The 288,358-nt window shown below is 38.6% G+C and overlaps 10 protein-coding genes and 1 long non-coding RNA gene across 21 annotated transcripts; 7 read left to right on the top strand and 4 right to left on the bottom strand.

Annotated features, from left to right (window-relative positions):
* The first annotated feature begins 9,889 nt into the window (after positions 1–9,889).
* Positions 9,890–63,447, top strand: IGF1 (insulin like growth factor 1). Of its 2 annotated transcripts, XM_053465185.1 has the most exons (5): positions 9,890–10,142; positions 12,311–12,467; positions 56,925–57,106; positions 61,274–61,363; positions 62,884–63,447. In XM_053465185.1, the coding sequence occupies exons 1-4, from the start codon at positions 9,984–9,986 to the stop codon at positions 61,331–61,333; spliced, it is 558 nt and encodes a 185-aa protein (XP_053321160.1). In that variant the 5' UTR covers positions 9,890–9,983; the 3' UTR covers positions 61,334–61,363; positions 62,884–63,447. The 2 variants fall into 2 exon arrangements, with proteins under 2 accessions (XP_053321160.1, XP_053321161.1); XM_053465186.1 differs by lacking the exon at positions 61,274–61,363.
* Positions 63,448–90,910: 27,463 nt separating this feature from the next.
* PMCH (pro-melanin concentrating hormone) lies at positions 90,911–92,746 on the top strand. Its single transcript, XM_053463228.1, has 3 exons — positions 90,911–91,198; positions 91,390–91,594; positions 92,480–92,746. The coding sequence occupies exons 1-3, from the start codon at positions 90,950–90,952 to the stop codon at positions 92,527–92,529; spliced, it is 504 nt and encodes a 167-aa protein (XP_053319203.1). The 5' UTR covers positions 90,911–90,949; the 3' UTR covers positions 92,530–92,746.
* On the bottom strand, positions 92,627–108,800 carry PARPBP (PARP1 binding protein). 2 transcript variants are annotated; one of them, XM_053463226.1, is made up of 11 exons: positions 108,697–108,800; positions 107,718–107,870; positions 104,673–104,903; positions 104,373–104,477; positions 103,167–103,337; positions 102,580–102,734; positions 95,891–96,074; positions 94,691–94,872; positions 93,880–93,961; positions 93,448–93,610; positions 92,627–93,126 (listed from the first exon to the last, which is right to left on the bottom strand). In XM_053463226.1, the coding sequence occupies exons 2-11, from the start codon at positions 107,865–107,867 to the stop codon at positions 92,828–92,830; spliced, it is 1,722 nt and encodes a 573-aa protein (XP_053319201.1). In that variant the 5' UTR covers positions 107,868–107,870; positions 108,697–108,800; the 3' UTR covers positions 92,627–92,827. The 2 variants fall into 2 exon arrangements, with proteins under 2 accessions (XP_053319201.1, XP_053319202.1); XM_053463227.1 differs by lacking the exons at positions 92,627–93,126; positions 93,448–93,610 and having other exon boundaries at positions 93,894–94,021.
* A 56-nt stretch (positions 108,801–108,856) lies between these two features.
* NUP37 (nucleoporin 37) lies at positions 108,857–126,581 on the top strand. Its single transcript, XM_053464595.1, has 10 exons — positions 108,857–108,941; positions 110,491–110,675; positions 113,210–113,334; positions 113,473–113,545; positions 113,743–113,837; positions 117,253–117,343; positions 123,669–123,854; positions 124,026–124,072; positions 124,823–124,916; positions 126,326–126,581. The coding sequence occupies exons 2-10, from the start codon at positions 110,520–110,522 to the stop codon at positions 126,437–126,439; spliced, it is 981 nt and encodes a 326-aa protein (XP_053320570.1). The 5' UTR covers positions 108,857–108,941; positions 110,491–110,519; the 3' UTR covers positions 126,440–126,581.
* Positions 126,582–134,674: 8,093 nt separating this feature from the next.
* On the top strand, positions 134,675–141,951 carry WASHC3 (WASH complex subunit 3). Its single transcript, XM_053462516.1, has 7 exons — positions 134,675–134,786; positions 136,253–136,351; positions 137,126–137,191; positions 138,561–138,671; positions 139,832–139,948; positions 140,114–140,178; positions 141,509–141,951. Exons 1-7 carry the CDS (start codon positions 134,736–134,738, stop codon positions 141,585–141,587), a joined length of 588 nt encoding a protein of 195 aa, XP_053318491.1. The 5' UTR covers positions 134,675–134,735; the 3' UTR covers positions 141,588–141,951.
* Positions 141,952–143,934: 1,983 nt separating this feature from the next.
* On the bottom strand, positions 143,935–172,876 carry DRAM1 (DNA damage regulated autophagy modulator 1). Of its 2 annotated transcripts, none has more exons than XM_053465127.1 (7): positions 172,359–172,876; positions 150,601–150,668; positions 148,792–148,934; positions 147,571–147,748; positions 145,275–145,333; positions 144,689–144,781; positions 143,935–144,016 (listed from the first exon to the last, which is right to left on the bottom strand). In XM_053465127.1, the coding sequence occupies exons 1-7, from the start codon at positions 172,547–172,549 to the stop codon at positions 143,960–143,962; spliced, it is 789 nt and encodes a 262-aa protein (XP_053321102.1). In that variant the 5' UTR covers positions 172,550–172,876; the 3' UTR covers positions 143,935–143,959. The 2 variants fall into 2 exon arrangements, with proteins under 2 accessions (XP_053321102.1, XP_053321103.1); XM_053465128.1 differs by lacking the exon at positions 172,359–172,876 and adding an exon at positions 153,785–154,077.
* A 4,928-nt stretch (positions 172,877–177,804) lies between these two features.
* Positions 177,805–205,890, top strand: GNPTAB (N-acetylglucosamine-1-phosphate transferase subunits alpha and beta). Its single transcript, XM_053462745.1, has 21 exons — positions 177,805–178,047; positions 180,934–181,019; positions 181,608–181,727; positions 182,472–182,513; positions 183,109–183,320; positions 184,285–184,349; positions 184,612–184,746; positions 190,429–190,590; positions 192,919–193,098; positions 193,522–193,692; positions 194,716–194,839; positions 196,428–196,628; positions 198,085–199,088; positions 199,845–200,044; positions 201,656–201,875; positions 202,637–202,750; positions 202,935–203,020; positions 203,554–203,652; positions 203,931–204,098; positions 204,825–204,915; positions 205,393–205,890. The coding sequence occupies exons 1-21, from the start codon at positions 177,919–177,921 to the stop codon at positions 205,468–205,470; spliced, it is 3,687 nt and encodes a 1,228-aa protein (XP_053318720.1). The 5' UTR covers positions 177,805–177,918; the 3' UTR covers positions 205,471–205,890.
* A 5,320-nt stretch (positions 205,891–211,210) lies between these two features.
* SYCP3 (synaptonemal complex protein 3) lies at positions 211,211–218,867 on the top strand. The gene is made up of 9 exons (XM_053462606.1): positions 211,211–211,265; positions 212,955–213,096; positions 214,425–214,506; positions 214,789–214,823; positions 215,761–215,878; positions 216,544–216,643; positions 217,386–217,484; positions 218,386–218,490; positions 218,617–218,867. The coding sequence occupies exons 2-9, from the start codon at positions 212,967–212,969 to the stop codon at positions 218,668–218,670; spliced, it is 723 nt and encodes a 240-aa protein (XP_053318581.1). The 5' UTR covers positions 211,211–211,265; positions 212,955–212,966; the 3' UTR covers positions 218,671–218,867.
* Positions 217,602–231,403, bottom strand: CHPT1 (choline phosphotransferase 1). Its single transcript, XM_053462605.1, has 9 exons — positions 231,029–231,403; positions 225,034–225,181; positions 224,684–224,825; positions 224,472–224,556; positions 222,864–222,995; positions 222,513–222,671; positions 221,403–221,528; positions 219,860–219,970; positions 217,602–218,699 (listed from the first exon to the last, which is right to left on the bottom strand). Exons 1-9 carry the CDS (start codon positions 231,269–231,271, stop codon positions 218,652–218,654), a joined length of 1,194 nt encoding a protein of 397 aa, XP_053318580.1. The 5' UTR covers positions 231,272–231,403; the 3' UTR covers positions 217,602–218,651.
* A 53-nt stretch (positions 231,404–231,456) lies between these two features.
* On the top strand, positions 231,457–232,804 carry LOC128490637 (uncharacterized). The gene is made up of 3 exons (XR_008353967.1): positions 231,457–231,544; positions 232,502–232,578; positions 232,735–232,804. It is a non-coding gene; the product is annotated as an uncharacterized LOC128490637 (long non-coding RNA).
* Positions 232,805–235,801: 2,997 nt separating this feature from the next.
* On the bottom strand, positions 235,802–287,074 carry MYBPC1 (myosin binding protein C1). Of its 8 annotated transcripts, none has more exons than XM_053465038.1 (35): positions 286,914–287,074; positions 278,179–278,409; positions 277,165–277,194; positions 273,307–273,348; positions 272,176–272,217; positions 268,657–268,695; positions 268,249–268,284; positions 267,051–267,134; positions 265,872–266,020; positions 265,102–265,219; positions 264,354–264,405; positions 263,180–263,236; positions 260,537–260,700; positions 260,065–260,197; positions 259,160–259,284; positions 258,339–258,444; positions 257,932–258,098; positions 257,495–257,657; positions 256,058–256,164; positions 254,930–255,066; positions 253,024–253,183; positions 252,679–252,783; positions 251,251–251,439; positions 250,756–250,890; positions 248,598–248,999; positions 247,669–248,052; positions 245,123–245,290; positions 244,616–244,704; positions 243,190–243,385; positions 242,518–242,657; positions 241,902–242,061; positions 241,235–241,371; positions 240,586–240,772; positions 237,861–237,900; positions 235,802–236,461 (listed from the first exon to the last, which is right to left on the bottom strand). In XM_053465038.1, exons 1-34 carry the CDS (start codon positions 286,936–286,938, stop codon positions 237,890–237,892), a joined length of 4,470 nt encoding a protein of 1,489 aa, XP_053321013.1. In that variant the 5' UTR covers positions 286,939–287,074; the 3' UTR covers positions 235,802–236,461; positions 237,861–237,889. The 8 variants fall into 8 exon arrangements, with proteins under 8 accessions (XP_053321013.1, XP_053321014.1, XP_053321019.1 ...); XM_053465039.1 differs by having other exon boundaries at positions 247,669–248,049; XM_053465044.1 differs by lacking the exon at positions 247,669–248,052.
* Positions 287,075–288,358: the final 1,284 nt, after the last annotated feature.

Raw genomic sequence — 288,358 nt, 5'->3', positions numbered from 1 at the left:
TAACCTGTTGGGAAGTTCAGCTCACACACACTTACTCATACACATCCTTGCTCACGCACACATACTCATACACATGCATGGTCGCATACATAATAATTAGACTTGTGCATTCGTATTCGGGCGAACATGAAAACGAACACGAAGGGTGTATTTTCGTTGTTCAGCCCGAATACCGAACCTACGAACATAGCAGTGGCAAAACGTATACGAAGACGAAGACACACAACACGAAGAATCTTCATGTTCGTCTTCCTTTACTAATCTCCCTGGTCCCTTCCTCATCTAGCCTACCTTATCTACGCGCTCCATGAGTTAAAGGTCCGTACAAGCAACTTTATTGGTCGTTCATACGAACCTTTAACTCTTGGAGCGGGGAGATCAGTGGTCTCCCTCGGCCAAGTTGCGGCAACAGGATTTTACAAGTCTATACGAGTAACTCTATTGGTCGCCAGCAGGGGGCTCATCTAGCATCAACCAATGAAGTGCACTTGCGACCTGGTGCCAAAGCTGCTGCATAGTGCGTACACACACATCCAGACCAACATGCACAGCCATGCTGTCACACAAACACTTAAATAGCCATGATCCCACACAGACACATCCATGTTCACACACAATTACACATCCATGCTAACATTATTTACATAGCCATGCTCACACAGCAATATTTACACATACATGCTCTGACACACTTACACATCCATGCTAACACACACACATATCAATACAGGCATATTCACAGTCCCTTCTTTACCCTCCCCCTCACTCACTAACCTCAGCCACAACTAGATCCAGCCTCGATTCCTGACTCCCTCTTTGCATTTCTGCATTGGGGCAGAGCTTAAAAGATGGGGAGAGACACACTTCAAAGCTGTCCACTGTCACCACTTTTTTTCAACTTAGCCATAGAACAACTAATCCATATAATTTATGGTTTCATTTAGGATCTTTAATCGGAAACTTTATACCCACTGGGTGTTTTAATTACATGCTTCATGTTTCCTCTTTGTAGATTAAGGCAGCAAAGGATTTAAGCTCAACATGCAAATTTAAACATTTTTAGTTGTGAAATAGCCAGTTTTTCTCACTACGATGTTAAAATGTCACATTCTGACCTATTAGCTTGTATTATCAGAAAAAAAGTTAATTAAAGGACACTCCACTGTGATCGGTGATAATTGTCAACCTTGTTTGCATGTGCCTACCCAGAATCCCTTGTGGTTGTGAAAGCACCATGAGATATCTGAGGGAAAAGCAAGCCTTCTGGCTTGTCTGGTGTGTGTAGATGAGTGTTTAACAATACTTCTACTGCCAGTTTAAAGCAATAATATACTTGTCATGAATCAAGAGATCGGTCATGTTGGGCAGTGCCCTTCTTCGGCAATATAATCTCCTGGAATGAAAGCATGACTAATGAAAACTACATGTCTACTCAGCACAACTTAAAATGAACATTCAGTGCATCTTCATAATGTTGTATGATGTCAGATGCCTAGTTTCATGTCCATGCACAATCATGTGCAATCATTTTGTGTAAACTTAAACAGGAACTAATGGTTAGTTGTGCAATGTGCACTGCAACTCCATAAGACTATATATATACTTAAAAAGTGTGTACTAAGAATCAGACCGACCAACTGAGGACCTGCTCAAACAACTTTACAATTTAAATGTATCACCCAATTTTGCATCTGCATGTTTAATGTTTAAAAGGATAAATATACTGTGTATATGTTTCTAAATGTTTTAAAGACTCATTCGATAAATTGGTAATTTAATTGTAGAAAGCAGGAAGTGTGAAGTCTGTTTTTACACGTAGTATAAGAATTATTGGGCTTTTAATATTTTGAATAGCAGTAATTTCTTACAGCTGTGATCAATCTTTTCTAGCCGACGTCAGCGGGAACGCCCATTAACGTCAGTGGGAACTCCCATTAACGTCAACGAGACCATCCACTGATGCCGGGTAGCCGGAGCCCAGAAGTTCCCAGGTTTGAAAATAGGCACATCTCTTATATGAAGTAAAGGTTTGCCAAAATTATAAAAATAACGCACCTCCACAGACCATGTAGGCTGTCACTTTGCAATGAACTAGTACACTACATGATGTTATTACACAAGTTACACAAAACATCTGTGTTTAAACATGAATATGGTTCCAATCTCTAATGATTACTGTGATAGTAACCGGTTTTAATCTATGATCTCCAAGGAACTAGAAAGAGTTTAGAGGAGGATAATTTGTTTGTGAAAACTATAAACGCAGTCTTTGATCAGAAGCTGAAAAGTTTGGACTGTGGCCTAACCAAATCTACATAAACATTGTGCTTATGCCCAGTATTGCATTAAATAAATGTTGAATGTATTTCACAAAATGTCCACGTTTAAGAACAAATAATGTATGTCACCAGGGCAAATATGACTTCTTGACAGGTTGAATGAGGTCATATTTAATGTAAGTAACATGAGTGCCTGTGTGTGCCTGTTTTCTTTTTTTGATGTTTATATGTTAATATATTGTCCCCTGGACACTGAATGTCCTGACCTGGGGGATTAAACTGCTGGTGGTTATTACTGAAAGAAAATTTCACAATTCACTTATATGAGGAATTTTGGTAGGCTGTACACTCCTGGGAAGCTTCACCACTGTTCCAAGTTTTCCCCATTTGTAGATAATAGCTCACACCATGGTCCATTGGAGTCCCAGAGTCTTACAAATGGCTTTGTCACCTCTTCCAGACTGATATATGTCAATGACGTTGCTTCTCATTTGTACTTGAATTTCTTTACATCACGGCATCATGTACTGCTCTTTTGATAGCTTTTAGTATACCTCACTCTGTGAGACAGGTTCTATTCCATTGATGCTTAGACTCAAAAGGCTTGCAGTAATCATGCTGGGTGTGTCTAGTGAACGTTAAACCCAATTATCAATTACATTTGGTTGATTGGTCGATTCAATAATACAAAATGCAGTTTTTAAATCATGATTTCATGGTCCTATTTTTTACATAAACATAACACGAAACTACATTTCGTATTAAAATTAGTTTGATTATCTGAAACATTAAAGTGTGACAAATATGGAAAAATAGAAGAAATCAGGAAGGGGCAAATACTTTTTCACAGTATTGAAAAATAAAATGAGGATCTCATTACTGAAGTAGAGCAAAACTGTCAGTGACTGGATTTCCTGTCTTTTGATACTTTCCAAGGAAGAGCCCTGTAATTTTTTTCCCTTGAACATGAAGTCCCACAGGATCCCTGTATCCTGCATTTTTTTTTTCTATATGAAACATTTTACAGAGCTGCTTGTAACAATCGGTTTACTGAAAATTCCAAGTAATACTTGGAAATATTTTTTTTTTCTATGTAAAGTTCATGGTTTCCTAATAAGCATTCCCAGACATGAAGATTTGGTACGTATGTGATTTCTTTTCACTTGTTATGTGAGAACCACAATAAGCTACTAAAAAGCCACAGATACAATGGAGAAAAAACAGCGACAATACTACTTGTCATATATAGTACGATGGGATTCCACAAGAAAATGTGTTTGAGTAGTCATGCCATACTGAGATATAAGCTGACACTAACGTAATGCAGTGAGCTGTAACATAACGATTAACTGAAGCGGACACAGAGCAGTCACATGCATAGATAAGAGCTGAAAGTAATATAGATCTATGAGATGGAATCCAGATGCAAGAGCCTCCACTGTAATAGAGAGCAATGACGCAGTATACAGGGCAAAGAGTGGACAGCAATATAGAGCAATGAGATAGAATGCAGAGATAAGAGCAATTACAGTATGAAGAGCAATGAGATACTCTAATAGCAATAAATATAAATGAGAATGAAGTCCTAAAGCAGTATAAATGAGCATTACACATGAATCCCCAAAATTACTGCCCTGTGGGGAAAATATAGCACCAGTACACAGAATATATATAAAAAAATAAGGTATATTCCTCTAATTAAGAAAAATATATAGGGGCTGGTGCATGAAAACAAGTTATTGGCACTGAGGGGAGATAATGTTACAGTACATCAAGTAACAGCGAGAAACAACATGATGCAAAGTAGTCAGATAAAATTCACGGAAAAGATCTTAGTTTCAAAGTCCACGCTAACTGTATTGGGAACATATTCCATTTTTTGTTAAATACACAATGCCACAGAAGAAACATTAGAGGCATCTGGGCAGGTCTAGAACAAAAGACTCACTGGGGCAAAAACATCAACCCAATCTACCAGGCATTTGCCCTATGGGCCCTATGACCATTTTAGACCGAAATTGAGTGCCTTACAAAGTTAATAATATAAAATCCATCATCAGTTATTGGTTCTCCAATAGGTTCAAAGACACGTAAGACATCCACAAGAATGTAAGAGTGTATTACAATTGACATTTTACATTATCAGACATGTTTTCCAATTGAGGCTACACAGAATTTGCAATGAAAATAAGGCCTTATATAGATAACCCAAGGATAAAGCTGTTTACTCATGTGCATTAGAGAAAACAATACCAACAGTTAAAACAAAAACACTAAATAAAAGCAAAACAATGATCCAGGATTACTTGATACCATGTAGCAAAACAAAAAACCCTGCCCAAGAAACAACTTAACCATCTTTCATTCACCAGAATAACACATTCCATGTTAACTCTTGCACACCCATACCTTCTTATGCATCCCCCTGTTCTAATCACTTCAATCATATGTATAAATGCATAATTTCTTTCACATAACATTATATCTGTACAGGACAGATATTCATCAATCACCAACAGCACAAAGCCCATCCCCATCTTTCAACTACCTACAAAACTTAACTATGGTATAGAGGTACACCTGGCATTTGGATCTCAATCCTGCTAGTAATCAACTTCACAAAGGATGTTAAGTAGTTGATAATATCCTATGACTGGCCATTGACACAAAATGTAAATAATAGTATCTGTTATAGGTTGGACAACCAGCTGTCTAAGATATGGCTGCGACCATGATAACACCACCTCAGTTTGGTGCTCATAGAGATGTAGTTGCCAACCATCTGTGATGACTGCTTTCAACATTATGTTGGCCTTCTTTAGGAGTAAAGTCCACGAGGTGGACTGAAACGTTCACATTTTAGCATCTTTCAAATAAAAATGAAGCACTACTGAAGACCGTGCTGGCTTTACTACTTTCAGATTATATATATATATATATATACATATATATATATATATATATACAGTGGGGCAAAAATTATTTAGTCAGCCAATTGTGCAAGTTCTCCCACTTACAAAGAAGAGAGAGGCCTGTAATTTTCACCATAGGTACACTTCAACTATGAGAGACAGAATGAGACAACAAAGTCCATAAAATCACATTGTTTTATTTTTAAAGTATTTATTTGCAAATTATGGTGGAAAATAAGTATTTCGTCAATAACAAAAGTTCATATCAATACTTTGTTATTTACCCTTTGTTGGCAATGACAGAGGTCAAACGTTTTCTGTAAGTCTTCACAAGGTTTTCACACACTGTTGCTGGTATTTTGGACCATTTCTCCATGCAGATCTCCTCTAGAGCAGTGATGTTTTGGGGCTGTCGCTGGGCAACACGGACTTTCAACTCCCTCCAAAGGTTTTCTATTGGGGTTGAGATCTGGTGACTGGCTAGGCCACTCCAGGACCTTGAAATGCTTCTTACGAAGCCACTCCTTCGTTGCTCGGGTGGTGTGTTTGGGATCATTGTCATGCTGAAAGACCCAGCCACGTTTCATCTTCAATGGCCTTGCTGATGGAAGGAGGTTTTAACTCAAAATCTCACGATATATGGCCCCATTCATTCTTTCCTTTACACGGATCAGTCGTCCTGGTCCCTTTGCAGAAAAATAGCCCCAAAGGATGATGTTTCCACCCCCATGCTTCACCGTAGGTATGGTGTTCTTTGGATGCAACTCAGCATTCTTTCTCCTCCAAACACGACGAGTTGAGTTTCTACCAAAAAGTTCTACCTTGGTTTCATCTGACCATATGACATTCGCCCAATCCTCTTCTGGATCATCCAAATGCTCTCTAGCAAGCTTCAGACGGGCCTGGACAGTCTTAAGCAGGGGGACACGTCTGGTACTGCATGATTTGAGTTCCTGGCTGGGTTGTGTGTTACTGATGGTAGCCTTTGTTACTTTGCTCCCAGCTCTCTGCAGGTCATTCACTAGGTCCCCCAGTGTGATTCTGGGATTTTTACTCACCGTTCTTGTGATCATTTTGACACAACGGGGTGAGATCGTGCGTGGAGCCCCAGATCGAGGGAGATTATCAGTGGTCCTGCATGTCTTCCATTTTCGAATAATTGCTCCCACAGTTGATTTCTTCACACCATGCTGCTTGCCTATTGCAGATTCAGTCTTCCCAGCCTGGTGCAGGTCTACAATTTTGTTCCTGGTGTCCTTCGACAGCTCTTTGGTCTTGGCCATAGTGGGGTTTGGAGTGTGACTGTTTGAGGTTGTGGACAGGTGTCTTTTATACTGATAACAAGTTCAAACAGGTGCCATTAATACAGGTAACGAGTGGAGGACAGAGGAGACTCTTAAAGAAGATGTTACACGTCTGTGAGAGCCAGATATCTTGCTTGTTTGTAGGTGACCAAATACTTATTTTACCAAGGAATTTACCAATGAATTCATTAGAAATCCTACAATGTGATTTCCTGTATTCTGTCCCCCCATTCTGTCTCTCATAGTTGAAGTGTACTTATGGTGAAAATTATAGGCCTCTCTCAGCTTTTCAAGAGGGAGAACTTGCACAATTGGTGGCTGACTAAATACTTTTTTGCCCCACTGTATATATATCAGAAAGGCTTATCCAAAAATAAAAAAATATATACAAATAGTGCAATATATAAAGTAAAAATACACTCACAAGTATAGTGGCATCTCCTATAATATTATATGAAATACAAACAATCATGTAAAAGCAGAAAACAGCTTCTATGCAGCCTCGACCTGGGGTTCTCACCCTCCTCTAATTATGGTTGTGGTATCACTGGATTGTATGTGCAGTGGACATGCAGTTCCAATATCAGGCAGGAGATGACATAAAACCAGAAAGCAGTGCTAAAATAATCTGCCTGTTTCTCTTTAATACTTGTGTTTACTAATATTTTATACTATATTGGGGTATACATTTATAACATTGTTTGATTTTGTGACCATGTTTTTGTGACCATGTTTTTTTCCTTATACTTTATTTCCATGTATCAGGTTCTCACACCTTTGAAGTATCTTTACTCTTTACTACATGCTTCCCCATGGATTTGGACAATATTTATCCACCTCCACTACAAGGAAGGACTCAGGCCGTCCCTGCCTCCTGGTTCCTGACATATATATATATGTGTGTTCTATAAAAACAATAATTACATTAATACCCAGTTGGTTCGTGATGCTAACACAAATATTACCAATGCATTTTCTGTCTTGCCTCCAGCACAGGTACAATAAGGCTCACCCAAGGACAAGGTCAATAATTAAGAAAACCTTTGGCCTCTTTACAACCAGACTTAGTTGTCTGGATATAACCCATGAGTAAATCATCCACTTTATTTTTAAATATGATGCCTCTTTTCTTGATGCTCTGGATTCCAGAAGCCCAGTCTCTAGTTGATGATTTCATTATTAGGAAAACCATATCATCCATCTATCTAATATTACATTTGAAGGTCTGGTTTTAGTCTGACTTTCATTTCCTACTGCAGTTTTGCATTACATCTGCAGGAAACAGGCCCACATACAGAGAAAAAATGACGCTATGATTAATCAAATTTATCCTATTTGCTGTTCAGATTTGCACTTATGTTTGAATTCTGCCATTATTTTTTCAGATTAGATTTCTAAAGTTCATTTAGAAATAAATTCAGATTCAGTGATCCAAGCTAAATAATGCATTTCAACTCCATAAAAAAAAAGAAATTGCCCATGGCTGGCAGCATTCAAGTTAACACTTGGTGCGTGAGCTCATATTGAACTAGTGGCTAATATCCTTATAGTGTTATCCCCTTATGCCCATGTGTAAAAGACAATGTATTCTTATGTCATTTTATGCCAAGAAAAATATAAAACAAAATATGCATGGCTGGCAGCACAACTGTGTAAACAAGATGTCATCAAGGCTAAAGTTTTTTCTTTAGTGACCCACTTCTTTAGTACTGGTGCTTCTCTAACAGTCACACTTTTACCTGTTGTCTGATTCACCCAAAGTCCTTCTAGGTTGTAGGCTTTTTGAGCAGCACCTTCCTTACCTCTTGTTTCTATAAGTCGAATTATTATGTTATTTACTATTTGTTATCCATAGTACTGCGCTGTGGAATTTGATGGCACTTTATGAAACAATGTCTTAACATTGACCCATGGTCTAGCTTCCATCACTGTATGGCATAAATAGTGTCATCACTAAATTTAACAGCAACAGCTTACAACAGAAATAGTCCATTGCAATACGATAATAAAGGCTCCCACCCTTTTTTTCAAAATGGGCTGGGTGATTCCTTTGCACTCTTAACTTACCTGGAATTGTTTTTCCTATCACAACTTCCTACTAAGGAAATATTGCCAAAAGTAAGTTGACAATTTTCCCTATTTTCAGACTGCAAAACAAATAATTAACTACTAAGATCTCAGGTTGCAAGAAATAGAGAAACTCTTCCATACAGGTAAGATTTTGAAAGTTGCATGGCCTTGCAAGACAAACTGCAATTTAGACACAATATCCCTTTAAACCATTTCACCAGACGACTGCCATATAAAAGGGGCACAGCTGCACTCTACACAGTAGCTTTAAAGAAAGTCATTTATTCCCTAATTCTAAGACTTCAGGAACATTTCCACAATTCAACTATAAAATTATATAACTCAATGGTTAAACATTGAAAAGCCGTTTACTGCGCAATATAAATAGAAAAACAGCTGAGTTGGAGAATGTTTTATACCACTAACTCAGTTAAGGGATTTGGATGACATCACAACCAGTGAGAGCATGTAGCTGGCCAGCTGGTATTATTTATACAATGCATATTTTCTTTCAAATACGGAATTGAATCCTGTATCCGTCAGAGGTTTACCCTTTCTTATAATAATAATACTAATGCATGCACTGCTGACGGGAAGTAATGTAATTTAACATGGCAGCTAATTACTTTTGCATTTATTAAGAAACAAGGAAGTGGAAAAAGTGGTATATACAATTACATAATCTCACTTTATATATATATATATGTGTGTTTGTATATTTATATATATATATATATATATATATATATATATATATATACACTGTATATATATGTAGGTATATATATGTATTTGGGAAGAAGCACCATGTAAATTGTTGGTGCTTTATAAATAAAAAATAATCTCCTTATATATACAGTATATTTTTACACACACACACACACACACACACACACACACACACATATATATATATATATATATATATATATATATATATATATATATATATATATATATATATATTCATTCATATATTCCTCCTCCTCCTTTGGTTTCAAGTTAGGACACTGACAATGCATTATGATCAGAACACCCTACAGCATGCTTCTTTCATATAGAAGGTATATGAGCAAAATAACTGTATCCAGAAAGAGCTGCAGGCATTTTTTTTTTACTGTCACTAATATGCATTCTTTTACATTAATATGCTGCAGTGATTCAGTCTTGAAATGCAAAGGTATGATGATATCTGTCTCAATGCCCAAAACAGACCTTATTGAAAAACTTTGCCAGAAGAGGGAGAGAGAGAGAAAGCAAATGTTCTCCCAGCTGTTTCCTGTCTACAGTGTCTGTGTAAATGTAGATAAATGTGAGGATTTTCTCTAAATCTCTCTCCTGTTTGCTAAATCTGTCTGTCACTGCTAAAATCAGAGCAGATAGTGCCTACCCAATGGAGCGAAGTCCACAATATTGAAATGTTGCATTGCTCTGAACATCTTCCTGGATTCCCTTTTTGTTCATATTATCAGCTGACAATCTCATTTCCAGACCCTGTACTTAAAGAAGCTATGGAAATCAACAACAACAATCTTTCAACACAATTATTTAAGTGCTACTTTTGTGATTTCTTAAAGGTAACTTTTTATTTTATTCTTCTGATTATTTTGCGACTTCAAATGTTTTGTTTTGCATTTAATGTGTAAAATGCCTTATTCTGTTCTCAGCTGTCAAATAGCTTTGGGTCTGACAGTCTGATAAAATGCTGAATGTGCATTTTTTGGAAAGTCTGCTTTTATTGGTGTCATCTTTAGATAACTATGAATGGGTACAATATATTGTAGAACTGCTGATTTTTTGCATTGTAAAGCACTTACTAATACTTTACAATCTTTAACTTTTGAAATGCATTTCTCACATGTGCATGCATTTTTATTACATATGTTTGCATTACACCTGTTCAATAACACTTCTGCTCACACTCAAATACTTTTATTTCAGTTTCTATGTCTTTTTTCTATGATTGGCACACCATTTATTATCTCAGTAAACTTGCATTTAGAGAGTTTTGTACATGTTTTTAAAACTATGATCTTAAGTATGTTTAGATGATATTATAAGCTATTGCTCAGCTTTTCAGTATTATAGCAATAATATTTTGAACAGTTTTTGAAGATTTTGCAAGCTAAAGCATTTACCAGAAAATAGTGATTTTGCTCCCAAAATGGCATGTTATATTTTATAAAGCATGCAGAATAAAGATATGTTTTTAATGCTATTATGTCATACTTCCCTGGTTCATATATACATTGACAATTGTAATGCATCATCAATATGTGGGTTAAAATGTGAGAAATGCATTCTGAGGATCCAGGGGTTTATACTCTGTATAGGTTCCAAGGGTTTTATTTTCCATTGTTTTATCTTGTGTATTTAAAAACTATTTGGGGGATATTTTCTTAGATTGATTTAAGTGACCTTCCTTCTAGCTACTGGCTTTCCTTCAACTTTCCTTTCCCAGCAAAGAAAAAGTTTTTTCATAAGCTGATGTGTTTTTTTTTTTTTCCTTGTGAAGTTGTGGTGGGAATTACCTAGAGCGCTTGGAGCAATCAACTGTATATACCCAAGGCCCAATCCGCAAAACAAGCAATGCGTCCAATTGCATTATTTTTTAAGCTAGCACAAAAGTGACATAATGTAATGATTATAAAGAAATATTTTTTTCATATTGTACAGTTTATTTGTTCGCCAGGATTGCATGGCGTTAAGTAGAAATTACTGTTTTAGCATGATAGATATCTTAGGAATGCTGCATGAGTGCTGAAACAGTTGGCTTCTTTTAACTCCATAAGTACTTGATGGAGCTTTGCTGTACCATGGTATTGGCTAAATGCAGGAATCACACTATAACACCCAAAATTCTGTGGGATTTAACGATTTTATTTATCTTAAATTATTACAGAGTTATCTATTAAAAGCAATACTGGTTGTAATTAGTAAACTGTGGCTGTAGCAACCAGTGTTCCTGTTGATAGCACCACTTAGCACCATGATTGTTCCATGTATACAACCCTAGCATTCCTTTGATAATGGCAGTGCTGATTTACTGCTGAGTAATCTGAAGGAAACCATCCATTCATCTTGCTCAGTTCCAATGTAAAAGAACAAGGCTGACCGTACAGAGAGCACATTAACCTCCAAAACATTGCATTCATTTATTGCTAATATCTATTTATTAGCATTTTTTTCTGGAAAAAATCACATTTCTTAAAGGAACTTCATTGCCTTAAAGCAGTATTTGTTTCAGCAAATGTCCCAACTTCTTATAAAGAATCAGGCTACTACAGCTGGCCATGCAATTATATCTGATTGCCGAGTTTCCACTAAAAATTAAATAACATACATTCTAATGTCTCTCTCAAATAGTAATGCTACCCTACAAGGAAGTATTTAATTACTTCTATTTATGTGCACATTGTATGTATCACTTATTCTGCGCTTGTATACGTTAAATATTGTCTGGTAATTCATACCTGACTTCTTTACATTTATGAGATAAACAACGTTATGTCAAATTTTGGGGCAATATAATTGACAGGTGTAGGTAACCCAGTTTAATTTGATGTGATATTTTTTAGTCTTAATAACAACAATTTGTGTAGCTAAAAATGAGAATCTGTATGCAACCCAGTTATAGCCGACCGCATCACAATGATATGATGTATCATCAACCAGCTGCTAAATGTTTCTTGCCATTTAAGAACTATAGTTCTTATAATACTAATCTATATGTTTTCTTTGACAGGTGCATATGCAGACAATGTCCTATATTCATTTCTTCTACGTGGCTTTGTGTCTACTTACGTTGACCCATTCCGTAGCTGCAGGTCCTGAGACACTTTGTGGAGCAGAGTTAGTGGACGCTCTTCAATTTGTATGTGGAGACCGGGGCTTTTATTTCAGTAAGTTCTCATCCATTTTATTATTTGTCTCATTAGGCAGACACACAATAAACTTAAGCTTTTCTTGTACAAATATACAATTCCCGAAGCTGAAGCAAACCGAGAAGTTAGGCTAGTCATAAATGTCATAGTTTGTCAAGACTGTTGCTGTATAAAAGCCAACATTCTCTGCAACTTGTGGGAAGTTCAGTAGACAAAAAACAATATTAAAAACCCATAGCAGATCCTAGGCATCCCAACACAGTCCTTTAACATACTAATGTTCAATGTCATATTCTGGCCTAGGTGACCAGGCTCAGAGTGGGAGGTCTGGGAGTGGGGAATGGTGGCTCCTCTGCTACAAAACTAGGGGCTGATCGCCCTCTTAGCCAATCAAGATCCCCGATGCGTGCTGTCATTTGGCTGGATACATGGGAGATCTTTGATGTCGCCAACTGGCTCACATACACTATGTCTTGAGAGCACAACCACTACAGCTTGCTGTAACTAGCACTGTGCATTCTTGTGAGTGTCCTCGCAGTAGAAGGGGTGGAAGACACACAGTTAAATTAATACGCAGCTCAATGTTTTATAAACCACCCTATTTGAATAGAATTACTAAATCATGTCCTGTTAGCACGCCTTGAATAACGGGTTGGAAACCCCTGACCCCTGAGTATAATTGTGTTAGCAGGACGGACAGGCTTAATGGTAGCACCACCTACCTTTGTCCATGCACAATCTTACAAAGCTCTTACTTCCAAGCGTTTTATGCCCCCCTCTTCTCCAACTTTTGCTGATACCTAGTCTTTAAAATGACCTTTAATATTATTTTGTAAAAACATGGAAGGCAACAAAAGTCTAGAATTGCCTGAAATATATATCGTGGCCTATCTGAACACATGCGTGTAACTCTAAGAAGGAGAACTACATTTATAGTTGGGAAAAGCCAAGTTGTGATAAATTATTGCTTGTGTAAGTGTGAACATTTACTTTGTATGTCAATGTTGAGACTTGTGCAATTTCATATGCAGATTTAATCAGAGACAAGACACTGAATTTACCCTGTTTCATAGGGAAAAAATAGGAAACTAGTGGTCAGAGATGTTTAAGAGACTGTGGGTTAGAACAGCATGAAATGGCTTAATTTGGAAATAAAGCATACAGGTTTTTTTATCCAAACATCTGGAGACTGTTCTTAATTGTTATAATGACCTGTACTATTGTTACACAAGGAGAAACAGTGCTGCATTAGCTGAACAACTATCTTGATTATAATTGATTTGCCATACACCTTACAGACATGTAACATCATATACCATTTTGTATTAAATATACATCACCGCATGGAAAGCTGGATTAAATAGTCTTTTAAAACTAACCAATATTTTATAAAAACCTCTTACAAATTAACCTCCTATTCAGTTTTATTTTTAAATGTGTGAGTCTGTCTTCTGTCTGATCTCAGCCCTAGTGACAAATTCAAGTTTACATATCTCAGATCAAGGGGCAGAGTGGGGATAAATATTGGCATTTGCACTTTAAGGCCAGTGGCTGATAAATAACATGATTGTGGCTACATGCTGGATACACACGACAGCATGTTATACATGCAGCCACACATCAATGCATTGGTTCAGGTTCACAGACATAGAAAGTCGCAGGAGGCACATGTGCCCAATGGCCAGGCCAGGGATGCCTTCAGGGCCAGCCCAAGACATAATGCCCCCCCCCCACAACGACACCAGCGAAAACCACTTGGCGCCCCTCTCTCTCGTCCGCTTAAAAAATAAAAATAAAAAAAAAAGGAGCTTGGGGCGGAAAAAGTGCCGCCCGGGGCAATTGCCCCACTCTGCTCCATGGTAGGGCCAGCCCTGGCTGCCCTGATCTAATGCTTTTTTAGCCCCACACAACATGAAGCCATATGACCATGGACCCTTATGCTTTAACTTTCTGGGGTTTCTGTGCAGCCAAATTAAAAATATTTATTTTCAGTTAGACCTGGTATACTACAACTATAATATAGTTTTAGTGTTAATGTATAAGTATTTAGGTTTTTGTATAAATTACCAAAACAAAACTGGGTTGCATGTATTAATTCTTGGCTTGCATGTTTAAAGTGTATTTGCATGTTGGTCATTACACTGAGAGGATATCATAAATGTTCCCTGGTATTTATGCAACTAAATAATGACCTGTGGGTCGGCAGAACTTCTCCTGACTATGGACATCCTAGAACTGAAGTCCATTTCAGATTCTGGCAAAACATGGTAAAATAAATACAAAAGTAACAAGAACTTCTTTACAAACGATGCCAAGTAAAAATATTAGCCATCTGCAAATAACTTATCTAAAGGCAAATGTTATTATCTCGCAATAATAACAAATACCGTATTTGCTCGATTATAAGACGACCCCCAAAATCTGAGTATTAATTTAGGAAAAAAAAGAAAAAGCCTGAATATAATACGACCCTATAGGAAAAAAGTTTTACCAGTAAATGTTAATTCATGTAAACTATGTAAACTATTTTTTTTAATAAAAGCTATGATTGAGAAAAATATTTTGTTTTTAATTCCTTTTATTTTCCAACCTGCCCCCCAGTTATGCACATCTGCCCCCAGGCTTGTCACTCTGCCCCATAAATGCCTTAAACCAACTATATGCCACTGTGCCCCATGATATGCCTTTTGACCCCCTATGTGCCACTCTGCCTTCAGAAATGCCTTATACCCCTATATGCCACTCTGGCATTTAGGGGGTTAAAAGGCATATTATGGGGCAGAGTGGCATATAGGGAGGTATAAGGTATTTCAGAAATGCGTTATGCCCCCATTTGACACCCCCCCCAAAAAAAAAAAGTTACCGACGCTTCTGACTCCCGGTGTGTTGTCCGGGCAGCGTGTAGACGTCTACGCGATTTGCATAGGCAACTTCCGCTGCAGCCGGAAGGAGGTGTGGTTAGCAGCGGGGGTTGTCTGCGTCCATCGCGCAGACCTTCCCCGGCTGTCAGAGAGAATTCCCGGTGAGTGGAACTCTGAATCACGTAGACATCTACACACCGGGAGTCAGAAGCACCGGTAAGTTGGGGGGGGCAGGAGGATCCAGGTCCCCTGCAGCGTTGTGGGGGATCTGGATCTTCGTCTCATAGTCAGACCTATTAGAGGATTATTAGACGAGGGGTATTTTTCAGAGCATTTGCTAATATGTTTTTTTTAATATGAGGTTACAATGTATATAATAGACATTGATAGACAGGAATAATTTATTACGTTTTCATCACAACATAACGGACATTATGCATTAATTGTTTTATGTGATGCAGTTATAAGGAGTCGATACAGGTTTGTGCCACCTCTGATTAAATCAATCAGTTACATGCTTACTAGGTGTGTGAAGTCCTATATCCAGAAGGTTCTCAGTCTTTACATACATGGGAAAGCATCATCTTACCTTTTACACCTCCTTGACGAAGCTGCATATGTAAGCGGCAAAGCATGTATTGGGGCAATGGTGCCTTAGCCATTCTCTTTTTGTAGTTATAAGTGTGGTGGTCTATTTTGTGATTATAAGATTGATGGATAAGGTCTAAATGGCTCATTATGTGAAAGTCAGATATCTAGAGATGGCCTGATTGTGGTCACCTTAAGGGCAGCTGCCTGTTTTCTCTAGTATCTCATTACCTGATGTTCGTATTGAAAGATAAAGGCTTGATAAAACACTTTAGTTTTTTGATCAGCCAGCTCACAGCACCTAATTATTTTAATGATCAGTCATTTGTATAATCAGTATGGTACTAGTTAAATAGCTTTAGTTTAGTTTAGGTAATTATATTTAGCTTTTAGTTAATTGTGTCACAAACATTAATTAGTTTAGTCTGTACAATATACCCTTTAGGTATGTGAATAATTTATTTTAAATAGGGAAAACAGTGCCCACAAACCTTGTTTCATAACATATACATATGCTGTTTCTATCAAATTTTAGATGGCCATTGATGTAGCATATTTTGTGCAGCCAGCCATGAAATGTGCCAAGATTTGGAACTCAAAATTGTGGAGTTAGCAACATATTTCTTTATCTTGGGAGACACAACCCCCAAATATACTCATCATGATACATGGGAACTCTCTGTGTTTGGCCATGCCTATTCCCCTCCCTCCTCCCCTGTTCATGGTTAATTTAATGGTGTCTGGGCCTAGCTTGCCTCCACACGGCAGGCCCTCTGATTTGCCTGACTCTGCAAAGCCACGCCACCAGAAGAGGGAGAGTTCCGGTGGCCTAGCCTGGGAAGTTCCCAGGTACTCTCATCATTCAGCGTTAAGAGCTGGCTTTTTATGACGAGTTTACTGATTTGGCATTAACAAGTTATATCTTGTCCCCCTAGCCAAATAGTTGTAACCTTGTATGGCTACTGTTGTATTTCCTAAAAAAAGTCATAAAAATGCTTCTGAGAATGTAGTTATTTTAAAGCACATCTGCTAATGGAAAAATGTAAGGTAGTGTTTCTTTCCCCATAAATGTATTGATATATGTTTGCACTTCAAAATGTAACAGTTTACAAGACCTGCTTGAATTATGAAGCACACAAAACAGGATCTCGTAGAGGGTTCACTTTTCTAAATCGTGTTTGATGAAACACCTGCATATTTGCAACTTTTCATATTATTTCATATTCACTTTTTATTAACTAATATATTGTACCATTTGCCTTTTTATTCAAATTGATTTATGAAAATCAACTACACTGTAAGCTCACAAGAGCAGGACCATTTCATTATTCTAAAAAAACAGCAGTGGGCCTCAGACATGAGGTGAGCCTAGGGTTAGTTGGGCCTAGGTGTAGTATTTCTCTCTCCCCATAACAAAAAGACATGCTAATGCTAACATGCAAACTTACTTTAACACCCAATCAAGCTTACATCATACACTTACACATTAATACATACACACTATCTCCCTCCTCTCTCTCACACCACTAACCCTACGCTCACACCTGTCACTATAACACCATCCGACATACACTTACACGATACACTAACACACACATGCTGACTCCATAAGCTAACACACTTACTTATGCTAACACCTACCCACAGACGCACTCTCACATACATGCTAACACCATGTACTAACACAGGCTTACAACATATGCTAACACACGCAGACTCTGCAAACTCTCCAAGACTCCAGAGAATACATACTGCGCATCATAGAATTGTGCACATGCACAGTAGCACAGAAAAGTGAGACAGAAGTAGAGCTCAGGAGGGCAGTGGGCTAGAGTGGCAAAATCTGGATTTATATGCAGGACAGTTTGGTGACATGACCTAGAGATCCTCCCCACTGTCTTGGAGCGGCTTGCAGTGTCCTGGTTGCCCTTATAACACACATTATAGTGTTATCTTCACTGATTTGCCGATGCCAGTGTCAGTTGGTGTTATAGTTTTTTTATTCCAGACATGCCTAGGTCCTGGTCCAGCAGTGTCCATGAAATGGGACAGCTCATTGGATTTAGGGGCTGTCACAAGCATTCTGGCACACGTGGCCACCTGGTCACTGACAAGCTAAGGTCTCAGTGCCAAACTATTACAGGCCAATCTAGATGCTATATCCAATAGTTTCATTACATAGATTAGAGAACATTATGATTTTTTTTTATTATTTAATGAAGCCTGGGGTATCTTGTGCTTTTGCCCATTTTCTGTGATCCAAAGTGAAAAGGTCACAGTGGAAATCATCCCCTACTAGGACTGCACCCCCCTTGTGAGGATACACAGTTCATTTCTTCTCTTCATGTCAAAGCCTAAAAAAAGGGCTGGATTTTCTTGATCAGCCTTCACTCAAAGGAGGGGGGAGCATTCAAGTCTTCGAGGAAGGGTGGTGGTCAAAAGCTCCCAGGAAAACATGTGTTCAGGAACCCAGCTCCACTGAGACATTTTCAGTGTAATATCATATCATAATTACACAACTCCCCCTCCAAAAATACAATAAATTGTGCTAGTAAGCGTTTGAGTAAAATATTTGTGACATAGCAGACCCCAGCCCATGACTGGTATCAACAAAAAAGACCCTCCACCCAACAGCCATATGCTAGGGTAGTGAGTGATAAGTGTGAGATTGTGCAGCTCACACAAAAACCCGTTTCAAGCCTTTCTTTCAAGTGTAGCAGTGGACCTAACCGAGGACTTCAAGTATATATAGCAGGACCAAGTGTTTCCTCGGCCCAAAGGCTGAGAAGCAGAGGATTAGATAATTGACAGGTTAACAAGACCGACTATAGAGTTGTTTGGAAATGACACACGTTTATTACTGCTTAAGAAAAGACTGTTTACATTGTCCAGTCCCTTTTACGTTACTTTTTGTGGACATAACACTCAAGTTCTACCTGATTTTTATTTGCACAGTAGCAATGTCGGTCAGTAGCCTGTCTAGCCTGTCAGTAGATCACTCCTGACAGTTTATATCACTCAGAGGACACAAGCTTAGACCAACAGTCGATAAAGCTTGTAACGGTACAAAAATCTGAGTATGTGTTTTGCATGAGAAATACAAATCAAACAATGAATTTATTTTCAGAGGATATTTTTCAGTTGCCGCTGCATTTAGATCTTGTCATCAGATGCTTTTGGATCAGATTAAATCTCTTCCACTTTCAACATCTTTGTAGATGTTAAATTTAGTGGAAAATACTACAGAGGGCAATTGCCTGGAGTGATCAGTTAAACCACTGTCACTTTTATTTAGCTAAAACTCGTTGTTTATTCTTTCATTGGCAAACATCATCTAAAGAAGCACTTGGCAACCACTGTCTGACTACTTTTTACTTTCCCTAAATGTATAATAATAAGAAAAACCTTGACGTCTGGCAGTTACAGAGCAGTTGGATAGAAGTTTTTTGCTTATGGAGTTTTATCTTGTTCTGGCATAATTAATTGCTGTCCAAGTTTTGATTAGCAGTCGCAGTCAGCAGGCCAAATCATACAGCTGACAGAGACCACACAGCCTTTTAATTAAAATCATTCACATTTAAGATCATACACATGAAGCAACCTGCATGCTATGTGTTTTAGTGGAAAATACTTAATATTTCAATTATTTAAGCAACACATGTTGGAACCAGACATGAATAACTAAAAGCCCGGTGTTACAATTCCCTTTACACAGGTTGTAATTCATGACAAGAAGACATATATCAAAGGACTAAGGAAACAAGAATTAAGTTCCTCTAAATTACTTTCCAGGAAAAGTTTGAAACAATTTTTCACTATGTCATTCTTTCCTGGAACGTGCAGAGTCTGCACTGATGAAAGCTGTAGGGATATCAGATGTGGTACATGTGACATATACAATCAGTGATGCTATATATAAATGTTAAATGGCTGCTGATTTTGAAAAAAATAACGAGAACTGGGCTTTCTTCAGTAAAGTGAGAGATTACACATCTAATTGCGGACGCCACTGTGCATTACCGGTCACCAGCCCTGGCAATAATAATTGGCAAGAGGGGCCAAACAGGCCTCAATTAATGTATAGCTCGATCAGTGACTTTCAATACATCTCAAGAATAAATTAAGCATTATGTAGGGCTACCAAGTGCTTCTTAAAGAAAAGGCTCACTGCAGTTTCCCATAATGCATAAATCTAATTTTATAAATCATAGAAATGAATCACCACATACAATTTTTTCCATAGGTGTTAGAAGCGGTTGCTAGGATACACAGGTTGAAGTTGGTGGATCTTAATCTTTGCTACCAGGCATGACATGTCAATTATGTGACAGGAAAGTCATCGAATGTATATGTTAGACTATAATCACATTACATTTCCAAAGGGACCCTGCCCTAGGGAAAAAATAATACACCAACTTACTGAGGTTCACCACTGACAAACCGTCTCCAAAAAATTCACCACAATAACCGAAAAACAGGGAGGGAGAGAGGGACAATGTTAAAGCTCCTGCTAACCTCAAGTAAAAATGCCACAATGTTGCCCAATCCCTGCTTCCACTACACCACATGGTTTCTAACAGGCCATTCACTTCAGCTTGGCCTCTGTGTACAGTGTTCACTTTGGCCTCTGGGGCTTTCTTAAAACTCTAGATGAGGCCTGTAAGAGAGTGGTGATCTGTAAAGTGGAACCCAGCATCCTGCTTCTCTTTTCCGAAGGTTTATTGCATTCCCTGCTTACCTCTAAGTGCCAAGAAACTATATTCTGCTTTAGGATTTCTATGCCCCAAATGCATAATTTATATTTATTAACATTTAAGTGCATCTGCCACATTCTTGACCATTCTTCTAATTCACCTAAAGCGCTTGCCCTTGGCTTGTTCCACCAGAAATGTCTACCTTGTTGTAAACATTTGTATTATGTGCAGAAAGACACAACTTACCATTAAGAACTAAAAAACATATACAAAATCAAAATAAGTTAAATTACGTCAATTTGACAACATCTCCTTGTAATAAACACATGTTTCTGATCTTGCAAACCATTTACTTAGCAATCCTTTCCTTTTGCATAGTTTTAATTAATTTCCCAAATAAGACTTATTGGTCTGAGTGTGGCAAGGTCTTCCATGCTACCTTTTTAGTGAATCTGTGCTACAATTGCAAACTTCTAATCTTCTGGAACTACTTTTGTCAATAGCGACTGGTTAAATAAGCCTGGTATTAAACGGTGTTGCCAGAACACTCCAAAACTCGTTTAATAACTTTGGATATAACCCATTGGTTCCCATAGAATTGTCTGATTTTACTTTGGATAGTTCAAGTAGAACTTTTTCCACTGTAAACATACAAAAAAGTGTGTTTTCCCTTCTAAGTTCATGTCCCCTCACCTTCCTCTGTAAAAATTGAACAAAAGTATTTATTTATGCACTCAACTAGATCCTTATCCTCAATTATATAACTCCCTTCATTCATCTTTAATCAAAATATTTCTTGTTTACTTTTTTCGTTAGCCTGGCAATTTTCTCTTCCGTGTATGCTTTGGCACATCTAATAATGTGTTTTTCCCCCCTCCTTAAGCTTAGCTTTATACAGTTAGGTCCGGAAATATTTGGACACTGACACAATTTTCATCATTTTGGCTCTTTACACCACCACAATGGATTTGAAATGAAACAACCAAGATGCAATTGAAGTGCAGACTTTCAGCTTTAATATAAAGGATTGAACAAAAATATTGTATGAAAACATTTAGAATGAATTGTAACCATTTTCATAAACAGTCCTCATATTTCAGGGACTCAAATGAAATGAACAGATCAACACATTCATAAATAAAATGTGTATTCTTAATACTTTGTGAAGAATCCTTTGCAGGCAATGACTGCTTGATGTCTGTAATGCATGGACATCACCAAGCACTGGGTTTCCTTCTTTGTGATGCTTTGTCACGCCTTTATTGCAGCTTTCTTTTAGTTTGTTTGTTCTGCCTTAAGTTTTGTCTTCAGTATGTGAAATTTATGTCTGATCGAGTTGAGATCAGGTGATGGATTCTGCCATTGCAGAATATTCCACTTCTTTGCCTTAAAAAACTCCTGGCTTGCTTTTGCAGTATGTTTCCATCTTTAAAAGGAAGTGCCATTCAATCAACTTCGCTGAATTAGACTGAATCTGAGCAGACAATATATCCCTATACACTTCAGAATTCATCCGGCTGCTTCTGTCACGTCATCAATATACACTAGTGACCCAGTGCCATTGGAAGCCGTGCATGCCCATGCCACCACACTGCCTCCACAATGTTTTACAGATGATGTGGTCAGCTTTAGATCATGAGCCGTTCCAAGCCTTCTCCATACTTTTTTCTTTCCATCATTCTGATACAGGTTGATCTTAATTTCACCTGCCCAAAGAATGCTGTTCCAGAACTGGGCTGGCTTTTTTAGATGTTTGTTTTGGCAAAGTCTGATCTGTCTTTTCGATTCTTGAGGCTTATGAATGGTTTGCTGAACCTTCTGTATTTGCCATCATGAAGCCTTCTCTTTATTGTAGACTTGGATAATGATTTGCCTACGTCCTGGAGAGTGTTCTTCCCATGGCTTAATGTTTATAAAAGGATTTTTCTTTACCATTAAAAGGATCCTACGATCATCCACCACTATTGTCTTCCGTGGACATTCAGGCCTTTTTTTGTTGCAGAGCTTACCAGTGCTTTTTTCAGAATGTACCAAACTTTTGAGTTGGCCACTCCTAATGTTCCTGCTATCTCTCTGATGATTTTTTTCTTTTTTGCAGCCTAAGAACAGCCTGTTTCACTTGCATTGAGAGCTCCTTTGACCTCATGCTGTGGGTTCACAGCAACAGCTTTCAAAGGCGAATGCCACACCTTGAATCACCTCCAGACCTTTTACCTGCTTTATTGATAAAGAAATAACGAAGGAATAGGCCACACCTGTCCATGAAACAGCTTTTGAGTCAATTGTCCAATTGTTTTTGGTCCCTTGAAAAAGATATTAAAGAGCTGCACTTTAGAGTTCATATTCAGTATTTAACTGTAACTTTTATTTTGGTAAACAGCTGAAATAACAAAAGTTGTGACCGTGCCCAAACATTTCTGGACCTAACTGTATATTTTCTCATCTTCCTAATTCTGAATCTGTTTATGGTTCCTAAACAGTACCTTCTTCTCCTTCAATATTTATGACCCATCTGTGGAGTACAACAGTGGTTTCCATCCTCTTTTAGTTCACCCTTCTACCAATTATTATATTAGGCAGCAAATGAACAATTCATCCTCAAAGTTGATGTGTTAGAAGCAGAGCAAATGGGCAAGCGTAAGGTTGTGAGCGACTTTGACATCTTCAAAACTGCAGCTCTTGTGGGGTATTCCTGGTCTACAGTGGTCAGTACCTATCAAAAGTGGTCCAAGGAAGGAAAAGTGATGAACCAGCGACAGGCTCATGGGCGGCTATGGCTCATTAAAGCACGTCGGGGGTGAAGAATGGCCCATGTGGTCAAATCCAACTAGACAAATCCAACTAGACAAAAATGGTTCAGGAATGGTTTGAGTTACACAAAAACAAGTTCAAGGTGTTGACTTGGCCTCCAAATTCCCCAGATCTCAATCCAGTTGAGCATCTGTGGGATGTGCTAGACAAATAAGTTCGATTCATGGAGACCCCACCTTGCAACTTACAGGAATTAAAGGATCTGCTGCTAACGTCTTATTGCCAGATACCATAGCACACCATTAGAGTTCTAGTGGAGTCTTTGCCTCGACAGGCAAACAATATTAGGCAGATGGTCATAATGTTCAGGCTGATTGGTGCATGTGGTTCGGCTCCTGGGCCTACTGAGGGTCAAATAGACCCAGTTTCTTTATATTGATACCCATTAAAAGAGTCATTTAAGCGTCTCCTCTGCTTACTATTCACTATGCCTCTTTCGATTTAAAGTACTGTACTGTCTACAACTACAAGTATTTCTAGTCCTTATGTTATGCTGATGTGTATATGCCCTCTAGTGTACTGACCTGCCTGTCTGTGACCACAAATATCTCTATTCCCAGTTCCTCAATGGTTAGTGTTGCTACTATCCTCTGTTCTCTTAACACTGATTATGACTATGTGTAGTAACTGTGCTGAACTCATTTTGAACTTCCCCAGTTCTAGGCGTTTGTGTGATAGGCAGTAGAATCCTCGTACCCCAACCACCGGTAAAAAACCCTTTTGACTGCTCTCTGTAATGACCGATAGGTGTCTGCCTCCCAACAGTATTGTTACATAATAGACATTAATACAGACAGGGAATGCTTCATGCATGCAGAAATGTAGGCTTTGGGCAAGAACACATTGCAAAAAAAATTAACTAATTCATCACAATTAATCACAAATAAAAACACAGACAAGTTTGTAGCATTATTTGACTTCTTTGAAAAAAAAGCTTCCTGCTTATCTGAAACAGTTTGTGTTACATATTTTTTAGAACTAAAACATATCACGCATGATTGTGTTGATTGGTTGATTAACATTATGTTACTGATATATTAGATATGCCTAGATGTAATTTTTAAACGTTTAATGAAAAAGAGGAAACATTAGTCTTTGAAACATAAAACTAAGGCTCATAAACAGTCCCTTAGGGCAGCCCTTATAAATTGGTAGAGAAAAGAATGTTTATATTGCTTAATACAAACTTAAATAAATATGACCCTCCATCTTTTCTTTTAAGTTCCAGTAATATTTTTAGGGATTACCAAGAAACTTAATATAGTAATTATAAAGCTACTAGCAATGGAGTTGGAAAACTATTTGGCAGTATATAAATGCCTCTCATATTCAATTTTTTATTAAAAAAATTGACGTGTTTTAGACTTAAATTAATTTATCTTGGCGTAACAGCTAGGCATTTCTTTCCTAGAAAAACCTTGCTTTGCAGCACTTAACAGCTAAAACCAGCATAAACTAAAGGATTACGTTTTATCATTGCCTAGATCAGGAACATGCAAACCGGGGATGATAGGAGTTGCAGTAGAGCCATCTTTTAAAAAGCAACTTTTTATTATTGAAATAATAATAGTAATAATAATTATCTTTAAATAAAAAAGATGGATTAAAAAAGCAAATAAAATGGAAACACTGAAAGGTGGATGGTGATCTGTATGTCTGTTACATGCAGAGGTAGGTTAAACAAATGCCCGAGAAAAAGGGTAGTTTTAAAGTTTTTATCTTTTAATTTTTTTTACTGGGAACCCATAATTATCTTGTAACACAAAAGCATGCACTGGTTTGGTTGTTGGCATAGAAACCAGAAAAAAAACCTTCTTAAAAGATGTTTTTATTGTTTACCTGTGCAAGATAAAATAGAGTGCAATAAATTTTTTGTCGAAACGGAACCTTTAAAGGTGTTCAGTGATTGGGAATAGAGACGCAAATGACATGATGGCTAAAGGAACATAGGCACAATACAGAGTGTAGTAAAGAGACAGGCATATGTTTGTACTAATGGCTTTCTCTCTCCCTATCAAGTACATTTCTTGGCAAGGTACTGTTTTCTTTTGTTTACCTTAATTACTGTCAGAACAGGCAATCATTTTAACACATAACGCTAAATTAGATAGCATAATATGTTCATTACTTGGGTGAATTTTGTAAGAATAAAAATTACCTTTATACTGTGTGTGGGCACTTGCGTGTGTGCTGACATTGATGGAATATCAGTTTCATTTGACTGTGTAGTTGCGTTTTCGGTTCAAAGAGTTGTTGCTGTGGGAACCCAGAAATAAATGGCAACTGACAAGTGTTGTGAAAATGTTTATAACATCTAAAAGAGTATTAGAGAGGAGTCATCTGGACATAGATATGAGGAAATGAGTCTGAATGCTTTCACTCTGTTTCAGAGTCAGAAGGATAGCTAATTTAGTGGTTGTAAGAGCACAATATTTTTATACCGAGTGTTTTATTGTTGTGTGCACCCTAGCATGTCTAACAGGTGTCAGAACCAATAGGAAAAAGACACAATGCTATTGGGCTTACTGAGTACCTTGGGCTAACACGGTTCAATTAATGGACCAGTGAAGTAAGATCGATACATTGCATGTTTCTTGTCCAATTGTCCATTCAGAAACTTTGGAGACATATCACAACCGGCATAGTTAGTAGTTATGCAGTAGTGTTTTGGATGCTTTCCAATAAAGCCTTTCTTCAATTGTTGAACTGCTCCAAATTATGTGAATATAAATGTACGTGCACGGAGAGAAAAATAAGACACACGACACACTCTGGGTCAGGTCCAAAATCACTCTGCTTTATTTTGTTTATATTATAGATTATATAGGGACGTCAAAAAGGGACGTCAGGTTACGTAAAGCTTATTAATTGGTTAATCCTGAAACTATGCGGAAATAGGCAGAAAGGCAGAAAACCGTTAGAAACAAATATTAGATACTTTCCTGCAACAAGATATAGCCAGAATGGCGCTTACGGTTAGTAAAATATAGATAACTGAATACACTGCTACTTACGTCTCTCACGTATCTGCGTGAGGTGTAACCCTTTATTGGTCGAGGCCAGCTTATATTCATTAAAGCAATAAGCGTTTCTTGCTGATATATATAATGGTTCCATAACAGTCCCCCCTTGAATATACGATGGCCGACTGTCCCTAATCCTGACAGATCCTACCGGACATGATCCCGCATCCTCTTCACCTGCAGTGGCGACAAATTATCCCTATTGGATAAAATCCCGGTTTCAGGTCTTGGACATGTCCCTCGGATCTATATGTCCCTACACGGGGCGGGGATTACTGTCAGGGGGAACTATCGAACTAGATGGTGTTTCATAAAAAAATACAAAGCTTGGCATCGTGTCATCGTACATAAACATTAACGGGATAGTCTCGCCTACTGCAAACATTTTATCGCATAGACGTTGAAGACAAGGGACTACACAGAATAGCATAAAAGCAACAATAATCACAATAATCAGTAAAATTATTCCCAGCTGGACCAGAGCTTGTTTCCATCCTTTGAGCCAGCCAAACCATTCGGCCCATGGATGATCGATTCCGGAGTTGCGCTTTAATTCGTCTCCTAGAGAATTTAACTTTTTAATAGCCATGGTCACTTTTCCGTCGGGGCCTGTATTATCTGGGATGAAAATACAACAAGTTTCTCTAATTATTCGACAGACCCCGCCTCTTTCTGCCAGAATCATATCTAATGCCATACGATTCTGAAAAGTCATCTGGGTTGCAGCCTCCAATTGATCCGAAAGTCCTTGGAGTGCATCTCGGGTATAGTTGACAAATCTCTGCTGATTATAATAGATATAGTTAATCCAGTCAACATTTTTATTTATTGTAACAATGGGAAAAATGGATTCGAAACCAGCGGCTACTTGATCTCGGGCTTTATACTCATCTGGGACCCCCCTAGGAACTCCTATTGCATCTATATACACATGGGGGTCGAAACTTCCTTCGGGGGCTTTTGAGACACTGCGTTTTTTACGGAACAGGGTAGACTGGGCCTCAACAGCTTCTGGCTCTTCCGACATTATAAATAACGGCATTATAACTTTGGCCAGTGCGCATTCACCAGTCCAACTACCTTCTAATCTGGTGCGCAATTTCATATCTCCACATAGCCAATAGATGTCTCCCAGAGAATATACTTGATTCTGTGTGGGGGGACCGGTCAAATTGCTGTATTCAGCACAATTACCATTAGAGAATTTACCAAGAAATTTGCCTGTTCCTTTGGTGTTTGAAATACAAATATAAGTGCCAGAATATATAATAATTCCTCCGTTGAGCTTGGGAGCCTCGATTAGTAAAAGATATTCTCTTTTCCATTTCTCACATTCGGTGAATTTGTTACTGGTATTGGTATAAAAACTCAACAGACATAGTAGTGACTGATAGGGCAACTGTAGGGGTACTGTACCCAGATATGGACGGGCTTTACCACACACATAGCAATTGGACTTATTGTGCTTAATAGCAGAATATTGCATCCACTCGAGCCATAGATTAATATCATTATATCCAGTTTCTATGGCTAAAGTATCATCATAAGTGGGATTCGCTATAGCTATCATACTTTGAATGGCGCGCAGAACAGCATATGGAATTTCCGGTGGTTTCGAAACTGGTTGGTTTGATGGTTTACCTTGTGGCTCTTCCCATTCTAAACTATTGTACATATCTTTAAGATAGAAGGGGGCCTTGCCGCTCATGAAACCATATTTGTAAATCCCGAAAATATATTTTCGAGCATCAGTTGGCCGGGGATTCTCTATAGTAAGGGTGTATCGTTGGTTATCACCAGTTCCGGTGGATATGAGAGTCATTCGTGAGAGCAATGATTTACCATATTGATCTTTGAGGGCTAGGGCTTCAGGGGGCTTATATCCCCATTTGGTTCCTGAATTAGTTATAACAGAGCCCCAATACCTGCAGTCGTCCCCCCATTGCCCTCCAACATAGCATATGTACCCAACACATTCTCCTATTTGAACATCACAATACCCGGGGTCAAAATTGTCGGTGGTATCCCCTTCTTGTGTCATCACCCCGGTATATACATTGGTGTAGCGTTTAGAAACACAATCTATAATGTGACAAAATTGGAATGAGTATGTGGCTACTGTTGTGCTACTGGAGTTGTACCAAAAAATGGGAGGACCTGCTTGTTTTGCATCTCTTGTAATGGCTACCCGACCCCCCTGGTGACTGATAGCTTGGGCTGGTTTTCCCCATGTATGTTGGAAAATGAATGATAATAATAGTGGGATGCCCACTCTTTTGCAAAAAATATACATTCTAGGAGTCATTGATTGGAGGATCGTATCCTTTGACTCTCTTGCAATGCGATACGTGTATCCACATGGGTTTCCCTTCAACTTTTATTGAGGTAGGAGTCGTTAGTAGCACTTGAAAAGGGCCCTCGAATCTCGGTTCCAAAATAGATCGGACATATTTCTTCACGACCACCCACTCTCCAGGCAATAGAGAGTGAGTACCTTCGAGGATATTGGGATCTGGAATAGAAGAGAAAACTTGGGTATATATATTAGATAATTGAGTAGTCAAAGCAATAACATATTTTGCCATTGTTTCATAATTCATTTGCAACTGTTGTGGGAAATATTGTCCTAACCTAGGGCTACTTCCAAAAAATATTTCGTGTGGGGTCAGTTTGTGTGACGCCTTTGGCGTATGTCTGATAGCAAAAAGTACGATGGGTAGGCACTGTACCCAATTTAGACCAGTCTCTTGTGTCATTTTCAATATCTTTGATTTGATTATGCCATTTAATCTTTCCACTTTCCCGCTACTCTGCGGTCTGTAGGGAGTATGGAAAGCAAGATGTGAACCTATGATTTTCCACACTTCTTGAGTGACGTTTGCCGTAAATGCAGGTCCCTGATCACTTTCTATGACTTCTGGGACACCGAACCGGCAAATGAGTTCCTGAATAAACTTCTTTGCGGTAGTGGGTGCGGTTTGGTTTCGTACTGGATAGGCTTCTGGCCATCCGGAAAACACATCTACCACTACCAGTACATACTGAAATGTCTGACACATCGGCATTTGAATATGGTCAATTTGAATCAGTTGGAAAAGGTATTGAGCATTCGGTAAACATTTGGATGGTGTAGGTTCTGTCCTTCCGGTATTGCACTGAGCACAGATTAAACATGATTCGGTGGTTTGTGCTAGCATTGGGGTGATTCCTGGTGCGATCCAGATTTTGTCGATAATCTCCTTCATAATGGTTTTAGACTGATGCGTCGGTCCATAAGCTAGTGATGCGACTAAAGGATATAAAGTCCGGGGTAAACAAAGATATTGGCCTCTGGCCCAGGCTCCCCGCTCATCCTCGGATGCTCCTTCTTGTATCCATTGATTTTGTTCCTTGGTTGAAGCTTGTTGTTGTAATTGAATTAAAATATCCCAGTCTAATTCCATTGGTGCTTTCTTGGTCACCGTCATTAAAGGGACCACTGAGTCTTCATCGAGAGCTGCTTGCTTGGCTGCACTATCTGCTAAGGCATTTCCTTTTGCTTCCATAGTGTCAGCCCGTGAGTGTGCCTTGACTTTGATCACTGCAACTTGTTTCGGGAGTAGGGCCGCAGTCATCAAAGCTTCAACTGCTTTCCCGTTCTTGATTGGAGTCCCTGCTGCGGTGATATAATCTCTTGCCTTCCAGATGACTCCAAAATCATGTACAACTCCAAAGGCGTACCTGGAATCCGTATAGATATTCGCGGTAGAATCTTTAGCCATAATGCAGGCCTCGGTGAGGGCAGCTAGTTCAGCCTCCTGAGCCGACTGATCCGGTCGTAGAGCTTTTGCACAGAGTACAGTCGTGTCAGTCGTAACCGCCATTCCCGTATGGAAATGACCCTTGTCATCGGCATATCTGGAGCCGTCCACAAATAGGGTCCATTCTGGGTTTGAGAGTGGGGTATCCTGTATATTCGGAGGCGAACCGACTTCCGCTTGCATCATGGTCAGACAATCATGTGGATCGTCCTCGGGTGGTACATCTGGAAAATCGACATTTGATGACTGTGTATGCCACAATAGCTGTTCCTGAAGATCTTCTTCTGTGGCTAGATCAATAAAATCCGTAGACGGAATATCAGTATACTCCCCCCTTGGAAGTGGAAGGAGGGCAGCCGGATTGAGAACATTGCATCGTTGAATAGTAACATTGTCGGGCAACAACAGACTCCCTTGGAGACGAAGATGACGCTGAGCAGTGAGATGTCTGGGTTGAGTCTGTTGTAAAATAGCTGAGATGTCATGTGGAGCTAGAATTGTCAAGGGATGTCCGAGGACAATATCTGAAGTGACGTCCAGAAGACAGCTGGCAGCGTGAATAGCCCTTACACAGGAAGGTGTCGCGCGAGCAACTGGGTCCAATCGTTTGGAGTAGAATCCGAGGGGACGATGTCGACCACCGTGCATCTGAGTGAGAACACCTGTGGCATGGCCTTGCCGTTCCATAACATAGAGACGGAACGGCAGAGAATAGTTCGGAATTCCTAAAGCTGGAGATGAGGCAATCATTTGTTGTAGAGCGTCGAATGAGTCCAGTGCCTCTGGTGTTAAATAAAAAATTGCTGGTAGTTCTCGAGGTATACAGTCATAGAGTGGTTGCATTAGCACAGAAGCGTCGGGAATCCAGGGACGACAGTATGAAATGAGACCCAGAAAGGTCTGTAGCTGATGTGGAGTTTCTGGCGGAGCCAACTCCAGGATGGCCTTTTTTCGTGCCATTGTAAGGTGTTTACGGCCTTTGGTAATACAGTGTCCCAGAAAAATCACTTTTTGAAGGCATAACTGTAGTTTCGATTTGGAGACCTTACAGCCAGCTGTAGCTAGAAAATAGAGTAGGTCCAGGGTAGTTTCTTGACACGTGGATGGGTCTGGAGCACAAAGAAGTAGGTCATCCACTCATTGCAGGAGCTCAACTTCCGGGTGAGCGTCTTGCCATAAAAAAACACAGAAAACATAGCTTTGCTGAAACTGGACGGGCTGTTTTGAGCTCCTTGTGGCATCACCGTCCAGGTGTATTGCCGACCAGCATGTGTGAATGCAAAAAGATATTGACACGAAGGGTGTAATGGAATAGAGAAAAAGGCATTAGCAAGATCAATTACAGTGAACCAGGATGCCGTAGGTGGAATACTGGATAGAAGAGTATGTGGATTTGGCACAATAGGGGTATCCAGAACCGTGGCTTCGTTGACAGCGCGTAAATCTTGTACCATCCTGTACACTGGAGGTTGGCCTTTGATCTGCTTCTTTTTGACTGGATACAGCGGAGTATTGCAAGGAGAAGTAGTAGGTATTACTGCACCGGATTCTAGAAGTGCAGTTACTTGAATAGATATTGCATCTAGTTGGGCCACTGATAAAGGATATTGGGCCTTGTATGGAAGAACATTAGGATCCTTAAGCACAACTTGTACCGGTGGGACATTGAGACGTCCAATGTCCATAGGTCCAGAGGCCCATAGGGTAGCTGGAAGATGGTCTAGCATGGTATTCAAAGAATTAAATAGATTATCCCAGGTTTCGGCACCAGGATCATGTACTACTGCCATAAGCATACAGGTTTCTTCAGGGGCAAGAGCAGTGTTGAGAGTGACAGTTCCTTTGTCAGTGAAGGTAATATTGGCTTGGATTTTGCTGAGAAAATCCGCTCCTAGAAGATTGAAAGGGCAAGTGGCACTGACCACAAATTGAGCTAGAGTAGATGAAGGCAGATGTATTGAAGAGCTTGTGACGGGTAAGGGGCGTGTGAGTGGGTTGTGTTGAACCACGCCTTCTAACCCACTACAGGGGAGTTGTATATCAGATAGCCAGGATGGTAATGCATCCGTCTCACAAAGCACGCTACGAGCAGCGCCAGTGTCAACAAGAAATGAGCAAGGTTTTCCGGCTACATCAAGAGTGATCTTAGGGGAAGGGCCGGAAGAAGGGGCGGAGACGGCCATGCAAATAGAGTCCCCCTCCTCCATTTGCTCGCCTATTTCCTATGGCTGAGGAGGAGGAGGTGAAGGAAGAGTGTTCTGGTTCTGGTTTTGGTTCTGGGCTTGATAAGCGGCCCACAGATGGCGACTACGGCATACTCTTTTAAAATGACCGACTTTTCCGCATCCAAAACATTTACGAGGTTGTCGCTGTCTGTCCGTGGCTTCATTAGTGGCGTCGGCTCCGGTCATTACCGCCATGATGGCGGACTTTTTCTTGCTGTTTCCTGCCTCCAATCCTTTAGCAACCTGTATAAAAACTTCAAGATCCATTGACCTCCATTCCGGGCGGCGGGTAGTGAGTACTTTGTTGAGATCAGAATGGAGGCCGTCTACAAAGGCACGACCCAACATACGAATATGTGCCACTTCTTGGAGTGAGAATCCTAGATCACGAAATTGTCGTTTGATTCTGTAGGCATATTTCTCCACTGACTCTCCTTTTTCTTGAGTTATATCCTGTAGAGATACTGTTTGTTCGGACAATCTGTCCTTCGCCCAGATTTCCAATTGCTTGATAAACTGTTGACCTGATTCAGTGGATCTGGGATCGCAAGGTAGATAAGATGGGTCTCGTATAATTTGGTTGAGAATAAGATCTGCGTAGTCTCCTGCTTTGGCTTGGACAATACTAACAAGGTCAGACCAGGTACATCCATAGGTAGTCCAGGCCTGTGAAACTTTTCGATAAAATGGCATTGGATGTGTATCAGGTTCAGGGAGATCTTTGACGATTGTATACAGTTGTTGCGGATTGAATGCTACATACTTGGAACGCGGCTCCGTGGAAGCGAGACCATCTCGTGGAGTAGCATTTTCTGTGGCGAGTCGGGTGGCTTGTACTATAGCTGCAGACATAATTTCAGCGAATTGAGAAGAAAACGGATTATTGGGATTTGTATTCCCCATGGATGGTGGCTGAGGGGCTGACGTACTTGAGGGCTGTTCGGTATCAGATTGTCGAGTATATCTTATACGACGATGGCCTATAGGAGAACGTACAAAAGGTAAGCTCTGGTAAATACTTTGGGATTCCTCCCCCTCCTCTGAGCCCTCTTCTTCTGATAGACTGTCATGAGTGCCTATTTCTTCATCAGTGAAAATAGGTTGGTGCTTAGGCCTAGCTCCCATCTCCTCAGCATGGAGAACAGGTGGGTCAAAACCCACCAAGGGGGACTGTGTGTGTTTGGGCTTAGTTCTTCTTTGGGGTTTAGTTATTGGTTTCGGTCTAGGTAACCTTTTTCCCTTTTTAAATATCATACTGCTGTCGGCATCGGATTGGGTTGGGGCAGCTGTTGCGCCCTCGGTCGTATCTATTTCCTCCCCTTCTGGACTGTCGCCTGGGCCCATCATCATTAACGGGACAGTAGTGCTGGGTGTAGGTACCGGGGGTGTAACTACGGGAGGAGTGGGTGGAAATAGTACTGTTTGAGGTTTTTCTAGTGTTTTGCCTTCCTGGAGTAGTAGGCCTTCCTCAGCCTGGTGTTGGGCCGGAAGCATAACAGCACTAGTAGATATATTTTCCTTCTTTGTTTCCTCACCGCTTGCCATTATCATGATTGGGACCATATGTCTGGGTGCTGTAATCTGGGTAGGTAATACAAATGTGCCATCCGGATTAACTACTGGGTACAATGACACTGTGGGAATAGACATAGAAGATAACGGAGCTGGAGGTAGGCCAGAATTTTGGGCGTTGTCAGTTAACAAAGATGGCCTCGATGCCTGTACCGGATTTAACATGGAAGGCGGGGCAGGCAATTGGTGGGGATTTTCCACTGAAGACAGTTGGTGAAGTGCGTCACAAGATGGCGCTGGTGTCTGTGTCAGACACGACACAGTAGCCGGAGTAGACGGGGGGCGGGGGGCCTCACAGTACAGACAAGAGCGACGGCTTCCTGACGTCATTGCATTACAGGCTGGGCAGCTCCACCCCTTGTCCGACGACTCGGCGCCATTATAGAGCTGTGGCGTATAAGACATTGGAATTTTACACAGATATCTTGAGTGCTTTTCATCATACATTTCTTCGCCATCTAACGATTTAAATTCTTTGCTACAATCTAGCCAGATTTTAACAGTATCTTTCAATCCGTCGTCGTCTAATTTTCCTGCTTTTTCATTTAGGAGGTTTTGCCAGGTGCAAATTGATAAGGTTCCTCCTCTGGGTACTTTATATCATTTTTCCAACTTAGATAATTGCTTAATGTATCTTTTCCCTCGTCTGTCAGCAACTAATTGGGAGGGAGTACAGAACCCACTTGGAACGCTGTTATCGTTCCCCATTCCGCAGCGGTATCGTAACCTTGTCCGCAACCGTCCGAAACCTTCTGATACGAGCGAGGCACACACACACTGTAGTAATATTATGCACTGGGGACAGGCGACTGGGCTGTCCAAAATAGTGTTAGTCTTACGGCACCGTCTGGGATCAGAGCAACTGGGTTGATCAGGTGTAGACTTGAAACACTTTACCGATTTCTACAGTGTGCTAGGGACAGACGACTAGGCTGTCCAAATTAGTGTTAGTCTTACAGCACCGTCTGGGGATCAGAGCAACTGGGTTGATCCGGTGTAGACTTGAAACACTTTCCGAAACCTTTCCGAAACAGTGTGCTCGCCAGCAAAAGGGAGGCACCACAGTTCAACAAGTGATTATACAGTAGATTTACATGGGGTTCTTTTATTGCCTCTCGAGGGTGCGTCAACCACCTGAGTTCCCTCCTCCGAATACACACGTGAGTAACGAGAGACACACAAGGTAGATAAGAAACGATCTTACCTTGTAACTGGGCTGCAGTCCCAGGGTCTAATCGTCAGCTCACGGCGTGAACTCTCCCCGGGAGGGACCTCCGACAGGTACGGCTTCCTCGAGCCCCACGTTGGGCGCCAACTGTTTTGGATGCTTTCCAATAAAGCCTTTCTTCAATTGTTGAACTGCTCCAAATTATGTGAATATAAATGTACGTGCACGGAGAGAAAAATAAGACACACGACACACTCTGGGTCAGGTCCAAAATCACTCTGCTTTATTTTGTTTATATTATAGATTATATAGGGACGTCAAAAAGGGACGTCAGGTTACGTAAAGCTTATTAATTGGTTAATCCTGAAACTATGCGGAAATAGGCAGAAAGGCAGAAAACCGTTAGAAACAAATATTAGATACTTTCCTGCAACAAGATATAGCCAGAATGGCGCTTACGGTTAGTAAAATATAGATAACTGAATACACTGCTACTTACGTCTCTCACGTATCTGCGTGAGGTGTAACCCTTTATTGGTCGAGGCCAGCTTATATTCATTAAAGCAATAAGCGTTTCTTGCTGATATATATAATGGTTCCATAACAGTAGATTTAATTAAAGGGACTGTTTACTGGGCCTTAAAGCCCCACCAACAATGCATGCATATTAAAGTTCTTTGCAAGTACTTTAGTTTGCTTTTTTTAACTGTAGGAAAATGTGGTGGATGAGTAAAGGATAATGATAATTTAAGCGGACAATCAATACATAGGGTAGCTGGATTGTCCCTTTAAAATATAGTTTGTATAGAGGATTGCAAGGATAAATTCAAGACCTGAAAATCCTTCTATTGATTCAACTTATTTTAACCATATATATTGTAAGTTACCTTTAAATAAACAATGTTTTACAGTAGTTAAATAGTGCAATAGTTGTATTTGGTTAAAATAACCAATAAATAGTTTTTCTAAGATTGCGTGCTTACAAAAAAAAAATACACCGAGATTCATCAACAGGTGTGCCTGATATGGCACAAGCAAAAAGGCTTTTAAATATACTTAAAAACTACTGAGCCATTAAAATATGACAGACTTTAAATAGTGTTTAAACTGACTGATTAATGAAAAGCTACTTAACTGTTACAGATCGAAAGTTCTCAGGGATCATTACAAGGCACAGACCACCAAATGTAGAATTCTCGATAGTCTCCTGAAACTGTTACATTATTTTGTATGTCCAGAAGCAGACTTTGGCTGCTTTCATTTAAATAGGAGGATGATGTGTCCATTCCTCAAAGACACTCACCACCTACCCACAACACTCTCTGGCAAACCTGGACATGGCCACTATCAGGGTGGTGCAGCTATTACTGTTGTAAGGCTGTCCTGGGGGGGGCGCTTGGGGAGACTATGTTTGTTGGAAATAACCAATATATTGTTTTTTCTAGAGTGAAAATATCCCACATGAAAAAGTTAGAAATGTAACTGGAACCCACAATTAGTCTATTGCAAAAAGGTTATACAATTGCAGGAAGGCTTTCCACTTAAATTTATTTTTCCCCCTTGTAAAGTATTCATTCCGTAATAGGATGGGTCATATTAAAGTTAAGATCATCTTTGGAATCCACCTGCAATGTGCATTGCGGTGGTAACAGCAAAAATCACAGCTGTGTCAAAAAAGAACACTGTAAAACTAAAATATTTTGTTTGGCAAGAATATAAAGACATTTATAGATGACTCCACTCTGAATTGATAAAACATCAGGACATGTAGTTTTAACAATATCGGGGGAATAGACGTTTTCTTGGCAAAAAAAAATACTCAGATCGCCGGTCCCCTCCCCTGGCTATGGGGCTGTCTCTGGAAGGGAACCTTCTCCGCTCCACCTCTGCTGGGTCTTCAGGGGTAGTGGGTTCCTGCAACATACCAGCTTTCCTGTTATGTAACTGACTGCGTGGCCGGCTGCACTCCAGCCCACGCTCCAAGGGCAGCAGCAAAGTAGTTCAAAAAGTTGCAAACCAGGTAAGGAGAATGCATTTTAAATTCAATTTTTAATGAGACCCCAGTGCCATCTTAGCCCCCAAACAGCTTGTCAGTGCCCAAACAGCTTGCCTTGTTGAAAAGTTGAAAATGAAACCCTTAACCAAAAAACGAAATAAAGTCTTATCCCCTGTTTTAAATCTGTGCATAAGCACCCATTATGCACATTCTTGTAGGCTGCATAACACATGTATAAACTTATATCCAGCAAAAAAATAAATAAATAAACTTCTGCCTGAGTTGGGATCCAATGTCATAACAAGCCGCCAAGGTTGCCTATAGTCTAGAGCCAAGGTTAGCAATTGGATTAGAGGTTCTTTAAAGTTAAAAAGTTTGGTTATCAAGTTCAGACAAAGAGGAATCCTATGTAGCACATAAAAACACTTAAGCCATGTTTTCGTGAAGAATGTCCAAACTTTTTTTATCATAATCACCAGCAACTTCACAAGCAAGTTATTTTGATCTGCATATTTGAATCTTAGTTCTTTATCCATCCTTTTTTTCCAAGAGATATATTTTGCTTGGCATTGGGGAATTAGTGACTCATAGCATAGACGGATTTAGCTAAAAGCTACTGAAAATGAATTTTATTCCCTTAAGGGTTTACAGTGTAATGTGATATTGACATGAAATAGCTTCCTCTTTGTTTAACTGTTATTTGATATTGGTGGGTATCCATCCATTTCATAGTGTCTTGTGATCAAGGAAGTATTTAGACCTTCAGTAACACCATGCAAGTCAAAGTATTAAGACTGTCAGGTTTTGTCACTTCTTTTAATCCAGCTACTGTTTTTTTTATCACTGTGCTTGTGGATGATGTATTTCCATCTTTCCAGCGAGACAGGAAATCCCCATTGTGCCATATTCCATACTTTCCATTAGTAATAGGACAGAAGGAATGTAACATCAAGACACAGAGCAGTAGTGCTGGTGTTTTTCCACCTCCCTCTCTCTCTTTCTCTACATGTTAAAACACAAATTTACCTTTAAAATATGTTTACTCAGGGCTGCCATTAGAAACTTTGGGGCCCATTGCAGAAGAAATGTTCTGGACTACAAAATAACCAGATGACCCCCCCCCCAGATGGCACAAATTAGCTATTTGGGGGGAACTGGCAAGGGTGGCACAGGTAAGCTGTTTGGGGAAAATATTGCACAGACAAGCTGTTTTGGAACAAAGATGGCACATGCAAGCTGCTTTGGACACAAATGAGATACTAATGCTTCTAGCAAAGTCACCAAAAAAAACTGCATTGGTGTTGTAGCCACCTTCCACACAAATGAACCTAACCAAGATTTGTTATGAAGTATGGGAGGTCAAGGCTCTCCACTTTCAACATCTGTAGAGGGTCTCATATACACCAACAAGGCAGGTTTCTTGTTGTTGCACATGCCAGAGCTGCATTCATACCAATTAAAATTTTAAGTATTATTAAATGACTGTTTATTACACTCACCATTTCTAAATCATTTCACTTTATTACAGCTACAACTCACTGTTATGAGAATAAAATCTACAGTTTTAGAATGCTAAAACGGTGGACTTTTCTAACTGTACCTTAGGTGCCAAACTGAGATGCTTTAGAGTTTGGCTTAGTGAACACAGTGACTAACTCAATAAACAGCTAAATTCCATATGTGCAAGAGACTTATTAGTCCAAACTCACTTGCATGGTTATATACTTTATAGCTTGTTTTGGCATTTTACTACAGTATACTTAAGCAGTATAAAGTACCAGGACCCCCACATTTAATCAACAAATAACTGCTATACCTGGATAAAATTGTGTATTTTCATAAATTATTATTTAGATTGGTAGTACATGAATCTTCTTTAACCCCATGGAAAGAAATGCGTCATATGTTCACCTCTCCATGGCAAGCTGTGATTGTAAGCTTCACATTGGAACATCTGACTATTTTTATGGATCTATACCTAGTGGAAAATTGTGAAAAGTTCAATCATCTTAAGTTACAGTTCTCTTTTTTTATAGACATAAAATTTAATGGCCAATGAAGCCTACTCATTATTCCTGCTCAGCCCTTAATTGGTCCTTAGACTTTTTCTTTGGTCCAGATAGCCATATGCCTATTCCATGTTTGTTTACATTCTCTCACTGTTAACCTGTACCACTTCTGATAGAAGGCTGTTCTGTACCACCCTCTCCATAAAGTAAAACATTGTTAAACCTATACTATATGGACAAAAGTACTGGGACACCCGACAATTTCACCAACAGGGACTTTTATATTGGAAGCAGAGCATTGTCCAAAATGTCTTGGTATGCTGAGGTGGACATACTAAGACATTTTGGACAATGCTATGCTTCCAACTTTGTGGGAACAGTGTGAGGATGGCTCTTTTCTGTTCAAGCAGGACTGTGCCAGAGTGCACAAAGCAAGGTCCATAAAGACATGGTTGGATGAGTCTGGTATAGAAGACTGGCACGCACAGAGCCCTGACTTCAGCCTCATTGAACACCTTTAGGATTAACTGGAACAGAGATTGTGAGCCAGGCCTTCTCGTCCAACATCAGTGCCTGACCTCACAAATGCTCTACTGTATGAATGGGTGAAAATTCCCATAGAAACACTCCAAAATCTTGTGGAAAGCCTTTCCAGTGGTAGCTGTTATAGTAGTAAAGGAGGGACAAACTACATATAAATGTCTATGTATTTAGAATGCAATGTTGTAAAAGTCACTGTTGGTGTAATGCAGGACTGTGCCAGAGTGCACAAAGCAAGGTCCATAAAGACATGGTTGGATGAGTCTGGTATAGAAGAACTTGACTGGCACGCACAGAGCCCTGACTTCAGCCTCACTGAACTCATTGAATATATGGTGCCCCATATATATACTCTTGTCCATATAGTATAGGTCTCTAACTCGCTACTTTTAGACTATGACCTCTTGTCCTAACATTTCTCCTCCTATGAAATATTCTTTGCTATTGTTCTTCACAAAAAATACTTGCCTTGAAGGAAATAAAAGATTTAGAGGTATTACCACAAATAAAACATAAAAATAAATCAATGATGTTAGCCAGAAAGATGAACATAAAGCAAAAATAGTGGTGTTATGGTATCTTGTATTAGGAATCAAAACACTTCATAGACATGGGTAACGACATATCAAGGCTGTTATAATGGTGTCATGTTAGACCTAGCAACTAATTCATATTCAAAACTATACAATCATATCCTGTGCAATTAAGAAGACAAACATTTCAAAATTCAAAGTAACGTTGACAGTAATGCAGTGTCAGAAGAAGGAAAACACTGATGTCATCAGCATAGGAATTCATGTTATTGTCAACAATCCTGTAGACATACAGGTTGTCGACATTGTAGCAGACACTCACAGAAGAATAACAATGACACTTTTGTCCAATGACGCATCTGGAAAGTGCACTAGTGCATGAAACACCACCTCTCAATAATTATAGAGCTGCAGTAATCCAATTATTATTATAACCAAATTGTACACCTGTTCTGTGAACCTTTCTGACGTAAGTAATTGTTGGATTTTTTTTATAGCTCCTGATTAAATGGTAGTATTATTTATATGTATAATCTATTTTGATATGCCTTGCTACTATGATTTAGCACATACAAACGTTTCTGTACTGCTACTTTCTGTAACATGAAAACTGGTTGTCTGCTGTAGACTGAGGAGCTAAGACTTGAAGCTGTCATTGAATCTATATGCTCTTTCTTTCTGTGGTGGAGACATGTTGTCCATGTGCCAAAAGACAAAGGTTATACATAAGTAATATGCACATTAAGTGAACATGAAAGAACACTCCCTAATATATCCCACATATTAAAGGCCATTATATTTCTTTTTTTAGGAGGAGGTAGGGTATTTTTTTTTCTCTGTATCAACATAAAGAATGAAATAAATAGTGAAAAGATACAGTTTGCTGAGAGCTGCCCCAACAACATTGGTCTGATAAAAATCATTTATTTTATTGCTTCCAAGGCGATTGCTTTAATGATAACCCTGTCTCCTGAAACCTCTTTGAACTCTGTACAATAATAGTATAAGTACCAATTACATCCTTTGCCAATGGGAGTAACATAAACTTTTCATATTTATAGCATGCCCAGTTCTTGGCTTGCAATTATAATAATGTACTGTGACGCCCCTTTGTGGGGTACATCAAAATATGATGGCACTGAATTAATTGATAATAATAACAATTCAAAATTAGATCTGCCAACAGTAATCCTCTTTAGATTGGTGTCTTTCTTAAGGGCCTTTAATGCCATAAGTTGAGGTAGGTTTTGAACATTATAGAAAGGGTGCAGAGGCGGGCTACAAAATTAATAAAAGGAATGGAGCACTATAGTTATAAAGAAAGGTTAACTAATTTAAATCTGTTTAGTTTAGAAAAACGTCGCCTCAGAGGGGATATGATAACGTTATATAAATATATTCGGGGCCAATACAAACCATTGTGTGGAAATCTGTTCATAAACAGGACTATGCATAGGACACGTGGTCATGCATTTAGACTGGAAGAAAGGAGATTTAGACTAAAGCAGAGGAAAGGGTTTTTTACAGTAAGGACAATAAGGATGTGGAATTCTCTGCCTGCAGAGGTAGTTTTATCAGAGTCTGTACAGACGTTTAATACCTGGAAAAACATAATATTCGGGGATATAATCTTTAATTATGGGGAAACAGCTTATTGATCCAAGGAGAAATCTGACTGCCATTTTGGGGTCAAGAAGGAATTTTTTTCCCTGGTTAGTGCAAAATTGGAAAGAGCGAAGCCGGGGGTTTTTGCCTTCTTTTGGATCAAACAGCAACAAATTAACAGATATAGGACAGGCTGAACTTGATGGACGCATGTCTTTTTTCAGCCTATGTAACTATGTAACTATGTAATTATAGGACATTACTGTTTGGTTATACAATAAGTTGCAAAAGTCTCACCTAGTGAGAGTTGCAGAGAAACACAGAAGCAAAATAGTAGAGAAAGGAAGTTGAATTTTGAGTGGTTTGGGGTTTCGGCCAATAATATGTCAGCTAAATTCAAAATTTTAGATGCAGATTAGAAAATGTATAGGTAAAAAAGCAATGTCCATTGTGCTGCACATCTCATTTAATCAACCATTGGTATGGTCATGTTGGCAATATTGTGTAAAATGGTGTGAAATGATGCCTGAACGTCATATACTGCCTTGTTCCCCCAGCAGGAAATTACATAAACAGTACCACTGTCTTCTAGGTAGGTCTGTGTTAGAGTGAAGAATTAGCTTGTATGGTTGGCAGCATTTCCTCAGTGATAACTGTTCAGACACCATGTATATCATATTTCTTTATCTGTGTTGAGTAACTCTTCCATTCTGTTAGATAAGTTCACCTCTTGCATAAATCTTAAAAGTCATATGGCTAGAGATAGTTGTGCCACCAGCAGGTTTGTACAAGTAAAAGTGCATCCAAATAATAAAGCTGTTGTTTTCACATATATTACTTATTATGCTAGTTTATGATGAGCTGTGGGCAGATGTTTATTTATTTTTTTAATTTAATGTGAAATACAGGTAAATCATATAAGATCATTTCTGATTCTAAAGTATTTTATTTAGTGATCACTTTCATTATTGCTTTAATTCAATAAAAATAATTGTTTGATATGGTGTACATTATGTGAGTGCACAGAATAGTCTTGGGTAGATTGTATTCATGGAATCGTTCCATGCGATAGTTCTAACTACACCTTTCAATGCCAATTGGGCCAGTTGACTTGACCATACCAATTTGGACAAGGCTGAACAATTGATCGTTGCCTGTTTGTGAGATTGTGCTCATTTGTTTTGGTATATTTTATCTGTTGTTGTAACTACCATTTTTGCTATTTTGTCTGTTGGTGTAAGGTTAGAGATTGTGTTTTGGTACTATTGGACTAATGGTGTTATTTTTCCCATTGGTGTGGCAGTACTTAATGTGTTATTTTGTCGCGTGGTTGCATTATTTCTGATAATCTTTTGGTGGCATTGTACTTTTTCAGCTGTGGACCGTGTGTACAAATTGTACTTCTTCAGCGCTTGGCATGAGACTTTCCTTGCACATGTAATATTTCTTCACACATCTTTATCCTTGTCACAGTTTTTAAGCATTACAAATATTATTAGTCTTGTCAGCTTTATGACTATAAATTCATATTTCATTTTAAAGAGTGCTCCATGGTTGGAAAACAAATCATAAAGTAAGCCAAGCATGAACTATGATGAACATGCATTTTTGCAGAGCTACAGAGGTCAAACAAGCTACAATGGCTGTTTATTTCTTTGGGGAATTGCGTAAGTATCTTAATATTTCATTGCACATAAAATGTAATCTGGGCCATTTTAAGGCCTTGATGCTTTCCAGCTTTCAAAAGGAGGAAGCATTAAACTATCAATAAAACCCTTTGCAAATATGTATGTGTGTGCGTGCCTCTGAGTATGTTTATATTACATATGTATATGTATATTTATGTTGACTTCAACCCTTTCCTGAAATATAACCATTAATACCTCAGCTTCATAAAATTGGAGGAAAATATCTAAGTATTAATTGGCAAACGGGTGAACAGATGTCTGGCTGAGGTGAGGCTCAGTTTAACTCTCTATGTATACTTAAGGAACAAGTAAAACATTGCTCAGCCCTCTGACCCTCAAAATGCAAAACATATGCCTTAAGTAAGTCTATAGGTATTATGTCATATGATGTGCCATAGTAACTTTTTTGTGAATTAGACACACAAATAATTGCCAATAGTTCATTGGCAGACAGTGGTTTATTATTGTTGAGAGCGGATTTTGGCCTGACCTAGAATAGTGCGCCCAGCCTGGTCCGACACGGGTACTCTCTTCTGCTGCCAGGATATGAAATATCCCAGTGCTCCATCTCAGAAGGATGTGTGGCACTAGGCGTTATATAATATGGAGGCAGTGCAGAGAAGCCAGATATTTCCCTTGTAACTGGACCATTGAGCAGTGGCGCACCAGGGAGCCTGTTTTCCCAGTAGAGCAATCTTCCCACAGTTTTTCAGCAAAGAGGCTGTATCCGTTAACAGCTGTATTATGTTGAATGTTATGAAATACACATGTGATATACTGTGAAATACCATCTTAATCAGGGGTAGGCTGACCCAGAGGGCAGGTGGGTAATAGGTAGGCTGTTCACATTGTGTGCTGTGGAGGTGTGATTGTGTGGATATTTGAGATAGTTCTGAAGATAGTTCTTAATGACTTTGGCTGTATGTTTGGGGTCATTGTCATGCTGCAGAGTAAATGTGGGGCCAATCAGATGCCTCCCTGACAATATTGCATAATGTATGAGCACCTGCCTGTATCTCTCAGCATTGAGGAAGCCATTCATTCTGACCAAATTCCCTCCTCCATTTGCAGAGAAACCTGCAAGGAACCAACATTATGCTTCACTGTTTCCTGCAAACACTTTGAGGTGGCACATTCAGGCTGCGAAAAGGGCAGAGGTGTCACAGGCAGGCTGTTTTAGGGGCAGAGGCCTACTACATCAAAATCTGGCTCAGTATATAGTGATAGGAGTTATGTTGTACCATATCTGTTCAGTAAATGGTATTTATTTAAACTTATTTAACTTAAGTTAATAATTATGTCAGATTTCTATTTTTTTCCAGTTGACATACAATTTACAAATTTGTGAAATAACTATTCTTGATAACATTAAATAATTTTTTGTGTGGGGGGTGCCACATACAGGACCCACTGATGTGCCAAATACTCTAGGTACGCCACTGTCTACAGTCTTCAACGTCAGAACATCTGGACATTTCTGCAATATGGCTGCACAGGTGGCTTAATAGTGTACAAAGAGGGCTTTAAATTGCATGAGAGTTAAAGATGCTGATTTAGTTTCTTTGTAAGCAAAATAGCCTTGAAAAATTAGAAAGGGCTCGCCAAACTTGGGGAACATTTATGATATTCAAACCATTTAAAGCAAAATAATAGATTGCTTTTCTAATGTATTTGGTCTTTAGGCTTAAGAAAGTTTTAATAGACAAATTATTTCCAGGTACAGAAGTCTCAATCCGGGAAATGTATCCCAAAAATGGGGTCATTGTGTTACCCTTCTGTGGATAGAGGATCATAACTACACTACTGTGCAGGGTTCTCTGGCAGCAAAAAAGATTTACGTGTGGACTTTGGTTCCCATATCAAATTTATAACATTTATATATTTCATTGGAAAGTAATTAGACTAGTATATAGACAGCTGTGAATTTAGCCAAACCACTGCAGCCGTAAAATCATACGAAGACAACTGGCAGTGGGTACAGCTGAATTTCAGGTTATATAAGACATTTCATTAAAGGATTATTTACAAAAGCACCAAGGTTTCCATGGAACCAAACATGTCAGTAAATAGCAGCAGACACTATTAGCAGTCAGTCAGATATATATTTTACGTTATGGTTATGTTAATATTGAGCTAGTCACTGCAACATCTGTCAGTATAATACTTTAAAAACAGCATTGGCAAAACTGACAACCAGGTATGCAGACAGATGGACCACTCTTAGAAATATGGATCCCATTAAGATGCATACATGTTGCCTTTTTAGGCAGTATTTTAGCCAAGAGTCCCAGATTTCGGAATAAACAACTGTACTGTTTTATTATTTGCCTTGTAATGGAAAGGGGATTCCTAAGCAAGTGTACACTTCCTGAGTACGTATATACATATTGCACTTCTCTTTCTGGATACAAACATGTGACCAGACTGGTGTACAGAGAGTTCAATCAGATAAAAATAAGAAGGATCTTCTGGGTGGGGATACATGCTTATCAGGAAAATAAGGATCCAGACAAATCAGTATTCTAAAGAAAAGCAACATTGCACAAGAATACCCCTAATCATTTACATCATTGTCAGTTACAATATTCTCTAATTTTAGTGACAAGCCTCTTATAATGATACGTATTTTATCAGGTACTATTGTTATAATATACACAGGGAAGGATTACATAAAGACAGGAACATAACCAACAGAGTAAGTCATAGAAAACCCAAACCACCCTAGCTCTAAAAAACTCCACATAAACTTTTCATTATTAGTGATATAATATAAAAGGGACTGGGTGATATAAACATATCATTATAAAGTAATATGTAGACTTGGGCGCCAGACAACTCTTCATGTTCATTTTCGTGGGAAAAAAATCTTCATATTCCATGAATATCCGCCCGTTCCTGTGTTCGGTTAGGGGGAATCTTTGTGTTAGTTTTTTTTCTTAGTTTTTTGCCGTTTTTGTAGAAGGGGTTAATACGGGGTTAACGCGGTACGCACTATGCAGCAGCTTTGACGCCAGAATTTTAAAGGTCCGTATAAGCAACTCTATTGGTCGCCGGCAGGGGTCTCCTCTGCCATCAACCAATAAAGTGCACCTGCATTTCATTGGTTGATGGCAGACGAGCCCCCTGCTGGAGACCAATAGAGTCGTTCGTACAGACTTTTAAAATGCTAGTGCCGCAACTTGGCTGGGGAGACCAATAGAGTGGCTCGTAAGGACCTTAAACTCTTGGAGTGGGAAAACCATGGTCTCCCCAGGCCAAGTTCCGCCGCCAGGAGTTAAAGAGCCATGCCAGCGACTCTATTGGTCATCTGCAGGGGCCTCCTCTGGCATCAACCAATTTGTTGAGATCGGGGAGACCAAAAGAGTCGCTTGTACGGACCTTGAACTTTTGGAGCGGGGAGACCATGGTCTCCCCAGGCCAAGTTCCCCAATCAGGAGTTAAAGGGCTGTGAGAGTGACTCTATTGGTAGAGCCTCTGGCATCAACCAATTCGCAGGGCCAGACAGGTGATGACAGTGAGGCCATGGGACTTTAAAGCCAGCAGCTGCCTGATCATTGTGGCCGACGGCTCCATATGGGCAGCCACACGCTATGTTCAGTGCTGCTGGGGATATCCAGCTAGAGCAGCAGATCAGGTGAATGTGTGCCTGACTGGCAGTCCAGGTCTTTGAGTTCCTGAAAACTTGGGTATGTTTTTCTGTGTTGACACAATAAAGTGTTAACTTGAACTAAAAACTCCACTTTGTCTTAGTTTAATACTGATTTATCAATTGTATTATTATTTTAATTATCTTTTATTTATATAGTCCCAACAGTTTGCTCAGAACTGACAGGCCGAGACAAAGTGATACATTAGATAAAGAGGGAACTTCTTGCAAGCTCACACTCTTAGGCTGAGCCGATTTATCACCCATTGTAGCGAAATTAAGGTGCAGATAAGTTATTCTAATTTATGGCAATACATTCTGCAATCTAAAATACAGTGATACTAGTATTACAAATTATTATACAGTTAAATCAATTTTTTTTAAAGTCTACTGCAGCAGAAAAAAAAGATACATCACCATTGCCAGGAATCTAAGCCTCGAACCTTAGATTTTCTGCAGATGTTATGGACGAATGCCAAAAGGCTATCTGTTGTGGAGAAGCTATACAATTTAATCATCATCAAGGATTATCTGAACAATTTATATTTCATTTTCAATATAAACTCAAAAGATTCAGATGAATTGCCCTTTTGTAACTCTGGCAGGAATATTCCTTTAACTGTAAACACAATGTATTTCTGAATCCTCGATTTAGTTATTTTCTAAAATTTTCGTGTTGTCCGAAATCCAAGGACAAATTGGGAACTTTCCAGAGAACGCACACTTGTAGACTTTATCCCCAGCCCTCACTCTTGTGTGTTATGTGCAGTCACTTTAAAGTGCCTGTCCCTGCAATTAAATATAAAAAAAACATCTCCCTGACTAATACTGACCTGATTTTATTCCTTGTGTGGTTAAACTTTATTACTAGGATACGTCAAATGTTTTGGCTCCTTGTGCCTCTTAAATCTCACTTTTCTTAAAGTGAGTCTGGCATCTGCAAAATTGTTTGCTTGCTTTCAGTGGCAAAACCAAGATTTTGAATGTTTTCCAGGCTCTTTTTCGGCTTTTGTTCTCTCTTTTCTCACTCTATTTCTATACCTTTAATGGGGCACCACATTGGGGAGTCAGAACTTCAAAGGATCTAGTATAAGGAAGCAATATGATTTGTGCAATCATTGGCAAAAATGTTTCTTTACCTGCTCTTCTGTTTGTGTAATCTACTGGTTCACCTCAGTGGGGTCTCTCAGGCAAGTTTCTTGAAAACATGCAAGATTTTCTGTATAACTATTGGGTTTATTCACTAAAGTATGTTAAAACCCCAATTCCTAACAGACTGTCCCCTTAATAATTAAACCATAGTGACTGAGTTGTATCCTGGGGTTTTCCACTCAACTGCCCCAACTAATGTCTATATGACTTTGGGCCTAGGGAACTGACACGTAAGAAGAAACCGCCATTCCTTGCTTGGGCAGACAAACACTATCACTGCCACAGATGTTCTAGCAACTACTATTAAGCTTTGCCTTGCTTTGAATTAAATGTGTATTAAGGGTATACAGCAGCCACCCACCCAATAGATGTTCCTAGCTGTACATTTGCAGTAGAATTACATATTCAGATCACTGTCACATAATATCTATAATCCATTTTCCTAATTGCAACATGCCAGCACTCAACATTCGTTGTTTATCCAGGCATGAACTTCATTATCAAATGTATGCTGAGAGCATGCAAATGGATTTGTTTTGTTATCTGTCTCCATGACAAACATGAAATTTGGCATTTCTGTATTGGTATATTTTCCCATTTGGCTAAAGTGATACCCTACTAAACTGTAATTTCCACAGATTTAGTTGCTATTACTGTTTTAATATCAACTTTAAATTTGACAGTAAACTGAAAATATTTATGTGTACAACCTTACAGTTATATATAGCTTGTAGAAAATTGGATATTCCTAAAGAAAAAAGTTGCAGGGATCTCATGATGGTGCCCTAGTGGCCTGACCAAAGTATGACACTTTGCTCTTTAGTAGTTTTGCATGTATAGGGTTAATTATAAAAGATTATGCATAACATCTGGCTTATAATAAGTCATGTATTAAAAGATACACACGTCTAATCATGTCTCCTCTTTTTATTCCTGAGCTAACTCCTTGAGTATGAGAGAGATGGACATGAGGAGAGGGACAGGTAGCGGTGTACACGTTCCTGTACTAACTTCAATGCATGTCATATAGACTTATCACATGCAGATAACCAACCATTTAACATTTATTACATTTGTATTGCTATCTAACAGATTAACTTGGAAAATCCTACCCCATGTATTACTCTGTTCAAAAGAATCCTAGACTTCAAATGCTATAAAAAAAACTCTCTGTTAAAGGAGGCTTTCTTTTGAATGCTGACATTTAGAATCAGATGTCATCCAGGTTGCCCAAGAAAGTATGAATTCCTTCCTGTAGTGGGAGTGATCCATCACCTCATCACTCTTAAGGGATACTCTGTATCTGGCAATAAATCCTATTGATGGGAATCTATTATGGAATTTGATTAATCAGTCAGAAGAAATAGCCTTATTTTTACTTGACAGTGTCATTACTTAAGTCTTGTTTGATGTTACCAGTGACTAAGACAGACAGACATGCATAAAATATCTGCTGTAACTATCAGAATAAATGCAGTGTCAAATCTGTTATGCATATAAACAGCATTCTGTATTTCTCATCAGCTCAGTTTTTCTCTTAATGTATTTAACAATTGACAAGGCATAATAATGACAATGGTTGTAAAATTCAAATTAAATCTGCTTTCTAGAGGAAAGGAAACATTATGACTCTAAAACCAAGATACATTGTATTCTCATTAACTAAACCCTGCTGTTTTAACTATAATCCTGACTGTATTATCCAAGAAAATGGCAAAACCTGCTACTGGAGAAGGAATGCAGAGAGTCTTGCTGTACCGGCTAGAGATCTAGGGTTTTTCTTGTACTGCTAGGGCATAAATACAGCTTATTGTCTGCATTCTTCCAAAGTCTCTCTTTCATGATTTTAATTGTTGGTACATAATCATTTGCAGGTGATTAGTTAGAAAGTTGTTTTTTTCATGAATGAATCCTCTTAATTGGAAAAACATTTTGCAACAGGCAGTTGTGTGAAAAAACTCCCTTTGAATTCCATGGTTTTACATACTTGGACATAATAACGATCATCTATTGCTTAGCAGGTGTAATTATAAGGTAAATGCAACCTCAGATGAACAACAACACATGACATATCACACTGTGTGATGATTTATAAAACAAAAGTCAAAATGGAGAAGCCATGTGTGATTCAATAGCTTATAGAACCACCTTTAGCAGAAATAACTTGAATTAATAGTTTTCTCTATGACTTTATCAGTCTCTCACATCGTTGTGGAAGAATTTTTGCACACTCTTCTTTACAACATTGTTTCAGTTCATTAAGGTTTGCGGGCATTTGATAATACATAGCTCTCCTAAGGTCTGCCACAACATTTCAATCAGGTTGAGGTCTCAACTTTGAATGGGCCATTGCAACACCTTGATTCTTTTCTTTATAAGACATTCTGTTGTAGATTTGCTGGTGTGCTTGGGATAAATATCCTGTTACACGACCCAATTTCAGCCAGGCTTTAGCTGTTGGACAGATGGCGTCACATTTGACTCTAGAATACTTTGTTATACAGAGGAATTAATGGTGGACTCAGTGACTGCAAGGTTACCAGGTCCTGTGGCTGCAAAACAAGGCCAAATCATCACCCCTTCACCACCATGTTGACAGTTGAAGTGCTTGTGCTGATATGCTTTGGTTTTCGCCAAATGTGGCGCTGTGCATTATGGCCAAACATCTCCACTTTCATTTTGTTTGTCCAATGGAAATTGTTTCAAATGTTGTGTCATTTGTTCAGATGCAGCTTTGCAAACCTAAGCAGTGATGTCATCCTCTTTTTTTTTTTTTTAGAAATAATAGGCTTTCTTCTGGCAACCCTTCCAAACAAACCATACTGGTTCAGCATTTTTCTAATTGTACTGTCATGAACTTTAACATTCAACATGTTAACTGAGAGCCTGAGATGTAACTCTTGTTTTTCTTGCAATTTCTCTGTGCACGGTCTGAACTTGTGGTGAATTTGCTGGGACATCCACTCCTGGGAAGATTGGCAACTGTCTTGAATGGTTTCCACTTTTGAATTATCTTTCTTACCTTAGAATGTTTACATTGTTTGAAAATTGCCTTATAACACTTCCCACCTGAGTGCCCCAGACCAGCAAACTGCTAAAAGTTTGGCTTTTATAGTGGTGGCCACAGTTGCTGCTGATTAATTAATCAAGAGCATTTGATTAGTAGCACCTGTCTGCTACTTAGCATATTAATTCTTATGGAAGCAGTAGGGGTGTACATAGTTATTCACACATGGCTTCTCCATTTTGGCTTTATTCTTCTTGAATAACCATGACACTATGTAATATGTCATGTGTTGTTGTTCATCTGAGGTTGATTTTACCTAATTTGTACCTAACATGCTAAGCAACAGATGGTTGGTATTATGTACTGATATGTAAAACCATAGAATTCAGAGAGGGTGTACTTTCTTTTTCACACAACTGTAGGTAAAAATGATTTCCAATAACTGTAATATAGTTAATGTATATGTCATTTATGTCATAAAAACCTGCGCTAAAATATTAAGTCAGTGGTACAGAATGGTCTGTTGCATCGCACCACAGAACAAAGTGAATCCACGGACTGCACAGGCTACCACTGCACTATGGAATCTCTCGTATCCGGCCCATTTACACAATAGAGCACTGTGTCTAGTCAGCATAGGCTCCATAGTGAACTTACACCATGTGGTGCATGCAGCGTGCCAAGATAGTATAGCATTCAGTATAGAGGACAGCAGCCATAGAAGTAAGGGGTGGCTTGGGTACTGCACTGGGTTAGGCCTAGGACATCATTTAGCCAAGTTATGTCTCTGACCGTACACTATTAATGTTATAAGTTATAATGTTTTAAAGGAACATAGAGTTATGAACTTCCCTTTGTCTTCATCTTACCAAAATACATACATTGCTTTTATTTATATAGTGGCAGGAGATTCAGTAGCACTTTACAATCAGAGTCGGTAGGATAAATTTGAAATCACAATCAACAAGCTGACAGCCCTGCTCTTGGGAGCTTACATTAAGTAATTTTTTTCTGTTGACGTAGAAGTCATTTTGATGTGTATATGATTTATATGTTCTATATATTCATGCAGGTAAACTGAATGTATACAGTTTAGTTTATAAGCCTTTCTGTCTGCTCTTTTTTAAAATAGCAGCTGTCTCAGGCTATGAAGGTGTCTAACTGCCTCTTTTACTATTTATTCTAGTCTCTTGACCTTTTGTTAATCAAGCTTACCAAGCAAACAGTTCCAGACTGGTACCATGTAGATAAGGAGCAGTTAAGATAGATTTTATAGAAAGCAAATAATCAGATACTTTCCACTATCTTAAGCAGAGGCAAGAAAACCCAACTGAACTTGAAAAGAAAGTTTGACTAACACATTTGTTAGCGATTGTTAGAAATGTATGCAGTAAAACATAAATGTATTTATTAAAGATCATGAAGAAAATGTTATTAATCATTATTTATTGATAAAATTGTTAGCTATCCATAACGTCCTAGTTCGCTTGTTTCAGGTATTTTCTGTGAAATCAATCTCCTTCAAATCAATAGTATATGTATGTATTGCCAGAGAACTGGTAAAATGAGAACAAAAGTTATAAACAGAAAAGCATTCAAGGCAAAATGCATGCTTATATTTCCTGTAAGATGGGAGATGTGTGTATGGGTTGATACAGGAGATCAAAAGGACTTACTGGAAATTTATAGCACTGCGAGTAAGGATAATTGTAGAATGAGAAATGAAAACTAATTTATGCCTATATTTTAAGGATTTTTTTGTACCACTCCTCTGCTTAAATTATATTGAAATACTGCATATTTGATGATGGGGTGTTCCACTTATTATTATATTTAAATTTAAAAATAATTAATGGAACATCCCTTCATCAAATATGCAGTATTTCAATAGACTTTAGACTATTTCAATAGTAAGGGGGAAAACACAAGAGGCTTAAAAGACACATAATTAAGCGTTTTGTGGCATATTTATTCTTAGCTAAACAATTGGAAGGTCGAAACCTAATGTAGCTTTACACTGTACACCATATTGTTGCATTATATTTGTTGAATTCGATATGCTCAATACCAGTTTTAAAATTACCATTTGGTGTATTAGAGGCTGGTCCCTGTTAGACTAAAACTGAAATGTAGTCTTAAAATAATACGTAGACGAGGCAATGGCAGCGTGCTATCTGATCATGTTATCTCAGACCTTGAAATGCATTATCCGTTTTCCTAGAAATGGAATTTTGACATGCAAAGCACTTTTGTAGCCAGTAAAAATTTTCTTGGCTGTTGATCTCACTTTCTAGCTGTGGAATCTGACCTGAGCTACAATGGAATGCTGCACTTGTGAGGTTTATACTGATTTTAGCTACTGGGATTTGGCAAGTAATATAGTTCTGTAGGACCTGTATTTATATTTTGGATCTTATATTACTCAGAGCAATGAACAATTCACATAAACCACACATTTGGTTGTGTGGTCTCCATAGCCTCTAGGTATAAATAACCAAGGGAAACAACTATTAAAGGGACACCCCAGTGCCCCATGCAGCTTCAGCAATGAAGAATGTATATTAAAGTACTTTGTAAGTCATTAATGTGTATTTTTTAGGTACATGCACACACCCTGAAACTCTCATGTAAGTTTATGTGTTCCTATGTTTGGTAATTTAATAGGAAGTAAATATTTCAATGGTAAGTAAATGTTATTCTTATAATATTTTAATTATTTTTTGGGACAAGCCTTAAATAAGATGCAAAGTGAGCAACCAGGCAGAACGAGGGGGCCAAATGCATGCATAGAGACATGCTTTATACATACACCAAGCAAGAGGACCCTTCTAAATTGGGTTATAATATATTAACTCCCAGGGTCAATGTTACAGAGCTCTATTGTGAATTGCACAGGACTGTGACCAGAATATATTGTGAAATTTACACAGTAGCTTACTTGGGTGATAATACCTCAAGTTGAACCAACTGTTTCAGTGTAATATTACATCATTTTATGCCACTGGAAAAAAAATGTCCAGTGTCCAATAACATGCTAAAGCTAGAATCTTTAAAATTTGAAAAACAAAAAGTGTCTGTATTTGTTATTAGGCAAATGCTATTTTGGCTGCTTGTAGGACACAAAGTTGAAATTGTAGTACTTTATTAGAAAAATTTGTCAACAGTGTTATTTAGTTAGGTAAAGAGGAAGGTAATAAAACCCCATTAAAGATGAACAAGAATTCTGGGACAGCCAGTCAGAATGATCCATTTGTGCACAGATTCATTGATCCTGGAACTGTTGAGATAATTGATGTAGGGTGATGATACCAATTCTTACTAGGGTGTAGGTGAATAAAACAGACCAGTATTTTTATTATACCATTTGCTGTTTGCATTACTATAATCATGAATACAATAAGATACAATGTGGAAATTAGTATTAGTTTTTTCCTGATTATGTCAGATTAAGGCATAGAGGATTGGCGATTATGAAGATCTTGACAAGAGTTTGAACTGATACTTGCAATGTCTAGCTGCAGTACATTTACCGGTAGTTTAAGTTGAATATTTGTGAATGATCTTGCTGAACAAATTACTTACTCTAGTGAGTGGTTTCAGTTTAAGTCAGTTGTGTTACCTCTGTAACTTGACTGACAACTCCAACTGGTTTGAATAGAACCCGAAATGTTTCCTGTGATGCAAGAACAGGGGTGTGAATGGGCAATAATATTGCCCGATAAGCCTTGCAACGGATGTCCATACTCCAGAGCAAACTTGAAGAGATTGCCTGTGTGCCAATACTTCATTGATCTGCCTTTAATTCTATGAATGATATACCGTATATTAAGGTTGGTGGTTACAGACATGGAAAGGTCTGTGAGCACTGAAATTATGCTTAATCCATTTTGCTAATCTGTGTTGCAATGTACATAAAACTGATTTATTTATTCCTTGGTGATGCAATCTCTAATATAATGCGTTATGCTGAGGAAAAAAATTGAACTCTTTCGAGAGGCAGAATTTAAAAAGAAAAAAATACTTGGCACGTATCATCAATGACAAATTCCTGGGATTACTGAGCACTTTGATCCAAAGGCAATACACTGAAGGTTGCGAAAATCATATGAATGCAGCATGGAAACTGTTTTGGATTGAAGGCAAACGGATGAAAAAAATATATACTGTATCTCTAAGCATAATGTAAACTGGAATCCAGTGAGACATGTTTACAATCAAGTTTTATATCAGATAATAGAAAATGGGTAGTATGGGCATCCTTTGGCTAAGTTGACGTCTCCGGTATGCCATTTTGAGGTGGATGAAATGCTGTGGCATGCCACAAGAGGAACTTGGGCCTAGTCAGACCAAGGGCAATTTGTCAAGCAGGCAACTGTAAGAAAAGGAGAGTTTGACCTTTCTTGTGAAGGTGCCAAAACACATCTGCACATGATGATGCTTACATGTGTGAGGGTCATGTGTTCATAAAGTTTCAAAGCCTCAAAGAAAGAATGATGGCCCAAATAAGCCAAAAAAGCAAGGGTTTAAATACAATGCATCCTTATGGGGAAGAAAACCAAGCAAAATAATAAAGGTGTTATAAATAGAATATTATTATATTAATATTATATTATTGTGTTATCCACAATAATAATCTTAAGCAATGAAGATTCTTATATTATATTTAAACAAACCAGACGTACCAATTATAAGCAGTCAAGACACACAAAAGATTAATATTATATATGTAGGCACATTGCCCTTATATTAAAAGATGAATATCATTACCAAGTACAATAAGGTCTTTTACACCACCATTGTATTTAGCATGGGGTTGTCAAAGTATGTACATAAAATATTTCCCATCAATGAAGTTTCAAGATCAAATGTGCCATCAGACTATATATGATGATAAACTCAAATCAATGTGTATGATAGCATTAAATGAATATGTTCATTGTATTGCGCGCCCAAAGGGTATCTCCAAAGGGTGCTGTGCTGTAGTCAATGTTCACATCACTTTAATATATAGTAAGATAAAATAATATTGTAAGTAACCAAACAATTCTTAGCAATATAATTTACTATTCTAAATCTCAACAATAGAAGTATAGGATTTATCTATTTCGAAAAATATCAAAAATAGAGGTGTGCAGGATTCAAAATATATACAGATTTGGATAAGGCAATAATAGGACATGATATATGTAGGGTATCTAAAGAAAAAGGGATTATAAATCAAAGTAGCCAAAAAGAGAAGCACACAACTGTGGTAACTATAAAGGCCTAGTTTACCTATAGTATGTATAAATAGTATAAGCAAAAAATGAAAGAACCATAAAGTGAGTACAGACTTGGTCCGGGCTAATCAATGGATAAGACATAAATAAAAAAAATAGATACATTAGCAACCATTCTGCTTCTTTCCTATGTAGAATAATATCCCTTTCAATTAAATATTATGAGAACACGTTCAATTCCTATTGAACAGGTAATAGGTAGTGGGATCGTGTTCTGTAATGAATTTAAGTTTACTCTTTTTTTTTCATTTTTACGATATCTTTTTTTTCTCCCACAGGCAAGCCAACAGGGTATGGATCCAGCACTCGTCGCTCACATCACAAAGGAATTGTGGATGAATGCTGTTTCCAAAGCTGTGATTTGCGGAGGCTGGAAATGTACTGTGCTCCTGCCAAGCCCGCTAAATCAGCCCGCTCTGTGCGTGCACAACGTCACACTGATATGCCCAAAGCCCAGAAGGTAATGTACCTCACAGAATATCGATATTTGAGGTGTTAATCTTGAACATCACATTCCTGAACCTTACATTTTACAATTTGTTATATTCATAGGTGGAGTTTTTTATTCAACATATAGGGATTAGAACATTTTTTAGCCATCCTTAAAGATGAACTTTCAACAAATTTCAGTATGATCAAATTAATATATTAAAGCTACCTATGGCTATTGTGTTTTAATTTTTTATTTAGTGTATCTGAATTTAGTAGTCAAACGTTTCAGACTTGGCATAACAATTAATTTCCTGTATTTAATTCATACAAAATTAGCATCCACCAAAGCAGAGAAGAAACCCCAAAAAACAGTAAACTTTTAAACTTCTGGCTTATCTGATAGAAGCCAAAGTTAATCCTCATTTGTTGTCCAAACTTTCAGAAACTAAATCCTGTTTAATGAGATAGACCTAGATATCTGTAGAAATTCAACTTGATTCTTACAGAGCTATTTTCTTGCTCGCTTGTTTTGACTTCGATAAAGTAGAGGGGATCTAGTAAATCACTAAGCATTGATCATTTGAAGAGCATTGGGTGACTGACAGTGAAGGTGTCGTGCCCGAACACAATGAGACAGCAGTGATATATATACAGTTGCAATTAAAATTATTAAACCCACATTGCAAATCAGGTTTATTGTCAAAATGTACAAACTTTAAGCATTTGGCAATGAACATATATATGAAAGGCAAGATGGACTCATTGAAGTATCAAGAAATCCTAGGAGAAAACCTCATGCCATCTGTGAGAAAGCTGTCCAAAAGGACAATGATCCCAAGCATACCCCAAATTCCACCAAGGCTTGGTTTTAGAACAAGTCCTGGAAGATTCTACTGTGGCCATCACAGTCACCTGACCTGATCTCCATAGAAAATCTCTGGTGGCATTTTAAGAAGGTGGTTGCAGCAATTTTGACAATAAACCAGATTTGCAATGGGGATTTATATACTGTATAGTATTTAGGACATTTATGTTACCTTAATTGGAGGACATTTTTGATGGACCCATGTGGAGTGTTGGATTATTAAGCCAAAGATGTTGCAAATAATTATTAAATAAAATAATTTAAAAAAAATATGCCATAAGCACAGCTACATCTGTGACTATTATCACTTATATTTACAGTTTTTCAGGGGCATGAATACTGCAAGCTATATTTATTGGACAAGATCAGCCTTTTGCAGGAAAAGCCAATTCCATAGTTAAAGCAACCAATTTTTAAAGGAACATTAAAATACATAGAAACATTTATATAATATGTATGAATACAAATAAAACAGAAAAAAGCGTAATTCCTCACTGAGACTCTACCTTCGTCAATAATTTTACATAGTATCTCTGAGATTAGTTAACGTTTAACTCTTCCTACAGACCAGGGTTATCAGCATCCTTTAGCCCAGTGGCCCCTTAGACTTTGCTGATACAACTGTGAGCAATAGTGAAGGTGACTGAGATTCATTTATGTCTATTTTTAACTTGGTAAATATGATCCTCAATTATTTTGTCAATACTGTGCTGATTAATAATAATCCACAGCAAAAGCACTAATATTGTAAAGTGGACCTATAATGTAAAAGCACACACATATGTTTCCCAGTCATAAGTGGTGCTACTATATCAGCAAATTGAGCATCTGTCTATGACCACAGCTGATCCAGAGAGGTCCCATTCATTTGCTAAAGTAAATTGAGATTCCTTTTTTGAACAAACAGTTTGATATACAGTATGAATTCCCTTTTCTTATTTTTTGTATAGGTAAATATATCATTTGGGTTATTATTATCATTTATTATTATCTTTTATTTATTAAGCACCAACATATTATGCATTGCTGTACAATTTAAATGGGGCAGTTAACACATACATGTGTATATAAGTACATAACAAATATACATTAATACATACAGATACATCAGGAGTTGAGAACCCTGCCCGTAAACTTGCCATCTAGCCTTTTATACAGCTCTTGGCAAGAACATTGGGCTTATGAGGGCCCCGCTCGTGAGTTTACAGTCAAAAGGTTTAAGAAGTTCTCCACCCTAAGAAATATAATAATCTCAATTTAGATGCTCAAATAAAAATAAACACTACCAGTCTTGTAATTCATTTTAATGTCACCTAGTATACACTTGTAGTTAACCGTCTCCTCTCTGGGAATTTCTACACTGCAAGAAATTACAAATATTGGGTAGCAAGTTAAAAAGTAGAGATCTAAATTTTAAATAATTTCTTAAAATATGTTCGCCATTTAGAAAAAAATATTAGCTCAATATTGTAATTTATTTTATGTTGTATTTTATCAAATACAGTGGAAAAATCCTACTAAACTTTTAGAGTCATGGGAGACCAAAAATTCACACCATTCAAGAATGATTGCCTCGGGTTCCTCCAATCCCTTTTATTTAATAATGCTATTATAGACTATATGCAAGGCCGCCATCAGAAATCTTGGGGTCCAGTACATGCTTAACACCAGGGCCCCCATGCCCCTCCCATGACCCCGCCCTATGTATATCCTCGCTTATGAGAACAAGGGTGAGCCTAGAGCATGATTTCAGTAATTCTGATGGGTAGTAATGGCACATGGCAACATAAATACTACAACTGAAGTAGAGCTGTACATTTCTCTAACTGTAGATTTTGCAAATAATGATATTTAAAGCCAGCTGTTATAAGCTAATAATAAACCTACAAACACAAGTGAATATATATGAATATTTCAGAGCATTAAAAACCAACAGATACAATAAGAGCAGCCATCTTTAGCTACTGGTCTCTGGGTGTGCTTATTTTGTTCATATTAAAGTGCCCTTTTTGTGGTGCCTCTCATGATTAGAGTCATGGGCATAGGACCCCCTAACAATCTGGGGTGAAAGCATTTTCCCTATCAGATACCCCCTTTCTCCCCCTCAAATACCTCTTCCCTCACTATCCCCTACCCCACTTTCTCCCCATCTCTATTTTTGCAAACAAGTACAATAATATATAACTTGAAACACTGGTAAAAATAAAATATAGGAAGAAAACAGCTAATCTTTGTAACATAACAAAAAATTTTAATACTGAAAAATTGGACCCTAGGCAAACATTTCCTTGGGCCCCACTCCATGCTCCCTAGCATGCAATCACTCCCTTCGCTCCCACACCAAAAAAAAATATTTGCCACACTCACTGCAGATTAGGGGTTGACTGTCAGATTCAGTGCAGTTTTACCTCCTTCTGACCCTGGCCGAAGGGTCAGAAGGGGTTAATACGGGGTTAACGAGGTAGGCAGCAGCTTTGGCACCAGGATTTTAAAGGTCCGTACAAGTGACTCTATTGGTCGCCGTCAAGGAGAGACCATTCTCTCACTCATTCACACAATTCATCCACACATCCGCGGGCAGGGAGCTCCTTCAATGATTGATGTCAGACGAGCCCCCTGCTGTCGACCAATGGAGTCGCTCGTACGGTCTTTTAAATTCCTGGTGCGGAAACTCGCCCTGGGCAGACCACTGGTCTCCCCCGCTCCAGGTGTTAATGGTCCCTACAAGCGACCAATAGAGTCGCTCATACGGACCTTTAACTCCTCACTGCGAAACTCGTACTGGGTAGGTTCCAGGAGTTAAAGGTCCATGCGAGCGACTCTATTGGCCGCCGTCAGGAAGCGACCATTCTCTCACTCATTCACACAATTCATCCACACATTAATTAATTCATTCTCTTACTCATTCACACAATTTATCCACATATGAATTAATTTATTCTCTCTCTCATTCTCACATAAGGAGATAAGATATCCCTTAAAATTAACCCACTTACATCTATGACACTGATCTCTGTAGCATCTTTTACGCATAACCTAATGAGTACCACAGGGATAGGATGTCTTTATCTTCACAAAGAATGCTAACAGAGGAGACAGAGTGTATGTTTCTTTTAGAGGTGATTGGGGGCACTACCCTGGCTATGGCCTTTGGCAGCTATCCCCTAAATCCACTACTCATTGTGCTAATGGTTTTTATGGTCAGGATATTTGACAGGATTCCACTGATCTGTTTCATGTGGTTTTGACTCTACTCATCCTCTTCCTGATAGGCTGTGTGTATATTTAAAAAAAACAAAACTTTTACCACTTATTTCCTAATTGGTGCAGAAATCAGGAGACAGGAAGTCTTCCCACAAAGGAGGGGGGGTCATTAGATGTGTACCATAGATGCCAACAGAATGCAGTTTTCCATGGCAGGTAGGTTAAAATTTATTATGGAAATATAGTTTTAAAAATCAACAGTTAAGCAAGTATTGTGTATAGAATCTTGGTGTGCATTTCATATATTGCATGTATTTTGCAATGTAAGTCAAAGATCAGTGACCCATCTAAGAAATATTGAGCTCCGACTGAATAAATGAGTAGTGAAAGAAATCTGACCTACATTAGATTAATATTTCAATTGATCACCAAGCACAACTGACCAACCCTTCACCCACAAACCCTTCTGTGTTAAAAAAAAATGTAACAGCAAAAGGCTTTCTGAAGGTTATCAGAGAACGCTAACTGTTCTTCAACTTAGAAGTTATCATTTTACAAATAAAAAATAAAATTTGCCAAAGCAGATTTACTTCTGACAAACAATACAGGTCATTCACATGTAAAATATTTCCCTTTGTGGTATATAAAATATAAAAATATAAATATATAATATATAAAAATAAAATAGTACCATTTGTGGAAAACGATGAATACTTTTCAAAGCTCTATTGTGAACAGGGGTAAACAGTGTCTGAGAAGGCTTTTTTAATTTCTGCTTTTATCAAATTCTTCACAAAGAATGAAGCTGCCTACTACTGTTTGCGGGTACAAATACAGATGCATGTAAGGTACTTTGAAAAAAAAATATATATATACTTTTTAAACAAAAGTATGTGGACACCTAATCATCACATATATATGAGCTTGTTGGACATCAAAACCATGGGTTGTAACTTCCTCCACTCTTCTGGGAAGGCTTTTCATAAGATTCTGGAGCATGTCTGGGGGGATTTGTACCATTTTTTAAGCAGGGCTGCCCGACAATGGAGCCGAGTGGAGCAACCGCTCCAGGCGGCACTTTTGCCGCTTTTTTTTTAAAGCGAAAGAGAGAGAGAGGGGCGCCGAGTGGTTTTCGCTTACCAAGCTGTCAGTACCCGCTCGGCGCCCCTCTCTCTCTCCTCTGCGGCGAGTCTCCCTGTTCGGTCTCGGTGCCGGCTTGTAATGCTGAGTGCCGGAAGATTACTGGCGCTCAGCATTACAAGCCGGCACTGAGACCGAACAGGGAGACTCGCCGCAGGACTGCTGAAAGGTAAGTACAAGGGGGGGGTAAGGGTAGATAATAGGGAGGGAGGGAGAGGAAGTGTAGATAATGGGGGGGTGGCAGGGACGGAGGGAGAGGAAGGGTAGATAAGGGGGGGGCGGCATTTTAAAATTCGCCCCAGGCGGCATTTTGCCTTGGGCCGGCCCTGACCAAGTGGCACACAAAAATGCAAATAATATATTTAAATAATAAAGCCAAAAAGGTGTGCCACACTCTTCAGCATGGACCCAATCTATGTGGCCAATGCTTGTCTGCTGAGATGGCATGCCCATGTGCTTCTAGACCTCTTAGAAAATGGTGTGACTCAATAATTAGGAGGGTTGTCCATATACTTCTGTTCATATAGTGTAGTTGCAAGATCATATCATGAAGGAGTGCTGTTCAAAAAAACATATTTTTTTCTACCTTTCAACAGGAAATACATTTGAAGAATGCAAGTAGAGGAAATACAGGAAACCGTAGCTTCAGGATGTAATTCCTGCCACTGAAAATCTTGAAAAATGAATGTGCCATCTGCAGGATATGTTACTGTAACTGAAGAATAAACTATGAAAGAAAAAAACAGTGGAAGACTTCACACTTATCTCAACTCATGGGCATTCTTCCTGTGAACAACGCAAATACACATTCCAATGTTAGATTTTTCCAGACAGAATCTTTGTCTGATGTAATCCTGCTTAATCTTTCACATGTTTTACATATCCTGCACAAACAGTTTTTAGAAGTTATGTCCCCTGAAGGTCCAGAAATTAAAGGCCTTTGATGGCTTCAATTGCACTAAAATGAATCAATGTTTTATGGATACTGGAAGTATGATCCAGAATTGTCCAAGATATTTTCTCTGAATTGCACTTCTATAAATGCAACAGGCTGTTTATTTTTCAGTGTCTATTAACATTTTTTGCCTGCCCCTCTTATGTTGCACAGTTTTGTCTCGCAGTAGCAAAACAAGGAAAAAAAAATAGCTTTCCATTTTTAGACAACCATAAAATCCATTTAGAATATTTTAATTATTTTTCATGTTGTTCAACTTAATATTATGATGATTCTACCCAGAAGAATGCACTCAAGAAAGTGTAAACATATGTGACACGTATGCTCCTAAAATGTCACTAATTCCTCTAGGCTGCACAAAAAGCTAGTTAATTTTCCATCAGTATACATTTTATTTAAAATAAAAATTATATGTAAGATGATCATATCACACAAATGCACATATAATATTCTACAGCTGTTAACTAGTACAATGGTGCTACGGTATCTTGTAGTAAGCTTTGCGTATTGATCTGGTCAAAGTAAACGGGTAAAAGCAAACGTATAGAGGTAAAACCAAATTGCATAAAGATAAGGTACTGTTCCATATACTCTGCTGAATTTAACATTCATAACTAAATGTAGCATTTGCGAATGAATGTCCATACCTTTCCAGAAATATTTTATTCATGTCATTTTTGTCTCCTGTGACAAAAAAGAAGGTACTGATAGGTTGTTTTTATATGAACTGAAATATATCTAAAAGAATGCAAAACATGACAGATCTGCTAAGGCAAATATTAATGTGATTATCTAGTGAGAGTCTGGGTAAAAAGAAATTAGAAATTTAAACCATCACTAGTCTCCTGCTTAGAATAATGTAAAGGAAAATTCCCATGAAGCCACACCTAGTTTTTCCTGATCCTTCCTGATTCTAAAATATAAATGATGTTGCTTTTTCCATAACTTCACTAATCTCACTGATAATCCTCTTTTTGATTGAGGTTTAGATTTTGCATAGTTCATCGAAGGTTTAATTCTTGATATGAATCAAAACTTAAAATATAGTGAAAAGTGAAAATCCACATTTTTATCCTACTTGCAGAAAGCTCAACAATAGTAAAAAGAAAGTCTCAATGCTTAAACATCTTAGACTTTCCTTTTTTGAAAAAGAAAACCGGTAATTTGAAGACTACATACCACAGTAATGAAATTATATAAATTAAAGAAAATGTTCTTCAAGGTGTAGCAGATAGTATATCCGGATTGCTGGTTTGGACGCTTTGGCAGGAGGTACATTCGGGAACATGTTTGGAAATCAATATCTGAAAGTCTGTATGTATGTGTGTAATGTGTGTGTGTGTATACATAAAGAAAACATCAAGTGATATTTATTAAGGCAAAGCTCTAAACATGGAGCATTGTCCATGGAAATCAATTTTCCTAACAATTGCTCCAAGTTAACAATTTTGTACCAGGATGCAGACAAAATCTGGATGTAGAATGAGAAATAATCAGTGTAATATAAAGCTAATGGGTATCATATTATGTAGCAGATTTGCTTTTACCAGTTTTTTTGACCAGGAGTGGTAAAGTGGTGCTAATGTTTTAATGAACTACTTGACTTAAAAGATAAAATAAACATATAAAATATATTTTTAAGCAAAGGAACTGAAAATTCTTGTGTAAATAGATTGCTTAATAAATGTTTTTTTTTAATGTCTTTATTGCTTGGCCATCTTAAAATAAAATATTGTCATCATTTGTCACTGCATTGAACCAAGTCTCTGTAAGGTTCTGCGGGTTTTTTTTAAAAAAATAAATTTTGGACTATAATGTCTTATTGCCAGGCCAAATGCTGTACAACAGACACTATTGCCTTTGTTAATGGTATTTTATTATGTTTTTTGTTTAGTGCTGACCAAGCTTCCTGCACTTTATAAGATTTACTTGGAATATTGTGTAATTTGTTAGCAAATTGATAGAAAAAAATATATGCTAGGAGACTTCTTTGTAATACCTTTTCAGTGCCTGAACATTGCACGTGTATGTCTATAATTCCCCAATTATACTAGGATGTGTGTCAATCTATGTTGGTTATTAAAACACTGTGACATCACATCAGATAATTTAGGTTTCCCCATTGGACGCTAGAAGACAATGTCATTCTTAATTTCATCTAAATAACGCTGACAATGACAAAAAAACGGTCTCTTGAGTGCACTAGTGCACTGCAATATGACTTTACACAATCTATGCTGTCTCTACATTGCAACATAATGATAACAAATATATTTTGTACACTATGATACAACTACATAGTTTTTAGTAACCGTCAGGACACTATGACATGACTTAGCACTGTTCACCTTGTCTTTTAAACAACATGACCTTCCTTTATCTTTCCCAAATCAGTCCTCAACCAAAGCATGTTTTTCAAAGCTCCTCTGCTGAAAACATAACACTTAAACTGTTAGGGCTACTTGAGGATAGAATTGAAGAAAGTTGTTTTTTACGCAGTTCATGCTGTCTCATACTATACTTTAACATGCTTGAAGCTCACAAAGAAACAGCTGATGAACTCCCTATTCATTAATGGCTAACTTGGTTACTGAGTGAACATTGAAGTTTGACTTAGTATGGAGACTCATCTATAAATTTCAGTAACCCAATTAAATTGGAATGCTATAGAGACTGGATTATTGTAATACCATTTCATCTCTCTGTCTGTTACTGCATGGATGAGAATGATTTAAAAAAAAGGCAGAAGACCTCTGCGCACATGCCCTTTTCAACTGACTGTCAAGGTGTCACTCTAATCTTTCCCAAACAATGATGCTAACCTCCATCACCAGGTTCATAATTAACTCCAGTGCAATACAGACAACCTCCCCTGCTGTATACTCTGCAGGTTGCGATGACTTTTTGCTTATTACATGTAACCATTATGATGGCACTTAATGGCAACATTCAACTCTCAGGTGTACAGTAAAGTGTGTTTTTTTACACGGATATATGCTTGTTAGAGTGTAATGACACAGCCCTATATTCCGAAGTGTTGATCGGTACGGTTCATTCAATCTCCCTAATGTTAAATAAAGGAAAAAAACATACATATGTGATTCTGAGTTTATTTATTGTGTACTTTTCTCACTCTATTAGTAAGGTAATTCTTCTTCTATTGGGAACTTGATATACTGTGTCATAACCATGTTTGTTGTAATAATAATTAGTAGTAGTAGTAGTAGTAGTAGTAGTAGTAATACAATACCAACAATTTACACTTGGTGGGCCAAGTCTTGTATAGATATATGAATTAAATTACAGTAGCATAAAGACCATGCCTTAAAGGGTATCCTGAAGCTCACTTTTATAATAGAAATGAAGGGTTTACCTGTTGGTCTCTGAAACTGAGGATTCCATACAGCGTGGTTACATTAACTGCTATTTTAAAATGGCTTAAACTCTCCCACGGTTGTGAAATGTCACTATTCGTTTAATTTAGAACATATGTGCTATGCTTTTACCATTATGGGTTTTGATTCATGTAATGAGTGTCATGTAATAGAGTTGAATTAAAGGAACAGTCAGTTTTTTAGCACTAAATCGGTATATTCTTCCAGCCTCCCCTTGCACTCCAGGGCTTTCTTTGTGAAATCCAATAAGGTATCAGTATATATTTTGTTAGTACAATATGATACAACTACACGGACATTATTGACTGTCAGAACACTATGACATGACTTGGCACTGTTTAAATGGTCTTTTAGAACAATATGACCTTCCTTCAAAGCCTACAAAGAAACAGCTGTTTCTTTCTGAAACACTCTGTAGAGTGCGTTTTTGCTTGTTGGCAAGTTAGTCTTTTCATCTGGTTTTATCGTGAACCCTTCCACCAGGTCAAAGCATACTGGGAATGTGCTAACGCACTTCCCTGGGAGGCGTGCATATGCGTTAGTCACCTCTAAACTAAACAATCCTTTTGTGAAATACAGCTCTTTAAGTGAAAGGGTAAAGCAAACATTTATTAATTTCTTTATTTGAGCACATGGGTCTTGTTAGAATCCCCCAAATGTTTACCCATCAAGGCCTGGAGTTGAATGGCAGTAAGTATATTACATCAGGGGATGTCTTCAGTCAAACACATCACTTGCAAGGAAAATAGCATGGGGGCAGAATACCCCATGCATTTGTAGCAAAGACCACATCTAAAAAAATGAACCACTTATGTGCGTTAAGTGATGGCGTGAACAATTTAGGAAAATCAGAAATTTGATTGGTGGTATAAATCTAGAATAATGTAGTAAATTAATGCTCACTGTAAAACGAGGTGCCTGACAATATAAATCAGAGCTAACTGTCACCGGGTATGAATATTCCTCACATGTTCTCTGTAAAAGTATTGGAGATCAACAGACCCTACCCAACTATTCTGCAGGTCAAGTAGTAACCAAACAGAGCCACAGATTGTTTACCTCTGTATGAACCTGTACTCGTTAGGAGAGCCTAAAAGCATGTTGAGGAGGCATTATGACCATCGTAGATATTACAGATCACAAGTAATTGGCAAAATTAAAATAATTAAGGACACTTCAAAAAGTGGTATTATATACCTGCACATACATGGAGTATTGAGGTACAAAGACAATAGTCTGCATCTTTAAATTCATCAAATGCATAAAAAACGTTCTTGTTAAGCAAAGTCCCAAGAAAATGTAGAGCAAACTGAAAAATTCCAGAAAGGTCCAAGTTCAACCAAAAATAGTTTGCTTGACTACTTTATCTATTACAGCAGGCTGTTCCTTTTTCGTGATTAAGCATGCAATATTTTGTTATTAGGTTATTGAATAAAAATATATAGATTTGCATCCTTCAAAAGCATTTGCTTTAAAAAAAAAATAAGCATAACCCCGAACTACATTTTGAACTGTATTTAGAATGAGTTAGAAAGAACATAATCCCTTTTTCCTTTCTAGACCTGTTTTTCTAGCTTTCTTTTTTTGGTTAAGTCATCCTGAATTTTAGGACACATCCAGATGTTAAAGTTTCCTATTAACAAAAACTTTAGTCTATGAGCTCTGTTAATGTTAAATCCATTTAAGCTCATTTGACTGTGTACCCAAAGCAATGTGATGTCACTATACAGATGTGACACCTAAAACCATTGCTACAATGTGTGATTGATACAAAGTAATGATATTTTAAAAATCCATACAATTAGACAGTTGTTCTGGCTCATGTTGGACAAGAACACAATGTACATTTAGTATATTTTAAACGTTGTTCAATAAATTCCCCTGCAGAAAATACATAACCAGTGAAAAAGATGTTAGCAGCAGATCCTTAAAATCCTGTACGTTGCGAGGTGGAGCCTCCATGGATGCATCCTGGTGCCACATGTTCTCAAGGTCAATGAAACACACGCACCCGGCACTCCACGTGATATAAAAGAAAACATGATTGTCAGGGTCCGTACACCAGACCCCGACGCAGTGACTCACCTGAGTATCCGCTACAATAACTGAGCATTGCTCAGTGCTCAGTTATTGTGCTTACCTGTTGCTACTAGCCTTGTTATATTTACTTACCTTGATTTCTGTGTACCAGACCCGGCCATTCTTGACTCTGCTCTATCTACCTTGATACCTGTGTACCGGACCCGGCTATTCCTTGACTCTGCTCTATCTACCTTGTTTCCTGTGTACCAGACCCGGCTATTCCTTGGGCTCCGCTTTCTTAGTGTCCCTACCGTGTACCGACTTTTGGCTAGTTCCCGACTTCTTTTGGGCCTTGTCTACTAAATGCCTCGCTCTGGTTCCTGTGTCCTGCATAATGGACTCCACTGTGTCCATCTACTCCTGTCGTCCCCTGACATTTATCAGACCAGGCCACCCTCTTCCATTGCTCCTTGGTCCAGTTTGTAGGTGCCTATGGCAGTGGACAAAGGTCAGCATGGGCACCCTGACTGGTCTGCGGCTAGTGTGATGCACTGTGTGTTCGGACACCTTTCTATCAGAACCAACAGCAATTTGAACTACAGTAGCTCGTCTGTTGGATTTCACCAGCCATCACCCCCCACGTTCATCCATGAGCCTTGGCCGCTATGACCCTGTCGCAGGGTCACAGCTTTTTCTTCCTTAGACAACTTTTTATAGGTACTAACAATTGCAGACCGGGAATGCACAACAATTGCACAACAGCTGCAGTTCTGGAGATGCTCTGACCCGATCGTCTAGCCATCACAATTTGGCCCCTGTTAAAGTCGCCCAGATCCTTTCGCTTGTACATTTTCTAACACATCAACTTTGAGGATGAAATGTTTACTTGCTTCCTAATATATCCCATCCACTGACAGGTGCCATGATAACAAGATTATCAATTCACTTCACCTGTCAGTGGTCATTATGTTATAGCTGATTGGTGTAAAGGTATTTACTAATTATATGATCGTATTGGCCAAGGTAAACTAGACATTTTGGTCAGTGTAATACAGTGCTTAATTGAATGGTATTAGGATTATGTAGACACAATAGGGTAACTATGTGGATGAAATACCACTTACAAACATGAAATAGATCATGGACTTCTCCACAATAAGAAGTAAATGGCAGTCTCTCTGCATCCAATAAATAGCAATCTTTTTTTGACGATTTGGGCCAACTTCAGAAGAGATTAATATCCATATGTCCATTGTTGCCTTTTTATAATGCATCTAAACCATAAACTATATGGTTTAAACCTGATCTATTTGAGGTAGTTATATAGAGAAACCAGGGAACATTGAGTTTGCTGCTGCAGTTTGTTATTTCATTAACATAGCACAGGATTTATACCCTGCAATCTTTTAAAATCTAAAATTTCAGAAAGCAGAATTTGCAGCAATGGGCTGGATTCTGTTTCAGCCAAAATTATTTTCCAAATGCAGACTTTTCAAGGATTAAAAGTCAAAAGATTATACGAACAGCATTTGGAAAATACACAACAAGGGTTGCATGCCAATCAATTTATTTTGGTTTATGAGAATAAGGGATTGTTGGTTTTCATGACAAAATTTAAAGCAGATCTGTCACACCTCTGAAATTATACATTTTACTTAGGACACTACGACTACACTATGACAATTTTGGACCAAATTGGAATGGGGAAATACTTTTACTAAAAAGGCATTTCCATTTTGAAATATGAATATTAGAGGAGAAAGGAGACAGCTTTATGGCAGGAAATAATGCTAGTTTTACCACAGGCTGCCAGATATCCCAACTTCCATAAGATAAACCTTTAAACTAAACATCTCTAAACGTATTAACAAGTGAAATGCGAAAGCAATAAGCAGTTTCAATAAATAAGGTGAAGTAAGAGTCACTCCACCTACCTAACCTTCAAATTACATAAATAAAAATAATTAAAAACTGGGACCCCAGGAACCCTTCTTATCCAAGGGAGTACAAAACATATTTCTCCTCTTCTCCTCCAACCCCTTATGTACCGTGGCGAGGGATAATAAAATATATCTAAGAGGAAGACGAGGAGCCTATTCTGTGCCAGTGGGGAGAGAGGTAAAAAGTGAATAGAAAAACATTTTGGGGAGATGTAAATCCCATCCATGCCTACTCCTTTGCCCCTATCAAATGCCCAGTGGGATGAAGGGTTAAAGTGCATTTAATCATTCAGAGAGCCATGTGTCCGCCATGATTTGTCATCCTTCCATCCTCTCTACTGTGGGATTTCAACTAAATATGATTTTATGTTTTAATAGTATCTACAAATTGGGCTACAAGTCAAAAACCTACACTCCCATCTTAATTAAATAGTTAAAATGTGTTTGGGAAAAGTAATTAATTATAATTATTAATATTTTAGGGACATCCTTGAGAAAAAGACTATACCATTTTCAACAAAATATAAAAGGGATCAATCATTGCAAAAAAAGGCAAATAAAATGACCCACCAAGAGACTAAATAGGTAGGGATGCTGGCCACATTTAGCCTAGTCTGCAGACAAATCTAGCTAAATGGACAAGTAACATAGCAGCCAAAAAAAAGATTTGGTTGATAGGGTAACCTGTTTGCTTTTACCTTGCACTACCTATTGATATCCCAAACAAATTTACCAAAATGAACTGCATTTATCTGCAATTGATCTAGTCATAAGACAAGTGGTACTTTTTTGTTACTTTTTTTTGTTAGAATGTCTAGAATTCCATCTGGCAACAAAATGTTCTGATAGTGGGCCAAAAACCTCAAAATACCACCCCTTACCGACTAAATGTGTGTATGCGTGTTATATCATTAAATACAGAGACTTCAGGTTTACTTTTTCATTTTGTGGTCCTCAAGTGGCTGTGTTAAGAGAGCTCTCCCCTCTGATGTTTTTTATAAGACACAGTGGCGGAACTACCGGGGTCGCAGGGGTCGCGACTGCGACGGGGCCCTGGAGTTCTGCCAGTCAGGGGGGCCCAAGGGGTGCCGAGCGGTTGCTGAAAACGACCGCTCGGCAACTCTTGGGCCCCCCTGACTGACAGAAATCCAGGATGCCTCTGCTCCCCGCTGCCGCCGCCTGCCTCAGCGCTGCCCAGAGTGCAGTGTTGGGAGCGTGAGGCATTTGTCTCGGGTGTCAGTGCTTCACGCAGAGCGCCGACATATGACGTCATATGCCGGCGCTCAGTAGTGAAACGCTGGCACCCGAGACAAACGCCTCACGTTCCCAACACAGGAGTTGACGGTAAGTGACCTACAAGGGGGGGAGTGGGGAGGGAGAGGGTAGATTGTGATAAGGGGGGGTAGGGAGGGAGAGGGTAGATTGTGATAAGAGGGGTAGGGAGGGAGAGGTTAGATTGTGAGAAGGGGGGTAGGGGGGGAGAGGGTAGATTGTGATAGGGGGTTAGGGAGCGAGAGGGGAGATTGTGAGAAGGGGGGTAAGGAGGGAGAGGGTAGATCGTGAGAAGGGGGGTAGGGAGGGAGAAGGTAGATCGTGAGAAGGGGGGTTAGGGAGGGAGAGGGGAGATTGTGAGAAGGGGGTAGGGAGGGAGAGGGTAGATCGTGAGAAGGGGGGTTAGGGAGGGAGAGGGAGATCGTGAGAAGGGGGGGTAGGGAGGGAGAGGGTAGATAGTGAAAAAGGTAAAGATGGGTTGGGGGGTTGGGGGGACCCTCAACAGATTCTCGCACCGGGGCCCTGAGGTTTCTAGTTACGCCCCTGATCAGACAGAAATTAAAAATATGTATAATTATATGGAAAACACAGGTAGAATGTTCATTCAGGTGAAATATGATAGCCATCTTGATGTCATTAGTAGACATTTCCATCAGATCAAATCAAACTTTAAAATATTTTTTTCATTTATAGCTCTATGTATTCTAAATGTATTAACTGCTATACCATACCTCTTAATATTTCAGATGACTTAAGAGAGTCACATTGTGTTGGTTTAGGACATGGCTATTTAGAAATTTAGAGGAATTTAGAGGAATGTACACAATTTAATTTATATACACAGTTCTCTGCTGCCTAAATACACATTATTGTTACGTTTAGAGAATGGTGTGATAAACTAATGTCCAGCAAACATTCTGAAGCGAAGAGCTGTTTTTGGTTCCCAAATAAACAATGCCACTTTAAAATAGAGACTTGGGTTATATGCAAAATCATGCATGTAAAAGTGTCAGTGGGTACTAACAGGTATTTTTCTACCATTGTTATTGACTTCTCTGGCTTGCTTAATCAAGTAGTAGTTTCCAGGCAAATTAAGTAACTATAAAATGTTTCCTAATGCATTTGATTGGCGAGGTCTAGTTCTTAAAACTAACAAATTAATTTATTTTCAAATACGAAACAGAGCAAGAAGAAATGTGAACATTTACTTTGAGATTTCTATTTATCTTAACGGGGAGATGAAAAGAAGACCAAGCAAGTAGCTTCCAATAAAAAATCCTGTATATGCTCTTCCTACAAAGCCTTTTAACATAGTGTCAATTCATTATTATTAAGGTTATATAGCATAAACTATACACCCCCTTATAATTATTAAAAATTAAATAAGTTTAAATAAGTGACATTTACTGAACAGATATACGCCCAATGATCAATACACCCCCCTGATCAATTATTAAATAAATTAAATAAGTTTAAATAACATTTACTGAACAGATATGGTACGGCAACTCCCATCACTATACAAAGACATTGACGGTAGTGCAGCATAACCTCTGCCCCCTTAACAGCATGCCTGAACCACCTCTGTCCCCCCGCCCTAAACAGCTTGCCTGTGCCACCTCTGCCCCTTTGTCTGAATTAAAAGGTCAGGAAAAGGAAAATCATTGCCCAAAAAAAAATAATTCAATCAATTTTGGTTACTGTCCACATATCTAATGTTAACAAACTGAGATTCCAAATAGATAACTACATTATAATGCTCAGAAAGGGCATTTTGTTACACTTACCCATACTGTTCTTTTGATTGAAAGCTCTCAATCGAGGCCCTCAAAAGCCAGTGGCATCTCCAGCTTTCATATTTAGGCCAATTATAAAACAGTACATATACACTATATATATCTATATATATATATATATATATATAGATAGATATTATCTATCTATCTATCTATATATATCTATATATATATATATATATATATCTATATATAGATATATATATATATATATATATATATATGCGTTAGACATGCATTTTTAACTACATAATATGTACTTATCTCTTTGAAGTAAAGACAGTGATTGAAATATAATTTCAAAATAACAGCTGAACTAGCAGTTATTTTTCATTCTTTGATATTAGCCCCTGCTGCCAATATATATAAATAAATATTAGACCCTGCTACCGATATATAGAAATATTACACTGCTTCCGATATATATTATTTTAGCCCCTGCTGCGGATATATACTTATATTATACCCTGCTGCCGATATACATAAAAATTATACCCTGCAGCCAATATATATTAATATTAGCCCCTACTCCCGAAAATAGATTAATATTAGCCCCTGCAGCCAATATATATAAACATTAGCCCCTGCAGCCAATATTTATTAATATTAGCCCCTGCTGCCGATATACCGTATTGGCTCGAATATAGGCCGCACTTTTTTCCCCCACTTTAAGTCTTTAAAGTGGGGGTGCGGCCTATATTCAGGGTCTAGCGCCCGACGCCCGGGACATGCAGTCCCGGGCGCCGGGCAGGCAGCGGGGTTAGGATACAGATCCCCCGCAGCGGTGCAGGGGACCTGCATCCTACTCCCCGATATGCTCAGACAGCCTCCCCTGCCAGCACTTCCCACGGGGGGGGGCGGCACGGGAGGTTGTCTAAGCGCATCGTGCGGACCGTCCACACGATGCGTTTTACCTCTGCCCACCCCCGACTTACCGGAGCAGACTCCCGGGTGCCTTGCGGGGCCGGCGGGGGACATCTACGCAATACGCGTATGCAACTTCCGGTACCGGCACCAGAAGTTGCATACGCGTATTGCGTAGATGTCCCCCGCAAGACACCCGGGAGTCTGCTCCGGTAAGTCGAGGAGGGGGGGCAGAGGAGGACAGTGGCAGCATCTCTCGGGAGGGAGGGAGGGGGACAGTGGTAGCATATCTCGGGGAGGGAGGACAGTGGTAGCATATCTCGGGGGGGGACAGTGGTAGCGTATCTCGGGGGGGGAGGACAGTGGTAGCGTATCTCGGGGGGGAGGACAGTGGCAGCATATCTCGGGGGGGAGGAGGACAGTGGTAGCATATCTCGGGGAGGGAGGACAGTGGCAGCATATCTCGGGGAGTGGCAGCATGGTTTTTTTGGTGCTTTTTTAAAGAAAAAAATTTTCTTTAAAAAAGCACCAAACTTTTAGGGTGCGGCCTATATACGGGGGCGGCCTATATCCGAGCCAATACGGTATATAATTAGACCCTGCTGCCAATATGAATATTAATACTAGACTCTGCTGCCAATAAATATTAGCCCCTGCTGCCAATATATGTTAATATTAGCCCCTGCTGCCAATATATATATAAATAGTAGCCCTGCTGCCGATATATATTAATATTAGACCATGCTGCTGATATATATTAATATTAGCCCCTGCTACTGATATATATTAATATTAGACCATGCTGCCGAAATATATTAATATTCGCCCCTGCTGCCGATATGTATTATTAGTCCCTGCTTCCGATATATTAATATTAGACCCTGCTGCCAATATATAAATAAATATTAGCCCCTGCAGCCAATATATATAAATATTAGCCCCTGCAGCCAATATATATGAATATTAGCCCCTGCAGCCAATATTTATTAATATTAGCCCCTGCTGCCGATATATATAATTAGACCCTGCTGCCAATATGAATATTAATACTAGACCCTACTGCCAATAAATATTAATATTAGCCCCTGCTGCCAATATAGCCAATATATGTTAATATTAGCCCCTGCTGCCAATATATATATTAATATTAGCCCCTGCTGACGAAATATATTAATATTCGCCCCTGCTGCCGATATATATTATTAGTCCCTGCTTCCAATATATATTAATATTAGCCCGTGCAGCCAATATACATTAATATTAGACCCTGCTGCCAATATATAAATAAATATTAAACCCTGCTGCCAATATATAAATAAATATTAGCCCCTGCTGCCAAAACATATATAAATATTTGCCCCTGCTGTCAATATATATATAAATATTAGACCATGTTGCCAATATATTTTATAGTGAAAAAATTGGACCCTACCCAAGCATTTCCTTGGGCCCCGCTCAACGCTACCTTGCATGCAATCAATACCTTGCCACACTGACTGCAGATCAGGGGAAGACAGTGAGAGTCAGTGCAGTCTTCCCTCCTTCTGACTGCACCGTGACATTGAGAAGTCCTCTCCCCTGTAATCATCCCCAGAGTCCCTTTGTCCCCTCATTCACTAAACCATACTGCTCTTTTACTAACACCCTGTAGTTCAGGTATAGATCAAACAAACACATGGAAACAGCACATGCAACTGAATAAAAAAAACCCTTGTATTTGCAGGTGTACCTAAATAATGTATGGAAACATAGCATTGCAGGTATAAACCAACAGAGCACACAAACCCAGCATTGCATTAAAGGTATAGAAAAAACTCCCTAAATTACAGGCATAGATCACAGGTCGCACATCCCAAAGCCAACCCTGGCGTCACATTGCCCACATAGAACCTGACCAGCACCCAAATTACACACACATAGGACGTGCCGTCTTTGTCGCCAAACAGCCCAGCATGCGTCAACTTTGTCCCCAAACAGCTGAGCGTACGCCATCATTGTCCCATAAACATGCTACCTGTGCCATCTTTGTCCCCAGTGCTTAAACACCCTGCTTATACCATCTTTGCTTTTTTGACAAATCAATAATACACCTATGATTCACAAAAACACTTTTACAGTCACTCACTAATTCACTTTCATTCACACAATCAGTTATTCTTTCACACAAATTATTTACACATATTCATTAATGCATCCACACATTAATCCGTTAATTCTCTCTCTCTCGTTCTGACTCTTTATTTCAATATTCTTGCCACCCTCCTTTCTCCCTATCTACCCACTTTCACCCCCCTTTTTTCTATCTACCCCCTCTCCCTCCCTTCTTCCTATCTACTCCCTCTCCCTCCCTGCTCCCTATCTATCCCCTCTCCCTCCCTATCTACCCTCTCTCCCTCCCTATCTACCCTATCTACCCCTCTACCCCCTCTCCCTCCCTTTCTACCCCCTCTCCCTCAATATCTACCCTCTCTCCCTCCCTATCTACCCTATCTACCCCATCTCCCTCCCTATCTACCCTATCTACCCTATCTACCCCCTCTCCCTCCCTAGCTACCCCCTTTCCCTCCCTATCTACCCTATATACCCCCTCTCCCTCCCTATCTACCCCATCTATCTCCCTATCTACCCTATCTATCCATCTCCCTCCTTATCTACTCTATGTACCACCTCTCCCTCCCTATCTACCCTATCTACCCCCCTCTCCCTCCCTATCTACCCCCCTCTCCCTCCCTATCTACCCCTTCTCACTCCCTTCTGCCCTATTAACCTCATCTTACTCCCTATCTACCTCTTCTCACTCCCTATCTACCCTATCTACCTCTTCTCACTCCCTATCTACCCCCTCCTCCCTTTCTACCCTCTCCCCCCTTTGAAGTTCACTTACCTTGTAGAAGTCCAGCGGTGGGATCGCGAGGCCTCTGTCTCCCTCTTCTGCCGCGGTGTGTGCAGCTTCACTGCTGAGCGCTGAAATATGACGTCATATACCGGCGCTCAGCATGAAATGCCGGCACCGCGACCAAGGCAGAGGCCTCACGGAGAAGAGTGAAAGGCACCGAGCGGTTGCTGAAAACTTATTCCTCGGCGACCGTACGGCGCCTCTCTTTCCTCCGCGTCTATTAAAAAAAAAAGACGGCATTTCAACTGGGGGGCACACGGGGGGCACAGCATGCATGATTCAATAAAAATTGGTCACAAATATCCTCAAAACTAAAATGTATTTTTCATCTCACTGTCGTCAATGGTACAATTATATCCAGGTTTAGAATATATGACTTGCTTTCTGGTCTGTACTGGTAATGTTTTATTTATAATAGAAACCCAGGAAAAAAATATAGCAATGTCTATTCCATTCATTCACTATTATAGCCGAGAGAATCATGCCCTCTTACAATATTATGGTAATTATGAAGTGTGAATACCCATGTAGACAATAGTAAATGTCTCAAAATCACAGGTTACTTGGTGTTGTTGAAGGCCTAATGGGAGAATTTACTATATGTCTTGATTTGTTTCATGGTTATTATTTTTGCTTGGGTTTGGTCTTCTGTTTTGTGCATTTGGTCGTGTGCTTGGTTTATGCTGATCTATAGTGTTCATTTAGAATAAACATTTCTTTTTTTTGTATAGATCAATAATTTCAATATTTACAACCTTTAGAATAAACATTTCTTTTACTTTGTATAGACCAACAATATAAATAGTTGCAACCTTCAGAATCATAGACTAGGTCCACCTGTTGTCCCGGTGAAAAATATAGGGCAGCTGTGGTTATAATTATTACTGCATTTTACTTATATAGGCAGATTAGCTCTTCTGTATTACAATGAGTGTAGAATACAGCATAACCAATAACATTAAAATTAACAATAGACAAAATTAACAATAAACCATGCAACACAAATTAATACAAAATGAAAAAATGTCCTTGCTCTTACAAATGAATATATATGTTCCTCTGTCTCATAGCATGTGACTTTTCTGTTCACAGTGACCCAGAAAATATATCCTTAGCTTTTTGTCTCCAATATGTCCAAAGTAAATCTTATCTTAAATTAGCCTTTTTGTTACCAGAAGCCGCCTGTTTCTCAGTTATTGCCCAGTAATAATTATTTTAGTGAAATGTTTATGATGTCTATCTGTTACCATAGCTTAATTGCAAACATATTTTGTTAATATGCAACCTTATGCACTTTTACAAACCAATCTTATTGTAGGGTATGCGGGGTTTGGAGCGTAGCGCAGTGAGGCACCAGATGTGCAATAGAGGCAAACAGGCAATATCAGGAATATCAGCAAGTTTATTCCACAGAATAGAAAAAGGCATAAACTGTACCGTGTAGCAATCCTGAGGTCAAGGGCAGGTGATGTATAGCAAAGTCCATTGAACAAGCCAAGATCAAGGGTAGGAGAGGTATATCAAAGTCCATAAACAAGCCGAGGTCAAAAGTCCAGTAAATCCAATAAAGGGGTATCAGCATACAAGTGTAGCACGGGTATCAGCAAAACAGGTAGGTAGAGACTTGAACAATCAAGTAATGAGACCTAGAAGCTGTGGGTTTAAATAGCCCTCTAGAAGTCAGCTCCTCCCCAACAATAACAGAGACCCCTCCCCTCCTCGGTATGTACAATGGAGTAGTGACTGTCAATCACTACTCGTCCCGCCCCTGACCAGGAGTAAATCATTACTGGAGGCGCTGACCACGCCTCCCCGCCATCCCTCCACGTGTGGCGTTTCTCCCGTGCGGTATCCGCCGCACTGGAGTCCGGGGATGCGGCCTGTCGTAGGCCGTAGTAAGCCGCGACCGTGTGGCTCGCGGTCGCGTACAACGGAGCCGCGTGGTACGCGGACGAAGTCCCGGGCGTCCCGCTACCCCACCATCGGGGGAAAACCTGTGCCGTCGACGGGGGAGTGAGGTAGGACCCTGACACTTATTCTTAGATGTTTTGTTGGGTTCTTAGCTGCTTCAGTCCTGCCATCTTTTAGGATTTGTCTCATAAACATGTAATTCATGTAGCACTAAGTGATACCTCCATAAACTGAAGTTGTATTCCTCTGATTTTGAACTTGTGTAATAACCAACCACCAGGATCTTACACATAATCTACTGTCGGTGCTAAACTAAATGACGATCGGTATAAAACAATGCCAAACTTATCATGTGTTTGAACTTTTTTCACAATCCTATTACACAGATCTGAAACGACCTTAGAGTTTCTTTGCCAAAACTAATTTCTTAGAAAGAATGGTTACTCGGTGAGGTAAATTATGCTAACACGATTGGCAAGAAGCCTTCATGATCACAGAGAGTTTGTAATTTTCCATTGCAAGGATCGTTTCTAAAACAGAACTACTGAATTTTGGAAGGAGAAATGCTGTAATTTAATAACGTCTCTAAATATGGTTACTACCTGTTTCTAAATGGGCTCCATAGTTTACATATAAAATAAATACATCTTCTGTAATACAAAACGGAATGTAATCAACGAGTCTAAATTTACTATGCACCCATAACTCCAGCTTCACATACACACATTTACATATATTCACTCACACCCTCTTTGAATTCTTTGACTTTACATAATAAAAATCATCTGTTCCTTAAGAGGTAAACACAACTCAAGATGAACAACAACAGATGACATATTACACTGTGTTATGATTTATTCAACAAGCCAAAACGGAGCCATGTGTTAAAAACTATGTACATCCTTACTGCATCCATAGAAATTAAGATACTAAGTACCAGGCATGTGCTGCTAATCAAATGTCCTTGATTAATTGATCATCAGAAATTGTAACCACATCGAAAGCCTAAGTTTTAGCAGTTTGCTGGTCTGGAGCATTCAGGTGTGTGTCAAAACAATGCCAAGGAGGAAAGACATAAGCAATAATCTTCAAGAAGCAATTGTTGCTACCCATCAATCTGGGTAAGGTTATAAGTCCATCATTCTACAGTGAAAAAGATTATTCAAAAGTGGAATGCATTCAAGACAGTTGCCGATCTTCCCAGAAGTGGATATCTCATCAAATTCCCCCCAATGCTGAGAGAAATTGCAAAAGCAAACAAAAGTTACATCTCAGACTCAGGCCTCAGTTAGTATATTAAATGTTAAAGTTCACGAGAGTTCAAGTAGAAAAAGACTGAACAAGTATGGTTTGTTTGGAAGGGTTCCCAGGAGAAAGCCTCTTCTCTCTAAAAAGAACATGGCAGCATGGCTTAGGTTTGCAAAGTTGCATCTGAACAAACCACAAGACTTCTGGAACAATGTCCTTTGGACAAACAAGACCAAAGAGGAGATGTTTGGCGATAATGTACAGTGCCACATTTGACGAAAACCAAAGCATATCAGCACAAACACCTCAACTGTAAAGCACGTTGGTGGAGGGGTGATGATTTGGGCTTGTTTTGCAGCCACAGGACATGGGAACCTTGCAGTCATTGAGTCCACCATGAACTCATCTGTATACCAAAGTATTCTAGAGTCAAATGTGAGGCCATCTGTCCGACAGCTAAAGCTTGGGTGAAATTGGGTCATGCAACAGGACAATGATCCCAAGAACACCAGCAAATCTTATAAAGAAAAGAATCAAGGTGTTGCAATGGCCCATTCAAAGTCCAGACCTCAACCTGATACATGCTCCTTGGAGCCTGCATCTCCCTAACTGACAGTACTCTTCTAGGAATGACATCACTTCTCTGTGCCCAGTGTGAGTAAGTGAGGAGTGCTGTAAAGGAGAACACATCGTTGGACATTCTGCCTCAATTATCAATTTTTCGGTGGTCTGAGTGGCAGATGCTGAGATTCTTTGTGGTGGAAACACTTTGCCAACCATTGCTATTGGACAGGCTGCTCAGTGCCACATAAGTTCAAACAGTCTCGGCTGTATCATCAGGGAGCACTAGAATTTACTATAATATGAGCTTATTGATCAAACAAGGGGATCATAAGTTCCATTTCACTCTATCCAGTTGGTGGTCCCTCAATAAAATTCAGGTGTATTACAGTTGTAAGAGATGGAGTTGTCTCAATTGCTCTTCCAGAGGGGAAGTAAGAAAAAATGGTACATGGAGTTCTTCTCAGAGCAATCCTATCAGCGGCTGGCTATGAATCATAAGAGTTCTCCATTTAAGCTTTGTTTCTAGAATCTACCTACGTATGATCATAACTAATACTGCTGTGCCCATGTCACACACCTACAAAATATGTAAGAAAACAAGAGTTATAATTAACTCTTATTTTTTTCTATGGACAATGTTGTTGTGAGCTGGGAATATTAAATGTTTTCCGTCTGACTACTTTTGTGATGACGAAGCAAATTCCATTACTCAGTTGGCACGTAAGACATATTTTGTTTCTGCATAGCTGTTTTGTTTTGTTTCTTTTTTATTCATTTATTTTCTTAAATAAATAATATATACCATGTTTGTTTGGTTCCACAACATATTACATTGATAAAAACAGTCCTGCGTCTTAATTTTTATTTTTTAAGGTTAAAAATAACAAAATGCATTGAAATGCGTAGTTTAATCCTGTGTTTAATTAACAAAGTCATGTGTATCTGTCTAGACAGGTTTGTTAGAAATTAGGAGGAAAGATTACAGCTGAGCAGACAGTTATTTTTAAAATGATAATGTTGACAAAACATTTATCCATGGAAACTAAAAACAGGTAAGAAGACGATAAAGCAAAAACATTTATTAACCTTTGATGTGCAGACAGTTTATTTTGGAATAATAAACTATAAAATCAGAGATAAAGCTTTCAACTACACAGGAACAATATCTGAAATTCCTAGAAATTTTTATAGTAAAATTCTATCAACGGATATACTAGAACTATAAAAAAAAGGTTAAGGACAAAAAAACAAATTACTTATATAACCCTCTACTCATGTCAAATGTTTTAAAAGTGCATCAACTTCGACTATAGACTTTGTGTAATGAAAATTATGAAAGTATGTTCCTTAGTTTTTTATTTTCTAGATTTTATTGTAATTTTTACAACTTTTCTGGAAGGTATTACATTTAACTTATTTGATATCTTCCAGATATTTCCATAACGTGGAATTATGGCATGCTTGCCTCCATTTTGTTCACATTTCTTTTATTTCTTCCTCTTTCTAAATCAGAGATATCCGAAGGCCTTTCAAGTTCAACTATAGGATCAGTTTATGGGATCTACATTACACTTTTGTACACTTGAATATACGTAGAAAAGCTATACATAAATATAAATAAATATATAGAAAACATTTGGCAGATTGTTTTATATTTTATATTGCTCTTAAAGCAAGATCATCTAAGGCAATAAGGTTCAGAAACAGCAAGATTCAGGTAAACTGTAATTGCAATTAGAAGAGACCAACATATTCATCCCCCAAAATAATAAAATGAAAGCCAAGCTCCAAATTGGAGCCCTTTTCTGGCCCATAAATTACTGGTCGATGCTGACCAGCCTAAATGTTTGCTAACTAAAACAGGCCCAGCTAACCAGTGCTTTGGGAAATCTCCTTCAGACAGCACACACATGTCCAGGCAGAGAATGCCTTACCTCAATCAGGGATTTTTTTCCATCTTCCCAGTGGCATCTCCAGCAATCATATTTTGGGGGCAATTATAAAGATTATAAAACATATAAATACATACACACATACACACACAAAGATTTGCAAAAGATAAATAAATAACCTTTGTGAAATACATAGTCAAGTCGATTTGCTTTAGACATCCCATTTTAACTATAAAATATGTACTTAAGGACTTGCCCCAGCACCCAGATTGCACCCACAGATTAAACACAGACACAGGATTTGCCCAGATTGCTTGCACAGGATTTACTCAGCACACAGATTGCACCCACACTGGTCTCCTCTCAGAGTTTCAGGTATCATTCAGGGTTCCCCCTCAATCTGGCTCACGTGCACCTTTTTATTTATTCTATAGGCCCAAAACAGTAACAGTTATCGATAGACTGTCAAAATACACTATACTCTATCCTTTCAAACGCCTGCCCATAAACAAACACACTTAAGATACAATTTGGAAATAATGAATAGAACATGAAAGAATTTCCCTTTAACATGAAGAAACTGTTCAGTTGCCAAATAAACTGACCTACAGAAATTCTGTGTTGAACACGGCCATCCTGATTAAGCTTTTTCAATTTTGTCATAATTTTTTTTCCTCAAATCAACTAGCATTCTGTTATGGCCAAACCCAAATGTTAGCACAAATGGCCAAATCAAGGGCTTGGCTCCATCTCATAAACCAAGCTGTTTTAGCTGACTACATGTATAAGCATAAAAACTATAACTGAAGCCAACACAGTAAGCATTAAAAAGTCATATCACAAATGTTTGATTTTTATTGTTTTATTAAATGGTTGTATTTGTTTTAAAATCTAGAAATCTAGAGACAAATATTGGATCTTAGGCTATAAATGCAAGTTCTGTGTGGCGTCAATAATAAATAAATGTCATTTTTACCATTTTACACACACACACACAGACACAAACATGTAGACATTTCTTTTTATACCATTATTATATGTATAGTCCAGCATTTGTTATGAATAATATGTGAAAATAAGAGCCAAAATGAAAATAAAGACACATTTTGATCATTTTGCCCATGATAACTGCCATTCAACAATTTCATATTGCAAATACCTCATATACATAGGATTTCCATATATTTTTGGCAATTGCAAAACAAATATTGGAACGTACATTGGAAATACATCATTGTTTCAAAGCTTTACGTTTTTACATTTATTTTCCTGGGTTTGTACCTTTATTAGTCAACAAAGAACCCATAAATAACACACAAAAGTACATATTTCTAAAAAAAAAAAACAAAACAGAAAAACCGGGATATTTCACATGGGAGCAGTTAGACTCTTTGCATCAAACTTTGCCTGAGTTAGCTGTAGCATTAGTTTTTAATTTTGTCCCTACAAAGTTTCTATGTTGCCTACCATTTTTTCAACAGAAATCAATATAATCATATTCATCTGCGTTTCCGGATTCCTAAAACACCCCACATTGTGTTAGTGTTTTTTGGCCGGACCTGACATCAGTTGAGTCAACCCTTTCACTCAACTGACATGACTTTTTATGAATCAGCCCTACTGCCTACATACAATAATTCCATAGAGATAATTCTATTTATACAAATAAGAGATTGTTCCTAATTTATCACCAAACCTTCCTCTTTTAAAAGTCAGATTGCTAAATTATTCTTTATGGCTGGACTGTTTTCCAGATTACTTATATTGGTAACTTAATGGGTTATTTGTGCAGAAGTCTGAGGTGAAACGTAGGTCATGATTGTACACTATGTATCGGTTTGTCTAAGTCTGTCAATTTTTGTCATATCCCCTGAATATATGTATTGTAAGAAGCGCTGTGTAAATTGTTGGCACTATATAAGTAAAAGATAATAGTAATAATAATACGAGTATCCCAGAAATAGGGCAAAAAAACACAATGTGCACACAAAAACATCAACGTCCTCTAACTAGATAACAATATCCCGGATATGCAATTCAAGAAATAGTATCACTCATGGCAACAAGCTTGAAAAAATCTAGAAAATTGGAAAGGTGTGATCAAGCTTCATTTAACTTCAGAAAACCAATAAATGCATAATAAAATAAAAACAAACATATTAGTGTAGCAGCAAAGCAATAAAATGCCATCATATCTCATTTCCTTGGGCTATCCTTATCAAGATCAAAAAAGTAATACCACCAAAATTTTACATAATTTCATTGGTGCAAATTTAAAGCAGAGTTGATGAAATGTTATCAGTCACTGGGTTTGCTTGCAGAGTGTGATGGCGGACTGGTAGGATATCTCTTTGGGTATTTTTATAGACATAAAGCAGCATTTCACTGCATTCCACATCTGCCTACCTTCCCTGTTTAAGCTAAGATGGTTGATCAACAATGACCTATTGGATAAGAAAAGAAATGTGTGCATCTAATAATGCATATTTATCTCACTCTTCCAAGTGCTTAGGATCTGAACTAGTGTCACACTGGGAAGCTTCATTGCCCTACATCATTAAAGACACCCGAGGCATGTGAACAGAATTTGTTCTGGTGGAGGGACAAACCTAAATCATCCATGCTAACCCATCAGGAACTGATGCAGTAGACCCACCACCATTTATGTTGCAAAACTTTTCTCCATAAAATGATTGCTCTGTATGGATTGTATCTACACTGTATTTACAAGTGACTCAACAAATTGGCATATGGGTATATTTAGAACAGTAGATAAACTGAAACACCTTAAATCCCGTCATGCAGAAAGATCAAAAGTGACACATTCCAGAAATGTGCAACTAATATCTTATTCAGCAGATCTGGTGTTCTTTTTCCTAACTCACAAAGCTGACTCAGGAGTCTTTATAATTAATTAAAGTGTCAGCTCCATCTAGTGCTTCACTATACAAATTGCATGTATCATTTACTGGAAAAAGAGTGTTACAAGCAAACTCAAAACATCTTTTATTTGAGAATATTTAATAATAAAACAGTGGAAAGTATTAGGAGACTATTAGCAAAAAGTATTTTTTTCTTTGAATTGTTTTCATGTAGTAAACAAATTTAAATGTAATAATAGTTTACCCCTGGGAAGTAATGTAGGGTTGCTTCTGGTGTGGGAGTGTTGCACATAGTTCACTTGTGCTTTATCAGGCTGACATCAGTTGAGACTGTGCTGCTTAAGAATTATTGTCTGTGAGGCCAGCTGCTTTTTCCATCTGAAAGCTTTGATCTTCCCGGCAGCTCACACTGACGACTGTCTCCAGTGTGTTGTGACTCTCCACCGAGTCTTAGAGGGACTTTGGTTGAATACGCCAGGAGGATGAGACCTCCATCCACAGACTATATTATTTGTTTGTTTGCATTTTATAACATTTGATAAAATGCCACATGCTTTGTGAGTTTGCATTTTAATGAATCTATAATTTATTAAATTAATATCTATTTTTACATATATATTTTGCCCTACTTTTTTTATATTTTTCTGGGCACATTGATTATACTACAAGATTGTTGTCAAAACCAAACACAGAAACATCGGTCAGGGCCAGGCCATAATGCTCCAGCAAAGAAGCTATCAACCCTGGTTTATAAAGGCCCTTAACCCCTTAATGACAAACCCGTACATGTACGGGCTCAAAATGCATTGTTTTCAATGGGTTTAGGGACCGCCCATTGTGGATGACCCACAGCTGCATCAGGAAATGGGTAAGGATGTCAGGTCTATAAAAAGGCAGAAATTCTAGCAACCACAATGCTGCCTGGTGGTGGCAAGGAAGGAGCATTACTTCACATAAGCAGGGTTGAAGGTTCACATCTGGTGGCTCCTGACAGCAGCCCCCCAAAAAGGACAACCTCTAGATGTCCTATAAAGACTTTAGTTTTTTGTGGCTTTACATATGTAGGGACTTCTCAAAAACATCTTCGTCCTCCCTCCATTTTATGGCCTATTAGAAGCCTCAATGAGGTCCAGAGATATGTGAGGGCATGCCACATAGGATAAGGTCAGGATAGCTGTTGCCATGCCACAAATTACATAGGGACAAACTTGAGCAAAGGTTGTACAATAGTTACTTTAAGATGTATCTGGCCAGGAGGATCTTTAGACCATTTAGCAGTCTGAAAACTACTTTAGTCACCTGTTAGATCTTCTTCAGATGATAAGTCCCCCAAAGAGTCTTGGTTTCTTGAAGCAAAGTCTGGGCAAAGGATTGTTTTGCCTAGTTTGGTTGGTGCTGTTGCTATCATATTTTGTAGAACATGTGTTAATGGCCCATGACAGGTAGAGATTTGATATCTTGGTTTTCAGTGAGGTACAGAACTGATTACGTGACTTTGTTAGGATTACGGTTCATAGTTTTAAGTTTTCGTAGTGTTAGGTTTTCACAAAGCAATACTGTGCTGGCATGGATAATTATTGTCCTCAATGTACTTTTCTGCACATATAAATTAGGTGTGTTATATTTTCTTTGCCACAATTATAGCAGTGCTTCCACTACACAGATCAAATATCACGTGGCAATATATTTTTGGTAGGAAATTTGCACCAAATGGCTGTGCTTATTTTACAACGTCACATACTCCCTTCTAATAAACCTCTAAGAATAGATAACTTCCCCTCTGTATTCTATAAACTATTGCAGCATGACATAGCTCTCAGCACAGTTGCAGCAAAGAGCATGCACATCCATTGGCACTGTCAAATAACCACCGAGAATTAAAGTGTCGCTCCAAAACATTCTGTTGAGAGAGCCCAGCTTGTACAAATTATATGGCTAGCCCCTGCCAATTCGTGAATGGAACAGAAAGTGAACGTAAAACTATTTATGAGGTGTTGATCATATCACCATAAATCTGCAAAATAGCATCAAAATGCATGTTTCAGCCAGTGCTTGTTTCAAGATGATGGCTTGAAAAGATTGCTGAAAAGCTGCAGTAGAAAATAAAGTTGAATCAGAGAGTGGCCATTTAAACGCAAAGAGGGAGGAGTTGGGAAAAGGGATCCCCTCCCTCTGAAGGAGGGAAGGAAAGTGAGGTTGTACAGGTAGACATTTGGCCAAAAAAATGTCCCAAAAATACATATTTGGTAGATGTACAAGAAGAAAGTGCATAACAAGACAGAAGATGAATTAATAAACATGGCTGCAGGTCTGGTAAAAGTAGTCAAAATTAGGTTGGATACCTTTTCTATTTCGCAAGAGCTTGGGGATCTCTTGGGGTTCATCCCTAGTGTAATGGTGACTCCATATGTAGACCTCCTTGCTCGTTTGTGCTGAAAAGGGATGCTAACCGTACACTGATGAGGCCAACGAAAGCTGAAACATTTGGGGTTGTTGTGCAGAGGAAATTTTTCTCACAGTTCAGTTTCGCACTGCCCTATTGGGCAGGATGAGACAAAGCTGAAATATGAATGTAGTTGGAGAATTTTCCTCAGTAATGGCACAAGAGAGCTAAAATTTGAGATGCTCCCAAGCGGGGAGGCACCATAGGATAGGCTAAGAAGTGGCTGTCTGTTCTTGGTGAGCAGCTCATCCTCCTCTTGTATGGGATTTTCCCCTTTGGGGATCTCTTGGAGTTTGCGCCAATTGTAAAGGTGAGTCCAGACACCTTGGTCTCTTGTACTTAGAGGGATACCACCTATTCCCCACTGATGAGGCCAACTGCCCTTTTGGGTTGGATCGGACTGATACGTATTTGGAGATCTTTCCTCTGTAATGGCACAAAATAGCTAAAATTTGAGATTCTCCCAAGCATCACAAGGTGAGAATTTCAACCTTAGGGAATCTCTGGGGATTCACCCCAAGTGTAAAGGTGAGTCCAGATGTGGATCTCCTTGCTCTCCTACAAGGCCGAAAGGTATGTCTAGGGTTGTTGGTTGCCTTGCACAGAGGAAATTTGCCTTGTATTTGGGCTTTGTACTGCCCTTGTGGGCAGGATCAGGCTGGTAAGTTGATGTTTTCTTTTCCCCTCCGTAATGGCACATGCAAGATAAAGTTTGAGATGCATAAATTATAGAATAAACATTAATATTTTAGGGCTTCTTGATCCAAGGAGAAATCCAATTTAATTTTAGCGTTAGGAAGGTTTGTTTTTTTCTTAAACAAGCTTAATTGGATTTGTTTGCCTTCCTTTGGATCAAAAGCAGGAAGCATAGGTAGAAGGGTTGAACTTGGTGGAAGTAGGTCATTTTTCAACCTAAATTACTATGTTACTATTGGGAAGGCTATTAAAACAGCTGCCTATTGCTCTAAGTGTGCAAAAAGGCTAGTGAAGTTACGGATGTTCACTTTTAGCTGAATATTGAAAACAAGTATACAACAGCCCCATTTTTTGGTGTCTGCTGGTAGAATACCACTTGGATTGTTACCCTAAATTTAGTCTTTCTCTATGAGTATGAAGATATAATCTTGGTGGTTAGGAAAAGTTTTATCATACGATATCTGAATTCCAGTTCAGGACAAGTTTATTGCAATTTTTTTTTGAAAATCTTTTTATTGAGTTTTCCGTGTTTCAGTTACAACAAAATCAAAATCAACAAAAGCAACAAAAACGTGACGCCACAAGTACATCCCCCAGGGAATATCAACGGACAGCATGTTTATTGCAATTTTAAAAAGTAATACAAACACCTGAAACAGAAGACTACACCATGTGAAAGCTTGGGGTATTAGGTGCTCATGTGTCCTGTTGCTCATTCATTGCTCTGACTAAGGCCCTGGGTTTTCATATCTAAGCTAGTCAAGTTCTGCCCCTGTGAAAACATCCAGGTACTCCCCGGTAGTAGAGTGCTAGTGGTGCTAATAGTTGTGTCTATTGGTTTGTCTGGCCTGTATTTGAAATGCAAGGCGTACAAGCACACAAAGAAGGTACAGAAACTAATAATTTGCTCTGCCTAATTGTTAGCAACGAATATTTCGAGGATTTATACACTAGGGCTGCTAAAGAAAATTTATTTTTGCCTGAAATACATGCATGATGTTTTTTTTTGCACAATATGTTAGTAAATTAAATATAACTCTGCCCTAGGATACTGCATCACTCAAATACAAAAGGATTTAATTAGCTCTACTAAAAGTGAAAAGTTGGATCCAGGTTGATTTATGTATTCAACCTGGGATCTACGTATGTAGCAGGAGGGGTTAAAATGATGTTTCCTTAAGCCCAAGATATCAAGCAAGACCTGGTCCATACCTGCATGTAAAAATGAAGAGGAAGGCTTATCTTGAATGATTTATTCTTCCTGAAATATCTCAGAAGGAACCAAAGAGTGTTTGAGCTACATAAATAAGGAAATTAAGGAAACCTTTAGATATCTACCTCAGAAGAAAATCAGTTCAATTTGTTGAATTAAAGAAACTGAATTGTGCAGGGTTTCTTGGATCTAGGAACATACAAAATTAAAATTCAGTATACACTACATACCTTTAATATTAATTACAGCTGGAACAAAAAGTAGAAAAAAATGTTTTCATAAAATATGCTATATTTATGGGAATCACAAAACATTAAGTGCATTTAAAACAGGGCATACAAAGATGCCACGGTTTCTTCCATTGTTCAAACGAAAATTCATTTTTATATTCACCGGAGAGCACTGTAGGTGTGCAGAGAAAATCTTTTGTAACCTTTAATTGACAATGATCCTTGTTGGATTTACTGTAATCTCTTGCTTTTAGAGTGTTTACTCATCTTGGAATCTAAACTAAAACACAAAAAGTGGTTCAAAAGGCTACTTCTCATGAATAATTCAGAGGTAATTGTGTTTAAAACCTTTTGTATCATAAATCCCATAAACTGTATATAAAGGTTCGTGTACACCAGATATCACCTGCAAAAAAATCTATTTATCAAGATCAGTGGAAAGAATGGTAAGAATGATTAGTTTAGGATACCCAATCATAATATCTTTATCTATCCTCTCCCAAGGCTTCCTATTTTCAGTTTCAAAGTCTATCCGAAAGGCAGAGAACGATGAAATGCTGCTTGATACGATCACCTTGAGGAAGGCATTCCATAACGGAGACACATCTGAAAAATCAATGGGTATGCCGAAGGACAATTACAAGATTGACGGCAACAACATCCTAAACGAAGAGGAAGAAAGAAGCCTAAAGGTAATATCTTATCAATATACATGTCCATAAAAATGACCAGATATGTTTGAAAATCAATATTCCTAGGATCTTAATGAAGCACCGGTAAGCTATGATTAATTACAGTTGTTAAACAAATGCTATTTGTGTTGTATGGGGAAAGTGATTTTTTTATATCTATAATACTAATAATCATGCTTCCCCCCTCCCAGAGTATAGGGACTGAAAACAGTTTCTTTAGCCATGATGGACTTCCACTGAATGTTGGAATGAAACATATGCCATACTTGGCACTTAAAAACTCAGCACTTCGTCCAGAAAGTGACGATCAGAACATCGAGTTAATACAGGAAAGAAGAGATATTGGGGAAGAAGAAAACACTGCAAAATTTCCTATAGGACGGAGAGATTTTGATAGTAAGTATCAATGTTTTTATAAATCCACAAACTAAATGTAAGTAAAGAAGTGTAGAAGGCTAGAAATGTAAGTATTACAAAACAAAATGTTTACTTTTTCAAATGCACATTCCTTTTCTCCTGATCCAATCCCCACCTCCTTTAGCCTCCTACAGCCATAATTGCATCTTGAAAACACTCTCCCTCCTACCCACTTTACTTCTACATTATCTCTTGCATTTTGAAACAACGTACCCCTTATTACTGCTAGAAGATAGCTACTATTCCCGCTTGATTCATCCTTTTGTTTCAGTTACCCATATAATTCCTTTAGATGGTAAGCAGGCCTCTTAAAAAGCACACAATTTTCCCTAGGCACTTTGTGTAAATATACCAAAGCTGTACTGCAAAGCTCACAGGTAGGGTTTTCAAATCCTGTTGTGTCTGTATGTGTAAATGCATACTCCTTATACGTTTTTTAATCCCCCTATTTAAATTGTACAGTGCAGCATAATTTGTTGATGCTTAATATTACATAGGATATTAATAATAATACTGCATAAACATATGTTAACTGCTGACTAATGCATAACCACCACCTGGCTTCCAAGGTAATCAGCCAGTCATAGCCTTGCTGAGCATCATGGGAATTCTCATTTGACAATAGCTGAAAAATAACCTGTTGGTTGTCCCTGACTTGTGCAATGGATTATGGAATGCAAAAACATGTAAGCAACATCGCACAAAACTATATAACCTGCAACACAAAACCTTAAAAGTTTCTTTCCCAAAGGATCACATGGTCTAGAATACTGTCCCTATTTTGCTTGTGTATTGTTAATCAGTGCCAAGATTAGGAGGAAGCAAGAGTAAAAATTAATCTATTTTTTTTCCTTCTTCTTTTAGTGCTACGATGCATGCTTGGCAGAGTTTATCGACCATGCTGGCAGATATGATGTCCAAACAAGTTTTTCCTGGACAAAGTGTTTATCACATTTCATTAAATTACCATGTATAACTTTAAATGAAATTAAAACAAAAATAAAGCCAATCTTCACTTTGTAATTTTATTAATGTAAATAAAAACATCTGTGCAAGACGAACTTGTATTGAGGTCATTGACAATAACTTGAAATGGAATCATAATGGAAAAAATAAATAAAATAAATAAAATGAGCTTGTCACTGTAAAACTATTGGCCCCTAAAAGATAGACACTTTAAGTATATACATATACCATTATAAACAGAAAACATTAAAGCCGGAAAAAGGTTGTTAACTTGGCTTGTCCAGCAATAAGTCTGTTTTTAGATGCAGTTTTACTGCCATTTCTTGATGTCGACTTAGAGGCTTCCCTTGTTTTGGTTGCCTTTGGTCCAGAAACTGCTTTCTTTTGAGGTGGTTCACTGCCTTGATCACAGATATTTTCAGGATTTGTATCCATTTCCTTCCGCTTTGTGCTCTTGGTTGATTTGTCCTTTCTTTTTGCGCCTGTGTCTTTGAGCTCAAAATTCCCAGAAGTGGAATTAAGTGCTTGTTTCTTTACACACACATCTAAAACAGTAGTGAAGTATAAGCAAACAAAATTTAATATCAACTACAGAGTTGACTTCACTAGTAGCATTATTTATCACTCTTTCTATAAATATGTATGGCAATATTTAAACTTACAATTTAATTCAAATAGTTAATTGAAATATTAAAGACAACTATAGTTTAGCAAAAGTATTTTAAGCACATAAAACAACATACTGGAAAATATTATGAATCCATTGTTGATACAAAAGACATGCTTATATAGTGCCTCTAATTTCAATCAGATATAGTAAAAAAAAATAAAAAATAAAATGTAATATTCTTCAAATAAGTATTTACCAGTTGGATCTTCATCAAAGCAGAGCACTGGAATAATCTTTGGCGCTGGGTGAACACATGTAGGAACTTGGCTCATACTGGGAAAATCATATTGCTTTATTTGGGTCATGTTCCCATCCTTATAGGTACAGGCAAACTGTGATCTGATAAGGTTCTGTTTAAGCTGCAAATAAGGAATGTCAGAAAGCAGCAAATATCATTGGAAATTGCATCTTATAATTTCACTAGTAGAAAACGGTGATGCCAATAAAGGACGTATATATACAAAAAAAATTACAATAATACATTACAATTATGTACTTTAAAGGGATTAACAATACACTGCCTTGTAGATAAAATCATTAACTGTATTACCGACATTATGTAATATTTTTATAAGTTACTAACATGATCCTAAATGCGAGCAGTTAAAGGTTATGACATTGACTTTACCTTTTGCTTTTCCATGTTCGTGCAACTTTGTATACGTTTACTGAGTGGTTTTGGAGATAACCCACTGCACTGCTCTGGAGACCTATACAGGATCAAAAAGAGAAATGCTTACATAAAACAGTTTTTCACTCAGAAAATAATTCTATTTAAAATAAATATAAATATATATAAGACTATGAAGAACGCAAAGCGGTTCTTACAGTAGTCAATACAGACTAACTAAAAACGTATGACACGCTATGGTGACTATGCCTTATAGGCAATAAACATCAAATTAACCCCGTAAGGACAACAAGACAATACAGTGTGAGCCCGTACATGTACAAGCTTTGTCGTGAAGGGGTTAAACAATGGTATGAATGGCAGCAATCAGTACCGGCCAGTCATGGAACACCAGAAAGTTGGCACTTTAAGACCTGCAGCCGATAAATCACAGATGTGTGCTAAATGAGCGGAATCGGTCACTGGAGCATTATTGGGTGCTATACAACAGATCATAAAATCTCGGGTATTACACGCACAATTTATCCCGGTTTCAAGGCCTCTAATATTATTATACACGAGGAGGGAAGGCATTTTTTATTTTGCAATATTTATATTTAAGTTTAGCTTTTACTGTAATACATTGTTACCAAATCAATTACCCTTTAAGTGACCCAATGTAGTGTGTGCACATTATACAAAAGTACTTAATTTTGTCCTACAAAATCGAGTGTAAAGTTATGCCTACACATTCTACCTGTATTCTAGATGGTACTTATGTAGAAAAACAAACACACACATAGGCATTTATTACGAAAAGTGATTTTACCGAAAGAGTGTTACTAAAGAAAGTGCTCCAAAGAGAGTTGTATTATCTTCATCAGTGCATAAAAGTCCAGCCTTGTTCTTGTTGGGAGGGTTAGCAGCTTCCTCGTCCAAAAGAATTAAAAGAGTTTTCATGGTTTCTCTACCAGATAAAGCAGTCCCCCGATTTATGGCGCGGATTTTGGGCTGAAAATGAACATTCAATTCTTCATTACACTACAGCTCATGGGAAAATCTATACACACACATTCAGTTAAAAAAAAAAATGGTTGAACAAGAATGTAAACTGAAAGTAAAAGCAGATCATTCGCCAACCATTTTTGACTACAGGATTTTTACAGATACAGGGGCAGGGAATAGTTAGCACAAAGATCGTGCCTTAATTGAATCAAGGCAAAATATGTGAAGGAAAGAGCCCAGATTTCACTACCTAAGTTGGAAGACATGGTTAGTCAGATCCTTGAAAACATGTTATAAAAACACACACACACCAACCTTACAACAACCCAAATAAAACACATAGCGTGGTGTTACATAACTACCAAGTCTCATTGCTGAATTTAGGGTAAATTCTGATGTCTTTGGCAGGATGGTCATTGCAAAATGAACGTATATTTTTGAACTTATTTAACACGCACACATATTATATATATAGCCTTTAAATGCAAAGGTATTATGAGAAGAAAAATATATTTCTCCCTCTTGTAGATTTCCTGAAACATCACATGCCTTCTGGCAGCCATCATCTTAATCCATGCACTGAAACCCAACTCTCATCCCTCACATCCACTTACCCCTAATTGCTGCTACAAGAGAGCTACTATTTCCTCCTTTGACCCCTCCTTTTGTTTAAATTGCCTTTACTAATCCCTTTGGGTTGTAAACTCGTGAGCAGGGCACACAAAAGCCCACCATTCTTGCCAGGGACTTTGTTTTTTTTTTAAAACACAAACAGAGCTAGATGGCAAGCTCACAAGCAAGATTCTCAACGTGCGTGTGTGTGTGTGTTAATATATTTGTTATGCATCTGTTAACCACCCCCAATTCAGCTTTTCCTTTTCCAAAAATACATTTAATTTACATTTACAAAAACCTGACTACTCAACGTCCACTATTTAGACTGTGCTTATGGCATATCTACTTCAAACATATAAAATATGTGTTAATTACACACACACAGAAGTACCAGACAAAACTTTCTTACCCGTGCTGGACTGATGCCTGTGGTGGTTCCATTACTATTCTCAATAGAAAGATTAATAAGGTTTTTAATCCTTAGATCCAAATCTTGTGCAACATCAGTTGCTGCTTCACTAAGTGGATCCCCGCTGCCTCTCCCTTTTATCAAATGCATCTTTATAGTTGATAGTATCCGCTCTCCAGCAGTTCTGAAAAACAGGCATCCGTTGTCCAAATTAAAGCTATAAGCCAGATTGAATTTAAGAGAAAACTTTGAATGATGCTTCAAAATCTATTTACCTCAATGACCAATCACAATGTTCTATGTCCCTAACATTTCAATAGAAGCCATCTAATTAATTTACAATAGAATGAACTGAGTGCAATTAAAGACAAGTACAGCTAGTTAAAATAGATGAGAAAAAAAATAGATGTGCCTCTATTGATGATCGTAAGAGGATAAAATATGGGGTGATAAACAATATTTGTATTTCATTCTATTCCACCCAAGTGTTTAAGTTTAACATTTCAATAAGTAGATTTTCGTCACAAAAATTCTACTGGAAAGGATAATGATAGCACTCGTGACTCAATGCATACACACTCAAATATTCCATAGTGTTCATTTGTCAAAATAAAGCTAAATGTGAAAGAAAGAAAAAAAAAAAAAAAGTTTTAAAAATTACCCAAATAACTCAAACTTGAAAAATGCTAAGCACTTAATGCAACAGTCTATGGCCAGCGGACAAACTGAAAAGAAGGTACAAGTTATTACAAACTCCGGCGCAGAAGCAAAAAGTCAAAACAGTAAATAAACACAGAGCCAAGAATAATGATTCCCTGAACAGCTGGATTGGACTAAAACCTAAAGAAAATGAAAAACAAACATATCCGGAAGACCCTTATGAAGAACTATAACAAAAGGAAAACCGGTGCAAAATGTACATTGCTTGATTTTGCAGGAGTACCTCCTTACGAAGAGTTGAACGTTTAGAGCCACTGTGTGCGTTTTGTTTTGATGTTCCAGTGTATTTCTTTTCTATATTAAAATATTGGAAACTTGGCATCAAGAGGAATAGTTAGGATAGCATCAGTATACCACTTTGGTATCAATATGTGGATCCTAGACAATCCTCAATTTTACGAAGTAAATGTCTTATTACGTTTAGTATATATTTGTTGGAATGCTGCTGTAGTATATAAAAGCCGTTTGAAAATAATATTAAAAAGAAGAAAACAGTCGGTCGTTGATACCCAGTGGACAAGCACATCCAGAGATACCTAAACTACAAGCTGTGCGGGCAATTAAACCAAAAACATTTTTTAACTCTACACAACCTGGTAACTGACATAAAAGAAAATAATAATTAAAAAAAATGGTCCTAAAGGATCAGTGATGTACTTAGTACCTCATTGGTGAGAATCACGTCAGCGCGATCCTCTGGGTCACCACTGTGCATGACCACCAGTTTAATATATTCTTTCCCTCAGCACTAGCTGTAGATCATTTAAAAATTTTACAATTCTTTAGTATGAAATGTTTTCCTCATAAAATTAAATACACTCTGGTCCTGAAGGGGTTAAAGTACTTGCAATCAGTATCAGACTGGGAGCACTGTTGGCAGGTAGTACAAAAATATAGCTGATTTAAATAAAACCACAAAAGACACATACTACAACTGTTCCGGGACTAAAAGACAAGTTGAAATGAAACATTACGTAAAAGTGAAGATTGCAGAAAATTTGAATTACCGACAAAAGGCTTACTATCAGATGTGAATTAAAAGTAGGCAATAAGGAGAACACACAGTGTCGCAAATAAGGACATATTCATTAGGAAAAGGGGAGGAATTTAGGGTAACAGGTAAAAATCCTTCTGTTGAGGAATGAAAACTTCCATACTCGACGCTCACATCATAGGCAAAGCTCTTTGTTTGCTGAGGAGGCACCATGGGCGCTATCACTGCAAAGTAACAAGAGCAGGACCAGGCCCATGATGCTCTTAATCCAACCCAACGCGCTCCAGCCTTGTGCAGTTTTATTTGGCCAAAATATGTTTTAAATGGCTTGTGGACTGAGTTTGTTTTACTGTTTAAGTAATTCAGTATTGATAGAATGACATATAAACGGTTGCTCAAAAAAACGGTTTGTCCACTGCTTTTTTCATTATCGCCAAATTAACCCTGTATTAATATGCATTATAAAGCTAAAAGGCCATATTTTCTCTCAGTGAAAAATGAGTGCGGCCCTCGCACTCATACATTTCTGATGAAGTGGACCACTGCAGAAAAAACTTGGACACCCCTGAACTAGAGAGGTACCTGATCTCCCAAAAGGCATCCATGCCCAAAGCATTTAAGGATAACCATAAACCAAACTGGTGCTCGTTGCGTTAAATGTTTTTAATACTTTTACCAATTACACTTTAATTGTTGCTTATTTGATTCAATGTATTTCCTATGAATGGGCATTAATCATTCTTTCCATAAATAAATGTGGCGTCAATTTTATTTCTATATTTCTCTAAAGAGAAGCTACATTAAAGACCTTTACATTTGCGATGACATAAGGAGTTGAATGTGGCTTCTAAAATATACCGTATATTCCGGCGTATAAGACGGCTTTTTAACCCCAAAAAATCTTCTTAAAAGTGGGGGGTCGTCTTATACGCCGGGTACTTACCAAGCCGGAGGTTCCCACGAAGCCACCAATCTCTCTAATCACTACGCGCCGGCTATTGATGCCGAGCGCAGGGATGCCGTCATGTCCCGGCGCCCGGCATCAATTGCCGGCGCGTAGTGATGAGGGAGCAGGGAAGCCCGAGGTCTGGCACTTCAGACCTCGGCTTCCCTGCTCTCTAATCACTAGGCGCCGGCTATTGATGCCGAGCGCAGGGATGACGTCATGCCCCGGCGCCCGGCATCAATAGCCGGCGCGTAGTGATTAGAGAGCAGGGAAGCCGAGGTCTGAAGTGCCAGACCTCGGGCTCCCACAACTGGATGGAAGAAAGAAGACAGAAGATAAGGTAAGAGATGGGGAGAAAGGGACAAAGGGGGGAGAAATATATGTATATGTGTATACATATATATATATATATATATATATATATATATATATACACATATACATATACATACACACACACACACACACTGGTTCACTGGTGTGTGTATATATGTATATATATATATATATATATATATATATATATATATATATATATATATATATATATATATATATATATATATATATACACACACACACACACATACACACGTGTGTGTGTGTATATATATATATATATATATATATATATATATACATATACATATACATATACATTTATACATATAAACATATACATGTGTGTGGTGAGGGCAGTGTATAAATGTGTATGTATGGACAGGCATATGTGTAGATATATATATAGATATATATATATTATATATATGTGTGTGTGTGTGTGTGTGTGTGTGTGTGTGTGTGTGTGTGTGTGTGTGTGTGTATATGTCAGCAAATCAACCAGCAAATCACCGGTAAGGTACATTGCTTGCCGTGATTGGCTGGTTGTTGTACGCTGGGTAGAGGGGTAGTCTTATACGGCGAGTATAGTCCAAACTCTATATTTGGACTGTAAAAGTTGGGGGTCGTCTTATACGCCCAGTCGTCTTATACGCCGGAATATCCGGTATATAGATCCCAGGTGACTGGTTTCAGGCGATCTGGAAGTCAGTTCATGCCCTTGGTGAAAGTCTTCCTCTTGAAAATTACCATGGGTGGTAGTTTCTGGCCATTAGCCTGACAAGCGAGAACTACAGTGAAAGATGACTTCTCATTTCCTGTGGTACGTATAGATATCGTACTGGTCCCTGTTTTCTCAACAGTACGGTTTACGGGGATATCAAAAGTGAGGGGAACCTCATCCATGTTAATAATGTGTTCTGGCTGGATATTCTTTTCATTTATCTTGGTTATGCAGTAGGTGCGGAAAATGGCCAGCTTCTCTTCATAATCCTTTGGTAATTGCTGGCACACAGTAGTTCTGGTGCGAATGGAGAGATGACGCCTTTTCATGAAACGAAAGCACCATGAAGGACCTCCTCGAAAGTCCTTGATCTCCATGTCACGTGCTAAAGCAGTGGCTTTGAGTCGAATAGAGACAGTGGAGACGCTTCTACCTGCGTTTCTCTGTTCCATAACCCACTGTTCTATTTTGTCCTCCAACTGTGGCCACCTTGCTTTGTTTCCTCGGAAACTCAGTTTGGTCTTCTTTGCTTGGCGGAGGGCATCTTCTTGTTTTCTCCACTTACGCACCATGGATTCATTAATGTTGAATTCTCTTGCAGCTGCCCTATTTCCATGCTCTACTGCATAACTTATAGCTTTAAGCTTTAAACCTGCATCATAAGCATGTCTCTTAACAGGAGGCATTTTTTGGGGTAGTGGGTATAGTTAACGCTAAAGCACAGATATATTGCAAGGATCCTGCGCACAGAGCTGTAAGTATCACTCAGTGTGGCTCCTGACTACGGTGGCCGTAATGCTCAATCCATTTATGGATACTGTAAAAACCCAAGTGAAGAATAAATTCATAGGCGCACGGGGGGGAGGAGCATGGTGTGTGCTGTGGTATGCCGCCGCCGACCCCTGCCGCCCACGATAGAGGTAAAGGATCCTGTATGAACCCCTCTCTTTACTGTCGGGTTCATATATAAGGTGCACCGGATTATAAGGCGCACTTTCTATTTCTGAGAAATTCTCAGCATTTTATGTGCGCCTTATAGTCCGGAAAATACGGTAAGTTGCAGTGAGGGAGGTGAACTGTAGACACAAGATGCAAAATGAATATCTTAAATCATGCAAATGAAGTACAGTCCTTAATATAATTGAGTTAAAATAAAATAAAAAATAATAAAGTTAAGGGAATGCCAAAAAATTATTCTCCTGAAAAGAAAGTTAAACAACAACTGTGCATGATTTATTTACCAGCTCAGTGTGTGCATTCTCTGGAAACTAGCCTTTACTGGTAAAAGTATAAAAAGTAGTCAAGGAATAAAAAACAAAAACGAAGATATGAATAACATGCAGATACATGCTAAAATATAAAACAGATTCATAATTACTATTCCAACTATGGGAAAGAAACCGCTCCTCTTTCTTAAAGGTCAGGTCAGCAATTATAATTTAATTTGAAAAGCAGCATAGGATTTGTTTGTTGCATATTAGCTTAGACCGGTATTTCAGACTATTAACTACCTTTTTGTTTCACCAAAATCATTTCTCTTAAAGCATTAGACAGGGGCAGAATGGCTAAACAAGTGCAATCTGTCACATGCAAACAACTTGATTGTACACCACTCTGCCTCCTGTCAGCAACGGAGGTTCACAAGACACCAGGGAGCCGGGTAGAGAGGCAGAGTGGCGTATGGGAGGGGGAGGAGCCAGAGTGGTGTATGGGAGGGTGGCTCCCATACACCCCTCGGACTCCTCCCCCCTGCCATACACCACTCTCTGCCTCTCTCCCGACTCCCTGGTGTCTTGTGAACCTCCGTTGCTGACAGGAGGCAGAGTGGTGTATGGGAGGGGGGGAGGAGGCAGAGTGGTGTATAGGAGGGGGAAGAGACGGAAGTGAGAGGAATCCAGGTCTCCTGCAGCGTTGCGGGGGATCTGGATTCTAGTGTTATAATCCGATCTCTGAGGTCGGATTATATAAGGAGAGGAGTTTTTCCAGAGCATTTGCTCTGAAAAAAACCCTCTTTTTATAATTGATAAAAATCGATTAGACTAATCGATTTTATCGATTAGTTGTTTCAGCCCTACACGCGAGGAACCGTATTTGCCCAAAAACTGTGCAATAAGTTCTAAAGATAGAGATTTGTTTAATTTAACAACTTCTTTCTGTAATTTCAAGTCATTATCTGAGAAGTGTGCAAAGCCCATGTAACTGGATTTTTACATTCACCTAACCTACATTCATACAAATGGATTCCGGCAGGCCGACAGGATATTAGAGAGGCAGGCAACACACTGTTCCGGGGATGTACTATGCCTGCAATGTGCGCCAGAGAGCAAAGGGTATGAGAAACACAACTGTAACTGCCTCTTTCAAGCAGAGACATTATATACGTCCCCTTTCAGATTTACGCTTGGAGTACATATGGCATTGAAAGCTTATGGATGCAATAATGCTTTACATTTCTTGGTGTCCAGATCTAATTCTCATAAATCCCTTTGCCCTGCTCCCTTACAATCAATCACACTCGCTGAAGTACGTAGACACCCTGATTGAGTTCTGCATCATTTTCATTGCGCAGCAAACATATATTTTGCAATATATAAGAGCTATACATTTAAAGTCTACTTTATAAGTGAGGTCTAGCAAGTGGCTTGGGGGGGGTACTGGCAAGATTTAAAGATTCTGAGCCACTGAGTGTCCTCTTGCACTTTTGCAAGTGGTTGCTACATGATAACTGCAGTATCTGCGGGTTTTCTATACACGCTTTGTAAATGCGTTTTGATGTGACAGGACAGCGCGCACATTTGAACAACTCGATAATTAGTAGTGCTACAAGCTAGAAAGAACAGATTTTCCCTAAATAGCGCCAAAACCCAAAAGAACTAGCCTATAGGAGACAGATTTTAACAAATGATACTTTGACTGGTAGAACACAAATCTTAGTAAACTGTCAACAAGCAATAAGAAAACAATACCTTGTATCATTCGTTTCTCCCAAAACTTCATTAAGTCGGTCAATGAAGTTGACAAAATGTGAAAGACCCTTCATGTGTTTCCTTAATGGATCAGATTCAGGTGGCGCATAGCCCTTCCCTCCAAGTTCTACTGCTCTGATGAATGATGTTGCCACCTGGAAACAACATTCTAATTAGATTTTTGTTTGCATCAACGTAACACAACATGGCAGCCTCAAAGACCCATGGAGACCACCGAACAGATGGACCCACTGAGGTGAGCGAAGAGTCTTTTTTTTTTTTTTTAAACACAAAAAAAACAGTTTAGTTGCTTGATCCATTAAAAAAAATATCTGCAGACTTTGTACAAACCTTAGGTGCGAAGTCGACACCTGAAGCTGCAAAAGAGTCAGGGACATGGAAGTGGTTGGTGGAAAAGTTAAGGAGACATTAAGAGAGAGCTGGAGAGTGAAAGAATATGATCGGTCGCAAATATACACACACATTTATATATTACACACACACGCAATGGTGGAACAGAGGACAGAAGGAAGAGGGGAGATATGCCCAAAGATTTACATTTACACAAGAAATGCTTAGTAACATACCAAGAATAGAGACATCCGCTTCTGTCTTGACCTGTGCTTGAGGTCTGTGAAGGCTTCTCTGCCTAACCCTCTATCAGGACAATTAAGTACTTGGGCCAAGGCAAAATCATTCTTTGAATTTACTAACAGATTTAAATATCCACAAAAGATTCTCTTTAGGAGTTCTCTGACCTGCATGAAAAAAACAAAATGGAAAATGCTAAACTTTTTTTTCTTCTTTTTGGAAACCTCTCCTGGCAGGGACATTCAGGCACTAGTAAAAATATTGTCCAATTACTTCTCACTACAGTCCAATAACGGGCAGATGTATGACATACTAGAACTTGTTGTGTATGGCATTTCGCCCTTCGGAGATCTTTTGGCCCATCCCAAATGAAAAAGCAAGCCCAGAAGAATAATAAGACCCCACTGATTAGGCCCATGGAGGCTGAAACATACTTCTGGGGTTGCCGGTTCCTTGCAGGGGAAGTTATCCCTCACATTTTAGTACTGGAGTGCTCTTGTGGCAGTGAGAGACTGGTAAGTTTTAGCTCTCTCGTACCATTACAGAGGAAAAACCTCCAACATGAGATGCTCCGAAACTGGCATGTACTGTACGAAAGCTATTAAGTAGTTGTCCGTCTTCTGTGAGTACATCTCATACTTGTTTTGTGTGGTATAACATCCTACAACATACCTAATTCTCTCAAAATCTCTCCCTTTTGCATGTATGTGTTGGATATACCTACAACTGAACTCCTGGGTCAGCTCAGTTCATTAAGAGTAAAAATTAAAAGTACCGTATTTCCTCAATTATAAGACGACCCCCTGGGGCTTCTATGATGGAGCACAGGAAGGTCACATCACGGCTCCGTCATAGAAGCCCCCAGAGGAAGTGCGGCTGGCAGCGGAGGTTACCAGAGAGGAGGATCCAGGATCCCTGCGGATCTTAGTCTTGTAGTCAGACCTCTATTTGAGGTGTGATTATAAGACGGCATTGAATATAAGACTAGGGGTAATTTTTCAGAGAATTTGCTCTGAAAAAAAGCTTGTCTTATAATTAAGCAAATACGGTAATTCTGCTGCAGGAAGCCAGGTCTTTGTAATCCCTTTGCATATCTGTACCCATAAACAGGGGCGTTTTGCGACAACACGTAATGCCATACCATTACAAAAAATGCCCAAATAAAATTTGCCAACGATTATGAAATTACCATCAGGAATTACCTTGATAATATCCAGATTATTCCTACTGGGGGTTGACACCGGTGCCATAGTGAACTCTGTTTCTTCCTCGGATTGTCTCCCTTCAATAAATTCCAGTAACTGGCCCTATGAAACGCAGAAGGCTGTTTTGCAGTAACTGATCTTTTTACTTTTGCCTAATCATTTATATGGTTATGTGTGACTAACCTAGCAAATACTTGGCAATAAAAGTGTTAAAAATCGACAAAAATTGGGTGCAAAAAAGTTTCCTAATTCATGATTACAGTGAAGACGCCAGAGCTAAACGGATCCAATACTTACAGACGATAGGCTGTGCGAATCTCTGTAATCTTCAAGCGCGTTGCACATCAGATGCAGATCAATTAAGTCCAATGTATTGCTGCTTTTAAGGAAGTCGTCATATGTTTTTCTAACATCAGCATAGTTCTCTGGAACATGTGCTCCTTCACAAACTAGTCCAAGCTTATCTTTAAGTAGGTGTTTCCAGGCCAACAACACATTGCTAAGAGGGGCTGAAAACTCATGGCCATTCTAAACAAGAAAATAAAAAAAAATATATTTATATATATATATATATATATATATATATATATATATATACACACACACACACACACACACTAGTTATTTTTTGTAAGAGGATTAAGGATAAAATAAAAATGTCAAGTGAAATGTAAATACTGCATTATGCATACTCAAGGTTAAGGCTGCTATGGATATATAAAATCCTGACATCACGTACTGCCAAATCATTTTATGCCTCCCAGTTCTGTGACATTTTTTCTACTACATGAGGTAAAATGTAAGTTTCGGTGTTTAAAATATAGCATCTGCTGATCAGATCTCCTTTTAACGGGAAGACAAGTTTAAGAATCGGGAACAGAAAAAAAACCTACACCTTTTCCAGATTAAAGCAATAGATTGAATTGCTTGATAATGTACTGCTTAGTAGACACAGCCCAGCCCTGGTTTTTTGTTTTTTTTTTTGGTAAAAACGCAGTTCATTTTGCATTGACTCCAAACTATTCTACTGAATGCTAACAAGCATGTATAAGAAGCAAGAGGACTCAATTCAATTAGACCCTTTCTTGAAGGGAAAAGGTGTTATATAATGATTTGCATAAAATGTATTATTTCTTGGTTTCTTATAAATCATTGATTATTTGTATTATTTCTTCTGGAAATATGGTTAATAGGAGCTCTAAGCTTAAAAGAATAGCCAGATGCACATGCAGTTCCGCAGGCAGCTACCGGAACAACAGAAACATCTTATAACAAAACAACGGAGAATCTAAGGCATGACTGGGACATAATACATCCCTTTCTCTCCATTTGTTTGGATAAGTGTCCCTGGAACAGTGGAATGTTGGCAGCCGCAGATAATCTATTCAAAGCTCTGATCTTGCAAGAAATGGTTATAACTGTATTAGGAGTGTTTATTTTGGTGTTACAAAGCATTCTAAAGTCAAATAAGAAACGTTGTCCAGAGATCAGTTTTCCTGATCAGGTGCCCACCATGACAGCAACCACCAATTGTGCAACTACGTAGTGAGAAGGAAAAAAAAAAAAATATGTTTGGCTTATGAAAATATGCCAGCTGGCTCAAAATGGAAGGAAGTTCATAAGGTTCAATGCTTTTATTCCATTACGGACATCAGGGATATTACATTTCACAAGATTTCCTAACTAAAGTAACATCTTTATGTAGGCAACCTGATATAATTAAACATTAAATGTTTCCTTCAAAATTTATTTTTCCAAATGTTTTAATCTGTTTTAGGATGGATCTTGAGGAAGCAAAATAAAATACAATAACGGCATTATAAACATTCGAAAACTAAGATACAAAAGATATTTTACTTTAGGATTCTTTACCCTCTTCACTTGCATCTTTATACAGGCCCCCACCTTTGAAAAACTGCACTTTGGGCTTAGATTTCCAGGGAAGAAAATAGCTAACGTCAGAGTAGCTTGAGACTGGAGTGCAAGGACAAGTGTCAGTCTTCTTCCCTACCCAAAATGCTTACCACATGATCTTCAGCTCTTCTCACTGGCAGTACAAAATATTTTCATCCCTCCCCAGCCAGAAGGCTTGGATCTTTCTTGGTGACCTCAGGGGGTCCCATCACTCCCACCAAAAAGTATGCATCTTCTGGCCAAAAGCCCTGGGACTCAGACCCACAACGTAATATGAAATTAACCCCGGCCCACAGTGAAAAAAACCACTATGAACATACCTTCCGAAAAACGCTAGCCATAAGGACCTTTGTATGTTGTACCTCATATCAAGTATTCTACTATAGCGACTCACTAACTGTGCCAACAGCGAGGTTCTACTAATCTTATGAAGACCATAAGTTGTCAGGACATATTCTGAATTTATTCAAACATGAATATCAGCTGTAATACACCAGTAAGGAAATAGTCAATTGAGATGCTAAGATATCATTAAATAAGTGTACAATATGTAGGAGTCTGCCAGAACGCATGGCCCTGAAAATGTGTTTTACCAGGTATAGTAAATTTTTTTTTTCTTTTCTAATACATTTTTGATCAGACAAGCAAGCTATGATTCTAATTATGATTCTAATTATCCTTTAATGTCAAGCTTAAACTCGTATGCGAATTTGCGGTTTTGCAAAAATGTTTGAAAATATGTTTTTTTGCAATATGGATGTGTTGGTGGACTGATCAGGTGTAATTAACTTGCCAAAAAAAAACAAAGGGATCGATCCAGCACTTGAAAAAAAAAAACTTCCAGCTTTATTTATTTTACTAAATGGTTAAAAAGCATAATTCACACCTAAGTGCATCTAGTGCACAGGAAACCCCAAATCTGACGCGTTTCAAGCACTTAGGTGTGAATTATGCTTTTTAACCATTTAGTAAAATAAATAAAGCTGGAAGTTTTTTTTTTCAAGTGCTGGATCGATCCCTTTGTTTTTTTTGTGTTCATTCCACGCATCAAGTCCGTGCGGATCCGTGCAGATGAATATATAGGGAGGTGAGCTGGCTTTTGCATTTATTCTATCTTGCTAGTAATTAACTTGCCGTCTACTGTGAAACCAGCTGGCTGGTATTCTGCTGAATAAGCCTGGTCACTGCTACCATGCAGTGATCAATGGCAGTGACAGCTAACACCCCCCACCCCACCTAAGTATATATTACCAGGGAAATATATACTTAGGCCGGGTGGGGGTGTAATACTGTGTACAGGACCATCACCTACATGTAGCTATAGCACAATGCCAAAAGTTGTCTCTTCCCTTGATTGGGGAAAACGTACCCCAACCCCTGCCACTCAAAGGGTTAAAAGTATGCCATTTATGAAACTCGAAAACTAACCTGTTTATTAACCTCTGCCATAGCCAACTGCAGTATCATAAGCATATTATCCGCGCTGCATACTGTTGTCCTCTCACAGTCTGTCACGCGGGAACAATGCTGCCTGAAGTATTGGATTAACTTCAACACATTCTTCTGGTGGCAAGTCATTTTCTGGAATAAACACGTAATTGCAATTCAATCAATGAAGTACACGATTAAGTTCAATAAAACACAATTCCGTTACTCCTTTTTAGAAAGCTGGCGATAAAGAGAAGATAATTCCAGGAACTACTGCTAAATGTATCCCACAGGTGGTTCCTGGGTTTCTCTAATTGACAGCTTGTTTTCTGTGCCGGGTGAAACCCTGTATACTCCATCATCAGAACTGCTCTTGGCGTGATTAAAATGATTTGATTTCTATAGCGCCATCATTTTCTGCACCGGTGTACAGTGGGCAAACAGGACATAACAAGTAGCATGTAACAGAAGTGTTTTATCTTATAGAAACAAAACGTTTGACGGCTTATTTAAATTAGCTTATCACCTAGAAAGTGATTCGGGGGAAAAAGGGAAAAAAATAATCTAAACAATTAAAGTAAAAATACATAATAGGAACTCTTCAGAGGATTCGGTTCATGAGGGAATATGGATTGTAAACTCGTCTGAGCAGGGCACTCCATGCTTTTTGTTTCGGTAAATGGAAATTAGTATGTTATTCATGGTTTGTTACGTCAGGTTTACATATTCCACACTGCAAAATATAATACAGTAAATAATACTGGTACCTGGAACTGCCAGTTTATATACGTATGATAGAGCATGTCAGATAATTAAGTTATCCTGATACTCAGAGATAACAGTGTATGTATGTATATGTATATGTATATATATATACACAGAGATATATATATATATATAAATCTAGCTACACACATGAACAGTACATGTGTATTCTAAACAAAAGGCGTACAGACTTTACATTCTTACTCCCACTTACCGCGCTAGTCTGTCGTTAAAAAGCTCTGTCTTGTTCAATCTGAATCGCCCAAAACGTTCAAACAGATGGTCTGATTCAAAACACAAGCAAACATTCAAACGGACGAAACGTCACATTCCTAGTACCGCCTCAGCCAATCAGCGCGCGCGACCCTCAACCCCGGAAGCAGAATGGATCTCGGAGTGGCGTCATTAGCCAGTCTTGGTGGTACAAATATCTTGGCGGGAGAAGAGCTGCTAGGGCCGGTGTGTATATGGAAAAATTAATCAGAGAACGCTTGAGCGTTATTGCTGGAGTATTAGGGTCATATATAATTAATATGTACGCGTAGTGTATGTGTTCTGGGAGGGGGTTCACAATAGAAATGTGAGATTGTATGTAATAAGCATGTGCGGCGGGAGACTTTTTTTTTGGGATACACCTGGAAAAAAGAGACTCGAGTTCGCGTAATCCAGCTACAGTGGACAACACCTCTCACTACTCTCAGCCACTCTAGAAGTAGATTGATACCCACACTAACTGTTGTACCAAAGTATGTTCTCGGAACGACAGCTACTTAACAGGCTGAGCATGATGGGAGTTGTAGTCCACAGCAGCTTGTGTACCTGTCCCAGGAGCTTTACATTTTAAAATGCATGATTCTGCCAAACACATCATCAATCGCATGATATAGTAACTGTCGGTCAGCTGTGATGCTGGCTTGGCAATGCTGTGGATGGGGGTTTATTGTTTTTTCTCTCTGTCTGAGGCAGGAGAGAAAGGCTGAGGTGTTTTTCAAACTAGCCATTAACCCCTTTGTGGCAATTGACGTGTTAGGCATGTCATGGAAATGCATACAGTTGGTGATAACTGACATGCCTGGAGAGATCACAAGCACCATATGAAAAGCCAGCATGCCTTTCACAGAGTAGCAGAGCCGTTCTGCTGTCCAGGAACGTATAAATATTGTTTTATACGGTGCCAACCAATTCTGTAGCGCTGTACAATGGGTAGACAGGACATAATAAGTAGTATATAACATAACAAACTGATTTACAGAAACAACAGGTAAGGAGGGTCCCGCTCAAACAAGCTTACAATCTACAATAGGGTCTGTCAAGCCCACTCTTAGCTCCCCTGCAGGCTGATCATGGGTACTGCGATGGAGCCCTGTAAATATAAAATATATATATAAAAAAAGTCTTAAAATAGTTAAAAAAAATAAAAATGTAATAAAAAATAAGACTCCAGTGATGTCGCCATGACATCATAAAGGGAACCATCTACTTCCAAGAAAACGTAAAAAGTATAAAAATAGGTGCCCCTCCCACGTGTAGAATGCAAGTGTGCATTTTCCACCCTTATAAAATAGCAATACACTACTTTGTACTTATTTAACTATAACTTTCCAAAAAACATTCTTCATTTCTAAACTCAGGGATGGTACACTTGGTACCGTACCATATAAACAGTTAAATTATTAATAAAGTATTTTAGTCTTCTATAGTCTTGTCACTTCTCATTGCTACTTTCTAGTAAAAGGTTTCTACACATTTGTATGTATCTCCTTGTGTGTCGCATGTTTCTGTTATCTACACTCAACAGGGTATTGATGGTGGGATAGTCTGCTCAAGAAAAAAGCAGGGGAACTTGAAGTTTCAAATATTGTTTGCATATGATGTCCCTCTTAGTGCAGCAGAAAGTAGTCTTTATGGGTGGAATGGAAATGTATTTACTATAACAATGCTTTCAACTGATTTTGCAGTTTCATCTTCCTGTATCCTGGTTATTAGTCTTTTTACGTTTCTCTTCCAGTGTTGTTTGATGCCCTGTAACAGTGGAATATGAAGCAAGACGTATCCAGGAGTGCTACCTACACAGTGGACTGTGAAGACTATGTCCATGTGGTGGAATTCAACCCCTTTGATTCTGGGGAAGCTGGGTCACTAATTGCATATGGAGGAAATAGCTATGTAGTTATAGCTTCATGCCGATTTCAGGTAGGTGCACAGTTGTAAATAAAAAAACCCTTCACTGGAACATAAACATTGTAAATAATGAAAAACATGTATTTGGGTTAATCTTCCTTTATTTCCCCTGTGATATTTGATATTGTGAGTTACACAATTATTAAAGGGCAGCCATGCCTGTTTCTCTTTTCCTCTCAGAGAAATGTAACGCATACTGGGTTTGACTGATCTTTCGGTGAAATAAGCAGAGTTTCACTTAGAAACCCTTGTTTACATTGCCTTGTGACGCTCCACAGCACTGCCAGGCCTGTAGACATAGGAGTCTGCATTCAGTTATTTCAAATGCATTTGTCTCTTAAATCAGCAGATCCTCGGTGGTTATGCAGAACATGGTCCTATTGCTTTCCTGCCACCGGTTAGCATGGAAAAAATAATATCATCCCTGAGGATAAGATATACTGCTGTTAGCCTGTATACAGTCATGTAGTTTAGAATTGACCCCTCACAAAAACCCAAACTGAATAATAAAGAAATCATTTTGTTCCCATAAACATCCTTTATCTGCAGACCTGGAGGCTGCCATTATTGTCAGTCGTGGGATATTTTAGGTAACTTCTCCTGCACATACACAACACTCACCTGACAGTTTATGACACTGTTACTGAAGTTTGTTCCTCAATAGACTTTTATTAGAGTGTCCAGTTGGGTGATGTGGATCTGGACAGCGAGCTATGATGTTGTTCACCACAGACATTATGTCTACTAGAAAACACATATTGGGGACTTGTCCACCTGCTGCAGCTCACAGAATCCTGCGGTGGTCTTAGTTCACTGGTGTTGTGTGCAGGGATCCCTTACTATCCTGGCTTGATCCATCGATGGGTGCCTGGTGCTGTGGGAGGAGGCGATCTGCGAACCACCGCTCTGGGCCTTGGCATTGTTCATTTACCCACATGTACCGGCAGAGCTTTTCTTAAAAGCCTCACACCCAACTTTGGCGGGAGCATGCTTAGTGGCTGTTTGGGCACTATATAAGATGCTGACACTTTCCATTAAGTGCTTAGTTGTCTCATATTGCTTCCCACTGCAAGCCTGTTGCTGGCAAATGCCTTTGCCCCTTTTGCCACCCCCAGCTAAATGGCCAGCTGATGATGAGTTCAGCTGAACACATCCTTGTACGTGATATAGTTTCCTTCAGTCAGCTTCTGTTTCTGTTCAGACCCTTGTGCGCATGTGTGGAAAGGGCTGCTTTCAGGGGGAGCACTTTCCTGATTGACTGCTTTAAGCAGCCAATTAGTATCAAGAACAGTCTTGGAGGAGGGGGCTGCTGCTGCAGCATGGCAGCCTCTTCTGTGTCAGGTAACTGGCACAGAAACTATTTTATTTATTTTTTATTTTAGCATATTAAAGTACTCACAAAAGGTTCTTTAATATGTGTTATTCTATAGTAGGGCTAACAGGGGCATTAGGCTATCCCTTTTAAACAAGACAAGTTTGGTATTAATAAATGCATATGTGAATATGTTAATATGGAAAAAGTCATGGATTTTAAATTATATTGTCTAAAACCACCCATGCAAAATCAATAAGCCATCTTTTTTGTATATCAGCCTCTTAATCCAAATAGATATATCTCTTTCAGTACCTTGTTTTGTAGCCATGCTTCTTATATTATACCAACTATGCCTTGTCAATCCATTCTTGCTTAGGATGTGTGGGTTTTCAGCATCTGTGTTTGATTTGGTTGCTTAGTTGTATTGTTAAATGATACAGAAAATTTGAGATCTTTTCTTTGGTAAGTCATGTGAACTTTCAATAAAACATATTAACTGTAAGCCTTCACAAGATTGAATTGTACTTCTTAATATATTCAAATGCCAAAAGAACATAGCCTGCCATGATCCTGGACATATCAGTATGAAATATTAATTTGGAAGGGAACACAGCCTTCTTTAATCGTTCTCCCTGTGTAGTTTTAAGTGTGTGAAAAACATTACATGTGCTTGCAAGACCCTTTGGAAACGCATGAAAATGTTACGTTGACTTTATTAATCCCAGATTTCATCTCTAATAACAAAGTTTATTTACTATGCCAAGTATGACAAGGATTCCCAAGGGTTTTAATGCCTAACGTACCACCAGCTCAGTAGACAGCAGGTGCTTTACTTCCACGTGAATGCCTTTGTGCAGTCTGGCTGAAGATATTTTTATATATATATATATATATGTATGTGTGTGTGCGTGTGTACAGGATATTCTTACCTTGTTGCCCAGTCTTGAATACATTCATTTTTTATATTATTTCGGGCAACAGGAAATTGACACAAAACTTTAAGGTAATGCAACGTTCCAATTCCATATTAAGTGAGACAATATAGTTTACTGACTTACCTCTCTTTATAGAGAGGGGTACCATTAATGTGCAGAAACATGGAGAAAACACCTGTCAGCATAAAGAAATATGTAGTTTGCGGGTAAAAGACTTGTTCCAGGAGCTGAATTTTTAGGTTTTGTTCTGGGCATTTATAAAAGTGTATTAACAGCAAATGTCACTTAAAATCTAGGAAGAAGATTCTACAGTGCAAGATATAGAATTTAAGACATTAAAAACTTTTCATCATGGGGTAAGAGTAGATGCTATTGCCTGGAGCCCAGAAACAAGGTGTGATGCTTTATCTCCTTTACTAAGGTGTGTATTTGTTTATACTTTTTTTTTTTTTTTTTACATAAAAAACCAGTACTAAAGATTTCAATTCTAATGTATCTGCCAGTTCTATTTGGCAAATATATTTTTCTCTCACTTTATGGGTTGTGATCTTTACTGTAGGTTTTGCACTGCAGCAGGTGACAAAACAATCAGAGTCTTCACTTCAGATTTTCAAGACAAAAATGAGTACAAGGTAAGAATGTAAGGTACATAATGATGACCTAAACTCCATTGTGTTCTTATTTTTCCATGACAAAATCATGGAAGATATCATGTTCTGTCATGCGATTAAAACTATATATACATTATAAAGTAAACAAAGGGGGATGTAGAGCTATATTCAAGATCTTTTCTCAAAGGTCCATCTTCTTATATTTTTTTTCTTGGCAGATAATAGAAGGCCATTCAAGTTACATCAATGATGTTGTGTTTTGTTCTAGCGAAGGAAGTGATATAGCAAGTGTTAGCGATGACCACACATGCAGGTAGGAAACACTGCTAATAATTGTATACTGAAATGTTAATTAGATTCTGTTCCCCTGGCAAAACTGCTGCTTCATATAGTCTTCGTTAATTAGTTGAATTGGGCAACACATGATGCCTTGCTGCTGTACTAGTAGTAAAGGCCCAAGGAAATGTGAAAATGTACTGTTTTACAGCAAATACAATAATAATCAGGTTTGTGTATAAGCAGCTTGGAAGTTTGATAATATCTAGGGCATTTTTATTTACTTGTCTATACATGTTGTTGAAGTGTCCATAACACTTAGGGGATCTTGACATAACACTTACTTTGAAGCAGCCTTATTAAATCTGGTCTGCCTTCAAAGGTGCCATATTAGCCACAACAGACCATAGTGGAATTAACTTGTTGGATAACCAAATATATGCATTGAAAATCATGGACACGGCATTCATAAGTCTGTCCAGTACCAGGATAATGCTGTAATGTGGTGATATTGTTGGACCAAGTTGGAATGTAGGAAAGTATGGAACATAATTGTTTTTTTTTCATGTGGCTGCTGCCTGAGGCTTTGGCATCTATTGCACGTGTTAGCTTCAGCTTAATGGGTTCTACATGTGTATGTTTTTGTTATGGCCACTGTGGTAAGTTAAAGGATTTCTGTATTCAATGCAAGGAAACAAATATTTTCTGTTACTAAGAACACTTGCCTTAAAATATTTGTACTTACTGAAATATCCCATAAATACTTTGTATTGGAAGACAAACAAATCATTTTGGATTACAGTTGCCAATACTGAAAACAACTGTATTTTTAAGAATTGCTGCGTTTCATAAATGTTGTTCTGAGACATCTTTATTTTGTTCCTGTGCTTATTTTACCTCCGTTTGAATTTGGCTCACGTTCCATTTTTAGTAATGCTTTAGGATTATTAAAACCATAGCTGCCATGAACACATCCTAAAGCAAAAGGCTTTGGAGGAGACCTACACAGAGATTGTGACAAGAGCAACTACATTGATACTGATGTTAGTGAACATCAGATTGGGGTACTTAGTGTGGAACCTTTTGGAGAACACAAAATTACATTAGAACAGACATGCAAAACACCAGTCCTCGAGGTCTGCAGTTTTTGGATATCCCAGCTTGAGCACACAGACATGCCAATTAAAATATCAATTAACTACATTTTTATCAAGCAATTTCTTGCCTGTTTGCATACCCCAAGAAATACAGTTGTACAGCACAGCACTGTGGCAGTCAGAGATTCAACAAATCCAGAGAGGGAGAGTCTGCAGAACGGTGTTTTGTGTGAGTGGTGGTAAAGGGTCTGCACACATATTGGCATGTTTGGTAGTGAGCCGTAAATTCATACCCAAAGTAAAATGTGTTGAAGAAACACAAAAACATTACTATATTCGTAGAATTAATGCACTGAACAAGTTAAAATACTAGCATTAGAATATCCTGGGGTGTCTAGTTTTTCCAAAATATATGGTTTAATGGGCTAAAGTATGGCTTTAAAGATGTCCCAAATAGGACATGATCGCAGAATGGCCAGATTTGAAAAATGGTTTTCAAATAATATTATGCAACTTGTAGTTATTGCCCTAAAACTTGCAAAAAAAACCATAAAAAACATTGTGTATTTCTAAACTAATGACAAATATTAGAATCTATATTCTATTCATTAGCCTTTGTAGATAAGTAAGATTTTTCAAATAAAAGTCAAAAAGGTTTTTCAACATATTTTATTTAGTAAATTAGATGATATGCTCAAAATAGTGGTATTTAAACAAATCCCCTCTCTATATATAATTTCACTAAACGAAAGAAGAGAATTACAGCTAAACAGCAACACTGCAAAGATGTTAAAACAGCCATTGTCAGCTCTGTCCTTAAGGGGTTAAATAATAAAGTACTCAAGTTCTTTATTATTTCTTCTTTGGTGAGACTGTCGGGGACAAAAAACTACGAGCAATCCGTGTTTTTGAATTTACGTCAGTCTGGCTAAGTGTGCATCAGTCTGTTAAAATAGCTCCACATTTTTGGAAATGTATTCACTGTATTTGTTAACACAACAATGTAAAATATATTGAATTTTAGCCCCTTTAACTATATTCTTTCCCTTAAGTGTAAAGTACATTAATACATTTGTTACTAATTACTACTTGTCCGTTCAGTAATGGTTTGAATCATGACGCTGAAAGAAAAACAGTTGCCAAATACGAAAATCTGGGTACGTTCTAAAATAACATTGAGTGTTTCCAAAAGGTCAGCGTGCACTTATCCTGCTCTTATCCCGTTTAACTGCAGATATATCATTTCTCTTGTAATGTGCCTTAATTTCAACTGCAGATTCGCTTTATAAAATTTAGCTAACTTTCCTGCCAAGTCAGTTCTAGGAGTCTTGCCTAATTAAGATGAAGAGAGTTGTCAAAGGATAGCAGGAGTTATAGTTCATGGACAACTGCGGAGAAGCAAGTTCTGAAAACCTTTTTTGTTATGTACAGGCTAGTGTGTAAATTTCACAATAAGCAAGGAATAGAGAATTATTTACTCCATACATTGTTCCTGCTTTTCTACTTGTCTGCTTTCTCATTTGCCTTATTTTCCCCTTTTTCCATCTTTCTTTCCCTGAACATATTTGTCCCCTCAACTATTTTGCCTGGGATTTTAATGTTGGTTTAAGTGAATCTGCCAATTTACCAGATCCTAGATGTAAACTTCATAAATATGTTTACAAATGGAAAGTTAGAATTTGCTTGTACATAAGAATCATTCAGCCCATCTAGTCTCCCCTTTTTTTCCTGATGTAAAGCTTCAAACTCCTAATTAGTCCTTGGTCTCATCTCACTTTTAGGAGACAATTATGCCTAAGCCATACTTGCTTAAATTCTGACGCTGTATTAACTTCTAGCGCTACTGCCAGGAGGCTGTTCTACTTATCTAACACCCACTCAATAAAGTAAAAGTTGCCTACATTACATCTAAGCTTCAGACCCTCTAGTTTTAGATTATTACCACTTGTTCAAACGTTTTGTGAATTCCCTACTCAGAACATTTATGACCCTCTGGAGGGACACATACTTTTACAACATTTCACCCTCCCTTATCAGATCTGGGTAGTAAGGCCCCCTCCCCTCCCCTGTCACACAACATTGAATTCTATGTGTCGTTTTGCTCAGAAATGTTTTAGACTTGAGAAAGGGAGAAGAGCTCCCGAAAGCTTGTCATTCCAAAATTCTGTTAGTCCAATAAAAAAGGTATTATCACAAGATACTTATTCCATCTGTTATTTGATATAAAATTTGATATAAAATTTATATTTTAGATAATTTATTTTATTAGGATGTAATTAATACACATTGTATGACTTTTGACATGTTTTATACATGAAATACATTTGATGTTTTGTTCTTTTTTTGTTCTTCAAGAATCTGGGATTTAGCAGGAAACCAGACTGCTGTTTTTATGTTACGATCTCCAGGAATGAGTGTGGCCTGGCATCCGGAAGAACCTTTTAAGGTTTGAACTTTATCTGTTAAATAAGTATAACAGTTTAGAATTCACACTGACCTGCTCAGAGTTCCACACCATAAATGTGAACTGCCATTGCTGATCTTAGCATAACTATATTTATTAAAATGACCTGTAGTTTGTATTTTGTTTCTCAATGAGTATAAAGGCTCCGGAAAATATTAGGTCTAACAGGGTCTTTTTTACAGTAATTTATTATTATTATTATCTTTTATTTATATAGGGCCATTATTATTATTATTATTATTATTTAGCAACAGTAACACAATGGAATGTTTGATATACTCTAAACCAGGGCTTGACAAATTTGTTGTGAATCTAGGCGCCAGGTAAAAAAGTTAGGAGCCAGGATTCTAACAGTTGGTTAGGAGTGATCTGATCATCATCAGCCCACTTACTAAACTCACAGCATTTGACCTGGAAGCACCCTGGACTTTCAGGTCAGTGTTTTTTTTTTTTTTTTTTTTGAACCCTTTCAATGCTGATGTTCCATTGGATCACAGCATTGACTGATATTTAGTCCCCACAAGCTTGTGGGGACAAATGTTAACCCCTGCAATACCACGAATGTGTCATACACAATTGTGGCATTGAAGGGGTTAACGCTGCACTGTCACTCTCAGGGAGCGATCAGGCAGCAGGGGGGTGTTGGGGCTGGTCTCCACACTCACTGGGAGTCCAAAGAACCCTCTCCCCTGTCCCTGAAGCTGCCTCTGGCAGCTGGGACTCAAATTGCTGGTCTATAGACCAGCCATTGCAGGGGGAGTCTCTGATGACTGCTGTAAGCTTCCATGCCTACAGGAGTCATCACAGGGCTTGTGGGGGCTCGTTTTTGCTGTTGCTGGTCTGCCAGGCAGACCACCAGCAGCAGAGCCCCGTACAAAACGGGAATTAACCCCTAAATGCCGCGATCGCGGCATTGAAGGGGTTAACGCTGCACTGTCCCTTTCATGGAGCGATCAGGCAGCTGGGGGTTGTTGTGTCAGGTTACCACACTTGTGTGGGGACCCAATCAACACACAACCCCCTTCCCTGAAGCTGCCTGTGGCAGCTGAAAACGCGATTGCTGGTTTTGCAGCAACCGCGTTTTCAGCCTACAGGCTCACTCCGTGGGAGTGATCTCAGGCTCGGGGGCGGGCTCGGAGTGGCTGTGCTGTCTGCCCAGACTCCTGGGCAGACAGCAGCAGCACCGCCCCCGTGTGGTGACTCAGCCTCTTACATCCATAATTTTTTCTGGATGTAAGAGGCTGACAAAACCTAGGCGCCAGGACAAAATTCTCTGTCGCCATGGCGACCTGGCGCCTGGGATTTGTCGAGCCCTGCTCTAAACCATTGGTTTGAGACAACTGCCAGTTATGTACAGCAGTGCTCCTTAACCCTCTCCTCAAGCCACACCTATCTGTCCAGAAATTAGGTATTACTCAGGTGTGTCTAAGGTGTTGCATAATTAACAAACACCACCACCTTAGACACACCTGAGTAATAACTAAATCCTGGACTGCAAAGTTTTAGGCAGGTGTGAAAAATGCTGTAAAGGAAGAATACTTTCAAAAATATACGTCAATAGTTTTTTAACAAAAAAATGCAAAATGAATGATTAGACGAAAAATCTCAATCACACTTTGCCATCAAAACAGCACCAATTTTTCTAGGTTCACTTCACACAGTCAGAGATTTTGTAGGCATATAGTTAGGTGTATGAGTAAACAATTATGCCAAAGAGGTGCTAATGATCATCAATTTACTTTGAGAAATAAAACTGGGTGAGGAACAGCCACACTCACAAACAAGCTCATACACCATGGCATGGCAAGACTGAGCACAGCAAAAATAGTGCATCAGCAAAGTCTCGCAGGCAGAAATTTAAACGCAGACAGGGGTTTCCTGATATTCTTTCTAAACTCTTTTGAAGAAGCATAGAGAAAGGGACAATCTTGAGGATCGAAGACGCAGTGGTCGGCCAATGAAACTTGGTGCAGCTGATGAAAGACACATAATGCTTACTTTTGTTCACAACTGGAAGGTGTCCAGCAGTACCATCAGCTCAGCATTGTCACTACACAGTGTGACCCTGGTACAACCATCTATTTCTATGCCATACCTCTGACATAGAAACAAGGCCCAAGTGACATAAGTGGCCAAGTTATTTATGGAAACACAGGAACTGAGGTGCAGAAAAATGGCTGCAGGTGCTCTGGACTAATGAGTCAAAATTTCAAATACCGTATTTGCTCGATTATAAGACGACCCTGATTATAAGACGACCCCCCAAAATCTGAATATTAACTTAGGAAAAAAAGAAAAAGCCTGAATATAAGACGACCCCAAAGGAAAAAAGTTTTACCAGTAAATGTTAATTCATGTAAACTATTTTTTTAATAAAAGCTATGATTGAGAAAAATATTTGTTTTTATTTCTTGTATTTTCCAACCTGTCCCCCAGTTACGCACATCTGCCCCCAGGCTTACCACTCCAATATGGCTCTGTGGCCCATGATATGCCTTTTGACCCCCTATGTGCCACTCTGCCTCCAGAAATGCCTTATACCCCTATATCCCATTCTGGCATTTAGGGGGTTAAAATGCATATTATGGGGCAGAGTGGAATATAGGGAGGTATAAGGTATTTCAGGAGGCAGAGTGGCATTAAGGGAGTTAAAAGGCATTGTATAGAGCACTCTGCCTCCAGAAATGCCTTATACCCTTATATGCCACTCTGGCATTTAGGGGGTTAAAAGGCATATTATGGGGCAGAGTGCCATATAGGGAGGTATAAGGCATTTCAGGAGGCAGGGTGCTCTATTAAATGCCCCCTTAACGCCACTCCAGAAATGCCCTATGCCCCCATTTAACACACACACACACACCCTATACCCCCATTTAACTAACACACACACACACACACACTCTCTCTCTCTCTCCCCTCTCACCCCTCTCAGCCCTCTCTTACCGGTGCTTCCAGCCGGGGCAGCGGGTTGACGTCGCCTTCCGCTGCAGCCGGAAGGAGGTGGAGTTGGCAGCGGGGGGTTGTATGCGTCCGTTGCGTATACTTTCCCTGGCTGTCAGAGATCAGAGTTCCCCGCACCGGTGCGGGGAGCTCTGATCTCTGACAGTCGGGGAAGGTCTACGTGACGGACGCAGACAACCCCCGCTGCTAGCCACACCTCCTTCCGGCTGCAGCGGACGTTGTCTACGGGGATCGCGTAGACGTCAACCCGCTGCCCCGGCAACACAGCAGGAAGCACCGGTAAGTGTGTGTATGATGGGGGGGGGGGATGAGACAGGAGGATCCAGGTCCCCTGCAGCGGTGCGGGGGATCTGGATCTTAGTCTCCTAATCAGACCTGTATTTGAGGTCTGATTAGAAGACGACCCCGATTAGAAGACAAGGGGTATTTTTCAGAGCATTTGTCTTATAATCAAGCAAATACGGTATTTGTATCAGAAGGCAGTTTAGGTATTTGTAGGCAACGGTGAATAATGGTGGAGGATCCCTGCAAGTTTGGGCTGCATTTCTACAAATGGAGAATAAATGGTCTCTTAAATGCGTAAAGAAGAACAGTGAGTCCTGGAACCCCACAGAGCCTGATCATCAAATCTGTTTGGTATTACATGATGAAAAGAGAGAAGCAACTGAGGTTGTTGATGTTTGCAGCAACCTGCCGGCCGAGTTCCTTAAAAAAAAAAAAAAAACTGCGCAGGTCTACCTAGAATAATTGATGCTTTTTTGGAGGTAAAGGGTAGTCACACCAAATATTTGATTTATTCTGTTCACATGCTGTTCATTTTGTTAATAGTTTATTTTTATAATTTAACATGTTTGGTTTTGAAAGCATTCTTAATGTACAGCATTTTCTCACACCTGTGTAAAACTTTTGCTCAGTACTGTATATACCGTATTTGCTCGATTATAAGACGAGGTTTTTTCCAGAGCAAATGCTCTGAAAAATACCCCTCGTCTTATAATCAGGGTCCTCTTATAATCAGACCTCAAACAGGTCTGATTATGAGACTAAGATCCAGATCCCCCGCAGCGATGCAGAGGACCTGGATCCTCCTGTGTTAACCCCCCCCCCAACTTACCGGTGCTTCTGAGTCCCCGGTGCTTAGTCCGGGCTGCGCGTAGAGCTCTACGCGATACAATCGCGTAGAGCTCTACACGCTTCCCGGACTAAGCACTGGGGACCCAGATGCAGGGGACCTGGATCCTCCTGTGTTAACCCCCGACCCAACTTACCGGTGCATCTGAGTCCCCGGTGCTTAGTCCGGGCTGCGTGTAGAGCTCTACGCGATACAATCGCGTAGAGCTCTACACGCTGCCCGGACTAAGCACTGGGGACTCAGAAGCACCGGTAAGCTGGAGGGGGGGCATAACACAGGAGGATGCAGGGGACCTGCATCCTCCTGTGTTATGCCCCCTCCAACTTACCGGTGCTTCTGAGTCCCCGGTGCTTAGTTCGGGCAGCGTGTAGAGCTCTACGCGATTCGCGTGGAGCTCTACATGCTGCCCGGACTAAGCACCTGGGGCTCAGATGCAGGGGACCTGGACCTTCCTGTGTTATGCGCCCCCCCCCCAACTCAGAAGCACCGGTAAGTTTGGAGGAGGGAGGGGGAGTGTTAAATGGGGGGTGTAAGGCATTTCTGGAGGCAGAGTGCTCTGTGAAATGCCTTTTAACCCCTTTAATGCCACTCTGCCTCCTGAAATGCCTTAAACCTCCCTATATGCCACTCTTCCCCATAATATGCCTTTTAACCCTCTAAGTGCCAGAGTGGCATATAGGGTTAAAAGGCATATCATGGGGCACAGTGGCATATAGGGTTAAAAGGCATATCATGGGGCACTGTGGCATTTAGAGGGTTAAAAGGCATATCTTGGGGCACAGTGGCATATAGGGGGTATAAGGCACTTCTGGGGCAGATGTGCATAACTGGGGGGCAGGTTGGAAAATAGAAGGAAATAAAACCAAAATATTTTTCTCAAGCATACCTTTTATTAAAAAAAGTGTTTAAATGAATTAACATTTACTGGTAAAACTTTTTTCCTATAGGGTCGTCTTATATTCAGGCTTTTTCTTTTTTTCCTAAATTAATATTAAGATTTGGGGGGTCGTCTTATAATCGAGCAAATACGGTACGTTAAATTTAATTTCCCTTTAGAAAGTTTTGTAGAGCACCATATCGTGCCTATATGTTATGAGGATGAGTTTTTAGTTTAACACATGTAACACTTTGTAGGCCAGAAACAATAACAGCCCTTCTTATTACAATACATATATATTTACGTTGGCAACAGTGACTTAGTTCTTGGGGAGAAAAAAGCTGAATTGGAACAATTAATGGAAAACCTTTCCCAATGCAAATTAGATTACTTTGCCATTTCCATGGGAACATTTTCTGAAGCCTCTTTTTTGTTCTGTGGTTTATCAAGCTGAAATAAAGCTAATAAAATATTTCGTACTAACATTGTACACAAAAGTACATGATCTTATTCGGTGGCATATTGATTTATTGTAGCGTTGTGTAAAAGAGTCTTCCATGCAGAACTGCTTAAACCCAGTGACATTTGTGGGTTCTCAAGCATGAACCGTTTGGATAATGCCACAACATGTCAGTGGGATTTAGGGAGAGATAGATGGCTTCAAATTCTCCTGAAGAATTCTCTCGTACAAAGCAGAAATCCTGGGACCTACAGCGAAACATCCCCAAACAATGACAATACCACCACCATGCTTAACCATTTTCACAAGGTTTTAGTATGGAATAGAGTATTTGCTTTTTTATTATACCTAATGAGGTATGTTGCCCAAAAATCTATCCATAAAACATTATTTCAGAACTCGAGCATCATCCGTCATGAAATCCATTTTTGGCCAGTTTCCGATGGTTGGGTTATGAGGCCTGCTGATCCTTCGTTTTAAGAAATTTGGAAAGGATGGCCATCCTGGGAAGATTTACTACTGTCCCACACTGCCTTTGTGTGATCAGTATGGCACTGTGGTTACTGTGGTTTAGTGGAGCCCCTGATCCTTACAAATGGCTGTTACTTTCCTGTGGTAGGAGTTCTGCATCTGTTATAAAACATATTACAAAGATTTAAAAAAAGAGCAGCCATCAGGATATTAGATGTATGTTGGGACGCATCATCTTCAGAACAAAATGACAGGAAATGTAGCTGTATTGTTAATCTTTCATAATATGTCATTAGAGCCATTTGAATGAGCTTCAACTATTAAGAAAACTGTAAGATCTTTAACATGTACTGAATTTTAAGAGCTCTGGTTTTTTTTTTTTTTTTTTTTTTTTTTTTTTTTATAGCTGATGGTGGCAGAAAAGACTGGAGTTATCCGTTTCTATGATCTTATTGCACAGCAGGCCATTCTGTCATTTGAGTCTACGCAGGTTCCTCTGATGTCAGCAGATTGGTGCTTAAAAAACACTTTCCGAGTAGGGGCAGTAGCTGGAAATGACTGGATAATTTGGGAGATGCCTCGCTCCAGGTACCTAACCAATTTGTTTATGCCTTTTATGCAAAGTTTATTAAAAAGATCTAAATTCTGTGGATGCAAAATCATAATTGTTAAATTGTTCTTGATGTCATTAATTTGTGTCCTACAATTTTCTTATTTCTGTTTCCTTTTTTAATCAATTAATTTTTTGTTTTTAAACAGCTACCCTCAAGATAATAAGCCTGTCCATGCAGATAGAGCAAGATGTTTCAGGTACAAATTACTGTGGGGTGTTTCATGTAAAATCTATAAATCTATCCTGTGAAGAGCTAGAAATTCAGCAGATGAAAGGAAGAAGTTTTCAAATGACAAACATGGCTTGGTTTTTTTGACATTTTCCCCACCTAGTGGTGATATTTGTACCTCCCTTATATATGTCATTAAGGTACTGAATGTATCTCTTTTATAATTAAATGCAGAGAGACATTTTTTCACACATTTTATATTTTTCCAATAACATTTTTTTTATTAATTGCCATGTGGCACAAATCACCGATATATTATTGCCATAGAAACTGAAAAGACTTATTTAAAAGTTACTGTTTTTTTATGTGATCCAACCTTCAAAGAAAATAATAAAAGTACAGATCTGCTGAGCTTGATGTGCCCAAAATGCTAGAGTGTACATGTAATGTTTTGTTTGGAACAGCACATTCTCACGGTGCTTGGTAATATAAAGGTGAGAACGGTATTTAAGAGTGTGAGAAAATGCATTCAGGGTACATAAAATAAATGACAGTTTTGGAAATCTGTATTTCACATGTTTTACACCTGTCTGATGTGCTGCACAATAGTACTACATATTGGTAGTTTATATAATTCGGCAACAAAACTACATTTTTATAATCGTTACCTTTTTTTTTATTTAGAAAATGTCTATTATAGTTTTTTATTTTGCCAAACATTATACAATTATACAATATTACTGTTCTTATACATCATCTGCATGATTTGTATTGTTAGGTGGTCCAGATGTAATGAAAATTTGTTTGCAACCACTGGATGTCCAGGAAAAATGAACAGCCAGCTTCTTATTCATCACTTGGGACACCCACAGGTAATGTGATCACTAATGATTTCAGCTACTAGTGGTTCTAGTGGCTTTGCAGAGAAACATAAATAGTCAAATTGAATTTTGGAAGTCTTTTTGAGGAAGCCCGTAGAAAGAGTCGGGCCAGAAAAATGAGCAAGTGCTCAATTGTATGCTGTGAAGTCTAGCTGTCTTGGAACAAGAAGCTCATTTTGTGATTTTATTTTTTTGCTCACAAAGGGCTTATGTAGTTTGAACACACACCTGAGGTAGTAATTCCCAGTTACCTATCCTAGAATTATAATATTGGGTAAATAACTAAAATACAGCAGAGATAAAAATATACCCTATAGTAATTTAGCCAATAGATACGTAGAGAGAGAGCGGAAGCAAATAACAAGAGAAAGATAATAAGCTCATCAAACATTTACAAGAAAAGCAAAATAAGGTATCAACCAGCTTTATGGCATTAAAGCCTTTTTCGCAAGAGAGTGTCTAAACACTAGGTCTGGGAGCTTGCAATGCCAACCTAGACCTTGCTGGGATCATCCATTTTTTCCCGTTCCTAGTGAATTTGTACAGTAGCTAAAATGTGAGGCTTGGTGAACGGAACCAAAAAATAGAACTAGAATCAATCCAAAAATGCTGCGTTTAATATATAGATGTATACAGAAAATCTGAATCTTATATGAACTTGTTGCTTAAAATCGGGTGAATAAAACAAGTTTAATGTGTGACCTTGCCTTATATTTGCTTGATTAATTACATGATACTACTACGTTTCCTGAGCCAGGCTAAGAATTGGGGGGTGTTTTAGTTTGTCAGCTTTCCTTGGGTGTATTTATTTTATTAAAGCAGCTAGATCAATATCTACATTTGATCCTGTGGTAAGTCAATGTTTTAGTGCCTAGCCTCAATATGGTTCTCACTGTCCTAATGTGAATACTCAGTTACCACTTTCTGATTGATACACAGGAACATTCTGTGCCGAACATTGTATTGATTTTCAAATGTAGCAGAAACATTATACAAGCAGCACATTATTTCAATCGTCATTAAGGTGATGGCAAGGGTGGGTTACACAAATTCACATTAACATCATTCTTCCAAGTCTGCTTCACAAGTTAAGTGTCAAATATATAAAATGGCCTGGGGGAAAGAGTTAATACAATATACGTTTATTTAGATTGTAAGTAAATTTTAATGAGTGAGATTATTTTACAGTTGATGAAATATTGTTATGACAGCATATAAAGATAGTTGGTAGCATCAGTAGTACTACTATCCCTTGGTAATTGGTTTCCCTTTAATATAAGTTCAAAGAGGGTATTATCATCATTAATGCTTCCTTTGTGTTAACCCTTCTTTTCCTTTATAGTTTGTGGTCCATTATATGTATCATATTTATCATCAGGCACATTTATTTTTTCATTCAGCCAATCCTCACCGGTTCTGCTCTTGTGGGATCTGGACTTACCTGGCACAGAACACTTCCTCTTTGTGCTGTTGGAGGTTACCGGAAGCTTTTTTTCTGGGTGACAGAAATGTAAATATTTCAGAAATCCTTTACAAAAGAGTATTTTTTATAACTGTGTTAATGTATTTACTGTTATCAGTTTGTAATACTTTACCAAAGGATACTGTAAAGTTCCACATGTGTGAAAACAATAAATATAAACATGTAAACAAAAACTGGTCTCCATTGCATTACTTAAAACAGAAAAAATGCAACAATGAAGCTGCGTTTAGCATTTCGAGATAATCGCGTGTTAGGTTACTCTACTTTCATGGCTAAATCTGCCGAAAAACATTACACACTTTTGGCACTCGTAACTTATTCAAAGCACCAAGTGCACCAAGAGAAACTGGTACTGTTAAGGAATCACTGCATACTGCTTTGCCAACTGTGCTACATCTCCCTGTAAGACAGCCTGTACAATAAAAAATCTAGTTTACGGGGCAGAATCTGAATACCTCTGATTATCAAACTTTAGTGTCAGCATACCATTATTATAATCAGTTACTAGCCTTCTGTTAATAGCGAGAGTGTAGCACATAGAAATTAGTTGCGTTTATTATAGATAACCTTACACCATGTTCCGTTCTGCACCCAAAATCTTATTAAAACTGTACAATGTATATGTGTGTTGATTAACTTAGTTAATTTGTACAACCTTTAAATAAAACTATTTTCACGGTGGTTTATTATTAGTTTGCAAGAATTTGCAAATGTATTGGGAATCAAACTGCACTAGCTTAGTGTTATTACCCAAGTTCACCGTGTGCTTTCATTTTGTCAAACTAAATGTAATTTACAAAGAAAGAACTGATTTGATATTTGTTGTGTTTGAGCAAATGTGGAAGCTGTATGTGTATTTCCTAAGCACACCATATTTTAATGACATTGAAAAAACTTGAAAAACATGTTTGTTTTTTGTGAGTAGGTCGATAGTTTATATAAGTTACTACCATGAGGAACAGTAGTGGACAGATTAACTTTCACAGTGCTCACTGGGTCACCTATTTGTCCTGATTACATATTATGTTGAGCAAGCTATGCTACAGTTTGACCTATAGGAAAAACTAACCATATATTGGTTGTGGGGATACCATGTGAAATTTAGAGTTGTGTATTTATGTTAAGCCTGACAAGCTGTTGTACTTAAGAAATTGTATTTGCTGCACAGGTCATAATGTGGAAGCTTCAGGGCCAGATCAACGTAGGGGTTGATGGAGATGCAGCTTCAGGCCCTTACCCGAAAATAGGCCAAGTTAGGGCCGGACTTGCCCACTGGGAGACTTCCTGGTGGGCCGGCCGGTTCGGGGGCCGGTTGAACGCCAGAGCTGCGTGATTCAATGCAGCCGATTTGGCCCCACGACCGCCTCCGACGGCCACCTAAAGTTAAAGCATCTGGCTTGTAGACGCCATGACGCTTAATGTCTCAGTGAGGCTCTTCACCCCACCCCCTTTTTGGGGGGGCAGGCTCACACAGAGTTCAACAGAGTTCCTCGTGTGGCAGTCGTTCCCATGGAGGAGAGCAAAGAGCAGGCAGGAAAGTCTGGAAAAAAGTAAGGTTACAGGAAAAAAAGATGTTGATAATGACATAATACTAAAGGTGGGCATAAGTATACAAGGTAGTAGGGGCAAAAATACACAAGAGGGGGCTGGCTGGGACATCACATAAATCAATATTAGGGGGTGGTGGCTGGAAGTATAAATGCACATTGTGGGGCTAACTGGAGGGCACAAATATATGTAGGGGCTGGTGGCATCAATACACAATGTGGACAGCTGGCACCATCTCATCTCATAAATCAATACTGAATGGAGGGGCAACCTGGGGGCATAAATACACATAGTGTTGGCTGTGTTGAAAATAATAATTTTTTAAATTGTTGTAGCTTAGCCTGTGTGGATGTGGGTGGCAGAAACTGTCCTGGTGTGTGTGTTTGGGTGTCAGTGTGACAGACCTGTCTTGGTGTGTGGGGGTGTCAGTGCGACAGAGCTTGTGCTAATGTGTGGGTGTCGGTGTGACAGAACCTGTCCTGGTGTGTGTGTGTGGCAGAGCCTGTCCTGAGGTGTGTGTTTGGATGTGGGTGTGGCAGAGCCTGTCCTGTGTGTGTGTGTTTGGATGTGGGTGTGGCAGAGCCTGTCCTGTGTGTGTGTTTTTGGGTGTCAGTGTGGCAGAGCCTGTCCTCGTGTGTGTGTGTTTGGCTGTAGGTGTGGCAGAGCCTGTGTTGGTGTGTGTCTCTGGGTGTCGGTGTGACAGAGCCTGTGTTGGTGTGTGTGTTTGGGCATCTGTTTCCTGGCACTTAACGTACAATAGGAATTATTTATACTTATCCAGAGATAAAATGCCCTCCCAAAGTTGTAGTGACTTCAGGGGTTAAAACGTTTAAGGAGCTGAAATCATTTAGTGGAAAAGTTATTTACTGTGTTATATTTATTTTAAGGATTAGTCGCACTAAATTGTGGCTTCAGGCTTCCCATGTTGAATGATCAAGTATTACTTTTGGCAATATGTACACCATATTTGTTCGATTATAAGATGACCCCCCAAAATCTAAATATTAATTTAGGAAAAAAAAGAAAAAGCCTGAATATAAGACGACCCTATAGGAAAAAAGTTTTACTAGTAAATGTTAATTCATGTAAACTATTTTTCATGTAAACTACTTTAATAGAAGCTATGATTGAGAAAAATATATTTTGTTTTTATTTTCCAACCTGCCCCCCCAGTTATGCACATCTGCCCCCAGGCTTGCCACTCTGCCCCAGAAATGCCTTATACCCCCTATATGCCACTGTGCCCCGTGATATGCCTTTTAACCCTCTAAATGCCACTGTGCCCCATGATATGCCTTTTAACCGTCTATATGCCACTATGCCCCATGATATGCCTTTTGACCCCCTATAATGCCACTCTGTCTCCATAAATGCCTTATATCCCTAAATGCCACTCGGGCATTTAGGGGGTTAAAAGGCATATTATGGGGCAGAGTGGCATATAGAGGGTTAAAAGGCATTTCTGGAGGCAGAGTGGCATTAAGGGGATTAAAAGGCATATCATAGAGCACTCTGCCTACAGAAATGCCTTATGCCCCCCATTTAACACTCCCCCCCAAAAAAAACTTACCGGTGCTTCTGACTCCCTGGTGCGTAGTCGGGGCAGTGGGTAGACGTCTACGCGATTCGCGTAGGCAACTTCCGCTGCAGCTGAAAGGAGCTGTCGGCAGCGGGGGTTGTCTGCGTCCATCGCACATACACCATCCAGCTATCAGAGAGGAGGGTTCCCCACACTGCTGCGGGGAACCCTCCTCTCTGACAGCCGGGGAAGGTCTGCGCCATGGATGCAGACGACCCCCGCTGCTAACGGCACCTCCTTCCGGCTACAGCAGAAGTTGCCTTCGCGAATAGCTTAGACGTCTACCCTCTGCTCCGACTACACACCAGGGAGTCAGAAGCACCAGCAGCTGAGGTTAACAGACTGGAGGATCCAGGTCCCCTGCAGCTCTGCAGGGGATCTGGATCTCAGTCTCATAGTCAGACTTCTATATGAGGTCTGATTAGAAGATGACCCCGAAAAAAAAACCTTGTCTTATAATCGAGCAAATACAGTATATATATATATATATATATATATATATATGTATGTATGTTTTTTCAGTGGTATGATTTAATGGTGGAAATTGTTAATGCCCCCCCAGTTTGACTCCCCCAGTGCTCCCCCCCCTATATATTGTTTCTAGAGTCGCCACTGTGTACACCTTATAGTATGTTCCCTATAAGTACTGGGAAAGTATGGAAATTCTACATAAATGAGGTATTTCTGAAATCAGGACACCTTAATTGATAAACTTGAAGGGGTTATTCCATCACTTTACCTTATTTTGTGAGGATTCAAAATATATTAAAAAATAGGGTTTTTTTCTAATTTTCGCTAGTTTTTACTAAATTTCTCATCCTAAATTCTCAGCTAATTATCTAACTATGGTATAAAAAGAAACCCCTCTCTCTCCTTGAAAAAACAATATATAGTTTACATGGGTACACTATTGGCAGGAAAGGGGAATAATCGCTGAACAGACATACCGCAAAAATGGCAAAATTGCTCCGTGACTTGAGGTACCAAAAACCCCTGGAACTGAAGAGGTTAAGAGAACTGTTCAAGAACAAGAGGTCATCTACTCAGAAGGAAGGAAAATAATGTTCCGAACAGTTGTGTTTTATCTCCGCCTACTGTAACATTTGTATATTTACAGCTGGTTTCCTTAACGTTTAAATGTAATTTATTAAACACAGTAATATGGTCTGCTGAATATTACATCAGGATCAAATTATTATAATTTGATACACTTGTAGCAAGAATTATAATAAATGTTGGCTTGCTTCTTAATATATTTCTACCTACGCAAGCAAATCTGTGTCAGGATTTAGGAAAAAATATACACTTGGCTTACATTGTCAAGTTAAAGTTATATTTCATAAATTCATCACTATTCCTTTTTCCACAGTGCAGAAACACAATATGCTGTTCTGCAATTCTGAAATGTCAATGGGCCGTGGGGTAGGTTAATTTGCTCCTTTGAAAAGAAGCTTGTGGAGAACATGAAAAATAAACTGTTAAAGTCAATTATATTTCTCTTGGCAAAGTATCCTGGTAAAAAGCTTGAGAACTGGCCCTGTATGAAGCATAGTTAAATCTCTGAACTGAAACCCAAGAAAACTATGATTTAGCTATGCATACTCAGGGTTAGCTTGGCTGTTTTTGCCAGAAAAAAAACCCATTGGGGTTGACCTTTCATAATGTACAGTGAATACTGTTATATGACACCTTGCAGCTCTACGGTTAGTCAGTAAACAGAAATATTCTACTTATGTCATTCAAATGATGCGTAAAGGATAATGTGTATTTGATTTGCTCACATATATTAACATATATTCTCCTGATGCCTACTCCATGACATTTATCAGTAAATACACTATATGGACAAAAGTATCGGCACAAACCTCTCAATTATTGAATTTAGGTGTTTCAATCAGACCCATTGCCACAGGTGTATAAAATCAGGAACCTAGCCATGCAGTATGCATATACAAACATTTGTGAAATAAGGGGTCGTTCTGAAGTGAATTTAAGCGTGGTACTGTGATAGGATGCCACCATTGCAAGTTTGTGAAATTTCATCCCTGCTGATATACCATGGGCCCCTTATCTTCAGTGAAGGGAAATATTCATGCCTCAGCATACCAAGACTTTTTGGAAATAGATATGTGCAAATGGGCCAAAAACTATTTTTGGCCCATTCTTTTTCGGGAAATGAATTTAATTCCCTGCCCATTCAGTTCGGCCGAAAAATTCAGGGCATTTTAAATTTGGGAAAAAACTCATTCCCTAGTGCCCACGTTCTCTCTCATTTACTCTCATTCACTCATTCTCTCACACTTTCATTACAGCTACGTATTAGGTCTGTATATTTAAAATGGAATTTCTTAAAAGTCCCTTTCGGTGTAATGGTCAGGTGTCCCAATACTTTTATCCATATAGTGTTATTGATATACTATTCATTAAAGCTGCTGCTCTACTTAGACAAAACATTACTTGCAATCTCTAATCTGCTAAGAAAATAAACTTTAGTATATCTATTGTTTCATTTTTTCATCTGGTTGTTGTGCTGTTTTGATGTGATTAAATCTGTTTTTTTGGTTCACATGAAGATGAAATGTTCCCCGCAAATAAATATTTCTTAGAAGCCTTCAATACTATTGAATGCGCAGGTTGAAAACGCCCCTAAAACATACTAATCTTGCTCATAAATATTTGTATTGATCATAGCCTTTGTAGACAGTAGGTGGCAGTGCTGTACCACTATAAAATAAGGCAACGTCAGAAATGTATTTGTTTAAGAATTACATGCTTTAGAAATGACTTGGCATTATGTTAACACACAACTCAATACTCCAGACCAGCAAACTGCTGAAACTTCGGCTTTTATAGAGGTGGGGTTGGTTAGCTGCACCTGTCTGCTACTTAATTCCTACAAAAGCAGCAAGGGTGTACTTAGTTTTTCACATATGGCTTCTCCATTTTGGCTTAATTTTTGTTGAATAAATCATGACACATTGTAATATGTCATGTGTTGTTGTTCATCTGAGGTTGTATTTACCTGTATTTAAACTTTTAGGCATGCTTTGTCCTGATATGGAAAACCATAGAATTTAAAGAAGGTGTACTTTCTTTTTTTTTACACGATTGTAGCATTATACATTATACACTCATGCATACCAAGAACTGTTAGCTTATTATGAAAGAGAGCATCACATAGCAAGCAAAAGTAGAGGCAGTACTAACCCCACCATATAGGCAACCAAGGCGGCTGCTTTGAAGACCAAGCTGATGGGGATGTGCAAGGTTTTCTCACATACTTCACTTAGGGGCTTGAAACCCTAAGGGATGCACTGTGTAGTGGAATTTTATTTTTGGTCCAAAAAAAGAAAGCTTGAGAGATATAAGTTTGGGCTTCCAGTTTGTCATTCGACATTCAAAATTGACAGCATTTGTGTTCAGTAAAGTTATACATGTCATATATTCAGAATGATAAAATGAAAGAATTAAAGTGTGGATGAATTGTGTGAATGAGTGAGGGAATGGAAAATGTGTGGATGAATTGTGTAAATGAGTGAGAGAATGAATAAATTAATGTGTGGATGAATTATGTAAATTAGTGAGAGTATGAATTAATGTGTGGAATTGTGTGAACGAGTGAGAGAATTAATGAATTTGTGCAAATGCATTAACGAATATTTGTAAATGAGTGAGAGAATTACTGTGTGAATGAATTATGTAAATGAAAGTGTGAATTGGTGAGTGGCTGTAAAAGTGTTTGTGTGTATCATAGATGTATAATTGATTTATGGGATTTAAGGTGACTCATGCTGGGCTGTTTGGGGACAAAGATGGCAAGCCCTATGTGTGTTATCTGGGTGCTGGTCAGGTTCTATGTGGGGAATGTGAACGCCAGGGCTGGCTTTGGGGTGTGCAACCTGTGATCTATGTCTGTAATTTAGGGGGTTTCACCAATACCTTTTTAATGATGAGTTTTTATGTGATTTCCAATTGATATATATCTGCAAAGCAGGGTTTGTGTGTTATTCCGTTGATCCATATCTGCAATGCTATGTTTCCGTACATTATTTATGTATACCTGCAAATACAGGGTTTGTATGTCTTATTCAGCTGATCTGCAGTGCTGTTTCCATGTGTGGTTTATTTGATCTATACCCTCAGTGCTGAGTTTACATGTGATTTCCAGTTGATCTATACCTGCAATGCTGGGTTTGTGTGTTCTGTTGATCTATACCTGCAATGCTGTTTTCATACATTATTTATGTATACCTCCAAATAGAGGATTTGTATGTCTGATTCTGATTCAGTGTGGCAATTTTTTTTTTTTTGGTGTGGGAGCGGAGAAAGTGATCGCATGCTAGGGACAGCGTGGAGCGGGGCCCAAGGAAATGCTTGCGTAAGGTCCAATTTTTTCAATATAAAATTTATTGGCAGCAGGGTCTAATATTTATATATATTTATCTCATGCACTTAATAGTGTGTCCTTGAATGGCTGAAATAAAATGTGGTCACCCTAGCCAGGAGGGAACACTTAGAACAACCAACTCAATAAGGAGGCCATCTTTAAGGTAAATACCTGGAGAAGCTGTCTTGGGTCAGGCCTAGAGAAGCCACCCCAATACAATCACTCACTCAAAGGTGCACTGAAGCATCATTACCCTTCCTAGCAGGGCATAAGTGGGGATTAACAATTTCAATGCCGAGTCCTGTACATGGCACAGTATTATGGTAATGTCAGTTGTGCCACTGTAGGAGCTGCACAAAGATTATGTTTACGCAGGTGCAGAGGTCTGCTTTTAGGGACGTAAAAAGGACAGTACGATCCCCTACAAAAGACTGACATGGGAGGAAAGAGGGATTTGGAGGAGGTCTATACTTCCACAACATTGACGCTTTACAAATATGCTATATCGTTGTTGTGATGTTTACTTGGTGACATAAATGCGAAAACACTTTGATTATATTGGAATCTTCTCGTTGAAGACATCCACAATGTGGATAAAGAAAACGCGGCAAACGAAAACATATATTGCTAACTATGTAAAATAAAAAAAAAACACCTTGGCATCCCTGAAAAATATTTACCCTAATCAAAGATGGTGGAGATTAACATCCGGGGACTGACGTTCTAGCGTTATTACGCTCTCTATGGTAGTATGGGTGATCACATGATTTGACAGCTGCCTGTAATCGGAAGTGTGTGATCTGTACTGTTGTTATGGATGAAGATGGGCTACCGATTGTGGGCTCTGGAATAGATCTTACGAAGGTTTGTAGTTTACATGTAGGAGGCTGCACATTATTTAGTGGTGGGAGGTCTACGTGGTTATGCACTATCCTACCTTGTTAAGCAGTCATACCGTGTATAGAGGTATATACTCCAAATCGTAGCCCTACTATGTATTTAATACTTTGTTTTAACTAAATACATTTTTATGGCCATCTAATGTGCTCTCTGATTAAAAATTGTATAGGCACTTGTTTTGCTTTTTCGGGGTATCTTTTGGACAAAGTTCAGTGTGTTACATTTGCTTAAGGGTTTGCAGGGTGTTGTTTAGTCCTATGGCATAGGTGTATTCGTTTATTATTTTTTATTTTGGGCTTTTTATAGCTACACAATTAATGAATTGAGGTGTTTCAGTCACATGCATAGCTAGCAGGTGGTACTGTATAGGTAGCCGTCACCATACACAAACGAGTTGTACTGAGGTGACTATAAGCATGGAAGTGTCACATTTGTCACAGGTCGGTTCATGAAATTTCTGCCCTGGGGTGTAGCAAGTGCTATTATTGTAAAGTGGAAGCCTCTAGGAGTAGCAACAGATCAATCACAAAGTAGATCACACACACTCAGAGCATGGCTGCTAAATGCTCCTATGCTCCATAAAGACATGGTTGGATGAGTCTGATGTGGAGGAACTGACTGTAACCCAATTGAACACCTTTAGGATAAATTGGGACAGTGCTTGCGAGCCAGGCTTTCTCCTCCAACATCACAGCCTTTCTTCACAAATGCTTTTTTGGATGAATGGGCAAAAAATCCTACGGAAAGCCTTCCCAGAAGAGTATAGGTTATTATAATTGCAATATTACCATACTAATGCCCCTGGTTTTGGAATGGGATGTCCAACAAAGCTTATAGGCATGATGGGTAGTTATCACCATACTTTTGGTCATATAGTATACAGTTGTGGCCAAACGTTTTGAGAATGACAAAGTTTGCTGACAGCACGTTTCCTTGCAGGTAACCATGGTTAACAGCGGAAGAACAATGATTTCAAGCACCACCCTCCTTTTAAAACTTCCAGTCTTTTTATTATAACTCAATCAGCATAACAGAGCGATCTCCAGCCTTGTCCACGTCAACACTCTCACCTGTGTTAACGAGAGAATCACATGATGTCAGCTGGTCCTTTTGGGGCAGGGGTGAAATGCAGTGGAAATGTTTTTTGGGATTAAGTTAATTTTCATGACAAGGACTTTGCAATTGATTGCAATTCATCTGATCACTCTTCATAACATTCTGGAGTATATGCAAATTGCTAGAATCTAAACTGAGCCAGCAGACTTTGAAAATTAATATTTGTGTCATTCTCAAAACTTTTGGCTACGACTGTAAGTGTATTTATTTGGCAGTTACTAGTCATGAAGGGATTACTATTTTTGTATTAAAGACTGCATTACATTCCAATTTTATGCACTTATTATAACAGCTGTATCACTTTCTTGTTATAGGTTCCTGCTATTCAACAGAAAAGAACAGTGGCATTTCTGAACCAGTTTGTTGCTCACACAGCTCAGTTTCTAAACCGTTTTGCAGCAATTTGTGAGGAGGTGTGTCCTAAACTGAATATTTCTGTATACAATGCTGTATCCTAACGTACCAAAGTTTGATCTGATGATGGTTAAATGATTGTGCAAAAGGTCTTTACTCTATATTTTCCAAAATGTTAGGTTAATATTTAAGTCTATCAGCAGACAAGTGTTAATATGTCTTATACAAAACAGCCATAATCCACTGATTGTTATTCTTGATCCATGTGATGCTTAAATGAGTTGTCTGAGTTTCATGGTTCTGTTCAATGTAGTGGATACTGGATGGGTTTTCCCTTATGCTTTGGGCATTAGGTGGATTTGAGGCTACAAACCAACATCGTGTATCGTCTGTAGGGTTCAGACAATTTCTACAGAGGCTTTTTCCTGTTTTTATAAGTACTTCACAATTTTTGTAGGCAATTTGTCGATAATAGGTTAAAAATGTTTTTTCTGAAATGCAGTAAGATATCATGGCTCTGAATGAGTTTTATTTCATAACTTGCTGTATCTGCCGACCTGGCCCTTGTTATTGTATGTAGCAATGTTACTTTGTTGCTCAAACTGTATTGAAGTATTTGATTGTTACGGTGCCATAAACAGTGTGATAAACACACACTGTACTTGTCTAGTAGACCGGGCTAAACATACAATTCAGCTTTAAAAACATCAGGTTGTTTGGAACAGACTATTGAGATATATTTTGAGATTGTTTTTTCAATTGACTCTAGTGATTAAAAAAAACGGGGCATTCCTCTGCAGCCCAGTTGTTTCTCACATTTTCTCTTTATTTAGAAACTGTCAGCCCTGTCACTCCGCATTCAACAAATTGAAACAACTTTAAATATCTTGGATGCCAAGGTAGGTGTTTTCTTCTTCTTTATAATCTCACTCATGATATTGCCAACAAAAAAAACAAAAACAGGGTTACCATTTTCCTATAAGTACTACACCATGTGCAGAAAGATGAAATACTGATATCTCTAATCAAGCTTTCAGATTTTTCAGTAAACCTGTAACAGCATCCCAATCTTTTTAGGTTCCTAGATTATTCCGTTTTTGCTACAATTTTATGGCTTTTTATGTAAAACATTTTACATATAAAATGCATGCAATTGATTCTATACATCGTATGCTACAGAGAAGCGACATAACGCCAACGTGTTTCTAAGTAGCAGCTGTAGTTTTGTGTTTCACATTATAATATAAATGACTGTTTTGTAATGGGGTGAACTCCGTACCGTCTTGAAGGACGGATGCAGTTTAAGCGGATGGGATGTACATTTGTTTTTCTTCTCAAAGTAATATGTTGTGCGAACGTTGTAGGCAATGCCTCCCCTTTACAAACATAACCCCACTAGATGGGCCGAATGGTTTTTATCTTCCATCACTTTCTATGTTAGGTTTAACCACTCCCGTTTCCCATGACAACCACTCTACCTATTTGAGCCCCCAACTTTACCATGTAACATCTCACTGTACTAGCCCTGGCTTGTAGTTGCCATCTTTGCCTCCAGTGCCATCTTTGTCCCCAGCTTGTCTGTGCCAAACAGGATAACACTGAATGTGACATCCGGCGCTCTTACTTTAACAAAGCCACTAAGAGGGGCAAAGCTTTATGCAAGAACAGAAAAAAGTAGAAAATCAAATTTCCCTAAAACCAATGATTTATCCATGTGTATCTTTTCATTATATAATAAGACATACACATGCGGTGATAGACCATATCTAACTTCGCTATATATTATGCCAGACAATGATATGGTACATCATAGCTCCCAAAATAGTAGTGTTAGGTTAAACGTATCCAATGATTATACATTATGAAGAGCCAATTTAATTACATTAAAGGACCAGCTACACCATGAACGTAGAAGAAACCATAAAAGGTTGGCACACCAGAATGCACAATAACAAGAATATGGACATCGATTTGTCACAGATAAGTTCAATTTTTATGGTAAGTTAGAATGAGAATAAAAAAAAACAGGAAAAGTGTGATCAAGTGAAAAATGCATAGCAGACATAGATTACAGGTTGCGTACCCCAAAGACCAGCCCCAGCACCCACATTGCACACACAGGACCACGTACCTCTTCCCTGTATACTTCTCTTTACCCCTTAGTTTTTTGGGTTTTTTTGTTTTCTTTTTTACTATCTCTCTCTATGAACTGTTTTTTTGGTCTGTTTTTTTTTTGTTTAATCCTTCTTCACCTTAATTGCATTTCAGCTTTCCTCAATACCTGGCTTAGAGGATGTGAAAGTCGAAACCCAGCACATACCTCAGAATAACATTACCAATGGACATTCCCCATCACAAACTGATTCCCCGCAATCAGATGTAAGTATTGCTTCTTTACATTGTTTCCGTTAACCATGTATTTGACTGTGGATCAAAAGTACACTTTTTGGAAAATTTAATGGATTACTGGAAAATTAAACATCCATTCCCTTCCTAATGGATAGAGAAGCGAGGGAGCGGAAAAAACTACTCCCCCCCCCGTAAGCGCCCCTTTAGTGAATAAGACCCCATTAAGACTTTTTTTTTTTGTATGCATGTATGTACTAAAGTGTAAGGTCTAAAATTATAATTTGCGTGGGTACATCAAATATAGAAAAGGGGATTCATGTTTAACAAACATGCTAAAAATTAGAAAAAAACTCAGGTCATTAGATATGTAAATCCAATTCTTAAAAGCGTTAAACTACTCTTAAAATGCATTTCTCAATAGCTTTCTTCCTTTTGTGATCCAATGATTCTTTCCACTGACTGCCACAAATGCACTCCCATTTAAGTTGGTGCCGGCTCATTTCGCACATATACACAGCCACAGTTCACTGAGCCAGTGCTGGAGCTGACTGGAGATAAGTTTGTCGCATGTCTGGAGATGTTCGGCCAAATGCATTCCTGCATGACATATAGCTAGGGATTTGGGAATAGGGCCAAATGCATATTATTATTATTATTATTATTTATTGTTTTATATAGCGCCATCAAATTCCATAGCGCTGTACAATGGGTAGACAGGACATAACAAGTAGTATGTAACATAAATTGACTAACAGAGACAACAGGTGAGGAGGGCCCGGCTCAAACGAGCTTACAGTCTATGATTAGATTCTGCACCCCCCCCCATGCAATTGGAAGGGAGATGCCTCAAAAATGTAAGCTTTCATAGAGATTCCTGGAGTATCCCTTTAAGCTTTTCTGTTGTGTTCACCTGAATTGTTTTGGTCTTTGTATGCATTGTTTGAGGGAGCAAAACATACACATTCATTTCATACACTCAGAGTAGAAATGAATTACATCTCCAAAGTATTACTCTGTAAGTTTTGTGAAACTGCAGTGTATTCAATGTAATTTGTTTATCGTTAGGGCCCAAAGCCGGGCTCATTGACTCCCCCTTTTAATTCCTCTTTTGTTCTTAACGGACTCGTATCATCACGCTTGTGATTGTTCCTCAGAATCTATCCTCAGCTGCCTTTTGCTGATGTTTCCAGGTTACACAGAATTCAGTGAAGGATATACCCACGCAGAAGGAAGAAGCACAAACGGAAAATGTTATCACTGTGGCAAAAGATCCTAGATATGCCAGATATCTCAAGATGGTTCAAGTGGCAAGTATTTCAGTTACTGGAATTGCAGAAGGAAGGCTCCTTTCATTAAAAAAAACACCTCTCATGCAATACTTAACATTTTTCAATTTTTTAGAACACTTAGGGGTGGGTGTAAATTGCATGAGTAAATTATTGTAACTAAATAAATACTTTTTGTTTCTACAGGGCGTTCCAGTAGTGGCTATCAGAAATAAAATGATTTCTGAAGGGCTTAATCCTGATTTATTAGAGTAAGTATTATAGTTAGAGGAATGTGCTTGCTTATCATGTCTGGTATATAAATTTGGCTTTTGTGTTTGGTCACATATAAAGCATAGGAGAATTATGTTTCTTAAAGGAGAAACTACGTTAACCTCATTATATAAACCTGCCTACAACTCGTGCCTATTGCTTTTAAATCTCTTTGTTTTGGGGGTTTTTGGCTTACCAGCAAATTGCTATTAAATATCAGGGAAGCTGGGGTCTGTGGCAGAAGATGGCAAAAACAGTGTAACTGTTTTTTTCACTTGTGCTCATCCTTACAATGGCTGTTAGAGTTATAATTTTTATAAGGAGGAATAATTATGCTGTGGGATACGATGAAGCTATGTAAATCAATGAAACTTAATAGTTTCAAGTCTGCTCCAACTTACCATTTTTTTCCGTTATATCGACTCACATCTTTTAATTTTAACAGCACAGTGTAAGATTTATTAATACATTCTACTAGACAAATGACTAGAACATGTATAGATTATATATTCATATCTTAAGTTTTCTGGCAGCAATTTCCACACAAGCACACTAGAGTCTGAACAGACCCCTGTACACAGCCTAAACCCGAACACATTATCTGGAGGGTAATTAGCTGGGGATGGGGAAAGGGGCAAATGACTTTAGGGGGGATTCTGCAGCCCCTCCCATGCGTTTGAAAAATGGACCACGCAAACATTTAAAGGGATCTGCAGCTATAATATGCAATAACGTTTTTATAATGGCTGACGTGTCCATTTAATGCAGAATTAGACACCCCCTAGTATTTGTGAATTCTAAAAGCCTTCAGAGAGAAATAATTATGGAACAATTTGTCGTACTTAGCAGAACAAATTTGTTTTATAGCACAAAAGAAGACACTGAAGCATGATGTTAGTCTCCTTCTTAGTGTTTTCTGTGTGTATATCTCAGCAAGACAGTTGACCAATCTCCAGCTCTCTCTTGCACATGAGTGACAGAGAGAAAGCACGGTATTTGTATGTATCCTATTCTGTGTGACACCTGTGAGAATATACAGCTGTTGATTTAATGAGTTATGTGAGTATAGTGTGCAGAGTGGGGGCTGGTGTTTATATCCACAAGCATATCACCTTGTGTCCTAGTCACAAATCCATTTTACTAATGGAATCGTCAGCTGTGTCCGTTCTAACATCGGGTTTGAACATTTAACCTACTACATGCTGAACAGGATTTAAGGATACCCTAGATGTAATGGAAGGTGAGCTAAAGTGTACTTTTGATCCATCTTAGGGGAGAGAGGAAAAAAAAAAAAGTCGTAACAAGTCATCTATTTATTTCTACACACAGGACACCAGATGCTCCAGTTCCTGATGGGAAACCTGTACCAGAAGAAAGCTCTGACAGTGAATCCTCATTCAGTGACTAAAATACTTTGTATATTATGTTTTTGGTCACTGTGCATTAGTTGTGCCACTAAATCAATCAATCACAATATCCAAAATTCCTGCCCCAGTACATTGGTGAACAGGCTTGAGGGTGTATTATGTTACTTTGGCTGCGTTATGCCTATTATAAAACAATTCAGATTTGGAGACTTTCCACTAACACAATAGTAAATTAAAAGGATAGTAAAATAATGAATGCACTTACCTGTTGGTTTTTGCCAAATACTTTGCATTGTATTCATATTTTTATAAAAATAAACTTTAACATATAGTGTTTTACCGCTATACAGTAGTTATTAAAGCACTTGAACCAGGACCAAATTGAAATAAAACATTCTCCAGATATTGTGGCTGACTTTTGATTTACTACCGCCAGCACAATACTTTACAACAAATCAGAAATTGAATGAAAAGATGTACCGCAGCAGCTCTGGCGCCAGGAGTTTAAATGTCCGTATGAGTAACTCTATTGGTCGCCAGCAGGGAGCCCTGCAGACAGACTTTAAAAATCCTGGTACCGTAACTTGGCCGGGAGAGACCACTGGTCTCCCTGCTCTATCCGTACAAGCGACTTTATTGGTCGTTCGTACGGACTTTTAACTGTTGCAGCAGGGAGACCTTAAGGAGTTAAGGGGCCGTGCGAGTGAGCCTATTGGTCGCTTGCACGGCCCTTTAACCTACGAATTTTCGCTCCCGTTATCTAACGCAGCATCACAGGGGAAATCCGTTGGTTCGCTGTCAGGAGTTAAATAGGCCGTGCGAGTGAGCCTATTGGTCGCCTGCAGGGTCTTCCTCTGGCATCAAGCTACGGATTTCTGCTTCCGTTAACTCCCGGGAAGATAAGGTAGGCTAGATGGGGAAGGGACCAGGGAGATTAGTAGGCAAAGTTTTACCGCCGCTATCTTCTCTTCTTCATGTCTTTGGAACGTATACGAAAACGCACTCTTCGTGTTCGTATTCATGCTCGTCCGAAGACAAATGCACAAGTCTAAACAAAAGTAAGGTCATGCCACTTAATAACCATGCAGCCAGTCTGATCTGTACTCGGGTTACTATAAAATGCATTTTTTTTGTACATTTATGGAGGGATTTTGCAGAATACCCTTAGAATTGCCCCCACCTCCTAAGCTTGCAAGGGGTGTGTTTGGCTTAATGCAACTGATTATCTGATTCAAGTAGCCAACAGTAGCGCAAAAAACTAGACCATTGGAGAGGTAAGTAATTTATTTTTCTTTTCACGTGTTGAAAGATGTAAATTAAAAAACAAAGCTTAAAATGCATTCTTCCTTGGTGGGGTTCCATGGGACTTTGGAGTCTCTTTTAATATTCTTCTATTCTTTGTATGCAAAAAAAAATGTTCAGTTGTTTGCAAGAAATGCTTGCATGTTCCAGAATGCAGTTCTGTCGTATGAACTCTCATTTAACTGTTCAACAGGCAGTACCAACCTGGCTTTTGCTGAAGTTTACTGAACATGGCCATTGATAATGCTTGATGAAGTTGGTGGGTTGAAATTGCGGACACCTGCTTTGGTGAATACATGTTATTGCCATTGTGCAGCAGGGGTCAAATGGAACAAATGTCCACAAACATACTACATGAACTACCGGTACAATCACCAGACAGGGCAAAAAACCTCATGATTATGGGAAGACATAGTTTTTTTTAATTCTACCTCCTGTATGTTACAATGCTTCATGCTGTTGCACACAGAATGTATCATTGCATGTACTCCAATATGAAATATTTAATGGTTTAGTATTGTAGTTTGCATATTATATAACCGACAAATGCACGTCTCCTGGTATGCATTATGGTCTTTTAACCAGTAAGAATACCAAACATGCATGGCTAAGTAGTTGGCAAAGTGGGCTGAGACAACATAGTCAAAAACGTATCCAACGCATTGTGGCACATTCCTATCCACAACTACACCTCTAATGTATAGGTGGTGCTGGTCGGATTTCACAGTATAAATAAACATAAAAAAATATTTTAAAAAAAGAGCTCCTGTGGACTACACCTCTTATGATTTGGGTTTGGAATTTTTCAGAAAAGAATGTATATCAATGTCTGTTGCATCATCCTCTTGCAAATGCTGGCAGCAGCCCAAAACAAAAGATTTATTATACAAAAAATCAGTATTTGACCATATAATGAATGTGTTTTAAGGTTTTTTTTTTATTAGTAAATTCAAAATATGTTTACAAACTGGACAAGAATTAACAAAGAAACAAACCGATGAAAGGACAGCCGAAAAGTATAGTTCATTCAAAAAGTGCAAATTCTGTGCAAACTGTACCAAGATCTTCTATTTATAAAAAAAAAAAAAAAAAACTTCCTAAAATCCTGTGTTTATGACTGTAATACATAGTCATCATATATTTCTGTTGAAATTATTAAACTGGCTCCCTGGAAAATAAAGCAAAACTGAAATTACCAAAAAAAATATAGGAACATATTTTTATACATTAGATTACAATACATAATATACTGTGTATATAATATATAATATAATCATGCAATGTACACGTTAGTTTTGTGTTAATGTTTTTAAAAGATTTGTTAAATTGAAAAAATGTAGACAGGAGGGCAAGATAGGCTTTAGCCGTTTTTAAAGTGTACACTCCCCTCCATAAGTGCCACCTGTGCAGATATTAAATTGTATGGTATGAATTTGTATCATGTAATCTGTCATAAACTAAGCACAAGCTATGCCAGTGAGGCCACTACAGCTGTCTTAAGTTTGACAAGGCTGAGGTATTATACCCAGGGTTGGACTGGAGGAGGCCCTGGCACTTTAAGGCTATAGCCACCTGATGACATCAGACAACTGGATACGTATCGTGAGTGAAATGTTTCCATTAACTTTTATTGTAGCATTTTTTAAGAAATTGTCTAGTTTATGTGCTTCAGAATTTAGACTGGTCTTTAAATTGCAATTTGTTATTCGCACCCTTTAAAACCAATTCAAGTTTAGGTGAGGCATTGAATCAACATTGTTGTAAAGCAACAAGGCTTAGAAATTGAAATATTGTGATACAGTCAACCAATACAGCCATTTAGTCCTTACAGTGTACAAACCTGAAAATCTTTTATATAGGTTAGAAAGAATGTAACAAATCCAAATGCCACTATCCATTCACAGATGGCACTTGTTAGGTGATATGCGTAATCCTATAAGAGACAGTACAACCAAGTCAGTAGTCTTCACTATAAGTGCATACAATGAATACACTTACATATAAGCCACGAAGGTTACAGACCAGATAACCCCATCTCTGCCAGTCCTACCCCATATGACTGGATAATTATAGGTGGTGGAGTAATAGAAATAACTTGTAATAATGTGGGTTCAAACATTTTTAAGGTCTTGGGAGGTATCGGGAAGTATGGGCAAAGGAGGCAGAGGAGTGACAGTAGCTCAGTCTTCATGATACTGAGGTCTGAGTAGTGAGATGCTATCCAGGATGCAATTTCGGAGAGACGGTTTGAGAGGCAAGTCAGAAGAATGGTTGAGAGCTTAGGCGAGGAGAAGAAGGAGTGATTAGTATACTAAGAGATGAAGTGTACACCAATGGAAAGCAGTAGGGAAGACCAGTGCCAGAGAAGGCTGGCAAAAGGGGAGAGGTAGCATTTGCATTATTTCTTTGTAACAAATAGAACATACCTCATCGCTTGGATTCCAATCATACTTAGGCTTTCTAATTAATGATGCACATATAATCACTGGAGATCATACGTTAAGGAAGCCAGTAAAGTAGATAATATTCATCAGAGGCTTCCTCATTTATAGGCCATCTGTCAAGGACAGCAGCTGAGCAATTAGCAAGAGGAGCAAGTTGGCCATTGCTCTTGGGTTATTGCAGTTTGAAGATCTGGGACCTCTAGTAGAAGCTGTTTTATCATTTATCATTTTTTCAAATGCTGTTATAACCCTCCCAACAATGCAAATATAAATATTTTAAGTTCCATATAGGTATGGGTAAGTACATTTTGTGATGAACAATTTCAGTTTGCTTTACTGATACATAAAAATGTATGTTGACCCTTAAAAACCTATTGTATGTGCTAAATGCATTACCTACACAGGCACAGCAGACCCTACTGTATTGGTGGTATTTTGGTACCTTTGGAACCTGCCATTATATTTATGTTTATATATATATATATATATATATATATATAAATATATATATATATATATATATATAAATATATAAAGTCCAAAATTAACAATTGCACTCCAAATGCCAAATATCTGCCCGGTGCCAAATAACTGCAGCAGTAAATAATATAAAGTCCAAAAATAGTTACCGGCACTCCAGGGACTTTGCAAATGACCACACAAACAACTTCGGTTTTTAAGTCAACGTTTCAGTCTTGTTTATTACAGACTTTCATCAGGATGTCCTGATGAAAGTCTGTAATAAACAAGACTGAAACGTTGTCTTAAAAACCGAAGTTGTTTGTGTGGTCATTTGCAAAGTCCCTGGAGTGCCGGTAACTATTTTTGGACTATATATATATATATATATATATATATATATATATATATATATATATATATATATATATATATATATATATATATATATATATATATATATATATATATATATATATATATATATATATATATATATATATATACACATATATATACAGTGGCTATAAAAAGTCTACACACCCCTGTTAAAATGACAGGTTCTTGTGATGTTAAAGAATGAGACATTTTTGAGGTGGAAAAAAAACCTCAATAATTTGGTTGCATAAGTGTGCACACCATTAAACTAATACTTTGTTGAAGCACCTTTTGATTTTATTACAGCAATCAGTCTTTTTATGTAGGAGTCTATTAACATGGCACATCTTGACGTGGCAATATTTGCCCACTACTCTTTGCAAAAGCGCTCCAAATCTGTCAGACATCCCCTGTGCAAAGCTCTCTTCAGATCACCGCACAGATCATGCTGTGCTTCAGTAAGTCACAGCACATGTTGGCATTCATAGTTCCCTCAATGAACTGTACCTCCCCAGTGCCGGCAGCACTCATGCAGGCCCAGACCATGACACTTCCGCCACCATGCTTGACTGTAGGCAAGACACACTTGTCTTTGTACTCCTCACCTGGTTGCCACAACACTCGCTTGACACCATCTGAACCAAATAAGTTTATCTTGGTCTCATCGGACCACAGGACATGGTTCCAGTAATCCATGTTCTTGTTTTCAGCAAACTGCGGGCTTTCTTGTGCATCATCTTTAGAAAAGGCTTCCTTTTGATGACGTGTGCAGTGTATGGGCAGGGCAGTATTCCAACGTGATAACGAACCCCAAAAACACCTCCAGGACAACCCCTGCCTTGCTAAAAAAGCTGAGGGTAAAGGTGATGGACTGACCAAGCATGTCTCCGGACCTAAACCCTATTGAGCATCTGTGGGGCATCCTCAAACGGAAGGTGGAGGAGTGCAAGGTCTGTTACATCCACCAGCTCCGTGATGTTGTCATGGAGGAGTGGAAGATGACTCCAGTGGCAACCTGTGAAGCTCTGGTGAACTCCATGCCCATTGCTGAAAAATAATGGTGGCCACACAAAATATTGGCACTTTGGGCCCAATTTGGACATTTCCACTTGGCACTTTTGTTGCCAAGGTTTAGACATTAATACCTGTGTGTTGAGTTATTTTGATGGGAAAACCACAATCACATTGTTATACAGGCTGTACACTCACTACTTTACATTGTAGCAGAGTGTCATTTCTTCATTGTTGTCACATGAAAAGATATACGGTGTATGTGTTCATGAGCGGGACTTTTAAATTTAAATGTTACACAGTACATACAATAACATGAACCACACACTTGTTGAGCTGAGAAAAAGAAAAACATCTTAAAGCTTAACTGCATTAACCTCAATGTTCTAAAACCAAAATGAAATAATTGTATGAGATATGAAAAGGATACTTGGAAACACAGCAATCACTGACACAATGGAAATCGCCATTCTTACATGGCAAACATAAGATCTGTTCCACTGTGGACATGACTTGTAAGAGATGATGGACTGCAATAAAATATACACAACTCCGCAGATGAATGTTATGAGGGCTCCTACATCATGGACTATTGGCACTGCCTTCTCCTAGAAAGACACAGTGGGTTAGTACATAGACTCAATGATGTCTGCTATTAGCCATGGAATATCTGCTGGTTGCCTTTAGTCATATCTAAAAGCTAAATATATTTTCATTCAATTGCTCAGACACACTTTATTCAAATTTGTAGGTTTTGTAATAGATGAACATATGTCTTAATATTCTGCGTTGATCTTGGATAAAAAGTCTGCAAAATTATGCATAAAATCAACAGAACACATATAAAGGCTTTGTAAAACTAAATAGACAGGGATAACTTGTGTTGCAGACTGTTTGAAAAACATGTTCAAGAAAACTGATTTCTTATGTTTGCACTTTGCTTTTGACTCTTTACCTACTAGATCTAGATCAAAAACTTAATCTGGTCCTAAACCCAGCTAAAAAATTAAAGTACAAATCCAGGAATAAATGTGCTTAGCAAAATGAAAGGAACAACTAATGCTGAAGATTGATATAGACTTGTGATGTATATTCGCTTCTTAACATTTCGACACGTCGACAAAGCAGAACAAACACTTTCACAATGAAAATCAAAAATGTATTTCTAGGAATTACCCAGAACATGTGATTCATCATCTGTTGTCTGATGAGAACTCCCATTTGATGACCCCTTTCCATGGGCTGGATATTAAGGATTTAGGGCCAGGGGGCTAAGGTGTAGTAAAAGGTAGGTTGATTTTTTTGTTTTTATTTTACTTAACTCCTCTATCCCACAGGACAGGGGTAGAGGGAAGGAGAGGGGTACAGGACGGGGTTCATGCCTCTCCGAAAGACGACCTCACAGAGCAACATTACTTAAATTTTAACCCCCTTATTCCACTAAGAACAGGATAGGGTGGAGGGAGGGTCACCTGCCTCCTAAAGGTTTTTTTTTTTTTAAACAAAACAAAAAAACCCTATAGACTATAGAACCAGCCAAGTTAAGTAAAGGTTGACTACCCAATGAAGCTGTTCTTAACATAATAGGGTTTTAATTAATCCATTCTTATTAATTATTTCCATCAAAGGACAGTGGTGCTTTTTAACTCACTTGAAAAGTAGCAACGATTCCCATCCCGATGCAGCCAAGTAATCCAATCAGCAATGACATAGTGTTAAACCAAGCATTTATCAAACCGTATGAAGAATTTAATTTGTCTAGTATCTTATATCTTGTGTACATTGTAGCAGCACCTAAAGTGAGATAAATACAATTATTTAACATGCTTGGAAAACGGTGTAAACAACAGACAGGAGTGATCAAGCAATTACATATTACTACTGGACAAATACATATACCGTATTGGCTCGGATATAGGCCGCACCCTAAAAGTTTGGTGCTTTTTTAAAGAAAAAGTTTTTTCTTTAAAAAAGCACCAAAAAACATGCTGCCACTCTGTCCTCTCCCCCCCCCGAGATATGCTGCCACTCTGTCCTCCCCCTCCGAGATATGCTGCCACTCTGTCCTCTCCCCCTCCCCGAGATATGCTGCCACTCTGTCCTCCCCCCCTCGAGATACGCTGCCACTCTGTCCCCCCCCCCTCGAGATACGCTGCCACTCTGTCCCCCCCCCCCTCGAGATACGCTGCCACTCTGTCCTCCCCGCGATATGCTGCCACTCTGTCCTCCCCCCCCCCAACTTACCAGAGCAGACTCCCGGGTGTCTTACGGGGCCGGAGGGGGACATCTATGCACATCGTGTATACAACTCCCGGTGCCGGCACTCAGCGGAAGTGCCGGCACCGGAAGTTGTATACGCGTATTGCGTAGATGTCTTCCGCCAGCCCTGCATGACACCCGGGAGTCTGCCCTGGTAAGTCGGGGGGGTTAGAATGCATCGTGCGCACGTTCACCGTCAACGGCGCATCGCCGCTGCCGGTGAACGTCCGTGCGATGCGCTTAGACAACCTCCCGTGCCAGTACTCCCCCCGTGGGAAGTGCTGGCACGGGAGGCTGTCTGAGCGTATAAGAGAGTAAGAGGGGGTCTGTATCCTAACCCCGCTGCGGGGGATCTGTATCCTAACCCCGCTGCCTGCCCGGCGCCCGGGACTGCATGTCCCGGGCGTCGGGCGCTAGACCCCGAATATAGGCCGCACCCCCACTTTAAAGACTTAAAGTGGGGGAAAAAAGTGCGGCCTATATTCGGGCCAATACGGTATTACTACTAGAGTTAAAGCTCCCATAGTAACTCCTGACAATCTGAAAGTTGAATCAAATTACATCGGCAGTTTTGAATAAACAACATTGTAAATCCCTCTTTTTATGAAGCCGTTTATAGGTTTGTTTTTGTTTTTTAAGTACCTTAAAAAGTGACTTGCTAAGGGTTACAATTTTATACTATTATACTTGGCTACTTAGTTATTAAAAGGGTTACATTTTTATACTATTATACTTGGCTACTTAGTTATTAAAAGCAGTAATTGTTTTACACCTGCATTTAGAGACCTATGTGTCTTACACATGTTTAAGATCCAAGACTCCAAGCTTTTCTTCCCAAGTGTTACAGAAACGGAAGGGGCTCAGCAATGCTGAGGGGGTCATTTATTTTTTACATAAATTAATTTAAAAAATGACTGTTTACACAACATGCCTGGCCACTGTGTAGGGCCGGCTCACTTAAGCCTGTATGAAGGTTTTTGATACTTATGGCCTCAACTGTAGGAGCACAAGATTGTTGATAATGGAATACTCACTTCAGTTGATGCCATAAGTATCAATAACCTTCATACAAACTTAAGGCAGTCCTACAAAGTGGGCAAAAATGTGGTGTAAAAAGGAATAGGCAACAGGAGGGAAATCTGAGAACCTTTCTCTCCCTCAAGTCATTCATTTATTATTATTACTACGAAGTGATACTTACCTAACATTGCAGTTACACTTATCATGAATCCAAAGACACCACTTTCAGGGGGATTTGTCCCTGTGTCGCTACAAAAAGATGCAAAGGGAAATGTTAATGTTTTTATTCCGCACTTGAAATGCAAATTAAATGCACAATATTACATACAGTCACTTACAAGTTAAAGTACATGATAGCCTAACAATGTCTGGGAAAAAATCACAGATTGCACAATGTCAGTTCCTGACTGCAGCTGCCATCCAAGTCACTTCCTCTGTATCTCACTGTAAAGGAAGCCATTGAACTGAGACACACACACATCTGTACAATATAACGCCAATACAGTCTCCCGACAACAGGGATAGAGCTGGCAACATCCAGCACCAGTCCAAACACATTTGGAGAGAACATGCTTTTTTGTGCAGTATCTAGTCCTGTCCAAAACACATTTATAGTCCTCCGTACTCTATATATCCTGGTGGCTATATGTAGGAAGCTTCAGATAGTAACTCACAATATTGTAATGGAAGAAAGCCTAGAGTGCAACTGCCCCTGTCCACCTCGCCAGCTTGCACAAAACCTAAAACTGCAACCTTATTTCGTAGGGACTGCCACTGTAATGTATTTAACGTTCAGACTGTTTCAGTGTAATCTGAACTCTTTTAAAGAGGGTATATCCGTGTTTACTGGTTTGCATCCATGTTTATGGGCAAGTGGGGGACTTGTGCCTGGTGGCCAGTGGATTTGTTTAACCAACACCTGTATTACCTCCCCTGCTTCTTTGGATTACAGTGGTGGCTGGGGGGTAATTCCAATGGGGGTTCACAATATATAAATTTTGAAAACGAAATGTACATTTACGACGTAATATACAGGTTAAAATACATTTCCCTAAATTAACCCTAAAGACCCCATCAACCATAACTGCCCATGAATTAACCCTAACAACCCCATTAACCATAACTGCCCCTAAATTTAATTATTTTAACAATTTATTCTAGGTATTAGCACAAATCTTTTTACATCTGTCCACCGGCTGGAAGTAATGTATGTTAAAACAGGTAACAGCACAGTATTAGATAATTTTATTGGTACTTTTGTACATAAACAATTTGTGTTTTAATGACAATTATTTCTTAAATTCTAGAATCCGCAGATGTAACCCCCCAATTTATATTAGCGTCTCTTAAACTCCTATACATGAATAGATATAGAATTACATCATGGGTGTTTTAAGCAGACTTGAGTTACCAGAGTGCAAATGGCTAGTTATGAGTGACCACGTTTTCTAATTGTGAATCAGGCGAAGGAGTGTGGCTTTGGCAGGTATGTAGCTTCACCTGGGAACATAGGGAACTCCTCAAATAATAATTGGTTGATGCCAGAGGAGGCCCCTGCAGGCCACCAATAGAATCGCTCGCACGGACCTTTAACTCCTCGCGCAAACCTACAGATTCCTGTTCCCGTAAACCCCTGCAATGCTTCGTAGATAAGGTAGGCTAGATGGGAAAGGTACCAGGGAGATTAGTAAATTAACGAAGATGAAAATTCTTCGTGTTGTGTGTCTTCGTGTACGTTTTGCCGCTGCCATGTTCATTTCTTCTGTATTCGGGCTGAAAAACGAAAACGCACCCTTCGTGTTCGTTTTCAAGTTTGCCGAAATATGAATGCACAAGTCTAATTATAACAATTTTTTTGTTTTCTAATAGAAGAATCTGTTTCTATATATCTCTGGATGCACTGTGAATGAGGTTATTTAGCATGCTGGAAATATTCATATGAAGAAAGCAAGAGGATTTAGATTTGACAATCACTCAACAGATTGCAAACTGAAACATTAGTAAAATCATGTATTATGTATCTGTGCTACATAAAACCACATTCTTATCTTAATCAACTTCACCACAAAACTACTTCCTTAGTAACTATACCTTATACTACAATGTATACACCCAGATTAGAAATCAGTTCCAAAGCTTAATATCTAGATGACTACTGAGTTATAGCATGATGTATTTAGTTTAATATATTAGTTTTTTGTACTTACTCTGATTTTTCAGATGCTCCATATAACTGACTATGACACATCATGCAATTATCACGCTGAAGTGAAAAAGTGTAGTTACCACTCTATCTGCACATATCGCCACAGTTACTTTTATCAAATTCATACAAATTTATAAATGCTTAATATTTTATGTGTCACAAAAAACACACATTTAACTCCATTGGATTTATAATACAGCATAAAATATATTTTGAACCTTCAGATATCAACCTCCCATCCTTAGTCTGACTTTCAGAGGCCATGATTTATGGATATACAGTATTTGAAACATGATTCCAAGCATCAATCCATTAGTAAATGTCTAATGGGAAAAAAAAGTCTAAAAGCACTAATAATCGACTAATAATTTTGGGTCCTTGTCTTAATTTTTGCCATTGTGTTTTGCCAATAGCTTTGTTGCCATAAGTAGTTGATGTAGACTGTGTGCAACTTTCCTGGAAGAGCATCCCTTTCCCTCCCTGTTTTATGCAATATGATTTAGCAACTTACATTGCTAAAAAGAAGAACTGTGATTTAATGCCTCCAACATGAGTCATACAATAGACTAGAACCTCCATTACATGTCATAAAACTAATCAATACAGTATAATACGTTTCAACCTAGCATTATGTTTGGAAATTTACTGTTGTACAAACAGATCATCACAAAAATGCAGAAGCAGGCTGGTGTTACTGACCCCTCTGTAGTACCAGAGCCAAAACTTTCCACTTACAGACTACACTATACATTATGGAGGGCAAATACAAGTAGATCTGAGCTAGCTAGGAAAGTTCCCTCATCTCTCTAATAATCTAATCAGTTCAACCATCTTGGGATGGCCCTCCAGGACTCTGAGTCTTTGTGTTGACAAGACATAGTGTTGAGTTTACATGGCCAACTAAACTGCAAATAATACGGTAATAGTATAAACAAAGTGTTACAAAGGCCACCAAAAAGAAAAAAGAAGAGTACCATGAATCTAAAATATACACCAAACCATAGCAACACAAATTCATATATTTATAACTTGTGAGTTTTATTCAAGGTTCAAAATCCTCAATATTTTAGAAATTTGAGAACACTCCTCATCAAAAGAAAATATAAAGTGAAACTTTTTTGCAATAATGACACTTTACTGGTAATTTGACGTGACTCACCTTATATAAGGAACAAAAGCAGCTACATGTCCTGTGAGCACTGAGATGAGGTAAGGTACAATGAAGGCAGTCGAGGACCAGATGACTAGAAGAGATGGCATGAAAGCCATGCCCTGTGTGCACCAGAAAACCATGTGCCAGGGTTTGCTTTAGCCAGCTGCCTGGATGAAGTGGCTGTGTCTCTGTGCAGCTCACCCTCAATGAACAATCATAAAGTGTCACTTTTCATGTGATCTGCACTTTCGTATTCATCTAAAACTCTTTTCTGACTTCCCCTTTGTTTTTCCCCATCAGCTCTGTGCAGGCTTTCACTGTGGCTCAGAGAACAGCTCAGAAGTCACGCCTTCTCTTGTAGTGAAAGAAACACAGGGAAGTAAAGTTTCCTTGCTTCAGGACAGGAATTGAAAGCTGTGTGAATAACTGAAGGATGTGTTATTTTGATGCATCACAGCTTATCAGTTTAACTACACAAAGTAAAGATTATATGAGCTGTGTGCATCTAGGTATTTTTCTCCTTGGGTCTATTCTGCTTCTTCCTAAAATAAACATGTAATAAAATAGCCCTATCTATCCACACCTCCTAGTCGGTCAGGAAGGGGGGCTGAGGTTCATCCAATTAACCCTAGTGTGCCATGTGAAAAATGTGAAAATCACTGCTCACCCCCTTTTTTCCCTTTGTACCAAGTTTTGCTGGTATAGATCAATTGAAAATCACATGTTTACTCAGCATTGAAGGTATAGATCAAATAAAAATAATCAGACATACAAATCCTGAATGTGCAGGTATACAATAATATACAATAATAATGTATGGAACATAGCAGATACAGATCAACAGAATAATACACAAACCCAGCTTTGCAGGTATGGAAATCACATATAAACTCGGCATTAAAGGTAGAGATAAAAAAAAAAAAACTAAATTACAGGCATAGATCACAGGTTGCACACTTCAAAGGCCAGCCCTGGTGTCCACAGACAGAGGAGATAGAGGGGCGCCGAGTTGCTGAAAATGTTTTCATGAGCGACCGCTCGGCACTAGACTTGGGCACCAGGGGGCTCTTCGTGTTCGTCTTCGTGCTCGTCTTCGGGGGAAAAAAAATCTTCGTATTCCGCGAATATTCGCCCGTTCCTGTCTTCTCTTCGGGCGAATATTCGCGGACATTCTTCGTGCTCGTTTAATCTTCGTTTTCCTCCTGGTTGCCTAGCAGGGGTTAATACGGGGTTAATAACACATCACAGCAGCAGCAGCTGCCGTGAAGGTACGTGTGTGCAGCTCTATTGGTCGTTTCGGCAGGGGGCTGGTCTGGCATCAACGAGTGAATTGCAGAACTGCAGAATGCACTTCATTCGTTGATGGCAGGCGAGCCCCCTGCCGAAACGACCAATAGAGTTGCACACACATACCGAGGTGTACTGTCCATAGATGTTTAATAAAAGAATAGGGAATATTTTACATTTTTAAATTGATTTTGGACCACTTTACATGCCTAACATTTGCTACCTATTTACAATGGCATACTTTGCAACAACCCAACTTACTTATTGGACAGGACTGGAAAATAGCAGGACTGTCCAACAAAATCTTGGGTGTGTTGGCAGGTATGCTGATGGAAAAATGTTGGACAAGAACTAAAAAATAGCTTAGGGTTAATGTACGGTTATGGTTAAGATTAGTAGCAGTGCACTGGTTTGGTTAAAGATGGATTATGTCTAAATAATAATAATTTAATTTTAATGTTTTTTTTTAAAAAAAAATAGGGGTTTATTTAAATGTATTTTAAAGTTAGATTTATTATTTAGTACTTGATTATATTTATTAAATGTTTATAGTAGCGTTACCTACCGAGCTATAACTACCTATGTGTATTTGCATTTTGCATACCTAGTTTAGCTAAATTAGATGGGACAGGACTGGAAAAAAGCAGGACTGTCCCTGAAAAAGTTGGGTCTGTTGGCAGGTATGTGGATGGAAAAATGTTATAGGGTGAAGTGTGAGTTATAGTGTTAATGTAATGCTATTAGTGAGTGAAGGCCAGGGCAAATAAGGAAAAGGTCCTTGTGTTTTGTGCATTGTAAGTGTGTGTGTATGTGTGTTATGTGTGATGTCACTGTGTGTTATATGTGTTATATGTGTTATTGTGTGTGTTATGTTTGGTTGGTTGTGTATCAGAAGAAAATTAATGAAATGGAAAAGGAAATGGGAAAGGCAAATGAGTGGGCAATTGGCGACCCGCTCACCTGTTTCACCCCAGGGCAAAGCACCCAAACACTGTCAGTCTTAGACGTTTGGCAGCAGACTTCCAGAGCTCAGACACAAGGCCCTAGCGTAAGCTGGCCACTCCGGCGGAGGTAGCAGGCGTTGCCACACCGCAAACAGAGGCAGCCAGGGGGGAGAAACTGCCCTTACCATTAGGGACATTTTGGGCATGACTCTAGCCAGGAAGCGAACTGGCAGAGAAGAGATGCTGGCACCACCACCAGCAATCAGCATTGAAAAGGCGAATGAGTGGGCAATTGGCGACCCACTCACCTGTTTCACCCCAGGGCAAAGCACCCAAACACTGTCAGTCTTAGACGTTTGGCAGCAGACTTCCAGAGCTCAGACACAAGGCCCTAGCGTAAGCTGGCCACTCCGGCGGAGGTAGCAGGCGTTGCCACACCGCAAACAGAGGCAGCCAGGGGGGAGAAACTGCCCTTACCATTAGGGACATTTTGGGCATGACTCTAGCCAGGAAGCGAACTGGCAGAGAAGAGATGCTGGCACCACCACCAGCAGCAGCATTGAAAAGGCGAATGAGTGGGCAATTGGCGACCCACTCACCTGTTTCACCCCAGGGCAAAGCACCCAAACACTGTCAGTCTTAGACGTTTGGCAGCAGACTTCCAGAGCTCAGACACAAGGCCCTAGCGTAAGCTGGCCACTCCGGCGGAGGTAGCAGGCGTTGCCACACCGCAGACAGAGGCAGCCAGGGGGGAGAAACTGCCCTTACCATTAGGGACATTTTGGGCATGACTCTAGCCAGGAAGCGAACTGGCAGAGAAGAGATGCTGGCACCACCACCAGCAGCAGCATTGAAAAGGCGAATGAGTGGGCAATTGGCGACCCACTCACCTGTTTCACCCCAGGGCAAAGCACCCAAACACTGTCAGTCTTAGACGTTTGGCAGCAGACTTCCAGAGCTCAGACACAAGGCCCTAGCGTAAGCTGGCCACTCCGGCGGAGGTAGCAGGCGTTGCCACACCGCAGACAGAGGCAGCCAGGGGGGAGAAACTGCCCTTACAATTAGGGACATTTGAGGCATGACACTAGCCAGGAAGCGAACTGGCAGAGAAGAGATGCTGGCACCACCACCAGCAGCAGCATTGAAAAGGCGAATGAGTGGGTAATTGGCGACCCACTCACCTGTTTCACCCCAGGGCAAAGCACCCAAACACTGTCAGTCTTAGACGTTTGGCAGCAGACTTCCAGAGCTCAGACACAAGGCCCTAGCGTAAGCTGGCCACTCCGGCGGAGGTAGCAGGCGTTGCCACACCGCAAACAGAGGCAGCCAGGGGGGAGAAACTGCCCTTACCATTAGGGACATTTTGGGCATGACTCTAGCCAGGAAGCGAACTGGCAGAGAAGAGATGCTGGCACCACCACCAGCAGCAGCATTGAAAAGGCGAATGAGTGGGCAATTGGCGACCCACTCACCTGTTTCACCCCAGGGCAAAGCACCCAAACACTGTCAGTCTTAGACGTTTGGCAGCAGACTTCCAGAGCTCAGACACAAGGCCCTAGCGTAAGCTGGCCACTCCGGCGGAGGTAGCAGGCGTTGCCACACCGCAAACAGACGCAGCCAGAGGGGAGAAACTGCCCTTACCACTAGGGACATTTTGGGCATGACTCTAGCCAGGAAGCGAACTGGCAGAGAAGAGATGCTGGCACCACCACCACCACCAGCAGCAGCATTGAAAAATGGGAAAGGCGAATGAGTGGGCAATTGGCGACCCACTCACCTGTTTCACCCCAGGGCAAAGCACCCAAACACTGTCAGTCTTAAACGTTTGGCAGCAGACTTCCAGAGCTCAGACACAAGGCCCTAGCGTAAGCTGGCCACTCCGGCGGAGGTAGCAGGCGTTGCCACACCGCAGACAGAGGCAGCCAGGGGGGAGAAACTGCCCTTACCATTAGGGACATTTTGGGCATGACTCTAGCCAGGAAGCGAACTGGCAGAGAAGAGATGCTGGCACCACCACCAGCAGCAGCATTGAAAAGGCGAATGAGTGGGCAATTGGCGACCCACTCACCTGTTTCACCCCAGGGCAAAGCACCCAAACACTGTCAGTCTTAGACGTTTGGCAGCAGACTTCCAGAGCTCAGACACAAGGCCCTAGCGTAAGCTGGCCACTCCGGCGGAGGTAGCAGGCGTTGCCACACCGCAGACAGAGGCAGCCAGGGGGGAGAAACTGCCCTTACAATTAGGGACATTTGAGGCATGACACTAGCCAGGAAGCGAACTGGCAGAGAAGAGATGCTGGCACCACCACCAGCAGCAGCATTGAAAAGGCGAATGAGTGGGTAATTGGCGACCCACTCACCTGTTTCACCCCAGGGCAAAGCACCCAAACACTGTCAGTCTTAGACGTTTGGCAGCAGACTTCCAGAGCTCAGACACAAGGCCCTAGCGTAAGCTGGCCACTCCGGCGGAGGTAGCAGGCGTTGCCACACCGCAAACAGAGGCAGCCAGGGGGGAGAAACTGCCCTTACCATTAGGGACATTTTGGGCATGACTCTAGCCAGGAAGCGAACTGGCAGAGAAGAGATGCTGGCACCACCACCAGCAGCAGCATTGAAAAGGCGAATGAGTGGGCAATTGGCGACCCACTCACCTGTTTCACCCCAGGGCAAAGCACCCAAACACTGTCAGTCTTAGACGTTTGGCAGCAGACTTCCAGAGCTCAGACACAAGGCCCTAGCGTAAGCTGGCCACTCCGGCGGAGGTAGCAGGCGTTGCCACACCGCAAACAGACGCAGCCAGAGGGGAGAAACTGCCCTTACCACTAGGGACATTTTGGGCATGACTCTAGCCAGGAAGCGAACTGGCAGAGAAGAGATGCTGGCACCACCACCACCACCAGCAGCAGCATTGAAAAATGGGAAAGGCGAATGAGTGGGCAATTGGCGACCCACTCACCTGTTTCACCCCAGAGCAAAGCATCCAAACACTGTCAGTCCTTGGCGTTTGGGAGCGGACTTCCAGAACTCAGACACAAGGCCCTAGCGTAAGCTGGCTACATTGGCGGAGGTAGCAGGCGTTGCCACACCGCAGCAAGTGCAACCAGGGGGGAGAAACTGCCCTTACCATAAGGGACATTTGAGGCATGACACTAGCCAGGAAGCGAACTGGCATTGAAGAGAGACACTGGCACCACCACCAGCAGCAGCAGCATTGGAAAAGGCGAATGAGTGGGCAATTGACGACCCGCTCACCTGTTTCACCCCAGGGCAAAGCATCCAAGCACTGTCAGTCCTTGGCGTTTGGGAGCAGACCTACAGAACTCAGACACAAGGCCCTAGCGTAAGCTGGCTACACCGGCGGAGGTAGCAGGCGTTGCCACACCGCAGCAAGTGCAACCAGGGGGGAGAAACTACCCTTACCATCAGGGACATTCGAGGCATGACACTAGCCAGGAAGCGAACTGGCATTGAAGAGAGACACTGGCACCACCACCAGCAGCAGCAGAATTGGGAAAGGCGAATGAGTGGGCAATTGACGACCCGCTCACCTGTTTCACCCCAGGGCAAAGCATCCAAGCACTGTCAGTCTTTGGCGTTTGGGAGCAGACCTACAGAACTCAGACACAAGGCCCTAGCGTAAGCTGGCTACACCGGCGGAGGTAGCAGGCGTTGCCACACCGCAGCAAGTGCAACCAGGGGGGAGAAACTACCCTTACCATCAGGGACATTCGAGGCATGACACTAGCCAGGAAGCGAACTGGCATTGAAGAGAGACACTGGCACCACCACCAGCAGCAGCAGAATTGGGAAAGGCGAATGAGTGGGCAATTGACGACCCGCTCACCTGTTTCACCCCAGGGCAAAGCATCCAAGCACTGTCAGTCCTTGGCGTTTGGGAGCAGACCTACAGAACTCAGACACAAGGCCCTAGCGTAAGCTGGCTACACCGGCGGAGGTAGCAGGCGTTGCCACACCGCAGCAAGTGCAACCAGGGGGGAGAAACTACCCTTACCATCAGGGACATTCGAGGCATGACACTAGCCAGGAAGCGAACTGGCATTGAAGAGAGACACTGGCACCACCACCAGCAGCAGCAGAATTGGGAAAGGCGAATGAGTGGGCAATTGACGACCCGCTCACCTGTTTCACCCCAGGGCAAAGCATCCAAGCACTGTCAGTCTTTGGCGTTTGGGAGCAGACCTACAGAACTCAGACACAAGGCCCTAGCGTAAGCTGGCTACACCGGCGGAGGTAGCAGGCGTTGCCACACCGCAGCAAGTGCAACCAGGGGGGAGAAACTACCCTTACCATCAGGGACATTCGAGGCATGACACTAGCCAGGAAGCGAACTGGCATTGAAGAGAGACACTGGCACCACCACCAGCAGCAGCAGAATTGGGAAAGGCGAATGAGTGGGCAATTGACGACCCGCTCACCTGTTTCACCCCAGGGCAAAGCATCCAAGCACTGTCAGTCCTTGGCGTTTGGGAGCAGACCTACAGAACTCAGACACAAGGCCCTAGCGTAAGCTGGCTACACCGGCGGAGGTAGCAGGCGTTGCCACACCGCAGCAAGTGCAACCAGGGGGGAGAAACTACCCTTTCCATTAGGGACATCTGAGGCATGATTTCAGCCAGGAAGCGAACTGGCAAAAGATACTGGCACCACCACCAGCAGCAGCGTTGGAAACGGAAAAAGGTGAATGAGTGGGCAATTGACGACCCACTCACCTGTTTCACCCCAGGGCAAAGCATCCAAAGACTGTCAGTCCTAGGCGTTTGGGAGCGGACTTACAGAGCTCAGACACTAGGCCCTAGCGTAAATTGGCTACACCAGCGGAGGTAGCAGGCATTGCCACACCGCAGCAAGTGCAACCAGGGGGAGAAACTACCTTAAACATTAGAGAGAAAAAATTTAACTTTCCAAGCTAAGAGCTGGGTAACCCAATTTGGGCAGATTGAATTTAAGAAAGGCAATCTGCTCCATCAGATGAGGTGCCATGCGTGAGCGCTGTGGACTCAGTATGTTTCCAGTCATAGAAAACACGCGCTCACTTTGAACAGTGGTTGGCGGACATGATAGAAGCTGCTGCGCAACCCATGAGAGTGCAGGCCACACACTCTTCTTTTCATCCCAGTAGCTAAGAGGATCAACATTAGGAGCAGAAGGAACTTCACAGAGGTAAAGTTTGACCATTTCAGCAGCACTACTCTCCTTTCTGCTGCTAGCTCTGTCAGATGGTCCAACTATACTGCCAAGTGCCTCTTCCCAAAACGCAGCTGCTCCACTCAGCTGTGTTGTGCTGCTTGTGGCACTGCTGCTGATGCTGCTGCTAGGGGTAGCAGACCACATCATCTCTTCCTCCTCCTGCACCTCACCCTCCTCGGACAGCATTCCCATTTTACGCTGCCAGTCACGCACCTTGTTGACCAATTGCTCCCGGTAGCTACTGAGAACATTGAATTTCAAAGCTAGCTTTCCCTTAATTCTTGGATCACAAAGGCACGCTAGCATCATTTCGGGACTCTCTTCCATTCGCTTGCGAAGGTGTACTTTTAGCAGATCCTTCAGCTTCCTGACTATGGCTGCTACGTCAGGATGTAGAGTGCCACCTTGAACAGCCTCACGGTTTCCAAGGAACACATCCATCTTGCTGCCTAGATGGGAGAACACTGGGATTACCTGGGCCAGACTGGCAGTGTTTGAGCTTAAATTTTCTGTGGCATCCCTGAATGGTTTAAGGACTGCCACTAGCTGGGCGATCACTGTCCAATCCTCCCTATTCAATGGAGAGGTAATCCCAATATTGTGCTCTGAGGCAAGATTATGGATTGCCCTCTGCTGCTCCAAAATCCTCTCTAGCATGTCTAACGTGGAGTTCCACCGTGTACTGACATCCTGACGTAGGCAGTGTACGGGAAGACCTGACCTCTCTTGCTCTTCCCTCAAAAGTTGGCTAGCCTTAACACTATGGTGAAAGTGCCCAGCGATCTTTCTGCAGCGGGACAGAACTACTGCTGCCACATTAGTTCCTTCTGACATTGCTGCCTTCACTACAAGATGGATGATGTGGGCTGCACAGCGCACACCAACAATATGACCATCTCGCAGCGCTTTCACCATATTGGCACCTCCGTCAGTTACCACAAAACCAACTTCAACATTGGTGCCCGCCTCTGCTCCCACCCAAAGGCTAAACATTTTCCTCATCGCATGCAGAATGTTTTGGGAAGTGTGCTTTTCATCCATCACTTCTGCATGGAGAAGGAAAGATCGGTAGCCTGCTGCAGCAGCTTCCTTAGACACACCGGGCTGCCACCAGTGTGCTGTCAAAGAAAGAAAGGCATGCTGGCCGCTAGGTGCACTCCACAAATCTGTAGTGAAATGAACAGACTGACCAGCAGCCTTGGAAAGCTCCTCTTTCACTGCTGCAACACAGGACCGATACAATGAGGGGACAATGTTCCTGCTGAAAGTGGAACGTGACGGAACTGTATATTGTGGAGCCACAGCCGCCATCAATTGTTTGAAAGGCTCCCCTTCGATCATAGAGAAGGATGCCCCTCCAACAGCAATGAACTGACCAATCAGTCGCGTTACTTTATTGGCCTGCTGTTTGGGCATTGACCTTTTGGATTGGAATGCCACAAATTGTTCCAGGGTGGGCTGGACATGCAGTGCTCCAACCTGCCTTGGTCTCTGGCTGCCAGCACTAGTTGCTGCTGCTGCTGCTGCTGCTATTGGCTCAGAAGAAGAAGCTGTTGGGGTTTTTCCACGGCCACCAGCTATGCTGCCTGCACTAAGTTTTACCTCTGCATCTTTCCCCAATAGCACAGCGTTGTGTTGAGTGCTGAGGTGATGCTTCATGCTAGCACTGGTAAAATGGCCAGACACTTTCCCTCTGCTTATTAGCTTCCCACAATGTTTGCACTTTCCATAGCGCCCTTCTTCAACATTTTCAAAGTGCTCCCAAATTGGGGCGCGCATAGCCTTGGAGTGTGCCTTGGGTGCTGCTCTTACTGCTCGGGGTGGATGAACAGAGGCAGAACTAGTGGTGGTGGGACTGGTGGTAACAGTACTGGCCATAGTGGGACTGCTAATTGCTTTAGATTTGCTAGGTTTTGCTGCTGCTGCTGGTGGTGGTGATGGTGATGATCGTAGCGGAGAAGGTGGAGGCTCAGGGGAAAATTGTGCACTAGTCATTTGGACACTGCTCCCTGAGGAATCTGATTCCTGACCACTCATCTCCTCTACTTCCTCTGGCTCATAGTCTAGCTCTTCATTAGCCAGATCGAATGGAATTCCTGCTAGGCTGGAGCTAAGACTGATATCGTCGTGAGACTCGTGACTAGTAGTAGTGCGAGCAGGAAGAATAGACTCTGCACTTGGCCTCTCAGTCTCAGGCTCCTCTGCTACCTCGCTAGGTGGAGTTCCACTATGTGTAGCCCTCTCTCTAACTGTCTTTACAAAAATTTTGTAAGGACTTGGTGGCTTGCTAGAGGTACTAGGAGGACATGGCGTGGCGGTACCAGTGGGAACAGTAGGCGCAGCACTAGTGGTGGTAGAGGCGGTAGAGGTGGGGGTGGTGGTGGTGGTTTTCCCTACAAAGGAATGAGATCGCTTTGGTTTGGGACCCCTCTGAGTCTTGCTGCTAATTTGGCTCTGCTTGGTACCTTGCATGCTGCTGGTGGATGGGGAAGATGCTGCTTGGGGCAAAAGGCACTTCTTTTTAGTCACTGGGCTGGTACTACTTGTGCTACCCTTTAACTTTGAACGTGCTTCTGGTGCTTTAGGCTTTCCGTAAAAAACCATAGAGCTTGTGGGCCTAGCCGCACTACTACTGCCTGCTTTTGGTGCCTTTCCTTTACTTGATGATCCTTCAAGCAATGCTTCCCCAAATGATAAGCGAGAGCTTGGCCTACTTGGCCGACTAGACTGACGCAAAGGCTGCATCTTAGAGCTGGTGGTGGTGCTGGTGGTGGTGCTGGTGGTGGTGGTGGTGGTGGTGGTGGTGGTAGATGGAGCTTGTCCCTCCTTAGTCCCAAAAGGAGGATCCATTTCAAATTTTGTGTTGTGTGTGTAGTGTAGTGTAGTGTAGTGTAGTGTAGTGTAGTGTTTAAAAAACTATAAAAAAAAAATAAAAAAATAAAAATAAAAAAAAGGAAAAACGAATTAAAGACAAAAAAATTAGAGGAAGTTCTCTTCAGTGCTACTGCTTAAAAAGTAAAACTATGCACTACTGCACTGTGCTGTGTGCAATCTGCCAAAATCCTAAAGTTATTTAAATTATTAACTCAAGATTAACTATTTAATAACTAGCAGTATTTTATTTTTAATTTGAATTTACACGGGCCTAAGAGCTTAGCCTACCACTATGCTAGCCTAAAGCTATATTTCCTTACTATAAGTCTACCTCTAGGCAGACGCTCTCAAACCCACTAAGCTAAAGTGAGGTTAAATCAGATTCAGTATATGATTTATTAATTAATATTAAGTTATATAATATTAATAGATTAGAACTAATTTACTTATATATTATGTATTATAGATAGAAGAATATAGATTATGAATTAGAATTTAGAATTAGAATTACTTATATTATAGATTATGAATTAGAATATTATTATTTATAATATATTATAGATTAAGATTAAAGAAGATTAGAATTATTTTAGTACTACAGCTAGTAGCTTGAAGCTTTGCTTAGTACAGCTCGTCACAGTCAATTTTTCTTGAAAAGAATTAGAAATAAAATAAAATGTCACAGCAAAACAGTTATCTTCACTGCTTGCTGCACTCACTAGCCCAACAAGTTCACTTCACTGATGGACTGAGGTGAGCAAAACACTAAGGGTACTTTTAATAAAATTGAAATAAAATGTAAAATAAATGAGAAAATCTTTGCAAAACAGTTAACGTCACTGCTTGCTGATCAAAAAAAAACACAGCACTTATGCGGCTGCACTCACTAGCCCAACAAGTTCACTTCACTGATGGACTGAGGTGAGCAAAACAAATGAAATAAAATGAAAGATTAATTAAGAAAAATTGACTTGGTCTCTTACTGTTGCTAAAACAAAGCACAAACTATAGAGCTGCAGCACCAGTACTAATAAGATTAGCTGAACTATACGCTAGTAGTAATTAATTAATATTATTACTTTTATTTATAGCTAATTTAATTAACTATTAAGATAAGAAAGAATTAGAGAATTATTGATATTACTGATTTTAGATTAGACACTAGTAGATGTTCTGAATGTCTACAGTACACTCTACACTAGTATACTATTACTAACTATAACTGACAAATATATATATAATTTTATAATGAATTCAATTATTAATTATATTAATTAATATTACTGATTTTAAATTAGACACTAGTAGATGAATGTCTACAGTACACTCTACACTAGTATACTATAGTATATATATATATATGACTGACAAATATATATATATATATATATAATATTATAATGAACTATTAAATTATAGATTCTATTAAATTGTAATTTATAAATTCTATTTAATTTATTTAAGCAGGACAGGCAATAGGCACTAGTGCCAGCCCAGGGCAAGGGCACCCCAGTGCCACTGAGGCACTGGGTGCACTGTCAACTCAACAGCACTTACACTAAAGTTGATGACAAATTAATTTTAAAAAAATTAAATTAATCAAATTATTATTATTAAATTAATTATATTAAGTAGCACTGAAGTGAGGATGAAGTACACTGTGAGAAAGGCTTACCAGTCTCACACAGAACAGAACAATCTCTCTCTGTAACGCTCGGATGCAGCACAGCAGTGTTGCCAAAGCAGTCACAGCGAAAAATGAATGGATCTCTCAGGCAAGCTCTGGTCTTATAAAGGCGCCTTCAGAATTCAAAAAACAGCAGCACAGGCATTGGACGAGACCCTTAGCGTTACGTCACAAGAGTGAGCTGATTGGACAGACGAGGATCAGCTCACTCCTGTTTGAAATTTTGGCGGTTGCGCGGCAAAAACGAAGACGATCACGAAGAATCTTCGATTCTTCGTGATTGTGAGTCTTCGTCTTCGCCTACGGTTTGCCGGCACTGTATTCTGTTCTACGTTCCTTCGGAACGAACAAAAAAACGGCCTCTTCGTGCTCGTTTTCATGTTCGCCCGAAGACGAATGCACAAGTCTACTCGGCACCCCTCTCTCACCACTGCTCCCTGCTACCTGGGTGCATCTGCCTCAGCACAGCCCTGGCCTTGGTGATAGGACGGCACCTGGCGCCCATGGTGACCACATTTTATTTCTGCCATTCAGGGACACACTATAAAGCGCATGAGATCACACACAGGTGTGTGTGTGTATATATATATATATATATATATATATATATATACACACACGTTAGACATGCATTTTTAACTACATAATATGTACTTATCTCTTTTAAGTAAAGACCGTGATTGAAATGTGATTTCAAAATAACAGCTGAACTGGCAGTTTCTTTAATATTAGCTCCTGCTGCCGATATATATTAATATTAGATATATATATTAGATATATATATATATATAAATATTAGCCCCTGCTGCCAGCCGATCTATATATATATATATATATATATATATATATATATATATATATATATAAATATTAGCCCCTGCTGCCAATCTAAAAATATTAACCCCAATATATATATATAAACATCGGCGCCCCTCTCTCTCCTCTGCGTCAATTAAAAAAAGACGGCATTTTAATGAGGCTGCACGGGACCCGGGCAATCTATTACATGCGGTCACCTAGTGGTGCCCCTGCTGCCATGGCGCCCTGTGCACAGCTTGCACGCCCCAAAGGCCGGCCCTGCATATACACATATCCTTTAACACTTTACACATACATGCATTCACACAGTCTTACAACATGCACATACAATTACCCTTACATACACACACAGACACTCTAACAATATACACATATACCAATCAGCCATAAAATTATGACCACTGACAGGTGAATTAGTGTTAGAAGACAGATGTTAGAAGCAGGAAAGAAAATCCATTGTCGATATATTGACCGCCGGTACGGGAGAAGGAGGAGCAGTTTAGGGAACTCCTCAACGAGCAATCTTACGATTTCCTAGAGTAGTGCACTCACCTCTCCTCCTGTCATCCGCCGCTCCTCTAGGGGCGCTGCTGTGTGGCAAGGCAGGATCCGGGGAATTGCTGGACGGCTGGAGGCCCGGCCATGACGTCTGTAGAGGTGGGGCCTGAGAGTGGCGCCAGATTTAAAAGTTAGTCTGTGCTACTCTCAGGCACCCTGTTGTGGACTTCTTTAGTGTTCCTGTGAGTTTTGCTGCTATTTACCGGTGTATTGACCCTTGCATTTCCTGACTACTCTTTGTCTTATGATTCTGCACCTCTGCCCGTGATTCCTGTGTACCAACCCGGATTGTCTGCCTACCTCCTCGCGTTATGAACCTTGGCTTGTCTGACTACCTGCTTTGTTACCGACCTAGCTGCCCTGACCATTCTTCTGGAATTAACCCCTTCTGTCCTGATCCACTGGTATACCTCATATTGGTGTTTCACCTTGCAAAGTACTCAGTGCATACCTACATTCTGCTTTCACAGAGGCCTCCTCACTGTTGGGATCATCTAAGTCCTGGATTATCGCTGTTGAGGGCCCCTCTCTCTTCAGTGGTTCTCCGGGCAGAAAAACTTTTGCGGTGAGTGCCTCAAGTGTAGCAGACGCGACAAGGAGGAATACCTTCAAACATGCTTTGGGGGTGTTTTTCTGCTAAGGGGACAGGACAACTTCACCGCATCAAATTGACGATGGATGGGGCCATGTACTGTCAAATCTTGGGTGAGAACCTCCTTTCCTCAGCCAGGGCATTGCAAATGGGTCGTGGATGGGTATTCCGGCATGACAATGACCGAAAACATGACAAACGCAACAAAGGAGTCACTCAAGAAGAAGAACATTAATGTCCTGGAGTGGCCTAGCCAGTCTCCAGACGTTAATCTCATAGAAACTCTCTGAAGGGAGCTGAAGGTTCGAGTTGCCAAACGTCAGCTTCTAAACCTTAATGACTCGGAGAGGGTCTGCAAAGAGGAGTGGGACAAAATCCCTCCTGAGATGTGTCCAAACCTGGTGTCCAGCTACAAGAAATGTCTGACCTCTGTGATTGCCAACAAGGGTTTTGCCACCAAGTACTAAGCCATGTTTTGCAAAGGGGTCAAAAACTTATTTCACTGAGTAAAATGCAAATCAATTTATAACGTATTGTTATTCTGTCTCTCACTGTTCAAATAAACCTACCATTACAATTATAGACTGATCATGTCTTTGTTAGTGAGCAAATGTACAAAATCAGCAGGGGGATCAAATATTTTTTCCTTCACTGCTACGGACTGTGTTTTCGTGAAGTGCCTGGCACATCAATTGTTGTCAAAAGGCTCCAGCTATCATAAACACATTAAGAAAAATGACCCCTTTTTTTCTAGTGATTGGTTGTGTCAAGCAGCCAAAACTGGAGTGAAAATAGTATAATTGAGTGGTTGGTGCGCTGCAGGGTTTTAACAAGGTCTTTTAGAAGAAAGCTTAGAAAATACATAAGAAGAAAAAATCATGGAAAATATATGGCAAAAGTGGAATTTTTAAAATAGAAAGATGCTAACAAAAATTGTTATATATTTAGAATAAAGAAAGTATGGATTTTTAACACGATGTCTGCAAATTAATCCTACAAAAGCGAGTTAAACTAGAGTTAAAAAGACCCATGGCCAGTTGACATGTATCATTTGCATAGAAGAACCCTATAGTGTTACTACAAAGCTCTTTTTTAAATGTTAACAATGAACAGGGTGCAGGGAAAAATAATTTTATTTTTAATTTCCCAATCACACCACAGATGGGATATGGGTGCGAGGGTAGTACAGAATGGGGCAGTCTTTGCCTCCCTGAGGCAATTATAAATTATAAGATAGCTGAAAGGCCACTTTTCATTTACTTGATGTCCCTTTTGCAAATGTATGGGAGGATCAGACAGAATACCAATTGGGCAGCATACTTAGGTTGAAATTTATCTCTGCGTTATCATGCAAGTGAAGCCCGTCTTGCATTTTTGGCCTGGACTACTCATATGCATACCTGGGAACTTCTGGGCTCTGGCTGCCCGGAGCCTTCCCTTGCAGGATGGGGCCAGGAATGCACACTGATGTCAGCGGGCGGTCCCTCTGACGTCGGTGGGCGGTCTCGCTGATGTTGGTGGGCGGTCACCCTGATGTCAGGGAAACACCCCCATTTAACCCCTTAAGGACAATGGGCGGTCCCTAAACCCATTGAAAACAATGCATTTTGAGCCCGTACATGTACGGGCTTTGTCACTAAGGGGTTAAAGGCAAAAATGGGCGGTGAGTAGGGCATGTCAAGACCCCGCTCCCGTGACCCGGAGGATTCAGGTCTTGACCAGGAGAACCAGAAGAGCAGGTATGCTCATATGGGTGGCCTTCATCAGCCGACAGAGATTTATTTCACAGGTGAATACATATTTGAGTTGCTCAATACCCATTTGCAGGGAAAGAAATTCAACCGTCTAGACTACCATATTTTTTAGGTAGAATCCCTAAATACATAAAAAAAAAATACCCACAACTATGTATGGAAATAGCTCCACCAGGAAGGGTTAGCACTAATCAGCTTTCCCTGTGTTTTTGTGAAAAAAACACGATTGAGAATGGCTATGGGCAGATGTCTGATTTTACAGATTAGGGCCTTCTTTTCTATTCCTTGATATGTTTTAGTCATCATATTAATTGCTCCCTACTATTTTGACAGAGGAATCATATTTAAGTAATGTAGTCCTTACTCTATACTGAAGGGGACCCAGAAAATGACCTGTAAAGACGCAGTCATACATACAGTATTACATATTATGGCACCTCTGAGTTAAAGCATAGGATTTCGCTCAGCATCTATAGCTGTTTGCAGTTGTTTTCATTTCTTGTTCTCAAGCATAGATCAAATTGACAAGGAAATGAAACCAGATTTTACCAAACAGGAAAGCTTAGATCTACAAAGCTGATGTGGAACAAAAATCAGCTTTCATTTCCCATTCATGGTTATTAGTCTGGTTGACATATTATTCTAATTTAATAAGTAAATATAACTAACTGAATTAATTAGTAGAACAATACAGCAATCATTAAATGTGTTTTTTTTATGGAGTGTCTAGTAAAAAGTAAAAATAAAACAATATCCAAGTACAATATGTGAGCAGGATAACACAAAATGCTTGTCACGCCACCTCCATGAAGGTATCCTGTTTTGGATATTAATGGCTCTGTCATTACTTTGTGACCACTGACAGGTTAGGTGATTAACACTGATAAATTTGTTTTATTTGCAGCTGCCAGTGGGTGGGATATATTAGGCAGCAAGTGAACATTTCCTCCTCAAAGTTGATGTTCAAACGTAAGGATCTGAGTGAATTTGACAATGGCCAAATTGTGATGACTAGACGACTGGATCAGAGAATCTCCAAAACTGCAGCTCTTGTGTTCCCAGTCTGCAGTGGTCAGTAAGTATAAGAACCAGACCACACAGCAATGGAAGAAGGTGGCCTGGTCCGATGAATCACGTTATTTTTAACATAACGTGGATGACCTCCCTGTAGTTTGGGTACATATCAAATAAACAATACATGTAAACAGCACTTGCATGTATAGATCAATAGAAGAAGACACACAAACTCTATATTTGCAACTATACATAAATAAAGTATGGAAACATAGCATAGCAGGTATAGATCAACAGAATAACACAAACCCAGCTTTGCATGTGTAGATCAATTAAAAATCACATGTGAACTCTGCGTTGAAGGTATAGATCTAATAAACAGAATCAGACAAACAAATCCTATATATATATGCAGGAATACAATAATAATGTATGGAAACATAGCATAGCAGGTATAGATCAAGAGAATAACACACAAACTCAGCTTTGCAGGAATATATCAACTGGAAATCCCATGTAAATCCCAGTGTCTCAAGTAAACAACACATGGAACAGCACTGCAGGTATAGATCAACTGAATTAGACATACAGACCCTGTACTTGTAGGTATAAATAATGGTACAGATCAACATAATTATAGGAGAGTCCTATATGTTTAGATCAACTGGAAATAGCATATGAACCCAGCATTAAAGGAATAGATAAAACCCCCTAAATTACAGGCATAGATCACAGGTTGCACACCCCAAATGCCAGCCCTGGCATCCACACTGCCCACATAGAACCTGACCAGTACCCAGATTACGCACATAAAACTTGGCATTTTTGTCCCCAAACAGCCAAGCCTGAGCCACCTTTGTCCCCAAACAGCCCAGCGTGAGCCATCTTTGTCCCCAAACAGCCCACTATGACAGAATGACCTGTCATACAGGAGCCCAAGGTACTCAGAGATGGCTCCAGCCTGGCTGCCAAACAGGCAGGAACCATTGTTAAACTAAACCCAATAACAGGATGGCTACCAGGGGGATATTCAGTAGCTAAAGGGGATTAAAGGTTGGGTTGTCTACATGTACCTGTTGATCAATGTTGATTTATGTTAATGAAGTTCTGTGGCTATATCAGTCTATGTTTTACAACAATAAACCGTTCATTCCTGCTGTACTCAATTCAAGGTAGTTGTGTGTCTACTTATTGGGTACACATAGCAGGGTTCCAAGGTGTGCATGCTGGCTGGTGCTGGAAGTGATTCCGGGGACAAGAGGAGGATACATGTGGGTGATCTCTGGGAGTTACTACAGCTCTCTTGGTGAACCCGTTACACCCACCTTGTGCCATCTTTGTCCCATAAACACCCTTCCTGCACCACCTTGGTGCCCAAGGCTCAAACACCCTTGCTTGTGCCATCTTTGCCTTTCCCAAATCGATTATGCATCTATAATACACACAAACACTCATACAGTCACTCACTCATTCACTCTTTCATTCACACAATCATTCATTCTCTCACTTATTCACACAAATCGTTTATTAATGCGTTCTTAATCATTCAAACAATTCATCCACACATTAATTCATAACCTCACTTATTCACACAATTAATAAACACAGTCATTTTCTCAGTCATTCACACAATTCATCCACACCTTAATTCATTCATTCATTTTCTCCTTCATTTACACAATTCATGCACTCATTAATTCTCTGTCTAATTTACACAATTCATTCACACGTTCATTCATTTGCTCGCTCATTCTCACTCTTTTTTATTTCAATATTCTACTACCCACCTTTCTTGCTAGTCCCCTCCCCTTCTCACTATCTACCCCCCTTTGTAATTCACTTACCCTGCCGAAGTCCTGAGATGGGAGCGCAAGGCCTCTGTCTGGCTCCTCTGCTTCACCGCTTCATGAGTGACCGCTCTGCCCCTCTCTCTCTCCTCTGCTTCCTGCTGCCTGGGTCCTGTGCACCCGCCTCGGTGTGGCCCTGGCCTTGGTGATGGGATGGCTGCCTGGCACTCCTGCTGCCATGGCGCCATATGCGGCCTTACAGCTCGCACATCCCAAAGGCCCTGACATACACAATATTAGTTTTTTTTTTAATAAAACAAGGGAAGATGTACTCCAATATGAATTTCACTAAATATATGAGTGGACTGATCCTTTAAGAAGACCTGATTCCAGCTGTTTTGATCAACAGCTGGAGAAACTCAAAAACTTGCAGTCACGATCATGGTGCTTCCTGGCTGCAGACCATTCGTCAGAAAGAACTAATTTCTGTGCAATCCAGGGCCCTATTTTTTTACACCAGTCTTGGGTGCTTTAGTCTAGTAAGAATAGTCAAAGCAGCCAATTGGTGGCATTTAAACTGTTTATCCATGTCTTAATAGCTGTCTTAACAGTATATTAAACCTACTGTTACAATTGCACAGATGAATCTGTTCCAGAAAATGTTCTACGACTATAACTTCCCGTGGTTGCAATAAAAATGCTGCTGTGACAACATCTGTGCCTGCACTTAGCAACTGCATTGAAAATTAAAACTTAAAAGGTGTATTAATAGACCAAAAGCATTTAGCTTCAACAATTAAACATGCTCTCGTGGTATTATTTGTCCTAAAAGAGGCATCCCATCAAGACATACTCAAGATAATTTAAGTGTCCTGATAAAAAATTCCATTGCTATTGCATGAGACCTGATAAGTTTGTAAATATTAGCCTCTACATGTCAAGGAAAAACAAGTAAATTTTGAATCACAATACATCTCTTTATAACTTGGAATAACAACTTGTCTTTCGGTGCTCTGTATAATTTGATTTTACTGGTACCAATACCTGCAAGGGTATAAGGCAGCGTGGTACAGGATTCACTATGGTTTACTACTATTATTAACATTATTATCTTTTATTTATATAGCCCCAACAATGTACGCAGCGCTTAATACAATACATATATTCAAGGGGTATGACAAGACGAGAATTGACAGACTAAGACAAACCGATACATGAGGTGGAGAGAGCCCTGCTCGCAAGCTTACAATCTTGACAAACATAAGGCACAGAGAAAAGGTGAGAGTTAGTATGGTGGTTGTATCAATGACAAGGAGGTTCTAGCAGCTAAGATGTTATGCTTCTTGAATGCTGGGAAGGAGGGTGAATGCTGAAGCTTCTGTGGAAGTAGATTACAGAGATATGGGAAAGCCCGAGTGAAATCTTGTAGACGGGAAAGGGAAGGGGTGATAAGCGAGGAGGAGAGCCATAGCTCATGCGAAGAACGGAAGGATCAAGTAGGAGAGTATTTGCTTATGAGGGCAGAAATGTATGAAGGAGCAGAGTTGTGGAGAGTCCTATATGTTAGTACCAGGATTTTAAATTTAATCATAAGGTTAATAAGGAGCCAGTGGAGGGTTTCACAGAGAGGGGAAGCAGAAGAGAAGTGGCGTGCAAGGAAGATAAGCCTAGCAGCAGCACGTAGGACAGACTGTAGAGGAGAGAGTCGAGACGTGGAATGCCAACCAGAAGAGTGTTGCAGTAGTCAAGATGGTTTTTTTTAGGTGCAAGTGGCAGGATATGGCGAGGGTCTCAACGTGAGGGATGAAGGAGAGGTTAGAGCAGGCCCGCACTGGCCAGGGCCAGGGCCAGATTGACGTAGGGGCTAATGGAGCTGCAGCTCCAGGCCCCTACCTTAAAATAGGCCCAGTCATGACCGGACTGACTGGGCCTATGCAGCTATCCTTAACGCAGGGCAAAAGGGGCACCTGCCCCTTAAGCCCGCAGCAACTGCGACCGGGCCTGCAACTCTAGCAGCGGGCCCACTACTTACCTGGCAGACGCGCGCGAGCAGCGTCTCTTCTACCACCAGGGGGGACGCAGGAATCCAACGGAGCCATGTGAAGTATGTCACGTACGTCACATGCCCCTGCTGCACGTCTGCTTCCCCTGTGCAGATCCGCAGAAGTCTGCGAGTGGCGCTTACATCATCAGTTAAGGGGGTGAGGGAGGTTGTATGGAGTATGTGAGATTGAATGAAAGAGTGAATTAATGAGTATCTGTGAAGGAGTGAGTGAATGAATGTTTGTGAATGAGTATATGTAAATGAGTATCTGAATGAGGGAATTAATGAGTATCTGAATGAGGGAATTAATGAGTATCAATGTGTGAATGAATATCTGAATGAGTGAATGATTATCTGTGAATTAGTGAATAAATAATTGTGAACGAGTGAATGAATATGTGTGTGTGATAGCATGGATGTGTAAGGGGGGGCAAAGATGCAACAGACAGGCTGTTTTGGTGGCAAAGTTGCCACAGGCTGTTATGGGGGCAAAGATGCCACAGGCAGGCTAAGTGAAACCGTCCGTGGAAACCCTCCGGATGCGGCTGTCAGTGTGGCAAAGCCTGTCCTGTTGTGTGTGCGTTTGGGTGTCGGCGTGGCAGAGCCTGTCCTGGTGTCTGTGTGTGATTGGGTGTCAGTGTGGCAGAGCCTGTCCTGTTGTGTGTGTGTTTGGGTGTCGGTGTGGCAGAGCCTGTCCTGGTGTGTGTGTGTTTGGGTGTTGGTGTGGCAGAGTCTGTACTGGTGTGTGTGTGTGGGTGTCGGTGTGGCAGAACTTGTCCTGGTGTGTGTCTGTGGGTGTCAGTGTAGCAGAGCCTGTCCTGGTGTGTGTTTGTGTATGGGTGTTGGTGTGACAGAGCCTGTCCTGGTGTGTGTGTTTGGGTGTCGATGTGACAGAGCCTGTCCTGGTGTGTGTGTGTTTGGGTGTCGTTGTGCCTGTCCAGAGCCTGTCCTGGTGTGTGTGTCTGGGTGTCAGTGTGGCAGAGCATGTCCTGATGTGTGTGTCTGGGTGTCAGTGTGGCAGAGCCTGTCCTAGTGTGTGTGTCTGGGTGTCAGTGTGGCAGAGCCTGTCCTAGTGTGTGTGTTCAGGTGTCAGTGTGGCAGAGCCTGTCCTGGGGTGTGTGTTTGGGTGTTGGTGTGGCAAAGCCTGTCCTGGTCTGTGTACGAACACAGAAAAAACCCCAACACTCCAATCAGCTCCCAATCCTTAGGTTACTTTATTCAAAGAAAGCAAAAACAAAAAAGCAACGTTTCGGCCAAACAGGGCCTTTGTCAAGCTCAAAAGGCCCTGTTTGGTTGCTATTTTTGTTATCCTTTCTGTTTTTGTTTTGCCCTTTTTCCTGCTAGCTCCCAGCTTCCTGGGAGTTGAGTGCTGAACCATTTCTTCTTTTTTTTAACTGTCCTGGTGTGTGTGTGTGTTTGGATGTCGGTGTGGCAGAGCCTGTCCTGGTGTGTGTGTGTTTGGGTGTCGGTGTGGCAGAGCCTGTCCTGGTGTGTGTGTCTGGGTGTCGGTGTGGAAAAGCCTGTCCTGGTGTGTGTGTTTGGTTATCTGTTTCCTTCATTTACAGTAGGAACTATTTCATTTTTACTTATCCAGAGATAAAACATTCAAGGCCCTGAAATCATTTAGTGGAAAAGATAAGGTATTGTGTTATTTACTCTATAATATTTATTTCAAGGATTAGTCGCACTAAATTGTGGCTTCAGGCTTCCCATGTTGAATGACCAAGTATTATGTATATGTATGTACATATATGTTTTTTCATAAAAATGGGCTGCTCAGTCTGAAATGCTCTGGCCTATTTTTTGTGCCAGTCCGGGCCTGGGTTAGAGTCAAGGATAACCCCAAGGCATCGGGCCTGGTTAGTAGGAAAGATAGTCGTGTTGTTAATGGTGATATAGAATTCGGGTAGTGGAGTGGAGGTGGAAGAGGGGAAGATAATAAGTTCAGTTTTAGAAAGATTAAGTTTCAGATAGCATTGTGACATCCATGAAGAAATAGCAGACAAACAATTGGTAATACAGGACATGAGAGACGGAGATCGATCAGGAGAAGACAGTTAGATTTGGGTATCATCTGCATATAGATGATACTGGAGGCCAAATGAGTTGATTAGTTTTCCAAGATATGAAGTATAAAGAGAGAACAGCAGAAGGCCAAGGACAGAGCCTTGTGGGACGCCAACCGGAAGTGGAAGGGGTGATGATGTCTTGCCAGAGAAGCTGACAGAGAAGGAACGCTTAGACAGATATAAGGAGATCCAGGAGAGAGCTGTATCTCGAATGCCTGTTGAAGCAAGTGAGCCAAGAAAAAGGCGGCGATCAACAGTATCAAAAGTGGAGAGATCCAATAGTATTAGAATGGAGAAGTGACCTTTTGCTTTGGGAGAGAGCAAGTCATTGGAGACTTTTGTTAGCGCTGTTTCAGTAGAGTGAAGGGTTTGAAACCAGACTGTAGGGGGTCAAGGGGGGAATTAGAGGAGAAGACGTTAGTAAGGCGATTGTACACAATCTGTTCAAGCAACTTAGAGGTAAAAGAAAGCAGAGAGATAGAGCCGTAGTTAGTCAGACAGATGGGATCTGAGGAAGAATTTTTTAGAATGGGTGTGATTAGCGCATGCTTGAAGACTATCATTTAAGGAGTAATCAGGACAATGGGAAACCTTTAGATTTTTCCAAAATGAAGCCATTTTTAGCCCAAATGTCCTGTTGTAGTGGGTCATTAATTTGCTAATTGCTGTTAGGGCCCAAGGGACAAAAAATATGATCCCATTTCTGGGGAATCACCATGAAACTTGCTGTATATACTGCTCACCAATGAGCACTATATGATTATATCAATGAGCCCCATGCTGCTTCAGGGACGAAGTGGAACAAATAAATAAAATAGCTTTTCATTCATTGGAAAATAATAGTGTGTAATGCTGTTAGATGAGCATTATTTTCACGTTGGCGTCCTTTTACAAGAAGCAAATGAGCGGCCTCTAGCGGACAAGACGATGACTTACTACATTTATAGATCTACACATTTAAAACCGACGACGTGCTCCATTCCTGAAGTTGGCGTCTTATTTGGCCAGTGTCTTATTAAATGCTATCTTATTTAAGACAATGTTTTCTAATATAACTCAACGCCAAAGCAATTTATTTTGCTCAGAACTGATAATACAACAGTCAGTGTTACCTTTTACAAAATAACTACGATATAAATTAAATCAGATGATATACTTGGCTTGAATTTGCTGAAGGGAAAAAAGTAACTAAGAATTTTAACGGGTTAAAATGCAGTCGGCCACTCCATGGCACAGAGCTTTACTTCAGCATCACCACTACTGCCCCGAACAGGATTTCACACATAATCAGTCATGTAGTATCGGTACTCAACTCTGTTTGCCTAGGATGGGAATCATGACTAAGTTTGCAGGCTTGGACTGGGCGATTGCTCGGCGTTCTGCTGCTCTGGTCTGGTTCCGGGATGCAGTGACAGGCCGCCTTCTTGCTGTCGCTGCCTCCACGTGACTCGGTGGTTGGTGGAGCAGTAGGTAGAGGTGGGTGAGGGATGCTGCCCGGCGTGCCATGCTGTTCAACTCCTTGTTGAAGCTCGTCCAGAGACAGACCTATACCTGTCTATCCCACAGGTATGGGCTGTACCTCTGCTTCGGAGGTATGGTCCTGATGATCGTCTCCGCCCTGCAGTTTGGAGAGGTCAGTAACCCTTTACCTGTTCTCCACTGTCTACCTGTATATACAGTAGACTCGTGTCTCTGTACATTTTGAAGGAGTTGCTTGTCTTGTCACAATATCGACATCCTGATGATGGGACTGCCAGTTAATGTGCAGCCTTCCAACTATTCATTCACTGAAACTCGTATCACTCTCTGCCATCGAGCACAAAAGAAGTTGGAAGTATGTAACCATCTGGAGGGCCACAAGCTGCACATACTTACCTGCGCGTATAGATTTTGCCTTTAAACTATGGCAAGATCTTAGGCTTGATTTTCTCTGTGATAGATTTGGATGCCTTTTAGAGACAAATTAGGAACCTGATTGATAATGAAAGGGGTGCAGTCTGTTCTTTATAAAGATCATTCTTTAAGAATGTAATGGTTTTAGTGCAACATCTGCTTGTTAAGGTAGATTCAATTTTATTTATAATTGATGCTGACTACCAGAGCTCTTGTTGCAATTTAAGAAATGTTATTTTAAAATATCACAAGATGTTTTTATGGGTTTTGTAACTTCCTGTTGCTTCCGACTCCGACAAACTCTCGTTTATAAATAAAATTTATCTTTAGGATAACTTGTGTTATATCGTAGCTTATTCTCTACCAAGCAATAGTGTCTCCATAAGAGTTCATTTAGCTAATTCAAGTCCTTCTGCCACTGTGACTGTAGTGTGCTACAGGCCTACATACACAGCCTCATCAAACTAAACCATCAGAACCAGTGTATGTGTGTCTTACCGTATCATCGTGGTTTACCAGGATAGGTACATGATCTTAGTAATAGAAGCCCATATTACCTGGACAGGTTTATGACCCGTTGTACAGCGCTATGGAATATGAGGATGCTATATATAAAACCATAAAAATAATAATGATCTGAGGTCTAGCCGCTCTGATAGTAGAAGCTAAGATGGTTAGGTGTATGGCCAAAGATACCAGTGTAGCCTGAACTTACCTAGATTGTGAGTTCCTGCGGGAACAGGGCCCTTCATTCCTCTTGGATCTGTATGTCAATTGCTGTTTTGTACTTGTCATTGTCTGTTACATTTTCATCTTTGTACAGGCCTGCAGAATCTGTCGGCGCTTCATAAATAAAGTATAATAATGATGATGAGCAATAGAAACCCAAAACATCAAGAAATTGTACAAAAGAAGACATAGCCGTTGCTTTAATGCTGCATCATATGGTAGCACCCCAAATAACTTTTACGTATTTCTAAGGCAAAATTCTAGTGAAAGGTAGTACAAGTGGTACATTCTCAAATGGAATATATTTATGTATAACTCTAGGGATGCATGTACGTTACATTTCAGATTCTTAACTCGTATCGTAGTGAATATGCCCAAAAAAAGTTCTATCAATAAAACAGGCATCAGCAGTAGTTATATTTTTAGGAGATCTGCCTCTATAGCCACTTGGATTTGATGTACCAAGTTTCAAGTTAGTTAATTTCTTATATGGAGCCTCTGTTTATCACATAATAATGTAAGCGTTTTATTACCTGTTACTCCAAGCACCAAGCTTACGCAACTCCTGATGTGTCTGTATGTGTAACTTGCTGGCGTTTTAATAAATAAAAGGTAATAATAAGTAATAATTAATGCAAGTGGCAACTGACTGGTCAGGGCTTAGTATTAGCGTGAATGTAGAGTATGTTGTATTGCCCTGAAATACAAGCATTGTAATCATAGGCAGCAACGATCCTCCACCCATGGCATGGCTCCTGAAGATTTCATTTCACATGTTCATTTTTTATTTAACTTACTGCTGAATAAATATTTATTTTATTTAGTAAATCCTTTACTTTTTTTTCATTGTATCATATGATAGTGATGTAACCAAGCAACACATCAAGTTGGTTGCATTTTAATGACTAACAACGGCTAAAGCAAAACATTTCTTTGCACAAATCGTAAAATGCCAATAACGTAACTAATTCAATTAAAGGTTACTATTGAAGGTTACTGTAAATGTTATTGTCTTGTGGGTCTACTAATGTATATTCCAAGTTCAACTCTTTTATGCTTTCTGAGTATGATCTGAATGTTAGCATTTTCCAGACACCTGGGTTAAACTCGCATGATATGTAATGGTTATATGTCCCTATTTCCCACTGACAGACTTAAATGAAAAGTAATATGCATTGGGTAAAAAAGAACGGTTTCCTCCCAGTAGTAAAGGAAGCATTGGGAGCTTGTAAACTTGCTCTGTGCCAGTGTGCAAGAGTAGGCCTTGTCAGCCACAGACATGGAAAACTTTTCACGATCATGGATAATTCAGTAAATAAATATTGTTGAAACGATGAAATTATTTGAAGTAGGCATATTACTAGTCTGTTGTTGGTCCTTGAGATATAGTGTTTGTCGGGCTGGTCTCAAGGCAGTCTCAGCCGCTCTGATTCCGGTATCAGAACTCTCATGTTTAAAAAGGATGGATATATATATATATATATATATATATATATATATATAGTATATATATAATGTACACTAAAAGACCTTCTCAAATTGTTGCCAACATACTGAAACCACAACGCGCAATCTATGTTTTAAGGTTTATCTTTTGACTTCCTTCCTCTTCGGTTAAGTTGGTTTTCAGTTGGGTTACATTCACAAAGCTTCTAGTTTCATATGAAGGGTATGCAAAGATCACATATACTGATAAACTATCTGTAAACTGACAATTGCGGTCTTGAGGATGCTTGGAAAAATAAGTGTGTAGCTTCCTGCTAGCTACATTCAGCAGTCGGTGAGATGGAAGTAATACAATGTTTGTGTTTCACTGCTTACCAAATTGAACCTACGCTGTATTTTAGCTATAGCATATGAATAATGATTTTTTTTTCTGGTTTATGCTTATTTTCAGGTAGTTTTAGAGTGGAGTCGAGACCAGTATCATGTCTTGTTCGATACCTACAGGGACAACATTGCTGGAAAGTCCTTTCAAAATAGGTAGAAACAAGCTTCTACTCCTCATTTTCAGTTTATTTGAAAAATTTATCTTGCTATCTTGAATTTATTTTCCATAAAACCCTATTAATACACTACTTGGTAGTATGAGTTATGCTTCATATATATTTCTAATATACGCTGTGTTTTTTACCCCATGATATCACTTGAAGCACAAATGAGAAGATAAGTGCACACTGGGCTAGAAAAGAGGATAGCAAATAAGACGGGTCATAATATTATGAAATCTGATGTTATTAAAACAATGCAATGAACGTGCATTGTATTCTGCAATCTGTACTGCAAATCTTATAAATACTTTCTGAAAATACGGAACTCAGTTGAAAATATTGTAGACTTGTGCTTAATGGCTATAAAATGCTTAACTCTCCAATTTGAATAACTACCACAAATTTTGGTGAGTCATTTCAGCATCTCCCCAAAACTTAATGGCTGCTTGGCGTTTGTGTCCCTATTTTGATATCTGATTAATTCAAAGTTCCTTTGTTTTATTTTTTCATTGATCCTTGTACTGTCTTGTATCAATAATGATTTTTCCTTCTTTTTTTTAATGTAATTATTTCTATCTAGGCTCTGTCTTCCTATGCCTATTGATGTGGTGTACACCTGGGTGAATGGCTCAGATCCAGAACTGGTAAAGCAACTAAGAGGGTATCGGGAACAGATGGAGGAAGACCAGAGGGTTTTAAGGTACACAAAATGAGATTTGTAATCTTAACGATCCATAAAACCATTTGAAAGAGATCTTCCGAAAGAGAATATGGTTGAAACATAGTGTTTAATTTGCTACTTTAGGAAATACCATGCAACAACTAAAGTGACATTATTGATTATTCCCTAAACTATGAGTAGAGAAGTAACAGAAATTTTTTAAGGGACAGTTTAATGTCCTTGTTAGCCTTGCCAAAGAAAAATGAATATTCTTAACTTAGCTGAACACATCTCCCACATCACTAGGGGGTGAGGAAAGGGGCAGATTCATATTGGGATATTCTATGTAAATTTAAAGGGACCACACAACGTCTTCAAATCGGTTATGATAAACACTAAAGGTTCCAACAGAAATCGCCTTTTCTTGCCCTCTTTGGCATAATTTGTGAAGGCGATAAGGCAGTATTTCAGAGGTTGTTTGGCAGGAAAATGTAAATAAAAAAAGAAAAGGGGTGCTAAGTGATTTTGTTAGAATAAATTGGTTACTAGGTTATTTCCGGTTGAGGAAATACTTTTATTGGAGGACTGCACATCCAAAAATGAGTGCACATTACAATGTATCTGTTTCTGGGGATCTCTTTTATCTGCTTGCTTTGTTTCCCTGGATTATGTTGTATTATGGATGGCAGCCTGCACGCACAGCTTCTCTTGCTGGAGGTAGCACACTAATATTTTCGCACATGTTTTTATCAAGGATTTAAAAATGTATTTTTTTCTTTTTAGGGAAATTCTTGGAAGAAACAAAACAGAGCCAACAAAGAAAAGGTAAACACTTATGTCTTAAGGATGTTATTACATTCCAAGAAAACAGGCAGCATTAAATATTTTAACGTTTACTGTCTGAAAAGTGCGATTGTCAGGCTTTTCATGAAGCATGGAATGCAACCTTTCTCCAGGTATTTGATTTTTTTACAGTCAAAGTAGAACTCTGCAAATATTTGGTCGAATTGAATCTCAAAACGAATCTGGGCCAACAATTACCATTTAAATCAGTTACCAATAACCCCCCTTAAAGTATTAGAAAATAAGCCAAAAGGAAGTGCAGGCAAACCATTGCAAAAAAAAAAGATAGACCTGGCATGGGTAGATATTAGCCTTGATAATGGCGTATCAGCTGAAATGTTGGATGTATCTCATTTTTCCCTGGTTTGCTTGCCCTTCTGTGCTGCTGCATTTCTCAGTAGGACTTTTGCATCTTTTTGGTTGTGTATCGCGTTATGTATTTTTTTTTTACATTTTATTATAATCATTGTATGTTTTTCTGATGATATTTTATTTTGATGGTTACTTATTCTGATTGACTACAATAAATTGCTTTTATATGAGGGTTTACTGTCGTCTTAACTCTTTTATATTTAAGTTCTAGTGATAAGGAATTGGAGTGCCTGTTGACTCATTGCATCAGAGTCCCAATGCTGGTCGTGGATCCATCTCTTCCTGCAAACATCACGCTAAAGAACCTGCAAACATCCAAACCATACTTTCAATCTGCCACTAAAGTATTTCATGTCGCAAAGCCAAAGAACCCATCTACAAACGTTACAGTGATTGTGTTTGAGACACATGAGGAAGGTAAGGGAGTAAGAAATCTTGAACTTTGAGGGTTAAGTATACGAAATGGTCCTCCTGAAAAGTTTACAATAGAGGAGTCAACAGGCACTCCTGTTGAGTGCCATTAGAGATGTTGAAAAACAAAGAATTCAGAGAGGGTCCTGTCACCTTAGCGCTGGGATTGCTATAAAGGGCCATTGTACTTTTTTTTAAAGAAACCAGCATTCAGAGTGGCGCTCAGGAAACTCCAGCTAACTCTATCAAATGCTTTCTCGGCGTCTAGCGCCAAGAAAACAGAAGGTATAGATAGATTTCACAAGCTCATTTTCTATCAGCTTGTCTTCTCCGGATCTGATAAACCAAGATTGATCTGGGTGGATCAAATCTGTGATCACCTCGTTCAATCTATCTGCCAAAATTTTAGAATAAATCTTAGCATCTAGGTTGATTAACGAGATTGGTCTATAATTTTATAATCTGAAAAGTTTAAACAGGTGGTCGCAATCACCATGGAATGGTGATGCTCATTAGACCTTTCCATTTGTTGCCATATTGGTTTGGTCAGAATCATTTTTTTTGTACAAAATCCCACTGTTTCCAATGATTTTGTTTATGTAACATAGTTTTATTTACCGTGAGTATGGTCGAGGACATGTTCCTACATGCTTGAATTTTGAAGCCACCTGGGAAATGCATTGCTCTAAAGGTGTTTTGTAATAATTATCCATAATGTAAAACTCGATTATGGTATTTGTACTGGTGTCAACATAACACTGATGAACATATTTGAATATGTGATGCGGATTGATTTGAGGCAATTGTATGAGTTTAGAATCCTTTCAGGTGCTGTCATGCAGAGATAAACCAATAACAAAGTATTCCAGCAAGAGTAAATGTAGAAAGATTTAAGGGTGACGTAACAATGTGCTGTATTGTTACTTCTGTATAGATATGAAATTCACTGTTTTTTTAATTTATTTTACAGCCGAAACTGCACAGTTTAATGCTATATTGGAAAGTAGCAAGGAAACCATTTGGAGAGGATACATGGTATGTTAGGGTTTTATCTTATTATAATGTAAATGAATGATGTGTAGAATGTTTCATTTGCATCCTTTGTTAGTGTTATGTAGCATCAAAGAGGTCAATACAACTGTGTCCATTCAAGGTGTTTATGGGACAGTATGTGCAAAGTGTGCATATGCTCGTTCAAAATGATATGCATGGATAAAATAAGATTGTTTTGGAGATGCCATCTTGCTTGAGTTTGAATTAAGTGGCTTTGTTGCTGTCTGCTTCTCTTTTTACACAGACCACAGATAAAGAAGCGCCTGGCTTAGTGTTAATGCAAGACCTGGCATTCCTCAGTGGATTCCCAGCATCACTGAAAGAGACGGAGCAATTAAGAGCTAAACTTCCTGAAAATTTGTCATCCAAAATTAAACTGGTAAGAAAAAGGCATTTAGGCTGGTGTGTACTGCACACTTATTATCACATCACCCGGGGACATTAAGGCTTCGTATGAAGCACTATTTATTACTTGGGGGTTTTTTTTAGCACTGAAATTATTTATTTCCACAGTATACAGTTTTGAGTCATGGAATTTTTGAATCACTGAAAAGGCCATGGCGGAACTGGGACCCACAAAGGTCCTGTTTTTTTTCTGGGGAAGGAGAAGTAAGGTAGCTATTATGGATGGCACCTTCCCTCTATTGGTGATTTCAGTGGTCCGTGCCCTTTGGACCAAGAAAATCTTGCCCTTCTTTTGAGGAGAGAAGAAAGGGTTGAATATCCCTTCAGGGAATATGAAGGGCATTACATGTGACTAAACTTTGTGTATGTGTATGTCGTTATACTGACTGAATAATCTTAACAATGACTGCGAAAGCTAAAATACTGTCTGTACCTTTTAGCTAAGCGAGTACGTTTTTAGAGTGTGGTAAAAGGTTTGATCTCCGGCCTTAAGGCTGGAATCCTGGAGTGTATTCTGGGCTGTGTGCTGGGGCTTGCTAAGGAACTTCATACTTTTCACATTGCACTTTTAGTAGCTTTTTTATTATTATTTAATTAATTTTTTGTACATGTGTTTTGTTTTGTTAATTGTTTTTTAACCATGGGGACCTATGCCCACTGTGGCAGGCCATAATATGTGTGTTTATGTATATATTAGGTGTGCACACACACTTTTCCCCCATGTGTTGTACATAGACAAACCTGCAAGACTAAGTCACGGACCAACATATTATAACCACTAGATGGAGCTGTTGTTCCGTTAATTTATTAAATTCATTCATTCAGAGCTTTTTGCATAACTAAATGCATTCATTTGTTAGAACTCCCCATAGCTTCATTATGATTTGTAAAGGAGTGTAATTGGTATTCGTGATAGCTTAAAATTAACACACTGTTTTACCCTAGCTTTAAGAATGATGAAGTTCATGCAAAAGTTGTCACTGCTTGATCCATTGTGATTTACAGAATACCTGTTACTGTCTGTAATTTATGGAAGGTAATGTTTAGCCAAAATGAACAAACATTATAACTGATTTTAAGTAATTTTACAATTCAAAATATATATGATATGTTGCTTTAGAATTCTTTACAAACAATTACAATTATGTATAAGGATCATGTTTAAGATGTGTTGGGGAAAGGTAAACCCAATGCCTTTTTGTTTTAATAATTCGTTTTTTTCTATTTTCAAAATGTGGTTTTATGTGTGCTCCATTTCTTATAGGAGAACACATTCTTCTTGTAGCAACTGCTTAACAATTTATGAATAGTTAAAAACTGTATGAAACTGGCAATAAGTCATGTGGATGTGGAAAATGATAAAAATATTAAAGTCCACTCAAAAGATGAAAAATCATTATCCATGTGAGTTTTCATCACATTGTTTAGATATCTTGTAAATATAGGGATAAAAAACAATACTTTGTGGCATTTTGATCTTTAAAAAACAAACAAAAAAAAACCATCCAAATCCTTAGGGAATAAGAATCATGACATTTTACGGCTACGCCCCGGGTGCCGCTCATCATGGGGGTGCCCCCATGCCAGAGACGGACACTAATGTCTGCCGCTAGAGGAGCAAGCTTGGTTGGGGAGATTGAGGATCTCCCTCTAACCAGCTTAAAGTCAATCAAGGGAGCGTGAGGTCTGTTAATGCAGACCCCTCCGATCCTGCTCCCTTGCGATGCGCGCTGCAACTGATGCTGTGCATTGGGATTTTATGTCATATCCTGACGCACAACACTGAAGCCGCACCCATCGCCTTCAGCGCTCACTGCACCGGAAGGACAGGGCACAGAGGAAGAAGAAGAGCCAAGAGGAAGAACGAAGAGGAGGAGGAGAAAAAGTGACAGAGAAAATGTAGGAAAACATTCAGTGAGAGTGGATTAGTAAGTGTTTGAGAGTGATGAGTGTTTTGCTGTAGTTTATGCTGAATGTTTTTGAATTTGTGTGTGTGTGATAGCATGGATGTGTAAGTATGTGTGTGTGTGTGGGGGGGTAGCATGGCATAGGGAGGCTGTAATCACATTCCTATCATGCCCAGGTTCCAGCATGTACTGGCTGCCTGGGCATGATATGATTGTGATTGCTGTTAACAATCACGTGTCTTTATAGTAAAGTGTGTTTAAAATCAATTTATTTAAATTAGCACGGCCAACGTTTCGGACCACCTCCGGTCCTTTCTCAAGTCTTGAGAAAGACACTGTGGTAGGCCTACACCACATCAATGTTTGGCTTAGTATATAGTGATAGGGGTTATGCTGCATTATTGTCAATGTCTGGCTCATTATGCTGTACCACCTTCAGTGTGTGCCTCAGTATATAATAACAGTTATGCTGTAGCACCGTCAATGTTTGCCTCAGTATATAATAACGGTTGTGCTGTACCACCTTCAATGTTTGCCTCGGTATATAATGATAGCAGTTATGCTGTGCCACTGTCAGTGTTTGGATCAGTATATAATGATAGCAGTTATGCTGTACCACCGTCAATGTCTGCCTCAGGATATAGTGATAGGTGTTATGCTGTACCCCCGTCAATGTCTGCCTCCGTATATAATGATAACAGTTATGTTGTACCCCTGTCAATGTCTACATCAGTATATAATAAGTTATGCTGTACCCCTGTCAATGTTTGCCTAACGATAGAAGCTATGCAGTTTTAAAGTGTGTGTGTGTGTGTGGGGGGGGTGCCACATACAGGATCCGCCCCAGGTGCCAAATACTCTAGGTACTCCCCTGGGGAGACGGTTAAGAGGGCATTGCCCCCTTCCGCATATGCCTATGCACTTTTTTTTTGCAATACTCCACTTACTTACAATCACATTTACTGTAAGCAGAGCAGGACATTCTACTACCTTTGCGTCTGCGTCTATTTTGTCTCTGTCATCTTTATAAATAACCTAATTTTGTAGCTCTGTAGAACTTGTGCTATATAAACATTCATAAACTGTCTCATTTTACTCTTGTTCTATACGTGTTTTTATAATTATTATTATTAAAGAAAAGGGCAGAGGTTTAGAGTGTTGAGAAAATTCTGTGTCGAATATATTACAGATAAAGAGTAATAACTATTATTGCCTTTTCTTATCTAAGCAGACATTGAGGCACCGAGGAAAAAGAATAGCTTTCAAATGTGCTTTCATGGACCACATGAGCCGACATAAACGTACAGAACATTTTTCAATAATCCCGGCCTGAGTTGTTTTTACATATAAAATGGGCTAAGTGGATGTCCTCTGTTTAGTAGAATTGTATGCTGTGGTGGCACAGCACGCATTTAATCGTATTTTGTCCATTACAGAACGCTCCTACGTTCTTAGAAAGCGTGACATAGCCCCGTGACATTCGTTTTTAACCTGAAAATAAAAGTAATGCATTCTTTTGTCTATCTCTGCAATGACCATGAAATTCAATACGCGTTATGTAAGCGAAGGCTTGTCCAGTTGCTCTTCCTGTATAGCAGAACTATTCATGCCAAATGGGGAATATTACACCACAGTCAGCTGCCTCTCCATTTATTGTCCATAAGTCTGAATGCAAATGGTGTTCTGTTTTTAGATGTATGTCGGATGCCTCTTCTAACTGCCATCCAACAGTGATCACAATTTATTTCTGCCTTTAGTGCAATCAATTCAATTTTACGACCAAAATGCAAAGAGACAAGATAAAACTTGATTGTTTTTACGTGCTGCAGCTGTTGATTATATTTGTCATAAAGTAATATTTTAACTTGAAATCTCTATTTCGTGTGAAGGCTTCGCTATAGGTATTGTAATTGTTGACCGTTGGTAATGGTTTTGGGTATGTCATTTCTTCCACTATACTTATAGTTTTCATGTTAGAAATAAAATATAAAAAATTCTAATTAAGAGAGAATAACAAAAGAAGAGAGAAGAGCATGCAGTAAAACTTTAACCAGATACATTTTCTCTTCACCATCATTTCTCCTCTCGGCCACGGTTCTCTTGTTGAGGTACACCGTAAAGGATCTTGACATTAAAATTAAATATCGAACATAGTTATATGGCCAAAAAAACGCATGATTTTGTGAGGAAAACCAAAATTAGAAATCAAATTATACCAGCTGAAAGGTGGACTTGGATATGCGGTCGACTGCATTTTTTACACATACTTTATCAGCAATTAAACAGCAAGGTACAGTCTATTTTTAAGAATACAACTTTAATCTGTCTCATATTGGCATTCATTTTATATGTTTATTACTATATTTCAGAGGCTGATTTAGATGCAACATATATTGTTAAATGCATTTTTTAAGACCCTGAGCGCTTTTGGTGCATTTATTCCCTCTGGAATGTTAATGGGTTACTTTTCTACACGACTTTACATAGTAAAGCAAATAATATATACTTATGGTTTGAATGTTTGGAAGAAAAAAAAAAAGACTCTTAAGAAAGACACTAAGATGTCTACTCCCTGTGTGTTTCTTTTTTCTTCTCACTATAATGTAGCTCTTGTGGTCTTTTCAAATATGTTGACAATTCTTTAAAAATAGGGCTAGTTGAAAGATCTCACAACAGCTTTTTTTCTATAACTGAGTTATTAAATAATTTACAAATCAAGTGATTGACGCCCTCCAATGTAAAAATTAGTTACATATACATTTTACATGTAAACTTCAAATAGGGGTAAACGTGCAATATTTTATTGGTTGCCAGGGTAATCACTCAACTTTTAACTATTAGCATAAGTATTGTTAAAAAAGCAATCCCCACTATCACTACAAAACATCCTTTTAGAAACATCCATTTAGAACATCTAAATTAGAAATAACGGATCACGTTTTAATAAGATGATGGGCTTCTCCCAGCTGTCCTTTCCCCCCATTTTTATTGATCAAAGGTTGTAGTTGTGCCCCTGCGCTTGATGTGTGGTTTAAAATAAGACAATGCATCAAGAAATGCTGCAATCACATTTGCTTTCTCTTACGGTGTTTAAGCTTGTTCCTAAATAAGGATCATTCTGAGTGACAGAGGTTTTGAGATATTTCTCCCTTGCGTCTGGTGTCTATGGACAGCGTGCATTTTGTAAAGCATAGCTACCCTATGCAGCCAGACTATAACTGTCCTTTCATCACTGTGTGGTGTATTAGGAGATAGGAGGTTTGTTACATGTTTCTAATAACTAAACTCATGTGTCATAGGCAGCTCTCAAATGTCAAAGGCAGGACACCAGAGATTGAGTTACACCAAGAAAAGCAGTGGGGCAACTATCTATCTAACCTTCTAACTCTGAAGGTTTTATAGAACTGTTATGACAGCATCAATTCCTCCTCTGCTCTCCCTCTGTACACATAGGCATTGGGTCAAACAAACACAAGGGACTGTGTGGAGGAATATTGGGCCCTGCTCATCCAACGTTCACACTTGATTTTATCGAGTTCCACAGATATCTAGTACATTTTTATATTATACATAAAATATATTCAGTACGATTGATCTAGATGAAAACTACTAAAATGAATGTATCCATTTTAGTACTTTTCATCAAGATCAATGCTAATGAATTCATATCCCATTCGACTGTTATTAGTAACCTAATTTTGTTTAACCTGATTTCGTTTAATCACTTTTGTATTTTTGCTTCCTTATAGTTACAGCTGTATTCCGAGGCAAGTGTGGCGCTTCTGCAGCTCAATAACCCCAAGGATTTCCAAGAACTACATATACAATCAAAAAAGAATATGACTATAGAGGGAAAAGAGCTAAGTTTAAGCCCAGCATACTTTCTTTGGGATCTGAGTGCTGTCAGCCAGGTATGCCAGAGACGTCACTGTTTTCCTTCTTTGGTTACTTGCCCAAATATTAAATGGTCAGTGTAACAGGCTTCTAAGAAACAGTCCGTTAATTGACATCTCCCTCCACTCTAATTGGGGCTCAAAGGTCACAGATCTTTTTTCATGTCTGGCAGATCTACACTGCTTAACAGAAAAGTCATCGAGCTGGTGTGGTGCGATAAATAGGGTTATATCTTGTACTCCGGTGAAGCCAAAATAGAAATAAGCCGATCAGAGCACTCAACGAGTTTAGGAAGTGACAGCAAAGCAAGTTGTGGTCTGTGCATGTAAATGTAGTCGCATATGGCCCCAAACAGCAGGCAGTATCTGGTTTTGCCTCTCACTCCAATCTGGAATAATGGCAGCATAAGTAACAAATGTTGGGCATGGACTAAGTATACAGTACATAAAATTGTATGATGCAGTTAGCTAATATTTGTGTACATAAAATAGATTGTAGTAAATGCAGCATCTCTATTGTTCGCTTTTGTACAAACCAGATGTGTAGTTTTTGTACATGGAACTTCATGCTGTTGGCTGTGTGTATTCACACTTCTGTGTGATTTCTGTGTTTTTTCGCATTACCAGCCTGACTGTGACCAACTTTTTTTGTTAAATATTGATTTAAATGCTGCATTTGTAAAATAAGTTATTTAATGTTTCAATTCCAGTATTTTGAGTACTTACTGAACTGTCCATAGCAGTGTTGCCCACCCACGTGTGCTGCAACAGCACATTTGCCTAACTAGTTGCTGAGCCAGATTAATGTTATACCCCTATTATTCACTATGTGGTTCCTGATTTTTCTTATTACATGGACAGCAGACAGCCAAGAACCAGAATGCATAACCGTATAAATAATATTTTGTCTGTGTGGGAACAGGAACTGCACCCTGATTAAAAGAGAGGATCTTGTTTTCATTGTTTATAAGGAGTATACCTGTAGTATTTAAATAGCTTGTTGCTTAAGCAGTCAATACACATTGAAACCTATGAAATCCTGCAGGCATGTTATAAAGCGGTACTTTGATAATCCCAGGGCAGATAACATTGATTGACACCAACAGACTGCAGCTGATATGCTTTCACATTTTACATTCATGGAATGTACAAGTGGTAAGAGTTTGTGAGCATGAAAGCTAAGAAATAAGCATCATTTATACATTTAAAAATGTATTATGTCAGAGACGTTCTTGATGCGTCACTCTTTCATATTCAGTACGTGCTTTGAGGAGTGATTACAGCACATGTTAATCACCGACTGTCCATATGATTTTTTTGGGAGGGGCATTTAAACCAAATAAAAAATTATATTCAAATAGCTAGCAAAACATTTGGGGCAATATATGTCCTAGTGTAGTTAAAATGATTTTATCTATATTAAAAATGAATTCATGTTTAATTAGCCCTTTAAGTAAAATAATGCCCCACATATGATGTGTCAGTGCTCTATAAGTCCCATAATAGGTCAGACTGCAACATTGTGTTGCATGGAAACGCAGCTTTAATTCATCTCCATTAGAAGAAGGATATGTAGAATTTAAGTCCTAACTAGTAGCGCCAGGATGAAGTCAAACAACATTGCCACAAGACACATGTTTAAGTCTTGTTTATATTTAATAAGCATTTACTGACACAACACATAATCTAGATACATTTATCTCCAAGAGATTTTCTATCTGCATATTAAGTTAAGTTAGTAGGTGTGCTCATATTATACTTAATGCCTTGGTAACGGTCCCACTTGACCCATCATTCCATACAGAGCCGGCCTTAAGTGTTCTGGCGCCCTGTGTGGACTACTCCTCTGGTGCCCCCCCATCCCAAAAAAAAGAAAGGAAAAAAATCTCCCCCCTCTGTCCCTTCTCACTGCCTTCCCCCTGCCCGGGACTTAAATGAAAACACCGGGTTTTTTTTGTTTATGGAGGATGTTAAATAAAGTAACAAAAAAACAAACAAACGATGTTTTAATTTAAGTCCCGGACGGCGCCCCTGTTGGCCGCACAGGTCGCACACCCCTAAGGCCGGCCCTGATTCCACAGGGTTATGTTGCCTCGTTTTATGGCATTTATCCGCATCACTCCTCAGTCAGTAACGCTCCTTTCATCCTTGGCACTTGTAGAAAAAAACATAACATCTATACTTAAACTAACATGTCAATCATATAAAAATGTTTAGCAGATATAAAAAAATGCGTAATAATGGGTTTTAGTGGGCTACATTATGCATTTGTTCTTGTGTTTGACCCATTGACGGTGTGTATGTATAAATGTAATATACATTTTTGTTATAATTGGGAATTTAAAGCTAAGGCAAGATGAAGACATTTCAGCAAGTCGTTTTGAGGATAATGAAGAACTCCGGTACTCTCTGAGGTCTATTGAGAAGTATGCACCCTGGGTGCGGAATATTTTCATTGTAACGAACGGACAGATTCCGTCTTGGCTGAATCTGGATAATCCACGCGTCACTGTTATAACTCATCACGTAAGCATTGCCTAATTTGTTGTTTTTTGCTTTAATCCCAAGTGATCATATGATCTTGCATATTTAGGAGTTGGTGCTTAAATAATATTGCACAGATATCCTTGTTTATATAATATTTTAAAATTGCAGGATCTTCCCATATGTATTTGTCCCTTCCCCACCCTATAGCTATTTTGTATGCAGGAGATATGTTAAAGCAGTAAATAATGAGAGGCTAGAACTTGTGTGATGGTTAGAGCTGATTAGTGTCATGATTTCTGATGATGACGTATTTTACTGAGACCATAAAGACCCAGTATACCTCTCATATGACCGATTGTTTGTGGAATTTCTACTAATGGCAAGCAGGCGGTAAAAGAATTGACTGTTATACATATATACTGTGTAAGTATGTAGTGCTTGATGGTTTTTGTTTCTTTCCAGGATATTTTCCTAAACACAAGCCACTTACCCACATTCAGCTCTCCTGCTATTGAATGCCACATCCACCGAATAGCTGGGCTTTCTCAGAAATTCATATACATGAATGATGATGTGATGTTTGGAACACGTGTCTGGCCTGATGACTTTTATAGTCATTCAAAGGGACAAAAGGTAAGTTAAGTATCAACAAGGTAGCTTTACTCTATCAGTAAGATCTTTCCCGGGCAGAAATTTTAAGGCACGTCGGTTTCCTGATGTTCTTTTGAAGAAGCACAAAAAACAGGCAATGTGGAGGACTGTATATGCAGTGGTCAGCCAAGGAAGCTTAGTCCAGCAGATGAAAGACGCATCATGCTGCTTTCATTTCTCAATCAGAAGGTGTCCAGCAGTGCCATCAGCTCAACATTCACAGAAACAGTGGGACCCTGGTACACCCGTCTACTGTATGGAGAAGTCAGGTCAGAACTAGTATTCATGGAAGACTTGCGACGAGGCCAATTGACTCAACTATTCACAAAAACACAGGAACTGGGGTGCAGAAAATTGGCAGCAGGTTCCTTGCAAGTTTGGGGCTGATACCTATCCACCATGCAATACCTTAAGGGAGGAACCTGATTGGTCCCAAATTTATTCTGCAGCATGACTTTGACCCCAAACATACAACAAGGAGTCGTAGAAGTGATGGTAGGGCCCCCACAAATGCCCAATCTCAACCGACAGTCTGGGATTACATGAAGACAGAGATGCAACTGAGGCTGCCTAAATTCACAGAACTGTTCTGCCAGATGTTTGGAACAATCTGCCTGACGAGTTCTTTAAAAACTGTGTGCAAGTGTACCCAGAATTGATACTGTTTTGAAGGCAAAAGTTGGCCACACCAAATATTGATTTGAGTTGAATTTTTCATCTGTTCGCTTTACGTTTTGTTAAATGATAAAAACAAACTTATAACATGTTTCATTTTTACTTCACAGCATTTGTTCACATCTGCCTAAAATGTTTGAACAGTACTGTATATGTACACACACATATATATAACTTGAGTATGTGCACACATATCCTTATTCAGATCTTATAGACATTTTCACTATAATATTTATATACGATCTACAAACAGCATTAACATTTGCATTTCCATTATTCAAAACCCATATAAATGAGTTAATGGAAACTCCTTCTTGCATTTCCACTAAGGTTTACTTGACTTGGCCAGTTCCTAACTGTGCGGAGGGTTGTCCAGGATCTTGGATTAAGGATGGCTACTGTGACAAATCGTGTAATAATTCAGCATGTGACTGGGACGGTGGTGATTGCCTTGGTGAGAATATTTTAAACCTCTTTTAAAGCTTCTTGGGTTTCATTTTAAATGGCAGATCATTTACACACATAATTGCTTTAAACAACAGCAATGTGTTCACTTATTGGATGAAAATTTATTAGCCTCATTTGGCCTTTGCTTTAGGATTTTTTCCAATGAGTGCAAGTTTTTACCACAGTCTTAGAATGTGCCAATATCATTCCAGTTCATACTGTTGCACTCATCAAGGTGATGAGAAGCCCCGGGATTTAAATAAACATTAATCACTCTAAAATACACTGGCTGTAAATATATTATCTCTGAGACCAACAGGTGCATTTTCTTACTTTAACTGTGAAGGGTGTCACTGTTGTAAATAGTTTCATCCCATGTGTTTAGAGAAGACATCTATCTAGATCTTCTTTTAGTCTATAAATTAAAGATTTACTGTTGTACTTATCTGGGCTATCACTTATGTGTTAATGCCTCTTGCCACAATGCAAAGTCTCCTGGTTTAGTTTTGTGGGAAATGCAGTGGTGTAATTGTGACAGTGTTGGGGGAATATAAGTTTAACTTAATGGGAAAAGTAAATATATTGATATGGGCAGTGGCTTAACGACAGGGGTCGCAGTGGTTGCAACTGCGACCACTTGTTCCTGTCTCCTTGTGCATGTTCATAATTGTTCAGAAAGAGTCCTTACAAACGGGGCCTGAAGGGCCCTTTCTAAACTATTTTGAACTGGCACAGGGAGACAGGATCGTATCTGGGTCACATTACGTTAAACTGAGGCCTCCTGGAGAGGTTCCTGGTGAGAGCGGGGCAGGATGGGTATGTAATGTATGTTTTGTTTGTGTATTTGTACTTATGTATGTCTGTGAGCATGGATGTTTGCATAAGTGTATGTGAGCATGGATGTGTAATTGTGTGTGTGTGTGTGTGAGCATGGATGAATGTGTACGTGTGTGTGTTTGCGTATGTGTGCTAGAGTGTATTTTGTAAGGGAGGGGTCCAAGGGGAAAAGAAGGCACAGACAAGCTGTTTGAGGGGAATGATGGCACACACCAGCTGTTTGAGGGCATTGACAAGCTGGGGGCAAAGATGGCACAAGCAGACTGATTGGGGCTTATGATGGCACTTATAAGCTGCTTTGAGGCAAAGACACTCACAAGCTGTTTGGGGCAAAGTTGGCACTGTGGGACATGTTGCTTGGTGAAGTTGGGGCCCCCGGGGACATTTTCACACCAGGGCCTTGTGGCTTCTAGTTACGCCCCTGGATATGGGCTAAAATGTGACCATAGCTGAAGACCCTCTCACAGCATTTCCTAGTTGTTTTATCTACATCTCTAAAAAAGTGTCAGTTTTAAGCCCACTTATGTAAAGTAAGTTCTTTCTGAAAATGTTACAACATATCATTAAATTGCAGATTTTCTATTTTACATGTTTTTTGTGTAGTTTTTTTTGCTTTGTTAAATGTGAAGATTAAACAATAGGAAAATTAAATTATGCTTATTTTCTTAATACATCTTATTATCTGGAATGTGCATATAGTTATATTGTACAGATTTGCAACTAGTTTGCTTTTTGCTCATTTGTGTGTTTTCCTGTAGGAAACTCAGCAGCCGGACGCTTTGGCCCTGCCATAGGTGGCGGCGGCTCACTGAACGGACATCCTTGGCAACCTGGAGTGGGAATAACTGGTGTTTCCTACTGTAACCAGGGATGTGCCAACTCCTGGCTTGCGGACAAATTCTGTGACCAGGCTTGCAATGTTCTGAGCTGTGGGTTTGATGCTGGAGACTGTGGACAAGGTACAGTATGGTGGAGTTTATTTATTTATTGGGTAATAAGTTGTAACATTTTGAATGCAATAAATAGATTACTCAGAGGCAGCGCAACAAGAGGGGGATATGTAATTCTATCAAGAGCCATTCACCAAGCTTGTAGTCAAAGAATGGTGACTGATGTGGCAATTTGTTCTAAATGGAAACCCTTGTATTAAGATGGACAATGACAGTGTTAATGGTCTGATATTAACCTTTCTATGACCTTTCTACTGCGTTTAAGTGGCTTTCATTATTAAGCCATTTAATATGTGCACAGTCCAATCTAAATATTCGGGAGATTTATTGTATTTTGTGTAAAATACCAAGCACTTATACACAGGAACGTGTACTTATGTACCATTAGCATAAACAGAGGATTGCAATTCTGCAGACAGTAAAAACATCAATAAATAAATAAAGCAACATTGCATCACTGTGCCATATTAAACAAACTAAAATTAGAGATGACCAAAAGCAATGAATTTGGTTTGAATAATTGTTGGAGCCATCCTAGCGCATACAAAATAGTTGAAAATAGTCGTTCAGAGCAATCGGAGAGCAATATCAGTTTCTAAAGCATCTCTGTGTCATCTCAGGTAGCAAGGTTCCTGTAGGAATCTGTGTTGAGGTAACTCACCTGTATATTACTCCCACTTCTTTCCCACCATCTAATTAATTCACTGTTTATGGGAACAACTAAGCTGTATATATACTCTTACTTAAGAAGGAAATTAATTTTTAAAAAGCATTGTAGATTAAAGCCTGCTAAAAAGAATCCTTACGTAATTGACCTCCACCGAAATAAATTAAAAGCAATAAAATCCCCAAACGACTTTTCATTGTAATACAAGGTACTGCAGCTGTTAACAGTTCTGATGTAATGTAATCACCGCCACAAAGTGTCTTTACTGTAACATCCAAGTAGCTATAAGCATCATTGTGTTTGTGCTGAGGTGGGAACCACGAATTACGACAGAAGGTACAGAGCAGATTCTATTGACCGAATAGCAGTATGCACAGGTAGAACCTATCCAAGGGGCAGTAACAAGCTCCGTATATTCAGACCCATTACCCCGATCCAGAAATACATTTAATCATCCTTTAGTAAAAAAAAAATATGTACATCACAGGGCACACTAATGCATCTGAGAAAAACATGACGTTATCTCTGTGGCATTTATGCACTGTGACATTATGTGTACAAAGCACAGTCCAAAGTTATTTACAACATTGGAACCTTACTTCTTTTCATTTCCTGGTGATGTTTGAGGGTTATTGCTCATAACAATTGTAGCTGTAATTGAAAGTAAATTAGACTTTGTTGCAACAATAGCTACATCTAGACCTTTTAATGTGACGTGTAATAGACATAACACATACAGTACAATTATCTGCAGGTTCCATGTGCAATGGTTAAAATACTTTACATTTTTCTTTTCAGATCATTTTGGTGAGATGTACAGGATAAACTTATTGCTTAATCAAACTCACTATCTTGTTCCAAAAGGAGAATGTTTTCCTTTCTTCAGTTTTTCGAGTGTAGCAAAAAAAGTGGTTGACGGTGTTTATGATGATAATCCCATTGTCCGTCATGCTTCTATAGCCAACAAGTGGAAAACAATTCACTTGATCATGTATTCTGGAATGAATGCAACCGTTGTTCATTTCAACCTCACTTTCCAAGATCAAAATGACAAAGAGTTTAAGATGCAGATTTTTGTTGCTGTGGACACCACAGAGCAACCAAAAAGGAACATAACATCTGTACCTAGGGAAAAGGATGTTGTCCATTCAACACCCCCACCAGAAGCAGAGGTCCTGTTTGAAGATATTCCTGAAGAAAAGCGCTTTCCACAGCTGAAGAAACATTCTTCTGCCAAAAGCAATCACCTAAATGCTGCAATCCCCAGTGTCAATGTTTCACATCTTCCTAACAATGTGCAGCTTGCACTTCATGAGCTTGACCAGAAGCTGAAAAATGGGGACATCACATTAAAAGGATATAATTTGTCCAAGGTGGCCCTGCTTACCCATGGAGATACTGGCCTAAAACAGGATGGCAAACAGGCACAAAACTGGTGGCAGCTACCCAAGGATTTGGCACAAGTCCAAGCGGGGGGAATACAGGAGTCTAAAGAAGCCGGTCTTTTGCAGGCAGTAGACTTACAAAAGAATAAATTACAATTTGAAAAAAAGGGACCTACGCATAACTCAAAACCTAAACCAAACGAAGATGTGTTTGTCCAAGAAAATCAAAAAGTTACCAATAAAAATGCATCTGCTTTCAATAGATTAGGTGGCTTAGGTCCAGAGACATCCAAGCACCCAAAAGACAATGTTGGGGAGAATGGCATTGTCCCAGGGAGGAAACTGCAGCAATATCAGCCACACTATGAAGGGTTTTTACCTTGGGAAAAAAAGAAGTATTTTAAAGACCTTCTTGATGTAAGTATGAATGTTGTGAACCTGGAGGATTTTAGAGCTATATGAATAAGTTACATGTCAGTATCAATGTGTGAGGGAACACAATATGGAGAAGATGTACCTCTGCCCGAGGTAGGTCCTGGGTGCAGGTGAAGGTACCTTACAGAGTAAAGTTGGACAGCTTTCAGTCTTTGTTGTTCAATGTTTAGTCATTCTAGCTTTGTCCCTAAACCCATTGAAAACAATGCATGTACAGGCTTTGTCATTTTTAAAGCTGGATATCTCCTAGTTCTGTAAATGGAGAACACATATTTATGTGCATATGATAGCTGACTATTCCCTTTATATTTATGTGGTGTCGTGCTTGTCAATGTGTGGGGGATTCTGCAGAATCCATCCATATGAATTTGCCCCTTTCCATGCCCTCGGCTACTTTCAGTATAGGAGGTATTTTCTGACGTGCTGCATATGTACAGTTGTGCACATGCACAGAGCGTGTTCCTGTTGATGTCTGAAATGCCATACAATGGAGGGGTTGTTCTGTTGCACTGTGTGTTATTTCTTTTTGTTTTTTCTTTTCATCTTTTCTGCTTAGATGAATGTATATTTAAAGTACTTTCGTATGCATTTGGTGTTCTGCCTGGAACATTTGAGTGTCCCTTTTAACAAAACAATTAAACCTACATCCAGAGTACAATCAGGTGTTTTAATAAATGTATGTGTAGCATTTTGCTGTACTGGTTTAATTCCAGTAGCCATATTTAATATATTTTATAGGAACAAGCTCTTTTGCTGAGTGACCTCTCTTACATCACCAATGGCAGGAAAATTGGCAGGAAACTTCAAGACACATTTGCGGACTCCCTCCGTTATGTAAATAAGCTCCTAAATAGTAAATTTGGCTTTACATCTCGGAAAGTGCCTGCTCACATGCCACACATGATTGACCGCCTGGTCATGCAGGATCTGCAGGATTTGTGAGTATATTTTTTGACTCCAGGTGGTGATGGAGTTATTGCCTTCAAGTGTTAATCCCTAAGATGTTCATGTTCCACATTAAAGTAAGCACAGCACAGTTCAGAGGCGGCAAAACGACATTGGATAACTTGACCTCTGCGATCACAAAAGAATATCACAGAGTCAGGACAGGTGGAGCCCAAGACTGTCAGGAATCATATGCCAAAATTAAGGCTGGTGGCCCCTATATAACCCCTGTGTTGTTTTATGAAGGTTTTTATACTTTTTGTATATTGTATAGAGGGTGCAGCATATTCAGTACTGAAACTTCCAGTCTCTCTTACTAATATAAGGTTAATAGTCATCTCACCTATTCAGGAATCACAAACACATACCATGTTAGCTGTGCTTAACGGAAACACCATTTTTCTGTAGGTGTCATATTTGCATTATACCCTACTTAGTAAGATTTGTGTTACCCGAAGCAGAAGAGCAGGAAAATTTACATCACGTTCTGTTGTATAGATGACCTGCAGTAAATCTACACTAAGGGGCAGTAGTAGCCCAAGCTGATCTCAGAAGTCACTTGTGTGTAGCCAGAGTATTATTGCAGATGCGTTTTAGCTATTTTTGCAACAATACTCGTTACTTGGCTTGTGTAAGGACATTTCACACCATTTGCGGCATAGGTATTTACGCATTTTGATGTCCTCTGTGTCATGCTATGTGCCAATCTCCAAGAGGCTTTAAAGTTGAAGAACTAGCTTTACAAATAACAGGATCATGGGTAGTTGAATACTCATGATAAACGTCATAGTTACAAGACAAATATTACTTATATGTTGGCAAAACAGTCACAGTGTGTATCTCTCTACTCCTCCGTAGTGTATCTCAGTTGGCTGTAGGTGCACGTTGATAAAGGGATGTGTGTACCCCAAAAAGCTTCCACCTTGTCTGTCCGCACACTTATTAAACATGTGGATTCACTTGCAACACCCCTGGAGCACTGTTTTTCTTTTCTATGTCTCTCTTCTCTTTATTGTTTTTAAAATAAATATTATATTATATATATATTGTGAAGATATCATATGTATTGAAGATTCTAGCATTGCACCAAGTGATTCTTCAAACGGAATGTATTCACAACACCAGGGTGACTGTTTTGCCTACCTATATAATTATTCAGTTCTGGACACGTAGGGAGAAGTGTTGTTGTTTTGCTTTGCAGCACCATAAATATAACTTTGGGGTGGACAAAAACACACCATAACCAACGGTTACAACCGATACATGTGCACTTACATATACTTTTTACTGGACTTTCAATTACTTGTATGTTTCTTATAACCAGAGGACAGTAACTAAAAGAACATAAAATTATAGTTGGAGTTCCCCCTTACAGCATGACTACATGAAAATACAATTTCTCTTGTTGTATTTCTGTTTATTAATAGTAGTGTCATGTTTGCTTTTACCCATTTTACGCTTGCATTAGAGGTTTTTTGGACAACAAAATCAAAACCATTAAGTCACCAGAAGCATTAGAATTCCTCAGCTACATTGGGTGTCCTAGATTCACGTCCTCAATGTTTAGAGTCTGTCCTGTAATTTTTTCATTTGCTTGTGTGCAGGTATCCAGCTGAGTTTGACATGACATCTGCCCATAAAGTCCGTCACTCACAAGACATGCAGTTTGCCTTTTCTTTCTTCTATTATCTGATGAGTGCTATACAGCCACTAAATGTTTCCCAAGTTTTTGATGACATCGACACTGACGGCTCAGGAGTGTTGTCTGACAGAGAAATTCGCACATTGGCTACAAGAGTTCACCAGTTACCTTTAAGTCTGCAGGTATGTTTTAAATTCATTGTTGTTCCATTCAAGTGAGGAAACCTAATTGACCTGCTATTGGAAAAGGGGTCTTCTTGGCATACTCGGAGACATAAGACAACCAGGGACATGCTAAGGCACACAGGTGCCCCAGTAACCAAGGTGCCCAACGGGGGATGCACGGCAGCTTGCTCACATAAAGAGTACGAGCTGCCCTTAAGATAAGAGGTCTCCATGTAAGGTAAGGGGGGGGTAAGGACCGAGAGGGAGAGCTGTGTATAATGTTAGAGTGAGTCAGTGTGTGTGAGTGTATGGACCCAGGAACCACTAGACCACTGCTCACCCCGAAAACAGCTTTTCTGACTACACCAAAATCTCTTGTGTTTATATTTTAAAAGTCTACCTTGTGAAAGTTGAAATCTGTGACAGCCTGTGGCAGATCCAGGACTACCTGATCTATTTCCTGTCCTAAAGTTTCTTCCCTTCTCCTTGCCCCTTTACAAAGGCAAACTTTGGGGATCTCATGAGAACATTCCTAATATATATTGCTTACTTATAAACCCCAATCTAAAACAGCATGACATAGGTTTTGGTATGTTTAAATGTAAAGTGTCTCACATAAGGTAGATTCCACTACTAAGATAAACACTTAGCACCAGAGACGATTTCGGTGGTTGAACACCAATAAATCCATATAGTAGTGTTATAGTTTATGATTGATTGTAAAGTGTACATATTCGATTTAATGTCTTTTTTGTATCCTATTTATTTTTACCCTACAGGATCTCACTGGCTTGGAACATATCCTTATCAATTGCTCAAGAACAATACAGCTTAATAGTACACAGGAGGGAATTGCTCCATCTACTCAAGAGTCCTATTATGATCCAAACCTGGTATTAATTGTATTAACTGTGTTTAAAAGTCATTTAGAATGTAATGCTAAATTAAGTATGTGTATTATTCATGGGTTAATACACCTATTAACCTGTAATTTTTTTAATATATATTTTTGGGGATTATTTTTTTACCCAGTGGGATGACTTTGTTTATACCAATTCCTTTTGTCTGTGTTCACAGCCTCCAGTTACCAAACAACTCGTAATCAATTGTAAACCCATTACCGAGCTTATACGTAAAACTTACAAGGACAAAAATAAATACAGGTGGGCGTAGCATGGAACTTTGCGTTTATACTTTATTCATATACCAGGATTGGTTGAACTGATTTTAGAGAGCTATTACAGTTGTCATTTTGCATGGGAAAAAAAGGGCCCATCTTGTGCGACTGCCCCACCACTCCAATTAAAAAGCTATTTTTTATACCTACAAATGATTTGATAAATAGCTCGCATCTCTCCACAGCTACATCAGCTTCTTGTCCTGAAAAGCTGCTTTCATCTTGAATATTTTGTGAATCATATTATTTTAATGCATCTGAAGGTTTTTGGAATGTCCTTCCCATTCTTCCCCTCCAAGTTATGCAGCATATTATGTATACAGTCAAACTGCACCTTTATTAAAATTTGCGTTTAGTATCCTGTCACTTGTGTAATGAGTGCTACTTATGCTACTTACAGAATAATTTAGGGATCCCCTTTATCTTCCAGTTTGACAATTTAAACACTTAATTACTTTTTTTTCTAGAGAAACCACAATACTTAATCTTGGTCTAATATACATTTTTTGTCCACTTAAGGTTTGAAATTATGGGCGAGGAAGACATAGCGTTTAAAATGATTCGTACCAATGTCTCCCACGTAGTTGGCCAGTTAGATGATATCAGGAAAAATCCCAGGTAAATTTTTATATTTTAACTTTCATAAAACTTACAGTATTATTGTGAATGGTCAGTGTGACTAATAATTGTATGCAATATTTTGTTTTTGTTAAGTGAACATTAGCAACCTCTTTGAGAGCCCATGTTTTTTCATCTCTTAAGTCTCAAAGAGCTTTGGTTTTAAAGATCTTGTAACTTGAGCACAGGTACCACTGGTGCTTGCACGTCACCTGCACTTTTTTCACTTAAAAATCTGTTTGATTCAAGACCTATGTAACCATGTTCTAACTTTACAGGAAATTTATTTGCCTGAATGATAATATCAACCATAATCACAAGGATGCACAAACTGTGAAAGCAGTTCTGAGAGACTTCTACGAATCCATGTTTCCCATTCCCTCTCAGTTCGAGCTACCAAGAGAATATCGGAACCGCTTCCTCCATATGCACGAGCTGCATGAATGGTATAGTCACTCTTGGCAGCGTTAATGCATAGGCAAAATATATATATTCGGGTCTTGATTGGTTAACATTACCATTGTAATACATTATTTTTTAATTTTTTTTGTAGCCTGTAGCCAGTATCTTCACATTTAATGCATGTTGGATTTCAATTGGGATGTGCATGTTAATGTAAGCAAATTGGTTCAGGCTAATTTTTATTTATCAATTATTTTTTGATTGAAATTACAAAATGACACTTGTCTCATTTAAAGGGACAGTTTACTGTCCCTACAGCCCCACTAAAGAAGAATGCATATTAAAGGACTTCTGAACCTTCCGACATGGTCCGGCAATTCTCCCCACTTATCGGCAGAATAATCTCCCTGCCCGTAGCTTAAAAGCTTTAAAGGGACCCCTCCGCTGTCATATGCATATCATGACTGGAGTGTCCTTTAATCTTCCCTGCAGTAGGTCTTGTCATTGTACATTTTTGATAACAGGCCTACTTTAAATGTGTCATTATAGTTAACTGTCATTTTAGACAGGGAACACTTGTTTTTACAGACCTTGCACATGCTCAGTATAGCTACCATTTTAGAGTCCAACATGAATAACGAATAGAGACTGTTTCCTTTAACTTGAATGACTAGAATACGATGCATTAACCTTGTGTAGGCTAAACATGTAGTGTACATGCCTTTGTTTTTATATTATTTATAATATTTGTAATGATATGTTTTGTTTAGGAGAAGCTACAGAGACAAGCTGAAATTTTGGACACACTGTGTTTTGGGAACTTTGATTGTATTTACAGTCATTTCGTTTTTTGCTGAGCAGGTAATCTTTCTGTGTGTGTGTGAGAGAGTTCTGTTGTAGGCTTTGGACATAAATACTGAAACATTGGAAGACTTAACTCTTACCAAAAGACATAGCCAACCTTATGCAGATGCCACCAGTGCAAGAACCTCCAAGTTTCCCTAAAAAGGGACCAGCTCTGCGGTGCTAAAGCGATTGATATAGAATTACATTTCATTTTTAGAGCTCCAGCAGATTCCATAGCTTTATTATGATAGACAAGAATGTCAAGTTCACAATAATATTAAAAATTACAAAAACACGAACAAATGTAAAGGCATACTGATGTAGAACGATGAGAGAGCCCTGCTCCTTTGAGCTTATAGTCTAGTAGAATGTACACCTAGGGCAGCATGCTGACAAGATACAGTGTAACAGCAAGGAACGCCTCAACAAAGCAGAGAGGGTATTCAAAACTAATTAGCCAGGCTCATTTTGTTTTTCCTTATTGTATTGTAGCTGATTGCACTAAAAAGAAAGATATTTCCTCGCCGTAGAATACAGATGGAAATTAGCACAGAAAGAAGTAAAGTGTAATGGAGAAGTGATTTGATATTAGACTACCTCAGTTCTGGAGGAAACAGAACCAGAAGACAGTCACACAAGGCCTTTGGGAAAGGGCCACACATCCAAAGTCAAAAGAACCCGATGGAAACTGCAAGCGCATGACCCATGCTTTCTGAGTGATATTTCATAGAGATAACATCCATCAAACCACATTCTCCAGGATTTAAGAGCTGCGTCTGAATGCAATATGTCTCTGGTATTGCAATATGTGAGAACCAATCTACACTGGAACAGAGTCGCCATTGAGCATGTGACATTTCAGATACAAAGCTTCTGTCCTTCTTTGGGGGTGCCCCTGACATTGGCAGCCTGTATGCGCTCCCGTATGGAAACAGATTATCTCCTCACCCATCTGGTGGATGAACCGCTCTGTTTACTGCCTTTTGTATAGGTTTTTTTTTTTTTAAAGCAAGGTTTTGGCAGGCGCTTTGCTTCTCGTAACTTTGGACTTGTTCAAGTATTGTCGCTCATGTCACTACAAGTCAAGTGCCTGTGTACAGAGATTTAATAGAGTATTGTCAGTCTTTGGTTGTTTTTTTGATTGATCTTCATGCTGAGTGTTTGCCTAGGAACAGACTGCAGGTAGCACCTGTTATTTTATAATATGTTTAATTGTAAATTTTGCTATGCGTATGAAGGTTACATAGTGACAACGTGCCAACACTCCATCACATTAACCATTCTGACACTTAGAGAGTTATAGACAAGCTGTATTTGTGTGAACCCTAATCTTTGAGGATAATCAAACATCATTGTTGTTTTCTTTATTCTAATTTAAATCATTTTCCCATCTCTGTTGATCAGTGACTGGAGAAAGGTTATTTTATTTGTAATAAGGGTGTTTGATTATGAACATCAAAGTATCTCTTTTAGCGTTAAACATCATCTTGAAGATATTTTTCATTTTATTCTGTACATTGTCAAAAGAAGTTTGTTGATCCCAACTGACCCTGTAGCTTTTGTACTGTATTACTGCGATAGTGCTGCTGTATCCAGTAACATGGGTAATGGTACTTAGTCATACAATAATGTGTTTTGGTATTTTTATCCACACCACCTTTTCCTCCTAGATCAACTTATATTGCATTAGTACTTGGTGTACAAATACTTGAAGTAACATTGAAACATTTTCAAGTGCTTAATGAACCATGTTTTGTTGTATTTGTTTAACATATTCACTTGATCAGAAGTTTATGCTTAAATGTCTCACAGAGATTTTTTCCTCCTAGAATTGTCTTTACCAAATGTCACTGAATTAAAATTTTCTTAAAGTGCATATATCACTGCAATGTTAAATTGTAAAATGCATATTTTTATGGTTTTGTCTTTAGTTGATGGGGTTTAAATGAGACTAAACCGTTTCAGCGTGACTTTAGCATGTAGATAGAAGTCATGGTGTATTCTGGACTATAGTAGCAGGTGCTTCATTCCTGGGGCAGCTCACCATGTTAGGCAATCAGGGTCCTCTATGCGCTGGTGGTCAGGTTTGAGATATCTCAGACTTCCCTTGTAACCTCCCATTTACATTACAGGAGTCTATGCATAAATTCCATGGTCTCCGTAGTGTTTGTTATCCTGTTCTGTTTCTGAGCAGAGCATCAGGGTGTCAGGATATCCCATGAGGTATGCAATGAGGTGTAGACCCTGGTTTCAGTAGATCATGAACACACAATTGTCTAGTAGTGTATATTTTGTGCTGAAAGATATTTTTTCTAAGTATGGGCTTCTAATCCCTCTATGGCATTACGTTGACTTTAAAAATCCTCCACCTGATTTAAGAGTATAATGTCTGCAAAGTCACACCAATCAGCCATAACATTATGACCACCTGCCTAATATTGCGTAGGCCCCCCTTTTGCTGCCAAAACAGCCCTGAGCTATCGAGGCAAGTACTCCACTAGATCTCTGAAGGTGTGCTGTGGTATCTGGCACCAAGATGTTAGCAGCAGATCCTTTAAGTCCTGTAATTTGCGAGGTGGGGCCTCCATGTATGTATCCCGGTGCCATGTGTTCTCCAGGTAAGCGACCCATAATGTTTTTAATGTATTGTGCCCATTTAAACATTTGCTAAGAATCTAATTGTAATATTTTCTTGCCTTTAGTAAAACACCTTCCAAATAATCCTAATTCTCCTGGACTGGATTTGGAGGATTCCACTTTACAAAAATCTGCCTTTCTAAAGTTTTAGTGTGATGCATTATACCACATTGCTGTTCACTGGAGGTGAAACAGTCCCAACAGTGGCATCCTAAATAAAGTAGGAAATCTCTACTTTTAGCTAAAGCAGCTACTTATTTTTTACCAGTCCATCTAAGGGAAATTAACATTCCTCATTGTCATGTTATTTATTTCCTCAACTAACAGTTGATCAAACTCATGTGTTACCCAAACTCTATTTTGCAACAAGTAGTTAGACACAACAAAAATACTTTTCCCCGGAAAAAGTTTGCCAAGTTTCCAATACACATCCTGAGCCTCAGATCTTAATGTAACTGTAGTTGTTTTTTTATACCTTTTTGTTTTGGAATAGTGCCTCAAATGATGCAAATAGTCTTTCTGATAGGCATACTTTGATCATATGGATGCTTTAAGGATTGGGTTTCTTATGTTGAACTAAAGCCAACTAATTATGTTACACAGAACAAAACTTTAACCTTTTTGCATGCTTGCCATGTGGTTATTTACTGTTGGTGTCCTAGCAGGCGATAGACTTTAAGAAAGCTATTTACAACATAATATACCATGAAAGAGACTAGCATGTCACAACTTGCTTGATTCCAACTGTAATGCTTTATTTTTAGCAAATATACATGGCATCTGCCCAGCAATCTGAGTGCGATATTAGATATGTGCAGACATATGACAAGCTACAGTGTTAAAATTTCATGTATTGGAAAAACGACATCACTTAATCTGTGAGTTGTCCACTAATTGCCTGGTTTGTCAGACAAAAGTACTATTTACAATAATGTACACGTGTATATTTGGCAACATGTTCTCCAAGACTTTATCATGTATGAGAATGCATTAAACTGGACAAACTGCAAAGGAAAAAAAGAGCTAAGTAGAGACCTCCTTGAATATGTTCCCTCACTAACAGGAATTCGATTTTTATGCTGTTCTCGGCGTAATATATTTTATTTGATTTTCAATTAAAGTTATGTTAGTCTTTTTGTATCTGAGTGGGTGACATCACCTTTTAGTAATTCATTGGGTTCCAATCTCAATGATTTCTCACCATAAATATTTGACACATGTACGTTGGTTATTCAACTAGAAACACACCGAACAAGCCTAGAAACTATTTACTGCGGAATCCATTAAAGTTTCCTATGCACTATAATTTCTTATCCACTGTTATATGGGATTTCCATACGCTTGCTACGTTTTATTTACGTTTGAGCGTTTCACTGTGTTGAGGAGTTCTACCTATTTTATTACATCTAATCAGTGCAAGAGAGAACTGTTGTTGACCCATGGGGGTAAATCAAAAAGCTGCAGCAAGCTACAGTTTACTTACTCTTATGGTTTGCAATAAAATTTCAAAACTCCTCCACAGCACAGACATTACAGCAAGTAAACTACACTGTCAATATGAACGTGGCTAAAAACAATCTGCATTGTCGTTGCAGTGGCGCAATATGCATAGTGGCCCTTGGCCCAGGGTTGCTCTCCCTTTGGAGGTGAGGTCTGAGATATCCAGGAGTTTGCGATATTTTTTTCTGGCTTCTGCTGGGGACCTTAAGCTACATGTTCCTGGTGTTGCGCATTTACCACATTTGGGAAGAAACACCAACTGAAGGGAGTTAAACTGGACTTGCAGTCCCCTAGGGTGATCTATAAGTTCATCAGAGCCAAAGAAACGATGGAGCAGATTCCAGGGCTCCCTGATACCACAGCAGAGATGTTTGGATTAATGTGCCAGGCTAACCAAATAGACATAAAGACAAGGTATGGATGGCAATTAAAGAGGCCCCCTCTTATACATGCTACGGCTTCAGACAAATCGAGGGACTTCACTACCTCTGTTCTGGCAGTGTCCTTTTGTACAGGCTTTGTTGACAACCCTCGAAAGCGAACTCAAGGGCGTATGTATGTTTGAATGCACATATGTTTGAGCGCATGTGTGTATGTAGTGTATTGACACACAGTGACTAACATTTTTTGGGGAAAAAATAAATATTGAGTGTCCAAAATGTTGGCATTATATGGAAAGTAAAAATCAATTTGTTGTTTTTTTTTTATCCAAGTTACAGTCACAAATTTTTTTTTTACACTGCTTTTTTAATTATGATAAACGCTGAAAAATAGATATGGGAGGAACTACAAGGGAGGGGCTTAACCAATTATAGATGGGCATGATAAGGTATGATTAAGGGAGGGGCATCACCACAGAGGACTTGTGCCTTTTTGTTGCCTGGGGCCCTGGATGGTCTTATTTTGCCCCCCCCCCCCCCCCCCGCTGTTATGTCCTGTCTACCCTTTGTATAGCACTGCAGAATATTTTGGCGCTATATAAAACAATAAATAATTATTTTTGATGACAATTGCCAGTCCTAACATACAGTTAGTGACAATTGACATGCCAGGACTGTCGGCATTAAACGGGCATAGAAAGCGATCTACTTTCTGCACCCAGACGGTGTTGCTGTAATGACATTTGGTGTCAAGGCATTTAGCAACACCGAGATCGGCATCAGGGGCCATGTCTGGCCCCTCACTGGGCGATCGCCTCATAAACGTCAAAGGTGTCACTGAAATGCATTCAGCGACACCGAACACCCACTCCAGGACACTCCGGAACGGTCACAACCGCCACTGCGAGATTTTGCTACTCGCAAGACGGCAGCGTGTCCTTTTCAAAAAAATTAAGGTGTTGAAAAAAGAACTCTGGCAGGTACTGCATTCAACCATGCAAGTCAATAGAGCCCATCTTTCTAATCATAATGTGATTAGTAAAATACATGTTAAAAAAAAAGGTAAAAAATGGTAAGATGTAAAAATAATTTCCCACTGATGTCACCACCAGGGGAACCTTCTAGTTCCAGAAAATAAATAATATATATATATATATATATATATATATATATATATATATATATATATATATATATATATATATAAATATTTTTATGAGCAAGTCCTAAAATTAGCGCTTTATTTTCTCGCGTGGAAAGAGTTAAAATACTGTTGTGTGACAGTGGGATATACCAGGAGCTATAAATTTATACCTTATAATGTCCTATAAGAAAAATCGTGATGCCTTTCTGAGGAAACAGAGTTTCCAAAAAATGATTTTTTTTTGCCAGCTTTGACAGGCTGGCGTGGTCTATTTTAGCAGAAAAAAAGTACTTCTTTTTAATAAAAGACAATAAGCCAAAAATCTTCTACAAAAAAAGAGAATCTTGGTTATGAATTTAGGGAATGTGGATGAGGCATCCTTTTCTTGTCAATATTTGTAAGCGGGGGCAATATTACTGGGTAAAGCTTCAGTAAACACGCCAAATAACTATTTTCTGTCGTTCAGAACTTTTTATAGAGATTGTATTCTCTATTAGGATATCAGCATTTAAAAAGAACCGTTGAGCTTCTGTCAAAATCGAACGTCCTCTGGTCAACTAAGCTCCGCAGTCAGTACCACTGACCCAGCCCTCCCCTCTGATCGCTCGAAGTGGTTGCATCCATATACTTGGGTTTCCCGCCTGCAGGAAGTAGTTGGCATTACGAGCTGTTGTGCTCGGTTCGCCCGCTTATTTTACCAGACAGTAAGTGGAAAGTAGCTGTAAAAAAAGTGGGTGTTCTGCCACAATTCGTTGGATGTTCACTGATAATGGGATCTCCGTTCGATATGTAATTGCAACGGAAAACAAATTACACCACAAACGACGTCAGTCGTCACCCGGCTCAGCTTTTGCTGTAGCACTAGAATTCTTGTCGAAATCATAAGAGTGATGGGAGCTCGATCTCTTACCACAATATTGATTGAGTTCATGGCGGTTACCCTTTCACTCTGTGTATTGGCTGCTTTCGTATATAGGGAGACGTATTGGATTAGGGTGAAATGCTGAGTGATATAAGTGAATATAGGCTTTTGGGCATAACTTAAGCCAGGACCGGTGGGGAACGTAAGGTCTGGATCTGGCCGTCGTGAGAGGGCTGGCAGCGTTCAGCTGGATGGTGTTGGGCCTGTCGTTGTGCCAAGCAATGTAGCTGCCAGTCCAGTCACTGTGTAGTCCTACCCCTGCATTAAACTATTACTAGGGACCCCCTAGTAAGTATGGGAATTGGGGAGGTGGCAGGATTTTCATCTGTATGCAGCAGCTGCCCCCTTGCCAGCCTTCCGCCCATAGGAAGTCTTTACAGTGTCCCGGGTGATGAGCTCAGCGACCTCGGTGCTGGCTGCACATCCTCTGTATCTGAACTGGGCCCTGGCGTGGCAAAGACTTCGGATTTGCTGGCTTGTCCAACTCTGAATGCATTTTGTAATATGGTGCAACCGATTGTCTTTTATAAATCGATGTAACGGTAATTGGTCATAGGTTATAGTATTCTATAGATTACTACCATTATGTAATAGAATTGATGTTGTTGCAAATACAGCTTCTGGAAAATAATTAATCTATTCAATACATAGTTTTATGACATATACATTTTAACCTCTTCAGTCCACAGGTTTTTTCATTTTTTTCCCTTCCATTTGAGGGTTTAATGAAGATTCCCCTTTTCCATGTTTAATGTAGCCACATAAATTACACATTCTTCAAAACAAATAGGACTGTCATCTTAAACAATTTTTTTTTTGCTATTTTCTTAGAATTTATTTTACTCTTTAGGTGCCACTGTTGAATAATGACCAAATTGATGTTCGCCAAGATCCCCTGATTACAGACATACCCCACCTCCATCCCTTATATAGTACCCTACAGGATAGTAATATTAATAGTTATGGCTTAATGGGTTGCCTAGTTTAAAAAAAAGAAAAATTGTTTAATTTGAAATTGTTTTAAACAAAAATAAAAACAATGGGTATTTCTAAAATCAGGACAAATATTACATTTTATTTAGCAGTGTTTTCCATTAGCTTTTGTAGATGAGTAAAATACTTTTTTTTTTTTTTTTTAAATAAGTAAGATGATATGACCAAAATAATGATATCTAAAGAAAGGCATTCTTGTCCTGAAAAAGAAAAATATAACTTTTGTGTGAGCAAATGAGAAATAAGAAAATTAGAGCTAAATACCCTGCAGAAGCGTTAAACAAAAACCCTAAGTTACGAAGAGTACAAATTAAAAAAAAAACAGTCTGGCCCTTAAGGGGTTAAACTCTCTAGTATCATTTCCACAAAGCACATCGATGACATTAAATTAATAAATAAAGTATACCATTTCAGGTTTCAACACCTACTTGAAACACCTTGCTTCTGTTGTTGCATCTCCTTTTTTTTACCTACACAGAAGCTGAATATCATGGCTCCTGGGAGAAAACAAGCAGGGAAAAGTACAAAGATACCACAAGAAGAAAAAGTAATCCTCTCCTATGAGTTTCAGGAAATAGAACATAAAACTCTTAGTGGGTCAGAAGACGACATTAGAGATGGTACAGTACAATAATATAAAAAATAAATCAGCTAATGCTGCATAACAAGTCCAGACATTTACTTTTTTACATTGCCATGTATTTATCCCTTTATATCCTAACTCGCATTTATAGCATTATTGGAATTAATGTAATATAGACATTGTTGAAAGCGGAAGACATGAATGAATAATCCTTTGCAATTAGTATGGGCGGTTTTGATAAGACTCCTAAAAATACTGATTTCTAATCCTGTCTGAGCAAAGTTCACATTACTTTATGAGGAAGAACTCTTTTTGTGACCGACAGTAAGGTAATACTTCGACAACATTGCATATGGACTTTAAAACATCCAAACTGATATTTTAACAAGAGAGGCAAACATTGTGGTGACATATGTATAATTGCTACTTTGGAATGCACTTTTCATGTTATTTCCTGTTTTTTGGTCCTGAGACAAACACTATTGTAATGGGTTCACCAAGAGAGCTGTAGTAACTCCCAGAGAGCACCCGCATGTATCCTCCTGTTGTCCTCGGAATCACTTCCAGCACCAGCCAGCATGCACACCTTGGAACCCTGCTATGTGTACCCAATAAGTAGACACAACTACCTTAAACTGAGTACAGCAGGAATGAACAGTTTATTGTTGTAAAACATAGACTCATGTAGCCACAGAACTTCATTAACATAAATTAACATTGATAAACAGGTACATGTAGACAACCCAACCTTTAAGCCCCTTTGGCTACTGAATATCCCCCTGGCAGCCATCCTGTTAATGGGCTTAGTTCACACAATGGAGTTCCTGCCTGTGCAATCTCTGTTTGGCAGCCAGGCTGGAGCCATCTCTGACTACCTTGGGGCCTTGTATGACAGGTCATTCTGTCATAACTATATATACTTGAAAGAATGGCACACACTGTAGGGGAACACTGACAATATGTTTAATATCCGTGATGGTGAATATTGACCTCTCAGGAAGAAAGACCACATTAAAAAAAAACAAAAAACCCAAACATACTGGATGTAATTAGCCATCATGTTTATTTTATATATGATTCAACTCCCCATCATTTGCATCAAAAAACACTTATTTAAAAGAAGAGAATCGTGTGGTTATCTTTAATTAATCTTTGGTGGCGGTTCTTTGCTAAATGATTTTTTTGATTGGTGTGAAATTAAATATTGGCTTTGGGACATTTTCCTTTGTGTTGATTTTAACACAGTGACAATTAAAAACAGTGTATGTTCCTTTTTTATATTGCAATTTAACATTATGAAATCGACATCTTAATTTTCTCATGTTATGGCTTCAGGGCCTCATTTGTAACATTGTTTTCATGCAGCAGAAACTCCAGTGATAGATAAACATGGAAAGAAGCGGTCTGCACCAATGACCAATCAAGAAGTAGACGAAGATCATATGGGGTAATATTACTTCATTTTTGTTATTGTGCAGCAGAATCAATGTACTAATAGCAATGTAGTTACATGAGTTGCTTTCATTAGAAATCTGTAATGAAGTTAGGAAAATCATTTTTTTTTCACAGCTATTTTGTTGTATTTTGCTATTTATGGTAACATTTTAATTCAATTGCTAGAAGCACGTTAATCTCAGGTAACTTAATGCATCCATGAATGTTTGGAATGAAAATTGCAGTTGTGTTCAAATACTTTCTTAACCCTTTATAAACCATTTATCCTCTTTAGTGGTGAAGTCCAGACTATGCTGGAACGATTTGGAGGCAAGTATTTTTTTTCTTCTTCTCCGTTCAGTAAACCAAGTTGCCAGCTATAGTCTTCGTCTTTACAGAAGAGTGAAATAGCATTGGTATTACGTAGGAAATTGCTAGTACATTTTCATCTTTGAATCCTGGGAAAACCAGAGGTGCGATTTCCCAACACAGTACATATTAAAACTGATTAGTATTATTAACTAAAATGGAATACCAATCCGGAATGAGCATTTTACCATGCAATCTCTCCTTTCACTTTTACTATTATTTTATTTTGCTATAAGAAACAATGAAATTGCCAGGCTCTTGGTTTGTTTGCTTGGCTGTGTTTCACCTGTTTGTTTTTTCCTTTACTTCTTGAACACTATTGAACTGGTTTGTTGCCTGAACAGAAAGCTGTAGTTGAGTTGATTAACATGCATAGTCAAATTGGTGAGATGTAACGTGTTATCCAACCTCTGCTCGCAGTTTAGTGAAAAATTCTATACATCCTAATTTGTATATCATAAACAAGGGCAAGACTTGCATATTAGGACAACCAAGACTCATGCACACTTTCACTATACTCTTAAAGCCAAACATTTGTTAAATACTACAGGATCATGCTTTGTTAAAGGACATATATTTAAATTGTAATGAAAACAATTATACTGCCATTTGACTAAAATCTGAAAACCTTTGGGTTTGGCAAGCGAGTTGCAATTTCATCAATTTTGCTTTACATCATAAAAGGCCAACCCAAGTGAGCAGTAAAGGAGATCTAGGTAAGGTCCCCATTATCACTCTTGGTCAAAAGTAGATTGGGCCAAAAACAGCTTAAAGCATATGAAATGTATTACTATAGTTCTGAGTACAAGCGGTATCTCTCTGATACTAGTGTAGTATATTAGTTTTGTAAGATAATTGTTTCAGTGAAGATGTTCACACAGAATATTTTTGAACACAGCTGATATTAGCAAAGCTCTTTTAGCGAAAAGGAAAAGACTGGAAATCTACACAAAGGCTTCGCTGAAAACTAGTAACCAAAAGATTGAGAATGTTTGGAAAACACAACAAGATCAGAGGTGAGAGATACAGTGACACTGACTATATATATATATATATATAAAAGAGAGAGAGGCTAAATATACTACTAATGTGGCAGCATATTTAGGGCCATCATCAAGGGGGTTCAGCCAATACAACAGTAAAGTGCCTGGCCTCTCTTGGAGCTTCACTCCCCCTACCCCTCTATACCTACTTTTGTTGCTTGTCGCATGTGCACTGTTCTACACACCAGGCCTACAGCAAGCATTAAAGGTAGGTACATATATTTATGCAGATGAGTGAGGGGGCAGATATTGGTAGAGGGGGGATGGACACTAGGGGGGAACTATGTATATGATTGAGGAAGGCAGAGGAGTATGGACACTGGGGGTGAGGGCAGCAGTGATATATGGGAGACGCATGGAAATATAGACTGAAAAAGAGAAGTAGCCTCAGAGAACATGGGAAGGGTTGCAACACCGGGGGGAGGCACATACATCTGTACTGTGTTCCACAATTCCAGATGAGGGGCCTGAGCATATTAATAATGAAATCATTCATAATATATTTTTTCATGCAGACTGGGGCTTGAAAAACATTTGGAGGCTGCCAGTTTTACAAGTGTACATACATACATACATATATGGATTCACACATAATCTCAGTCCACTTATTTTTTGTTTGTAAAATATGTTACAAACAGGCAGAAGCTGAGCAATGAATATTCTCAACAGTTCCTGGCCTTGTTTCAACAATGGGAATCTGATGTACACAAAGCAGAAGAACAAGAAGACAAATTAACTGTGGGTATCTTTTGTATTGACGTGTGAAAAGCAGGAAAAACTTTTCTGGTCTTCAACTCTATCCCTGTAAATTGTTTCCCGGAAAAGGTAGATATGTTTTCCTCTGTTGGGTGAGAAGTCATGTATATACAAGTAAGAAGCTGCAGCTTCTAAGAAAAAATAAATTTTTGTGAATCTTAAAGTGTGAATGGCAGGGTTCACTGAAGGTAAGTAAACCACTATATATACATTGTAATAGCAATTGAGAAGCGATTATTTTTTACCTGAATGATGCCATATCTTGGGCTATTCCAAAACGGCTGACCTAGTTTTCCCCCAGACTGCCTTCTGTTCAATCCCAGCATTGTGAGAATCTGAGATTATTGTGGTTGCACGTGCAGCTCACCTAGGAACCACATTTGTAGTTTCTATTTCTATGCTGGTACTTAGTCTTGTTAACTATACTGTTTCACCCGCTAAAAAGTTACAACTTGTCATTTTTAAATGATGGGTGAACTAAAATGCCATAGTTGGATCTAACACTTATCCACTTGAATATTTTTCATAGAAACCCTTCAACGTCTGCTCAGTGTAGTTATAATTTATGTAAGAGAACATGTCATAGAGTTATATCTTAGGGTAGCATGCACCAATGCGCATTGTTGAACAATGTAATGTATAATCATGTATTATGATTAGCATTTGTAAGTAATTAAAGCCATGTATTCCTAAAAGCAGCCCATCTCCTTTTCTTGAACTCCAGAACATGTTCCGCCAGCAGCAGAAGCTTTTTCAGCAGGCAAGAATCATTCAGAGCCAGAGGCTTAAAACAATCAAGCAACTATATGAGCAGTTTCTAAAGGTAGTCCATGTGACATGTTTATTGAAGTCAAACATTATTAGGTATACTACTCAAGTTGTTGTTGGACCAAGTTTATCATTATATTTTTCATGAAAAATTAAAAACCATCCCATGAAGTTTGTTATTGATTCTTTATTTGCTATGTTACATATATACATGGGTTTGAGCCAGCTAGCTCAGAAAGTGTGGCTTTCAAGTAGTGATTTGACCTCAGCATCTGGGTAGCCACCCTGACCTGCACAGTATAAAATACAATACAATGATTATGTATGTATATCATATAAACCTTTCTATGTAGTTCACATGGTATATAGTGTTGTTGCAGGATGACAAGTGCATTCAGATTAAGATACAAAATTTTGACCTTCACGTTAGTAACATAATGAAATAAACCGCACACATCTTTTATTTCACAGCTCAATGAATTATAAGGAATTCATCACATATGCATGCAATGTGGCGTCACGTAGTCCAGTGTAAGCAATAATTAGTTCCAGCTTTAGAGATCTGGAATTCTTTAGTATATGGATGAAATCTGCCTCTATCAAAGTGCTAGAATGACTGTAGCTAGCCCACTCAAAATTATATAAAAGCTCAGGCTGTTGGTTATTTGTACTATTAACCTGTAACAGAATAATCATGAAAAGCCACTAGTGTGGTAGATTAGTCAGGTGTCTACATGCGTTGGTTGAATATATATATATATATATATATATTTATATATCTATATATATTTGCAGTTGAAACAGCAGTTACTTTAATTACCGCCCTTTGTGGAATAGGGTAAGGTTGATACAAAATGATTATGTGAGATATTCCCTTTTAAGACATCTCCTACTACAACTACACAACTCACCACTAGGAATAATTACATATAGTATTCATATATTTTTATGTTAAGAGCATGAATGACCTGGAGAAAAACCACGAAGACCTCCTCACTGGGGCACAGAATGAACTGAGGAAGGAAATGGCTATGTTGCAAAAGAAGATTTTGATGGACACAGTATGTATGAGGCTTGTAATAAGCTAGAGTGTTGCATGTGATACAGTATTCCTGGAAACTTTATTACAATAATAATTCATAAATATAAAAATAGTTTAACTTATTTCTTTCTCTTTCTTCTGTCAGCAACAGCAAGAGATGGCAAGTGTTCGCAAGTCTCTTCAGTCAATGTTATTCTGATGGTTCACTGAAGGTGGTATTACTTGTACCTATGCAACATGATATAATTACAGTTATTATTACCATTGAACAATTTGTACCCTAATCCCTATTTCAGGGTAATGTTGAGGTATTTTCCAGAGTTTAATGTTTGTTTTTTCTTCTCTAAACCAGGACACCACGTTTGACACAAATGCTTTATTTTATAACACAACTTCATAAAAAAAAAGTTGAATTATTGTTGTGAGTGGTCAAACATTTTGTGTTAATTCAGCAAAGAGGTTTATGTATTTTTTTTAAATATACATCTTACCAACACATGCTCTACACTAATATATATAATTAGTGAACTAGTAACTAGTGAATAAAATGTTTCAAAAATTCTACATCTCTGTTAAGCATTCTGAACGGACATTGCATCTAGCATAGCTGGCAAGAAAAAACTCCCAAAACACACATGGCCTCAATTTAATAAAAAATAAGCACTTTACAGTTTATAACTGTACAATTAGTTCATTAACAGGGTTCAGTGTTTCAAAGTATTGGACATATTAAATAAATGATTGTCTAACAAAATTAACGTTGTTATGTTTCTAAATAATACTTTCAAGAGATGTTTATCTTCTGTATACTGGATTTAGTCATTAGAAATAAATAACCACATTAAAATATATTTGGAAAAGAAATTCCACTCACTTTTAAAAATGACAGAATTTGGTAATGCCCATAAGGAGGAGAAGATACGGATTAATTAATATGAAATAATTTGCATGAACAATTAAAATTAAGTTAGTTTGGTAAAAACATAAAAGCGTACGGATTGGCAAGAAATAATTACATAAAGTAAATTAAAATAAGCAATTGTTATATATTAGTTATAATTGCAGCATTCTCAGAGGGCTTGTGTAAATTATTTACACGCAGTGCACACTTGATTCAGTTAAAGTTCTCCTCTATAATGCAGAGCGTACCACAGTTATAAGGGAGCAGAAAGAATTCACACCCTTATGCTAACTAAAATTACCTATATATTGCATATGATTGACTAACATTTTAAATTACTTCTTTTAGAATTAAAGAAAACTGCGTGCCAATTATTTGCCGCTTATTCCCCCTTACTCCTTTATTTTTTGTAGCAAGATAAGCTTGCCCCTTGGTTCTTTTCCTCCTTTTGGGCAACCAGTCAGTCAGTGTGTTTTTGTTTTTGAACCTGTTCCGCTGCTTGGTTAGAAGGGATTCTGAAGATAGGTATTCGGAGATGGGCTGAAATCTGTAGACAAACAGCTATGCAATATCTGACCAACTCAAATAGAGAAATAGCCTGCAAAACAAGAGAACATATACCAGTTAAATGAAAAACAATAAATGGAAGTACATAGTGCTCTTCTCAACCCTTTGGGTACTGTGGTTAGGACACAGTTTTACCTCAACGAAACCAGGCAAGTATTAGTTTTGCAAGAGTTAAATTGAGGTGACAACCTTATAGGTTACATAAATACATACATATTGTATATAATTGTCTTCCTTTCATATTATTTTCCTCTGTATCCGTAACCAAAAAGGAACAGTTAAATATTGCTAAAAATCCCCAGCCTCCTATGTAAATGTATCCTATATATTTGCGGTTGTACATATGTATAGATTACACGTAAAGCTTATGTAGGTGCCATACACAATATACAGATGGGAAGCATACCATACTTATACCACATAATCTAGAGGGGAAAACCCCCCCCACAAGTATGACACCTTTTGTGGTCTACAGCTCTGATGACCATCATCACCATTCTGGTTGAGGGTCAAATTAGTTGTAGTCCACAAAAACTCATGCCAGTTTTTGATTTTTTTGTTTAAATCTATATAAATATATGCGCTAAGTTTTATTATTTGTGTCTATTTGGGAGGCAAGGCACCTGTAACATCGTGTTAACAGCTATTTGACATTTGCTCCTGCATGCTGACAAGCTTATTTAACTATAGGCCATTTAATATCCAAATATTTAACAAGAGGGAAAATAAAACATCCTGGGTTGAATACCATACTGACACTTGCAGACATACAAGTAACATTACACGTAGAAGTAATCTCTTAGCATATGCTGTTATGACCGGTTCCGTGAACGATTGAATTTCATTAAGTTAAAGCATAATGAGCATTTATACAGGATTGTGCTGGTTATTTTCTGCATAGTTAAGTTTCCAACTTTTTCATTGATCCTTAACAGCATTGAATGCCAAACAAAGTTTCTGTGTGTGTCAAGAATAATGTATCCCTGCCGCTCAACTTCACGCCATCAACCTTTAAGCATTTTTGATGTGCTGGTTTGCATCAGAAAACTACTTAGATCGGAAAAACTTTTATCTGATTCTCAGTTACATATAAGAAGACTGTTAAAAAAAAAAAAAATAATAAATCCAGCGTGACTGCAAAACAGTTCCCTATTAAAATTACCATTCATACAAAAGAAACTAGGTAGTAGAATTCTGCCAAGACATTTTTAACAGCCATGACACATGGGCACATTTTATATCTCCAAGCAATGGTAAAATCACAGTTGTTAGTGTAATTTATCACATTTTTGGAGATGGAAAACAATACAATAAATCCTTCCCTATCCTAGACATCCATTTTACAAAACATGATGCATCACAGCATTGTATAACTGTATAGGTTAATAGTTCCATCCATTTTTAATGATCGTATTAAAACTATCTTAGACTATTTGTGTAGAACTGTATTAGTTACTACTGACCATTGCACACCAGAGAACAAGGTATTCATCAATGAAGCTGTTAAAATACTGGTTGAGGAATAAGAGACCTGGTCCAATGAATGCGGTGTCTTGAAGATAGATTTCACTTTTGCTCATATGAGCCACCTAAGGACAACATAGATAAGATATAAAAAAGTTTACATTTAAACGTGTATAAATAGGAACATGATATGTTAGCATTAGCATGGAATGTAATGTCATTATTATTGTTTATTTAATGTATAATGTTTAATTGGCCAGCACTTTGGCCCTCATCTCCTGCATAGTACACCAGGAAAACAAATATCCCCATTTTCATAAAAACATGTTAGAGAACAGATAAGAACCATTCCCTCCATCTAGTCTGCTCATTTTTCCCTGATTTAAGACTCGGACAATGATTAACCCTTGGTCTTGTTTTAGATTCAGGAAAGTATTATGCCAGTCCCATGCATGTTTACATTCCCTCACTGTATTAGCCTCTGCCACTCCCAATGGGATGTTTCATTTCCTTACATTACATCTAAACCTCTGATTTTACACTACCGCCTCATTCTACAATGTCTTGTGTGAAAGATCATTTAATTCTTCCTGAATTAAATGTGCGGTTTCATTTAGAGAAAATATTAATTGCAAAAATCTGTCAGGGCCTGCTTTTGCGGCAAAAACAATATAGTGTTTCTGGTAAAAAATATGAAGGAGGCAAAATTGTATATGATTTTTGCTTTGAACAGTCCTAGGAATAATTTTCCTAATGCTGCAATGAGCAAAAAAAGTATTACATTTCAACAGAATAGGTGGAACAGTGTCTTTAATAGAAAGTAAACCAAAGTTTGGTTCCTATCCTTTAAAGATGAAGTGAGTGTTTAATGCCATATGGAGAATCATAACATCCATTATATGAGAGTGGAAGGGTAAATATACTGTAAAGCAAACATACACTGCAAGGGTAGCTTGCAAAAAAAATAATAATAAAATGTTCACTGCAAACAATGAAAAGCCAGAGGAATCAGGTTAAATAAAATGTACCGTTTTACATTCTCTTCTTTACGCACTAATCATGCAAATCCAGCACATGTGATTTGCTGCTAGAAAAATTGGCAGACTTACCACTAGTTTAATAGTAATCTTGGCGCTCACAAATCCAAATGTTAACGTATAAAGACTTGGATGCTGGTAAAACAGGTCACTTGTTGATTTCTTGTATATCATTAACGCCAGTAAGAGAACTAATCCAATATGCAGTCCAGGAAACAGCACACTGGTCCCCTGTTAACGAGGACACAAATGTTATCATAAATACACACAGTTTTGAACATCATGTACAGTATTCTGGAACAGCTTTGATCTATACCGATACACACCAGCACATGATATTATAACAATTGAAGAGAAATTGCATACAATAGTTGGAAAGGAATTGTCTTCAACACAATCTTACAATCTTGCTTGGATACTTACTGCAACGGTTGATCCATTTTTGCCAACTCCACCACTCAGGATGACTCTGAAATAGTTGCTGCAGGAATAAATTGTTCCTCCCACTATCCCAAGAAGGGGGATAGTTTTCAGAGGTAGTCCAGTCATGGGAATCTTTGAAAGAAATACCAATGTATTAATGTTTGTATCATAGCTGGGAGTCCTACTTTGGTTTTATTTTTAATTGAGTGTGAACTGGTCGGAGAGTATGTGGCAAAGTTGTGTGAGAAAAGTTGAGCTGGTCCTGCATAATGTATAGTTCAATCATTTAAATATGCTAAAGCTACCTTTTCTTGGTGCAGAAGCTCATTGGCCTATCAAAACACAAAGTGCTGTAGTGACAATTTACTACTCCTGGTCTAATGTGTTTCAATTCAGATAGTGATAATTATACTGAAAATGCTGAATTTAACACATACAGTGGGAGTTATGGAATTATATTTAGATACAGACAAGTACACAATAAACATACGAGTAGAGTCCATTCATACTCAGTTTGGTTTAGTTACCTTAAACACTTATTTTCTTCCAAAGGCAGCAGAAAATGAAAAAAACAACAAGAATTACTAATCTGATGGTTTGTGTTCAGGGACATGGCAACTATAGATGTTTGTCCTGGTTTATGTTGTGCTTTTAAGCAGGTGTTAGTACACTATACTCTCCCTTAAAAGTGCACTACTGTCATTTTAACCCCTTCAAGACCGGGACGTACCTGGTACTTCCGGGTCAAAGGTCACCGGCAGACCGGGACGTACCAGGTACGTTGGTGTCCCCAGCGATCCGTAGCAGCCACTCCCACTCAATTCCGTGCATGTGAATGCTTTGCAGCGAATCACGAGCACGGAATTTAAATATTTAAAAAAAAACTGCGGTCTTCAAGGGAAGACGCAGTTTGCCAGTGCCAGTCCTGAAGGGGTTAAGTAATAAATGTTATGTAATATTCATCCCATTCGGCTCACACAGTTAAATCCCTGCTAAATACATCCAGATAATGTATATCCTGAGATCTGAATGGACTTCCCTGTATTAGTCAATGAGAAAATCTGTATATAAAGTGAGTATTATGCACTGGGTTCAATGCCTTTGTAAGGGACTGCAGTTGTTTTTATGGGTGGGGGTTGCATTAGCAATCATTGCAAACCAGTCAATGTTTGCGTTCCCAAGGTAAAGATGAGTTTGCCCAGTAAAGTCAGTGGAGGAGAATATATATTCCTTACTCAAAAACTTACTCCACCCTTTACCTAAAGTGTCACTCAGGAAAGCGAGTGTGTCTGTGTTTAACCTTTATCAAGTAAATTGTGGAATAACCGTATTTATGTAAGCAAAGTAATGTCTAAGGCATGCGACAAAGACATTTCTCAGAGTCTCGGTTAAGCAATTCATGTTATCCTATTCTCTGCACAGTAAAACTAAGAAATGGTAGCTAAACAGTGGCGCCGTTTAAACTTGGCCCACTGCTTCCTCCTTAGACAATATGATTAGTGATGATGAGACATTTGCTTTATAACTACTACCATGTAGCCATACTAATGTATGTATACAAGGCATACATATACATATTTGTTTCAGTGCCACGGAATGATGTATTACCTCATAGTCCCATAAATGTGTTCCACCAAACGCAGTTGCCAAAAACATTATTGTTACCGACAGCTGGAGCTCAGTGACATCTATTCTAAAATAAAAGGAAAATCAAATAATTACGGTTGACAACAAGGTAGCCGGCCAGCCAGTAGGGTTGTTGGCACAGTAGCCCTGTAAGAAAATTTGGCAGACTTTTCAGTATAACAGACTTTACGTACCTTCCAAACCTCAGTGTTCCCGACACGTATGTCTGCCATTGAGCACAATAGAACATAAACATGCCTATGAAACAGCAAAAGAAAAGCCAGCCGGGAAGTGTTCCGAGTCGCACTGCAGCAATCGTCCCCACCGACACAAACACTACAAAAAACAAAGTGAATAAATACCAACAGTTGGCAGTACTTTTCTATCCAACACCCCTCACCCTCTGAAATACTTATTTTTTTACTTCACACAATTTACAATAAAAGGTTAGTAAAAACATCACAAGGTAAATAGATCTGGTGCAGACCATTATGAATTGCATGTCTGTCGCAGCACAGAATGAAAGGTGTGAATGATTGATTACCTATTGAAATTGAATCACATCCATGGTCAAATAATTCCCCAAGTGGGGAGCTACTATTTGTTCTTCGAGCCTGTTTCCCATCTATGGCGTCCAATGACTGATAAATGAAAAGTCCGACTGCACACAGTATGAAGGTCCAAAATGGGGCCTGGGGAGAAGAACAGTTATATAAGCAGAAATACTACATTATTTTAGATTTAGAACAAAAAAGCATGCTTATTGGTTATGGTGGCCCAGTATACCCTATGGGTACCTCATATATCACCTCAGCTCAAGAATGACCACCCGGTTTCTCCAGACCACATTTAACCATGGTACTAGTTCTACCTTTCCCTCAACCCGAGCGAGTGAATTCTTTCCTGTGAATATATGGTTTACCATTTACTGAAACCTAGGCTCCAAATAACAGTGTTATAAAATTCCTAAAAAAAATATATTTAAAGGCTTCAAACCCTAGGCACGATATTGGAAAAGTCTCCCAAGAATAACAGCACATTTGCAGCAAAATTTAGAGCTCACTCGCAGCGGCAGGGACAGGAAAGTCAATGTAATATTGCAGTCACAATAATATTCTCTAAACGGGGTCCATTTGTAACTAAATGAATATATAAAAACATATCAATACTCTGGACAAAATAAAGCAAAAGGGGTATAAACAATACAATTGCATATTAACAGGACTGTTAATATGATGCTAGCTTTTTCACTGACCACACATACTGTGATTCTGAATGCTGATCAAAGCCCATGTAGGAATCTAAAAATAAAAACTTTACTACCTACCAATCCATCAGAAAAACAAATTGCGTAGTGTGTAAACAACTGTTTGGACCCTAAAGCTAATATACACACACACACACACACACACACACGAAACTAAAATCTCAGGCACTTTGGGTGTATTTGTTTCGTTTGCCTTAACTGTATTAAACTCCTAATAAGTAAACTTGAAATTTTTTAAAATGTTTTTACATTTACCGTATTTGCTCGATTATAAGACGAGGTTTTTTTCAGAGCAAATGCTCTGAAAAATACCTCTCGTCTTATAATCGGAGTCGTCTTATAATCAGACCTCAAATAGGTCTGACCACGAGACGACTAAGATCCAGATCCCCCGCAGCGGCAGGGGACCTGGATCCTCCTGCCCCCGCCCCACTTACCGGTACTTCTGAGTCCCCGGTGTATAGTTGGGGCAGCGTGTAGATGTCTACGCGATTCACGTAGACAACTTCCGCTGCAGTCAGAGATCAGAGTTCCCCGCACCGGTGCATATCTGGAGGCAGAGTGGCACATAGGGGGTTAAAAGGCATATCATGGGGCACAGATGGGGTTTAGATGAATTAACATTTACTATAGGGTCGTCTTATATTCAGGCTTTTTTCTTTTTTCCCTAAATTAATATTCAGATTTGGGGGGTCGTCTTATAATCGAGCAAACACGGTACTTTATTTGAAGTTAAATTGAGCTGTTTTAGAAAGGCGTGATTAAAAGACATGTCTTGGTCCTTAAAGGAACCTTATGCTTTCACATTTCAGGTTTATTGAGCAATACATTTACCTTTAAGAGCAAAGTCCCATAGGCACAGATAGTGAATTGTCCAAACTTTGATTTATAACGTGTAGAGGAACAAACTATTGGCTTGCAGATTACAAAGATATAGTTAATGATGCTCATGCTAAGTGGGGGGGGGGACATAACAGCCCGTTTTCCCATCTATGGCGTCCAGCAATGGGAAATGGGGCCTGAGGAGAAGAACAGTTATGTGAGCAGAATTGCATAAATTAATTGAATTTGCTGGTGTTTTTAAGCTTACATAATTAAACAGCTTACTCCTGCATGTTCTATTTATACAGCACCAACAATACTGCCGTAGTACATAACGAGACCTGCAATTCCCTTTATGGGGAAGCATTCGTCCCTTGGGGTTAAAAATGAGAGCATCTCTTTCCCCTCTACCACTTAAATCTCATATGTCAGACATATGACCACTCATATGACCATCGTGTATATGAGTTGGTTACAGTGGGGATTTCTACCACCTCTCTGGAACTGCCACCCTAGGCCGAGGCAAGAATATGCCACTGGAATGACCCACACAGCTTAACTGATGTGAATCTAAACACACTGACAACTGTAAAAACTACTACGGACCACTCTCAGCCACACTGAAACATACGTATACTAGCAAGGCTTTTGCCGGTTTCAGGTCCTGCTTAAAAACCCATTCCTGGTGAAAGGTTACATTTTTTTCCCCTCATACTTTAACTGCAAGAAAGTTCTACATTCCCACACAAGTCCTCTTTGTACTGCACACAATGACGTGGCTTGGCAGGGTTATACAGAATGAGAAAGGAACGGCGTGTAACCTGAGAATAGGTCTACCTGCCCAGTGGTGCTTTGAGGGAGGCCTATTTCAGGGCCAATGCTCAAAAACAAAATGTTCAACAACTTATAGGAGGCTTAATTTGTTCCCAGAGAACCAGGTGTTCCAAGGCAAAAGCTAGTCACTGAACACACTTCACTACGTCCCAGGGATGTAAGTATCGAGGCCTTCCAAAGAGCGTTAAACAGAGCATGCCAGAGCACACCAGGCCATTAACAAATGAAACTTTGTACCTGTCCGTTCTCTCTAAGCATTCTATTTTATCAGACTGTATCTATTCCTTATCTTATTTACTGAACAAAAATCAATAAAAGGCAGGGATTACTTAGAACCACCAGAAATAGTAGATTTTTGGAAATCGTATACAACCGTGTCAGGGACACTACGCAAATACAGCTGAATACTTGGCAGGGATAAACATATAGTATAAAGAAAACAACATTCGTGTAAAGAAAACAAAGAGGCTGCTTCAAGAAAATCAAGTCACTTTTTAACCCCTTGAGGACCACGCTGTTTTTTTTTGTTCAATAAAGATATGAAAGATTATCCTTGTTTGGGTGTCATTAGCTTAAGCGCATCGTGTCTGTATCATGGAGAGGCAAATCTTTCATACCAGGACATCAGTGTCTGTGGGAAGGTCCATGTAATATCATTAATTTGTCCACCACTGATTCCTGTAAATGTCCACCATGAGCCATGTTGGTGCCTACCCCTGCTGTCTATACTTGTGACTCAGATGGAAATCAGATCGCATTTTACGAACAATGAATGCAGAAAAGCAGGTAATTCCAAAAGGTTCACATACTTTTTCTTCTCACTGTATTTAATTAACATGAGAATATGGCTCGAGTGGTAGTTTATCACTCTGCTGAAAACGAAGATGCTTCAAAAGTACAGGAGCCTGCTGTGTCCATTTCAGGCAGTTGAATTCTCAACTGAAGATCATCCTTAATTTTAAAATATTTTCTAAAGAGAGAAAAAAGTTTGCAGCCACTTTAACGTGGAAAGAATTCTTGAATATAAACTCGTTACTTTAACCAATGCGCTATGCATTGTTTTTAAGGTTAAATAATTAAACAGCTTACTCCTGCATGTTCTATTTATACAGCACCAACAATACTGCTGTAGTACATTCTGCCACAGTGAAGTTGGTGAGCTGAAATATTTCAGCTGCAACTCACAATTTAGTAAATGAACAACCTAAACTAACAATGCAAGCACAATGTACAGATAAAAAAAAAACAATGTTATATATTTTTTTTCTACACAGCGCGTTCAGATAAAGTAACAGAGAAGCAGACTTTACTCCACTGCAAATTATGCTACAAAACCTAATCTACTAAGGGCACAACTTTCCGGTGCAGCAGCTGTGACCTGGTATAACACAGGAAGATGTGTTCTTGTCCCGTGTAGTAATTTCGCAATGCATTGTGTGAACTCACTTAATAGGAAGTTCAACTCCAAAAGAAAATTCTTGTTTTCTAGCAGAATGGATATGGGTAAAGGTGAAAAAACACAAGTACACTTTTTAGATACCAAAATTTGCTGGCACAAAAGGCAAGAACTCATTGTCACTCAAAGCAAAGTACTGTGGATTAGTGGAACCCCCTAAAGTATTAAAAGCTAAGAACTGCCACAGGCTAGGCGTCAGGGCACTGGTGAAGAAGGGATGGGGCAATGCCACTCCCCGGACTGGATCACTTCTAGCCTGCGCGCAGAAGCAGCACAGTGGGGTTGCGTAACGCAAAATTATGTGCCGCAGCAGCAAATTGCGCAAGGAGCTAAGAGGTCAGGCTCCTGGCAAGGTAAGCATGTGTTTTAAGTTAGATGTGTGGAGGGTTACAGAGGCACTTCGTTGCTCTAGAAGCCAGAAAGTACCTGCCGTCATCTGTGTGTCAATGTAACACATCAAGTTTGGGCATGAGAGATCCCAGAAGTTAAGCATGTCTATTCACCATACTCAAGCTCGGCTTGTCAACTGTGTTAAAGGTAAAGTCCCATGAAAAAGACTTTTTCTCCTTGAGTATAAAGGTTTGGATTGACAAAAAATTTGTTTTGTTTCATTTTTCTTCAATAAACTTCCTTTATCTATAGATCACGAGGCTGTCATCAGTCATGTGACATTTTGGCAATGCCAGAGAGGATTCTTTATGACAATGCTATTGAAGTCTGTTCCTCCGTAGACTTCTATTAGTCAGAGTTTCTAGCTGGCTGAGTAAGACTGAGGCATTCTATTATCCATACCCAGACACACAAGTGAGGTGGAAGTACTGCGCTTGGGGTGACCACATCGCCCATGTTTTCCAGGACACGTATAATTTTTACATATTGCTGACCAGCCCAGTAAAGTGCTGCTTACAGTATGGGGGATGTATAACGGACTTATCTGAGCTGGTCAGCAAGATGTAAAAATTATATGTGTCCTGGAAAACATGGCTGATGTGGTCACCCTAACTGCTGTCACGTTGGGGTGGAGAGTCAATGGCAGCACGCTGGCATATGAATAAAATAAAACATTTCAGTAAATAAACAGAACAGACCATTAATAATTAAAGATGATCATATAATAAAGCACATTCTACATCCTCACAAATCCACATGAAAAAGCACTTTCTGAAGCACATGGAGCCTGACCTCAAAAGTGAAGTATATGAGAACTGCACAAAGAAGTTCGCTTAGGAAGGGCCAACCCTGGAGTGTTTATCCATCAGATCTGGCCAAGCATGGCACGTGGTCCATATGCTAAGCTGAACGTTCCAGCCAAGCCAGGTCACTATTTTGTGGATAAGCCCTATGCACATTTCTTTACTCAGTTGCTGACTTATGCATTTCACCCCCCTACAAAGTTACTAGTGTTATTGCCAGCATTATACTCTATAACTGTATAATGTATACTCTATCCTGTATAAATTGCTGCAAAGTACATACCATAGGCCACAATACAAAGTTGTGTAGCTCTTAGGGGGTCCTTAAGGCTTCATGGTGCACTAGTGGATCCCTTCATGATGGTACTAATGGCATCTGTTATTTATTACCAGGTATGCATGAGATATTTGTCATATATTAACTGCTCTGTAATTAAACGTAGCATGACGGAGTACTGATCGCACACAATGCCTCCTTCCCATACCTAGGAACCTATTGACGTACACATAGAGAGAAGCGCCGTCCTTTTGTGTGAATGTCACTGTTTTCTGTAAAAAGGCATCTTTTAGTGACACTTTTTAGTACATGTGTATCTACTGTGCGTTCTGAACCCCATATCTATTCTGCCAATGTCACAAAGAAACATCTCATAACACTTCTCATAACATTTGTATTACAGCAAGTGCATTCACTGTTTCATTGCAAGGGGGGGGGCAGTTCTGACAATATCACGTTAGCACCAGGGATCCCATTCGCATTCCATTTATACACCGTGACCTCTCCTCCAGAACTCGCGTGTTTCTCCTTCTTACCTTTGCACTTTGCTCGTGGGGAACGTACAAATAATTTAACCCTGTGCATGCCATCACCGTTAGAATGAATATAATCCATGACATCAGACCCCCACCAGCCACCCAAAGTTTACCCAAAACACTAGTGGCGGCCCCTTTAACTCCAACAACTTACATCCTCCGTGGCCGTGGGGCAGTAGGCGACGAGAATCAGCGTGGTAACTACATTCAGAAACAGCCCCACGCTGGTGATGGTATTGGGGGCCAACCACAGGGGGACCTTTTCTACCAACCAGTTCCAGTAGATCTGCATTAAAGGTTCCGTCAGGGAGCGCCCGGAAGCGCTGTACTTGTGCTCCTCCAAGCGCTTCAGCTGCAGGGCTGTGAGGGGCTCCTGCACACACACGGGGGGCGCCATCCTCCCCAGCTGCCCCGATCCCCGACTTCTTCCTGCTCAGCTGTGTTTTGGTGTTCTGTGTATGAGCTTTTTCCGGGGAGGCTCCCAGCAAACTGAAAGGCCGACCGAACCCTCCACTCCCGGAAGTAGAGCGCTGCTAACCAGAGGGATTTTAAGGACTGCTATCTGCAATGACAGCTCAGCAGCAAATCTGTCACCCTGGAGCCGACGGGAGCAGAGAACGCCCTTCTGATGTCTGCTTCCCGGTTACATTGTGTGCAGAAAGTGCTCAAAGTGCGTTAGATTGTGTCTAGACTATTGTAGTACATCAAATTGCACACTTCGGGATATATGTATCCTGGAAAAGTGTTATAGCAGCCACTGGCATGGATCTACTGCTTGCCCAATAGCCCAGTTTTTCTTGTGTAAATATGGGGAATTTTGTGTATTAAAATGCAATATATAGTTCCCTATATACAGACGTTAACCCACATTCAGAGATGGGAACCTGACCTACACATAATATATATATAATGTATGTTAAGTGGCAACTGGGTGCAGTATTTCTTCAGTGTCCCCTCGCCCTGTAACTAAACACTTGTTTGTATATAATAGTAAGCATGATCTCCTATGTGTTTTCCATTGTGATATTGAGACATATTGTGCAACGAGTAACACACAATGACTATAACACAGTACAATTACATATACATATAGATACATACACACACACACACACACACACACACACTCACTCTCCCATCATCAGTGCATCTTACCTGCTTCTCCCCACCTCCTCCTTCCTCTTACTTCATATTGAGCCCTGTCTTCACAGCATCTGTGGGAGCCGAGTAAAACTCATTCATTTATCAAAAGTAATCATTTGATTCTTGTCAACTCAAAGCTCTCAAATGCTGGAGGGAGTGTAGTGAATTGGACGGACTGTCACATACTTGGTGGATCTTATTTTACCTCTGGTCCTATAGTGTTGGGCCCAGCAGCTAAGATTTATGTATTTGCTCATTTATGGAACTTTCAGGACACTGAAGTGTATCTCTGATGTTAGGTCTCCAATTCAAATTAGACTGTGTTTGGACCAAAGTGAATATGGGTCTCCCCTTGTTGGAACTGGGGAGTGTTAACCAGAGGAAGGAATCACGAGTATTGCCATTGTAGATTCTTATGAGATCTTATGAGTTTTGAAGCACAGATAGTGGAATAGAGTAATGGGTTTTCTTTGATTTGGTCCAGGATGTTAGACATTGGAGTGAAGAGGAGATTCACTAGTGATTGTGACATCGGAGTGAAGAGGAGACTCACTAGTGATTGTGAGTATTCTAGAATAGATCTCGTTAGACTATTCACCCTATCAATTACATATCTGTATAGTGAGACGGGATTATAGTCCAAGAAGTTTTAAACTGAAGTTGTTCTTGGTCATTATTTCTCTCTAGATTTAATTTCGTTATTTCATATTGTTTCAGATTGCCTACTGACACTATGTTTGTTCAATCATCCGCTACTTAGGACACCCTTTTGCTTGATGCTCCCAGGACATTATCTCTAGACACATTTGGTGCACCAGGCTGGCTGGACACAACTTCTTCCATGAGTAGAATTCGCCAGGAATAACACCTTTCGTGAAGCTTCTAAAATCTCTCCTTTCTTTTCCAATTAGAGCTACCACTCTTTTTTGCCGTCCTTGTTCAACTAGAACTCAGTTCTGGTGGACCATTAGGGACCAGTTGCTACCACTCTGGGGTAAAGTTTGACAAGTTTGTCATGTTTTTCATGTTTTGTTGCTCAAGCCCTTTACCTGTAACACATTCACTAAGAAAACTTTAAGAGTGGATTCTTATCTTGAATACATAGTGCAGGCCATTCTGGATTAAGAATTAATTAATGTTAAGAAACCTATGCAGTATTTAGAAGACTAGAAGGTATATGATACAGAAAAAAGCCATGAGTCTCCTGTGCTGTTTTATTCCAAGTTTCCGGACAAACCTGGGAAGGTTTGGCCTTCAGCCAAGCCTTGACCTGATACCGGCAGGCAGGCTGCTGCATGCTAATGCAAAGTCTTTAGGTGGCGTGTACGTACCCGATGACAGTTTGATGTGCGGTCCCATTGGGGAGATACTGCTGAAGGCGCACCTGTGATGTGTGACAGTGGGACATGCCCATGACGCACATCAAAGGGGTGGAGCAGATCAGGTCCAGGATTTAAAAATCCGGAACTGCTAAGCAGAGGCACCCTAGTGTACTCCTGCTTTACTGTGTTTGCTGTGTGTGATTCCTGATATTCTGTTTTTTGACCCATTGCTTGCCTGACTTCCCTCTTGCCTAACGATTTTGTAACTGGCTGTCCTGATCTGTGAACCATAATTGGCTTGTCTGCCTACCTGTTCCCTGTACCGATATTGGCTTGTATGACTACCCGTCTGGGCTGCGTCTGGGTACAGAACTTCTGCGTTGTGTGCTCCTGCGTGATGGCAAATGTGACACCCAAGTAGTCTAGGGAAGTAGAGACTCGTTGAAGGCCTGGGATATGTAATCCTCTGGGTTTTCTAGTAGAATGTAGGTTGCATTGCAGATAATGGACCTTAATGGGCCCATCCTGGGTCTTTTTATATTACTGGAAGGCTTTTGGGAGGGAGTCATTGAGTATTTGGAATTTTTGTGTGCCATTCCTTACGTTTGGAGGAAGTGTATAATATAATTTGTCCTTTCAGTACCGCCATTAAGGTCTCCCAAAATGGTAGGTGGCTATCAATATGTTTTTAGTTGTCACCTACAACTAAATCCAGGATGTCTCCAGCATAGCTGTGAAATCATCCCTGTTGGTTAGGTAAGAGAGGAATATCCTGTTTGGAGTGCAAACCAAGGCTGAAAGTTCTATCTGGGATTGAGAATTTTTGAGGGAGGTGTGAAGCGGAGAATACGTGGTATATTCTGGATAATGTGCTGTGGGTCCATTAATTCCTTAAATCAAGGATTACGGTCCACCATGGGTTAATCAAAACTAGTTTATGTGACGGGTTACCAATACCTTCCTCCTGTTGTTCAGTTGCTTTGTAGTTCAGTTCAGTTCTGTTCTGCCAAGAGCCCTGTAAATAATTGAAAGCACCACCTAGAAGAAGATTTGAAGCAGTTTGTAATTTGCAAAAAGAGCATTTTCTTAACACAAGGTCATTTGGTGCATAGACATCAATAAGCAAATACCTTGCTTGTTTAATGACAAAGCCTGTACATGTACGGGCTCAAAATGCATTGTTTTCAATGGGTTTAGGGACCGCCCATTGTCCTTAAGGGGTTAATGGTAATGTCTAATATTAAATACTTGCCGTCAGGATCAGTAATTTTGTTGTTAATATTATAAGGTTTCCTCCTTTGTGATGCTTTTCCAGGCCTTTACTGCAGCTGTCTTCAGTTGTTGTTTGTTTCTGCCTTAAGTTTTGTCAAGTGAAATGCATGCTCGTCGTGTTGAGATCAGGTGATTGACTTGGCCATTCCAAAATATTCCACTTTTTGCCTTAAAATCTTTTTTGCTGAATGTGAGCAGACAATATATCCCTTTACACTTGAGAATTAATCTGGCTGTGTCTGTCTTCTGTCACATAATAAATAAACACTAGTGACCCAGTGCCATTGGATGCCATATATGATCATGCCATCACATTGTCTCCACCTTGTTTTACAGATGATGTGATATGCTTTGAATCATGAGCCGTTCCAAGCCTTCTTCATAGTTTTTTCTTGCAATCGTTCTGATACAGGTTGATTTTAGTTTTATCTGTCCAAAGAATGCTGTTCCAAAACTGGGCTGGCTTTTTTGCTTTTTTAGATGTTTTTTTGTCTAAGCTGGCCTTTCTATTCTCCAGGCTTATGAATGGTTTGCACCTCTATATTTGCTCTTGTGAAGTCTTTTCTTTATGGTAGACTTGGATGATGATATTCCTGCTTCCTGGTGAGTGTTCTTCACTTGACTGGATGTTGTGTAGGGGTTTTTCTTTACCGTGGAAAACATCCTACGATCATCTACCACTGTTGTCTTCTGTGGACGTCCAGGCTTTTTTATGTTGAGCTCACCAGTGCGTTCTTTTTTTCTCTCAAAATGTACCAAACTGTTGATTTTGCCACTCCTAATGTTCCTGCTATCTCTCTGAGATGAGATAACGAAGGAATAGCCCACACCTGTCCATGAAACAGCTTTTGAATCAATTGTCCAATTTGGTCCCTTGAAAAAGAGGGGGCTGCATATTAAAGTGCTGTAATTCCTAAACCCTTCCTCCAATTGGGATGTGAATACCCTCACATTTGTACATGTACATCTTTCTATGAAAACCACAATGGCAACACAATAGTTTTTTTTTGTTAATTTCTATTATGTTTGTGCCCAGGGGTCCAGTAGTAGATCTTTGTTGCTGACCACATCAGTGACCTTAATGTTTGATCAGAAGATTACCAGACATTCAGTGCCTACATGTGGAATGAAAAGACCAAGGCAGAATCCCATATTTCAGTCAGACCAAAAAAAATAAAGACAGCTATATCTATAGTGCATAACACTTTCTTTTTTATTGTACATTAGTTACACAGTACATATACGTTATCAGATCTGAAGCCAATGAAAACAAGCTATGCATTCCTATTATTGCGTATGTACCTGAAAGATGCTGTAAAGATGCTGTGAAGTAGCTATACTGCTAACACATAATTTATGCTATCGTATCTACTTAATCATCACTGATGTACAATCTGGTATATTCCATTACAAGGCAGATGTATACTTCACTGCAATTGTTATTTGTTATAGCACTCAGCCTGTAGCAAAAGTATTCTGCTGCTACAGGTTTGGCTATTGTGACTTATTCATAATATAGTGTGAATATTTGACCCTTTCGGCGCCAGTGATTCTGAAATGGTTAAAATAATCTAATCAAGCAGAAAAAAATATGTAACTTGTATACTGATCTGCTCTTTCTCACGCACTTTTCAAAAGCAATTCATGCGTTCATTTTTATCAGACAAAAAACAAAACCGCAGTACAGAAAAGAACTACACATTATTGACACAATTTCAAGGTCACAAACTGAAGTCCAGAAGCCTGGACTCATGGCTTTGCTTGCTTGCTTCATTTCATCTCTCGCATGTAAGAATCAATGACAGACAGGGGCACACCTTGCATCAGAAGGCGGAAAAATGTCAGCCCTCCTATGAACCAAAATTGGAAATATTAAAATCAGAACTCTTGATCTTGATCATCTTCGCATCTTGTAGGTCACCTGGATTCTGACTGGCCTAAAGCCCATTTTACATCATTATACCTTTAAATGTCCCTTGGTTTTGTGACTTCTTTAGACCAGATATTACATTGATATTGCTCATCGATATTCTTTCCTTAGATGTAAAAGGGTCTGTCTCAATGAAAACGTGTGAACAGTTCACATTAGAGTTTAGATGTGGGGTGCTGACAGTGCTTAACTTGCATGTAATCTGGAAGAGAAGCTTACCAGACATTAAGGGAATTATGTTAGTAGCGGTATAAAAGGGGGTCCATATAACAACAAACAAAATGCATATTTAATGGTAATATCCATTTTATTTGTTTTTTTTATAACGCTCGTTGTTATTATATGCTTTCATTTTTATTATAGTGCCTTGTTAACTCTTGGCCATGGATAACATGTCAACAATATGGGTGAGGAGACTTGTCTTTTGGAAAATAAATGAAACATGCAATCAGAAACATAAATCATATTTATTCTAAATGCCTAAACCCAGCCTTGAAATAATTAGCGCAAGCAAGGGGTATTTGTAAATTATTTTGTTGTTATTTGAAGTATAACCACTAAACTTCTAAACCACTTAATTTGCGTTTAAGATGAACATTACAGTTCCCCAAGTTCACTATGCAGCTAACAAATCTCTCCTGCAGTTATGACAAAGTTTACCCTGCACAATGCATAGTTAATATCAGATGAATTCTTTAAGGTAGTATCATCGAATAAACTAGGTATTATGCAGGGCCATCAGAGCCCTTCTGCAGAAGAAGTTCACCTGGGCTGACTTTTTTATGATGCATAGTAAGGTCAGTTCAATTAAATATTCCACTCTACTGTAAATACCCAGTCTATTGAAAAAGAAGCAATATTTTCATACATTTCCATGTTTCTATGTTAGGAAATGAAATATGAAATAACAAGACAAGAACATTACTTCTTTGTCTTTACATAACAGAGCACTCTGAATGCTTTGTATATGTAACAATATATATTACAAATATGGTCCAAAGATCCAGATACATTAAACCGGTAATTTTAAATTAGAAGTTTGATTAACATTTTAGACTATTATTTTGGATGTTCAAAACAATAGTAATGATGTTTCCAGTCACTACTTATCCAATGCCTTCTACATGAATGGTCTCTGAACTATAAACAGTTCTTAAAGGCTGGTAATATTTAACTAGTTAATGTTAGAATATATGGATAACTAAAGGAAAGGTTTAATGGGGGAAGCAAACAAGATTGACATGTTAACGCATGATGAAAACATTCGATGCACAACAACAGACATAAGCTTCATATGACAAGACCATATGAAAGCTTACCTTAGGTGACAATACACATTCAATATTCCTTATTGTGCAACTAAGGGAGAGAAAAAGAAAGGTGAAAATAACCAATATTAATTACTGGAATGAAAAGGCTATGATGTCATTATGAAAGTTTAAATGTTTAGTGATGTCACATGTAAAATGTGGAAGAGTGTCAAAAGTAAAAGCGGGGAGGGGACCGATTGCATTTCCAAAATTAAATTAATAACTGAAAATATTAATTCACACAAAATAGCATATTTGCTTTACAAAATCAAGCATTTTTCCAGGTTAACTGTAGCAAAAATAAGGTGAGTGTCAACAGAAAAAAAGTATCAATATACCTAATATTATATATAGATATATGTATATATATATATATATATATATATATATATATATGAATAAAAATGGAATGTAATATTCTTTAAGGTATATAATTAAATATAATCATAAATAATGGTGAGTCTAAAGTAAAATCTTCTCACTTTAATATTGAATAAGAAAGTCTAAATCTGTTTAGGAAAAAGCGTTTGCGTGGCACATAAGGATGTAATTCTTAAATGAGCATTACATATTTGCTATATTACCTGACTTCCTTATGTTCCCTGTGATAGAAGTTACACCATAACTGAAGATTTGTCATTCACTTTTATCTTTCAACTGCTTGAATTACTTGCAAATGTAAGACTTTCGCACTTAACATTGGTTTGTGAAAGGCAAAGACATAGCTATGTAACACTGTCTAGGTCTGTAGACGTTGAGGCCTTTGTATACAACCTCGCACTTGTGATATTTGGGTAATTCTAGTTCAACGAAATATAACCAAGTTTTTTATATTACAAAAGCTTTTGTTGACATTGTTATGTTACATACATTCATGGAATAATCTCGGCATACAGATGTATGGATATTATTTCCCATGAAACAGTATTTGTAATCTATGCACTGATTACAAATAAAAGCTATACATGCAAGGAGTAGCCTGGTGTGAACAGGGAATTTGTCAGTGAGCGATATCACCAACTGTAAGATCTATTTAATAAACCTGCTTCTGTTTCCACAGGCCGAAAGGTTCTCCGCTTAATGACCCTGCAGAATTAGAACATTTGAAATGATATACTTATTCTTATTTAGAGGTTTCTCTGTCATATCATTCAACTTCTTACCAATCACATCACCTACCTGCTGCAGTTCTACACATACCATTTCAAACCCCCAATGTGTTCTTCAGTATCAGGCCTTGGTGAATAAACAGTTTCCGCCTCATTTACCAACGGTTTTCTTTTCTTAGTTTGTGACTACATACTTCACAAATAGGCACATATAAAAAGTAACTTTCTCAAAGCTCCTTTACTTTAATTACAAATGCAGCATGATAATTACCCAACGTCAGTATAATGTTTCAATTGTCATCAGGAGAAAATATTTAACCACTGAATATTTTTCTATCTGCATACTCAACGCACAGGCTTAGTCCATAAATGTGCGCTGCGATTGGTTATGTTGAGTGGAAGTAACACCACGTCTGATGAAGAGTGCTGATGATTTTTGGGGAATACAGCCCAATTCTGAGTGTTTAGCTATTTGTGTTCTGTTTTGTGAACACTCTGATACAGTTTGCTGCCTTGTCTGCATCAAGATGCAAGATCAGAGATTGGCTATTTTTATTGCACTACCACTGAACCCTGGGAGATGAGATTCCCCCTGCATAGAGGGAAGTCAAATGCATTCAGAAGGGCTGCATTATAATCATTGTTGGCCAGCAAGATATGGTTTTTTCCATGGATCCCTGTGTAAAGAGACCATCTAGTCACTCTTTTTTAAGTCCATAAACTTTAAGAAAATCTGGAGCAAATCATTCAATTAAAGCACAGTCTAATGTTCCACAGGGCCCCACTAATTAAGAATGCATATTAAAGTGCATTCTTTAATCCCTGTTGAAAAATAAAACATATAGTACTTACATTTAGGGAAAGCTACAGCTCCAGACTAGTGGGTCTTGTTAGACCCTGTGGAACACTAGTGTGAGCCAGTGCTGGAGCTGAATCTGTAGCGCGTATAGCGCACATGGATTTTAGCATGAACATATCTCCTGGAAGACCGAGAGCTTGGGTGGGAGAAGGAAAAACCTCTGTGTCTCTGATACATTATGGGGATTCGACAGCCTGATCTCCCATTTACCAACAGGGCTTTTTTGTAATACTTAATACTTTTTCAATCTAGCATTTTTATTATATAACAAAACAACAAGTACACAATTTAGGAGAAACAGGAAACAAAAATGCGCTTGTGGGTATTTAAAGGTGCTATTCCTCCTACTCTGCTGTAAGTGATGCATAAAACGGATAGTTCATAGTACTGTTGAATGTGCAAACCCTTACCAGAAATAATTATTTCATCACGCACATTTTATCTCATTTATAATTTTTGCAAGACACTTGTTATGTGACACAAAATCAGATACTGATACGTTTTTGCCATAGATAACTAAATGTCATATGAAAAAATGACAGACATTCTAAGCATACTAGACAGTACAATTAAAAATTAAATTAAATTAAAAGCCTCTAGGAGCATTTTAGCTTTCAAGTTACTGTGACATCCTAGAACAGAATCATCTAGCCCTTTGTCCTATCCACTGAAGAATGTACAATCACCATAATCTAAAGTAAACAAGGGTACTTGGAGTATTATGAGATACAGTCTTAAAAAGCACTTGTGCATCAACACATCTTACCTTTCACCTCTAGCTTGCATTCAACTTCAGCCTCACCCAGTTCGTTGACAGCCCTGCAGGTGTATATTGCCCCATCATAGGGGCTGGGTTTACGTATCTCCAGGGTGCATACGCTCTGATTACTAAACATTCTGTATCTGGGATCATTCTCGATGATCATTTTGTTCTTCATCCAAGTTATTTTAGGCTGTGAAAATCACCAAATGAATCCATCAGTTATGCTAAGTTGCTAAATTGATGTTGTTTTAAATTGTTTTTAAGTTCTTTTTAGTACTTTTGTAGATAGCAGAAAACCCATCAGGAACAGTGTGATTTCTTACTGAGACGTTGAGAATGTACATACACGGTAGCTTTCACAAATTCATTGCATAAGAATATAATTACATGATTTACATATATATATATATATATTACAGACAATATATTAAACACAGTCCATAAACTTACACCTGGTCCCAATAAATAGTTTTTTTTACAGATGTAAAACAAATATTTGCTCTGTTTAGATACTGTACATTGCAAAATGAGGAAATGTTATACTGCGGCCTGTCTCATTAAATATGTTCAGATTCTTCAGAGTAATCATTATGGGAATACTGCACTCTGTATCACAGCAATTGACATTTTTATGGCTGTATGATTAATGTACCTTGGGATTTCCTCTGACACTGCAGTTCAGAGTAGCATTGTATCCAGCAATAGCTACTGTATTAATGAGTGGATGAGTGAACACTGGTGGCTCTGTGAAATCAAAGTCCTTGTATTCGGGACGCTTGTACGCTTTACCTGATCAGAAAAACACCATAGCTGTTTTACAATAAAATAACAAAAAGGAAAATGAACATTTTCTTTGCTTTCAATGAGTATTTCAGTTTCTCTGAGTGTAGGAATATATTATTTTGCTATCACACGCAAGGCAATATTAGGGACCATTTAATTAAAACATATGTGCTCCATGCAAAGCATATTAAATCTAATGATTTTTGTATTGGCCAAAAGTATTGAATGTATTTGTCCCTGTAATGGAATAAAGAGTTCTGGAAAGTAATTTATATTTGGCACTGGGTTATGTGTAATATGCATGGGTACACCGGACAGCCTCAAAGAAAGCTAACTTCTGCCAGCTTTGGTTAGTTGTTGCATAACTAATTCACACATAGCTACCAGGTATGCAATGCAAGGAGCATGTGGTGCTTTTGTAAGTAAGCACATTGTGTTCTTTAAATAGTAAGATTGATGCTTTATTCTCTCTATGCTAGGAGGTTTAGGAAATGGCATGCACTGGAAATGCACATCATAATCAAGAAACGTCCAACCTTCCTTCTCGATTAATGCGCTATTTGGAGTCCTGGTAGCTGCCTCACTGAGACCACACATATTTTCAGAGAACACCCGAAAGAAGTACTCATTTCCTAGGACTAGGTCTGAGATAGTGGCATTGGTTCGGTGATAGTGCTCCAAGACAGTAAACCATTCCTACAGGTACGAAAAAAAACAATCATCACAATATACATGCTTTCTGATTATTCTAGTGAAATGTAACCAGTCCATTGGCCTAAAGGATGATAACAAATAAACAGAAATAAATAAAATAATAATAATAAGCATGGGGTGATCAGGTATCCCTGTCTTCTCTATGTGCCATATGCCACATTTTACACTTCCCTAGAATGGCAGGTATGAGGACACCACAGGAAACAAATGGTTATCACAAAAATCTGTAAATAACCCATCTTAGCATTAACCTATGTAAAACTCATCTATTATGTTCTGGTTTTTTTCAACGGTGGAGGAGATTGCATCTATTTGTCCTTTCATCCGGTGACGGTTTATCTATCTAATCCATCTAATACTAAACGTCCATACCATATTACTGTAAATTGCATGCACCACCTACTGAGCATTTGTTAATAGTCACATTTAATGACTCACCATTGTCTTCTTGTCAGCTTTCTGAATGGTGTATCCAGTAATGTTGGCATTGCCATTATCAACTGGTGGCTTCCATTCTAGTGCAACATTCTCTCCCCAGACCTCCTCGATAACTACAACTTGTGGTGGTCCAGGTCGATCTGGATATAAATAGGTTGCAAATTACTTTAGTGTATCTAACATGTTTCTGATATCACATACATTGTCGTAGTAAAAAAATGTGTAGTGAAATAAAAAGAGGATAATCAAATAGGCTTATGGCTTATTCATTGTGAATTGCTTGGTATTAGTCAGGAAAAATAGATAATACTTCATACATTTGACCCTAGGCCAAAACAAGTTTTGCTTTATTCTTTAAGTACAAATGATTTCTTTCACTACTTTTGGAAACCTCTGTAGCATTTACACAGTGTTTTCAGGGCATATAAAACTACAATTTAGTTTCTTAGCCCTCACAGGTTGCACATATCCAGGGTTCTGTGTAAAGCGTATCACCATACCAACCAATGGTATGGTGCAATCAACAGAAATATTTCATTGGTTGCTATGGAAATAAGGTAATCTTTCAAACTTTGCATGAAAATCACTTTATACAATAAGTACCGATGAGCACCTAAGATGAGTTTGCACATGGTCATTTGATTAAGTAACTCAATATGTGTGTATCCATACCAACAATCTGAATGTGGATTGAAGCCTTGTCCTGAAGAGTATCCACTTTTACTTTCAAATCATATTTTCCTGAATGGCTCTTCTCTGCCTTCCGAATAAAAAGGATGGTGTCACACTCAGAGTTGCGGATACTAATTTGTGTTTTATCCACATGTGATCCATTCTTTTTCCAAGAAACTTTTGGTCTTGGCTTTCCCTAACAAAGAAATGAAAAAGTAATTTAAATAGATTAAAATTTACATTTTTCAAATTATTTTATTTTTAATTCTTAAGAATTACTGTGCAACATAAGAAAAAGATTATTAGCCTCCCTCTCCCTTGTTCCTCCAATCGGGGAAGAGAGCGTGCCCGTAAGCTATGCCATTTTGCTAAAGTTCACTGGGATGCTAAAACAATAAAGGCATATTTGCTGAGAAAGAAAAGCATTACAGCATCTCTTAACCTCTGCAAATCTATCGGTATTATTCTGGCCTTTCTGTGGACCCACGCGGACTGCCTATCTCCCACCCCTCGTTCTGCCAATCAGAGGAAAGAGTGTGCCCGGAGGCTCCACCTTTTTCCAGAAGTTCGACAGGAGGCTATGTACAGCTGTCCATGGAAAAGCTGATGAAGAAATAGGGCCTTATGGAGCATTGGATGAGGAAAGATGACAGAAGAAAGAAGACAGAAGAACAAGAAGATGCAATAGAAGCGGTAGAGCTGCATGGTAAGGAGACAGGGACATGGAAGTTGTTGGTGGAGAAGATAGTGAGACATGCTGAGACAGCATGAGAGAGAGTGAATGAGAGTATGAGAGCACATGAATGAGAGTCTGAGGGAGTCTTAAAGAGAATGATAAGAGTGAGAATGAATTTCATTTCTGAATCTAAAAAGCCCTCTGATATATAGATAGATAGAGAGTTATATGCACATTTTACCATATATACTGCATTCACACTTTATATGTATAAATACTGCATCTAGGTCAGGTTTCAGCTCTTCTTTAAGTAACACGATACTAAGATCACAAGAGTAGACTTTGCACCATTACCTCATTCTCCCTACCCCCACTCATATGCTTCAATTTTTTTTCACTGGGCAATCTCACACTCTTTCCCGCATATGCCGTACTCTACATACATATGTATTTTCCAACTGAGGCATGAGAATACACAGACTAACAATAGAGGAGTCCCCTCCTCTGGAGCATGGCGCTGAGAAGAGGCAGGGCTAGCCCACACTTTTCATGTGCCAATCCCTCTATTTTACCACATTTCCATCTGAGCACTTCCTCACTTCACCTATGTCTTCACCTATGTATACAAAGCAATAAGCAAAAAGTTCCTCTTTGGCCATTTGAAATATTTTGGTTTGGTTTCGATTTCGGTTTCCACCAGCACAAGTAAAAAACCATAACTACATTCAGTACACTTATAGCATGTCTTACCTGGAACGGTATAACAAGGTTCACAGTCTCGCCTACTTTTTTGATATATGTTTGTTTTAAATGGCGGGGAAGACGAATCTTTGGAGGCACTAGGGAATACGAAAAGAAAATGAGTACTTGTCATTAACCCTATTAAAAAAGCGTGTCATTGCATGTATAGCATACCTGTAATGTTGTCAGTTTTAGACTTTCAACAATATAATAAATGTTAATTTGTGATATACACCAACATGTAGTTAATGTAATAAATTGCTTAGTACACTAAATAACATGTCTTGTATAATTGCTCCAATATTCTAATTTTGGAAAATTACAAACATTTCTGCAACTTTAATAATTCATATTTATATATTATATTAAAATAACTTTTTTCACCCTTACGATTATATGTTTTTTTTTTCTTGTAAAGATTGCACAGTCAGGATCAGCCTTTGCATGGAATAAGACACCATCCAACAAAATAGTCCACACTCCATCCTACTGGCTTATGCTCTTAGTATTACTTACCAATGACCTCTTTGACCAGAATAGGCTGAGGATGTAATCTAGGCTCACTTGGCCCAGCAGCATTCACTGACTTAACTCTAACAAAGATCCTAGAACCAGTTGGCAGTCCGTTGATTGTGAACCTTGTCTTATCGGTTAGTTCTGGGTTTGCCACTATCCACTCTTCAGCTGGTAAACAGAAAGCAGGAAGCAGTTATAAAACTTTTAGAGGAAATACAGCAGGTAAAATGTGTATTTGTGAATAATGACTTAATATTCATTTCTTCCAAATAATAGACATACAGATTTTTCATTTAGATGACATCTGGCTATGTTTAGTATTAGATTTCCATCCTTATATTATCAATTGATGCTAGCGAATGTGTTGAAGGAAGTAATAAAATACTATATAATTGTTAGAACGTTTTGACAGTAACAACATTTGTTATAACAAGTTCTATCAGAACAATGATGTTTGTTTCTTCTTTCTCTCCTTCACCATAAATCATCCAACTTCCGCTGGTTCAAAAGGAGAATGGGTTAAATGGGTAAATTGCTGGTAGACCACTGTGTTTTTGTTGAGCTGGTCAGACAAGCACCTGTTCTTGTAATCACTACAACATGAAAGCATACAAACAAAATAATCATGTATATGTGGGCAAGAATATTTGAACACTTTTATATAGGCCACTATTGGGGATTCGTACACTATGTAAGTGATCACATTACAGATTGACTAATTATGTTTATCCACCTTGTTTACTAGGCTGAAAGCATTTACCTTTTTCAGTATGGCTCCTAAAATCTTTCCCAATTTTTTCTAATATCATGAACTTAACTTATGTGTTTTTGGAACATAAGAGTTATCGTTACATCCCATTTACATGTGTTTTTGCACCTAACCTACAAATTCTTTAGATACATATGATAAAAGAATGAGTTCATGCCATAATAAAGCCTACAGAATCTAAGACATCCCTGGAAAATCATGACACTTGTCTTCCAGCTGCTAAGGCAGCTCTATGAATGAACTATTAAGCATGAACTAAGTAATATAATGTTCATCATCAAAAAGTTGTTTCTAACATCCTTAGAGATTACATAGTACAGAAAGAATAAGAGGCGAGAAAGAAGATTGTAGAAGTGTATCAATAGAAATCTGAGAATTTTCCAGTTTGTTATAAGTTTCAAGAAGATATTACCGGTATATAGCTCAAGAAGAAACAACTTTAATAAGATCTGTATGTTACTTGCAGGCAGTTCTCAATTTTAGATGTTCCTCAAAATAATGGATTTTTTTACATTCTGTAGGGTTCTTCCACGGGTTCTTCCAGTATCTTGCACATTTATTATCCAGTTTTGTTTTGTTGTAGTTTTAACCCTGTTGTAAATTTACTTCAGAGTGTATGAACCAAAACCAGATGTCCAATGACAGCAGAAGCATGATAAATGTTTTTTTTCTGCTATTAGTGTGGAATGATGAAATTGCTAGCAGGTGATGTATATACAAATGACTTCCTATGTAAAGGCAAGCAGGGCATGCAATTTTTTTTTACTATTGGTGTCACCATTACCTATCTTTGTACTTCTGATATATTAATTGTTTCTAATAGTATGATATTTCTGATGAAACTTCTGCCTTGACTTCTATTCTCTAATTTTGGGGCTACTGAGCTGGTTAGTGTTTGAATTTCATTTGGAGTACATCCATTATAAAATGTAACTGGCCACTTTAACATTTTTTTCTTCTCCTATTCTTCACATATACCGGTATAATTATAAGAAATATTTTTTTTTTGTTTAAGACAAATAATGTGTAAGTTACTGGTACAGTCTCTTGACAATTAAAGGAGAAGTCTAATGAAAAACATTTTTCTTAGAGCATTAAATACAGTGCTTGTAATAGCTAAACATGGAAAAAAGCTAAACATATACATATATCTACCTTCTTAATTAAATTATGTACAGTACTTGAACTTAAAATAATATTTGTAAGTTATCTCGGTATACTAAATTGCAAGAGAAAGTCACAAAAGCAATGAATATAATTTAGGGGTAGGCTGGCAGATTTTACTCCTAAAGAACTCAGTTGCCAAATATATATCTTAACATAAAAACTTCACAAATCCAAATTCACCCTGCCAGCTTACCCCTTCTGGAAATGAATGATGATGCACAAAACATTACTTAACAAGCTAATACGTGATGCTATGATACACGTAAGACGTTATGGCACATATGTCTGGAAATAAAGCTGCTTAGGGAAAAAGAAGTGGGTGACAGAGAAAAGATAGACAGAGAGATGGAGATGCAATATACAGAATTAAAAAGCCAACAAAACATGACTGCTAAACTCTTCCAAAGACATGATGGTAAAGGAAGACATAGCTTGAAATATGTACATCTGATACACTTCTTTCGGCATTATTTTTAATTAAAGCAGAAACAAAGAAGTGAATCAGGACTGTAAATATGTGGTAAAATGTCATGCAATATTATTCCCTGTAAACAAGTACTGTTCAAAATGTGCAGAATACATAGAAGAAAAGGTAAACGTGGTGGGTTACCTTCTTCAGGTTCTTCATGGAAGTCCTCAGAATCAATTTCTTTGATTTGTAATATAACCTCCACGCGCTTCTCTATGGGCGTTAGCTCAAGGATATTGGTAGGTTCTCCTTCTTTTTGCAGCATTATTTGGGCTTTATTATGTTCCAATTTTTTCTTGGTCTGTTTTTTGAGTTTATTCCATTCTCTCTTAATATCCTGAATAGACCTGTTATTGCCCCCCACAGTATTTATGTGTTTCTGGATCTCTGCCCATATTTTATCCTTATCTGATGCACTGGCTTGAGATGACAGAGCTCCAAAAAGCTGGGGCCCAACTTTGGCAATGTTATCCAATAAAGTGTTCAACTCCTCATCAGTAAATTTCGGCTTGTCCTCTCCTCCTGCTGAAGATGGGCAACCTCAGACATACTGATTTTAAACATGTTTTTGGGGGCCTCAGAAAAAAGGTAATTTAATCATGAAATAGTGCTTCATAATATCAGCAATGTAGGTAAGTATAAAACACAGATATGCTGCTAAAATAAAAAAAATAACTATTGAAAGTAATACTTGAAATGTAGATAAACATGTTTTTCTAGTATATGTAATATACGAACAGTTTTCCCACAAACATGGAGGGGGGGAATCTTACAGAAATTATGATATGTTACTACGTAAACAACATTAATGTAAAAAATTGTATATGCACATGTCTGCATAGCAATGCTGTATGAGTTCAACTTACCCTGGATATGCTTCACATGCGTCAAAGTGATCTACACCAGGTATCCTAAACCATTGGCAACCGTCCTTATGACATTAATAGCTACTTACTCACGTTACAATCTCCCACTAACCTACGAAAGAACTCTCTACTATCTCAGTGTTCACAAATAACATGTTTCATATAATATGTTTAAGCATTGCAACCTTGGTTTCATTTCTTTACCTCCAGTTATATCATCTTGCAGATCATCATCAATTAAAGGAGTTCCCTCTGTTTCCTCAATTCGTAACAAGTCCTCCACTCTTTTTTCCAGAGGATTCAGCTCATTGACAGCAGTGGGGACTTCCGAATTCTCTGGCAAGTCTTCCTTCTTCTGTAACAGCTTATCCTTGGTTTGTTTTTTAAGAGAATTCCATCTCTTTTTTATGTCTGCAATGGACCTGTTATGGCCCCCTACAGTATTGAGTTTTGCTTGTATGTCTGCCCATATCTTACTTTTTTCTGCCTTGGTGGTTTTGGCATATAAGGCACCACAAAGTTGTGGACCATTTTTGGAGACACCTTCTACTAACTTCTCCAATTCCGCCTCTGTAAATTCAGGCTTCTCCTGTTTCTCATCTCCTCCTGGTAAAGATGCACCAACCTCAGAAATGCTGTTTATAGAGTTCAGGGCATGGCCCACAGTTGTGTCTCACTTGGACATTAGTTTTGTATTTGGCATAGTCACACCAATTAAGAACCCACATGCGGAAAACAGAGTTAATCTACTCTAACACTCAGGCAGACACACCAGTGCAAAAGTAGTTTTCTTCATATGGTTTTTAGCTTAATTTATTTCATAAATAAATGTCTTCAATTTTCTAGAACATAGACTGAGCTGGATTGAATACCAACCCTCTCTGGCTGCAATGTACAAAAATTAAGTGTGATTCAATTGAATCTATCCACTTGTGTGTAATTAAAGTGTAGAAAAGCAGTGACTGGCCTAGTTAAAAATAAACTAGTTTCATTAACAAATGGTCTATTTCTAAAATGTGATATCAAGAAAAATAAAAATATGTTAATGCCAATATGGGCAAGACTAAAACAGACATGCACACTAGGAAACAAGGTATATCCTTTTTGGATTCTTTACCCATGGGCTGCTATGTTTGCATATGCCAATGACACATCATTAGATCACAGCGTAGGGCTGGGATACATGAGATTGAGTGTGTTTATGGGAAGGGAAACATGCATGTCACATTATAACGTGAACATGCTCAAATACATACTGTGTGTGGTTGCATATTTATTTATTTATATATTTATTTTTATCTAGAATATATTTGTGAAACGTTTCACTGAAGCTTCCTAAGAGAAGGGCCATTTTCTCCATCCCATTGATGTTCCCACACATCATATTATATTCTACCTATATTCTGACAAAGAGCTTCCGTTGATTTGCGCAGAATGTTCTGGTTATTAAGCCAGAAGCGATACAAAAATTATGTTTATTATTGAAAAATGGGCCACAAATTCTATCTACCTGCAAAACTTATTATGAGCAAGTACATACTTTTATGAACTATGGGTCATTACAGGCTGCAGATTTTACTTACTGAGTTTTAAAGTTATATTTCTTGACATGTCTATGTTATGCAGATGTTAACTCAGATGTTTACATTAAATGGCAATGATGTCCATAGCAACATTTCTAACATGAATTTAAACTACTGCTTGAACCGAAATGCACAAATCACTGATTTTTAGCATGGTTACGAGAAAGACAGCGAGACCGTGGATTATCCAAATGATTTCAGTACATTAGTATTTACACAGATATCATTCCCGTTCCAATGCTAGTGTGTGCATAGAGAAATGTTCTGCACAGTCACATTCATCTGTAAGAGTGGGTTAAAATCTACGTATAGACTGCAATGAAAATGGATGCGGAAACATAAGAAATCTTACGCATATATAATGTTTCAGATTCATGTTTCTGGTAATTATTTATCTTAGTAGATGTAACAGGTTTCTTAAAGGGAAATTATAAACCATATCTAAAAAGTGTCGTGTCTCTTCTGTTCCTTCTCAGAGATTTGTACTTGTGTTCATTATTACATCCAAAAACACATCTTATATGATATGCCTTATTATTAGCTGGTGCTTTGGTCAAAATCAAACATATTTATGTGATAATACTAGTTATAGATCGATGCCTGAAATCATCATGTATGTCATAAAGTGATAATTTCCCTTTAAATAATAAGTAGTACGCATGGACTGTACATTCAGTGGATTATGGTAGGATACAGTAGAACTGTAATGTGGATGATTATTAGTTAGAAAAAATGTAGGTAAGAATCATACCATGAGCACAACCAGAGTGGATACTCACCTGCTTCAAAGCAATATTCAATGATATATCCATCTAATCCAGCTGCTCCAATATGATCGGGGGGTCTCCACTTCATTGTAACAGAGGTATCAGTCACATTATCTACAGCTAGCATTGTGGGGGCACTTGTCACAGCTAAATGAAAAAAAAACATAAAACACACAATCTATTGCAAATGCTGTGTATAGTTGCTGTATTACAATCGTTAATTAAAAATGTATATATCTTCCATTATCCACAATTCTTTGTAGTGGGGTATATAGATCACATTCTTCTTGTAGCCCATTCTGAATCACCCATGTACAAGTAGTTTACATTATTGCAGCCATACATGCACATTTGATTTGATCTGTTTCTTTGTAATCACTGAAATTATTTATGCCAATTTGTTAAGATAATCCTTACCCCAATAATATATTTACCATTTTGCTATGTACTGTAATAAAAATAGTTCCATTGCCCTTCTCAATCAAATAAAAATAACTATTTACTTACCTAATGGCACAAAAGGTTTAGACGGCATACTGGGCTTAGATATTCCTATTGAATTGACAGCAAATACACGGACTTCATAGGCCACACCTTCAATCATCTTCTTGGGTTCAAAATTTGTTTCTTTGCAGAGATCAAAATTTAGCCTCATCCATCTTGAGCTTTGCTTCTTCTTTCTTTCAATGAAATAGCCTGGAAATTGTATATGAAAGGTGAGGGAGTCACATGATGTGCGGTTGATAAGAGCAACAAAAGTTATTATGTAGTTTCTCATGATTAAGCAAATCTTATTTTAAGGTAAATTTTAGCACATTTTAACACTATGTTCTTGTTAATATATGGCCAGTAAACTGGCGCCCACTGTTACTGGGTTGCAGGATTTTCAAAGGTGACATAAAGAAAGCAGCAGTAGAAGTTTATTGATGTGATCAGGAAAAATAAATTTTGGCTGATGCATTTTTTAACCGTATTTCCTTAATTATTATAAATATATCATAAATTATTAATTAAAAACGGAGGGCACAATATGAAATCCATAGAAAACTGACACTTAATTTCAAGTATGTAGTATTAAGTCTCGGCTTACAGATGCCAGTAGCACTTGCTTTCCCAGGCAAAGGTGAATAGGATGGATGTTGCTTACTGCCTGAGAACCCGGGCCACCAGCCAATCATTCCCACATAGCACATTACATGGGTGTTAACAAGGGCAATATGCCCTTGAGGGATATAAAAAAATTCTATTGTCTACAACTCAACAACATATTGAGTTACGGACAACACTCTGTGCTGTGCTCTCTGAACAGATTTCATTGAGTCTTGCATTGGTGATTAACGGGATCATGGCTGCTCTATTGGACAGAGCATTTTGCTTTAGCCCCATCAGACTTTGGGTAACACATGATATATGTTTATATAGTTATGTCAATTTAGAACATATTCTCGTTACATTTTCATTTTTGCTAATTCAAAGGGAATTGAGATTGGTTTTTGAAATACACTGGATGAAAAATATAAGTATATACACTCACGTGGGTGCTGTATTAAAACTGCTGATATTTCTAGTTGATGTGTAATACAAAATAGAGGATACAATTTGTTTATCTCTTGTGCAGGGCATTCCTACAATTAGGAGTATGTGACATATATTAGCTTAATTGATTAAGTCTGTTTTTAGGGAAAAAGTGGAGTTAGGATTATGAGACCATTTATTGGCTAATTTACAGTTTGATTGTAAGATTTCAATACCGAGTTGTTAGGTCCCTTCCTCATGGATTAGTGAAAGGAACTAACAACTTGGTCTTAAAAAGCTTGCACTCAAACTCTTAGTTATCCAATAACTTTGTTCCTGTTTTTCCATGGCTAAGACAGTATACACCTTTGTCTGTATTATAAAAATAGCCTTTGGGGCCTTGTTTTTTAATAGACTTACCTAGAATTGGACATCCTCCGTCATAAGCTGGAGGGTCCCACTTCATAATACACCAGTCCTCCCCTACCTCTGTTACCTCAGGAGCCTGTGGAGCATCAGGGATATCTGCAGGATAACACGAACATTTTGTTTGCATTACATGAAATATTTTCTTAACCCCAACTTTAGGACCATGATACTCTGTCAAATGAGGCATGGTTACCTTGGGTGTTTCTCCTCATTTGTTTGTATATATGATTAAGTTTGCATTTAAATCTATATGTATGTTTTATATATATCCATAAAGAATGCAACCAATGGAGGTTTTGCCAATGTATATTGAAATTACCTTTTTTTGCTACTTACCTACAACCTTAATTTTGATGTGAGCTACAGCTTCACCAGCTTCATTCTTTACCATAATCCTGTACGTTCCAGTGTCGTCTTTCTCAGCTGAATCAATGACCAAAAGTCCATGATCAGGGTATGTTTCTGCTCTTATACGACCACCCAGATCCGTGATCCACTGAGGAGGTAAGAAATATACTTGATTCTACATTTGTTTAAGAAGATACAAACAAGATACAAACAAGATACAAAGTGGTAATTTAAAACAGCACATGTTAATAGTAAATGTAATGTATAACCTTGGGCTCAATTAATCGATCTTCAATTATTTAATAAAATTAAGACCACGCCCTTAGATCATACCCACAAGCAATTGAAGTATAAGCGCCAAATTCAAAAACTACTGCTAACTGCTCAAATCAATTATTTATATTTTGAATGTGTTTTCCTTTTGTGATCCATCCGAAAAAAAATATTTTTTGCATGGCCTCTTCCCTTGGGCCAGAAATGAGCATCAAATTATTCTCAGATTATTGCTGGATGGACTTGGAAAGGTAAATGATGACCTTTTTTCCCCACAGGTTGCATCTCTTGAGTGCCTTGAAAAACGGTGCTTTTCATGGTTAACCTACATAGAACCCAAGAGGTGCTTAGATGGACCTCCCCATCAAATGGGGAACATAGAGATGGGGAGAATAGATTTTAAAGTTTTTTATGTATTTTTTTTTTTTTTACACTACCTCATCCATACGACAGGCCAAGAATTGGGTGAGACAGGCACTACATGACGTTTATGCCTCAGTGGGTAGGGGATGCGAGGCACGTTGGTAGTGGTAAGGATGCAGCCAAAGCGCATTTGGTTTATTTTAACCACCCTATCCCACTGGGCACAAGGAGGTGGGGGGGCAGCTTGGGGTCTGTGACTCCCACAGGCTAATATTAATATTCTTAACCCCCCTGCCTTCTGAACAAAGCATGGGGTGGGAAAAAGGGAGCAATCATATTCCCCATTTGTTTAATAGAACCTCTCTTTGTTTAAAAAAAAGGTTAGTGAATCTGCAGGTTAATTTCTTTTTTTTAAAACTTGCACAAACTTGTCCAACTCATGCAAGTTTGCTGCTGCACTTGCAGTCTAGTAAATAGGCTCCAATGTGGTACAACTAATAGTATGGCTAGTTTTTTTGTTTGCTGCTCTTTATGCTGCAATCCATGTGTCCGCACTGCCACTAGTATACAGTGTTTTTTTTCCTCCTTGTGTATATTCAAGGTTTTTATTGCGTTTTCTATGGCGTGTAAAAGTTCTTTACACTTTCTTTATGGTCTAGAATCTGTCCATTTACATTGTTTTTATTGATTTTTTCTCACATTCGGGGGGGGGGGGGGGTGGCTAGTTAAGGATTACCGTGACCTTTAATTAAGGTTTATAGAGGTAATAAAATCAAGCCCCATATTTGTCAAATAATACCTACCACATCCATTAGCAAGTTAGACTTTTGAGGAATTTGCCTTCCTTTGTTAGTTACAAGGTATAATGTTGCTGACTATACATTGACAGTATTATTGAGTAGGTTTAGCTACTTAAAATGAAAAGAAGGATGATTGGTGTGCGGCGATAATTTCTTGCCTACTTGCAAACTTTAGAGACAGATTTTCGAGAAAGTATTTATCCTGGAGAAATTATCCTTGCTTTATAGTAAAACCCAAAAACTTTGACCACATTCAGTGTCACAGTCTTAATCTCCTCGAACTTTCTGTAGCATAGCCTATACAACCCTTTATGGGTAAAATTTAAATGCAGATAATGGATTAGTTTTAACACTAAAAAGGCTATGCGACTTAATAACGGTATGACATCAGTTTTTAGATATGTACATACGGTATGACAAAAAGGTACAGGGACATTAGCTTGTTCTTTGAAATGTACCTTATCTCCTCTACTCCATATAATTTTTGGAGCTGGCTCTCCGGTAACAGGAACCTCAAGTCGCAGCTTTGTCCCTGCTACAACTACCACAGTATTATCAGGATAATTAAGGGAATCAAAGTGGATCCTTGGAGGATCTGTAAAGTAAAAATACAAGTTACTGAGTTTGCTTTGCTTACTAAAAGTTGAAATGATAAAAACCCCCTGTACTTCAAATTTTCACGTATATACTTTTAATGTCTGACTTTTATTATGCCTCTCACTACCACACTAGCCTTTTGGTCTACTTTTTCTACTTACCCTTAGCTCTTCTTTCCAATTCAAGGAGAAGTCAAGGAGAGTTGATCTAGCCAGCTCAACTGAGAAGGCTGGAATTGAGCAACTCGTCAAATGCCAGTTTCAACTCAGTTGTACTCATAGCAAGGTGCTATGAAAAGCACAGTAACTCATCTGTTTACAGAAAGTTACCAGTCAAGCTGGCAGTCAACTTAAAAAGGTCTCTGACTTAGCAAAGTCAAGTTGACTCTTCAGTTGACCTAAAACTCATGAAATTTTATTGAACTGACATATCAACCACTAGCTGTATGGACAGACTTGCATGAAGACTGCAGTTAGGGCTAATTGTCAATGGAAAAGTCAGCAAGGCAGTGAGTGGAAAACACACAAGGTCCCTAAATCCTGGCGTGTCCCTTCCAGGTAAACTCCCACCCCCATATGCATTTGCACCTTCCCCTGCCACAGAGCTATTTCCTTGCAGGAGATGAACCAAATACATCAGCCGAACACATCTCCATGCACATGATATACTTACCGCCAGTCAGCTTGAATACTGACTTGGGGAAATGATTTTAATGGGCGCACTATCCTGCCACTAGTGGCAAGCATCATTAGAGCAAAGAGGGGGATGGCAGCTGCAAAGCTGCAGTTTCAACCTTTGGTTTGTTTTTTTCTCACTTCTTAGTAGGGCTGTCAAGAACACAAGTCTGCCATTTAATTTGTATGTGCTAAATAATTTATGTCTACAGTAAGGATCTCTAAGTGACAAGAAATTATTATTGTGGCATTCTGACCAGCAGACAGCTCCATTATAAAAATACAATAATTCACTACAATATCTTAAATACATACCAATGACATGGATGTTGCAAGGAATATTTGTTAGGTATAGATCTGGAACAAAAGCATATTCGCCTTCATCTTCAACTAATGCATTCTGTATAACCAATCTGTGGTTCCTATGGGACAAGAAATATGGTAATACACATTATTAACCCTGTATATAAGCATGAATGCATAATACATACACAACTTAACATACATTTCAAATCAAGTATGCAATTCATGTATTTATTTGAATAATACAAATGAATTTATATTTAGAAGTTATCATGCAACATGTTTGGGGACTACCACTTTTAGCCCGTGACTTCAAAAGTTGATTGCTTAGCATCCTGTGAGATGGTGGTGGAGCATACCGAGCAGTGACGGATCCCGGCCTAGGCCCACTAGGCCCAAGCCTAGGGCGGCAGCCAGTCCCCTTGATATAAAACAAGGGGACAGATCTCCCTCCCATGCGATCAAACCCACCGGTCGCGCTGCAGCCATAGGCTGGTTACAACCAGCGTATTTACTCTATGGACACTATGCTGGCTTAGCACACCCTCTATAGATAGAAGAGGTGATGCGTGATACAGAGAGACAAGCTATGGCCTCATATCCTGGCCCTCTGCTTCTTAAATTGTATCAGAGACACCAACCATGGACGTGGGGACTGGGGGTGAACTGAGGTCTGGCCAAGGGCAGCCCCAAAGGTACATACAGGACTGGTTACAAAGTTATACTGGTCACCTTGGTTTACTGCAAAATCAACTGCACCTATTCTACTCAAATACTACTCTTGGGTCTATTTACTTTAAATAGATTTGTCAGGAAAGTTTTCTGGAGATTTGGAGGGTCTACTCCTTTACTTCATTACACATCATGCAGTTTGAACCCCAGTGAGATCCTGCTACAGGAAGAGCTTGTCTAGCACTGTAACATGTACAGTTGAATTACTGAGATTTCTTCACCCATTTAATTATGCAGGATCAGCTCAAGCTTCTTGTTGGAGAAATGTGCAAGTGCTGGTCGTTCAGAATGAATAATGAAGTGAGGTAACTAATATAGCTAACTCTCCCTTTAGTGAATAAACCCCTTTATCCCCTTACAACAAATGTAGGGAAACTACACCCTTCAATGCTGCTAAGTAATCGCATAAACCCACCAGCACGTTACTACAGAGCTGGCCAGAGATACAGGCTTCTTCACAATCCAGCGACCCCTACTACGGGTGAGCGAATTACTAAGGCTAGTGAATTTATCATGCCCTGCTACAAGAGTTATCTTCAACCACCTCCAACCAATGCTAATGTAAACGGTGCCATGGTTGGGTAGGTGAGCCTTTGTGTTAGGTGCCATTGTTGTGGTAGGTGAGCCTTAGCTGTTTGTAGGATTATCTGGTACTTGCTAACCTGTTTGTTATCAGATAGTAAATTGGAAACCTCTCTCCTTGAACTAATTGCTCACCTTCCTTTATGAAATATCTGTACACGGTCATTTCCATGAATGAGCTGTCCATTTCTATACCATCTTCCTGGCACATTCTCAGAGATTTCACACTTCAGATTGATTTCCTTGCCAAGGTTTACAGTCATGTCAGTCAGTGGCTGTAAAATCTTTAGTGGTCGCACTTAAATATAAGCACAGAAATATTCAATATATCATCAGCACATATCATCATGTTAAAATCCCTCTATATATTAAACGGGAGATAAAGTTCAACTTATTCTTACACGTTTTCGATTAGTCAGATATGTTATTTGAATTGCAGTATTTCTTTTTTGCCTGCCTCTAAGAAATGAGTAGTAAACCCCACTGTGCATTGTAAAAAGTACACATTGACGTAACTGTCTGTCACACATACATGTATAATATTTGCAGAAGAACATACGAAAAGCTCTTACAGTCAACCTGTAGCTGTGCTGCTGATTGTCCTCCTGTGGTCATTACTGAGTAGGTAGCAGAATCCCCTCTGTCTGCTTCATCCATAATCAGTGTATGCTTTTTACCATCCACCTTCAGCCGGTACCGTGATCTGGGCTCATTTGTAATTTCTACACCATTCTTAAACCTAGCGAAGAGACACATGTATGAGTGAGGGTAATGGTTTATTGTCACAGGACAGACACATTTACATATGACATGATTATTGCTCCTTGTGTGTGGCTGTAGTAAACATACAGGACATTAGTAACACGTATGTGTATGCACATGCTGTGGAATTCTATTGCCAACGGAGGCGGATATTTCATTAATTCTCGGGGGAAAATGTTCTTGTATAACCTGATTTTGAAAGAGGTAAATAACTTACCACTTCACATTTGCATCTACTTCAGAAACTTCACACTCAAGTTCCACCCTTTCTCCACAATATGTACTAATATTTTCAAGTTCCTTTGTGACCAATATAGGTGGTTCTGTGGCAAGAACAAAATACTTTAAATACATAGTAATTGCTTGAAGTGGCATAAACATTTTGGGAAAGAACTGATGTTGATCATGTCCAAGGTATAGTAAGCTAAACTACATTCTCCAAAGTTGGGCAGCAATGTTATTGTGTCTAGAGGCAAGTGGCAAAGAAGTAGTTTAACCACAGGGTGACAAGAATTCAGGTTAGCAGATTAAAGGGCCAGTGGCACTGCTTACATTATATATATATATATATATATATGTGTGTATATATATGTGTGTGTATATATATATATATATATATATATATATATATACTGTATGCAGTATATGAAACACATACACATTATCACCATGTACAATTATTTAGAAGTCAGAAGTCATGATCATATAAATGGGGCTCAGTATAAACAGAAAATGTACTTTCTCTTGATCCACTCACTCCCTTGGAATTTATCTAGTACAATTCATTTTATATTCTGCATCCTGAATCAATATCCTGATTAAGTCCCTTTAAAATATATCCAAAATGAGTTGAACCGCTTCTTAAAGAAGCACCATCTAAAATGTTTCCAGACCTTTTTAGTTACCCGTGAGTCTGATAAATCCGACACATAAAAAGCAATTTAAGTCAATCTGTTTGTGTTACCCATTGCATCATCTATACATAGTAAGCATTGCCTTTAATGATTGTCTATTTATTAAAATCAGAAATATACATACCCCTTACAAACAACTCTGTTGAACACTTTTCATCTCCCGCACACACTTGGTAGGCAGCATCATCTGCTAATGTGCAGTTATTAATAAACAATATCCTCTGGTTACCTTTATGCTCAAATATATACCTGTTTCGAAAATAAATTAGAAAGAAATTATTACAATTCTTGGTGGTAGGAAACAACCATGCAAACAAAAATAAAGAAACTGTCTATAAGGAAATGGAACGTAGCAATATTTATGTAGTTGTCAGCTTTTAGGACCCTGACCCTGTGATATATAAATTCATAGGTTTGCCAATGAGACCTGACCAAGACAAATATTTAACATCAGTTATGGCTTACAATTAAAAAGGGGTCTGTGATTGCTGAGGAAACACGGTCAGAAACAAGCAACACGCGAAGGTTTGAGATGTTATTAAAGTCACGAAGGTGGCTCCAGTGATTCAGCTGGAAACCACTCAACAGCACTAAGCCAGATTAGCAGTAGCTCCTATATTTGTATTTATGAAAATAACATACATATAAAAAGTTAATTTGTGCTATCGAATTTGTCATGCAAATGTGCATTGTTGATGATTGAGTTCTGGCTCAATTCACCTTCCCCTGATGAGTCAAATTGGTTTGTAAGGTTGGATACCCTTTTCAACTTAACTAAAGTTGAACTTGAATTGACAAGCTGTTATGCTTCTTATACTAGCTTAAGCCACAATTGGATTGTCGTTGAGTTGGCATCTGAGTAATACTCTTAATACACTTAATAATAGACAAATTCCTCATGTTCAGCCAAGTCAGATGAACTGGTCTGAGAAACATGACTTGACTGCTAGCTTGACCTAACTTGAAGCTTTATGAATATACCCAAATTATGATTTTTTGGTATATATTTTTGTAAATGATTTTACTTACTTTGTACTGGGACGGATCTCCTGACCGTTTTTGTACCATTTTAGTTCAACTGTTGGATCTGCAAGTTCAACCACAAACTTCACACGTCCTCCTTTGTCAATTTGATAAGCCGGATCCAGTTTTTTTGAAAATGCTTTGGACACAAAAATTAATCAAACGCTTTGCCAGTCAGATATGTATTTCAGATTGGGAAACTATTTTATATGATACTTCTGTACCGCCTTCACAAACTATAAATGACTCATTCTTATTTCAAAACATTAAATATTTTTACAATTATATAAACCTCCATATTTGAACTTCCATCCTTCAAGCAAGGCAAGATTGAAATATAAAAACTTAACAAAGTCAACAACTTTTGTTAATCAGCACCTACTGCTACCTTATATTTGTCACTGAATCATATCCAATAATTGCAAACATTATTAGGTAATTCTTGTAAAAGCTACTATCTTGTCCATATTTACTATACCTTCACTCTTCTTTTCTTCCCTTCGCATGCGTTTTAGTCTCTTTAGCATACCCCTGAGGTCAGTGATCCCATATTGAAATGCTATCTTCTCATACTCATTTGGGCTGGCGCTCTTAAGGATCTCCCACACGTCTATCTCTGGACCTTCTTCAGGTTTGACCTCTCTAATATCAGGAGGGAAAATAATGTGTAAAGTACATTAAAAACTGGTTCCACTTGTAAAAAAAAAACAACAATTAGTAGGATGCACTAAAAGCTAAACAGATATTACAGTTGAATTATAAAATAACATATTTTGTCATTCAAAACAGACACTTTTTTGGCAAGAATACTAATCCCTCTGATACAGAACTCCTCATGATTCAGAAATGGCACAAAAGTTGCCATGAACGTTATTTCAACATTACCAACTTTAACGAAAAGGAGAATCACTCTGAGGGCAAGTAATAAAATGTCTTCCAAATTCTCTTCTTGTGCTTTGTATGTTTGTTATGCTCCGTTTACAGGTAACATTAACAAATATTATTTGAACATTGTTGATGATTATAACAATACTTGCAAATATTTATGCCTTAAAAATGATGTGCCAGCATTATTTTTTTTACTTTCTTCCCTTTCTCCATTCTTATATGCGAGATTCCCCTACATTTCAAATGCACACAGGTGTCCTCCTACACCCTAAGGACTTACTACCGCAATGGACAATGTAGACTGTCTTTTACGGATTTCCTTCAATCTTTCTTACTTGTCAACAACACCATGTTTATCATATGAAAGGCACCAACCTACAGCAGCTCACTGTGTTTGTGTGGGGTCAAAACTGGGAACTGGAATGCTCAGAGAGACAGGGTCCAATCTGATAGCAGTAAGTGGACTATGACCCGACCTTCAGTTTAAGGACAATGGCTAGTTTACGTTTACATGACCCTAACAATTGTCGTTATTTTACTATTTCTTCAATCGTTATTTCCTTCTTTCTCATTTAGTGTAATATTAGTGGCTTTTTACTAAGCTATGTCCATACATGTAAGATCTTATTTTTTGTGAATAAAATTAAAAACCAAAAAATATGAAAAAACATTTATTCACAGTTTACATGTATATAAATTATACACAGCTAGTATAAATGGGAAAGAATGCCTAAAATATATTTGTTAACTTGCTCTGATTTTTAAACCACCCTATATTCCTATATAATTTTCATTTACTTTAGGTTTCTCATGTTTTTATTATTACTTTTTTATTTGTATAACCCCCACCAAACTCTAAGCCTGGCCCTAACCCTATCTAACTAATTCCCAACTAACCCCCACAACACTTACTTCACAATATAAACGAAACAATAAAAAAAAAATTAGGGACAATCGTGGTGGCTGTGACAATTGCACCGACATTGAAGCGAACAGGTACGTCATTGGTCCTAAATGGCTTAAGCCTTTGCCCAGGACATGGAGAACTCGTTAAAGGGGTTTGGAAAACAAAAACATGGCCATTGCTTAGAACATTTCTAAAATCTCAACTTGGTAATTAATATATGATATAAGCATGCTCCAATGTATCCTCAAGGTGGGATTGTGTCTGTGCCGGTTAATAATTTTAAAATATGAAATCAGTTAAGCCCTGAGAGAAGAAACTCCTCAGTGAACAGAATGGTTTGGCATCTGGAAAATTTATGAAACAGAACAAATTAGTAAATCGTTTATAGAGGCAGTAAATATGACATTCTGTTGCATGTTTTATAGTACATTATTCTGAAACGGAAATACTGGTATACAGCTAAATACAGCTAATTTCCAAGATCTGATTAAAAGTGCATACATAAACATAATAAAAAAACCTATAAAAATGCTCCTTGTGCTGAATATAGCTGTCCAAGCAGCAAAAAATGAGGCTATAGCCCTTAAAGAGGCCATCAATCATTGTCCGAAGACACACAATCATTTGGAGCTTTCCAAACGTATCTAGTATAACTTTTTACACATTTTCACACTATAATAAGTGTAATGATTGCTTTGTTGGCAAGTTTTTAAGACACAGTCTTTGCACTTAAACAGTAGTTATATTTGTCTTTTATTTTGGTTACCCAGACAGGCAGGTGTTATTGTTTGCAAATAAGAATAAATGCAATCATATTGTAGACCAACAAACATATATTTAGTGATTAATGTTCCTTTGTATAACTGGAACATTGAACATAATGGGTATATTATGTAAACTAGCTGCAATAGCCACTTGCCTGAAATGTAAGAATCAGGAAGTACATTAGACAGACATGCATGTATGATCTATGTCTTCTGTTGACCGATAACAGACTACTTATTTGAAAATATTCGGTATGGTAAATTACTTTTCAGATTTTTCAATGCAGATGTAATAATTGTTATCATACAAATCATACACAGGCTTTGTGTTAATACATATATGCGCCAATGCATTTTACAAGCATAATGCAAATAGACAGCCATGCAAAAAAAAAGATCATTTTATAAGATGTTGTTATATGGATGAAAATAATATTTAATAAGTAAAAACAGTTAAAGGGGCATGGCAAAAAGATGATTGCGAGGCTTTGGGTGGAAGAATTCTGATATAATATAGATGGATTTAGTTTTTTACCGCTTACATCATGACTTGATTTCTCACCTACGTTTCAGGAGACCACTAAAGTCAAGTTCTCCTGCATCTTCTTGTCCTTCACCGCTGTCATTAACATAAAGAGATCAAATCTTTGTTAAGTATATAAACTCCACTCCAATCTTCCAAAACACAGACTATAACACTCAAGTAAAAGATCACATCAACATACCATTTTTCTTTTCACAAGAAAATCTGTGTTTTAACTTGTGAACATTTTTTGCAGGTATTGTTGCATGTGATAATATTTTTGTTTACATGCCATACAAAAGTGATGCAGACTGAAACATAAGTTTACATTTTACAAAAGCTGTTTTTTTCTTTCTTTTTTTTTCAATTGTGCTGTCTGCAACACAATATTAAAAAAAAAGCAAAGAAACACAAAACAGGTTTTTGTAAAAGTGTATATGGTATTGCAGAATGAAACAAAGATTTGTGTTAAATTTAAAATATACTACCTGTCATTATCCTTAGTGTGGGATATGGTAACGTAAAACACTTTTGGTAGATTGCCAGGAAAGTGAAACAGAGAATATCAAATTATCCATTGACATTAAGTCATGGTCCAAACCGGCATATGAAGTCCAAGCATAATAAGATCATTTAATACATGTAATTGGTAGCAAGCAACTTGGAGCTTGTTTCTCCCTCACATTCTCCTGAGTAAGAATCATGATAGTTTGAGATTATGCTAATTACCTACACCTTATTCAAATATATAATGGGGGTTGAAATGAACCTTCTTTGCATCACATGAATGAAGAATGCATTGATATGCTCATGTGAATAAAGTGAATTAATAAAGAATATTGGGTAATATCAGTGATGGTCCGAGGAAGAAAATCAGCCCTGACACTTTAAGTAAATGATGTACATGAGGTTGCTGGCTGTATGTGTGCAGCGGTACCATGGGCTTTTGTACTCTCATAGCACAGAGCTGCATAAATCTAGCCGGCAGCAACGGCAGTAAAGTTAAGTGAATGGAACCATAGGCTACTGGTCCACTGGGCATTTACCCAGTTAGCAAGATGGCCAGTCCAGGCCTGGGTAATTTACAAAAGGTATATGAATCTTGGGTGATGACTTGACCACCCATCGGCAAATTTTTGACTTATTGAGGACACAAAAATAACTAGTGATGGCAGTTTCTGCAGCATAACAACAACACAATCCTTGAGATTACCTTCTCTTGAAAGCAGATCGGATGTCAAGAGCATGTGAAGCATCTGGAGCAGCTGTACATGAAACAAAGAGACAGTCTAGTCAATGAAAAGCAACACCACGTTCTATAATTACCAAGCCATGAAAACCCCAAAAAGTTCACAAAGGAGTTTATTTTCCACCAAATGGTAACATTTTTAAATTTTAGGATTACAACATGCAAAAGAACTAGAACACTATATGGTCAACATTTGCATATAACTATATTTTAGAACAATAACTGATTAAAGCAGCTAGAGTGAAGAATAAAAACATACCTATTATTCATATCACATAAAAATCAGGTCAGCCTGACACGCCCAAATGTTACCTCCTCTGATGAAGCAGTGTACAGTACGTAACACGTTAGGAGGTCCTCTTGAGCTAATCATGCTGGCCTAATATTTATGTGGTAGTAAAGTAATGCATTTATACTTCACCTGAAGCGAGAATTGTTACAGTGCTGCGTTGTGGCTGACTTCATTCAACTTTTTCATTGTAATTTTCAACATTTTATAGACCCCAGACAAATATATAACGGTTAACACTTATGAACTACTTTTTCCATGACACATTAAATTAAGTAGAGCTTTAGATAAGTCAACCATAAGCAAATATGTTGTACTGGTCAAAAGCAAATGAAGGCAGAGTTAAATCTGTAAAACTAGTTTTTTTTTAAACCTTCTAGCCCTCTTAACCAAAAATTGCAGGCTGGCCTAAGCAGCTCTTACCAGTAACTTCGAGGTCAAAAGAGCAGCTGTCAAATTTATCTTTATATGTCGCTTCACATCTGTAGTTTCCGGCATAGTTTTCCTTTGCTTTTATGATTTGCATTTCAAAGGTGTAAATCTGAAAGTTTATCCAAAATATCAATATCAATAATGCAAACATATTGTAGGTGTATAACTTATACATGTGGAAACATCTATCTATCTATCTATCTATCTATCTATCTATCTATCTATCTATCTATCTATCTATCTATCTATCTATGTATTGTATCAATATTGAATGAATATGAACATAATGAATCAGAAAGGAATGTTAGTTCATATTACACTAGAGTTCATTCACTATAGAGGGGATTGGAAAGAATTTGCTGGCTGGAGACTTGCAGTTTCATCTCGCTGACTAACGTATAAACGCATAAACACTATAAAGCAAATTTAAATAAACAAAACTCACCTAAATGATTGAACTATGCATAATGCAAGCCTTCATGAAGCAGATGGCCAAGGACGGTCCCCTTTTATGCATTGAGAATATAGGGACTTGAAACCACAAATCATCTGCAAGCTCTCCGCTTTTTTAGTGAATAAACCCCTCTAATATTATTTCTGATTCAATGGGAATAAATGGGTTGGCATCTAGATGTTCATTAAGGTTGATGATTATTTTCCACACTTATTCAACTTTAGCCTGACAAAAAACCTATAGTGATTGAGTATAAGTTAAATTATTATACAATGTGGGATATGCAGCCATAAAATTGATGACCTACCTTATTAATTCTGTCAAATGTGTCCTTTAGCTGGAGATGTTTTCCAGCTTTACTTGCCAGATCCATCCATTTTCCTTTCAACCATTTAACAACAGGTTTGCGAAGAAGATCTTTCGCCTCCACCTTTGCAATAAACTTAATATCTCCCCCTTTTAGAAAATAAATGATTAAGAATAAATAATAAAAGGTACAGAATCATGCCACCTTAGGGATTTTGACATTTCTACAATGTCACAATAAACAAGAATTTTTATATAAAATCATTATGCACAAGGAAGCTAATTTTGTACTACTGCTATGTTTTTGTTCTGAAACCTTAGCTAGCTTAATGTACAGGGCACATGTATGAGTATGGGTGGGTGCGCAGTGATTGGTGGGTGCATGGCGTGGGGGTGGGCAGTCAGAGGTGATATAGGGTGACCTTTGGGTGACCTGGGTCATTGCCAGTTTGATAACCGGCTAGCTATCACTTCCCTCCCTCCCTCCCTTTGTTTTCTTCTGTTAGTACCATGTTCTAACTTTCTTTTCTTTGTCACAGCAGGCGGGTGGCGTGTCCTTGTCGGTCAGGAGTTGTTGATGGTAGTTATCGAAGGTGGTGTTAAGGACGGAAGGCGGGTCTCAATCCTCCCCTAACCTCTTGTGGTAAGGTCAATGACCTTGGTCGTGCCCACTGAGCTTATGGTCGGCTGGTGGTAAGCACTGGTAGATGGCAGCACATGGGCTGTTTATTGTATTGGACGAGGGGGGAGGTGAGTACCTCGGTGGTTGCAAGAATGGAAGTTGGGCCGGCAGGGACGGAATTAATCATCAGTACTGTGTTAGTTTTTGAGGTTGTCAGTAAAAATTATTTATGTTTAATGTTTGTTATAAGTGTGTTTTCTCTTAACATAGGCTAACACAGTATGGTTTGTTTTTGGTAATAAAGCTGTGGCCTGTTTACATCCATATACAGTTGTCTGTGTATTATTTGGGTAAGTGGTCTGTGGTGTGTTTGTGTCTATTTGTTTTTCCCGGAGCAACATCCCCACTTCTTCATACATGCATGAAGACTAAGAGTGAGGAAACTTGCATTAGTACAGTATAATGCAGTGGCAAGAGCTCACATAATGACTTTAAAAAAAACCCTGGATATCTAAAGTGATCAATCTATATATTTTACTTTCAGTCTTTAAAACTTACCCACATTAACCGATCCACTGGTAGGTTTCTCAATAAATAATGTAGATATCTGAGAACTATCCTTGTCTGCTTCTTGTTGTCCAACTCCAAGATAAAAAGACAAAAACATTTATTAGCACATGCTTTAGACATGCTTTAGATTATGTGGGTTTATTATACTCATCATCTCTTCATGATCAAATAGAGATGGTGAGTATCTAGCGCTTCAAACTGTGATTTATACAAATATTTCTACAAATACTAATTTGTATAAAACTGACAAATCAGCTTAGCATCCTTGTTGATTTCTTTTCCAACTGCCATATACAGTAGTAGTTGTTTGAGGCTGAGAAAAGAAGATGTGACGTTCAATGTAATATATGATAAATACAACTTTTTCCGGTACTTCACTTCATTCTGGATTAGTTGGTTTCCATTCCAATTAGTAATAAAGAAATATGAAGAAAAGATATCAGCTAGAATATGTTGTAAATAAAACATCTGCATGCTGTACGGCTCGTGTCTTCCTTGGAATTCAGTTTATGTGTATATGTAGACTATAGAAAGCAATAAAGCAACAGGGAAAGAAAAATGTTATTTTCAACTAAAGCAAAACCGTCAAACTGTGTATTGTCATTATCACTTTCTTAATTTCTGAAACAGTGGCACAAAAGTTATTTTACTGATGATGCCCACTCATTTTTAGGAAAACCTGTGAAAAAAACAATTATGTTTTTGAAAACTGATTACATCCAGCATGGACCAATTATAATGAAGACATTCGTCCATAATTTACTTAATAGTTCTCTTAGTTTGCCATAACCAATGAATGATGGATCCGCTCCTGATGCCCCCAATGTCTAGCGTACAGTAGATCATAGGATATGTTGGATACATTGAACAATAATTGGTAACAAATATATTGATTATTAAAAAAAAAAGTAATGGCTGAATTAGAATTAATCAATACTCTCAGGGATAGAATAAGTCAAATTTCATCTGCAAACCAATTGCTTTCCAGCCTGTGGACCAAATGGAAGCAGAAAAAAGGAAACCCTGCTTTTGACATGTATTGGACACATGCTTGTTAGGCTGTCAAAGATGTTTCCTAACGTGGGTCGATTACTTGCCCTGCCCATGCAAAACGTTATACCTAGTTTCTGATCCGGTAGAAAATAGAATGCATGTTTAAGTATGTGGCCAGTGAATGATTACTTACCAGAACCTTTCCTATCCATAGATCGAGCATTTTCATCTGAAAAAATATGTGATTGCAATAATATAGATGAGTCTTATATAATAAATGAGTATTTTAGTTCTGCAAACCTTTAAACACCGTGGAAACGTTATTGGTTGTGGAATGTGATTGCAGCCAGCAGTTCATAATACCAATTTTTGGGATTGATTTTATCCATTCCACATGCTTTCTATACCTATAATAGTCTTAAAGCTAATGCTTACAGTATAAAAGACCTCTGAGATGACTGCATCTTGGCTATTCGCTTATCACTGCATTTGTATTCTTAGGTCAATTCAGGGGTTAGACTTATAGACTTGTTTTTTTATTGCATGATAAGTAAATATACAGTAGTTGAGGGAAAAGGGATGAAAAGTGAATGAAAAGTACCTGGAGGAGGAGTACTAACTGAAGAAGATTCATCTTCATCTGCAAAAATAACATATAAATGAAAATCTGGAAACTAAATAAAATGAATTGCGGTGTGTACCCTGTGCAATAGATAGATAGATACAAAGTGTAAACATAAGTCAACCCTGCAAAAGAAAATGTTGTGGAGAGAGCAGCCTGGAACACTCAAAATAAGCTTCAAACATATGGAGGAAAAGCTTTGTGTTTTCAGTAGCTAAAATGAGAACTCCAGTGGTAAAATAAGAGGGAAATGAAGACACAATATTAAAATGGAAATATGGACGGCTTTCGGAAAGACTGGATATGTTAGGATTGTTCACAACAGCATGTGGGAATGAAGCACATTGAAGTTAAGGTCAACCACACATCTGACCTTCTGAAGAGGATGTCACATCACTGTCTTCCATGTCTGCAAGTAAAACGTGTACCACACACACAATGAATGATTATGTTACACGTTAACAGCACACAGAACTCATACTTATTTCATAAAACATACCAGATATCCGTATGTGTATAATCTATCTAATACTGAAATACATTTAAGGCAATTGACAACTTGTGTTTTAAGAATTGCCACTGCTTATTGGTCAGACAAAGGAATAGTGGAGATACTTGACAATGAATCTGGAATATTGTTTTTTTACAGAAATGAAATGGGTAAAATGTGAAATACAGAAACTGAGGAGTGGAGTTTTGGGCTGGAACTGCTCTTGATGTTCTAAAGAAAATGAAAGACTCAAAATCAGTGCACCTAGAATAGCATAATAATAATAATAATAATAATAATAATAATAATAATAAACTGGATCAATAATGTTACATTTCAATTAAACCTTAGGTGTTTAGGAATAATGAACAAAATCATTTATAAATATTAATTAGCAGTAGACTGGCTAGGTTTGGAGATAATGGTGTAAAAAACAAAAGCCATATTTAATATTCAATTCCCATAATAGCTTTCAGTGCCCCACTGTTGTAATAGTGCTTTGGAATTTGCTGGTGCTCTATAAACAAATAGCAAGACAACAAACACATTCCTTCGGTTCCTAAATATAGCTTCTCATTTAAAACTTGAAATGCCTCTTTATAAATATGGCCCGCTGTATTTCATCACTTCTTGCTGATATTGCAATGTCACAAATACAACAGCTGCAAAAATAACTTGCAACAGAGGTAGCTCAGTGGTTGCATATCAGTCAGAGATACTCTATTAATCTAATCATTGAGGCTTTGGAGAGGATGAGTATTTAAATGGGCCAATGTATTGAGAAACATTAGTGTATGGAGACCAATGAATGAAAAGTACTACAATCAGAAATATATTTCCACAAGAAGAAAACTTTATTCTGCATTTTTGTTTTCTATGTTTTCAATTTTCACCTTCTGTCTTCCATAGAACTTCTTGGAACCACAAGAGTCACTACTGTATTAAATTGAGAAATGTTCAGGAGAAAGGGAGACCTGTTCAGCATAGATTTAAAGCAAAGTTGTATTTCTCATTGACTATAACACAGACAATCCCTAAAGATTACATTCTGGTTCCCCTGTTATAAAATAATCACTGTGAATAGTCGTGAAAGCCTCATACTATGCTAATTAAAAGATGGAGATCTCACATAAGCTGTTGGAATGTCCAATGTCTATTCTTCAGACGGAAGATTAAAGACTCCATATTTACTTGGACCAATACAGTTATATCTATTGTCCTTAAAGAGCTATTAAACATTAAAACACATTACTCACTCTGTTATCATTTTGTGTAAAATGCGTATTCAACTAGTGTTCGTTAGGTTTCCGCCAAAGGTAACTGCTTCTACAATTGTAGCTTATCCATTCTGCAATCTCACTCATTGTAGCCAACTAAACTAAATGACTCGACAGTGTAGTTGGATTAGGCTGGCACTCAACAAATGGAACCTTGCGTGATGCAAATGCAAAAAACGTATTGAGGAAATAAAAAAAAAAAAAAAAAAATGTTTTAAATTTTAAATTGAATCATGTTTTAGTAGGAAGCCATTTATAGTCTTACAGCTTCCACAAAATGCAGTTAATGAAAATTGGGTCATTCATTTTTTTCTAATTAGAAGTATTGGCTATGAAACCTGTTCACGTGAGAACCTGCTTCATTGCACGTGGGTAGGGTAATATTCACAATCCCATGGAAGTTAACCAGTTAACCATGATAATGAACAGATGCGTTTTAATCATCTTCAGGTCTTTTTCCACACATTTACATTGTGACTAAAGAGGGAGCCAACATTTACTGGGGTATATATTGAACATACCAATGTTTTCACTTTCATGTCTCACATGCCCAAGATGTTTATGGCACTATTAATGGTACAATGCAATATGAACAGATTAACCTTGAACCGAGCGTCTGAAATGAGGAACACATTTTCTGACAAGTGTGTCACCAATATACTTGTCAAAGTGAAGGCTGTAAGTGATATTCTGGAATGTATTAAGAAGCTGAACCAAAGGTCACTGATGGATGCCCCTATAAGAAGGTGCCAACAAAATGCATCTATCAGGTTACATATCCACTACAAAATGTCATCACAAATCAGACCATTTATCAACGTTTTCACCTACATACCAAGGAATGCTGCAAAAGTATTATAAGCACTGCTGTTTCATACATGACATAATATATATACGAACAAATTATTGTCTGTTGTTGCTAACCCTGTAAAAAAGAGAATTTCATTTATAAGCCATTCATCCATTAAGGTTTGCTACTCCATATCTCGAACAGTTAAGTCTTTTTTCCTAGCAAAACCTGGAATTAGAGATGAAAATCTGTTGTAGAATCGCTTTTTGGTTAACGTCACTATATTGTGGTCCCAATAGAACATATTAATTAAGACCATTGTAGTGCAGGTTACTAAACATAGTAACTGACATAGTGCGCATGCTGTTTATGTATGTGTACATATTTAATTATATATATATATATATATATATATATATATATAACTTTCTTGGTGATCAGGTCAATAGAATCTTGAGCATGTATTGGTATCTAAAAGTAAAAGTTAATTCATGTTTAGTTTTTATTTAACCTACATATCACCTTAACCATAGTAAATTACTTGCACAATGTCAATATATAAACAGAATTTGAAAAACAGAACTTATATTTATGTAATAAATACATTTAACTTCTAATAAAGACTGATTGCTCCTGTTGGTTCGCTATTTAGAACAGAATATTCAAATTCCTCCCATGCATCAAAACACCAAACAACATTTACTACTGTCAGAGCATACAAGATTGTTAGAAGCAGCTACAACATTTGAAATAGTTGATTGCAATCCTATTTCCTTATTGTTTTATTTTATTTCCATGAAGGCATGCTGCTATATTATGCTACTTCCAGATCTCAATCATACAGAATTTTTAATATGCATACAACAATAAAGCCATTGTATCGTCTACTCTAAGGCAGGCACACTCGCATAGAACTATGCTACCTTAGTGCATCCACTCACCTTTGGCTTTTTCTGGCTGCTCCACCTTTGGCTTGGTTTCCTCTACATAGGAAGTATAACCATATTTTCACATGCTCCCAAAATGTAAACCATTCACATAAATCACCATCAGATAACTGATTATGTCTACAAGATCAGTTTAGGCTAATATTCTATATGTTTGCCTTTAAAGGTGCTGTTCCATATGTCTAACTATGTATCATATACAAAAAAATTTAATGTGTGGGACAGCACCTTTAATTGTCAAGCATTTAAACAAAAGTAATGCTGAAATCATGCCAAGTGTTGCAGCCTTCATATTTTCTCATGCAATGCTTTCTCCTAGGGTATAGACCCAAGCAGGGGAAACTGGAACACTTTTGTTGCCCCAAAAGCAAAACCTTTTTTGTCTTCTTTTTATATGTTTTAGGCTATGTTTAATCTACATAGATAATTATCTGGGGCAAAAAAAGTAAGTCTTCTCGCAACAGTGCCTCAGGTGTCAGTGAGACAGTGTTGGCCTCCTTAATGCCCTTTATTCAGCAATGTTTCATGTAGAAATGGATTTTAATTGTTACATACTACTTTATTTCATAGTGCCTCAATATTAAAGTCCTCCAAAGAATAGGACATAGATTTGTTCTGGTAAACATGATTTATTAGGCTCCATCAGGGAACAAGAGTAAGGGCCACATTATGCCACATCTGCATAGTATATATATTTTGTGTCAGCTTTAAATAAGCTTATAAAATGGAGGAAGACATGTTGTTGTGCATCCCAATGTTGCATGAGAGGTTGCCTAATACTGCAAATCAGTATCAGCGCTCTTCAGGGAGTAATGACTGAATGGCTGGCAAGGGTATCATCTGTAAATGGAACAGACAGAGGATCCCGTGCAGCTTAATCAATCTAAACTGGGCTAAGAATGAGGTCACAACCAAAATCAATACATTTCAAATGGCTTATTACACTCCTCTTATTTTTTCTCTATTTTATCTCAGACAAATCATGCTGCTTGCATGCTTGTTCTATTGACATGCGTACAGCACTTCTACCTCTACTGTGTATTGACATGCATCCAACACCTCTATAGCTTCAGTGATGTGAAGGTAAAGCAAACAACACTATTCTGACTTGAAACTCCCACTCACCTTTTGGGGTTTCAGGCACATCATCTTTTGGCTTGCTTTGTTCTGCATAGGAAGTATAACTAAGGTTTCATATTTTCCCAAAATGTATTCATTTCATATATCAGATCAAATTGCTATTCTATTCCTCTTCTATGCCAATGATGTATAATTTTGGATCTGTCTTGCACCCCTTACCTATACTTCTAAACTTGATGGAGCCAGGTATAAGGATTAAGCCCAGATTGGCTTACCAGTCAAAGACCAATATCTGGTCCCAGTTTGCATTACAACAAAATTCAGTGAAACATTATATTCTTGCTTTATGACTGTTCCATTTATTGTCATTTGTTTTTCTCCCAAATACACTTTACCAATGTAACACACTATACGTCTGTCTAGTTATAAAGATATTAAACACTTCAGCACACAAATGTCAAAACACGACTAACTACACATGCACTGGAAGCGGACTTTTGCTACAGTCCACTTCTTGGTCCATTTGATAAAGTACGTTTGCCATAGTGATTGTGGAATTGGTAGCACTGCAAGTGAGTTCAGTAATTATGGTGAGGCAATATGTTTACGTGTTGATATTGTCTAAGAATTTTGCTAACCCAAATGTGTAGATTATTTGTATTCCAAGTTGGGTTTTAGCAGGGCAGATTTTCCAGGGAGCACATGGAGCAATTGTTGCAGGGCCCCAGAATCTTTGCTCATGTCCTTGGCTTTAAGCTTCTGTACATTTGTAATGTTATGTATCAATAAATCTACAATACTCTCTGCATGATGGAATTCAATACTAGATTGTGTTCTAGTGCATACTGCATAATACCACAACTCTGCAGCCAGAGAATAAAATACAGTTTTGTATTTATTTTTACCTATAACTAACAGCTTTAATAGCTCATTTATAGGGACAGTTGTGCATCGTGTATGAAGCACACCATGTGATCATAAAAACATTATATTATGTGACACTTTTAGCAACTTACCATAACGGAAACTGTGCCAATAAGTGTGCCCTATGTCATTCCCTATCGACTTATGGTTTCTGACAATTATTGATGCATAGCTCACTGGACATATTAGAAGGTGTTCAATCTCACTATGCCCTCTCTTGATCTTGTCCTGTGGAGGCTTTCCTTCACAGGTTTATTGACAACCACGTCATCTTATATTTATTTTTCCAGTCTGGCATCTTTCCAAACTTTTAAACAGCATATCATCTTTCCTCCAAGGTTGAAGGTGATATGCATTCACAGGATCCAACTGAAGTAATCTTACTAAGGCAATGGTAAAAATGGTAGATAAATGACAGCTTATGATAGCTTATGTTATTTTAACTCCCAATAGGATGCAATTTAGTATGTAATGATAGTCTTTGAAAAAAAAAAATTTGAGTCATTAAAAAGCCTCAATGACTTTGCCTTTAAAGCAGCAGAACATGTCAGTAAAAAAGAAATATAAGTAATAAATATATATATTCACACTATATGGACAAAGTATTGACCACTACACCAACAGGGACATTTATGACATCGCATTCCAGCATAGCATTGTCCAAAATGTCTTGGTTTGGTTCTCTTCAGCATACCAACCAGACATTTTGGACAATGATATGCTTCCAACTTTGTGGGAACAGTTTTGGGAAGGCCCTTTTCTATTGCAGATTGACTGTTCCCCAGTGCACAAAACAAGGTCCATAAAGACATGGTTGGGATGAGTTTGGTGTGGAAGAACTGTGGAAGAGTGACCCATAGAGAGCGCTGACCTTAACCCCATTGAACACCTCTGGAATGAACTTGAATGGAAATTGTGAGCCAGGCCTTTTTGTCCAACATTAGTACCTGAGCTCACAAATGCTCTGCTGTATAAATGGATAAAAATTCCCACAGAAACACTCCAAAATTGTGTGGAAAGCCTTCACAGAAGAGGGGACGATGTTTATAGCTGCAAAGGGGTGGGTGGGGGTGGACCAACTACATATACATATTAATGTATATATATATATTGCAGAAAATACAGAATTTTACTTTGATGCCACAAATAGACATTACATTTTAGCTTGTCTTAAACCAAAGGTGAGGATTAGGATAGTCTACATATTTTACTTAATAGGTTTTGAGAACCACCCTTTAGGATTAAAACAACACCTCTATATAGTGGCTAATGCAATTAGAGTTGGATTAAGATGCAGCCAGGTCCTAGACAAGGTATCAAATTAGGCCACACTTGCTTTCACAGTGACAATTCATAATACAGAGGTCCTAATCAGCATACATGACCATATAATGCTTGTGGTCCTTATCGGTGTCTCCACCTTGCCAGGGTTCCAACAGAGTAGACAATGCTGCTAATGCACAGTCTTGACTGCAATAAAATATGCTATAACATTTGTAGTGCATACTCAATCTCAATATTATATATATGCTATATAAAGTATTTGCTATATGCCATATAGAAGGAAGTAAATCTGCAATCACCACAGCCATTATTGGGTAAATGCATTCTATATCCAGCCAATGCATTGCTTATAGATGCCTGTGTACAAATGAAATTATTATAGAGGCTCAATGGTACATTGTATGAGGTATACCACATCTCACAGGGCCCATCTTTGTGTACGTTACAAGATAGTACTCCAGTGACTGCTTCTTGTATACTGACCTTACCACGTATATGCCTGATTGATTTTGTTACAGGAATTGTTATTTTAAGTATTCAGTTGTATATTTCAATGTATTATTTATTATTTTACATTTTAGAATAAATTTTTATTATTATTTTGCTGCATCCCTATACTTAGTGATCTTGTTCATTCAAACTCATTTCTACTTTTCAAGAATGGGGTCAACAGAAATTTTGTTGGGAGGTTGCTAGTGTGAGGGTAATATCAACAATTTAGCAGAAATCTGTTTTTTTTTTAATTTCTTCTTTGCATAAATCTATACTAAGCCTGGTGACTAATCTATTTTTTTTTTAGAATAGTACCTTTTAATCTTCCAACGCACAGTTAATATGTGTTACAAAGAAAAATTGTTCCTTTCACTATCAAGATCCTATATCAGAGAGTTGACACATCAAACATTTCACTAAGTTGATTAATTTGAAATAGTGTTCATTGATGAGACATCTGTCACTAGGATTATATTTGGAATAAAATGCTTTCATGTCCCTGCCATGTCACTAATGAGATGATTCGATTGCTTCTGATAGAACATGCAAACATACAATTAAAGCTTTAATCCTCAGATGTGCTGGAATTCTAACAGGTGTTATAGGTAAAATCATTACCAATTACATTTACATGTATTGTTTCAATGATTTGTATTCATAACATTAAGGAGAGTCATGTACAAAAAACTAATCTGAGTGCACTGAAATATTTCTGCTGATTCATATGATGATAAGACCATGGAATAAGCATAAAGATATTCTGAATATAAGACTAAGGACTGATTAAGGTCTGAGTCGTTACATCAGCAGAGATGGGCAGACTAAATGGAGCATTTTATCTGCCACCAATGTATATGTTTCTATGTTATTTTCTAAACTTCACAACAGAGTCTATTATTTATACATGACTTTGATTGCTCTTAAAAAGCATGATAGGGTCCGAATAGTTACACACATGGATATATGTACTGAAAGGTATATTCTTCAGTAATTAAAAAAGATCTAAAACTGTATTATTGTGCCTCTTTTCCAACCTTGCATACTTTGCTATTTTTTTAGGTTAATATTGGGGCAGTAAACAGATTTTCATTTTAAATTTGTAGCAAAAGGCATATATGTGATTTAATGCTGCTCTTTTCACTTAATTTTTGGGGCGCCCCTTAAATGTAATAACTATATGTAGCATAGTCCAGAATTACTAACCTTCTATTGCCGGTGGTGCAGATTTTTCCTCTGGAAAATAAAGAAAAGTAATATTTATTTTAAAGATTTCCCTCTTGAGAAATAAATGATACATATGTCCATAAAATAGTATTAGTGTAAAGTTATAAAATACATGTTCTGAACAAGGACACAGCAGTCAGATGTAAAAAGAGATTTAAATGTAATTTGTTATATATTATTTTGTCATTTGGCAAGAAGCACAGTCCTAGTGCAAAGTGATAAAAATTGTACAATTATCGTGGCAAGCAATGTAATGTTCTTCCTGTTTAGCTCCATTTACTCATCTTTGCTGTAGGATTGGCCTACTACATTAAGCCAAATTGTCTAGTCTTAGCTCTTTCAGGCTGAACTGATCTGTCTGCATTTTAGTTAAATGAATGAAAGGTAAAATTAAATAGCCCTGGTTGAAATTTACCATTACTGGTGTAATGTCACACTAGTATCTTTCCATTTGCTGCTTTAAAAAATATGAGTTTTCTTGTCCTACTTTTTTTCTGTGTGATCTAAAAACGTAAAACCTTTGCTGGTGACAGTGCTTACATACTAGTAATGTTGGGAGGAAATGTACAGCAATGAATCCATCTGCACAAGCTTTACTTCTGCGGTCAGATAGCAATTAGTGTCTCACTGTTTGCATAACTTGTTGATATGTAACATCTTGACACTGGTAGGCTAAACCTAAATACAGTCACAAAGAAACATAAGCGGTGTTGAGTTTCAAGCCTATTCCTGTGTCTTTACATGTTCCATCTGTGAAGCCGCTTTAATTAAAATACGAAGAGGATGAATCAGCTGGTTTTATAAGAGCAGGAATGTATCTGATTCAAAATACTCCACCCTTTGCTACCTGAAGAAGCTTGTGTGTTGACTTACATAGTACTAAAATAATTTAGAGGTCTGGCCCATTAGCAACCTTTTATCATGTTCTACACCAACTGGTCAACTACAGCATTTCTGATACACACGATAAATATGCCTCACATGGTCTCCTACCTTTTACTTTTGTGTCTCCACTCACAACTGAAAATTCCTCTTGAATTACATTATTATCAACAATTAAGGTACGCTTTGTGTGCTCGGTTTGCGTAACAGTCTTTTCACTTTTGACCTCTTTTCCATCCTGTTGCCATTTCACCTGAACCCCTGTCTTGACTGTCTGGGTTGTAATCTCTGTCCTGCTTCCTCCTGCTACTTGCACGGTCTTTTGTTCAGTGACGGTAGTTTCTGAAATATGAGAAGAGAAAGACATTGTCTTGACTACAGTGAGCACAGAGAAGCATGTTTTCAGAAGCTTTTGTAGTGTTATATTTAGATGTCTCCATCAGTGGGCACATTATGCTTCTCATTAACAGGTGCACCAGGATCTAGTACTGAGTTCATTTTAACAAGACTACTATTGTGAAGATTTTACAACAAAATTAGGGTGCTGCCAACATTGTCAGACTGAAACTTTAGAGAGGTGGGGAAGAATGCAAAGCTCACATTCACTAACATACTAAGGGCAGTAAACATAAGCAAGGCCCGGAGTGAGCCTAGGGTTAAGGACACCTGGGTCCTGTGTTTCCCCATAACTAAAAGACATGCTACTGTTCAATTCACCTTTATTTATATTGACAGTAATACAATGTAATCTCATCATATCATATAAATAGAGCTTAATAAAGGTACAAAGTACAATTAGAATGATACACATGAGATACCACAGCACGACAAAATATAAAATACAATATTAAGGTATCACAAAACAATACAGGGTATAGCAGATGACATTGAGGATACACCAGAAAATTTAAAGTGTTTGGTACAAAGATTACAACAGCACTGTAATGTGTAAGAACCCTGACATCATAAACAGGACAGAAGAAACAAATCTCCAAGTTGACTGCGTGATAAAACTCGATCGAGACTTACGCACTGAATCAACTCGTCCGATAAACATAAAGGCATTAAAATAACAAAAATGGGAAAACAAGGGAAAATGACCCACGGGCAGCGCGGCAGACAAGATGAAAAATACAAGATAACAAACTGTTTGTTGCTATGTTAATTAAAAGAAAAAGAAGAATAAGAATGTGTGGGGAAATTGCCAAGACAAAGTAAGCAAGTGAGCCCTCTAATATATATAGGACTAAACACGGGTGGGTAGGTGCAAAATGGATGTAAATTTTGACGATGTGAGAGAGTCGTTTAAAAGCCACTTGAGCCCATTCTTATAGGCCTGACCTTTAGCTGACATTACCATGTCTTCCATATTTTAAGTGAAAATAACCCGTCTCAGCCAGGCCTCCAGAAGGGGAGCTCTGTCTGTCCTCCAGAATCTGGGAATAGTGGCTCTAGCAGCATTAATAAGGTGAAAGGTCAATGATATGATTTTATATCTACCAATAGAGACGGGAGTATGTTGCAGCAAAACTAATTCAGGAGTAAGACAGAACTCAGGGTCGTCCACTTCTCTAATAACCACACCTACTTTAGCCCAAAAGGGTTTAACCAAATCACACGGAAAGACATGCTACTAACACATACTAAAAGGCAAACTTGCTCTAATATCCACTCACTCTAACATCTTACATTTACACATACATCTCCTTTCTCTCCCTCGTACCACCAACCCTAGGCTCATCCCTGACACTCTAACACCACTAACACACACACCTGTGTCAACAGCATACACTAACACTGACATACACTCTAAAACCATCTGCTGACACAAACTCGTGCTAACGCCCACCTACTCACCCATGCTAACACCAGATACTAGCCCACACACATTCATTCTATCACCATACACTAACACACATACATTATTTGGTGACACACGCTCACACAAATTTGGTTTTGGTCTAGGAGCCAGCCAAAAAATGTAGGAGCTATTTTTTTTTAACCCAATCATATTTTATTTACATATACTTAATGTGTCGTTTATGTCTCTGTACTTTCTTTTTTCTTTTAGGGTGATGCTCCACCATCATATTTTACCTAAATATATATATTATAATTTAGAAGTACAACCCATTCTAAATATAATAAAGATAAAAGACAATAATAGCACATGCATGCTTACACTATACACTATACACACATACACATATACACACAATCACAATACAATATGCTGACATTCACTCACACAGTAAGACACACAACACCATACGCTCATACTCATTAGCACCACACTTACACCCACTATCCAACAACATACACTAACACACACTATATGAAAAATGGTGAACACACTTTGTCCTGCCTGCTTTTACTGTAAATGTTAAGCCGACAGTTTATTCCAAACTCATTAATCTGTAGATCTGTTCTCATTTTCCTGTGGAAGGATTAATTCCTCGTCCCATTTGCAAGTGAAAGGATGCAAAAAGGAAGGCTAGTTTTTTGGCAGCTTAACCCCTTCAAGACGAAGGCATTTTTACATTTCTGGATGACAGCGATTCTACATTTGTGCCATGTCTTTTTACAACTTTTACTTTCTCATTTAATGTACCCATGCAAATCATATATTGGGTCTTCTTTTTAAACCATGTGCAGTGATGTCCCACATGCATAGGTTTGGCATATTTTTATGACTTTATGAGCTGCATTTTAAAAAAAAGTGTTGTGGGGGGGCAATATTTTTTTAATAGGTTTATATTTTTGGGGGTAGGGGTACCCAGTGAACCAGTAAATGTCATGATATAAGAAAGGGTTGCTCTCTGGTACTAAAGTGCATAGTGCTCATATAGCAGTGTAGATTTTTTTTAGCTTTTTGTAGAGGGAAAAACATGTGCTTCTCCCTCTTCTCATATTCCTGCAGGCTGCTGTGGCTGCCTGTCCCAGAGCATACAGCAATCTTTCTGTGTCTGATCAGACAGCGATCAGGAGGCAGAGCTATGTAGACCTGTTCTCCTGATAACACTAAATGTGTGATTTCAAGTAGAGAAGCCTACTAGGAGACACCATAGGGGTCTCTAAAGACCCCTTCAGGTCTCCGTGACCTGAGGTGAGCTATGATGGCAGTGTTGACTGTTAAGGGGATGACGGAACAGAGGTTCAGGCATTTAAATCCATATTGGCCCGATTATAGGTATTACCGTATTGGCCTGATTATAGGCTGCACTTTTCCCCCCATAATCAGCCTATAATCGAGGTTTAGCATAGGGATGCACAGCTTGTATCATCCGACGCCCAGGACATGGCCTTTTTACATTACGCTGCTGCTGGCACATCCGCTTCTATAACGGAGCGCCGGCATCACATGACCTTCCGTTGCTCCACCATAGAAGCCCCCGTGGAAGTACCAGCAGCAGCGGAGGTAATCTTAGCGCATCGAGCAGACGTTCACCGGCTGCCAGAGAGGTGGAAGTGGCGAGCAGCAGAGGTTGTCTACGCGCATCACCAGGGAGTCTGGGGATTCATTGGTAAATTGGGGGCATATCTAGGGTGCAGAGTGGCATATCAGGGGGGGGCAGAGTGGCATATCTGGGGAGCAGAGTGGCGTATGTATAAGTAAGGTGCATTATAAATTAAGGGGGGACCTTAAAATGGCTAGTGTTGTTTTTGCATATAACATATGCTGACTTACTACATAATAGATGTTAAAATACACGTGTGTTTTTATTTTAAAAATATTTTTTCTTTAAAATACCACCAAACTTTAAGGGTGCAGCCTATAATCGAGTGCGGTCTATAATCGAGCCAATATGGTAGCTCCAGTGCTGGCTCAACGAGTGTTGCAAGAGAGATCAAATGGGACACACAGTAAGTGCTTCCATTGATTTTAATGGGAATGCTTTTCTGCCACTGAGTCAGTAAGTTATTCTCCAATGTTTGTGCAAAGACCACCACTGTCCATTAGAACATCTTATGATGGTTGTTGATGCTGAGGCAGGCAGGTCTATTTATTGAGGTTCATATTGTCGGTCACATTTCTTTTGGGGGGGGGTATAAAAATCACTACCTGCTGTAGAGGTGGACCAAGTGTGCCCCCAATGATTTGCGTTGTTTTACCACCAAGTTCAACATAGATGCTGTGAATTGCCCATCAAATGTGTCATTTGAGTTGGTCTTGTGAGCTGGCAGATGAGTCTGTCACTCATGTTTCTCAATCAAGCCATTGTGAGTCAATAACGTTGGTCCTTGAATTTGCCAGTTTTGTTGAATATAATCCGGGGTTAAATTGGGGGACAGTTTATGTTGGAGGCATATTTTATGGTCAGTTCTTGTGAAAAGTTGAATCTGAATGCTTTTCAAAGGAACTTGCTACAAGTTGGCAGTCCTGTTGACTTGCACCTACATCAAGCTGGTAGTCAAATTCAGTTTTGTGATGCTGCCTAGTTACAGCAAAATATGTTGAGCAACTTGATTTGACTGTCAACTGCACATAACATAAACCTTTCCTTACTCCATGGCATTTGTTCTTAAGTTAAATATGCATGCATAGGAAATAAGGTTAATGTTATAAAAACTGGCTGCCGAAGTGGAACCCTTTTTTTCAGCAAACACATCAAACACATAGCTCATTTGAAAATAGAATTTAATATAATGCAAATAAGAGAAATGAACAAAAAAACCCACAAAAGGTACAAAAAGGTACACCTGCAATAGTATATTAGTAAATTTAAATGTCTGCTCTGGCTGGAGATATCAATCATCACCCTCCAGACCAAATTAATTGGATATATTATATGCATGTAATACTCTGGGATGCTATTGGCTTGAGATCTGAAACCGTGGATTAGAAGATGATGTATTAATATACATGGCCCTCAATTGAAGATTAAATTGTGTTTACAGGTTGCTGCCTTGCATGCATTCTAAAGGGTAGGGTTTTAGCATTGTGACCAGATGAACTTTGGCTCGGATAGTTGCAAGAATGTTTTAAATCTAAGTGCGTACATCACAGTTATTGATAAAAAATATTTAGGAATTATTGATATAGGTTATCTTGGTGCCACTGTTTTATATTATGACTGGAAAATGTACAGTATAATATGTATTTATTTCCTCTGATACAGTCACCTATTAATCTGCCGCATCACTATTGAAAAATGTTATCAGTTGTTCACGATTAAAAAATAGGGCTAGACTGCAGGCCATATCAAGCCATTGGCCACACACAGCAGCGCCTAGTCTGCCAAATGATAATATAGTAATATTATGCTGTATAAGTCTTAAATTAGCCACAGTATGGGATGATGCTAAAGTAATACATTATATACCATGTAATATACAAGCTTGAGAATTGCCAACCGTTCTGTCCCTCAAAAGTAATCTGACATTTAAAAATTATGTGTAGAGTACATTTTTAGTAGGTCTATTTATTAAGGTGTTTTGTTTCTCCTGTACCAATGATCAGAATACTATTACTTAAGATTGTAGGTAACAAGTAGATTTAATTTAATCTTTCTCAATTAACCCTTATGCAATCTATTTTTATGATTTGACTGGATTCTGAAACATTAAGATCATCAAGATATATTGTATAAAAATCTAACAAGTGGCAGTTTAATGTTGGTATTCAACACCCAAGGTTACCAAAGTAAGAAAAGTTGGAACCAAACCTGCAAACTGTAATTTGAACTACTTATTGGAACTCGAAAAATGCTCAGGTAGACAAGTCCCAAAATGAAGAATAGGGACACTTCATAAACAAAAGTCAAAGGGGTTTATTCACTAAAGGGAGACATGATGATTTATTGGGTTAACTATCTCACTTCAGTATTCATTATGATGGGCCAACATTAATAAGGTCCTCCAATTTAAAGGGCTGAGTTGAACCTACATGATGCATAATGGCTCCTCATAATGTATAGTGAAGTGAACAAGCTGAAACACAATTCTCCCCAAAGTCTCAGCCATGTTTACATAGTACAAGACAAAAATGAAACAGATGGTCCCAAAGCTGTTAACCCCAGCCCCACCACAAATCAAAACTTTATATCAGATGTAATTATGGATAATTCATTGTCGACAGGAGATGGCTTTCGATTTTCAGCAAAAGGGTCCAAGCTTATTTAAAAAACCCTAACCCTAACAGGAAATATGATCAACTTAGACTATCCAGTCTTACCCAATGCATTCCATAAACAGAACCACCCAAAAAACACAGAGAAACATAGAAAGCAATTACCCTAGGTATAACTGCTTTCTATGATGTTAACTTAAAAAAGACCAAATTTTGTATGAGAATGGAAAGGAATTAGTGTAACACACCCAAAAAAGGAAAAAAGTATCTGGCCAGGGCCCAATTCTCCAAATTGCAGCAGCCCAATGTAGTTGCATTGTGTCTCATTTTCCCTCCCCTTGCTGCCAGAATAGATAGGGTCCATAATAGGCTAGGTATGAATGAACATGACCATCTTTAAAAGAACTGGGCAGGGCTGACTTTTAGCTATTCAAATTTACCTCCTATGACACAGTTTAAAAAATGGTTTCGTCTACCTTCATGAAACCCAACTCTGCCCAATTCAACAAATTAACAGCAAGTCATGCTATGAATGTACTGTATTTACAGAGCGCATCACTTCTTCTTGCTCAAAGCAGCTAATCACTGGCAAGAAAACCCTACAACAGAAATCAGCGGGAGTCCATTCTACACATGTATAATAGGGTTCTTCCATAACCATGGACTGTACACTTTTAAACAGAGATGTGCTCACCACAATACATTTCTACTGAAAGCCAAGGAGCTTGGGGGCACGGACACAACGCAAATCCATAGAAGGGGATTTCAGTGAATCCCACAATGCACCTGCACTTTAAAAGATGCTTATTTAAAGGTGACACTCTTCCATCATTTACATTAAAGCACACATGATGGCTGGAGTATCCTTTGAAAATGAACTTGCATTGGAAGTAACAGATTTAAAGTTAGCAGCCATCATATGGTTTCTTGAACAGCAGATGCTGAGGTTCAAGTCTTAAAATACAAACCTGGCAGATACCCCGTAGCTGTGAAGCATAACTTCCAATATAATTGAAAAGAACCTCATTTTCTAAGTTTTTTTTCCACTTTTTGGTTTTCACACAATATTTTGATTTGTATGAAATGTTAAAAAGATATTACTCTTATTTATTTATTATTTCCCTTATTTTATAATGCTGACAGTTAATAAAAATATAATAAAGTTTTTTTTTTCTGCAATACATTTAACATGTATGTTATGTTTAGATTTTATTTAACTGGTTTTGAAAAGTCTTTTTATAAAAAGTGAGCATGATGCAAAAGTTAAAGGAAATATCTACATTGAAGCGGGAAAAATCTGTAAACAATTATTTCAAAAGCAAGCATGTGTTGGGAATCATTAAAAAAAGGAATTCACAAGGAATGAAAAAGTTGTGTTTTTACTACATGTACATGCAACATGTAACACTTGACAGTTTGTCCTGTTGCTGGGAGTTAAATGAAAATATCTCTCAATAGTAATCAAATGTGTGCTCACAGTTCATTTTGTTAAGATATATTTGGATACAACTGTACTGTGCTTTGTGTTTCTTTTTATTACTTGTGCCATAAATGCAATGTTATCTTGTTAAAAATAGAGTTTCGAATGAAGACCACATTACTAACCTGGATTATCAAATTCTTAACTTTAAATGACAAAGAGCACCAAAATAATAAAAAAAAAAACATAAAACAATGCATTGCAAGCACCCGCAAAAGCGACCATCAGGGCTATGTATGGTCAGAATAGTAAGCCAAGAGATTGCCTGTTACAGATATTTTCAGAGTCACAAAGCTAAAGCTGGATTTCACAGGTTCCAATGTGAGACATAAGGATTCAGATATAATCTCTTGGAATGCTTTTCAGTTCAAGATACTCCCAATGGAACATTTTGAAAGATCACTGCCTGCTCAGAGATCAGTGTCAACCCTTATTTAAAACCACTTGCCAGACAGTGATACTCATAACTGTATGAAAATACACATTGCAATGAGCAACGATAAATAACAGCTGAATGGCAGAAAAGTACAGCACAAGTTAGTCAAGATGATAGTGTCAAACCCTTCTGGAATTCCGTGCATGCAAGGAAACTCTGCAATAAACTTAACACAAAGTATACAACATTAGAAGGCTGGTTTTAGAGAGGGATATGACTCAATATAGTAAGACCAAAGAATGTTAATTTCACACTGGGAAATTAAAGTAACTGTGTATTACCATAAGTCGGGGTGATTGTTATATAAAAAAAGGAATTTAACATGGATATATCTTATGACATTCAAATCTTAACTTTGCAGAGTCTACAAACATGTTACTATGAGGAGACATACACTGCAAAACCAATAAATTAATTCAGTTCAATTATCTTCTTCGGTATGGTGAAGGCTTTGTGTCTGGTCACTAGCATTAAATTGTTAAAAGCTCCACAAGTCCATGAACACAGTTAACAAATTACTACTCGGCTTCATAATGAAAATTATTTTTTTCAGACATACATATTTTTCTGAGCAGGTAAATGTATTAAATATAAAGTGATGAGAAACATGGCATAAAACACTTGTGTATTATTATTATTATTACATGCAATAATATGTTATGATATATCTATATCTATCTATATATTTACATACATTACATCATACACAACATGATACAAATTATATACATTACACTTTGCATATATTTTCTATATGGCAATTAAATATATGGATAATTTGGGATTAAATGCATTCCTATTCTTGCCCGTTAACTTCTAAATTCCCTGTTACATTCTATAAATTAACCACAAATACTCACCCGTATTCTTGGTTGGTTCTGGCATTGTATCAATAGCTCTTTATTTCCAAAGAGTATTGTACCTTCCAGAAAGAAAAAGCAAAAAAACTATTTATCAGCAGCCAGATAAACAAACACTTGAGGGAGATGAAGAGTGGTGGAAGAGCAAATGGGGAGAAGAATTCTTCTAGTTTATATACCACATTGAAATATCAATCAAATGGCACCTCCTCTGTTTACTATGCAAATATTTAGAAAATTGACAGTTATGGGAACTCTCACATCTGTTGTCTGTACTGTCTGCTCTCTGGGCTTTTGGAAAGAATCTTTGTTGCATCTCATGTGGCCGATGAGAACATCTCTAAGCTTCTAAATTCAGCTGCTCGCATACATACATAGGAATCAGGGACGGTATTAAAAGGCCACAAAAGCATCCTTGATGATGAATGCTCATAGGGATAATGCCTTCAGAGGAAAGCAGTTCAAGTCGTGATCGTTATTAGTCCCACGAAGGGCTGCTTGTGTGGGGAACTCAAACCCTGTACTGCAGATGCTTTCAACTTACAGATTTACATTCCACAATCTCCTAAGCGCACGTACTGTGAGTGTTCACCATACCCTGTATGAAGAAATACATTTAAAGCAACTATGAATGTAGTTTCAATTATGCTCGTATACAGCATTTGGTAAGGGTTGGCGTAGCTACACAGCTTATGCCCATTATATATATATATATATATATATATATATATATATATATATATATATATATATAATAATAATAATAGTAAATCATTGAAATAGTAAAAGTCAGGAATGGGAGTTATAGCTCATTGTTATAAAATATGTAGCTGCAAAGCTGCAGAGTAATTTAGGCTACCTAGGCAGCTGCTCAATGTACCTAGGATCAATCCAGCCTACCTCCGATAAACCCAGGAGAGTATTAGTGAACTTTCTTATGTGTTGCATTAATGTGTTATAAATTGATATACATCAGAAAAGTAATCAAAAAGATCTACAGGAGATCCCATAAAATACTTGTAAAATCTTGCCATGAATGATTTAAACTACCAAAACATGTTTTGGATTAAAATAATTGGTACTGACATTAAGAAATTAGTGGAATGGTTGTGCAACTTCTGTCTCAGTTCCTTCAAGAAAATCAAATAATTTTAATAAACTAACAATTTTTGACAAAGAAGGGCAGATAATGGGATCCTGCACAATTCAGTTACAAATGAGCCATGAAAAGGCAATATTATAACAAATGCCTGATGTGTCCTACATTAGGCAAGACAGTGCTTCTTTCGTGCCCAAACAGGGCCGGCCTTAGGGGTTTGCGACCTGTGCAGGCGCCATGGGAGCAGGGGCGCCTGCCCGGGACTTAACTTAAAACATCGTTTTTTAAAAAAAACTTTATTTAACATCATTCATGTTAAATAAAGTTTAAAAAAAAAACAAAACAA

This window comes from Spea bombifrons, chromosome 4, assembly GCF_027358695.1.
Source record: "Spea bombifrons isolate aSpeBom1 chromosome 4, aSpeBom1.2.pri, whole genome shotgun sequence".
In the NCBI taxonomy this organism is placed as follows: Eukaryota; Metazoa; Chordata; class Amphibia; order Anura; family Pelobatidae; genus Spea; species Spea bombifrons.
The sequence above is the reverse complement of the archived record's forward strand: the minus strand, read 5'-3'. Positions and strand labels throughout refer to the sequence as shown.

Excerpts from the sequence above, each read along its gene's own strand:
- DRAM1 (XM_053465127.1), bottom strand. The coding sequence starts at position 172,549 with ATGGCGCCATGGCAGCAGGAGTGCCAGGCAGCCATCCCATCACCAAGG. Across the intron at positions 144,782-145,274 it reads ATTGGAATCCAAGCGATGAG|GATTACGCATATCACCTAAC; the intron begins GTATGTTCTATT and ends TGTCTCTTATAG. Across the intron at positions 144,017-144,688 it reads CCTATATAAAAGATTTTCAG|GGAGCCAGTTTAATAATTTC; the intron begins GTTTGTACACTG and ends TTTATTTTCCAG.
- SYCP3 (XM_053462606.1), top strand. The coding sequence starts at position 212,967 with ATGGCTCCTGGGAGAAAACAAGCAGGGAAAAGTACAAAGATACCACAA. Across the intron at positions 214,507-214,788 it reads GTAGACGAAGATCATATGGG|TGGTGAAGTCCAGACTATGC; the intron begins GTAATATTACTT and ends TATCCTCTTTAG. Across the intron at positions 216,644-217,385 it reads AACAAGAAGACAAATTAACT|AACATGTTCCGCCAGCAGCA; the intron begins GTGGGTATCTTT and ends CTTGAACTCCAG.
- PMCH (XM_053463228.1), top strand. The coding sequence starts at position 90,950 with ATGGTAAGAATGATTAGTTTAGGATACCCAATCATAATATCTTTATCT. Across the intron at positions 91,199-91,389 it reads AGGAAGAAAGAAGCCTAAAG|AGTATAGGGACTGAAAACAG; the intron begins GTAATATCTTAT and ends CCCCCCTCCCAG. Across the intron at positions 91,595-92,479 it reads AGGACGGAGAGATTTTGATA|TGCTACGATGCATGCTTGGC; the intron begins GTAAGTATCAAT and ends TTCTTCTTTTAG.
- GNPTAB (XM_053462745.1), top strand. The coding sequence starts at position 177,919 with ATGCTGTTCAACTCCTTGTTGAAGCTCGTCCAGAGACAGACCTATACC. Across the intron at positions 182,514-183,108 it reads ACAGAGCCAACAAAGAAAAG|TTCTAGTGATAAGGAATTGG; the intron begins GTAAACACTTAT and ends TTTATATTTAAG. Across the intron at positions 190,591-192,918 it reads ATCTGAGTGCTGTCAGCCAG|CTAAGGCAAGATGAAGACAT; the intron begins GTATGCCAGAGA and ends GGGAATTTAAAG.
- WASHC3 (XM_053462516.1), top strand. The coding sequence starts at position 134,736 with ATGGATGAAGATGGGCTACCGATTGTGGGCTCTGGAATAGATCTTACG. Across the intron at positions 134,787-136,252 it reads CTGGAATAGATCTTACGAAG|GTTCCTGCTATTCAACAGAA; the intron begins GTTTGTAGTTTA and ends TTCTTGTTATAG. Across the intron at positions 138,672-139,831 it reads CTGATTCCCCGCAATCAGAT|GTTACACAGAATTCAGTGAA; the intron begins GTAAGTATTGCT and ends TGATGTTTCCAG.
- IGF1 (XM_053465186.1), top strand. The coding sequence starts at position 9,984 with ATGTTGCATTGCTCTGAACATCTTCCTGGATTCCCTTTTTGTTCATAT. Across the intron at positions 12,468-56,924 it reads AGACCGGGGCTTTTATTTCA|GCAAGCCAACAGGGTATGGA; the intron begins GTAAGTTCTCAT and ends TTTCTCCCACAG. Across the intron at positions 57,107-62,883 it reads ATATGCCCAAAGCCCAGAAG|GAAATACATTTGAAGAATGC; the intron begins GTAATGTACCTC and ends ACCTTTCAACAG.
- MYBPC1 (XM_053465038.1), bottom strand. The coding sequence starts at position 286,938 with ATGCCAGAACCAACCAAGAATACGG. Across the intron at positions 273,349-277,164 it reads TGCACCACCGGCAATAGAAG|AACAAAGCAAGCCAAAAGAT; the intron begins GTTAGTAATTCT and ends CTTCCTATGCAG. Across the intron at positions 260,701-263,179 it reads AGTGGTCTCCTGAAACGTAG|AGAGGTCAAACCTGAAGAAG; the intron begins GTGAGAAATCAA and ends TCCTGATATTAG.
- CHPT1 (XM_053462605.1), bottom strand. The coding sequence starts at position 231,271 with ATGGCGCCCCCCGTGTGTGTGCAGGAGCCCCTCACAGCCCTGCAGCTG. Across the intron at positions 225,182-231,028 it reads GCCCCACGGCCACGGAGGAT|GCCCCATTTTGGACCTTCAT; the intron begins GTAAGTTGTTGG and ends TCTTCTCCCCAG. Across the intron at positions 218,700-219,859 it reads CTAACCAAGCAGCGGAACAG|GTACAAGTAATACCACCTTC; the intron begins GTTCAAAAACAA and ends CATGTTGCATAG.
- NUP37 (XM_053464595.1), top strand. The coding sequence starts at position 110,520 with ATGAAGCAAGACGTATCCAGGAGTGCTACCTACACAGTGGACTGTGAA. Across the intron at positions 117,344-123,668 it reads ATCCGGAAGAACCTTTTAAG|CTGATGGTGGCAGAAAAGAC; the intron begins GTTTGAACTTTA and ends TTTTTTTTATAG. Across the intron at positions 124,917-126,325 it reads ATCACTTGGGACACCCACAG|CCAATCCTCACCGGTTCTGC; the intron begins GTAATGTGATCA and ends TTTTTCATTCAG.
- PARPBP (XM_053463226.1), bottom strand. The coding sequence starts at position 107,867 with ATGACTTGCCACCAGAAGAATGTGTTGAAGTTAATCCAATACTTCAGG. Across the intron at positions 96,075-102,579 it reads GGAGAAACGAATGATACAAG|AACTGCTGGAGAGCGGATAC; the intron begins GTATTGTTTTCT and ends CCTGTTTTTCAG. Across the intron at positions 93,127-93,447 it reads CTTTGATGAAGATCCAACTG|ATGTGTGTGTAAAGAAACAA; the intron begins GTAAATACTTAT and ends CTACTGTTTTAG.